The 284,956-nt window shown below is 53.3% G+C and overlaps 3 protein-coding genes, 1 pseudogene and 6 gene segments (V, D, J or C); 3 read left to right on the forward strand and 7 right to left on the reverse strand.

Moving 5' to 3' along the window:
- The window catches only part of TEDC1 (tubulin epsilon and delta complex 1), a 6,729-nt gene extending 6,334 nt beyond the window's left edge, over nucleotides 1-395 (forward strand). For both annotated transcript variants that reach the window (XM_019747277.3, XM_019747279.3), the window contains one exon: nucleotides 1-395. This exon is cut by the window's left edge and continues 212 nt beyond it. In XM_019747277.3, coding sequence (XP_019602836.2) covers nucleotides 1-112 — 112 coding nt within the window. In that variant the 3' untranslated portion in view covers nucleotides 113-395.
- TMEM121 (transmembrane protein 121) overlaps nucleotides 1-7,503 on the forward strand; it is a 7,715-nt gene extending 212 nt beyond the window's left edge. The window contains exons 1-2 of one of the 4 annotated variants that reach the window (XM_074326746.2): nucleotides 536-3,623; nucleotides 6,050-7,503. In XM_074326746.2, coding sequence (XP_074182847.2) covers nucleotides 6,205-7,164 — 960 coding nt within the window. In that variant the 5' untranslated portion in view covers nucleotides 536-3,623; nucleotides 6,050-6,204 and the 3' untranslated portion in view covers nucleotides 7,165-7,503. Of the gene's footprint in view, nucleotides 1-535; nucleotides 3,624-3,889; nucleotides 4,023-5,507; nucleotides 5,879-6,049 lie in introns of those variants that run through there. The other 3 variants (XM_074326745.2, XM_019747281.3, XM_074326744.2) reach the window with 3 other exon arrangements.
- A 40,910-nt stretch (nucleotides 7,504-48,413) lies between these two features.
- Nucleotides 48,414-53,664, reverse strand: LOC109455567 (immunoglobulin heavy constant alpha 2-like). The segment is given in 6 exon segments: nucleotides 48,414-48,532; nucleotides 48,809-49,044; nucleotides 51,547-51,879; nucleotides 52,066-52,398; nucleotides 52,598-52,903; nucleotides 53,547-53,664. Coding segments are annotated over 5 exon segments (1,290 nt in total).
- Nucleotides 53,665-61,405: 7,741 nt separating this feature from the next.
- On the reverse strand, nucleotides 61,406-66,520 carry LOC109455542 (immunoglobulin heavy constant epsilon-like). The segment is given in 5 exon segments: nucleotides 61,406-61,840; nucleotides 61,919-62,236; nucleotides 62,315-62,638; nucleotides 62,818-63,117; nucleotides 66,178-66,520. Coding segments are annotated over 3 exon segments (822 nt in total).
- Nucleotides 66,521-76,915: 10,395 nt separating this feature from the next.
- On the reverse strand, nucleotides 76,916-215,471 carry LOC109455540 (immunoglobulin heavy constant gamma 1-like). The segment is given in 7 exon segments: nucleotides 76,916-78,066; nucleotides 78,422-78,552; nucleotides 79,875-80,195; nucleotides 80,279-80,605; nucleotides 80,703-80,756; nucleotides 81,085-81,372; nucleotides 215,411-215,471. Coding segments are annotated over 7 exon segments (1,251 nt in total).
- LOC109455539 (immunoglobulin heavy constant mu-like) lies at nucleotides 135,361-145,142 on the reverse strand. The segment is given in 7 exon segments: nucleotides 135,361-135,616; nucleotides 135,729-135,844; nucleotides 137,565-137,897; nucleotides 138,021-138,338; nucleotides 138,569-138,907; nucleotides 138,983-139,300; nucleotides 144,754-145,142. Coding segments are annotated over 7 exon segments (1,476 nt in total).
- On the forward strand, nucleotides 157,531-176,524 carry LOC109455568 (uncharacterized). Of its 19 annotated transcripts, none has more exons than XR_012494462.2 (5): nucleotides 157,531-157,833; nucleotides 163,708-163,784; nucleotides 165,562-166,567; nucleotides 167,722-174,812; nucleotides 175,798-176,524. XR_012494462.2 is itself a non-coding variant. In XM_088797594.1 (2 exons), exons 1-2 carry the CDS (start codon nucleotides 166,523-166,525, stop codon nucleotides 174,707-174,709), a joined length of 537 nt encoding a protein of 178 aa, XP_088653720.1. In that variant the 5' UTR covers nucleotides 164,967-166,522; the 3' UTR covers nucleotides 174,710-176,524. The 19 variants fall into 19 exon arrangements, 1 of the variants encoding a protein (XP_088653720.1); XR_012494467.2 differs by lacking the exon at nucleotides 163,708-163,784 and having other exon boundaries at nucleotides 157,533-157,955; nucleotides 165,562-165,618; nucleotides 165,839-166,567; XR_016020962.1 differs by lacking the exon at nucleotides 157,531-157,833 and having other exon boundaries at nucleotides 159,645-163,784; nucleotides 165,562-165,618; nucleotides 165,839-166,567.
- Nucleotides 215,472-219,974: 4,503 nt separating the features above from the next.
- Nucleotides 219,975-220,423, reverse strand: LOC148758720 (immunoglobulin heavy variable 1-46 pseudogene; annotated as a pseudogene).
- Nucleotides 220,424-234,964: 14,541 nt separating this feature from the next.
- On the reverse strand, nucleotides 234,965-235,496 carry LOC141570800 (immunoglobulin heavy variable 1-3-like). The segment is given in 2 exon segments: nucleotides 234,965-235,368; nucleotides 235,451-235,496. Coding segments are annotated over 2 exon segments (366 nt in total).
- A 15,997-nt stretch (nucleotides 235,497-251,493) lies between these two features.
- LOC141570475 (immunoglobulin heavy variable 1-3-like) lies at nucleotides 251,494-256,758 on the reverse strand. The segment is given in 4 exon segments: nucleotides 251,494-251,618; nucleotides 251,702-251,772; nucleotides 256,273-256,588; nucleotides 256,672-256,758. Coding segments are annotated over 4 exon segments (558 nt in total).
- Nucleotides 256,759-284,956: the final 28,198 nt, after the last annotated feature.

Raw genomic sequence — 284,956 nt, forward strand, 5'->3', positions numbered from 1 at the left:
GGCCTGCTTGGAGGTGACACTGCACCGGCTCCAGGGACAGTGTCGGCAGGAGCTGGCCAGGCTGGCGGAAGCCCTGCCGAGTGTCATCTGGATCCTGCCGCCTGGACGCTGAGGGACGAGGACGTATCCTCCTGGAGTGGGGCACCTCGCTGGGCCTCAGGGGGGCTGATTCCAGGGCTGGGTGGCTGCAGGTCCATTCGAAGCAGCAGGCGTGGGGCTGTCCCTGCTTTGGACAGAGCTCAGCCCCTTTGCCAACAGTAGTGGGGACGGCATGGGCAGCCCCCTCTGAGGAGGTCATGACATGTCCAGTGGGGGGCTGTGGGCATTCAGGGTCTAGAGAGGTCTCAGAAATAAATTGTGCAGGCCTCCTTGCAGGGGCCAGGCTGCTGGCTGTCCCTCTGCCACCCTTTCACTTCTCTTTCAGGGGATGGGAGTGGGAAGGGGACCCTGGGCAGTGGGGGCCAACGCTGCGCTGGGCCAGGGGTGCCTGGGTGTTGGAGGAACCGACATGGCCTGTAGCACAGGGTGGGTGTAGGCCCTGGGGTGGGGGTGGGGAGACGCCACTGACGCACCCCATGCCCCTCACCCTGGTTCCCATCTTGCCACCTGGGCCTGGTGTGTGTGTGAGCGCTGGATGGGAACCTGGGGGGTAGGGGCTCTGGTCCTTTCCTGGGGGTGGTGCCCTGGGGGTGAGGGGGAGGCCACTGTGGACAGAAGGGACTTTGTCCCTGACGCTGCTCTGCTCATAGGGCTTGGCCCTGACAAAGAGCCATCTGTGTCCGGGAACATGCCCCCAGCTGCTGGGACAGCCCCACCCCCACCCCAGGAGGCACAGCCTCAGCCCTGCCTCTCTCACCAGGCTCCCCTCTTCCCAAGGCAGTGGAACCCCGACTCAGACTCCAGCCAGCTCAGGCCTGAGGCCACTCCCAGCCCCCCACCCCCACCTCCCGCCAATGTTCTTTTGGAGGCTTTTCCTCCTTGCCTGGGGTGTGCTGGATGGGCAGCTCTTGGCCAGTCCGTGGGCTGGGAAATGCCTGTGCCACCCTTGCAGCAGTAGTGGGAGCAGCGGCCAGACCAGGCAGTGGCCAGCAGGTCCTCCCTTTCAGAAGCATGTCCCTGACCCTGTCCTATGGGGCCAGCCCCCAGAGAGCCCCTGGGCCTGTGTCCATGCTTCCCGGCCTGGAGCCCCTCCCTCCAGTCCCCTCAGCACCACCTCCCTAGCTCTTCTGAAGGGCTTATCACTTCCTGCTGGCTTCAGCTGTGGCCCAGGGCACATAGGACCTGACCCTCTACCTGCAACCTGAATATGTGGTCATGCCTGGACTCCCTGCAGCCCAACCCCCACCCTTCCACCACTGTGCAACTGCCCAGTGGGGCCCTTTTCATTCTGGAAAACGCCCTGCCTTCTGTGGACTGCCATTGAGCCAGGGTGGCAGGTGGCCCTTGGGAATGTGACTTTAGAAATGCAAACTGTTACGGAGCTGTCACTTCATAAATTCACCTGCAGTCATTCCACTTCCTATCACCCCATGTGTCTGTGTGACCAGTTGCCGATTGTAAAGTTCATGAGGGAAAGCCTGTGGGAAGCCTGCAGTGACAGTGGGCTTGGCTCCCACTGTGCCTGTAACAAACTAGTGCATGTTGGGGCCGGAAGCAGCGGTCTGGTGGCCCTGAAGCCCAACCGGCTCCCCAGGCTGAAGTTAGGTGTCTGCAGGTCTTCAGTCCCCACACAAGCTGTCCTCTGACTCCCCTTTTCCCCCTCCACTTCCAGGGTCCCCTGTAGTCGCATTGCCCCCCAGTCCCAGGCAACCTCAGTGGCCTTCCGCATCTCTCCTGTGGTTTCCGTCTGTCTGTCTCTGCGTCAGTCTTGACAGTTCCCACTACCCTCTCCTCCAGTTCTCGGAGCTTCCTTTCAGCGGTGTCCATTCTGTTAACTTTTCTTTTGATCCTTAGTTCTGGTTATTGTTTTGAGGGCTTGAATTTCTGTTCTTTTTTTCCAGTCTGCTCTGTCACATTCATAGTTTCTAGTGGCCTGTCGTGGGCCACAGCAAACACTATTCAGGCTGCATCTGATGGTGTTTTTGCAGTCTGTCTGTTCCTGCTGGCTCATTCCTGGAGCCCAGTTCGAGGGGCACATTGTATTTGAAACATTATTCGGGGAATAAGTTGAGGTCTGCCAACAGAGACACTTTCCCTGGCACCTCCGAATGTGGCCTGAGTTGGAAACGTTTTCAAGTTAAAGTGAGGTCATTTGGGTGGGCCTTGCAGTATGACGTGTCATTAGGAGGGGAGTCACACAGGGAGGCCATGTGGTGTCAAAGTCAGGCAGGAGGGGTGCATCCACAGCCAAGCAAAAGTCAAGGCACACACACTCCTCTCTAGAGGTTCCGAGGGAGCACAAATGACCATACCACTCTGGGCCTGGCCACTGCCCTGAGGGTCAGGAGGGGTGGAGGGTGAGCTCTGCTGGCATCCGAGCAGAGAAGGCCCCAGGGTTTGCTGGACGGGAGGCCAGAACTGGGTGCTGGTGGGGTGTGTGGTGCTTAGAGCCCTGACACAAGCTCACAGGTTTTGACAAAGATTCCTTTTTTTGAGTTTGCTTTTGGGTGAGGGCAGAGGGACATGCTCCAGAAATGGTCCAGGTGGCCTGGGGGCAGCCCCTCCCAGAAAGTAGAGGGAGCAGGCTGCACAGGGCTGTGGTGTGAGCTCAGGGGACACTGCAGGTGTTCCTGGTCCCCTTCCAACCCAGCGTGCTCTCTGCCTCCTGGACCTGCCACGGTGGTCTGCCCAGGCAGGACCCGCATGCCCTGGCCTCCCCTCCTCCCTCCATGCTGCGGGAGGGACTTTTTGAGTAGGGCTTTTGTTCCCTGAGGCTTCCCCTGTGTGTGGGGAGGAGAGAACCACCCCTGTGGGATCTGGGGCCCCTCCCTGGGCACAGAGGCATCTTCTGGTTCTGGCTGCACTTCCTGGAGGGACAGCACGCCTGTGTGGGGGCTGGTATCCCCCAACCAGCTATCTTGAGGGTTCACTCCAATGAGCATCTGTGCCTCTCACGGATAGCTCCTATGGCCTGATGCACCGGCCCCCAGTACGAAGGGGAGTGGCAGATGGGTTACCTGTGTGGGCCCAGGCACCTGGTCAGGGCCTCTGTGTAAGGAGGCATGGATGCGTTAAGCTCCACCCCTTTGCATCAGTGGGCTCTGGGTGTCCCTTCACCTCTCTGACCCTCAGGCTCCTCCTCTGTCAGAGGGAGGTGGAAGCAACTCTAGAAAGCAGGGCAGAGAGGCAGTAGGTGCACTCCCCTCCTCCATCCTAGGGGTGGATGGGCTGGGATGTAGGTGGGGGGCTCTGTGAGGACAGGCTGGTGACTCTGGTCAGAGGAAAGAAACCTGACCCTCCAAACCCTAGTGTGCCCCCTGGATGGCTACCCACTGCCTGTGTCCTCCACACTCAGAAGACTCCTGGGAAGGCTGGAGAAATCCGGACCCAGGCCCCCACCACGCTTTTTGTTGGGTTCCCATCGAGGTCCGGGGTGCCACCTGCATCAGCTGGCATCAGCTCGGCCTCCACGTCCGGGTCAGCTCCGCCGGCAGGTTCAGGGTCCCGCAAGCCGCCTGTCGCGGGTGAGGGGGGTACTCTGGTGGGCGGGCTGGGTGGGGGCTGCAGCGGAATTTCAGGGCGCTAGCAGGACTGAAGCGCCCGCGGGGCGGTTCTCTGGCTGTGGGTGAGCAACGGTGACAGGAAGACTTCCTGGGCCTGCGCGTGGACCCTTGGGGTGTCCAGCTCCCCAGTGCCACCGGTGCCCGGCGACGCTGCTGCGCAGTGCTGTTGCCGTGGCAACACTCGTCGGACCCCCATCCCCGCGGGCGGTGGGGCGCGTGGGGCGCGGGGCGGGGCCTCGGGCAGGGGCGGGGCGGGGCGGGGGGCGCAGCGGAACTGACCGGCGGCAGAGCGGCGGAGGAGCGCGGCCTCGGCCCGGCGGAGGCTTGGCGGGCCCGCCGGGCGCAGCATCTGGCCGGCGGGTAGGCGCGGGCAGGGAGGGCGGCTGCCTCCGCGGAGCGGGGTGGGGGCCCGGTCTGGGCGATCCCACTGCCGGCCGAAGGGGCGGTGGGATGCGGGGTTGAGGCCTGGGCCGGGTGAGCCCGCGGTGGGGCTGAGGAGCGGAGACGCAGCCTGCTGGGAGCAGCCCAACCCATTCTCCGCCCTTGGTCCGGTGGGAGCTCACGGCCCTTCCCTCCTCTCTCGTGGGCTTCGTTGGGGGTGGTCTCGGGTGGGGGCTCGTGCGAGGGGTGGGCCGCGGGGCGCCCGAGGCTGCCAAGTCTGTGAGGTCCCGGCTGAGGGGCATGCAGGGGACAAGCGGCGGCACAGGACTACCAGGGCAGGAGGGCCTGGACCGGTCCCAGGGAGAAGCCGGGGCAGGGTGGGGGAGGGGTGATCAGGCCAGGCTCTGGCTTCGCGGGCAGGAGCCCGAGCTCCCTCAGTGCGTTCTGGTTGGGAGGGGGATCTGTCCCGACACTCTCAGCCCTCAGCCCGGGTTTGACGAGTGACTGAGGGACGACGTAGAGTGCATGCAGAGGAAGGGGGTGGCGGTGTGGCGGCTCTCTGGCTATTTGGTTTGACCAAGCTCGGGGAAGGAAATTCCCAGGCCGCCGCTGCTGCCATAGGAGGCCCAAGTGTGGGTGTGCGCGCGCGCGCGCGCACCCTTGATCAAGCATATCCACCCAGCGGGGCTGAGAACAGGGTGGGTGTGTGGGTGCGGAGCAGGAGCTTACGGAACTGTGGAGGGAGAGGCACAGGCCGATGACCCCAAGGCACCCTCTACTCAAGGTGTCTGCGCTCTCGAGTTATCCGGGGTCCTGTGTGTGGCTGCAGGGACCCCTGGGAGCAGGGTGCTGGGTCGGGGGCCCAGTTGGAAAAGGGCTTCCTTCCCTTGTCAGTGGAGACCGCGTTGTCATCAGGGGCAGGCCGAGCACTGGCTCCACAGTCACGGGTGACATTAAATTTTATGTCTTGGTCTAGACAGGGCAGTAAACAGAGCCGTGGGGACTGGGGTACTGTGGAGGGGAGAGGAGGGATGTAAGCCTGGCTGGAAGTGAGCCTGACTTCTGAGTGGGTGAGAGTGTGGGAGCCTCTAACGTCCCCAGGGTGTGAACTAGCCCAAGTGTGGGACCTGCGGCCTGGTGTGATTCCAACCAGCACAGCCACGACAACCGGTGCCAGGGGTGTGAGAGGTTCAGGGGTCTGCGGAGCCCAAAGGGGGTCCAGGTGTTCAAAGCGGAGGGCGAGCTTTGCTCGATTGCCATGAAGGTGTTGGGGAGGGAGCATAGGGGGCCCACTCCTTCAGTGAGCAGGGTAGCCGTGGGTGTGCTGACCAGGTGCAGGGAAGTGTACACTGCACACACAGCAGGCGATAAGGCAATGGGGATACATGGGGGGAGCAGGGTACAGTCCGCTTGCCGTTGGGGGTTGGACCCGAGGGGAGGCTGAGTCGGCTAAGGCGGGGGGTAGGGAGGCATGGAGAGGCTTATGGGATAGGATCCTCGGAACTTGGACGATTCTCAGTCCTGGATCAGAAAACCTGGGTCCCAGGATGGGGCCTGGGGCCTGCGCCCGCCTCCCGCACTCCCCAAGTGCGAGTGCGCAGAACTGGGGGCACAGGCCCGCCTCCCAGTCCAGCGCGGCGCTGGGGGAGAGAGGTCGCCCGAACCCCTACGGGAACGGCCTCGGACATGGGGCCCAGGCCACTAGCGCCGGAGACACGGCGGCGTGGGCCCAGCAAGGATGAACCACCGGTGTCTGGGGACGCGCGCGGCGGGGAGAAGCCACTTCCATTCCATTTCCTTCCGGACGGCGGCAGGAATGAGCATTCGGGTCTCAGGTGGGGCTGCAGCGCCCCCTGGAGGCCCTGCGGCCGGCTCCCGGTCCCCCCCCCCCCCCCCCCCGGCGCGCATAGGCGCGTGCGTGCCACACAGGTCTCGGGGGCATCGCGGGGGCCGGGTAGGAAGGCCATCCCTCAACCACAGCCTGACTCTGTCTCTAATCTCCCCAGGTTCCAAGCTCGCGGGCCAGGAGCGGTGGCGCCTTCGGGGCGGCTGAACAGGCCCTGCGGCGCCATGCCTGCGGGTTGAGCGCCGCGGCTGCCGGGCCTCGTCCCACCACGCGTGGGGGCCGCGCGCGCCCAAGCCGGGGTCCCGGCGGCCCACCATGGTGCTGCCGCCCCCGGACCGGCGCCACGTGTGCCTGACTACGCTGGTGATCATGGGCAGCATGGCGGTCATGGACGCATACCTGGTGGAGCAGAACCAGGGCCCGCGTAAGATCGGCGTGTGTATCATCGTGCTGGTGGGCGACGTGTGCTTCCTGCTGGTGCTGCGCTACGTGGCCGTGTGGGTGGGCGCCGAGGTGCGCACGGCCAAGCGCGGCTACGCCATGATCCTCTGGTTCCTTTACATCTTCGTGCTGGAGATCAAGCTCTACTTCATCTTCCAGAACTACAAGGCGGCGCGGAGGGGCGCGGCCGACCCGGTGGCTCGCAAGGCGCTGACGCTGCTGCTGTCCGTGTGTGTGCCCGGCCTCTTCCTGCTGCTCGTGGCGCTCGACCGCATGGAGTACGTGCGTACCTTCCGCAAGCGCGAGGACCTGCGCGGACGCCTCTTCTGGGTAGCGCTGGACCTGCTGGACCTGCTGGACATGCAGGCCAGCCTATGGGAGCCGCCGCGCACCGGGCTGCCGCTGTGGGCCGAGGGCCTCACCTTCTTCTACTGCTACATGCTGCTGTTGGTGCTGCCGTGCGTGGCGCTCAGCGAGGTCAGCATGCAGGGCGAGCACATCGCGCCGCAGAAGATGATGCTCTACCCAGTGCTCAGCCTCGCCACCGTCAACGTGGTGGCTGTGCTGGCGCGCGCCGCCAACATGGCGCTTTTCCGCGACAGCCGCGTCTCAGCCATCTTCGTTGGCAAGAACGTGGTGGCGCTCGCCACCAAGGCCTGCACCTTCCTGGAGTACCGCCGCCAGGTGCGCGACTTCCCACCGCCAGCGCTCGCGCTAGAGCTGCAGCCTCCGCCCCCGCAGCAGCGCAACTCTGTGCCGGCGTCCCAGCAGCTGCATGGCCCGCCCGGCCGCCCCCGCGGGCCCTCGCCCACGCGCGACGCCCTGGAAACATGACAGGGCCCTTGCGGCTCCAGGGACGCCCCTGGGGCGCAGACATTGGCCGGTGGGGCGCGCAGTTTGCATGGGATGGGGTGGGGGCGGCTCCTCACGGGCCAGGTGCAGCTTCTTCATCTCAGGGACCCCTCGGATCAGGCCGCCCCGCCTGTGGGTCGGTGTGTGCGCCTGGCCTGCAGTGCAAGGGCCCTCGGGGCCTGGGTGGGAAGGGAGGACGGTGGCGGAGTTCTGGTCTCTGGGGGCGGGGGGTGTCCCTTGGTGGTGGCCCCTGGCTCAGAGTTTGGGGTCAAGGAGGCCTCTGTCATTTTAAAGACTCGTGTTTACAGTTTCGTATCCAAAGGTTCACGTGCTACCTGTTTGCTGCGTCCTGGGGAGGGGCTGGGAGGAGAGGGTGTGAGTGAATAAAGTGCTGGGGCTGGGTCTCCTGGGAGGGACCATTGCATCTCTGTCCCAGAGACACCTTCCCTGCAATCTCATTGTCCCCACCTCCAGAGGTTCCATAACCCTGACTCCACCCTTCCTGTCCCTCACTGCAGGGTGTGCTGGCCCATGTCCCTCCACCACAGGCCCAGAAGTGTCCCCAAGCCCCTGGTTCTGCTCTGGTGCCCAAGGGCTCCCCTAGCTCATGACAGCCAGAAGCCCTCTGGGATCAGGTCCCAGCTTTGCTCTCAGGGGCCATTGCAGCCTTAGGCCAGGAGCATGGGAGCCTGGTTACACCTCACCTGGGCCTGGCTGTGGCCCAGACCCCATGGAACCCACAGCAACCCTGGCCCAGGCAGCGTGGCACCCTGGTGGGGCAGACAGGACACGACACTGAAGCGCATGTATAGGTCTCATGTGCACTTGTGATGTGACCTGGGGGTGGGTGTGGGAGGTGTCAATTGCATCTGGGGAGACCTTTGACATGGCTGGCTGAGGATGGTGGCTGGGTGATGTCTGCACGTCTGTCAGGTGGCACAGAGCATTGTGGAGCCCTGTGGCTCTAACACATGTTTACTGCATTCAGCTGCACTTCCTGATGTCAGGGCCTGGGTCCCTGACACCAGTGTCTAACCAACTGCTCCCAGAAGGGCGGGAGCTGGGGCGCAGTGGGGGATCCTTTGGGAGAGGGCTAACAGCAGTTCAGGGCTTGGCTGAAAGGTCACAGGGGCCTGTGGGCAGGTGGCAGCTCCACCCCCATGCAGCCCCCACCTCTCCTTTCAACCCCATCCCCCAGCTCGCTGCTTCCTGGGGTCTGCTTGCCTGCTTTCCAGCCAGCTGGCCTCCGGGACCACTCTTTTCAGATGCCCAGGGACTACACGGCTACAACCACTCATGTCACCCTCCCTCCCCTCCCCTGGCCCTGTCCCTCCAGCCCTGCCCTCCCAATCCCCCCGCACCTCTGTGGGCCCTGGGGGAGCCTGCATTGGGGAGCAGGTAGACCCCCAACTTGGAGTGCAGGGACCAGGAGTCAGCCGCGCTGGCAAGTGGACGAGGTGGGCAGGGGAGAGGGCATGGAGCAGCAGGAGGGGCAGTGGAAGCTACCCTGAAAAGGCCTCAGCCTGCCAGGTGAAGACAGTGTGAGGGGCTGCATGGGGCCCAGGCCCGTGGGGCAGGGAGTGTGTGGTTTCGGGAGGGCCCGAGGGCCAGTCCTGCAGGGCTAGCTCCCTCTCAGTGTCTGGGCCTGAGTGGGTCCCGTCCTACCCCTGAGCCAGAGCTGGCCTATCCAGTCCCCATTTGGTCTCTCTGGGCAGTCCCAGTTGTGGGCTCAGAGAGAGGGTCTGTCCTGCCATGCCCTCCTAACACCCTGTTTTGGGTTCTGCCTGTTCTGATGCTTTTCTCTCGGAGCCTCTTCCCAGAGGAAGTTGGGAGGCAGTGATGGGGAACACTGCTGTGGGGTCAGCTTTGCTATGAGGCCCCATGTCTTGGTGTCAGAGGTGGGAGCTGGTTTCCCGAGTGTGGCTTCCTCCCAGGGCAGAGAAGACTGCTGGGACTCACAGTCCCCCAGACACACCCCAGTTATGCTGGCTGGCCCTCCATGCTGCTCACTGCCTCCCTGGCCTCCCCAGCCTCCCAGGCCTCTCACACAAGGGACCCTGGCCCCACTGTCCTGACTTGATTTAACGGCCCACGGCTCCCCACCTGTGTCTTTGAGCGAGGTCCCCCACTGTCTCCATGAGCCTGGGGTCGTGCATGGCTGGGAGTCAGGGGCCTTTGTTGGTTGTGCCAGGAGGTGTCTGCCCTCTAGGTCTGCCTTGGGAACAGGGTGGGGCGTGGCCACGATCCAGCCTGCGCTCCCCTGGCTCCCCGAGGTGGGCTGTCATGGCCGGATTCCGGAGAAGCTGCAGCGGGTCCCCGTGTTCTCAGTATGTCAGTCATCAGCGCACAGGCCCTGATGGGTGTTGGCTCTGAGGCTGATGCTGAGCCCAGGCAGAGACTTGTCTCTGTGCACGTGGGAGGCGGCCTTAGATGGTCAGAGCCCACAGGGGAGCAGCCTGGGGACTGGAGGGGCATGTCGGGACGGCAGGCGTGGGCTCCAAGAGCAAGGGACCCCCACCCAAGCTGTTCTCAGTGGGAATGGTGTGATCGGATCCATGCCAGAGGAGGCCACCGTGTGAGGAAAGCAGGCGCCCCAGTGAGACTGCCCAAGGAAGTCAGCAGGGTGCGGAGCTATGGGATTAGGGACCACCTGGATGTGGGGGAAGGTCAGGGAGGACACGAGGAGGTACCCCAGGCCTGACCACCGGGGACGCTGACTGACACGCAGGACTGCACGCGGGGCGGGAGGTCACACTGGCATTTTGGAGGGATCGGAATTGCACGTCAGGACAACTGGGCATTTGGGTGTTGGTGCCCATTGTAGAAGAGGACCTGGGATAGGTCAGGTCCTCAGCCCACGACGGCTGAGGCCTCTCTCGACTCAGGGTCAGACGGAGAAAGAAACAGCAAGAGCCAGAGGGGCTGTGGGGGCCGGGGGAACGGCCAGGTGGACGGGGCAGGTGTCCAGTGCGGGGTGGACGGAGATGCCCGTCAGTCAAGCAGGAGGCCACTGGCGACTTGGCAGAGCAGTGCCCGTAGGTTGCGGGGTGGACATCCCACTGGAGCGAGTTCACAAGTGAGTGGGCAGGACAGTGGGGCTGGTGCGGCCAGTCCTCGGGGAGGTTTGGCCTGGAGGGGGGCAGTGGGTGCGGTGGGGGAGGAGCGGGGCAGAGGCAGAGTGGGTCAGGGTCCCCTTGGGGGCTGGCCCACCTCCATCCTTCTGCCCTTGCCATCCTCCTCCCAGACAAGGTCAGATGCCACCTCCTCACAGTCCTCCCCCGACCTCGGCACATAAGAGGGTTGGAGGACAAAACTGGGACACGGTGATCTAGGCCAGCACCTCAGATTGGGACCCGCCCTTCTCCACTTGACCATCCTGGCCGACAGCCCCATTTCCAGATGCCTGGGGTGCTGGCCCCGTCGGGACCTGAGGTGCCTAGACACCTGTGAGGTCCTGGAGCCAGCCTTGCTGCTCGCCGTTGGCTCCAGCTGGAGCCCCTCTGTCACCTGGGGAACCAGGCATCATTAACCCTGTTCTAAAAGTCCCAGCTTGACAGCCCCTCCAAAGAGCTTAGAGTCAGCTTGCTGTTAGGTGGGAGATCAGACTGTGGCCTTGAGGGCAGAGTTTGAGGCACACCTTCGCAGGGTGGCCCCGTCACACAGGACCCAGGCTCTGTCCACCTTTATGTCCCAGCTTGGAGGGTGAGTGATGTCCCCCTGGGTCGTGCCAAGGCTCACAGCAGCATGACACTCACGTCGTCTGGAGAACACACCCAAATGTAGGACGGGGAGGGCTGAGCTCCTCCTGCTCATCTCTTATTGGCAGGAAGACCTCACAGGTCCCAGTACAGTCCCCTCGGGCCCCCATCCGGATCTGGTCTCCACGGCAACCTCTGTGCAAATGGCTGGCCACAGGAAATGGGGTGCTGTGACTTGTCAGGTCTGGGGTTTGAGCCCTGGGTGCCAGTGGAGCCAAAGGCAGAGGACCATGTTCCTCGTGGCAGAGCACGGGCACCACACATGTGTGTTGGCTCTTCTGCCAAGTCCCAGGGGGATGGGCTGTGGGTAGGTGCACGGCACAGCTGACCAGCCCTCAGACCTAACCAGGAGACTCTACTGTGGCGAGCCAGGAGCTCGCACACTGCCTGTGACCATGTGGTCAGTCCCCTTGTTGGCATTCTCAATGATACCAGCGCACACTGACATCCCCAAGGAAATGTCCAGCTGCACCGACACTGAGGCAGCCCACTTGGTCTGAGTCACCAGGTTACTCAGTCCGCTCCCCAGTGACCCCGGCAGCAAGCCGCAAGCTGCTCTGTGTCCTTTGGAAGTTCTGGAAGCCACAGCCTAGGGCCAGACCTGGCCAACTCCCCCCACTAAAAAGTGGGGGTCCTGTGTCCCCCTCCTGGGGCCCACCTTCACCTGCTTGTAGGTCCCATCACACAGCAGATACCACTCGGTCACTCGAAAAGATAGCAAGCACCCCAACTTCCTCCACTTCGAGGCACATTTCCTGTAGCAAAACAGCTTCATAATAATAAAAGCCCAATATAACTTCTACACACAGAAAAGGATCTAGTACGAGGGGTTGGCTGTAGATGAACGAATGTCCAAATCTGTGGAAGAGTTTTATGAATTTATAGAGCCAAACTGATGATTTCTGGGAAGCAGGATCTCAACAGATTGACAAAATGCTCCAGAGAATGGCAGTTTTGCAGTTTATTTTTTACATTAGAGTCAAAGGAGGAGACATAAGGGGGGTTACATGGAATCCTTGGGTGGTAGGTTAAGGGGGTGGGAGGAAGCAAAGCGGGGAGATCTCTGCCCTTGCCATCCTTGTTTGGATAAAAACTAAAACAGAGACACACACTCCTTTACATGGGTGGGTACAGGACGGACAACAATGAACACTTAAGCACATGGAGATGGTATGGGAACAACAAAGTAACAGTGAGGGGGTCTGTGGTGTGGGCTCTGGGGGGAGGTTGTGCCCTGAGGGGTCTAGGGAAGGAGATTCCTCTGACATTTCAAAGGTATGTTATCTTAGATGCAAAAAGACAACAGACAGGCTCACTTCAGGTAAAGAGTGACCTTTGTCAAGGAAGCTACAGGTCTAGGACGTGACTACCTGCCACTACCCGCCTTTAGTTAGGAATTTTGATGTTCAGACCATCCTGTGTGGTCACTTCGGTCACTGAGCTTGTCAGGCCTGTCATGTGCCCCCCCCGAGCTTGTGGGGGTCTACTAAGTTGCTCCCTTTGTATCCACGTGTCTCACGTGATTATGGAGGCCGAGTGGTCCCATGAGCTGCCATCTGCAGCTGGAGGCCCCGGGGAGTCGGTGGTGCAAATCCCAGGCGGGTCTGAAGGCCCTGGAACCAGGAGCGCTGAGGGCAGGAGAAGACCCAGGTCCCAGCTCGGCAGTTAGGGGAGAGCGGACCCTCTGTCCTCTGCCTTTGGTTCCATCCTGCCTCCAGCAGGTTGGGTGAGGCCACCTGCACTGGGGAGGCACCTGCTTTACTCAGTCCATCCAGACAGATGGTAGTTCCTTCCCCCACACCCTCATAGACACCCCCAGAAATACTGTCTGATGTGCTATCGGGCGTCTGTGACCCAGTCCTGACACAGGTGGAGGTGTCAGGCAGGAGGCAGGAGGAAGTGGCCTGGCTGCCAGACAGAGGCCAAGACAGGTGAGGAGGATGCCCGCTGGGCATTGCCATGGCCACACAGTGGCCGCGCCTTCATGGTGACAAGGCCTGGATTTCCTTGGGACCATCCCCGTGCCTCCCCTCAACCCAGCGGCCCATGTGGAATCCACTCCATCCTCACCTGCTTCATGTGTCACCTACCGAGGGAGGTGAGTCACTGCTTCTGTTGTCTGAGTGAGCTCTTGGTTCTGGGCCAAGTTGTTTGCTTGGAACCCCACATGTGACTGTGTCTGTCCTTCACTTCTGTCACTTTTGCACTAAGTTTAGGTGGGGTCTCAGTGGTCACGGCACCTTTGTCACTCTGAGTGTCTCTCATCACTATATGTGCTTTCCTCCTGATAGAATTGTTCTGCGAGCTTCGCTTTGCTTTGTGTTTTCATGATATGTTCCCCACCTTTATTCTCAAAGTCTCTGCTCTGGACTGAATTGTGTGCCCCCAAACCCATATGTTGAAGGTGTGACCTCCAGTGAGATGCTATTAGGAAGGGGTGTTTGGGATGTCATGCAATTAGACAGTCGTGAATGTGGCCCAGTGCTGGGGTTGGTGCCCTTGTAAGAAGAGGAAGGGACCAGAGCTCACCTTCCCTGCTTAGGGACCTGGTGTGCTGACACCAGACCCCAGCCTCCAGCCTCCAGGACTGTAGAGGGCAGTGTCTGCTGTTCAAGCCACCTGTCTGTCATGTCTTATAACAGCAGCTGCTGGACAAGACACTCCGACTGGTTTGGGTTCAAGGGTGGACTTTATTATTTAAGTCCTATGTGGGAGTCTCTGAAAGGGCAAGCTCAAGGCACATTAACTGAATTCTGATGTATTCTTTCCACCACTCAGTGTGTGTGTGCATGTACGTGTGTGAATGTGTGAGCGTGTGTGTGTTCTTATTCCCCCCCCCCCCCCCAGTCCATTGGATTTGTCACGTTTTTCATACTTTTTATCCTCTGCTGGTTTGGAAAATAGAGTTAAAAATTCACCTCTGAATTTTTTTGAGGGCGGCATATATTCACTGATTTTTTTTTTTTTTTTTTTTTAAAGATTTTATTGGGGAAAAGGAACAGGACTTTATTGGGGAACAGTGTGTACTTCCAGGCTTTTTTCCAAGTCAGTTGTTGTCCTTTCAATCTTAGTTGTGGAGGGCACAGCCCAGCTCCAGGTCCAGTTGCCGTTGTTAGTTGCAGGGGGTGCAGCCCACCATCCCTTGTGGGAGTCGAACCGGCAACCTTGTGGTTGAGAGCCCATTGGCCCATGTTGGAATTGAACCGGCAGCCTTCGGAGTCAGGAGCACAGAGCTCTAACCACCTGAACCACCGGGCCGGCCCCACTGAATTTTTCATTGTGGTAAAATACACATAACACGAAAATTACCATTTTAACCGATTTTAAATGCACAGCTCAGTGGCATTAAGCACATTCACTGTTGTGTGACCATCCCCACCATCCGTCTCCAGAACTTTCTCATTGTCCCAATCTGAACCTCTGTCCCCATTAACACTGTGTCCCCATCCCGCCTCACCCAATCCCAGCACCACCATATACTTCCTGTCTCTGGACCTGACTCCTCCAGGGACCTCGTATGAGTGGATCACATGGGGTTTGTCCCTGTGTGTCTGCCTTATTTCACTTAATATAGTGTCCTCAGGTCCATGCATGTCTTAGCAGGTATCAGAGTGTCCATCCTCTTTAAGGCTGAGTGACGTCCCATTTGTGGGTGGACCATGCTCCATTGAGCTTACACTTGAACACATAACTACCAGTTTTCCTAAAAAGGTCACACTTGTCCTCCTTGCTGGTCATCAGGGGTTTTGGCCACTTTAATGCCAGTTGAACCCTATCCCACCTCAGCTAGCTATAGTTTAGGTTTTTGGTTTACTTTAAAAACGCAAAATTCAGTTGTTCTTTCACTGTGAATTGTCTGTGTCAATTTATTAGTGCACGTCACGTGTTTGCAATGTCACTGTGTCCCTAGCCCCTGAGCCCTCTCCAGGGTCCATGTGGCCTGCAGCGGAAGAACATTCTCAGAGCTTCTCTCCAGAGCCACCAGTGCCCCTCTCCTCCATTAGCTGGAGGCTCTGTTGCTGGATGAAGACCCCCGACCCCCTTCCTGCTGGGACGTTTGGCACGGGTTTGAGAGCCATCTGGGCCACACACGGAGGACGGCATACCCTTGAGCGGCCCACCGGCCCTGCACTGCTCCTCTTGGCTTCACTCTGGTCCCGCGTCACTGACGTGTCCAACCAGACCCGAAGGGGTTGTGGGCAGAAGCTCCCTCAGTCCCCATGTCACTCCACGCCTCTGTCTGCAGTGACGCTCTGTGGCAGTCACTGTGATTGGCCGTGTGCAGCTGCCTCGCTGCCTAGACTAAGCGGCCTGAAATGCAAGTGCTCGAGCCCAACTCTGCTGGGCAGGGTGACATTAGCAGAGTGACAATTCCGGCCAAAAGTATGGAAGGGTGACCTCCTTCCCCAAGTTCCAAAGCAGCTCCCAGAAGTTTCCGAGTTTCTGGTCAAGTTGAGCTTGTGCTTACCCTGGGACGTGCCATCCCTGCTGGGGGTCCAGTGCCTGCTCTGCCATCCCGGCCGGCCAGCCCTCTGCTCTCAGCCCACAGGACCCGCTGTCACCATGCTGCTGCCCGGGCGCTGTGGTGACAACGGGCTCGCTGTGTGTCCTCTGCTGCTGGCTTCGGTTTCAGCCTTTGACTCACTCCCCATGTCCCCGCAGGCAGACTCCACACTTCCCTGTACCACATCCTGCTTCCCACCGGCCCTTGTCAGTTTAGTGCGACCCGGGGGCATCTCCTCATCTCTGTGCCTCTGTGTCCCCATCCTTAAGCTGGGTGCTGTGGAGGTTAAATGGGGAGCCCTTTGTGACACTCAGGACAGGGCCCGCTGTGTGGAAGGACAGACAAGCGTTTACTCTTGTCAGAATTCTTATGTTCATGGGGTTTTGGAAGAGAACGTAGTTTATGTGACGTAGGCTGGAAGTGGAGAGCATTGGAAATGGTACTCACACGGTGGTGACAAGTCACGGACAATTTCGAGGCTGCGCGCAGGCTACCGCAGAAAGGCTGCCTCACCCAAGGGTCACGGACGTGGGAGGTGGGCTGTGCTGTGCAGGGACACACAACACTGTGGGGAGTGACAGATGACAGCAGAGGCTGCACAGGATCTGTGCTGGTAAGTTACTCACGGGCGTGTACGTGCCCAATCCTGTGTGGGACGCACCTAAGGGCCCCCACCCCAGCTGTCTCCGGGTGCTGACGCTGTGCTGGCTTGCATTTCCCAGGAGGAGACGCTCTGCCTGTGTGAATATAGGTGTCATACAGGTGCAGGGGACAGCAGGGTGGGTGGGGCTGTCAGGGTGGGCCTCCCCACCAAGTGACATGACACTGGGACTTGACCACGAGCAGGGTTGGGTGGAAGGAGAAGAGGGGACATTTATTCTGGCAGGTGGGCCTGCCCACAAAGCTCACCTCCCTGAGAGCCCCACCTGGCTAGGGCACCGCTGCCGGGACTTGCACTGGTGGAAGATGGCCACAAGGAGGCGCCCAAGCCTCAGCTCTGCCTTATGGATGGATACCGCCGGGCCCCACAGGTGCACCTGCCGGCAGAGCTGACAGGCCCCAAAGATGAAAGACTGCATAGAATTCCAAAGGATATACAGTGAGGAAAACCCATACCCTGTCACAATTATGCAACCTGTAAGAATATCAGAAAAAAAGAGCGACAGCTGGAAAAGTCTTAGCAGAAGAGCAGGTCGCCCAAAAAAGGAGTAAGAGTCATCTTGATACGAGACCGTCCCAATGACTGGACGCAGGGAGATGACAGACGAGGACTGTAAAGCATCACAGAAGAGCTTTGCACTTTTGACCTTACATCCGGGAAGCTGTCATTCAAATGTGAGTGTGTAATGAAAACATTTTTTAGGCAAAAGAGGCCTCAGAACCCTTGCTGGACAGAGACCCAGGCTGCCCGCCTGTCAGGAGAAGTCCTTGCCGCAGGAAGAATTCCAGAAGTAAGGAGAGTAAAGCTGTTGCTGAAAAAAACATAAGAACATCAAAATGCTGAAGGAAAATATGTGTGTAATTACCTGGCACTAAAATTCTCAAAAATAACAACACTCTCAGGGATAAGGGTGGAATTATCAAGGCACATCGATTGTGCTGCCCTACATGCCTTGCTGAGAGCCTGTGAGGGTTAGTAAATTCTATAAATGAAGAGAGGCGATTACAAGGAGCTTTAAAAACAATCACGTTAAGTATAACTTTTTAAACCAGCAAAAGATAATGAAATCTGCTCAATGGAAAGCAAGAAGCCAGGAAGAAATAAATAAAAAGAAATACCATAAATGGAAAAAATGAAACATGATGGTAGAAGTAAGACATAATACATTAGTAATTACAATAAGTATTAATGGCTTAAACTACTCAATTAAAAAGTGGACATTCTTATAATGAAATAAAAAATCAAGACTAACTTTATAGTTAACTCAAAACAAAACAAAAAACAGAGAAGTTGGAAAATACAAGGACAGGGAAATACACACCAAGAAAATGTGAACCAAGGGAAGGCCCCATGGCAGTCACAGTGGGCAACAGGGCTGGAGAGGAAAGCATGGTTTTATTATTTGTAGGTTATTAAAACTTTTGGTAAATGCCTTACGTAGAATAGCTTTATAGTCCCAGACAAATTGGGAAGACAGTACAGAGTTCCATGCCTAGTTCCCGTAGATTAACATCTTACCTCATGACATTTGTCCTGATACGTTATTAACTAAGATCTATACTTTATTCAGATTTCCTTACTTTGCAGCCAGTGTAATTATTTTCTTGTTCCAAGACCACTTCGAAGACCCCATGTGACATCTAGTTGTCATTTGGGCTCCTCTGGGTGTGCAGTTTCTGAGACTGTCCTTGTGTTTGGCGGCCTGGACAGTTTTGAGCACTGGGCAGGACGACCCCCCACCATGGGCCTTGTCTGATGTTTTCTCATGATGACGCTGGGGTTGCATGTGGATAGTGTGGACATGGTATCCACCTGGCGGGTCACTGTGATGTTGACCTTGATCACCTGGCTGAAGTCTGCTGTCAGGTTCTCCACTGGAAGCTGACTCTTTCCCCCTTTCCACAGTGACCTCTAGAAGTAGTGGGCGCCTAAGGGATGGGCTCCTCCCAGTGGGCGGAGCTCCTATATCAATTATGTGGCTTCTTCTGCAGGGAGACTGGGAGACTAGTCTTTTCTCCCCATTTGTATTTTTATTCAGTGATTTACTTAGATCAGCACGGACTCGTGGACCTTTGTTTTGTACTTGGGATTATTATTCAACTTGACTGTTTTCCACTCAGCTGTCCCACTTCTGGCCAAGGTAGCTCCTGAGTTGGGTCCCCATCACAAGGCAGACCTGTGACCATATAAGTGCGCAGGTGCTCTCTGCCCCCCGTCACGTGACTGCCCCACGCGTGTCCAGGGTCCGGTCTGTCTCTGAGAAGCCTCCGGAGACGGTGCTCCTGTTGTGGGCAGGCTCCACGCCATGACTGTCCAGGTCGCCTGCGTGTTTGGTCTTCTCTGTTTCCCTCTGGCTCCTCATTGTGTCCTGGTTCCTGTAGATGGCTTTATGGGGTGTGGGCGGTGGGTGGACAAGGTTGTCCGGGTGACTGGAGGCACTGTCCCTGTGACCTCTCTTCCACCCAGGGCTCAGAAACCCACCCGGTCTGGAGCATATGCGATGGCGCAGGACAGCCACCAGGGGGCGCCCGAGCTCCGCTCTTTGGTCACTGCCGAGCAGGGACTGTCTGTAGGGAGGTGGCAGCACAGGTTGACCTGCCATTGTGACCTGAGCCAACTGGGCCCTGACTGCACCGAGGCTAAGCCTGCCACCTGCCCTTCTGTCTGAATTTTCTAAATCCTCTGCCACAGGAGTTGGCAGGTTCATCTCAAAATGTCAGGACATGCATTTTATTTTTATTTAGTGTTATGAGTGGAATTGTGCTCCCAAATTCATGTTGAATTCCTAACCCCTGGGACCTCCGAACGTGACTGTATGTGGAGACAGGGCCTTAAAGAGGTGAGTAAGGTAAAATGAGGTCACTAGGGTGGGTCCTAATCCAGTCTGACTAGGGTCGGATAAGAAGAGAAGGTCAGGACACACACACAGAGGGACAAGCATGTCGGCACAGGGAGAAGGGGGCCGGCTGCACGCCCAGGAGCGAGGCCCCGCCCTCCTGAGACCTGACCTGAGCCCTCAGCGTCAGGACTGGAGACACTAGGCTGTATCGCAGCCCCTAGGCTGAGGCAGCCGCCCACTGGAGCTGACGGGTTCCTCCTCCTGCTTGGGGTTTGGTGGGGTTCAGAGTATGTGAGTCCGGCCTTCCATCACTGTTGCAAATGCCCAGTCACTGCCTCTTCCCCTCCCTGTATGTCGTCTTTGACTTTTCTTCCACCTCAGGGACTCTCCCTACAGCTGTGTCCCCTGTGCTGTCTGTCCCATGGGTCTCGATTCCAACGCCAGGCATCTCATTGTCCAGAAGTTCTTTCCAAATCTACTGGATCATTTAAAGTCATCTTCTTGTTTCCTAGTCCCACGCGAACACTTTAATTAAGAAGTTAACCACACACGGTGTACTCCGTATCTAGTGATTCTAATAACTGGCCCTTCCTGAGGTCCTGCTCCGTACAGCCTCCTGTCCTGGGGTCTTGCTCGCGGAGGCGTCCTGGTTTTGCTTCACTATGATTTTCTTTGTTCGTGTGCTCCGTTGCTCAGATCTCCACCTGTGCGTATTCTTTGAGGTTTGCCTCTGAGGTCTGAACACCCCGTGTAGGGCAGCCTCCAAGGCGACCGAGGCCTGCGTGTGCCAGGCCCCTGGAGGACCAGCCAGCAGGACCAGCCACAGCAGTGTGGCCGTGGGTGCTTAGGGGCCTGGGCATGGTGGGTCCTGCTTCCTACCTGCCTGGGGCTGTGGGGCACTAAGGGGACCTTTTCCTCACCAGAGCCAGGGCTGAGCTGGGACTGGCCTGGCTCTGGGCCATAGCACCTGGAGCAGTGCCTGATAGCTGTGCCCTGGGAGTGGGGGTGGGGCCTTTGCCCTTGTCCAGCGGGGGAGTTAGCCTGTCTCGGAGTGGCTGTGAGCTGGCCCCGAACTGAGTCCTGGCCAGGAGGAGTGCTGACCTCAGCCCCAACCTGAGCCCAAATGTGGTTGAAGCTCCTGGCAGACCCCCGAGCCTATGTCAGACTGCTCACCAGGTGTCCCCAGAGCCCACACTTGCAGCAGCTGTCGGGGCGGGGTCTGGTGACTGGGAAATGACAGAACTACCATGGCACAGGATGGCCACCAGGGGGCTCCTGAGCCTTGCTCTGTGGTCACTGCAGAAACACGACTGTGGGGGCCGTGGCCACACACCTGTGTTGCCAAATGTGCTCTGAGGGGACACCCGGGGATGACTGTCTGCTGGGACCTGCCGCAACTGAACCTGGGACAGGAATGCTGAGTGGAACCCGGGATGTCACCCTGTGGGGCAATATGGGGCATGGGCCTTGGGGAGCGTCCCCCCAAACTGCAATGATAAATACAACACACCACTGACCAGCTAGCAAAGCACCCAGGCCTCACCTCTCAGGCCGGGCTGGGCCTGGAGCCATCAGGACAGCAGACACACCTGCAATGTACACACCTGACAGCATAGGTACCCAGTGCCCCCGGGTGTGCCTGGTACCTGGTGTGACCCTCCCTGTAAGTTTGTTATAAGAACATCTGAGGCCACAGCCACTGAAAGGGCTTGGGGTGAGGAAGGAATCCAGAACTGCCCACTGTCCCAGGCAGACCCCAGACACCATGCCGCCTGCCCTCTTCCCTCTGCGCCCACATGCCCTCTCCCCATGGCCCTCTGCCCTCTGCCTCCGCCTGTCCTCCCTGCTAACCTCTGCCCCCTGCCCTCTGCCCTGGCGTGGCCCCTCCCCACCGCCCCTGCCCCCACCTGCCCTCCCTGCTAACCTCTGCCCCCTGCCCTCTGCCCTGGCGTGGCCCCTCCCCACCGCCCTCTGCCCCCACCTGCCCTCCCTACTGAATCTGCTCCCCTGCCCCCACCTGCCTCAGCCTCAGGTCTGGGAAGAGCCTCCTGTCGCTCAAGGGCGTGCCATGCTGCTGATGGCCACACGGGGGCAGCAGAGCGGTGCGCATGCAGGGCGCTGATGTCCAGTTGAGAGCTGCCGGCCTGGGCATGGTGGTCCTGAGAGGGCCAGAGGGGTCCCGTCTGCATGGAGGCCAGCCCCAGGCCACCTGACCCTGGCCTTAGGCCACCTGACTCTAGCCCCAGGCTCATCTTGATCCCGTCCCCGCCAGGCTGGACTCACCACAATAGGACAGCCATCGGGGGCTGAGTTGTCTGTGTCTGGTGAGCGTGCACCCTGAGGGCAGTGTTTGGGAGACAGGACCAGGGGACCACACTTCTGGTCACTGGTCCTGTCCTGGGCACCTCTGGAGTGTGTGTGGGGGGTCCCAGTGGGGCAGGAGCTCAGTGCCTGGTCCCTGCCAAGGGGGGAGGGGACAGAGTCTGGGCCCGTGGGCCACTTGGCCAGCAGGTGGAGGGTCTGATGGTGGCAGCCAGGAGGGGGCCAGGTCCTTTGGTGACAGGGACTCACATTCCAGATTGCAGGGGCTATAGGACCCCCCCACCAGAGGCTGCTTCTCAACTGTCAGATGTGCACACATGTGTGGAGCTGTGTCGTGGCACATGTGTGTTTGTGCCCGGGGCTAGGAGCATGTCCTGAAGCCCTGGGACTTCGGGGACCCCAGTCCCTGCACACCCGGAGGGCCCTCAGGTCTCCCTTTCCTTGTCCTGCCCCTTGACAGTGACAGAGCCCGTCAGCCCAGTGTTTGCTGGTTTGCTGGGTCACACCGCGTCAGCCACGTCCTGACCTGTAGGCCTCTTCGGTGGAAGGGGTCACAGTAACCTCAGGAAATGGCACACCAAGGACAAACAACCTGGGGCTTTGTTTCTACCAGCACAGCACAGCTGACACCCTGAACCACCGTCCTGGTGAAACTGCTCAAACTACTGGACTTAAAACAACTTAAAATTGTCCCCTTTTTTTTGGCAAAGTGACCTGGGAGAAAGAAAGGGTCAACCCCCCCCCCCCCAAAGGGCCCTGCAGACGGGCCCTGCAGTGCCCTGGTCATAGAGCCGCAGACCACGGGCTCGTCCTGGGCGTGGGGAGGCGATGACAGGGCAGAAGCACCCCAGGCTCAGGCTCCGTGTGTGGGGAAGTCTGCACTTCCTTCTGGGGAGAGCCACTCTAGGACGAGGGCTCCCCCTGCAAACCCTAAAAGCAATGACCATGCCTGCGGAGAGGCTGGGACAGAGGCCACGGGGGGGGGGGGGGGGGGGGGGGGGAGGCAGAGGCTCCGACGGGGGAGCCGCCCTGCTCCCTGCCCTCCTGCCCCCCAGTCTCCTCCCCTCCCCAGTCGCCCACACCTCCTCCCATCTGTCCCCTCTTCCCTCTGGGCCCCCGTTTCCCTGCCCCTCCATCTCCCTCTACCCTGTTTCCAGCCCCGCCCTGCTGCCCCTCTGTCCTCCTGGGGTCAGAGAGCCCTCAGCTCTCAGAGTGTCATGGTGTTGAGTGTGGGGTGGACTGGAGGACTGTTCCCAAAACCCTGCTTGACACACAGCGCCCTCCCCCATGTCTAATCATGTTTCCAAGGTAACGTGTGACACGTGCAGAAGGATAGAGATGAGCTCTCTGTGCCCAGCGTCCTCTCCCTAGTGAAGACCCGCCCAGGTCTGCCAGGTTCCTGGACCCCAGGGGGCACATCCCCCTTTCGCTTCAGTAAAACATCATCACCAAAGTGCGTGTGTTTGCAACATATGTGTGGTTTTGACACTTTATGACAGTAGTATTAGAAATCAGTGTTTTAACACAGAGAGAAAAACACAAAGCAAATAATTGTCCTAACCATGCGAGGAGAGCCTGGGGTGAGGCAGCTGAGGGACCCAGTTTAAGTGCAGGACCGTGAACCCTCCTCCAGCCAGTCCTCCCTGATCCCTCCTGACCAGACCCCAGACCCGACTCTTTGGTGGGCAGGGTCAGAAGACTCGGGTGGGGGGGGTCCCAGGAGGGGCGCTTCCCCCATGACAGAACCTCCTTCCCAGCCACGACCCTCCTCTGGGGGAGGGCAAGGAGGGGACAGGGAGCTGGAGGTGGGGCCTCCGCCAGGGGGAGACATTGCACTGGGCAGCCCCCAGCGTCCCCCGAGCCTTCAGAGGCCTGGGTCTGTGGCCTTGGGGCCAAGGCAGTGGAGGGGGCTCTGCCACCCCAGTCCCTCCTGCTCACGGGCCCCCGGAGCCTCTCACCCTCCGTCTTTGGACCAAAGTCCCTGCGGTGTGCATGGCTGGCCTGGATGCCCCTGCGCTGCCCAGGGTTTTCTCTTAAATAAAAACCTTTTTTATTGTGCTATCTCACATTCTGACAGAAAAGTGCCCCAAACCAAGATACACAACCCAAGAGCCACTGCAAACCCCGTGCACCCTCAGGCTGAGCTGCAGCAGCAGCCTGCTCGACCCCACAGCCTCCAAAGTGCAGCCTCTCAGGTGGGCACCCAGCCGCACCCCGGCCCCCAGGACCCTCTGGGCCTGCCCCAAATGGCGACCCTGGGGGCAGACCTGCCCTTGTCCCCAGTGGGCTGTGGAGGCCCCTGTGAGACCACACCCTGCACACAAGGGCTCCATCACCCACACACCAAGACACCGGAGGACCAGCAAGGGTGTGGTGGTCATGGTGAAGGGCACCCCTGGGGAGGCCCACGTCTGAGGACACAGTGCAGGGGGGTCCTGGCTAGGCAGGCAGTCCCCACCCCCAGCCTCCCAGAAGCAGGGGTCTGTGCCTGCGCCCACATCGCCAAGCAGACCCAAGCCCTCCAGGGAAGACCCTTAAATCTGAGGGAAGGGTCCTGGGAGGACCCCAGGGAGGACCCCTAGGGTATGGCCTGGGCGACAGGGGTCAGTGGGGTAGCCCCTCCTTACACACACAGTCTCCCACACAGGCTTGCACAGACAGAGAGACACAATCAAACAGAGATATACACAGACACAGACACACACAGACACAATCACACAGAGACACAATCACAGAGAGACACACAGAGAGACATAGAGACACAGAGAGACACAGACACAGAGAGACACAGACACACAGAAAGACACACAGAGATTCAGAGACACACAGAAACACAGACACAAAATCACACAGAGACACAGACACACAAAGATGCAGAGACACACAGAGAAAGAGAGACACACAGAGATGTACAGAGAGACACACACACAGAGACACAGAGAGACACACAGATACACAGAGATGCAGAGACACACACAGAGACAGAGATACAGAGAAACACAGAGACACAATAACACAGAGACACAACAACACAGAGACACAGAAGTGCACACACACAGAGACACATAGAGACACAGAAACACAGAGAGACACACAGAGATTCAGAGACACACAGACACACAGAGACACAGACACACACAGAGAGACAGAGAGACATACAGAGACACAAAAAAGACACAGAAATGTAAACACACTCAGGCATTCAGACACACTACTGGACACACACACTGACACACAGGTGTTGACACACAGATATACTCACAGACCCCACAGGCTCAAACACACATACAGGCACTTGTGGCCTGTCAGATAAACATGAAGTCACACTAGCAAACAGACAGATACACACGCAGGCACACTCCCAGACACTCACATGCTCTCAAAGGCTCAGTCACCACAACTATGTGGACACCATGCACACACACACACTCAGGCACACACTGCTTCCACAGACTCACATGGAGCTGGGAGCACGCACTCCATCATGCTCACCAGTCCCACAGGCTCACTCACATGGGCTCACACAGCTCACACAGCTCACACTGGCTCACACGGCTCAGACAGGCTCACACAGCTCACACAGCTCACACAGGCTCACATAGCTCACACAGCTCACACAGTTCACATGGGCTCACACAGGCTCACACAGCTCACACAGGCTCACACGGCTCAGACAGGCTCACACAGCTCACACAGCTCACACAGGCTCACACGGCTCAGACAGGCTCACACAGGCTCACACAGCTCACACAGGCTCACACGGCTCAGACAGGCTCACACAGCTCACACAGCTCACACAGGCTCACACAGGCTCACACAGGCTCACACGGCTCACACAGGTTCACACAGCTCAGACAGGCTCACACAGGCTCACACAGCTCACACAGCTCACACAGCTCACACAGGCTCACACAGCTCACACAGCTCACACAGGCTCACACAGCTCACACAGCTCACACAGCTCACACAGGCTCACATAGCTCACACAGCTCACACAGGCTCACACAGCTCACACAGCTCACACAGGCTCACATAGCTCACACAGGCTCACACAGCTCACACAGCTCACACAGCTCACACAGGCTCACACGGCTCAGACAGGCTCACACAGCTCACACAGGCTCACACAGCTCACACAGCTCACACAGCTCACACAGTTCACATGGGCTCACACAGGCTCACACAGGCTCACACAGGTTCACACAGCTCACAAAGGCTCACACATGCTCACACAGGCTCACACAGGCTCACACAGCTCACACAGCTCACACAGCTCAGACAGGCTCACACAGGCTCACACAGCTCACACAGCTCACACAGCTCACACAGGCTCACACGGCTCACACAGGCTCACACAGCTCACACAGCTCACACAGCTCACACAGCTCACATGGGCTCACACAGGCTCACACAGGTTCACACAGCTCACAAAGGCTCACACATGCTCACACAGGCTCACACAGGCTCACACAGCTCACACAGCTCACACAGCTCAGACAGGCTCACACAGGCTCACACAGCTCACACAGCTCACACAGCTCACACAGGCTCACACGGCTCACACAGGCTCACACAGCTCACACAGCTCACACAGCTCACACAGCTCACATGGGCTCACACAGGCTCACACAGGTTCACACAGCTCACACAGGCTCACACAGCTCACACAGCTCACACAGTTCACATGGGCTCACACAGGCTCACACAGCTCACACAGGCTCACACGGCTCACACAGGCTCACACAGCTCACACAGGCTCACACAGCTCACACAGCTCACACAGGCTCACACAGGCTCACACAGCTCACACAGCTCACACAGGCTCACACAGGCTCACACAGCTCACACAGGCTCACACAGCTCAGACAGGCTCACACAGCTCACACAGCTCACACAGGCTCACACAGGCTCACACAGGCTCACACAGCTCACACAGCTCACACAGGCTCACACAGGCTCACACAGCTCACACAGCTCACACAGGCTCACACAGTTCACACAGCTCACACAGGCTTACACAGCCCTGGGGAGGGGGGGTCAGGGCCCAGTGAGTGGGGCCAGCTCAGCCTCTGCTGTGCATGGCCTGCTGGGTCAGGACTGCCCTCGCTCTGGCAGAAAAACCAGGTGCTGGGGCCCGACCAAGGGTGTCAGCTGTGACTGGGACATTTCCTAGGCAAGTGTCCAGGCTGGCCCCAGGGCTCAGCAGGGGTGCCGTGAGGGCAGCAGTGACCATGTCTGTACCTGCTGCCCTTGGGCTGGGCGCTCAAGTTCCACATGGATCCTGCCTGGGGCACACGTCCACAGCCAGTGTGGGGAGCCAGGGGCTGAGGGGCTGAGCTGGCTGTGGAGGAGGCAGGGTCTGGCCAGGCATCACCCCCAGAGCACTGGAGGTTGTGGTCAGCCTGGGTTCTAGAACTATCCCCAGGGTGACAGATGGGAGCTGAGGGAGCTGCTGGCAGAGGAGACAGACCCAGGCAGCTGGACTGTAGCCCTGGGTGCCCGGCCTCATGGGTCACCCTGGGGCCTCAGAGGGCTGCCTGGGGTGTGTGAGTGCGTGTCAGCATGGCTGTGTGTCCATGCCTCATGTGTGCCCTGCATGTCTTCTGTGTTGGGAGGCGAGTGCCCAGGTATCTGGGGGTTTCTGGGTGTGGGGTTATGTGTCTGGGGCCCCGGCTGCAGGCTCAGCCCAACACAGATATGTTCCTTCCTGGATGTGCATCTCTGTGCCCAGCTGGGGTCCCCAAGTCCCCAGAATGAAGCCCTGCCCCCAAAGGGTTGCCTGAGGACCAGGCCTGGGGGTCTCTGGGCTGAGCAGTGTTCTCTCTTGTTCCTCAGAAGTCCCACTGGGCCCACCCAGCACCATACTATCCATGTGCCTCTGCGAGTGACAGTGTCTGTCTGAGCCTGTGTGAGCCTGTGTGAGCCTGTGTGAGCCTGGCTGAGCCGTGTGAGCCTGTGTGAGCTGTGTGAGCCTGTGTGAGCTGTGTGAGCCTGGCTGAGCCTGTGTGAGCTGTGTGAGCTGTGTGAGCCTGTGTGAGCCTGTGTGAGCCTGTGTGAGCCTGTGTGAGCCCATGTGAGCTGTGTGAGCCCATGTGAGCTGTGTGAGCTGTGTGAGCTGTGTGAGCCGTGTGAGCCTGTGTGAGCCTGTCTGAGCCGTGTGAGCTTGTGTGAGCTGTGTGAGCTGTGTGAGCTGTGTGAACTGTGTGAGCCTGTGTGAGCTGTGTGAGCTGTGTGAGCCTGTGTGAGCATCTGTGAGCTGTGTGAACTGTGTGAGCCTTTGTGAGCCTGTGTGAGCCTGTGTGAGCTGTGTGAGCCTGTGTGAGCCTGTGTGAGCTGTGTGAGCTGTGTGAGCCTGTGTGAGCCTGTCTGAGCTGTGTGAGCCTGTGTGAGCTGTGTGAGCCTGTGTGAGCCTGTGTGAGCTGTGTGAGCTGTGTGAGCTGTGTGAGCTGTGTGAGCCTGTGTGAGCCGTGTGAGCCTGTGTGAGCCGTGTGAGCCTGTGTGAGCTGTGTGAGCTGTGTGAGCTGTGTGAGCCTGTGTGAGCCTGTCTGAGCTGTGTGAGCTGTGTGAGCTGTGTGAGCCTGTGTGAGCCTGTGTGAGCATGTGTGAGCCTTTGTGAGCTGTGTGAGCCTGTGTGAGCCTGTGTGAGCATGTGTGAGCCTGTCTGAGCTGTGTGAGCCTGTGTGAGCTGTGTGAGCTGTGTGAGCTGTGTGAGCCTGTGTGAGCCTGTCTGAGCTGTGTGAACCTGTGTGAGCCTGTCTGAGCCGTGTGAGCCTGTGTGAGCTGTGTGAGCCTGTCTGAGCCGTGTGAGCCTGTGTGAGCTGTGTGAGCTGTGTGAGCTGTGTGAGCCTGTGTGAGCTATGTGAGCCTGTGTGAGCTGTGTGAGCTGTGTGAGCCTGTGTGAGCTGTGTGAGCTATGTGAGCCTGTGTGAGCTGTGTGAGCTGTGTGAGCTGTGTGAGCCTGTGTGAGCTGTGTGAGCTGTGTGAGCCTGTGTGAGCTGTGTGAGCTGTGTGAGCTGTGTGAGCCTGTGTGAGCCTGTCTGAGCTGTGTGAACCTGTGTGAGCCGTGTGAGCCTGTGTGAGCCTGTGTGAGCCTGTGTGAGCTGTGTGAGCTGTGTGAGCCTGTCTGAGCCGTGTGAGCCTGTGTGAGCTGTGTGAGCCTGTGTGAGCCTGTCTGAGCCGTGTGAGCCTGTGTGAGCTGTGTGAGCTGTGTGAGCCTGTCTGAGCCGTGTGAGCCTGTGTGAGCTGTGTGAGCCTGTGTGAGCCCATGTGAACTGTGTGAGCTGTGTGAGCTATGTGAGCCTGTGTGAGCTGTGTGAGCTGTGTGAGCCTGTCTGAGCCGTGTGAGCCAGTGTGAGCTGTGTGAGCTGTGTGAGCCCATGTGAGTGAGCCTGTGGGACTGGTGAGCATGATGGAGTGCGTGCTCCCAGCTCCATGTGAGTCTGTGGAAGCAGTGTGTGCCTGAGTGTGTGTGTGTGCATGGTGTCCACATAGTTGTGGTGACTGAGCCTTTGAGAGCATGTGAGTGTCTGGGAGTGTGCCTGCGTGTGTATCTGTCTGTTTGCTAGTGTGACTTCATGTTTATCTGACAGGCCACAAGTGCCTGTATGTGTGTTTGAGCCTGTGGGGTCTGTGAGTATATCTGTGTGTCAACACCTGTGTGTCAGTGTGTGTGTCCAGTAGTGTGTCTGAATGCCTGAGTGTGTTTACATTTCTGTGTCTTTTTTGTGTCTCTGTATGTCTCTCTGTCTCTCTGTGTGTGTCTGTGTCTCTGTGTGTCTGTGTGTCTCTGAATCTCTGTGTGTCTCTCTGTGTTTCTGTGTCTCTATGTGTCTCTGTGTGTGTGCACTTCTGTGTCTCTGTGTTGTTGTGTCTCTGTGTTATTGTGTCTCTGTGTTTCTCTGTATCTCTGTCTCTGTGTGTGTCTCTGCATCTCTGTGTATCTGTGTGTCTCTCTGTGTCTCTGTGTGTGTGTCTCTCTGTACATCTCTGTGTGTCTCTCTTTCTCTGTGTGTCTCTGCATCTTTGTGTGTCTGTGTCTCTGTGTGATTTTGTGTCTGTGTTTCTGTGTGTCTCTGAATCTCTGTGTGTCTTTCTGTGTGTCTGTGTCTCTCTGTGTCTGTGTCTCTCTGTGTCTCTATGTCTCTCTGTGTGTCTCTCTGTGATTGTGTCTCTGTGTGATTGTGTCTGTGTGTGTCTGTGTCTGTGTATATCTCTGTTTGATTGTGTCTCTCTGTCTGTGCAAGCCTGTGTGGGAGACTGTGTGTGTAAGGAGGGGCTACCCCACTGACCCCTGTCGCCCAGGCCATACCCTAGGGGTCCTCCCTGGGGTCCTCCCAGGACCCTTCCCTCAGATTTAAGGGTCTTCCCTGGAGGGCTTGGGTCTGCTTGGCGATGTGGGCGCAGGCACAGACCCCTGCTTCTGGGAGGCTGGGGGTGGGGACTGCCTGCCTAGCCAGGACCCCCCTGCACTGTGTCCTCAGACGTGGGCCTCCCCAGGGGTGCCCTTCACCATGACCACCACACCCTTGCTGGTCCTCCGGTGTCTTGGTGTGTGGGTGATGGAGCCCTTGTGTGCAGGGTGTGGTCTCACAGGGGCCTCCACAGCCCACTGGGGACAAGGGCAGGTCTGCCCCCAGGGTCGCCATTTGGGGCAGGCCCAGAGGGTCCTGGGGGCCGGGGTGCGGCTGGGTGCCCACCTGAGAGGCTGCAGCCTGAATCTTGGAGGTGGAGTGGCTAGCTCCTATTCTGGGCACAGCATGGACAGCTTTGGTGGCAGGATGGGCTGTGAGGGACAGTGGCAGTCAGAATGAGGGGGTTGGTGGGACCTGGCTGTGGGCCAGGAGTTTTGTCTCCAGATGGCCTGCAAAGTCCACTACCCAAGGTGCCAGGGACCTTGCTCCCTCCCCACCCAGGTGTCCCCCTCCACCAGGCATTCCTCTGGGAAGTACCCTGGGGGCCTGGTCACTGCGGGCCTGGCCACGGCACAGGCCTGGTCTCCTGGGGGTGGTGTCCAGGCCAGGGAGGAAAATGGTCAGGAGTTCTCCCAACCAGCTGGCCCCAACCCCCAACCTCAATGCAAATGTTCCCTGGGTTCTGGCTCAGCTGTTTCGGTCTCAGGGGCGTGTGGGACTTTCCATCCGAGTCGCCACCTGCCCTGCGGTTCCCATCCTCGGTGTTTTTAGACATATTTGCAAGTGTGTGTTTGTGCCTGTGTGTAGGGTGGGGGTGGGAGCCAAGGCAGCCCAAGGGCCTTGTTTTTCAGACTGGGCTTGGGGGAGGGGGCGAGCTGCATGTCAGCCTCCCCTGTGGGGGACCGTGAGGGTCCTGGGGGCCCCAGGGTGTGTGGCCCCTGCCCTGGGCAGTGTGTGGGGCCCAGGCCTGGGTCATGTCCTTGTGGGGAGGCCTGGAGGCTGGGATGCCTGTCCTAAGTGTGGTCCAGGACTCTGTCAGATGGAATCTTCCAGAACATCAGTCCTGTTGGCTGAGGGGACAGATGGAAAGTGGTGCTCAGTGATAGGCAGGGATCTGCTCCACACTCACACACCATGTGTGTGCACACACAACACACACAAACACATACGCGTGGATACACCATGGCTCCAGCACTGGCTGCCCTGGTGGCAAGAGCTGACCCTTGCCCGGCTCTGTGTCGCTGTGCAGTCCTGTCACTGTAGCCTCACAACTCTGCCCTTGGCTCTGGCTGTGGAGGCACCACTGGGCCCACCTTCTGCATGTGCCTGAGTGTGCACATGCACGTGAGCACATGAGTGTGCACAAGGCAAGTGGCGTGGACACCTCCCGTGGGTGTGTGTCGCTATCACCCCCAGCACAAGAGCTCCGTCCACCCTCCAGGCCTCCTGGTCCCTGCATGCATGACCCACGGTCCCCCAGGCAGTGACAGGGCAGGCAAGGGTGGCCTATGTCCCCAGCACAGCTGGCACGGATGTCCACTCATGATGTAGCCACAATAGTGGACGATGACTGGGATGGCATCCCGTGTGGGCCTGTGTGTACATGTGTGCCTGCATGTCACACACGTGTATGCACATATCTGAGTGTGAAGGCATGTGTGTCTGTATGTCACACGGGTGTATGCACATGTCTGAGTGTGAATGCATGAGTGTGTGAATATACACACATGTGCACACATATGCACAACATGTGCATGTGTCTTGGTGCATATGGGTGCACACACATGTGCATATGTGTGCCAGACAGTCAGGCCTGTGTGGGGTTCGTAGTGGGGGTGAGGTTGCCCAGCACCTCCTTGGTCTGGGCAGAGCCCCCAAGCTCTCAGCTCCTGATGGAGGCCCCTCCTCAGGAAGGAGGGGCAGCATGGGGGGGGCTGAGGAGCCCCTTGGGGTCAGGCGTGGGGTGTGGGAATGGCCTGGGCTAGGAGCCCCGGTGACACAGCACTGGGGGCAGCTTGGGCCTCAGGGTAGGTGTCTCAGACCTGGACAGAGAGAGACGGAGGCCCAGACAGACACATGGACTCAGTTCCCCTCACAGCACACCCAGGGGCTCCCACACAGCCATGTGAACACACTCACACCCACACTCACACACACACACAGGGAGACATACACACACTGAGCACCACAGCACCATACCCTGCCACACACTCACACAAACAAAAATACAGCCACATGAAACACCCAAACTCACACTCACTCCTCCACACAGACTCAGAACACACTGACACACTCAATACACATCCACAGAGGTGAACATAGACACTCACATAACCATGTTCACACCACACCACACCCTCACTCACACTCTCACTTATACACCGTGCACTCACACTCACTCATTCAAACACCCTCATACACTCTCACACCCCACACTCATTTAATACACACTCTCACACTAACACACACACCTTCACACCCTCACTCTCACACACTCACTTAAACTCTTTCACAATCCCTCAGTCATATAACTCTGCCACACTCTGTCACACTCACTCTCACAGTCACTCACACACTTACACTCACTCATACACTCACCCTCCCTGTCATGCACACTTACACTCACACACTCCCATTCCCACAGTCACTCACACGCACACACTCACATTCACACTCCCACAGTCACACTCACCCTACCACACTCACATTCACACTCCCACAGTCACACTCACCCTACCACACACATTCACACTCCCACAGTCACACTCACCCTACCACACACAATCACATTCACACTCCCACAGTCACACTCACCCTACCACACTCACATTCACACTCCCACAGTCACACTCACCCTACCACACACACTCACATTCACACTCCCACAGTCACACTCACCCTACCACACTCACATTCACACTCCCACAGTAACACTCACCCAACCACACTCACATTCACACTCCCACAGTCACACTCACCCTACCACACACATTCACACTCCCACAGTCACACTCACCCTACCACACACACTCACATTCACACTCCCACAGTCACACTCACCCTACCACACACACTCACATTCACACTCCCACAGTCACACTCACCCTACCACACACACTCACATTCACACTCCCACAGTCACACTCACCCTACCACACACACATTCACACTCCCACAGTCACACTCACCCTACCACACACACTCACATTCACACTCCCACAGTCACACTCACCCTACCACACACACTCACACTCCCACAGTCACACTCACCCTACCACACACACTCACACTCCCACAGTCACACTCACCCTACCACACACACTCACATTCACACTCCCACAGTCACACTCACCCTACCACACACTCACATTCACACTCCCACAGTCACACTCACCCTACCACACACACTCACACTCCCTCTCATGCACACTCCTCCCTCTACACCCTTTGGGCTCAGGGAGACACAGCGAGGCTCACTCTGGCCTGGCAGATTTCTATGGGGCGTCTGGGACCGCTGGCCCCACTCCTCGCTAACCGTGTCCTCCATCTTGTCTCGGGGGTCCCATCTGTGAGGTGGGCACATGCCCTCCGCTTGGGGAAGGCCTCAAGCACAAATGGTGCAGGAAGACATGGGCAGAGGTCAGCGGCAGCTGGGAGCGGCCGAGTGAACCCTGGGTCAGAGACCGGGGATGGTGTGCAGAGTTGGGGACAGCTCTGGGTTCTGACCCCTGAGGTTGCTGAGACATCTACTGGCCCTCTGCCCTTGCACTGTTACTGTGCTGGTGGGGACAGGCCTCCGGGCCTCAGGAGAAGCCCATCGACCTGCCAGGGCTGGAATGTGGGGCTGGGAGGCAGGAGGGTCTGAGGACAGTGAAGGACCCTGGGAATACCATAGGACAGAAGGCTGGTGGGTGGGCCCAGAAGGGGCTGTGTGAGGAGCCAAGGGTCAGTGGGAGCCTGGCTAAGGCTCATCCCGAGGGATTGGTGAGCAGCTGGAGTGGCCAGGCTGGGTGGGGGTGGAGGAGCCGTGGGGGTGACAGGGCCAGGTGGGCAACTTGGGGGGGGGGCGTTGGTTTTGCTCTGCCTGAGCCCAGATGCCTGGGGTTCACGTGGGGGCAGGGAGGGATGTTGGAGAGAGAGGCTGGGGTTCTAATTGGGAACATTGGGGCTTGGAGCTGGGGGTGCAGGTGGGAGCTTAGGGTTGACAGCCTAGGGTCCAGCTGGGGGGAGGGCATGGAGTGGGCCTTGGGGGCTGGACTGGGAAGGAGTGTGGGAGTTTTCACTCCACTGATAACAGATGCTCCAAACACTGCAAGACAGGAGACGTATCTTTGCTTGCTTCCCACCCTCATGTGTTAACGTCATATGTGAGCATGTCCTTTCAGCCCTCCCTCCTAGTTGGTCTGGAACATTCGAAGGTCCATCTGAAGATGCTTGCTGGGGAGAGCATGTGGGTGAAGGGCCTGAGTCAGGGTGTGCCGGCATGGCCCCCGGTCCTGGTGTCTCAGGCACCCCAGCCCTCAGCGTGCACCTCTCGGGGCCAGGAGGACTTGACGAGAGCCAAGCTGTCTTGTCACTGTCAGTGATGACTCACAATGTGTCACCCAGACCCACTAGAGTTCTCCCACCATCTCAGTGTCAGGACCTGGCCACCTGTGTTCCCCATACAGATCCTTTGCCCTTGGCGGTCCCATGGGACCCCTGCCCAGTCCTGTGGTCCTGGAGGTGGGTCCCCAGGTCCTCAGACCCTCTGTCCTATGAGCCCTGGCTCTCTCTAGCTCACACAGCTATGGGTGTGGCTGGCCACTGGCCATCACCGTGTAGTCGTGGCCCCTAGACTCACCAACATGGGGGATCTGAAAGGTGCTCAGATGCAGGGGGACCAGCTGGCCTGGGATACTCAAGAGTGTTGCAACATAAGGCCCACTGGCCTTGGCCATCATGTCGTGAAGGGTCACGACGGGTTAATTCCTTTCATTCCTTCCTCACATGTTAGCTGGGAACCTTCCAGAAGGAGAAGTCCCCTCATCTACAATATGGCGACCGTGGAGCACAGATCACTGTGGAACAGGCAGAGTTGCCTGGTCTTCCCTTGATTCATAAGTTTAAGACAATAAGAAACAGGTGGAACGAGACAGACAGAGGAGGGAGAGATAGAGACAGAGGGAGAGACAGATGACGGAGAGAGGGAGAGACAAAAAGAAACAGAGAAAGACAGAGAAGGAGAGACAGAGATAGATACAGATAAAGAGAGACAGATAGAGGGGAGGCTGCGAGACATACAGAGACACAGAGATAGAGAGAAAGAGACAGACAAAGAGACAGAGACAGATACAGAGACACAGAGAGAAGCAGAGAGAGACAGAAAGACAGGGACAGACGAGGGTGGCAAGAGGAGACAGGAGAATGTCAGAGGGAGGGAAGGAACCAGAGGCTCAGATGGAGTCAGAGTGTGGCCGGGCGGATGAGGGCAAGGGCAGGACAGGAAGGGGACAGGCTGAGGAGGGCTCAGGCACTGTGGTCACCGCATGCGCCACAGACCTCGGGACACAGTTCCTGTTCCCTGTGACCTCAGGCCAACTCTCTGGCCATGCTGAGCCTGGCTATCCACATCTGTCAAGTGGGGACCACCAGGGTCCCTAGGGTGATCCCCAGTGTACCTTCTCCTCTGCTCTGTCACTCTCTCTGGAACCCCACCAGTGACAGAGTGGGCAGCCCCCGGGTCTGGGTTACAGAGATGGAAACAAGCTGAGAGCCATTTCAATTCACTAAAGCCACCATTTGCAGCGTGGTCACTGTGTCTCTGACCTAAGTGGACTCTGCCCTAGGGGAGGGGGTGGAGGGTCCCCTGAATACTGAGGCCTGGGCCAGCCTGGCTGCATTGGGGGCCTGTGGCTGGGGCTGCAGGTGGGGAGTCAGTGCTATTTCTGGAAACAGATTCAGAGGGTGAGAAACATGTTTTTCGGTGTGGAACAAACAGCCATTTGCATGTGCCCTCCAGGGCCAAGTTCGTCCCAAATGAGTCACTTGGGCAGAAACTGAGACAGCCTCTCGCACCTGCCTGGGGGAGGGCAGGGTGTGGGGCAGGAATGGGCCTGCGAGCCCTGGCTAGGGGCCCAGAGACCACGACTAGGCAGCCCCCAGCCCACCCTGGCATTGGTTCCCCTTGGCCCTGCAGCTCAGTGCTGAGCAGCCCAGGCTGGACCCCTGTGGGAGGGACCCCCGCAATGAGAACGTGGACCCAGGGGGCACTGGGGCGGAGACCAGCGGCAAGGATGTGGCCTGCCTGGGGCCCAGCCGGGCAGTGGGGGCAGCTGCAGAGAAACTTCCAGTTGCCCCCGGGGCTCATGCATACTGTGAGGGGTGGACATAAGGGACCATGAGAGTGTAGAGAGGTGGGGGTGCCTGCCAGGTTGGGGCAGGCGTTTGTGGGACGCCGACCGGGGTCGGGGCCGTTGTTGGTGGCCATGGTGTCACCGTCCAAACGGAGGGAGATGTGCTGCAGGAGGCCTGGTGCTGCCGGCTCATGAGGGTGATGGATGGAGGTGTTGGAGGCCTTGCAGACCCGAGTGCTGAGGGAGCACTGTGGGGTGAGCAGGGTGGGTGCGTGCAGGGATCCCCACGATCCACAGAGGTCCCACCACCTTTGGAACTGACTCATTCGTTATTCTGAAAAGTGGTGAATCTAGGGAAGGCCGGCACCTCTGCTCTTTCCAGAATGATCTGTGCTGTACAATCACTACATGACAATAAGGGCACTTCTCCTTCCAGAAGATTCCCAGCTAACACGTGAGGCAGGGATGAAAGGACTGAACCCATCCTGACCCTTCATAACGTGATGTCTTTCACCCCCAAGCCCCCTGCCTCTGCCTGTCCCTTCTCCACACGGCAACCAGGGGATGCGGTCAGTACAGGTTACACCCTGGCTGGGCTCGGTCACTATCTGGTCCAGTCACTCTCCTCTCTTTGTCCGCTCTGCCCTCCACCCCCACCCAGCCTGGCCACTCCAGCTGCTCACCGATCCCTCGGGATGAGCCTTAGCCAGGCTCCCACTGACCCTTGGCTCCTCACACAGCCCCTTCTGGGCCCACCCACCAGCCTTCTGTCCTATGGTATTCCCAGGGTCCTTCACTGTCCTCAGACCCTCCTGCCTCCCAGCCCCACATTCCAGCCCTGGCAGGTCGATGGGCTTCTCCTGAGGCCCGGAGGCCTGTCCCCACCAGCACAGTAACAGTGCAAGGGCAGAGGGCCAGTGGATGTCCCAGCAACCTCAGGGGTCAGAACCCAGAGCTGTCCCCAACTCTGCACACCATCCCCGGTCTCTGACCCAGGGTTCACTCGGCCGCTCCCAGCTGCCGCTGACCTCTGCCCATGTCTTCCTGCACCATTTGTGCTTGAGGCCTTCCCCAAGCGGAGGGCATGTGCCCACCTCACAGATGGGACCCCCGAGACAAGATGGAGGACACGGTTAGCGAGGAGTGGGGCCAGCGGTCCCAGACGCCCCATAGAAATCTGCCAGGCCAGAGTGAGCCTCGCTGTGTCTCCCTGAGCCCAAAGGGTGTAGAGGGAGGAGTGTGCATGAGAGGGAGTGTGAGTGTGTGTGGTAGGGTGAGTGTGACTGTGGGAGTGTGAATGTGAGTGTGTGGTAGGGTGAGTGTGACTGTGGGAGTGTGAATGTGAGTGTGTGTGGTAGGGTGAGTGTGACTGTGGGAGTGTGAATGTGAGTGTGTGTGGTAGGGTGAGTGTGACTGTGGGAGTGTGAATGTGAGTGTGTGTGGTAGGGTGAGTGTGACTGTGGGAGTGTGAATGTGAGTGTGTGGTAGGGTGAGTGTGACTGTGGGAGTGTGAATGTGAGTGTGTGTGGTAGGGTGAGTGTGACTGTGGGAGTGTGAATGTGTGTGTGGTAGGGTGAGTGTGACTGTGGGAGTGTGAGTGTGTGGTAGGGTGAGTGTGACTGTGGGAGTGTGAATGTGAGTGTGTGGTAGGGTGAATGTGACTGTGGGAGTGTGAGTGTGTGTGGTAGGGTGAGTGTGACTGTGGGAGTGTGAATGTGAGTGTGTGTGGTAGGGTGAGTGTGACTGTGGGAGTGTGAATGTGAGTGTGGTAGGGTGAGTGTGACTGTGGGAGTGTGAGTGTGTGTGGTAGGGTGAGTGTGACTGTGGGAGTGTGAATGTGAGTGTGTGTGGTAGGGTGAGTGTGACTGTGGGAGTGTGAATGTGAGTGTGGTAGGGTGAGTGTGACTGGGAGTGTGAGTGTGTGTGGTAGGGTGAGTGTGACTGTGGGAGTGTGAATGTGAGTGTGTGTGGTAGGGTGAGTGTGACTGTGGGAGTGTGAATGTGTGTGTGGTAAGGTGAGTGTGACTGTGGGAGTGTGAATGTGAGTGTGTGTGGTAGGGTGAGTGTGACTGTGGGAGTGTGAATGTGAGTGTGGTAGGGTGAGTGTGACTGTGGGAGTGTGAGTGTGTGTGGTAGGGTGAGTGTGACTGTGGGAGTGTGAATGTGAGTGTGTGTGGTAGGGTGAGTGTGACTGTGGGAGTGTGAATGTGAGTGTGGTAGGGTGAGTGTGACTGTGGGAGTGTGAGTGTGTGTGGTAGGGTGAGTGTGACTGTGGGAGTGTGAACGTGAGTGTGTGTGGTAGGGTGAGTGTGACTGTGGGAGTGTGAATGTGTGTGTGGTAAGGTGAGTGTGACTGTGGGAGTGTGAATGTGAGTGTGTGTGGTAGGGTGAGTGTGACTGTGGGAGTGTGAATGTGAGTGTGTGTGGTAGGGTGAGTGTGACTGTGGGAGTGTGAATGTGAGTGTGGTAGGGTGAGTGTGACTGGGAGTGTGAGTGTGTGTGGTAGGGTGAGTGTGACTGTGGGAGTGTGAATGTGAGTGTGTGTGGTAGGGTGAGTGTGACTGTGGGAGTGTGAATGTGTGTGTGGTAAGGTGAGTGTGACTGTGGGAGTGTGAATGTGAGTGTGTGTGGTAGGGTGAGTGTGACTGTGGGAGTGTGAATGTGAGTGTGGTAGGGTGAGTGTGACTGTGGGAGTGTGAGTGTGTGTGGTAGGGTGAGTGTGACTGTGGGAGTGTGAGTGTGTGTGGTAGGGTGAGTGTGACTGTGGGAGTGTGAATGTGAGTGTGTGTGGTAGGGTGAGTGTGACTGTGGGAGTGTGAATGTGAGTGTGGTAGGGTGAGTGTGACTGTGGGAGTGTGAGTGTGTGTGGTAGGGTGAGTGTGACTGTGGGAGTGTGAATGTGAGTGTGTGTGGTAGGGTGAGTGTGACTGTGGGAGTGTGAATGTGAGTGTGGTAGGGTGAGTGTGACTGTGGGAGTGTGAGTGTGTGTGGTAGGGTGAGTGTGACTGTGGGAGTGTGAATGTGAGTGTGTGTGGTAGGGTGAGTGTGACTGTGGGAGTGTGAATGTGTGTGTGGTAAGGTGAGTGTGACTGTGGGAGTGTGAATGTGAGTGTGTGTGGTAGGGTGAGTGTGACTGTGGGAGTGTGAATGTGAGTGTGTGTGGTAGGGTGAGTGTGACTGTGGGAGTGTGAATGTGTGTGTGGTAAGGTGAGTGTGACTGTGGGAGTGTGAATGTGAGTGTGTGTGGTAGGGTGAGTGTGACTGTGGGAGTGTGAATGTGTGTGTGGTAAGGTGAGTGTGACTGTGGGAGTGTGAATGTGAGTGTGTGTGGTAGGGTGAGTGTGACTGTGGGAGTGTGAATGTGAGTGTGTGTGGTAGGGTGAGTGTGACTGTGGGAGTGTGAATGTGAGTGTGTGTGGTAGGGTGAGTGTGACTGTGGGAGTGTGAATGTGAGTGTGTGGTAGGGTGAGTGTGACTGTGGGAGTGTGAATGTGAGTGTGTGTGGTAGGGTGAGTGTGACTGTGGGAGTGTGAATGTGAGTGTGTGTGGTAGGGTGAGTGTGACTGTGGGAGTGTGAATGTGAGTGTGTGGTAGGGTGAGTGTGACTGTGGGAGTGTGAATGTGAGTGTGTGCGTGTGAGTGACTGTGGGAATGGGAGTGTGTGAGTGTAAGTGTGCGTGAGAGGGAGGGTGAGTGTGAGTGTGTGTGGTAGGGTGAGTGTGACTGTGGGAGTGTGAATGTGAGTGTGAGGGTGTGTGAGGATGAGCAAGAGAGTGTGAGAGGGAGCATGTGTGTAGTGTGTGTGACTGCAAGAGTGTGTGTGGGGTATGGGTGTGTGAGTTTGCATGTGCATGTGTGTCAGGGTGTGCTGACACTGGTCAGGGTGTGCTGATGTTTGTTTAATCCTGACTGATCTTGGCCTCTGTATGGCTGGATCATGGCTGATTCTGGCTGACCCTGGCAGACCCTAGTGGACCTAATTCTGACTGAACTTGTTTCAGTAAGGTCGGATCATGGCTGACCCTGGCTGACCATGGTTGACCCTGGCTGACCCTGGCTGATCCTGACTGAACTTGGTCTAATCTTGGCTGACCTTGGCCTCTGCAAGGCCTGATCATGGCTGACTGTAGTTGATTTTGAACCTGGCAGACCCTAACTCACCTGTCTAATCTTGACGGATTTGTTCTCCATAAAACCAGATCATGGTTGACCATGGCTGACTGTGGAAGACCTTGGCAGACCCTGGCTGAATTTGTCTAAACCTGACTGAAATTGTTCTGTGTAAGGCCAGATCCTGGCTGACTATGGCTGAACCTGGCTGAACTTGCTCTAACCTGACTAAACTTGGCCTCTGTAAACCTGACCATGGTTGATTGTGGTTGACTCTGGCTGACCTTTGTCTCATCATGACTGAATTTGTTCTCTCTAAGACCCTGGCTAAACTTGCTCTAATCCTAACTTATCTTGGGCTTTGTAAGGCCTGTCATGGTTGATGATGGTTGACTCTGATTGAACCTGGCAGATCGTAGCTGACATGTTCAAACCTGACTGAATTTGTTCTCTATAAGGCAAGATCATGGCTGACCATGGCTGACCGTGGCTGAATCTTTCAGATCCCGGCTGAATTTGTCTAATCCTGATTGAACTTGCCCTTTGTAAGGCCCGAACTTGGCCTCTGTAACATCTGATCATGGCGGGCTCTGGTTGACTCTGACTGAACCTGGCAGACTCTAGCTGGCCTCTCTAACCATGACTGAACTTGGCCTCTGTAAGACCTGATCATGGCTGACCTTGGTTGACCCTGGCTGAACCTGGAAGTCCCTGGCTGACCTTTGTTTAATCCGGACTGACCTTGGCCTCTGTAAGGTTTGAACCTGGCCTCTGTAAGGACTGATCATGGCTGACTTTGATTGATTTTGAACTGGCAGTCACCCCATAGAAAGCGACCAGGCCAGAGTGAGCCTCACTGTGTCTCCCTGAGCCCAAAGGGTCTAGAGGGAGGAGTGTGCATGAGAGGTAGTGTGAGTGTGAGTGTGTGTGTGAGTGTGAGTGTGGGAGTGTGAATGTGAGTGTGTGGGTGTGTGAGGATGAGTAAGAGAGTGTGAGAGGGACCATGTGTGGTTGTATGGCTGCGAGAGTGTGTGGGCTATGGGTGTGTGAGTTTGCATGTGCATGTGAGTGTGCAAATGTGAAGCTGTGTGACTGAGAATTTGTCAGAGTGAGAGTGAACGTGTGTGAATGCATGTGAGAGTGTGTGTACGTGAGTGAGTGTAGGAGCTTGAGTGTGAGAAGGTCAGGGTGTGCTGATGTTTGTTTAATCCTGACTGATCTTGGCCTCTGTATGGCTGGATCATGGCTGAACCTGGCTGACCCTGGCTGACCCTAGCTGACCCTGGCTGACCCTGGCTGACCCTAGCTGACCCTGGCTGACCCTGGCTGACTCTGGCTGACCCTTGCTGAACCTGGCTGACCCTGGCAGACCCTAGTGGACCTAATTCTGACTGAATTTGTTCTCAGTAAGGTCGGATCATGGCTGACCCTGGCTGACCCTGGCTGACCCTGGCTGACCCTGGCTGACCCTGGCTGACCCTTGCTGACCCTGGCAGACCCTAGTGGACCTGTCTAATTCTGACTGAACTTGTTCTCAGTAAGGTCGGATCATGGCTGACCTTGGCTGACCCTGGCTGACTCTGGCTGACCCTGGCTGAACCTGGCTGACTCTGGCTGACCCTGGCTGACTCTGGCTGACCCTGGCTGACCCTAGCTGACCCTGGCTGACCCTGGCTGACTCTGGCTGACCCTGGCTGAACCTGGCAGACCATAACAGACCCTAGTGGACCTGTATAATTCTGACTGAACTTGTTCTCAGTAAGGTTGGATCATGGCTGACCCTGGCTGATCCTGACTGAACTTGGTCTAATCTTGGCTGACCTTGGCCTCTGTAAGGCCTGATCATGGCTGACTGTGGTTGATTTTGAACGTGGCAGACCCTAGCTGGTCTGTCTAATCCTGACTGAACTTGTTCTCTGTAAGACCAGATCATGGTTGACCATGGCTGACCCTAGCTGAACTTGCTCTAATCCTGACTGATCTTGGCCTAAGACCTGATCGTGGCTGACTGTGGTTGTCCCTGGCTGAACCTTACAGACCCTGGCTGAACTTGGTCTAATCCTGACTGAACTTGGCCTCTGTAAGCTCTTAAATGGCTGCCCGTGGCTTACCGTGGCTGACCATGCTGACTCTGGAAGACCTTGGTTGACTCTGGCTGATCTTGCTTTGACCCTGGCTGACCCTTGTTGACCCTTGCCTGCTAAGGGTGGTGTGGGGTAGGTCTGAGGTATTCTGGGGGCCTGGGGGTCTCACTGGTGTAGAAGGCCTCTTCTTACCTCTGGCCCATTGCCTAGGCCCCAGGCCCATCTGGCCAGGTCTCGGTTTTGGGTATGATCTGCAAACAGTAGTCTTTGGCTGGGACACCTGGGCTAGGCTGAGCTCACAATGACTCACTGCCCCAAAGGCTATTTTGGGAGTTTCAGCAGGTGATGGGGGAACAGGAGCTTTGAGAAGAAAGAGAAAAACAACAGAACACAAACACCGTTGCCTCCCCCACCTGTCCCACTCCTGCACCCAACCCCTCTCCCATGGTGACCCCTGTGCCTGATGACCCTTCTGGGCAGGGATCTGACTCATGCTACCTGGGCCTGGAATGATTCTTTTTCTACTAAGTCAGCCAGGCACCTACAAACCTTTCTAAGTCCTGGAAAGGATGAAACTAGGTGGTGGGGTCATCTCTTCAAACTCCATCCAGCGTGAAGACCCAGAAGGTTAAAGGTTACCAGGAGGCTTCCTGTCCTCTATGTGGGTCACTTCCTCAGGATATGGGAGCAGGACTCAGGGTCTGAGATATAGTGATGGAGCCAGAGAACGGGCTTCAGAGGCAGAATAAATGGGCATAAGACCAGGACCTGGCAAGTGATAAGGATTCGGGCTGGCGATCAAAACAAGGCCCATTGACCAAGAACAGGACAGAGTGCTCAGAACAAGGGCTGAATGACCAGGAACAGAGGTCAGGGATCAGGATAAGGCCCAGTGATCAAGACAAGTGCAGAGTGATTATGATCAGGGCCCAATTATAAGAAATAGGTTTAGGGATCAGAATAGAGCTCAGTGATCAGGACCAGACCCTGGTGATAAAGATGGGGCTCTGTGATCAGGACCAGGAAACAGTGACAAGGACCAGGGCCCAGTGATCAAGACCAGGACCAGGAAACAGTGATCAGGACCAGGACTCAGTGATCAGGACCAGGGCTCAGTGATCAGGACCAGGACTCAGTGACCAGGACCAGGACTCAGTGATCAGGACCAGGACTCAGTGATCAGGACCAGGACCCAGTGATCAGGACCAGGACTCAGTGATCAGGACCAGGAAACAGTGATCAGGACCAGGAAACAGTGACAAGGACCAGAGCTCAGTGATCAGGATCAGGGCTCAGTGATCAGGACCAGGAAACAGTGACAAGGACCAGGAAACAGTGATCAGGACCAGGACACAGTGATCAGGACCAGGACTCAGTGATCAGGACCAGGACTCAGTGACCAGGACCAGGACTCAGTGATCAGGACCAGGACTCAGTGATCAGGACCAGGACCCAGTGATCAGGACCAGGACTCAGTGATCAGGACCAGGAAACAGTGATCAGGACCAGGAAACAGTGACAAGGACCAGAGCTCAGTGATCAGGACCAGGACTCAGTGATCAGGACCAGGGCTCAGTTATCAGGACCAGGGCCCAGTGACCAGGACCAGGACCCAGTGATCAGGACCAGGACTCAGTGATCAGGACCAGGGCTCAGTTATCAGGACCAGGGCCCAGTGACCAGGACCAGGAGTCAGTGATCAGGACCAGGACCCAGTGATCAGGACCAGGACTCAGTGATCAGGACCAGGACCCAGTTATCAGGACCAGGACTCAGTGATCAGGACCAGGACTCAGTGATCAGTAGCAGGACCCAGTTATCAGGACCAGGACCCAGTGATCAGGACCAGGACCCAGTGATCAGGACCAGGAGTCAGTGATCAGGACCAGGACTCAGTGATCAGGACCAGGACCCAGTTATCAGGACCAGGACCCAGTGATCAGGACCGGGACTCAGTGATCAGGACCAGGGCTCAGTTATCAGGACCAGGGCCCAGTGACCAGGACCAGGAGTCAGTGATCAGGACCAGGACCCAGTGATCAGGACCAGGACTCAGTGATCAGGACCAGGACTCAGTGATCAGGACCAGGACTCAGTGATCAGGACCAGGACTCAGTGATCAGGACCAGGACTCAGTGACCAGGACCAGGACTCAGTGATCAGGACCAGGACTCAGTGATCAGGACCAGGACCCAGTGATCAGGACCAGGACTCAGTGATCAGGACCAGGAAACAGTGATCAGGACCAGGAAACAGTGACAAGGACCAGAGCTCAGTGATCAGGACCAGGACCCAGTGATCAGGACCAGGAGTCAGTGATCAGTAGCAGGACCCAGTTATCAGGACCAGGACCCAGTGATCAGGACCAGGACCCAGTGATCAGGACCAGGACTCAGTGATCAGGACCAGGACTCAGTGATCAGTAGCAGGACCCAGTTATCAGGACCAGGACCCAGTGATCAGGACCAGGACCCAGTGATCAGGACCAGGAGTCAGTGATCAGGACCAGGAGTCAGTGATCAGGACCAGGACTCAGTGATCAGGACCAGGACCCAGTGATCAGGACCAGGACCCAGTGATCAGGACCAGGACTCAGTGATCAGGACCAGGACTCAGTGATCAGGACCAGGGCTCAGTGATCAGGAATAGGGCTCAGTGATCAGGACCAGGACTCAGTGATCAGGACCAGGGCTCAGTGATCAGGACCAGGACTCAGTGATCAGGACCAGGACTCAGTGACCAGGACCAGGACCCAGTGATCAGGACCAGGAGTCAGTGATCAGGACCAGGACTCAGTGATCAGGACCCAGGCTCAGTGATCAGGACCAGGACTCAGTGATCAGGACCAGGACTCAGTGATCAGGACCAGGACTCAGTGACCAGGACCAGGACCCAGTGATCAGGACCAGGACTCAGTGATCAGGACCAGGGCTCAGTTATCAGGACCAGGGCCCAGTGACCAGGACCAGGACCCAGTGATCAGGACCAGGACTCAGTGATCAGGACCAGGGCTCAGTTATCAGGACCAGGGCCCAGTGACCAGGACCAGGACCCAGTGATCAGGACCAGGGCTCAGTGATCAGGACCAGGAAACAGTGACAAGGACCAGGAAACAGTGATCAGGACCAGGACACAGTGATCAGGACCAGGACTCAGTGATCAGGACCAGGACTCAGTGACCAGGACCAGGACTCAGTGATCAGGACCAGGACTCAGTGATCAGGACCAGGACCCAGTGATCAGGACCAGGACTCAGTGATCAGGACCAGGAAACAGTGATCAGGACCAGGAAACAGTGACAAGGACCAGAGCTCAGTGATCAGGACCAGGACTCAGTGATCAGGACCAGGAAACAGTGATCAGGACCAGGGCTCAGTGATCAGGACCAGGGCTCAGTGATCAGGACCAGGGCTCAGTGATCAGCACCAGGGCTCAGTGATCAGCACCAGGACTCAGTGATCAGGACCAGGACTCAGTGACCAGGACCAGGACCCAGTGACCAGGACCAGGACCCAGTGACCAGGACCAGGAGTCAGTGATCAGGACCAGGGCTCAGTGATCAGGACCAGAACTCAGTGATCAGGACCAGGACTCAGTGATCAGGACCAGGACTCAGTGATCAGGACCAGGAAACAGTGACAAGGACCAGGGCCCAGTGATCAGGACCAGGACCCAGTGATCAGGACCAGGAGTCAGTGATCAGGACCAGGACCCAGTTATCAGGACCAGGACCCAGTGATCAGGACCAGGACCCAGTGATCAGGACCAGGACTCAGTGATCAGGACCAGGGCTCAGTGACCAGGACCAGGGCCCAGTGACCAGGACCAGGAGTCAGTGATCAGGACCAGGACCCAGTGATCAGGACCAGGACTCAGTGATCAGGACCAGGACTCAGTGATCAGGACCAGGACTCAGTGATCAGGACCAGGACTCAGTGATCAGTACCAGGACCCAGTTATCAGGACCAGGACCCAGTGATCAGGACCAGGACTCAGTGATCAGGACCAGGGCTCAGTGATCAGGACCAGGACTCAGTGATCAGGACCAGGACTCAGTGATCAGGACCAGGACTCAGTGATCAGGACCAGGACTCAGTGATCAGGACCAGGGCTCAGTGATCAGGAATAGGGCTCAGTGATCAGGACCAGGACTCAGTGATCAGGACCAGGGCTCAGTGATCAGGACCAGGACTCAGTGATCAGGACCAGGACTCAGTGACCAGGACCAGGACCCAGTGATCAGGACCAGGAGTCAGTGATCAGGACCAGGACTCAGTGATCAGGACCCAGGCTCAGTGATCAGGACCAGGGCTCAGTGACCAGGACCAGGACCCAGTGATCAGGACCAGGACTCAGTGATCAGGACCAGGGCTCAGTGATCAGGACCAGGAAACAGTGACAAGGACCAGAGCTCAGTGGTCAGGACAAGGACTCAGTGATCAGGACCAGGACTCAGTGATCAGGACCAGGGCTCAGTGATCAGGACCAGGGCTCAGTGATCAGGACCAGGACTCAGTGATCAGGACCAGGGCTCAGTGATCAGGACCAGGACTCAGTGATCAGGACCAGGACTCAGTGATCAGGACCAGGGCTCAGTGATCAGGAATAGGGCTCAGTGATCAGGACCAGGACTCAGTGATCAGGACCAGGGCTCAGTGATCAGGACCAGGACTCAGTGATCAGGACCAGGACTCAGTGACCAGGACCAGGACCCAGTGATCAGGACCAGGAGTCAGTGATCAGGACCAGGACTCAGTGATCAGGACCCAGGCTCAGTGATCAGGACCAGGGCTCAGTGACCAGGACCAGGACCCAGTGATCAGGACCAGGACTCAGTGATCAGGACCAGGGCTCAGTGATCAGGACCAGGAAACAGTGACAAGGACCAGAGCTCAGTGATCAGGACAAGGACTCAGTGATCAGGACCAGGACTCAGTGATCAGGACCAGGGCTCAGTGATCAGGACCAGGGCTCAGTGATCAGGACCAGGACTCAGTGATCAGGACCAGGGCTCAGTGATCAGGACCAGGACTCAGTGATCAGGACCAGGACTCAGTGATCAGGACCAGGACTCAGTGACCAGGACCAGGACCCAGTGATCAGGACCAGGACTCAGTGATCAGGACCAGGGCTCAGTTATCAGGACCAGGGCCCAGTGACCAGGACCAGGACCCAGTGATCAGGACCAGGACTCAGTGATCAGGACCAGGGCTCAGTTATCAGGACCAGGGCCCAGTGACCAGGACCAGGAGTCAGTGATCAGGACCAGGACCCAGTGATCAGGACCAGGACTCAGTGATCAGGACCAGGACCCAGTTATCAGGACCAGGACTCAGTGATCAGGACCAGGACTCAGTGATCAGTAGCAGGACCCAGTTATCAGGACCAGGACCCAGTGATCAGGACCAGGACCCAGTGATCAGGACCAGGAGTCAGTGATCAGGACCAGGACTCAGTGATCAGGACCAGGACCCAGTTATCAGGACCAGGACCCAGTGATCAGGACCGGGACTCAGTGATCAGGACCAGGGCTCAGTTATCAGGACCAGGGCCCAGTGACCAGGACCAGGAGTCAGTGATCAGGACCAGGACCCAGTGATCAGGACCAGGACTCAGTGATCAGGACCAGGACTCAGTGATCAGGACCAGGACCCAGTGATCAGGACCAGGACTCAGTGATCAGGACCAGGACTCAGTGATCAGGACCAGGACTCAGTGATCAGGACCAGGACTCAGTGATCAGTAGCAGGACCCAGTTATCAGGACCAGGACCCAGTGATCAGGACCAGGACCCAGTGATCAGGACCAGGAGTCAGTGATCAGGACCAGGAGTCAGTGATCAGGACCAGGACTCAGTGATCAGGACCAGGACCCAGTGATCAGGACCAGGACTCAGTGATCAGGACCAGGACTCAGTGATCAGGACCAGGACTCAGTGATCAGGACCAGGGCCCAGTGACCAGGTCCTGTAAGCAGGACTGGGGAGTGGGGTCCATTTTTTGCGAGGGGTCATGTTTATGCTCCCCTGTGAAGCTCTGCTCTTGCATGGACCTGTTCCTAGTATATAGCTTGGTCATTTTGCTTAGGCAAGAGAATCCCATCTGCATGTCCACTGTGTACCTGCCCAGGGTCACGAGGCAGGCCTCCTTCTCCAAAGCCTTCCCCGCCTCTGTGCCCATCCCACACACCACTCAGTCTGAGAACCTCTGCTTTTATGATGAGTTTATTGCACCAGCATGGCCTGTGTGGGGACGGGTGGGTGTCTTCTGAGCTGGGCTGAGCTCTGGTATCCAGCTGGGCTCCAGGGGACTCCTCCATGCTGCTCCCTGCAAACATGAGGTGGGTCAGGGGCTGGGGAGCTCCTGAGGAGGCAGGGCTGCCAGTGCCCCTTGCCCAGCCCTGGGCTGGCTCACAGGAGATCAGATTGAATCCTTCAGTGACTACGCCTGGTAGGGGGACATTTGTGCTCTTGACCTCATGCCTGGCCATGTCCACAGTATATATGAAGGATGACCTCCCTGAGAGACCAGACCCCAACTGGCACATGCTTTCCTGGGAGCCAAGCACCCATGTTAGCCCACTGCTCTGCCTGCTTGCCTCACCTGTGCCTGGCTGGCTCCTGCTCAGTACTGGGGGCCCTCTTTGCTGCCAGATGGGTCCCGGATGCTTGTCACGGTCAGCGCCGTGCTGTAGAAGAGGCTGAGCAGGAAAAGCGTGAGCAGGGTGACAGTGGTGGGCCACAGGCTGGCTCCCGGGGAGTCTTCCTCCAGTTCTTCTGCCTGCAGATCCAGCACCGCCCAGGGAAGTGTCTCTAGGCACTCTGCAAGACACCAAGACCCTGCCAGGAGGGCCCCTGCGTGGGTGGAGGCCAAGCCCTGCCCTTCCCGCCCAGCACCCTCGGGGTCGGGGTTGGGACAGCAGGTCTGAGGCTGTCTCAGGGAGGATAAAGTGGCAGGGTCCCAGGGTAAGGACCGCCACCCTTGCAGCTCTTGAGATTCCCATAGGACCTCTGTGTCTGAAGGTCTCAGAGTACCTCAGGTAGAGAGGCCTGGCAGGGCACTGTCTTTGCTGCTGCAAGGAGAGCCAAGCCTTAGGCCTCTTGGTTCCCAGCCCTAGCTGTGCCCTCAGCAAGGCCCTGCTCTGGGCTGGCCTTGGCCTGTACCCCGAGTGAGGCCAGAGAGGACCGCACAAGCCACCCTCAAGGGGCTCCAGGTCAAGACATAGATCTGGCCTGTGGTTCAGTGTTCCAGGGCCACATGGGCATGACCAGTGCCCTCTGTTGCCCTCCCGGGGAATGTAACTGATAAGCTACAAGGAACGTAGAGACCCAGGTGAAGGCCACCAGGTAGCCCTGTTGTCTTCAAGGCCCCAGGGCATGGACCTCCCCTGTTAAATGGGAATGGGACCTGCTTGTCATATGCTGACACATCCAATCATCCACCCATTTGCCCATCTATCCATCATTCATCCATCCATCCATCCATCCATCCATCCATCCATCCATCCATCATCCATCCATCCATCCATCCATCCATCCATCATCCATCCATCCATCCATCCATCCATCATCCATTCATCCATCCATCCATCCATCCATCCATCCATCATCCATCCATCCATCCATCCATCCATCCATCCATCCATCCACCCATCCATCCATCCATCCATCCATCCATCCATCCATCCATCCGTCATCCATCATCCATCCATCCATCCATCATCCATCCATCCATCCATCCATCCATCCATCCATCCATCCATCCATCCATCATCCATCATCCATCCATCCATCCATCATCCATCCATCCATCCATCCATCCATCCATCCATCCATCATTCATCCATCCATCCATCATCCATCCATCCATCCATCCATCCATCCATCCATCCATCCATCCACCCACCCACCCACCCACCTGTCTGTCTAGCCTGCCATCCACTGTAGATCTTATGGTCTATCTACCTACCTGCCTGCCGTCCATCTGTTGGTTCAGCCTTCCCTGATCTGTCCTCCCTTCCCTGTCTCCTGAGGAAGCTCCTCCTTGGGCAGGTCCAGGGTCCCTGGTGGCTGCAGCACCTTCTCCATGGCAGCACTTCTATAGTTCATACCTTGCTCTCCCTAGTGCCCTTTGGTGACTGGACCCTCCAGAAGGGAGGGGTGGCCAGGGTGGGTAGGGGTCCCCATCCCACCTTGGCCCTGGAAACAGAGGGAGGCAGGCAGAAAGCCAGGTCCCTTGGGGAGGCCCAGAAGGTGTCTGAGACAAGAGCAGGGGCCCCACTGCCCCCTTGTGGGGCCTTGGTGATGCCAGGTGTCCTCAGGTGGTCGTGGGACTGCCCTCTCCATGCTCTGTTTCCCCTGGCCTCCTCTTCTGCCAGGAACCCCACACAGGAGCTGCAGAGGTTCCTGGTGGAAGCTATTCTTCTGAATCCAGGCTCACCCCTTATCCTGTCTGTGGTTTGGCCATTCTTGGGCTCAGGAGGCAATGGGAGGCTTGAGTCTGGGGACTGGGCAGGGAGCAGGGGCTGCCTGGCAGGGGTCTGTGGAATTGATCCCTGAGCCATGCCCAGCTGGGCAACAGGGAGGCCTGAGGCCAGAAGGGGTCTGGGGCAATGGGCTGGGCCTGAGGAAAACCCACTGGGGGCTTGGGGGGAAACACACTTTGCCTTCCTGGAGCTGGGTCTGAGCTGTGATCTTCCTGCACCTGCAGGGCTCACACAGGTGTGTGTGCACATGTGAATGTGAGCATGTGGAGAACATGTGTGTGTGCACATGTGCACATAGAGCTGTATGATGCAGGGGGGGAAGGCTGTGCCCAGGTGGGTGGGCCCCTCTCATTGCGAGTCAGCGGGGCAGCCTGCACCTCTGAGTTAGGCCCACGGAGGGTGTGTGGGTGTGTGGGGCCCTGGCATCCAGCTGTCCTTCCTGCACCATCCCTCTCATGCCCTGTTCCCACACGATAGGTGCAGCCTCTTCCTTGGTCACCTGCTCCCCTCTTACCCTCCTGCTGCTTTTCTGAGACAAATGGACCACTGAGCTCAGGAGCTGCCCAGGTGGGGCCGGCCTCGCACGCCTCTGCCAGGCTCAGGTGTCCTTCCCCGCTCTACTCCAACCACCAGGCACGGCTCACTCACACTCATGCTCACACACACAAGCGCATGGGTGTGAAGGCACATCAAGGTGCCAGGCTGAGAGGGTCAACACAGGCATTGGAGGGAATCGTGGCTGCTTCGGGCAAGCACAGAGTTTATTCAAGGGCGGGGAGGGCAGGTGGGGGCGGTCAGTAGCAGGTGCCGTCCACCTCCGACAAGATCACGGACACGTTGACGTGGGTGGGTTTACCCGCCAGGCGGTCGATGGTCTTCTGGGTGAAGGCCAGGGGCAGGGTCTCGTGGCCCACCATGCAGGAGAAGTTGTCCCCATTCTTCCAGTTCTCAGCCTCCACACGCAGCACGCTGGTCACGGCAAACGTGGTGACACCTTGGCTGGCCTCAGGCAGGGGGCCCCAGGTCAGGTACTTGTCTCGGGGCAGCTCCTGGGTCCCGTGCAGCCATCGTACCAGCACGTCCTCGGGGCTGAAGCCCCGCACCAGGCACGTCAACGTCACCAGCTCGTTGAGGGCCACCTCCTCCGACGGCGGCGGCAGCAGGTGGACCTGGGGCCGGAAGGCGCTCCCTGGGGGCAGAGGGCCAGGTCAGGGATGTGGGGGGAAGAAACCTTTCATCCGCTGGGAGCTCTGTGCCTCAGTTTCCCTCTGTAAAGTGTTGGCGGGGCACCCAGGGGCTAGCGGGGAGGTCGGTTAGGAATGTACTTCCCACAGAGTGAGGGCAAGCGGTGCCTCACTGGAGGGGTCAAGCCCACCTGAAGCCTTGGTGATGGTGGCGGTTTTCGGGCCCTTAGACTCAGGGTGGGTGACAGTGCACGAGAAGGTCTCCCCGCGGTTCCACGGCTCGGCGCAGCCTGGCAGGATGCTGGACACGCTGTAGCAGCCACAGGAGTCACGCTGAGGGGTCCCCTGGATGGCGTCCTTCCCACCAGATGGCTTCCAGGTGAAGGTTGCGCCTTTGTGGTCTTTCAAGCCACTCAGTGTGCATGTGAGGTTGGCATTGGAGCCCAGCAGCAGGTCCTCGAGGGCAGGCCGGTGCAGTGACAGCTGGGGCTCGCAGTTCAGTGGCAGTGGGCACGACTTATTTTCTATGAGAGAGACCGCCACCAGTCAGCACCCTTGGCCAGCTCACCCTCCCCTCCCCTCCAGCTCCAGCCAGGGGGCTCCTCCAGGCCACATGCTGGCGGCTCGGCCAGGCAGTGCACTTGTGTCTGAGGGAAACCCCAGTGGGGCACATGGCTCTACCATGGGATGTGGCTGCCCACACCTGCCCGCCCGACCTCTGACCTTTGCAGGGCACTTCCACAGCCTTGTTGAAATTGGAGATGTGCTGCACGCGGCAGGTCTTGGTGGCACCGTCTGAGCACTGGGCAGCTGGCAGGGTCAGCTGGCTGGTCATGCTGTACAGGCCCCCATCAGCGGCCTGGACAGGGGGGAAGTTCCTGGTGGACACGGCCTCCCCGCTGTGGCTCCAGGTCACGTTCATGGGCTCCGACGGGAAGAAGCCCCGGATCAGGCATCCGATGACCACATTCCCAGCCTGGTCCGTGCTCCTGAGGCTCAGCGGGAAGAGGCTGGGGCTGGTCGGGTCGGCTGCAACACAAGGTGTGCTGTGAGACCCCCGAGACAGCCCCCTGCAGACAGGCCGAAGCCCACCTATGCTCCCTACTGGGTAAAGAGTTAGTGACTGCCCCAAGGCCACACAGCTTGTGTGCCACGGCCCCAGGGTTGGGACTGGCCGCCGAGTCCAGCGGCACTCTTAGGAACATGCTCCTTGGATGCAGGCCACTCCCAGATGGAGAGCTGTTAACATTGGTACCCCCACTGACCAGCTGAGTCTGTGGGCACAGCCATGCTCTCTCCCAGGGTTTGGGGGTCATGAGAGGTGGGCCCAGAGAGGGGGCATAGGTGAGGATAGGGACCTGGACTTGAAGCTGAGCCTGCACCGAGGGCTGGCTCGGCTGTGCTGGGGGGCACGTGGGGGAGGACGGGGGCCCGAGCCTCAGACTTCCCTGGTTAGGGTCCTCAACTAGCAGAGTTCTGTCCCCATGGCCTACGAGGGTCTCAAGATCAGAGGCCCAAGTCCAAATCAGCCCTCTGAGATGTCCTGCCTGGACTAGGTGAGGCATGTGAGGCACAGGACAGGTGAGGCACAGGATATGGTCTGCCCACTTGTGTATTCCCTTCAGTTCCCTTCAGGACCACTAGTGATGGAAGAAGCAAGTCACAGATGTACCTGAGACTGCAAGGCCTTCATGTGCCCCCAAGAAACACAGGGGGCAGTCTGGCTGGGGAACAAGGCTCTGGGGGAGATCCGTACTGAACCCACCTCCTCCCATCCACCAAAGCCACTAGCCAACTCAACTCAGCCCAGCTAAACTCAGCTAAACCCAGCTCAGCCCAGCTTGGCTCACCAAGCTCAGCCCAGGCAAGCTAAACACAGCTCAGTCAAGTTTAGTCCAGTTCAGCCCAACTCAGCCCTGTTCAGGCAAACTAAGCATAGCCTAGCCCAGCTCAGCCCAGTTCAACCCAACTCAGCCCAATTCAGCCTAGTTCAGCTCAGCTCAGCTCAGCCCAGCTCAGCTCAGCTCAGCTCAGCCCAGTTCAGCCCAGTTCAACCCAGCTTAGCTTCACTCAGCCTAGTTCAACCTAGTTCAGCCCCATTCAGCTCAGCTCAGCTCAGCCCAGCTCAGCTCAGCTCAGCCCAGCCCAGCTCAGCTCAGCTCAGCTCAGCCCAGTTCAGCCCAGCTCAGCTCAGCCTAGTTCAACCTAGTTCAGTTCCGTTCAGTCCAGCTCAGCTCAACCCAACCTAGCCCAGCTCAGCTTAGCCCAGTTCAGCCCAGCCCAGCCCAGCCCAGCTCAGCCCAGTTCAGCCCAGCTCAGCTCAGCCTAGTTCAACCTAGTTCAGCCCCATTCAGCCCAGCTCAGCTCAGCCCAGCTCAGCTCAGCTCAGCTCAGATCAGCTCAGCCCAGCTCAGCCCAGCTCAGCCCAGTTCAACCCCAGTTTAGCTCAGCCCAGCTTAGCTCAGCCCAGCTCAGCTCAGCTCAGCTCAGCTCAGCCCAGTTCAGCCCAGTTCAACCCAGCTCAGCTCAGCCTAGTTCAACCTAGTTCAGCCCAGCTCAGCTCAGCCCAGCTCAGCTCAGCTCAGCTCAGATCAGCTCAGCCCAGCTCAGCCCAGTTCAACCCCAGTTTAGCTCAGCCCAGCTTAGCTCAGCCCAGCTCAGCTCAGCTCAGCTCAGCCCAGTTCAGCCCAGTTCAACCCAGCTCAGCTCAGCTCAGCCTAGTTCAACCTAGTTCAGCCCAGCTCAGCTCAGCCCAGCTCAGCTCAGCTCAGTTCAACCCATCTCAGTAGAGCCCAGATCATCCCAGTTCAGGCAAGCCAAACACAGCTCAGCCCAGTTCAGCTAATTTCTGCTCAGTTCAGCTTAGCCCAGCCCACTTCAGCCCATTTCAATTCAGCTCACCCAGTTCAGCCCAGTTCAGCCCAGCTAAGCCTAGTTTAGCCCAGTTCAGCCCAGCTTAGCCCAGCTCAGCCCAGTCCAGCCCAGTTTAGCCCAGCTCTGCTCACCCAGCTCAGCTAAGCTCACCCAGCTCAGCCCAGCTCAGCTCAGTCCAGCTCAGCTCAGCCCACTTCAGCCCAGTTCAGCCCATCTCAGCCCAGCTCAACTTATCTCTGCCCAGATCAGCCCAGTTCAGCCCAGCTTAGCCCAGTTCAGTCCAGCCCAGCTCAGCTCAGCCCAGCTCAACTCTGCTTAGCCCAGCTTAGCCCAGTTCAGCCCCAGTTTAGCTCAGTTAAGCCCAGTTCAGCACAGCTTAGCCCAGCTTAGCCCAGTTCAGCCCAGTTTAGCCCAGCTTAGCCCAGTTCAGCCCAGCCCAGCTCAGCTCAGCCAGCTCAGCCCACTTCAGCCCAGTTCAGCCCATCTCAGCCCAGCTCAACTTATCTCTGCCCAGATCAGCCCAGTTCAGCCCAGCTTAGCCCAGTTCAGCCCAGCCCAGCTCAGCTCAGCCCAGCTCAACTCTGCTTAGCCCAGCTTAGCCCAGTTCAGCCCCAGTTTAGCTCAGTTAAGCCCAGTTCAGCACTGCTTAGCCCAGCTTAGCCCAGTTCAGCCCAGTTTAGCTCAGCCCAGCCCAGCTCAGCTCAGCTCAGCCCCGCTCAGCTCTGCTTAGCCCAGCTTAGCCCAGTTCAGCCCAGTTTAGCTCAGCCCAGCCCAGCTCAGCTCAGCTCAGCCCCGCTCAGCTCTGCTTAGCCCAGCTTAGCCCAGTTCAGCCCCAGTTTAGCTCAGTTAAGCCCAGTTCAGCACTGCTTAGCCCAGCTTAGCCCAGTTCAGCCCAGTTTAGCTCAGCCCAGCCCAGCTCAGCTCAGCTCAGCCCCGCTCAGCTCTGCTTAGCCCAGCTTAGCCCAGTTCAGCCCCAGTTTAGCTCAGTTAAGCCCAGTTCAGCACTGCTTAGCCCAGCTTAGCCCAGTTCAGCCCCAGTTTAGCTCAGCCCAGCTTAGCTCAGCCCAGCTCACATCAACCAGCGTAGTTCATCCCAGGAGCTCACGCCAGGCCACAGTAGCCCAGTTCACCCCTGACAAAGCAGAGTGTCCTGCCCTGTGGTTCTCTGGGATCTCTGTCTGCCTTTGTCCCTGTCCTCTCTGTCTTAGTGCCTCTTCTCCCTGACCCTTGTCCCAGGAGGGCTCAGAAGTGCCTGGCTGAGGAGAAGATGAACCTTGAACCGTATCTGGGACCCACCTGCTCAAGGCTGCTGGAAGGTCCACCATGGCTGAGAGGCCCAGGCCTCCCTTGGCCAGGTGGCCCGCACTGCAGGTCCATCCTCATGTCTGCCCCAAAGCACGTAGAGTGGGGAGCAGGCCAGACCTCGTCTAGGCCCTTCCTGATGGCTGTGGCTTCGGCAGACCCCCGCCCCATTTGGGGCCTTAGCCCACGCCGGGGCAAGGCTGATGCTGTAAGGGGCAGGCTGGGGAGGGGCTGCATGACTGTGTCATGATCCTAGATGGGGTCACTCGCCCACTTCCTGTCCCGCCAGTCGCGGCTGCTCATCTCCACGTCATGTCTAGTCTGTGGTCTGGCTGTGGCAAGGCCAGGTGTGTGTGGCCTGGGCTGTGACCCCCCTAGGAGCCTGGCCCTGGCTGTGGTGGGTCCTGGCTCCATGTGGCTGCCCACAGGGCTGGGCATGGGGCCGAGATGCAGCAAAGCAGAGGCCTAAGTAAATGCAGTGAGGGGCTCAGGTCACTGAAGTAGAGATGGTCCCAGAGGTGGACGTGGAGTGAGGGCCAGCAGGGAGGATGTGAGGGCTGGCAGGGCAGGGAGCCCGAGTCCAGGGCTTGCCTTGAGTCACATCCCGAGAGCAGGCCTTGGTAGACCTTCAGGACACAGGGTGGGGCAGGACAGCGGGAGCCACTCTGGCCTGGGCATGACCAGTGGCTGCCCTTCCCCAGCCAGCCCATGAGCAGTTGGGGCCCAGACTGAGGCTGGGGTGTGGGTGTGCGGCCACCCTGTCTGGGAGCCTGAAGCCCTGCAAGTTGGGTGGCCGAGGTGTTGCCTCCACCCACACTGCCCAGTTCCCTGCCCAGGGCTTTCCCATTTCACCAGCCCTGCCAGGCTTGCTGGCCACAGTGGCTCTCCGAGTCTCACCCACTTTGCCTGCTCCTGGGCACCCCACTTAGCCTTCCCTGGTGTCCCCTCAGGAAGTAGCCCCTGCCTGGGCACACAAGGGGCAGTTGGGCCTGGTTTGCATCTGTGTTCATTCATTCAGTCATTTCTTCATATGCAGAGGTTCTGAAGAGACATACAGGAACTGAGTCCCCTCCAGAAAGCACACCTTGGTGGGGAGAGCTGCAGATGTGATGGAGCCTTCCACCAATGACACAGGGCCCCTGGGGGAGGTCAGCCTTTCCTAGGGGGCCAGGGGGCCCAGGGTGCGTGGGGCAGGAGAGGAGGTGGACAGCGGGAGGGGAGCCCAGGGTGGCTCAGGAACCTCTGGGGTTGCTTTGTTTTTGTCTTTTAAGCACCTGAGAATCCCTGTGTGTGTCTGAGTGTGCGCGAGCTTGTGACAAAGTGTCTGTGTGTGTCTGAGTGTCCCTGAGTGTATGACAGTGTGCCTGTGTGTCTGAGTGTCCCCGAGTGTGTGACAGTGTGTCTGTGTGAGAGCAAAGCGGGCCAGGACTGCAGTGTGATAAGCCCCTGCTCCGCTGTGTTCTATTTGGACCCAGTCCTCAGTGTCCCTGGACAAGCCTCAGAGGGGCCCAGTCTTGGGTTTTCTGCCCCAATGGGGGGCCAGTGTCTGAGCACCCTGGCAGGCTGCATGCTTGGCTCACCGTCGGAGCGCAAGTCCATCCTCGTCCATGTTGGCCATGTGATGCCGTGCCTCCCAGAGTGAAGTCAGGCTCTCTGAAGGGCCATGGTGAGGGGTGGGATCTCCTGTCCACAGGGTCTGGGCATCTGGATGCCAGGGATGTGGCCAGTGGGCTGGAGAATGGTCTCAGCAATTCACACGCCTCCCAGGGCTGAGACCCCCAGAGCACGCTCAGACCCACCCTGGTTTCCTCCTACTGTAACTTCTCTAGTTATTGAAACATTTTCTTCCAATTCTTGGCCACTTGTTTTTTCCTTGCTGTGAAGGAACCTTTGCCCACTTTTCTTTCTCTTGGTTCCCAAGCGCTCTTTGTATGTAAGGGAACCCTGCCCTTCATCACATGTGTTCCTGTATTCTACCCCCTTGCCAGGGGGCTGCACAGAGACCCCCATGGGCAGGTCTCTCCCACCAAGGAAGCCACCTCTCTATCCTGAGGAGGGGCACAGCCTGTGCCTACCGCCGTCCGTGGCCATCTGGCCCTGTCACTGGGACCTGTAACCCCTGTCTTCCTGGCCCACCCAGTTTCTTCTTGAGGACAGTGGCCAGCCCCACACTGCTCTTGCCTGAGCATCTTGCTTAGCTCATCGGGATGTCCAGGCTGGCTGGGAGCAGGGGACGGGAGACAAGGATTGTGCTTCTCTCTTGACTGCTAGTCACCTGAACTCAGCCCTGTGGCTCCTCCCCTCACCCCAGGCTGCCTGTGTGCTCCATGGGTGGACAGGTTGGGGCAGGTGACCGGTGGTCCTGGGAGGCTGATGCTAGTCCGACCTGGTGACTGCAGCTGCGTTCCTTCAGCTGGCCACTTGGGTCCCAGAGCTGCCCCCTGACCCCTTCCCTCTGGCCCCTTGTCTGACCACCCCCATGGGACCATAGGACCCTCCCCAAAGTACACTCAAGTGGCACTGGATTTGTAAAAATAAACTATACTAAGAAACCCAAAGGGAAGGAAACAGAACTGCAAAGCCAGGAGTGAGAGTTCAGAGGAGGCCATGATGGGTGGCCTGGGGGCTGCAGGGCCACGCCGGCCGCTGTGTGCGCCCCAAGGAAGCTCCTGCTCCCACCCGTGGGGCCCTGCCTGCAGCCCCACCAGTCCTGGGGCCTCTCCTCGGAAGGGCTTCTCTGCCTGCACGTTCTGCTGGGCAGGGCCTGGCACAGGGGCCGCCTGCTCGGCCCTGGGCCCAGTGAGGGCTGCACTGAAGTCTGGGCAGTGAAGCCTCGGGCTGGGCTTGGACACTGAGCAGGGGGCTGGGCCCTGGGATCCAGGCCTCACTGTGTTTCAGGGGTTGTTCAGGCAGAAGAGCAAGGCCCCGACTCTAGGGGCCTGGGTGGACTCCAGAATGGTCAGCACCCTTGCCCGGCCCAGGTCACTCTGTCGAAGGGACAGATGCTATTCTGGGACTTGTTTGAAAGTGGGGTGGGGGTGGGACTGTGCTTGGCATGTCCCAGTGATGCCTGGACCTTCCTGACGCTCGCGAGCTGGTCGTTGGGTCCGTGGCCTTGGTCCCTTTGGGGTTTCTGTGGTCCTCTCCTCCCACCCAGCGCAGAGCGGGCAGCCTCAGCGACGCTTGGACGTGGGGAGGGAGGAAGTGAGACCCGCGCTGCCTGTGCTCCGGGCCCAGGCTGGCGGCTGCACGTTCGCGTAGTCGTGGGTGGGCTGGGGCTCCTGCAGGAGGGCGGCGAAGACCCACTTCACCTGTGAGGAGGGTGCGACGCGTGAAGGGCTCAGCCCTGTCCTGGGCTGTCCCTCTTGCTGGGCCACCCTGGCCCACCTGCGGCCCTGGAACAGGGGCTCTGTCCCACCTTGAAGAGGGTGACAGAGGCGCTGTAGGTCACGCTGAGCAGGAAGAGTGCGATGAAAACAAAGAGGCTGGTCCACATCCCGTCCAGCTCCTCGCTCTCGGCGGTCCCCACACACAGGTCCTGGAGGTCCAGCTCTGCGGGCACCGGCCAGTGAGCCCTCCCTGGCCTCAGGCACGACGGCGGGGAGGGCCGGCCTTGCCACCTTAGGGAGTGGAGAGCCTGGGGGCCCTACGCCTTGGTTCCCAGTGCCCCGGTCTCGGGCAGTCCCCGCCTTGGCCGGTGGCTGTGGGGGTGCAGCCCAGTCCTCTGCCTCTCCTGGCCCCCCAGGTGGCCGTGTTTCCTCCACCTCCACTTGTGCTTCTCTCTTGACTGCTGGTCAACAGAGCTCAGCCCTGCGGCTCCACCCCTCACCCTCCTGGGGATGCCCCCCGACTCCCTGCACCGAATCAAGCTGCCCAGCCTGACCCCCCAGCCTGATGCCTGCACAGCTTCACTCCTGCTGGCCTGGGGACCCCTCCAAACCATGATCGTGGCTGGCTGCCAGAGGCTGGGAGGGTCTGAGCTCTGCAGCCACTGAGTATAGCAGTAGGTGCTCTGAGGGGCTGGCCAGGGCCGTGCTCTGGCCCCACTGCTGTCCCCCAGACTCCTGCTCCGAGGAGTGAGGTGTGCCTGCGTGCCGGCGCCAGCTGGGCGTCTCTGGGCTGTGTCTTCAGAGTGTGGGCTGGAGCTTATGGCTTTTCATGGTGGGAGCTGGTGTGCTAGGGAGTGTGTGTGTGTGTGTGTGTGTGTGTGTGTGTGTGTGTGTGCAGGATGGCAGTGTGGGTCTGGGGGCTGTCACAGGTGCACACCAGCTTGGTATTTAAGGAGTGGGCTTGGCCCCTGGCTCTGATCCCCGCATTCTCCAGGCCCTGGGATGGGGTGTGGGACAGAGCTCACATCCTGGGTACGTGTGTATCCAAGTGTGTCAGTGAGTCTGTGTGCTGTGTCCTTGTGGGTCAGTGTGTATAATCTGTATGTATGCGTGTGTGTCCCTGAGTGTCTGTCCTCCTGTCCATCATGGGTGCAGCTGACAAGGAGGGTTGGAGAGGGGAGGCTGGGCTGCAGGAGGAGGCACTGGGGGGCCTGCTGCGGGGAGGCATTCCCAGCCCGTGTTGGATCCTGCGGCCCAGGTGTGACAGGCAGGAGGGCATGGGAGGCCACTCAGGAGTGTATGTGAGACGTGAGCACACGTGTGGGGCACCCACGGCTGACAGTGCATGCGATGTGGGAGTCACTGCGTGCCTGGCAGTGTGAGCATGTGAGGCTCGTGGGAGCACACAGGGGAGGGCAGGCTGGTGGAGTGGGGCGGGCAGCAAGATTGCAGAACTGGGTGCCCCTGGCCCAGCGAGACCACATGGGAAGGAGAGGCTCAGAGGGTGGACGGGGCGAGAGGGCTTGGCGCTGGCCCTGTGCGGGCTTGAGGGGCTGCTCTGGCCCACTTGTGCTCAGGTGGTGTTGGCAGTGGGGCTGGCAGGTGGGGCTGGCAGGTGGGGCTGGCAGGTGGGGCTGTCTGGGGCCCCTGCGTGTTGGCACCTGTGCGAGCTTCTCACTCTGCCCATTCCTCCCGCAGAAGGGCCTGTGTGTGCAGCTAGACCTGGGGATTTCGGACCTTGTCTGTGCAGCCGGCTGGCAGCAGCCTGGGGTGGAGGCCAAGGCTCCCGGGCCTCCTGGAGAGTGAGGGGCTGTGGGCTGGGGTCGCGTGGTCCCTCCCCTGGAACCACACTCGTTCTTAGGACTCCTCCGAGTGAGCAGGACCCCTGGCGCAGTGTTGAGGAGCGCCTCAATGTGGACGTGACGGTGGACAGAGGCACATGTCAGCCCTGCCCCCCCGCCCCTCTCCTGGAGGTGCGCCCCCCTGTGCCAAGCCCTGCCCACCCCAAGAACTCGGTGCCCAGGGCTCAGAGCAGGCACAGAGTGTTTATTGACAATATTGGACAGGAGGTCTGGTGGCCCCTCCCCCTTTCCCAGCAGGGTGGAGCCCTGGGAGGGGCGGGGGCGTCAATTACCCTGGACTTTGGACACTGATTTCTCGAGGGTCCTGGAGCCGGGCAGTGCCTCGTGGACCACTTGGCAGGTGAATTTGCTCCTCTTCTCCCAGTCCGCCCGGCTGACCACCAGGCGGCTGAAGACAAAGAAGGCAGGGCTGGAGCTGTTGGCCTTGAGTGGCCCCGTGGTGGCGTGCTGGCCGGTCTGAATCAGTGCATCGTCCTGCAGCCACCGCACAGAGACGTCCGCGGGGAAGAAGTTCTGGATCAGGCAGGTGAGGGTGACCGTCGTCCCGTGGTTCTCCTCAGGGGGCGGGAACAGGTAGACCTCGGGGGCAGCACGCTTGCCTGTGGACAGGCGTGGGGTCAGCTGCGGCTCCAGCCGGGGCCTGTGCCCACCCCGACCCGCCCCAGGCTGCGGCTCACCGGAGCCCTTGGAGATGGTGCGCACGATGTCCTTGGGCAGCTCTCGGTGGGCCACTCTGCACTGGTAGGTTACGCCCTCGATCCAGTCGTTGGCGTCCACTGGCAGGGTGGACGTGACGGTGAAAGTCATGTTGAAGTGCTGCTTGTGGTTCTCTGTGGCCTTGTTGAGGACGTCGCTCTCCCGGGACCACTTCACGCTCATGCCCTCCACGCTGGCCAGGTCCACCACCAGGCAGGTGATCTTTGGAGACTTGTGGACGTACAGGTCGAGGGGGCTGGGTGGGATCAGGTAGACACTCACGCCACGGGGCTCGGATTCTGTGGGGAGGGAGGGGCTGCATGAGGCTGAGGCCCTTCCCAGCCCTGAGTGTCTGGGGAAGCAGGTAGGGGCTGTACCTGGGCAGTTTCGGGCGTTGCCCTCATAGGTGTGGCCCAGGTAGCTGACCTGGCAGGTGAAGGTACCCTGGGATGTCCACTGGCCCTGGGTGATGTTGAGTTGGCTGTAGCAGGAGGCCAGCTTGCCCTCCTGCTTGGGGGGACTGGTGTACGGGAACACGTTCTCCATCTTCTGTCCATCTACCAGCCAGGTGACCTCAATGTCACCTGGGGTGTAATCGGAGATGAGGCACAGGAGCTGGATGATGGCGTGGGTGTTACCGAGGGGGTCACAGGAGGAGTGGAACAGCTTCACGGTGGGCTGGGTGACGTTTATGGCGCACGCTGGGGACAGAGGTGAGAGGCGTGATGTTGGCCTTTCAGCCTGTGAGCCCCACGTCCCAGCCCAGGACCCCAAGCACTCTGGGTGTGAGCAGCATGGCAGCATTTGAACCCCCGCCACCTAGCCTGCCCCTCCTCCGCTGACAGTGGCCCCCTGGCTGTAGTAGGGCCACCGGGCTCACCGAGTAAGGTCTTGTTGATGGGGGTGGACCCAGCGTGGGCCACGCTGCAGGTGAACTTCTCTTTGGCCCATGCACCTGCGACGGTCAACTGGCTGGAGGTGGTGTAGAGGCCGGAGGTTGAGTGGAGGGTGGCAGGGAAGGTTATGGTGCTTTTGTTCAGGACCCCTGCGTCCCAGGTCACGGTCACTGGCTCAGGGAAGTAGCCCTGGACCAGGCAGCCCAGCGTCACGGAGGTGGCAGCAGCACTGGTGTCACTGCAGCAGGAGGCCAACGGGAAGACGGAGGGGCCCTTCCTGGGAGCTGTGGGGTTGGGCTGGGTCAGTGCCGGCTGACTGCTGACCGGGGGCATCCATTCCTCGGGCCCCGGGAGTCTGGGAGGGGGGACTGTGGCCCTAGTGGAAGGAGCGTTGGGCCCCTGCTCCAGCTTCGGGGACAAAAAGGCCCAGGCTCATTTTGGGCTCTTTCCTCCCTCTCTAATTCCTCCCAGGACACCGCTTGATGAATCCTTGTGCCCTTGCCAGAAGCTGTCACTGTCACCACCCTCGGCCTTGAGTGGCCAGAACACAGGGTTCTCAGAAGGAGAGGCATCAGCCATTCCTTCAGGCTGAGGCTCAGAGCCCGTAGCCCCCCAAAGGGGAGCAGGGACACCGAGCTGCCAAGAATCACCAGGCCGCCCCTCACAGACTGAATACTCCCACTCACAGACCCACACGGGAAGTAGGGTCCCTGAGGCCCCCAGGAACTGACAAGATGTCCCCTCTGCTCCCACTGGTAGCCCCCCACTAAGGCCTGGGGATCCAGAGACACCCCCAACTCCCCAAGAATCACTAGTGTGTCCCTCCCACACCCCAAAGTCTTTGTGGGGCTTTCCATAAGCATGTCTACCTGCCACTCACCAGGTCCTGCTCCCTGCAGCTATGGCTGCCCCTTCACCCTGCCCCTCCCTGACCAGCCAGGCTTTCTGAGTGCTCAGCCCTCTCTGTGACCCTGAGGGAGCCCAATTGCAGCCTCCATGGATGGAGGATGAAGACCCCACACAGCCCACCTCAGTCCCTCCCTCAATAGGCGACTCTGCCTGCCCCTCTCCTGGCCGTAGGACCTCTACTCCACTCTGCCTGCTGGGCCCAGTCCACGTGGCCTGTGTCAGGACAGCTGGCACCAACCAAGGCCAACCGCTTTCACAGCCCAGCCAGCCCTGTTTCAGGCCTGCTCAGTTCTAGGCAGCCCGCCCTGGCCTATCCTGGCTCAGATCAGCCCAGGACAGAACATTCCAAGCTATGAAACTCATCTTAGCTCAGCTCATACAATTCAACCAAAGTCGTTCCAGGTCAGCCCATCTCAACCCGCCAACCAAGGGCACTCTTCCTTAGTAAATTGAGCTCAATATAGCACAACTGAGCTGAGTTAGGCAGGCCTTGGAGACTGGCACCAACCTGCTTCACCAGGTTGGGTCCGGGTCCGCTTAGCAAGCTCAGCCCAGTTCAGCCCAGCTAACTCAGTTCATCCCTGTTCATCTCAGTTCATCCTAGCTCAGCCCAGTTCACTTTAGCTGAGCCCTGTTCAGCTCAGCTAAGCCCAGCTCAGCCCAGCTATCCCAGTTTAGCCCAGTTCACCCCAGTTCAGCCCAGCTCTGCTCAGCCCAGCTCAGCCCAGTTCACTCCAGTTCAACCCAGCTCAGCTCGGCCCAGTTCACCCCAGTTCAGCCCAGCTCAACCCAGTTAGGCCCAGCTCAGCTCAGTTCACCCAGCTCAATCCAGCCCAGCTCAGCCCAGTTCAGCCCAGCTCAACCCAGGTCAGCTCACCCTGCCCAGTTCACCCCAGTTCAGCCCAGCTCAGCTCGGCCCAGTTCACCCCAGTTCACCCCAGTTCAGCCCAGTTCACCTCAGTTCAGCCCAGCTCAGCTCAGCCCAGCTCAGCCCAGTTCAGCCCAGCTAACTCAGTTCATCCCTGTTCATCTCAGTTCATCCTAGCTCAGCCCAGTTCACTTTAGCTTAGCCCTGTTCAGCTCAGTTAAGCCCAGCTCAGCCCAGCTATCCCAGTTTAGCCCAGTTCACCCCAGTTCAGCCCAGCTCTGCTCAGCCCAGCTCAGCCCAGTTCACCCCAGTTCAACCCAGCTCAGCTCGGCCCAGTTCACCCCAGTTCAGCCCAGCTCAGCCCAGTTAGGCCCAGCTCAGCCCAGTTCAGCCCAGCTCAACCCAGGTCAGCTCACCCTGCCCAGTTCACCCCAGTTCAGCCCAGCTCAGCTCGGCCCAGTTCACCCCAGTTCACCCCAGTTCAGCCCAGTTCACCTCAGTTCAGCCCAGCTCAGCTCAGCCCAGCTCAGCCCAGTTCACCCCAGTTCACCCCAGTTCAGCCCAGTTCACCCCAGTTAGGCCCAGCTCAGCCCAGTTCAGCCCAGCTCAACCCAGGTCAGCTCATCCTGCCCAGTTTACCCCAGTTCAGCCCAGCTCAGCCCCACTCAGCCCAGCTCAGCCCAGTTCACCCCAGTTCATCCCAGCTCAGCCCAGCTCAGCACAGTATACCCCAGTTCAGCCCAGTTCAGCCCAGTTCAGCCCAGCTCAGCCCAGCTCAGCACAGTATACCCCAGTTCAGCCCAGTTCAGCCCAGTTCAGCCCAGTTCAGCCCAGCTCAGTCCAGCCCAGCCCAGCCCAGCCCAGTCCTGCCCAGATCAGCCCAGCTCAGCCCAGCCCAGCTCAGCCCAGCCCAGCTCAGCCCAGCCCAGCTCAGCCCTGCCCAGCTCAGCCCAGCTTAGCCCAGCCCTGCCCAGCTCAGCCCAGCTCAGCCCAGCCCTGCCCAGCCCTGCCCAGCCCTGCCCAGCTCAGCTCAGCTCAGCCCAGCCCTGCCCAGCCCTGCCCAGCCCTGCCCAGCCCTGCCCAGCTCAGCCCAGCTCAGCCCAGCCCTGCCCAGCCCTGCCCAGCTGAGCCCAGCTCAGCCCAGCTCAACCCAGGTCAGCCCAGCCCTGCCCAGCCCTGCCCAGCCCTGCCCAGCCCTGCCCAGCTCAGCCCAGCTCAGCCCAGCCCTGCCCAGCCCTGCCCAGCTGAGCCCAGCTCAGCCCAGCTCAACCCAGCTCAGCTCAGCCCAGCCCTGCCCAGCCCTGCCCAGCCCTGCCCAGCTCAGCCCAGCTCAGCCCAGCCCTGCCCAGCCCTGCCCAGCTCAGCCCAGCTCAACCCAGGTCAGCCCAGCCCTGTCCAGCCCTGCCCAGCCCTGCCCAGCTCAGCCCAGCTCAGCCCAGCCCTGCCCAGCCCTGCCCAGCTCAGCCCAGCCCACCCCAGCCCTGCCCAGGTTTGCCAAGCTCAGCAGAGAACAGCCCAGACCAGCCCAGGTAGGCCAATATAGCCCATTCCATTCCACCTAGCTTACTCTAGCTTGGCTCTACTCTGCTGAGCTCAGCTTCTCCTGACAGCCCAGCTCAGTTCAGCAGAGTCCAGCCAAGTCCAGGACAGTATCACTCAGCTAAGGTCGGCCCAGCTGAGCCAATCCAGGACAGTCCAGTCCAGGCTGCCTCAGTTCTGCTCAGTTGGCCATCCAAATCTGTCTGGTCCAGGACAGCCCGGCTCAGCCCCACACTGCCCACCCCAGCTGAGTCAAAAAGGCCTTCAGATAGCTCAGCTCAGCACAGCCTGGCCTATCTCAGGCCTCCCAGCTCACTCAGGCCATCACAGTTCAGCATGGGTGAGGATAGCGCAGATGGACCAGCCTGGCCCAACTGAGCCAAGGATAGCTCATGTGCCTCCGATTAGCAATGTCCACACAAGCCACACCCAGCCTGGCCCAGCCCACCTTAGCCAGGTCAGCTCAGGCCAGAGGACATGGCCCCAGCCCAGCCCAGCCCAACTCAGGCCAGCTCAGGCCAGCTCAGGCCAGCTCAGGCCAGCTCAGCCCAGTTCAGTCCAGTTTATCCATCTCAGTCAGTTCATCCCCACTCAGCCCAGCTCATCTCAGCTCAGCTCAGCCCACCTTAGTCAGCCCAGGTCAGGCCAGAGGATGTGGCCCCAGGCCAGTCTGATATCTAGTCCAGTACAGGGACAGCTCAGTGCTATTTTCCCCTGACCCTGGGCTGGCGGCCACTCTGCTGGCAGGTCCACACCCAGCCCACTGTCCGCCCTGTGCGTGATCCCTGCCCTCAGCCTTAGGCCCTGCCCCAGCCCTGTCCCATCCGAGGTTCTGGGCTCCTTGTGGTCTCCAGCTTGGCTGTGGGCAATCTCTCATTTCCCTGGGTCCGCATTCAGGGAAGGGGCAGCTGAGAGACAAGCAGTGACCATTAGGCTCGGTCCATGCTGGGTGGATAATCCAGGTGTTCTCTTCCTGGCAGTGGCCCAGGCAACCTGACCCTCACTGCTGCTTGGACCAGCCCCAGAAAGTGGGGTACCTGGAGTGCCGGGATCCTCCGTCAGGTGCCGCGGCCGGTGTGGCCCGTACTGTCTGCAGCTCCCTGGATAGGCTCCCAGGCGCCGTCAATCATTAGAAACCATTGTTGTTATTTTTACGTCCAGACAATAGGGCCTGGGGGGAGGGGAGCTCTGCCTCAGTGCTCTCAGCTAAAAACGGGGTGGGAACCCCCAGAGACCTGGGCAGCACTGGGAGTTCCCTCCTCTTTCTCTGTTCTTGGGAAGTCGATCGAGTCATGGGGGGGGGGTTCTCGGGGAGGCATCTGTGCTGTGGCTGAAGTGCCCTCTTCTCTGGCCTCGTCCCCTGGCCTCCACTGCCCAGCTCGTGGTCCCTCTCCCTGCTGCCATGGCCTACTGGGCCAGCAGACACCTGTAGTCACCGCGCTGCCCTGAGGAGGGACTGGGCCCCAGGCACGCGACTGCCGCTCCCAGGGCTGTCCTGTGAGGGTGAGGCTGTGGCTGTTGGTGTCTGAGAATGGCCACTGTGTGGGCCACGTGCCTGAGACGTGAATGCAGGGCTCCCCTGTGGCTGCCCAGCGGGGGGAGCTGGGCTGGGCCCAGAGGGGGCAGCTTCGAGTGTGCGTGTACAGACAGGTCCACAGGTCCACAGGGGACAGGCAGGCCTGGGCACCTGCTGGTGGGTGACCTTGCCCATCACCCACATGCTCACTCCCCTGTCACTGTTCTGTGCCACAGGCACCCATGGGGGTGTGGGGCCAAGTGATGGGTGGGTCCAGGTCTTGCCTTCAAACTGTGGACATGTCCAGCAGGCCTGTGTGTCCCCAGAAACTCCCTAAGGCCCACGTGCACACACGGGGAGGCCATGGGAAACTGTCAGCCCAGCTCATCACTGTGGGCTGCTGGGAGGGGACGTGCAGAGCTTTGGAGAGGAAGATATCAGGACACTGTCCCCTGGGTCTGGGACACCCAGGGCCGGTGGTTACTGTGCAAGGAGGCTGTGTGGAGTTGGCTCTGTCAGGCGTGGCGCCGTCAGAAGACCCCGGAAGGGCTGCTGCATGGCCCGGCTGGGTGGGGTGGGCTGACCAAGTGCACTGGCCAGGGCCCCCCTGGGCTGACTCCTGGTCTGTCACACCCTGCCCTTGGCCCAGGGGAGACACTGCGTGGGAGGCAGAGTGAGCAGCACAGAGTTCCTTGGAAGCACCCATGACTGAGAAAAACCACTGGGCTGGGGGAGCAGAACCCCAGTGGGCGGGGGGGGGGCAGGCCCAGGCCAGGTGGTGCTTGCACATGTGGGAGTGAGCGGGGCTGGGGGCTCCACCTGGCCACGCTGCCCTTCTCCCTGGGCTGTGAGTATTTGGGGCCTGGGCCTCAGTGCCCAGCTAGCCTCCCGGCTCTACCCTGACGTCCCAGAACATGCTGGGTTGCTGGTGCCAGGGTAGGAACAGCTTGGGGGTGGACCCTTTCTCTAGCCTTGGCTGCCTTTGGGGTTCCTCGGTCTTGGAGGAGAAAGGCTCCCCAAGGTCATCCTAGCTCTGGGCACATAGGTCTGTGTGGCCCTGCCCCAGCCTCCAGGAATTGCCCTGGTCCCTCCCCCTTCTGTCCAGGTGTGGCCTGGATGCTCCCGTCCTGCCTGCGGGGTCCCCCCCACCCCCACAGCAGGCATGTGCCCCAGCCCCCCTGCCACAATGCTGTGGCCCCACACTGGTGCTCCTGTATGACTCACGACAGAGCCTGCATCTAAATGAGCTGCATCTTAGCTGTGCACGTGTGTGCGTGCGTCTGTGTGACATGCACAGTGCATGTGTCTGTGTGCACATGTATACACATGTGTGTGAGTACATGATGTGACATGCACAGTACATGTGTGCACACACGTGTGTGTCTGGGGGAGCAGGGGGAGGTGTGCTTTCCCTACCCCACCCTTGAAAGGCCCTGCCGACCGCGGAGGGCTGTGGGGCAGCAGATGCAAGGACACAGCTGCTGCTCATCTGTGTGTGACTGGCCTGGGCAGGGCCATGTTTCTTGGTGTCCACAGGACCCCTCAGGGCCAGCCCGACTGCGCTGGAGGACATGAAGCCTGGAGCTGGGACCTTCCCGCTCCTGAATGCCCCAGCTCAGGACCCCATCTGGTTAGGGAGTTCCCAAGGAGCTGGGCTGTGGGGACTGGCAGGAGGTTAGATGGGGCCTGGCCGACAGCACAGGATCGGGGGCTTTGAGCCTGGGAAATCTGACGCCCCTTTGGAGGCCTGTGGGCTGACCAGGGACCAATGCCTGCCCTGGCTGATGGGCCATTTGGAGGGAGCCAGGTTGCAGAGGTTTGTTGGGCCCTTTCACACTGGACTTAGCCGGGGGCTCAGTGTCCGATACTTGTGCTGGGGGCAAGCCCCAGAGTTCTCCTGGGCAATGAGTCCTGCCAACCTCCTTGTTGGCCTTGGTTGTGACCCCCAAATGCGGGCCCGCAGATGCTCCAGTCCAACAAAGCTTCCGTGCCCCAGGGCAGGCTGGCTCCATCTCTCACGGCTCCTTCCTGGGGCTGGCGGAACCACCACGGGCCTCCTGCCATCCGCTCCACCCAGGATGGCCCTGCCCACGGCCCCTGCCTCCAGCCATGTGCCCGCCTCCCCAGCAAAGCTGCCATTCAAGGTGGCAGTGTGGCATCTCCCGTTCTAACTTAAATGCTCCCATTGTCTGCGAGGTCGAGTGTCTCTTTAGACGCCAGGGAGCCGTCTGCACATCTCCACCTTCACTCTCACTATGTTTCTGAAGGTTTTCTCGGCCCTTCCTTGAGAGTCTTCAAGACAGTCAGCCTGGAGCCAGTCCTGGTTGGTTCTGAACGTGCGACGACCTTGTCCTGATTAGTCCGCTGTCTATCCATGTTGTTATCATGTCGTTTATTTAACAGAAACCCTGGATTTCCATGTGGTCAAACTTCAAGGCTTGTACTTTGGGGGTTGGAGAACTCTATTACCAGCTGTATGAGTGCCCTGCGGCTCTCCTAACAAAGCTCCACAAATGTGGTGGCTTCAAGCCACAGAAATTCATTCTCTCATATTCTGGAAGCCAGAAGTCCGAAATCAAGGTGAGGGCAGGGCCGCGCTTCCTGTGAAGGCTCCTGTGGAGGGTCTGGTGGCTCCTGACATCACTCCAACCTCTGCCTATGTCTTCACGTGGCCTCTGCCCTGTGTGTCATCTCTTCTTTTAAGACCACTGATCACTGGACTTGGGACCCCTCTGAAATCTAGTGTGATCTCATCTCAAGATCCTCTACCTAAATACATCGGCAAACATCCTTGAAAGCCCCTCCCACTCTAAAGATGCCATTCTATTAGTTCCATTGTTTTCTGGCTACCAGTTGTTCCAATGACAAGCCAGATATAATGTGTTCCCTGTACGTATGTGTCGTTTCTCTGGCTACTTTCAAGACAGCTCTGTATCTTTGTTTATGTCAGTTTGACATGACGTGCGTAGGCAAGGAACACCATCACCGCACTGGGAAACTTGCAGTCTTTATTTCTTCAAAGACTTTTTCTGCCCCATTCTCTTTCTTGTCTTCTTGTGGGACTCCAATTTCACACATTTTGGATGCTTCGTATTGTCCACTGAGTCTTTTTTCATTTTCCCCCCAGTATTTTTCTTGCTATTCTTTGGATTGGTTTCAAACAAATTTCTGTTGATATATATGTAAGTCTTCTGACCTTTCTTATGCCTTCTCCAATCATCTGCTGTTAACTCATAAAGCGGCCTTCTAAAAAAATTTCAAAACTGTACCTGGTAGTTCTAGAATTTTCCTTTGCTTCTTGTAAACAATTTAGATTTTTCTGTAGAGATTCTCTATCTATTCACTCATTATGAGCACACTTTCCTTTAAGTCTTTGAACATACATATAATGGCTGGTTTCATACGCTTATCTGATAATCAGGTCTGTGTCTACATCATCTGTGGGTTGATCACCATTGAGTACTTTATATTTTGACCAGGGGTCACATTTTCTTATTTCTTTGCATACTTAGTAAGTTTTGAACATACCCTGGATGTTGTGGATGAGACGTTGTACAGACTGTGGATTTTATCCTCTTCCTTGGAAACATATTCTCATTTGATGTCAGGAGACAGCTTGACGGGACTCTGACTCCAGAATCTGCCATCTGTGAGGGTGGCAGTAGCTTAAGTCTCCTCAGTTCTTTCAGTCTCCCAGCTGGTGTTTTCTGCCGAGCCCTTCGGCGTTTGCCCTACACATGCACAGTTGAGGGGTCATCCAAGGATTCGAGTAGTGTTTACATGCAGATTTGGGGGTTCCCCTTCTGTGGCTTCCAGCTGCTCTTGAAATGCAGCCCTGAACCCAGGGTCTGACCCCTCTAGCCAGGGTGGCTGCATTTTCTGCTTGCTTTTGGTCATTCCCCAGTGCCTTCAAAAAACAGGTTTTCCAGAGTTTACAACTGCTATTTGCAAAGGGTTAGTGTGGTACAAGCTGGCCCATGACTTCTGGGATGAGAACTGCTTTCCCTCATGTGGTTTTTCATGTTCAATTTCCTAATAACTAGTGTGGTTCAGCATCCTTTTCAAATGTTTAATGGCTACTGTGATATCTTTTTTGAAGCATCTGTTTAATTCTCTTGCCCATTTCTCTATTGAATTGCTTGGGTTTTCTTTCTTTTCTTTTCTTTGACTTGTGGGACCTGTTTCTCTCAGTTGTATATGTTTGCAGGAGAAATTATGGAAGACTTTGGCGTGGAGCAGAAGGTTTTCTTGTGTCTTCACGGACAGCAAGGTGTTGTCCTGCATGGACTTCCCAGTCTCCTGGCTCAATGGGGGCTCCGCACTTCTCATTGTTTCCGAGCTATTTTACAACTCTGTCCACTGCACGTGCCTGATGGCAATGCCAAGCGTTTTTGGGAAGACATGTGATTCTTTCCTGCCTCCCATTTATAAACTACTTATAAACTCATCTCTGCGTTCTTGATCCAACTATATAAATGTAGTACTTTGAATTCTACTTTGAACTGGTCGTAGCACCTCAATTAATGAGTCCAATAAAAATTCTGCGATGTGTTCATTTCATATCTATATGAGGGTCACCCTCATGCCACCTTTTGAAGACGAGTCTGTAGCACCTTGCTAATGCTTCTGCCCCGTGGCCCCACTACCTATGTCTAGGACGTTCATGGCCGGTGGGCAGGACACCACGTGGGGAGAAGCAGATCCACCGTGGACACCCCCTTCCTTCAGGGCACCCCGGGAAATCTGCCCCTTAGCCCATAGACTGGGCTCCGTTCCTTCTGCTCCGCGGCCTCATAGCCCCGATGCTTTCCATTCACAGCACTTGTCACAATGGGCCTCACTGGTCTGTGGAATGATCTGCTTCACGTCAGCCTGTGCTCTGGTCTCTAGCTTCCTCGCAGTCAGAGGCCACGTCTGTGTCGGTCAGTACAGTGAGCTCGATGTCTGACAATCGTGGCAGAGTCACCGTCTGGTTAATAGTGGTCAAGCAGATCAGTGGCCTGCATCTTCACAGACTTTCCATGGCTTCCATCTCTCCAAATATCTTCAGGCTGGAGGGACCTCCGCAGGGGGCCTGTCTCCAAGGGCAGGAATCGTCTGTCTGTCTGTCTGTCCGTCTGTCTGTCTGATCGATCGATCGTCTATCGTCTGTCTTCGCTTGGCTATTGCCTACCCATCATCTGTCTCCTGTCAGTCGTTACTCTTGAGAAACTTGACGGACAGTCTCTAAAAACTCTGTAAATGTTAGCACACCATGTGCTTGTCAATGTGGCTATTGCCACGTCTTGTGCTTGTCCTCGTGGTTACTCTGCGTTGTCACATTTTGATGACACTGCACTGGTCAGCTATGCCAGGATATACCTTGATAACAACCTTTCCCAATGAAAGGGCTACAGTAGCACACGCTTGTTTCTGTCTCTTGGTCGCCTTTACTGCAGCTTTTCCGGGACTTCTCTGGATCCAGCCAAAGGAGCAGGTGCTCACTGGAACCCACCGTTCCCAGGACAGAGGAGCAGAGCCCTGACGGACCCGTGCACATTCCTTTGGCTGAGGCAGGGGCCAAGGGGTGCTGGCATGGAGGGGTGGGGAGGGAGGGTGGGGACAGTCACTGACCTAACCCCAGGATGAAGATGTGCTCAGGAGCCCAGGGACCAGCTGCCGAGAGCCAGGGCTTCTACTGGGTCCCATGTTCTGTGCCCTCCTGGGTCTTTGTCACCCAATGCCATCGGTCCCTTGCTTGGTATGGGTCCTCCATGCTCTGCTGTGGGCAGCCCTGCTGCCCCCTCAGCCCCTTCCCTGGCCTGGCCCTTTGCAGCCTGTGTTTGAAAAGAGCCTGGGAATGGCAAGGTGGTGGTCATGCAGTTCCTAGTCGTGCCGATGTTGTGACAGACCTCACACCTGTGCCAGCCCCAGTCTGGGTCTGGGAAAGCCGTAGGTGCCTATGCCGTGGTGTCTGCCAGTCTGCAGAGCAGGAATCTAAGTCCACGTGGACGAAAAGGTAGGGACTGGCCCTGGTCTGAGGAACTACGGGCTCCTGGGGAGACAGATGCACGTGGGTACTGAGCAGGATGGCTGCACGGACACAGGATGGGGACAGCACAGTGCTTTCTGCTGGCGCTGAGGGGAGACACACAGAGGAGGCACAGAGCTCAGAGCTAAGAGGGGAGGGACTTGCTGCGTGTGTGGGGTGAAGGGACGCCAGTGAAAGGGCAGCGTGATGGGCCCAGTGGTCAGTACCTGAGTGTGCAGACAGCGTGCTGTGCGTGTGCACATGAAGATCTCGGTGTGAGGGCTGTGTGTGTGCACAGACCTGTGTGTGTGTGTACTTCTGTGTGTATGTGCATGTGTGTATGTGTGTGTATGTGCATGTGTGTATGTGTGTGTGTGTGAGAGGGCCTGTGTGCGTGCACAGACCTGTGTGTGTGTACTTCTGTGTGTATGTGCGTGTGTGTGTGAGGGCCTGTGTCGTGCACAGATCTGTGTGTGTGCACTTCTGTGTGTATGTGCGTGTGTGTAAGTGTGTGTGTGTGAGGGCCTGTGTGCGTGCACAGACCTGTGTGTGTGTGTACTTCTCTGTATATGCGTGTGTGTATATGTGTGTGTGCAAGGCCCTGTGTGTGTAAGACGCAGAGGGAGGTGTGTGTGGACCAGGTGAGTCACTGACAGGCGTGTGTCAGAGCTGGGGCTCAGGGTTGGAGGCTCCAGGTGGTCAGGAGGCAGCAGCAGGTGGGCTTCGGCGTCACACAGGTGCAGGTGCAGGGGCTCCGGGCTGGTGGGGGGGTTCCCTGGAGAGGTGGGGGTGCCACACGGTGCCGCATGTTGGAAGGTCACAGACTGGAGCCTTGGGCAGGTGGGCAGTTCTTGAGGGCATCCCTGTCCCAGGCCCGAGGGGATAGTCCAAGCCAAGGCCTCGTGCTCAGCATGGAGGCTGCAGAGCCAGCCATGGTAGGGACGGTCCTGGGCTTCCTGAGGGAGGGTGGGCTGGCTGCAGGGGTCAGCCTTGACCCAGCTGATGGCAGTGAGGGCCAAGGCCTTGGGCAGAGAGGGAGAGGGGCTGGGCAGGCTGTGTGGCCGTTGGCAAGTCCGGCTCGCTGGTGAGGTGTCAGGGTGCAGGAGACGGAGGGCGTGGGTGACCCTTAGGACGGTCACCTGGGGCCCTGAAGGCAGAGTGCAGCACGCTGCTCATGGAGCGTCTCAGCCCGGACGCGAGATACTCCCTGCTGCACGACCTCCCATCGGGCCTGGCCCCCACGGGAGCACTGCAGCCCCTTCCCTACACAAAACTCTCTCCCACCCAGGAAGCTGGAATGGCACTTCCTGACTAGCCACTGGCAACTCTGTGACCAAACTCCTGGCTCCTGGTGCCTCCCAGGCTGGCCCCTACGCAGCACAGCACCATCTCCTTTTGTGGAGCTTCTACTGAGAAGGGCTGACGACTGGGTCCTGCACCCGCCTCGGGGCTGCGTGTCTCCTACAACCCAGGAGCGTCTCTGGGGAGCTGAGGCCCATTCCTCTGACTTGGAATCGGCAGGATGGATGGGACCCCAGCCCCGTGTCTGTGCAGGACAAGCTCGGCTGCACCATTGCCGGCAGCAGTCCTGGGGCCACCCGTCCTGACCCTTCAGTACAGCCCACTTGCCCCTCCGTGCCATGGAAAATGCCCATGTCCCTTGGGCAAACCCAGGTCGAGTTCAGCCCATGTGGAAACTCTTCCCTGCTCAGTTCTTACTGACTGAGCCCTGACTAGTGTCGGGCTTTTTTTTGCCACCTCTGTGCCTTCTGACCTGGCCTTTGCTGGCACACACACTCACATACACACACACTCACACATCCTCACACACACACACCTACACACACATGCACATCCTCACACACACACATACATGTCCTCACACACATACATGTCCACACATACACACACACTCACACGTTCTCACACACACACACCTATACACACATGCACATCCTCACACACACACATACATGTCCTCACACACATACATGTCCACACACACATACATGTCCACACACACATACTCACACACTCACACGTTCTCACACACACACACCTACACACACATGCACATCCTCACACACACACATACACACACATACATGTCCTCACACACATACATGTCCACACACAAACACACACACTCACACATCCTTACACACAAACACCTACACACACATATATGCATGTCCTTACACACATACATGTCCACACACACACGTACTCACACACACACCCACAGCCACACACACATACACGTCCTCATGTCCTCACACACATGCATGCACATCCACATACATACACATACATGCCCTCACACACATGTACACACATACATGTCCACACACGTTCTCACACACATGCATGTCCACACACATACATACATGTCCTCACACACAAACGTTCTCACACACACACATACATACACGGACACACACATACATGGACACACACACATCCACATCCACACACACATGCATGTCCGACCACACACACGACCTCACACGCATGCACACACACAGATCCTCATACACACACGTACTCACAAACAGACACAGTTACACACACACACACACACACTCCTCATTCCTGGCACCCAGCTGGCCTGTTTTGGCTTGAATTGTGTCCCCCAAATTCAATTGAAGCCCTGGGCCCCAGCACCGCAGAATGTGCCTGTTTTTGGAGATGGGGTTTTTCGGGATGTAATAAATTAAAGTGAAGCCATTAGGGTGGGTTCTAGTCCAGTCTAACCAGTGTCCTTCTAAGAAGAGGAGAAAAGGACACAGACACAGAGGGACGGCCATGTGAGGACGCGGCCCAGGAGCGAGGCCTCAGGAGGAACCAGCCCTGCAGGCCCCTGACCTGGGACTTCCGGCCTCCAGGACTGGAGAGAATTCGTTTCTGCTGTTCCAGCCGCCCAGGTGTGGGGCCATGTCACAGCAGCACATGCCGACTGGTCCCCGTTATGCGTGTCTTGCTCCTGTCACGGTCAGAGCCAGGAGCAACTCCTGCATGCGACCCCCAGGCTGAAGCCTGCACCCACACGGCCCCCGCTGGCTCCTCACAGGCCACCTTCCTCACCCACTGGGAACAGGGACTGCTGGGAGCCTGGATCCCCTGCTGGACCCCCCGCTGGAGAGCAGGGGCGGGAGGGAGGGCGCTGGGAGGAGGCCGCTGCCTCAGCCAGGCTATGATGTCATCAGGCACGTCAGCAGAGCAAGACTCCCCAGTCAGAGATGGAATTTTTAAGGATGTTTTATTGTCATTTAAAAAAAGAGAAACAGGAAAGAAAATCAATGGGCTCCAGAAAATTAAAAAGAAAAAGCAACCCAGGCTACAAGGTGGTGTTTCCTTTGCATAATGTCGCACCGTGCAGCCCCTACAGCCTTGGGGGTCCGTTTCTCCTTCCTTCCCAGCTAGATGTGCTGACTGGCATTTGCTGAAGACATGAGGGGACATTGCGACCAGGGGCGTGAGGCCCTGCGACCCCGCTCCTTCCCGATGGCTCCCCGAGCAGAGGGCTCTCTTCAGTCCTCCCTCCTCTCAGCCCTGTCCCCCACGCCGGGGCTTAGGCCCCTATCCTCCTGGCACCCTGCACCCCAACACCCATGGAGGCTGCATCCCGCCCACCAGGGACCTGCTCACCAGGTGACCCTCTAGGACTCACGCTGGCCGATCGCCCTGCCTCCCTGGGCATGTACAACCCTGGCCCAGGCCTTTCTCCGAGGCTCTCCTCTGGGGGAGGCAACCTGAGTGACCATGAGGGAACTTCTGGAAGCTTCCGGTGGGGGACGATGGCCCTTCCTTGCCTTGAGGTGGATGTTTCCACTCAGGACCCTCTCAGGAACCCTGTGTCCTGGAGCCTGGCATGGACGGGCTTCTCACGGGAGCTGAGTCCTGCCCAATGGAACCGGGATGCAGGGCCTCCACCTCCTCCAGGATGAGCTTGCACATTGACCCCAGGCAGTGACGTCCGGGGCGAGGATGCACCACTCTGTGGCCCTTGGTGTCACACGGCCCTCGGGCGGTGTCTTGGGCTGCTGACGAGGGGACGGCAGGCGTCCTTCAGCTCAGGCTGGGGCGGAACCTGCTGTCCACTCGGGTCTCCAAAGGGGTGGCTCAGGGCTAGGACGCAGCCCGTAGTGGCCATGAGGCCAGAGCAGGGGAGGTGCAGGCCCAGGGTGGCCGTGGGGTCAGAGGACAGCGAGGTCAGAAGGCAGAGAACAGGTGTGGCCAGCAGGCTGGTGGCCCTGGGTCCCCGGCGGGGCCTCGGGCAGCCCTGGACATCCGCCTGGGGGGTGGCGCTAAGCCCCCTGCCCAATCATGTTCCTGTAGTCGGGCACGATGGTTCGCTTTAGTTCTACCACCGAGGAGAAGATCCATTTCACCTGCAGGCAGTGCGAGGACCCACGTCAGCCTCCCCAGCGCCAGTGAGGGAGGGCCAGGTGGGGACGGCGTGGGACAGTGTGGGACAGTGAGGGGACAGTGTGGGAGTGTGTGGGAGGGTCAGGTGGGGTTGATCTGGGAACAGTGTGGGGACAGTGAGAAATAGTGAGGGACAGTGAGGGCACAGTGAGGGACTGTGACGGACAGTGTGGGGACAGCAAGGGGACTGTTGGGATGGCATGGAGACAATGTAGGGACAGTGTGCGGACAGCATGGGGATGGCATGGGGATAGTGTGGGGACAGCAAGGGGACAGTGTGGGGATGGCATGGGGACAGTGTGGGGATGGTGGGCCCACCTTGAAGAGGGTGACAGTGGCACTGTAGCACACGCTGAGCAGGAAGAGGGTGATGAAGATGGAGATGGTGGTCCACAGCCCATCTAGCTCCCCGTCCTGGGCCTCCGCACAGCTGTCATCCAGGAGCACCTCTGGACAGGGAAGGGGTGGTCAGTGCTGGCCCGCCATGGCAGAGCCTTGTGGGGATCCCCTCTGTGACAGTGTGGGAGCCCCCGCCAGGCTGGGCCAGGGGCGCCCAGGTCCCACGTCCCTCCAACTTGGGCCCCAGATCTCCACCTGGCCTCTCTCCTCTCAGCCACCCTGCACTGGGCCCTGGGGAGAAGGCATCCTGACCGCAGGGCAGAGCCAGGCCTGTCTGCAGTCCATCCACCCAGTCCTCTGCCTCTCCCGGGGGTTGAGTCAGTGCCAGGACGTGCTGAGTGTGTGCCAAGTGCAGCAGCGGCTGGGGTGCTGGGACCAGTGGGCATGTCCAAGGGCTGGTCTGGGTGTGGGGGCGTTCTGCGTGTCAGGGAAGGTGTAGGTGCCCTGGGCAGGAGGAGGGCTGGTGTCTGAGCTGCTCAGTGTGTGGATAAGCCACTGAGTGGCCCCTGGGGCGTTGGAGGGCATGGGGCCAGGCTGGTCTCCATGTGGGGGTCCACGGGACCCGCCCCATGCTGTGGTCTGGGCCTGTGCAGGGTGTCCTGTGGGAGGCCCTAGAGTGTGTGTGCAGGAATGTGCACATATGTGCATGTGTGAAGAGGGCGCCATGAGCTGGCGTTGCTCAGCAGCAGGGGCTTGTTTCCAACGGGCATGGGCTCAGTGTCCATGGGGCATTGGGACAGTCTGTTCCATGGGCCCTGTGCCTGTCTCTGACCCTTTGGGGCAGGAGGATGACAGGAGTCGACAGGCCTGCCCCAGGCAGGACAAGGCCAGACAGAGCCAGTGCGTCTGAGGGCGGGTGGGGGCCGTGATCGTGAGGGCAAGGAGGGCCTGTGCCCTCACCGTGGGCCAGGCACGCCCCCCGTGTGGACACAGAGCCCCTGAGAGACCAGTGCACGGGGAACCCAGGAGACAAGGAAGCAGTCTCAGCGCGGGCTTGTACAGAGGTGGGGACTGAGCTCTCATGTCCTGTGGGGCTCCCCAAGGGCCCTGCCCCATCCACACCTCCAGCCTGGAGTGGCCATGGTGAGGGGCCTGAGGAGGGCCCTTAGCTGCCAAGCCCCTCCCCTGTCCTGGGCGGCCTGTGCAGACCCACAGGCTCGGCATCTCGCCCGCCCGCCCGCCCGCCCGGGTGGGACCGGCTCCCTCCCCTGGTGGTGCCAGCCAGCCTCAGAGGCCGGCCTGAGCTGTGTCTCAGAAAGAACCATAACAGCATCGCGGGGTCCCAGGGCGGAGCTGGGTGCTTTATTTCATGCTGGGGGCCCGGGGTGTGTACAAGGGTGGGCGCTGGGGCGCAGGACGCGTGCTCATTTACCGGGGCTTCGGGAGATGGATTTCTGGGTGTAGTGGTTGTGCAGGGCCTCGTGCATCACTGCACACGTGATGGTGTGTCCCTGCTGCCACCGGCCCTTGTCCAAGGTGAGCTTGCTGTACAGGAAGTAGGACCCGTCAGTGTCCAGCTGGGGCGGGGTCGTCTTGTACTTGTCCTCTGGCTCCGGCTGCCCGTTGCTCTGCCACTCCACGTTGATGTCCGACGGGTGGAAGTCTTTGACCAGGCAGGTCACGCTGACCGTGTCCTTGCTCAGCTCGTCCGTGTGCGGGGCCAGGACGTACAGCTGCGGCTCCTTGACCTGCCCTGTGGGACGGGGTCGGCACCGACGGTCACTCCCAGGCAGGGGCCAGCCCCCCGCGCCCCTGCCTCGCCTGTGTGTGCCCCACCTTTGGCCTTGGAGATGCTCCGCAGCACAGGGGACGGCATGTCCTTGTTCGACACCTTGCACTTGAACTCCTTGCCCTGCAGCCAGTCCTGGTGCAGGATGGGGAGGGAGCCCACCACACGCAAGGTGCTGTTGAACTGCTCCTCCTCAGACGTCATCTTGCCCGTGTTCACCTCCTTGCCGTCCACGTACCAGGTGAACGTGACGGGGGCCCCCTGAGCCACGTCCACCACCACACACGTGACCTCAGGCGTGCGGGAGATCATGAGGGTGTCCTTGGGTTTCGGGGGGAAGATGAAGACGGACGGCCCTCCCGGGATTTCAGGAGCTGGTGTGGGAGACACAGGGCTGGGGGTCAGCACCTCGGCGGGCCTCCCCGGGCACTTGTCCCCCCGTGGGCCCCCTCCTTGGGGCGGCTGACTTACCTGGGCATTTGGTTTTGGGACACTTGGAGCAGGGGTCTACGGGTTTTGTGGACACTGCAGAGAGAGCAGACGGGGGTTACTGGGAGCTGCCGGGACCTGGGGGGATGGCCCTGGGGGCTTGCTTAGGTCTGAGACCAGCGCCCACTTCTGCGGGGCCCAGAGGCCGGGGTTGGGGTGTCCAGGCTGGGCCCAGCTTGGGCCTGGTGGAAACTCCCAGAGAACCCCTCCCCAAGCTTGGGGGGTTCTTCAGGTTCAGGAGACCGACAGCGCCCTGCCTGCTGCCCCAGGCTGGGTCAGCCATCCCTGCCACGTGGTCCATCCAGTAATGAGGGCTGGCCCGGCCCGTGTCCTAGTGGCCGCCTTCCTGTGGCTGCGCTCTTACCTATCACGTCCACCCTGGTGCTGGTGGCCGGGTGGTTTACGTTGCAGGTGTAGGTCTGGCTGTCCGAGCTGCTGCTGGGCACTGTCACCATGCTGCTGAGAGAGTAGAGCCCGGACTGCAGGACGGATGGGAAGGTGTGCACGCCGCTGGTCAGGGCGCCCGAGTTCCAGGACACAGTCACCGGCTCGGGGAAGTAGCTGGACACCAGGCAGCCCAGGGCCGTCGTGGAGCCAGACGTGCCTCCACAGCGGGGGGACAGCGGGAACACCTTCGGGGCCGTGTTGGAGGCTGCAAGAGACGGGGCCATGTGACTGCCAGCGCCTCACAGCAGCGAAGGTCTGAGCAGGGTCAGCTGCCTGGGCCGGGGCAGCGCTGAGCCCAGTGCCCGTCGCCAGTGTGTTTCCAGGAACTCTGCAGCCCAGCTGCCCCACAGGGCCCTCTGTGGCCACGGGCGCTGGACTCGTCAGCCCCATCAGTGCTGGACGGCTGCCTGCATTGCAGCCCCCCAGGCCCCAGAGCCCTGACCCCACTGAGCCTCTGTCTGAGTCCTGACCGGTGGCCCCTGCGTCTGGCTGGCTTCCACTGGTCCCCTGAGCCCAGTGCCCTGTCTCCCCAGTCTGGCCCTGCCCCAGGCGAGCAGGCGCCCCCCAGGTGTGGTGGGCCTGTGCCCCCCACTGCCCCTGCTCTGCTCCGTGTTAGAACCTCCTTCTTGGAGCCCTCATCTCTGTGGCCCTGCCGCCCAGCCCAGGCTCCTAAATCTGTGACTCTGGGCCCGCCAGCCCCTGCTAGGGCCCGCCTGGCATGGCTTCCTGAGCTGTCACACACCCTCCCGCTCAGGGATCTCTGCGCTCCGCCGTCCCAACGCTTAGGCCTGCCCAGACCATCCTGTCCTCGCTGAGCGCAGGCGGGAGCCTGGCACTGTCCTCTCCTGCCTCCTACCAGCACCCCAGCCCGTGTGGGCCAGGCCTGTCCCCGGCCCTGGGCCCCTCTGCTCAGCCCCAGGGCCCTGCCCACCTCCCCCAGCCCTTCCCCCCACAGCCTCAGCCAGAGGCCCCATCAGGCCCCATCGGCCCTGTTGCTTCCCTCCGCCGGGTCCAGGGCCCTGTGCCACCCCCATGCTGTCGCGTGTCCACCCCGGCTGTCCCACGTCATCACAGGCCCCCAGAGCAGGACTGGTGCCCCTGGGGTCAAGAACTTTGGCCCTCTGGACCCCAACAGGGTGCCCCTCCCCTCCAGCCCCAGAGCTGGTCCTGCCAGGGTCCCCTGCACACTCCACACCAGCTTGCTGTCCACCTGGTCCCAGCCGGGCCCTCACCTGGCTCACACTCTCCTGCACAGGGAGGCTACCCAGGCCCCATCCCCATCGCTCAGCCCAGCCGTCTCTGCTGCTCCCACCTAGGCCAGGCCTCCTCAGGTCCGGCCCCTTGTCGCCTGAGCTCCGGGGCTGAGCCTGCCCTGCGGCCCTCCCAGCTCACGTGTGCAGGCCCAGCTGCGCTCCCTCTGTGCCTGGCTGGCTCACCTCGTCCCAGCTGCCTGCGTCCTGGTCCTTGCCCCTCACACTGGGCCCTGGTCTCCTGACCATCTGAGCTGGGTTCTGCCAGCTCAGGCCAAAGCCCTCCTTGCCCATGGGCTTCTTTTTCCCCTGCCTTGGGCCCTCAACTGACCAGCTGGACCCTGCCCTACCTCTGCCAGCTGCCCGGCTGAGTCCTTGCACAGACCTACACACCTGCACCTGCCGTGCCTCCTCCCTGCAGCTCCTGGCCAAACTGCCCCCTTCCCCGACGGCCCCAGGATAGCTCTCCCCTCATCTGCTCACCCCTGCCAGACAGTCTCGAGAGCCTGGGGCGGCCCCTGCCCTGCCTCCTGCCCAGTGCTCACCTGCACAGCTCTGCCAGCTCCCCCGACCTCCAGGGCAGCTCCCTGCCCTGCCTCCTGCCCCCTGCTCACCTGCACAGCTCTGCCAGCTCCCCCGACCTCCAGGGCAGCTCCCTGCCCTGCCACCTCTCCCCTGCTCACCTGCACAGCTCTGCCAGCTCCCCCGACCTCCAGGGCAGCTCCCTGCCCTGCCACCTCTCCCCTGCTCACCTGCACAGCTCTGCCAGCTCCCCCGACCTCCCGGGCAGCTCCCTGCCCTCCCACCTCTCCCCTGCTCACCTGCATAGCTCTGCCAGCTCCCCCGACCTCCAGGGCAGCTCCCTGCCCTCCCACCTCTTCCCTGCTCACCTGCATAGCTCTGCCAGCTCCCCCGACCTCCAGGGCAGCTCCCTGCCCTCCCACCTCTCCCTTGCTCACCTGCATAGCTCTGCCAGCTCCCCCGACCTCCAGGGCAGCTCCCTGCCCTCCCACCTCTCCCCTGCTCACCTGCACAGCTCTGCCAGCTCCCCCGACCTCCAGGGCAGCTCCCTGCCCTCCCACCTCTTCCCTGCTCACCTGCATAGCTCTGCCAGCTCCCCCAACCTCCAGGGCAGCTCCCTGCCCTCCCACCTCTCCCCTGCTCACCTGCATAGCTCTGCCAGCTCCCCCGACCTCCAGGGCAGCTCCCTGCCCTGCCACCTCTCCCCTGCTCACCTGCACAGCTCTGCCAGCTCCCCCGACCTCCCGGGCAGCTCCCTGCCCTCCCACCTCTCCCCTGCTCACCTGCATAGCTCTGCCAGCTCCCCCGACCTCCAGGGCAGCTCCCTGCCCTCCCACCTCTCCCCTGCTCACCTGCATAGCTCTGCCAGCTCCCCCGACCTCCAGGGCAGCTCCCTGACCTCCCTCCTCTTCCCTGCTCACCTGCATAGCTCTGCCAGCTCCCCCGACCTCCAGGGCAGCTCCCTGCCCTGCCACCTCTCCCCTGCTCACCTGCATAGCACTGCCAGCTCCCCCGACCTCCAGGGCAGCTCCCTGCCCTGCCACCTCTCCCCTGCTCACCTGCATAGCTCTGCCAGCTCCCCACGACCTCCTGGGGCAGCTCCCTGACCTCCCACCTCTCCCCTGCTCACCTGCACAGCTCTGCCAGCTCCCCCGACCTCCAGGGCAGCTCCCTGCCCTCCCACCTCTCCCCTGCTCACCTGCACAGCTCTGCCAGCTCCCCCGACCTCCAGGGCAGCTCCCTGCCCTGCCACCTCTCCCCTGCTCACCTGCACAGCTCTGCCAGCTCCCCCGACCTCCAGGGCAGCTCCCTGCACTGCCACCTCTCCCCTGCTCACCTGCACAGCTCTGCCAGCTCCCCCGACCTCCAGGGCAGCTCCCTGCCCTGCCACCTCTCCCCTGCTCACCTGCACAGCTCTGCCAGCTCCCCCGACCTCCAGGGCAGCTCCCTGCCCTCCCACCTCTCCCCTGCTCACCTGCATAGCTCTGCCAGCTCCCCCGACCTCCAGGGCAGCTCCCTGCCCTCCCACCTCTCCCCTGCTCACCTGCATAGCTCTGCCAGCTCCCCCGACCTCCAGGGCAGCTCCCTGCCCTCCCAACTGCCCCCTGCTCACCTGCATACCTCTGCCAGCTCCCCCGACCTCCAGGGCAGCTCCCTGCCCTCCCACCTCTTCCCTGCTCACCTGCATAGCTCTGCCAGCTCCCCCGACCTCCAGGGCAGCTCCCTGCCCTGCCACCTCTCCCCTGCTCACCTGCATAGCTCTGCCAGCTCCCCCGACCTCCAGGGCAGCTCCCTGCCCTGCCACCTCTCCCCTGCTCACCTGCATAGCTCTGCCAGCTCCCCCGGCCTCCAGGGCAGCTCCCTGCCCTCCCACCTCTCCCCTGCTCACCTGCATAGCTCTGCCAGCTCCCCCGACCTCCAGGGCAGCTCCCTGACCTCCCTCCTCTTCCCTGCTCACCTGCATAGCTCTGCCAGCTCCCCCGACCTCCAGGGCAGCTCCCTGACCTCCCACCTCTCCCCTGCTCACCTGCATAGCTCTGCCAGCTCCCCCGACCTCCAGGGCAGCTCCCTGCCCTCCCACCTCTCCCCTGCTCACCTGCATAGCTCTGCCAGCTCCCCCGACCCCCAGGGCAGCTCCCTGCCCTCCCACTTGCCCCCTGCTCACCTGCATAGCTCTGCCAGCTCCCCCGACCTCCAGGGCAGCTCCCTGCCCTGCCACCTCTCCCCTGCTCACCTGCATAGCTCTGCCAGCTCCCCCGACCTCCAGGGCAGCTCCCTGCCCTGCCACCTCTCCCCTGCTCACCTGCATAGCTCTGCCAGCTCCCCCGACCTCCAGGGCAGCTCCCTGCCCTCCCACCTCTCCCCTGCTCACCTGCATAGCTCTGCCAGCTCCCCCGACCTCCAGGGCAGCTCCCTGCCCTCCCACCTGCCCCCTGCTCACCTGCATACCTCTGCCAGCTCCCCCGACCTCCAGGGCAGCTCCCTGCCCTCCCACCTGCCCCCTGCTCACCTGCATACCTCTGCCAGCTCCTCCGACCTCCAGGGCAGCTCCCTGCCCTGCCACCTCTCCCCTGCTCACCTATATAGCTCTGCCAGCTCCCCCGACCCCCAGGGCAGCTCCCTGCCCTCCCACTTGACCCCTGCTCACCTGCATAGCTCTGCCAGCTCCCCCGACCTCCAGGGCAGCTCCCTGCCCTCCCACTTGCCCCCTGCTCACCTGCATAGCTCTGCCAGCTCCCCCGACCTCCAGGGCAGCTCCCTGCCTTCCCACCTGCCCCCTGCTCACCTGCATAGCTCTGTCAGCTCCCCGACCTCCAGGGCAGCTCCCTGCCCTCCCACCTGCCCCTGCTCACCTGCATAGCTCTGCCAGCTCCCCAACCTCCAGGGCAGCTCCCTGCCCTCCCACCTCTCCCCTGCTCACCTGCATAGCTCTGCCAGCTCCCCTGACCTCCTGGGGCAGGTCCCTGCTCTTCTGCTACCTGCCCCTGCTCACCTGCATGGCTCTGCCCTCGTCCCTAGAGCTTCTGGCCCGCAGTAGCCCGCTGCTCCTCCTTTCCTTGGGCCCCCGTGCCCACAGGTCTGTGAGACGCGCCCAGGCTGCGTGTCTCCCCAGGCCCAGCCCAGGGCCCTCAGCCTAGTGCAGCCCCATCCCTGGTCTCATCCGTCTCCTGACACTGGGCTTTGCTCCCTGGAGCGGCCAGCACCCACTCTCTCTGGCCAGCTCTGCCCTGAACACCTGCTTCACCCTAGTCTCCTCCCAGAGGAGCTCCTGGCCCTGCCTGGTCCCAGGCTCTGTTCTCTCCATCACCCCCGCAAGCCCCGTCTGGAACTTTGCTCCTTCCAGTTGCTGGTCAGCTGCCCTGTGCCCAGCAGCTGTTGCCTAGAGCCCCGACCCCGGCTCCGGCCCCGGCCCCTGCCACCACTGGCAGAGCTGCCCGCTGGACCTCACGCTGTCTGCGCTCTGAGCACGCTCCTGCCGCTGTGTGCTGCCCACCGGCTGCCCTCAGCCCAGGTTCCCACGGTCTCCTCCTCTGACACTACCCACTGGCCTGGACAGGACTCTTAGGCCACCTGGGGTCCTCTTCCTCCCCTGCATCCTCTCTCAGACCCATTGTCCATCCTAGCAGGGGTCCTGCTTAGCTCTGCTCCAGCCCAGAGCCCAGCCTGTGACCCCTGCACAGCTGGCCAAGCACAGCCCTCAGGCTTCTGCCCCCAGCTCACCGCATCCTTCCAAGGCCCTGGCCTGACCGACCGTTGCCGGCCTCCAGTGTGTTCAGGCCTGCTGCACAGACGTGCCCTGCCCATGGGTCCCTGGCTCCTGTGCCGAGTTGGGCCGTGGCCTGAGGCCACCTGCACTCTCCATGCTGGCTCAGCTGCTCCAGTCCCTCTGTGCGGTTCCCGAGGGCCTGGTCTCCCCTCAGCTCCTGTGGCAGGTCCCACTGTCCCCACCACCCTCCCTCTGAGCCCTGCTCTGTGTGGACCCCGCTCACCAGGGGTTGGGGCCATGCAGGCGCCCCACCCTGCTCGCTCTGGTCCCAGGTGCATGACGCTCTTTGTGGCTGGGCTCTGTGCCCCTGCTTCCTAGGAGCTGGTAGCCGGGCCCCACCCCCAGGGGTGAACCCCCCCTGCAGCCCCACGAAGACTAAGAACTAGATTGAAACTGGCGGCATGGCTTGCTTCCTGAAGTTCCCTTTTTTCTGGGTGGTTTCTGCGTCAAGGGTCCTGGGGGAGTCCAGACATGGCCGAGGTCACCTCACGTGGGTGTGTGGGGGTGATGTGATGCGGGCACCCGGGACCCAGGGGAGAGTGTGGGCACCTGGCCGTCACACACTGCTCTTGGCTCTCTGCCCCCATGGGACTGTGCCCACTCAGCCCCCACAGGCTGGGAGCTGGGCCTCTTGCCTGAGCCTCCCGATGTCCCTGGCTGTGGTGGGCTCCTCTCTTGACCCCGGCGAGTGTGCGGTGTGGGCGCAGGCCATCCAGCTCACAGCCTGCAACCGAGCCCTGGCCCCATCTGGTCCACCCAGCAGGGCAGCTCCCAAGGAGCCTGCTGTCTTGCTCCAGGTCCCCAGCTCTTCCTCCCCTGGCTGTGTCCGTGGCCTGATCCCTGACCAAAGGTGCAAAGACCACAGTCAGAGGAAAGATGTCCTCCAGAGGACAGACAGAAGTCTGATGTGCAAGGACAAAGTCCACAGTGGTCACCGGGGCCCAGACATGCCTCTGGCTGGACAGCATGCCGTCCCTGCACTTCCTGTGGCCAAGACCCCGCGGTCCTGTGTGAGGGACGCGAGCCTTCAGTGTCTGAAGTATCTCACAGCTCACCCCTGCCCTGTGTCTGCCCCTTGGCCATCTGACAACTTCAAGGTCCAGCCTGGATATGGGGGATGGCTGGGAGGCATGGAGCCTCCACCCCAGAAGGACCAGGGGCCAGGAAGGCTATGGGAGAGCGACGGGCAGGGCTCCTTCTAAGTGTCAGTGGGCAGGGCTTGTGTCCTCAGGCCTGCAGAGCAGAGTCCAGTGCGCAGGAAGAGATCATTTAACAGACGTAGGAGAGGAGTGGCCCCTCCCACCCATGGTTTTGCAGTGCCCAGCACTCCGGTGTCCTGGGGGCTGCCACATCCGGTGACAGCCTCCTGCAGGCCCTTTCTCGCACCGTGTCCCAAAGTCTGGGGTTTCCTGCAGCAGCACCCACATCCAAGCCCCAGGACATGATCTGGTGGGGCACAGGCAACCCAGTGAGGGGCTTGAAGGCTCTGCCTGGAGTCCAGCACCTGGGCTGGGTGGGCTCCCCGCGCCCCCCCCCCCCATGGTCTCCAAGAGCCTCTCTGTGGTGTGGGGACTCCCAGCATGGCGCCTTGGTGGCAGCTGCACATGCCCGGAGCCTGCCTCTCAGGAGCAGCCACACCTCCCTGGGTCCTGCTCTCAGAAGTCCAGCAGTGGCCCGTCTGCAGCCTCCCCCACAGAGGCGGTCACACAAGCCTGTGGGGTCTAGATCACGGGGCAGCCAGTGGCCCCACCTATGCGGGGGCTGGGCGAGGTGCTGGGAGCCCGTGGTCCTGGGACTATTGCTCTGGCCACAGCCCTGGTGAAGGGACTGTCCTCCAGTCCCGCCCTGGGACTAACTGGTGATAAACCTGCTTCCTCTCCACGGTGCCCAGGTCACCTTGAGTTCTCGGTCCAGTCACTCGGCGTCCAGCTCTGTGAGCTGGGAGCAGTGCTTCCGGCTTCTGGAGAAGCACACTGATCTACGGTATCTCTGGTCGGCTCCACGAATCGGTACGTTTGGCGAAACCCCGGAATGTGCAGGCTGGTGGGTGTTTGCCCATGGAGTCCACTCCCACCTATATGTCCAGGTTTCTGGCAAATCATGCACCCCACCTGTGGTCCCCATGCTGCCCACCCAGTGCTGGTGGGGGGGGGGTGTCAGGAGATCAGTCTCTTGGGGTCATTACAAGATATCAGGCACAGGTGGGGTGATTCTTTGGCTGACATGGGTGTGACAGTGTGATCTGGGCTTTCTCAGAACCCACACACACGACCCACCCCAGTTCTCAAGGCCCCGATCTTTCCAGATGAACCCTCTCACATAAGAACGTTTGTGAGGCAGTGTTCACCTAGTGTTGAAATTTTGCGAGCCCTCGTATTGAATTTGGGTTTGGCTTTCAAAAACAAGATGAAAGAGACGGTGTTCACAGAAGCCCCTTCCTATGGTTTGTCCCCAACTGGCCCAGTGCAGGGAAGACAGCAGCCCGGCCCAGACCCGATGATGCTCATCCTGCCCCCACCTAACCCATTGCAGCAGCGTCTGCCCCCCACACTCCAGGGCGGATACGCGGGGCCAGTGCCCACCTTCAAGGCTCTGTTCGCCAGAGCACTTCCTACCCGTTGCTCTGAAAGTCCAGCTTGAGTCCAGAAAACATAACCCTCCAGGCATTTCAGGAGGGAGCGGACACCACCCAGGGAGCAAACATGCACAAAATCGAAACAAGGGCTGATGGACCACAGTCAGGGCAACTGTGCTGCTTCCAGAGCCCGCCAGGCCTGTGGACCAGGGAAGCTCCTTACACTCGCGGCTGCAGGAGGCCACTCACTCAAAGTGTCAGAGAAATGCTCCATCTCTGTGGTGCGGTTTGTGTGGCCGTCGGGGTGGCCTGCAGGCCCCACTGCTCTCTCCTCTCCGTGTCATCTTCCTTACGTCCCCTCCTTAATTCCAAATGTAGAGAAAGAACTGCAAACTGTCCTTCCCCATAGGATTTGAAGTCTTGCTTTCCAGCAATCGTCAATTTCACTCAAATAAACTCATAAATTCTCTACAGGTGTGGACGTTCTTATGTCAACAGTTGGATCTTGTTTGTTTGTTTATTATTTTAATTTATCCATTCAGACACTCTATATCGTTCATTGGATAATTTAATCTATTTACATTTATTTTATTTTATTTTTTCATTTTTTATTCGTTTCAGGTGTACAAAACACTGTAATAGTTAGACATCTATCATTTATACCTCTCACAAAGTGATAACCCCCCAATCCACTCTCCCTCTGACATCGCACACAGCCGTTACATTTCCACTGACTCTATTCCTAATGCTGTACTCCGCTTCTTGTAAATCTACATCTATCTATCTATCTATCTATCTATCTATCTATCTATCTATCTATCTATCTATCCATCCTTATAGTTGACATTCATTATTGTTCAGCTTCAGCTTCAGGTGTACAGTGCAGTGATCAGGCATCTACATCATCCCTGAGGTGGTCTCCCTAACGAGACAAGAGTCCATCAGATACCCTACAAAATCTTTACAACGTTATTGATTATATTCCCCAAACTGACTTTCGTATCCCCATGGCCATCTTGTGGTTACTGACTGCTTTCTAATCCCCTCACCTTCCCCCTTATCCCCACCCCCTCCCATCTAGCAACCCTCAGTTTTTCCTCTGTGTCTCTGAAACTGTTTCTGATTAGTTCATTCATTTATTCTTTTCTTTAGATTCCACATATAAGCGAGATCATATGGTATTTGTCTTTCTCTGTCTGACTTATTTCACTTAACATAATGTTCTCTAGGTCCATCCATGTTGTTGCAAATGGTAAGATTTCATTCTTCTTTATGGCTGCGTAATACTCCATTGTATAAATGTACCACAGTTTCTTAGTCCAGTCGTCTACCAATGGGCATTTTGGTTGTTTCCATGTCTTGGCTATTGTGTATAGTGCTTCAATAAACATAGGCGTGCATAAAGATTTTTGAATTAGAGTTTTGGATTTCTCTGAATAGACACCCAAGAGTGGAATTGCTGGATCATAAGGTAGTTCCATTTTCAATCTTTTGAGATACCTCCATACTGTTTTCCACGGTGGCTGCACCAATTTGCAATCCCACCAACAGTGCACAAGGGTTCACTTTTCTCCACATCCTCACCAGCACTTGTTTGTTGATTTATTGATGACAGCCATTGTGACCGGAGTGAGGTGGTATTTCATTGTGATTTTTGTTTGCATTTCTCTAATGATTAGTGAGGTTGAGCATTTTTTCATATGTCTGTTTGCCATCTGTATGTCCTTTTTAGAAAAATGTCTCTTCATGTCCTCGGCCAATTTTTAAATTGGATTGTTTGTTTTTTTGGTATTGAGTTGAATGATTTTTTTAAATAAATTTGTGATATTAACCCCTTATCATTGACAAATATCTTCTTCCATTCAGTAGGCTCCTTTTTTGTTTTATTGATAGTTTCCTTTGCTGTGAAAAAACTTTTTAGTTTGATGTAATTCCACATGTTTATTTTTTCTCTTACTTCCCTTGACCAAGGGGATGTATCAGTAAAAATCTTACTCCCGGTAATGTCTGTAAAGTTTCTTCCTATATTTTCTTCTAAGAGTTTTATGGTTTTAGATCTTACATTTAAGTCTTTAATCCACTTTGAATTTATTCTTGTATATGGTGTAAGGAGGTCGTCCAGCTTCATTTTTTTTGCATGTGTCTGTCCAGGTTTCCCAGCACCATTTATTGAATAGACTGTCTTTACCCCAATATAAATTCTTGCTTTGACCATATAGGCATGGATTTATTTCTGGGCTCTCTATTCTGTTCCATTGATCTATGTGTCTGCTTTTATGCCAGTACCATGCTGTTCTGATTACTGTAGCCTTGTAGTATAATTTGATGTCAGTATCGTGATACGTGTCACTTTGTTCTTATTTCTCAAGATTGCTGGGGCTATCCGGGGTCATTTATGGTTCCACATAAAGTTTAGGATTATATGTTCTATTTCTGTGAAAAATGTCCTTGGTTGTTTGATAGGAATTGCATTGAATTTGTATATTGCCTTAGGCAGTAGGGACATTTTAATGATATTAATTCTTCCTATCCATGAGCATGGTATGTGTTTCCATCTATTTGTATCTTCTTTAATTTCTCTCTTCAGTGTCTTATAATTTTCTGAGTACAGGTCTTTTACCTTTTTGGTTAAATTTATTCCTAGGTATTTTATAGTCTTTGAAGCAATTGTAAATGGGACTGTTTTCTTAATTTCTCCTTCTGATATTTTATTATTGGTATATATAAATGCAACTGATTTCTGAATAATAATTTTGTATCCTGCTACTTTCCTAAATTCATTTATCAGCTCTAGTAGTTTTTTGGTGGAGTCTTTAGGGTTCTCTCTCTATAGTATCATATCATCTGCGTATAATGACAGTTTTACTTCCTCCTTACTGATTTGGATGCCTTTTATTTCTTTTTCTTGTCTGATTGTTGTGGCTAGAGCTTCCAGCACTATGTTGAATAGAAGTGGAGAAAGTGGGCAACCTTGCCTTGTTCCTGATCTTAAGGGGAATGGTTTTAGCTTTTCCCCATTGAGTATGATGTTAACTGTGGGTTTATCATATATGGCCTTTATTATGTTGAGGAATGATCCCTCTATTCCCACTTTCTTAAGAGTTTTTATCATAAATGGCTGCTGTATTTTGTCAAATGCTTTTTCTGCATCTATTGATATGATCACATGATTTTTATTTTTCAGTTTGTTGATGTGGTGTATCACATTAATTGATTTGCAGATGTTGAACCACCTTGCATACCAGGCATGAATCCCACTTGATCACGGTGTATGATCTTCTTAATGTATTGCTGAATTCTGTTCACTAATATTTTGTTGAGGATTTTTGCATCTATGTTCATTAGAGATATCGGCCTGTAGTTTTCTTTTTTTGTGGTGTCTTTGTCTGATTTTGGGATCAGGTGATAGTGGTCTCACAAAAAGTGTTTGGGAGCCTTCCCTCCTTCTGGATTTTTTGGAATAGCTTGAGGAAAATAGGTGATAATTCTTTTTTGAATATTTCATAAAATTCACCTGTAAAGCCATCTGGTCCGGGGCTTTTGTTTGTTGGGAGCTTGTTGATTACTTATTCAGTTTCCCTGGTGGTAATCAGTCTATTCAGGTTTTCTGTTTCTTCTTGAGTTAGCCTTGGAAGGTTGTGTGCTTCTAGAAAGTTGTCCATTTCTTTCAGATTGTCTAATTTGTTGGCATATAGTTGCTCATAGTAATTTCTTAAAATTTTTTTGTATTTCTGTGGTGTCTGTTGTCACTTCTCCTCTTTCATTTCTGATTTTATTAATTTGAGTCCTCTCTTTTTTTGATGAGTCTGGCTAAAAGATGTCGATTTTGTTTATCTTCTCGAAAAACCGGCTCTTGGATTCACTGATCTTTTGTATTGTTTTTTTGGTCTCTGTTTCATTTATTTCCACTCTGATCTTTATTATCTCCTTCCTTGTACTCCGTTTGGGCTTATTTTGCTGTTCTTTTTACAGATCCCTTAAGTGTAAGGATAACATGTTGATTTGTGATTTTTCTTGTTTCTTTAGGTAGGCCTGCATTGCTACGAATTTCCCTCTTAGGACTGCTTTTGCTGCATTCCATAGATTTTGGGTTGCTGTGTTTTCATTTTCATTTGTCTCGAGACATCTTTTGATTTCTTCCTAGATCTCATTGTTGATCCATTCATTATTTAGTAACATGCTATTCAGCCTCCATGTATTTGTGTGTCTTCCAATTGTTTACCTGTAGTTGATTTCTAATTTCATAGCACTGTGGTCAGAGAAGACACTTGGTCTGATTTCAATTTTCTTAAATTTATTGAGACCTATTTTGTGGCCTATCTTGGAAAATGTTCCATGTGTACTTGAGAGAAGTATGTGTATTCTGAAGGTTTGGGGTGAAATGCTCTGAAAATATTGATTACTTCCAACTGGTCCAATGTGTCATTTAAGGGCGCTGTTTCCATATTTATTCTCTGTCTGGAGGACCTGTCCCTTGTTGTCAGTGGTGTGTTGAAGGCCCTACTATGATAGTGTTACTGTTGATCTCTGTCTTTATGTCAGTCAATATCTGTTTATATATTTAAGTGCTCCTATGTTGGGTGCATAGATGTTTACTAGGATTATGTCTTCTTGTTGGATCGATGCCTTTATTATGATATAGTGCCCATCTTTGTCTTTTAATATGTTCTTCATTTAAAAGTCTATTTTGTCAGATATAAGTATTGCTACTCCAGATTTTTTTCTCATTTCCATTTTCATGAAATATCTTTCTCTAACCCTTCACTTTCAGCCTGTGTGTCTTTTGATCTGAGGTGAGTCTCTTGTGTACAGCATATGCAAGGGTCTTGTTTTCTTATCCACTCAGCCACCCTATGTCTTTTGATTGAAACATTTAATCCATTTACATTTAAAGTGATTATTCATAGGTACATAGTTATTGCCATTTTGTTATTTGTATTTCTGGTCTTCATTAGTTAGATTGTTTTCGTCTATCTTCTGTTTACAGAAGCCCTTTTAACATTTTCTGCATTGCTGATTTGGAGGTAATGAATCCCTTTGGCTTATTCTTTCCTGGGAAGCTCTTGATCGCTCCTTCAATTTTAAATGATAGCCTTGCTGGATGAAGCAGTCTAGGTTGTAGGCCTTTGTTTTTCATCACTTTGAGTACCTCCTGCCACTCCCTTCTGGCCTGCAAAGTTTCTGTAGAAAAGTTATTTGATAGTCTTATAGGAATTCCTTTGTATGTAACCCACTGTATTTCTCTTGCTGCTTTTAGGATTCTCTCTTTGTCTTTAACCTTTGCCATTTTAACTATGATGTGTCTTGGTGTGGGCCTGTTTGGGTTCATCTTGGTTGGAACTCTCTGCACTTCCTGGGCTTGTATGTTGGTTTCCTTCACCAGGTTAGGGAAGTTTTCAGACATTATTACTTCAAATATGTTCTCGATCCCTTGCTTCCTCTCTTCACCTGCTGGTATTCCTATGATGCGCATGTTGTTGCGTTTGATGTTATCCCAGAGGTCTCTTAAACCATCTTCATTGTTTTTTATTCTTTTTCCTTTTTGTTGTTCTGCTTGGGGGATCTCTGCTAACTTGTCTTCTAAATCGCTGATTTGATCCTCTGCCTCGTTTAACCTGCTGGTAATTCCTTCAAGTATCTTCTTTATTTCAGTTACTGTAGTCTTTAGTTCTAACTGGTTGTTCTTTATGGTTTCTCTATCCTTCTTATCACCAGTATTCTGAACTTTGTCTCTGAGAGGTTGCTTACCTCTATTTCATTTGGTTCCAATTCTGGAGGTTTCTTCTGTTCTTTTATTTGGGATATGTTTCTTTGTTTCCCCATTCTGGCTGACTCTGTTTGCTTTTATGTATTAGGTAGATCTCCGAGGGTTCTTAGTCTTTGCTGGATGAGCTTATGTAGTATGTGTCCTTTATATTTGACTTGCACGACTTCCCTGTTCTCCTATGCATGTGCTCCAAAGGTGACCCTTGTATTGTGTATATTGCCCTGTTAAAGTTGAGCTTTAATTGCTTTTGGCTCATCAGTAGGTGGGATTGACTCCTAGGCTGTCTAGTTGTGAGACTTGGCTCTGCCCACGGTGGATGAGCTGCTGCATGAGGGTTGACCACTCACATGAGACTTGGCCCCTATGGGCTCTTGTTTCTGTAGAGAAGTCCCTCTGGATGTGTCACTTGTAGGTCAAACCTGGTAGTACTCTGATTTGGTCTGGAGTTGGCCTCTGGGTGTGTTGTAGGGACCTGGTATAGGGCAATTTCATAGCAAAATAAATCAACAAGCACAAGAACAACAACAGAGAAAACAACCAAGTACACTCACATTGTAAAAACAACCAATAGCCCATATTCAACACAGGCAAACATATCAAAAATACACACACACACACACAAACACACACACTAAATCAATACAGAAAAGTGGAAAGAGGGAGGAAAAGTAGGGTATGGAAGAGAAAAAAAGAAAAGAAGAGAGGGCGTGACATCATAAAAATGGCAGCGTGAAGTGAGCCTCTTGAACTCTCCCCTGGAATTTATAATAAATTGAACAACTATAACTCCACAAAGGACTCCCTGTGCAGCAGACAGAAAAAACTAAGAGGAACACTACACAAATAACCTAAAGGTGGGCAACTTGTGCTAGTGGGGGAGGAGGGAAAGGAGAAGTGCGGAGATGGAGCCGTGCAGGCGCAGGACGCAGACCTAGCTCAGTGCTCCGAGCTCGCTGCATCCTGGAACTACCGCAGCTGCGGGAGAGGGAAGAACTCGGACTGCTAGGGCTCCGCTTATGGCCCACAGGGCTGACGGGACAGCATATAACACGGCTGAACCCAACACTCATGGCAGAGACCTCGGAGCAAAACTGAGGGAAGAAGGCTGAAAATGGTGGTTTAAGCCCTCACTGCTGAGCAAGAACAGAAGCCTTAGGCTCTGAGACTAGCCGTCCCCTCCCTACCCTCCCAGAGCTCACCCTGCCCCCACCTGCCCAGTGCTAGAAGCGGAACAGTAGCAGTGTCAGATCAAAGGAACAGAATATTTGCAGTTCTGAGGACTGTGGTCCACAGACACAGATTCGCAGCCCAACTAGTTCCAGCAAAGGGGAGGGAGCTGTGGAAGGAGGACTGGCTGTGGTGATGGTCACCGTTGTGGGGACAGAGTCCCAGAGAGCACTTTCCAGGCTCTTGGCCTCACGTGGGGAGGTGCTGGTTTGGGTAGTAAATGACCATCAGCTGTGATTGGTTGGCCATCAGCTGTAACCAGCTAGCCAGGATACGCTAGGCCAAAAAAGAACACCCACGGAGCCATAGATAGGGGAGTCATACCACTATATTCTCTCTGGCGGCCGGGCAAGACACACGCAGTAGTAGCCACATGATCCGCAGTCTGCCATTCATGTCTCTGCCTGCCAACCAACCAACCAATCAACGCAGCCCCGCAGTTATATCAGTAGTGGTTACTTCTGGGTAACCACAAAAAAAAAAATCCAGAACTTAAATATATACTGTAATAAAAGAAGAAACAGAGGGAAATATCATAGAATACCACCACACAGAAATAATAGACAACAACAAAAAGGCAATGGAGACACAGTCTTACCAGAAAACTAAAGATAGAATGACAGGAAATCCTCACATATCAACAATCACTCTAAACGTAAATGGATTGAACTCACCAATAAAAAGGCACAGAGTAGCAGATTGGATCAAAAAAACGAAACCCAACCATATGCAGTCTCTTAAGAGACACATCTCAGCTAAAAGGACAAACAGACTCAAAATGAAAGGGTGGAAATTGACACTCCAAGTGAATGGTATCCAGAGAAAATCAGGTGTAGAAAATCATCTGATATCAGATGAAAGAGACTTCAGGATACAAAAGGTAACAAGAGACAAAGATGGACATTTCATAATGATAAAGGGGACTCTACAATAAGAAGACATAACAGTCATCAATATTTATGCCCCCAATCAGGGAGCACCGAAATAAACCAAGCAACTACTAACAGAACTAAAGGGAGAAATTGACCAAGACACAATTATACTAGGGGACTTAAATACATCACTGACAGCTATGGGGAGATCATCCAAACAGAAAATAAATAACGAAATAGCAGCCCTAAATGACACATTAGATGAAATGGACATAATTTACATTTATAGAGCACTTCATCCTAAAACATCAGACTATACATTTTTTTTTCAGTGTACACAGAAAATTCTCTAGGATAGACCATATATTGGGACATAAGACTAGCCTCAGCAAATCTAAGAAGACTGAAATCATACCAAGCATATTCTCTGATCACAAGGCTTTGAAATTGGATATCAACTGCAAAAAGAAAGCAGGAAAACCCACAAATACATGGAGATTAAACAAGATACTTTTATTTTATTTTATTTTATTTTTTTATTTTTTAAATTTATTGGGGTGACAATTGTTAGTAAAATTACATAGATTTCAGGAGTACAATTCTGTATTACATCATCTATAAATCCCATTGTGTGTTCACCACCCAGAGTCAGTTCTCCTTCCATCACCATATATTCGATCCCCCTTACCCTCATCTCCCACCCCCCAACCCCCCTTACCCTCTGGTAACCACTAAACTATTGTCTGTGTCTATGAGTTTTTGTTTCTCATTTGTTTGTCTTGTTCTGTTGTTATTTTTTGTTTATATACCACATATCAGTGAAATAATATGGTTCTCTTTTTCTGTCTGACTTATTTCACTTAGCATTATACTCTAAGATCCATCCATGTTGTCACAAATGTTCCTATATCATCTTTTCTTACCGCCGAATAGTATTCCATTGTGTATATATACCACAACTTCTTTATCCATTCATCTATCGAAGGACATTTTGGTTGTTTCCATGTCTTGGCCACCGTAAACAAAGCTGCAATGAACATTGGAGCACACGTGTCTTTATGGATAAATGTTTTCAGAGTTTTGGGGTAGATACCCAGGACAGGGATTGCTGGGTCATATGGTAATTCTATTTGTAATTTTTTGAGGAACCTCCACACTCTCTTCCATGTGGGGAGCCATGGTTACAGGAAACTCTGAGCTTTGCAGAATGGCTCAGTTTATGCTACCTGTTTCCTCCCCCTGAGGCAATTGTCTCTGCCTGCACCTGAGGGGAGCTTGAGCTTGTAAGCTGCTAAGGAATTTGGTGGGAGCGGCCAGTTCCCAGACACAGAAGGCTGATGCCTATCAGGGCAATTGATAAGATAATTACTTGTGAGTTTCGGTGAATTTTGTATCCTCTATGTGAAACCTAAAGAATTTACATTTGTTATGTTAATACATACTTGCACGTGCTCAAACTGCTTATATGGGTGCAGTAAAATAAACTTAGTGTCTTCAGGATCACTGAAGTTCCGCGATCGCCATCATATGTGAGAGTGTCTTTTATTCATTCCCACTCCCCCATTCGGGAACCCACCGACTCGTGACGGCTGGCCCGCCACACTTGGCGCCCAACGTGGGGCTCGAATACGGGGGTAACAGTGAGGAACACCGCGTGGAAAGGGCCCCGGCTCATTAGAGCTGAATCAGTGGATGCACGGTGAGTGAGACACGATCCCCTCGGTTGAATGAATGTGTGAATGATTGATAGTTCCACGACTTTTTGTCACGGAGCTTGATTGGGCCCCAATCCAGAAGGGCACCTGATTGTTTCTTTGTTTGAAAGAAGGACCGAGTTAGGGAAAAGAATGGGTCACGCCAGCAGCAAGGACCTGTATGTTAGAGGACTTAAGAAATTGCTTGCCGCCCGTGGTAGTCGGGTGAGCAGAGAACAGTTAGATAAGTTTTTAGAATTTGTAAAAGAAGTTTGTCCGTGGTTTCCTGAAGAAGGAACGGTCAGTCTGGGAACCTGGCAGAAAGTGGGAAAACAGTTAAAGGATTTTTACACTGACCACGGGCCTCAGCAGGTTCCGATTGAAACATTTGGACTGTGGACTTTGATCCGAGACTGTTTGAACCTTAAACATGAGGAATGCAAATTAGAGAAAGTGAAACAAGCCGGTGATGAGGAGGGAGAGAGCGCAAAGTTGTTAGAGGGAGTTCTTAAGGTTAATAAAGAGCCTGTTTATCAGGAAACTCCGGTCGAGCACCGGGAAGATTTAAAACCTCAGGATCAGGAAAAATTAGAAGATGAGGGAGCCAAATATGATAGGGACAAAAACCCTCCTTTAGTGGCTGTGGCTCGGGAGGACAAGCAACTTGCAGATACTGCACTTTCTCTTGCAGATCAAATAAAAAAGATTCAGGGACAGTTGATAGAACTTAAAGTTGCTGTAGACGGAGGAAATTGTCCTTGGAATAAAGATCCCCCCATAGTTGATCCCTCTGCACCACCTCCTGAGGAGTCCTGTAGGTGGAGACCTCCGCCGCAGTCCCCGGTTTGGGACATGCCTGCAGAGCCTTCGCCAAGTTATGTTAAGCCAGGATCGGACTCTGTTGTACTATCCCCTCTTCAAATAGCTTGTGAAGAGGCTCACAAGCAAGGGGAATCTACAGAGCAGTTTGGCATATATCCTATTTTTGAAAGATATGATCAGGCAGGACGTAGGGTTAGGGATTGGAGGCCTTTCCAGTGGAAGCAGATAAAAGAATTGAAAGAGGCTTGTGTGCAGTATGGGCCTATTGCCCCTTTTACCATGGCAATTTTGGATGTTCTGTCTACTGAAGCCACCCCTCCAGAGGATTGGAAGCTTATTGCTCATGCTTGCCTTTCGGGAGGCGATCATCTCTTATGGAGATCTGAGTTTTATGAAAACTGCAAAAAGAAAGCTAATCAGAACAATTTGAGGCGAGTTCCCATTACTTTTGAGATGTTGGCCGGTGAAGGCATTTATGCTGAAATAAGAAACCAAATGGGCTTTGCGGCAGGAGCTTATGCTCAGACTTCTGCCGCTGCAAAGGAAGCCTGGCGTATGCTACCAGAAACTTCCCGCAAAGAGGAACATGTATCTCAGATAAGACAGGGAGCGGATGAGCCGTTCCAAGATTTTGTGTCCCGCCTTACCACTGCGGCTGGACGGATTTTTGGGGCGTCAATGGCTACCCAGTCCTTTATAACGCAGCTTGCCTATGAAAATGCCAATTCGGCATGTCAAGCCGTTATCAGGCCAATTAGGAAGAAAGGAGATTTATCTGAATACCTTCGCCTGTGTACTGATGTGGGCCCCTCTTTTACCCAGGGCATAGCCATAGCGGCAGCTATACAGGGAAAGCCTATGAGGGAAGTGCTCAATCAACAGGCAAGACTTCATACAGGGAATCGTACTGGAGCATGTTTTACTTGCGGGAAAAGGGGACATCGAGCAGCCCAATGCCCCGATAAGGGAAAAACAGGGACTGTAGCTGCTCCTGTTAAAAAACCTCCAGATATCTGTCCTAAATGTAGGAGAGGAAAGCATTGGGCTAATGAGTGTAAATCTAGGATAGATAAAGATGGAAAACCGATTCAGGGAAACTGGGTGAGGGGCCAGCCCCAGGCCCCGAATCAGCAATGTTATGGGGCTCTGCAGGTTCCCGAGCAGAAAGGGAACGAACCTCAGAAAAGAAATACATCACAGATTTATTCCGGGCCACCTCAGGCAGCGCAGGATTGGACTTGTGTTCCACCGCCGACATCGTATTAACTCCTGAAATGGGAATGCAAGCCCTACCCACAGGGGTTTTTGGGCCGCTGCCGCCAAAAACCGTTGGGCTTCTATTAGGGAGAAGTAGTACAACCATGAAGGGAATTCAAGTTTCCCCGGGAGTTATTGATGAGGATTTTACCGGAAAAATTAAGATTATGGTTCATTCACCACTGACTATTTCCAATATTCCCTCTGGAACTCGGATTGCTCAATTAATAATTTTGCCTAGGATGAAAATAGGGAAAAGTAGACAAGACCAAGAACGAGGAGATCGAGGCTTCGGTTCCTCGGATGTGTATTGGGTTCAAGAAATAAAGAAAGATCGACCTGTTTTACAGCTTAAGATTGCTGGGAAAGATTTTCAGGGGCTTTTAGATACTGGAGCCGATGTGTCTTGCATATCTGCGCAACATTGGCCATCTAATTGGCCGATGCAAAGTACGAGTACAAGCCTGCAAGGTATCGGTCAGTCTCACGCCCCACAGCAAAGTAGCAATTTGTTATCATGGCAGGATGATGATGGTCATCAAGGAACATTTCAGCCTTATATTATTCCCGGTTTGCCGGTGAATTTGTGGGGACGTGATATTATGAGCAATATGGGAGTTTATCTTTACAGCCCGAGTGTTCAAGTTACTCAGCAGATGTTTGATCAGGGGTTTCTTCCTGGGAAAGGCTTAGGGAGCGCAGGACAAGGACGTCAGGAACCTATATCGCCCAATCCCAATTTACAGAGGACAGGTTTGGGGTATTTTCCCCAGGGGTCATAGATTTACCTGTACTCCACCAAAAAACAGCAGAGGCTATTACTTGGAAATCTGATACGCCTGTGTGGATAGATCAATGGCCCCTTACTAAAGAAAAAATCTTGGCCGCTCAAGCGCTAGTACAGGAGCAGCTTGAACAAGGCAACATAACTGAATCAACCTCTCCTTGGAATTCACCCATTTTTGTAATTAAGAAAAAATCAGGGAAATGGAGATTGTTGCAGGATTTGAGAAAAGTGAATGAAACTATGGAAGTTATGGGGGCTTTGCAACCAGGATTACCTCATCCCTCTGCCATACCAAAAGACACTTATAAAATAGTCTTGGATTTGAAGGATTGTTTTTATACTATTCCCCTTCATCCGCAAGATTGTAAGAGATTTGCCTTTAGTATTCCTAGTCCAAATTTCCAGGAACCTATAAAAAGATATCAATGGCGAGTCCTCCCCCAAGGTATGGCAAACAGCCCCACTTTATGTCAAAAGTTTGTTAGTGAAGCAATTGATAACACCAGAAAACAGTTTCCTTCTGTGTATATCATTCATTATATGGATGACATCTTATTGGCTAGTAAGAAAGAAGGAATGTTGTTAGCTTGCTTTGCAGATATAAAAAAGAATCTTCTAGCCTCAGGTCTTATTATTGCACCTGAGAAAGTACAGAGAAGTGAGCCTTATTCTTACTTGGGATTTCAGTTGTTTGCTCAGTATTTCACTCCACAAAAAATAGAGCTTAGAAAAGATCATCTTAAATCTCTTAATGATTTTCAGAAACTGTTGGGAGATATTAATTGGCTGCGCCCTTCTTTAGGACTAACTACTGGAGATCTTAAACCACTGTTTGAAATTTTAAAAGGAGATTCTGATCCGACCTCGCCCAGGTCTCTTACTGAGCCTGCACGAAAGGCTCTTTCTAAGGTTGAGGAAGCCATTCAGCAACAGCATGTTTCTTTTTTAGATTATTCTAAACCTCTATATGTGTATGTTTTAGACACCAAGCATACACCCACAGCAGTGTTGTGGCAAGAAGGGCCACTTAGATGGATACACCTCCATGTGGCTGCACAAAAGAATCTTACACCTTATTATGAATTTGTGGCCAGTTTAATTCAGGAGAGCCGCTTAGAAGCTCGAAAATTTTATGGAAAGGAGCCAGATTCTATTGTTATTCCTTTTACAAAAGCACAGATTCAAGGCCTGATGCAGTTTACTAACAGTTTTCCTGTTGCATTGGCTCATTTTGTGGGAACTTTAGATAATCATTATCCTAAGCATAAACTGCTTCAATTTTTTCAGCATCATGCTCCTATTTTTCCTTCAGTTGTGTCACACGCTCCTCTTCCTGCTGTACTTAATATATTTACTGATGGATCTAGTAATGGTGCAGCTGTCTATGCACTCAATGATAAGGTCATTAAAAGAGTGCAGACACCTCCAGCCTCAGCTCAAATAGTTGAGCTTCGAGCAGTTCATATGGTTTTGCTTGATTTTGCTTCCCAGTCTTTTAATTTATTTTCTGATAGCCATTATGTAGTTCGTGCTATCCAAAGTTTAGAAACAGTACCTTTTATTAGTACCAGCAATCCTGTTATTCAGGATCTGTTTCTTCAGATACAGCGGGCCATTCAGCTGCGCTGTGAAAAATTTTATATTGGCCATATTAGAGCTCATTCTAATCTTCCAGGCCCTTTGGCCTCAGGAAATCAAATTGCAGACTCTGCCACTCAGCTCGTTGCCTTGACTCAAATAGAAAAGGCACAAAAGGCTCATAGCCTCCACCATCAAAATAGCCAGAGCTTGAGATTGCAGTATAATATAACCAGAGAAGCAGCACGTCAGATAGTAAAACAATGTCCGGACTGTTCACATCTTCTGCCTGTGCCTCATTATGGAGTCAACCCCCGAGGCTTAAGTCCTAATGACTTATGGCAAATGGATGTGACTCATATACCTGAATTTGGAAAATTAAAATATGTTCATGTCTCCATCGATACATTCTCCGGATTCGTTGTGGCTTCTGTTCAGACAGGAGAAGCAACGTCACACGTAATTAGACATTGTCTTGCTGCATTTGCCATGATTGGAACTCCTAAAAAACTTAAAACAGATAATGGCTCAGGTTATACCAGCAAAAAATTTGCTCTATTTTGCCAGCAATTTTCGATCAATCATGTTACTGGCATTCCTTACAATCCCCAAGGACAAGGGATTGTTGAACGTACTCATGGTACATTAAAAGTTAATTTGCAAAAAATAAAAAAGGGGGAGTTATATCCCCTGACACCTCATAATTATTTGTCTCATTCTCTCTTTATTCAAAATTTTTTGACCTTGGATGCCCATGGCAAGAGTGCTGCAGAGCGCTTTTGGCATCCTTCTACTGCCCCACAGGCTTTGGTCAAATGGAAAGACCCACTTACGGGCTCTTGGCAAGGCCCAGATCCAGTCCTCATATGGGGACGAGGACATGTATGTGTTTTTCCACAGGATGCAGAAGGCCCTCGGTGGCTGCCAGAAAGATTGGTGCGACATGTGGACCCTCAGCCCATTGATGATGCTACTGATGCTTTGCCAAGCGGAACCTGACCAGACGTATTGGGCCTATGTACCTGATCCACCAATCCTCCACCTCGCTGTGTGGGATGGTCCTGAGATTCCAGTCTATGTTAATGATACTCAGGCGTTTAGGATTGCCCTCTGATGGACACATAAAACAACAACTAGAGAAGAATTTCACTTATAATGGTATAGGAACAGGTTTGCCTATTTGTATTGCAAATAATAGGTCAACATCTTGGTGCTTGCGTAGTTCTCCTGTCACTATGCACATTAATGACTCTTTAGTTGGATGGACTGTTCGTCTTAATATGCTAGGTGATTGGTCAGGAGGACGCAGAATAAATCTGCCCGTCCCTTCATCACATCCATCTTACAATAAAAGATTGAAATTAAATATTGAGACTGTCCCATGGAGAGACTATCCTGGCAATGATCCTGTTCGTTATGACATCCCTGGAACAGGCAGATACATCATTAACTGGTCAAGAAGTAACCAGTCAGGATGGGCCCGAGAACTGATTTCTGGATTTTGGACTTCTGATACACAATATCAGCAAAATTCATTGTGGAGACTTATGGGAGTAATAGGTGAAGTTGTTCAAATAGTTGAGTTCTGTAAATCAGGCACTCCCTGCAGTCATGTGAGTGTCTTGAAAGATGGGACTAGAGATTGGACTACTGTTGCTAAGACTGTTAATATATCTGCTTGTGTTCCTTCTCCTTATGCACTGTTGATTGGAAATGTTAATGTACACTTTATAGGAAATCAATTTAGTGTATCCTGTAGCAATTGTTCTTTAGCAAATTGTATTTCTTGGGTACCATTAGGAACTCATGTTATGATACTTAAACAACCATCTTTTGTTATGCTTCCTGTTAATATTTCTAGACCTTGGTATGCTGAAAGAAGTTTGCAGGTTTTTAAAGAAATTGAGTATGCTTTGAGTAGGTTTATTGGGCTTCTGTGTCTGTTTGGTTCTGTGCCTACTCCCCATCCTCATTAGATGTTTCATCAGGAGGATGTTAGACTTACGAGCTGACATCCATCAGCTTGAGCTTAAGGCAAGTCTTAAGACTCTCACCCCTGTGCATTTATGAGGGACGGGTTAGTCAACGACGGGCAAATACTTGGGAGCCGCTTCAACACCTAAGACAGGGCTTGTATGATAAAATATGAGTACCAATGACGGGTAAGTTGAGGCAGGCGTCCTGGGATGCCTAAGACAGGCGCCGTCACCTCACCATCCTGACTGGATGGATTTTGTTCATATAAAATAAAAAAGGGGGAGATGTGGGGAGCCATGGTTACAGGAAACTCTGAGCTTTGCAGAATGGCTCGGTTTATGCTACCTGTTTCCTCCCCCTGAGGCAATTGTCTCTGCCTGCACCTGAGGGGAGCTTGAGCTTGTAAGCTGCTGAGGAATTTGGTGGGAGCGGCCAGTTCCCAGACACAGAAGGCTGATGCCTATCAGGGCAATTGATAAGATAATTACTTGTGAGTTTCGGTGAATTTTGTATCCTCTATGTGAAAGCTAAAAAATTTACATTTGTTATGTTAATACATACTTGCACGTGCTCAAACTGCTTATATGGGTGCAGTAAAATAAACTTAGTGTCTTCAGGATCACTGAAGTCCCGCGATCGCCATCATATGTGAGAGTGTCTTTTATTCATTCCCACTCCCCCATTCGGGAACCCACCGACTCGTGACGGCTGGCCCGCCACACTTCCATAGCAGCTGCACCAGTCTGCATTCCCACCAACAGTGTATGAGGGTTCCTTTTTTTCCACAGCCTCTCCAACACTTGTCACTATTTGTCTTGTTGATGATAGCCATCCTGACTGGGATGAGGTGATATCTCATTGTGGTTTTGATTTGCATTTCTCTGATGATTAGTGATGTTGAGCATTTTTTCATATGTCTATTTGCTATTTGTATGTCCTCTTTGGAGAAATGTCTCTTCAGGTCCTCTGCCCATTTTTCAATTGGGGTTTTTTTTTTTTTGTTGTTGTTGTTGAGTTGCATGGGTTCTTTATATATTTTGGATATTAGTTCCTTATCGGAGGCACTGTTTGCAAAAATCTTCTCCCATTCAGTTGGTTGCCTCTTTATTTTGTTGATGGTTTCTTTTACTGTGCAGAAGCTTGTAAGTTTGATATAGTCCCATTCAATTATTTTAGCTTTTACTTCCTCTGCCTTTGGAGTCAAATTCATAAAATGCTCTTTGAACCCAAGGTCCATAAGTTTAGTACCTATGTTTTCTTCTATGCAGTTTATTGTTTCAGGTCTTATGCTTAAGTCTTTGATCCATTTTGAATTAACTTTGGTACATGGTGACAGATAGCAGTCCAGTTTCATTCTTTTGCACGTGGCTATCCAATTCCCCAAGCACCATTTATTGAAGAGGCTGTCTTTCCTCCATTGTATGTTTTTAGCTTCTTTGTCAAAAATTATCTGTCCATATTTCTGTGGTTTTATTTCTGGGTTCTGAATTCTATTCCATTGGTCTGTGTGTCTGTTTTTCTGCCAATACCATGCTGTTTTGATTATTGTAGCCCTGTAGTACAAGCCAAAGTCAGGGAGTGTGACACCTCCAGTATTGTTCTTTTTTCTTAAGATTGCTTTGGCTATTCGGGGTCTTTTGTGGTTCCAAACAAATCTGATGATTTTTTGTTCTATTTCTTTAAAACATGCAATTGGGATTTTGATGGGGATTGCATTGAATCTGTATATTGCTTTGGGTAATGTGACCATTTTAACTATGTTGATTCTTCCAATCCATGAGCACGGAATGTCTTTCCATTTCTTTGTGTCTTCTTCAATTTCTTTCAAAAATGTCTTATAGTTTTCAGCATATAGGTCCTTCACATCCTTGGTTAAGTTTATTCGTAGGTATTTTATTCTTTTCGCTGCAATTGCAAAAGGAATTGTTTTTTGTATTTCTTTATCTGAGATTTCATTGTTAGTATATAGGAATGCAATCGACTTTTATATGTTGATTTTGTAGCTGGCAACTTTACTGTATTCGTTGATTGTTTCTAATAGCTTTTTGGTGGAGTCTTTAGGGATTTCTATATATAGCATCATGTCATCTGCAAAGAGTGAGAATTTAACTTCTTCATTCCCAATTTGTGTGCCTTTTATTTCTTTCTCTTGCCTGATTACTCTGGAGACGACTTCCAACACTATGTTGAAAAGCAGAGGTGATAGGGGGCAGCCCTGTCGTGTTCCTGAACGTAGAGCAAAGGGCTTCAGTTTTTCACCATTAAGTATGAGATTAGCAGAGGGCTTGTCATATATGGCCTTTATTATGTTAAGGTATTTTCTTTCTATACCTGTTTTATTAAGTGTTTTAATCATAAATGGATGCTGTATCTTGTCAAATGCTTTTTCTGCATCAATTGATATAATCATATGATTTTTGTCCTTTATTTTGTTTATGTGATGTATCACATTAATGGATTTGCGGATGTTGAACCATCCTTGTGCCCCGGGGATGAACCCCACTTGGTCGTGATGAATAATCTTTTTAATGCATTGTTGTATTCGATTTGCTAGAATTTTGTTTAGGATTTTTGCATCTGTATTCATCAGAGATATTGGTCTGCAGTTTTCTTTTTTTGTGTTGTCCTTACCAGGTTTTGGTATCAGGGTAATGTTGGCCTCATAAAATGAGTTACGGAGTACTGTCTCTTTTTCAATTTTTTGGAAGAGTTTTAGCAGGATTGGTATTAGATCCGTTTTGAAGGTTTGGTAGAATTCACTAGTGAAGCCATCTGGTCCCGGATGTTTGCTTTTGGGAAGGTTTTGGGTGACTGATTCAATTTCGTTACTGGTGAGCGGTCTGTTTAGATTTTCCAGTTCTTCATGGTTCAGCCTTGGAAGGCTATATGTTTCTAAGAACTTGTCCATTTCTTCTAGGTTATTGAATTTGGTGGCATATAGTCCATCATAGTATTCTTGGATGATCCTTTGTATTTCTGTGGTGTCCCTGATAACTTCCCCTTTTACATTTCTGATGTTGTTGATTAGTGTCTTCTCTCTTTTTATCTTAGTGAGTCTAGCCAAGGGTTTGTCAATTTTGTTAATCTTTTCAAAGAACCAGCTCTTTGTCACATTAATTTTTCTATTGTCTTTTTGTTCTCTATTTCATTTAGTTCTGCTCAGATTTTTGGATTTCATTTCTTCTGCTGACCTTGGGTTTCACTTGTTCTTCTTTTTCTAGTTCTTTAAGGTGTAGCATGAGGTTATTTATTTGGGATTTTTCTTGTTTCTTGAGATTGGTCTGTAATGAGATAAATTTCCCTCTTAAAACTGCTTTCACTGCATCCCAAACATTTTGGTAGGATGTATTTTCATTGTCATTTGTTTCTATGTATCTTTTGATCTCTCTGGTAATTTCTTCTTTGACCCAGTCATTCTTTAAAAGTAGATTGTTTACTCTCCATATATTTGTGTTTTTTCCTGCTTTCCTTTTGCAGAACAACATACTTTTAAAGAACGACCGGGTCAAAGAAGAAATTACCAGAGAGATCAAAAGATACATAGAAACAAATGAGAATGAAAGTACATCCTACCATAATTTTTTGCATGCAGCAAAAGCAGTTTTAAGAGTGAAATTTGTATCATTACAAGTCTATCTCAAGAAACAAGAAAAATCCCAAATAAATAGCCTCATGTTACACCTTAAAGAACTAGAAAAAGAAGAACAAGTGAAACTCAAGGTCAGCAGAAGAAAGGAAATAAAGAAAATCAGAGCAGAACTAAATGAAATAGAGAACAAAAACACAATAGAAAAAATTAATGTGACAAAGAGCTAGTTCTTGAAAAGATTAACAAAATTGACAAACGCTTGGCTAGACTCACTAAGACAAAAAGAGGAAAGACACTAACAAACAAAATCAGAAATGAAAGGGGGAAGTTATCACGGATACCACAGAAATACAAAGGATCATCCAAAAATACTATGAAGGACTATATGCCACCAAATTCAATAACCTAGAAGAAATGGACAAGTTCTTAGAAACACGTATCCTTCCTACGCTGAACTATGAAGAACTGGAAAAAATCTAAATAGACCGCTCACCAGTAACGAAATTGAATCAGTCATCCAAAACCTTCCCAAAAGCAAACATCCGGGACCAGATGGCTTCACTAGTGAATTCTACCAAACCTTCAAAGAGGATCTAATACCAATCCTGCTCACACTCTTCCACAAAATTGAAGAAGAGACAATACTCCCTAACTCATTTTATGAGGCCAACATTACCCTGATACCAAAACCTGGTAAGGACAACACAAAAAAAGAGAACTACATACCAATATCTCTGATAAATACAGATGCAAAAATCCTAAGCAAAATTCTAGCAAATCGAATGCAACGATGCATTGAAAAGATTATTCATCACGACCAAGTGGGGTTCATCCCCGGGGCACAAGGATGGTTCAACATACGCAAATCCACCAATGTGCTACATCACATAAACAAAATGAAGGACAAAAATCATGTGATTATATCAACTGATGCAGAAAAAGCATTTGACAAGATGCAACATGTATTTATTATTAAAATATTTAATGAAATGGTATAGAAGGAAAACACTTTAACATAATAAAGACCTTATATGACAAACCCTCAGCTAATCTCATAATTAACGGTGAAAAACTGAAGCCCTTTGCTTTACATTCAGGAACACGACAGGGATGTCCCCTATCACCTCTGCTTTTCAACATAGTGTTGGAAGTCCTTGCCAGAGCAATTAGGCAAGAGAAAGAAATAAAAGGCATACAAATTGGGAATGAAGAAGTTAAATTATCACTCTTTGCAGATGACGTGATGCTATATATAGAAAACCCTAAAGACTCCACCAAAAAGCTATTAGAAACAATCAATGAATACAGTAAAGTTGCTGGCTACAAAACCAACGTAGAAAAGTCCATTGCATTCCTATATACTAACAATGAAACCTCAGAAAAAGAAATTAAAAAAAAATTCATTTTGCAATTGCAACAAAAAGAATAAAATACCTAGGAATAAACTTAACCAAGGATGTGAAAGACCTATATGCTGAAAACTATGACATTTTTAAAGGAAATAGGAGAAGACACAAAAAAAGACATTCTGTGCTCATGGATTGGAAGAATCAACATAATTAAAATGGCCACATTACCCAAAGCAATATACAGATTTAATGCAATCCCCATCAAAGTCCCAATGGCATTTTTTAAAGAAATAGAATGAAAAATCTTCAGATTTGTTTGGAACCACAAAAGACCCCGAATAGCCAAAGCAATCTTAAGAAAAGAAAAACAATGCTGGAGGTATCACACTCCTTGACTTTAGCTTGTACTATAGGGCAATAATAATCAAAACAGCATGGTATTGGCAGAAAAACAGACACACAGCAATGGAATAAAACTGAGAACCCAGAAATAAAACCACAGAAATATGGACAGATAATTTTTGACAACGAAGCAAAAAATATGCAATGAAGAAAAGACAGACTCTTTAATAAATGGTGCTGGCAGAATTGGAAAGCCACGTGCAAAAGAATGAAACTGGACTGCTATCTGTCACCATGTACCAAAGTTAATTCAAAATGGATCAAAGACTTAAGCATAAGACCTGAAACAATAAACTGCATAGAAGAAAACATAGGTACTAAACTTATGGACCTTGGGTTCAAAGAGCATTTTATGAACTTGACTCCAAAGGCAAGGGAAGTGAAAGCTAAAATAATTGAATGGGACTATATGAAACTTACAAGCTTCTGCACAGCGAAAGAAACCATTGACAAAATAAAGAGGCCACCAACTGAATGGGAGAAGATTTTTGCAAACAGTGCCTCCGATAAGGGGCTAATATCCAAAATATACAAGGAACTCATGCAACTCAACAACAACAAAAACAAAAACAACCCAATTGGAAAATGGGCAGAGGATGTGAAGAGACATTTCTCCAAAGAGGACATACAAATGGCAAATAGACGTGTGAAAAAATGGTCATCACTAATCATCAGAGAAATGCAAATCAAAACCACAATGAGCTATCACCTCACCCCAGTCAGAATGGCTATCATCAACAAGACAAATAGTGACAAGTGTTGGAGAGGCTGTGGAGAAAAAGGAACCCTCATACACTGTTGGTGGGAATGCAGACTGGTGCAGCCGCTATGGAAGGCAGTGTGGAGGTTCCTCAAAAAATTAAGAATAGAATTACCGTATGGCCCAGCAATCCCTGTCCTGGGTATCTACCCCAAAATCTGAAAACATTTATACATAAAGACACGTGTGCTCCAATGTTCATTGCAGCTTTGTTTACAGTGGCCAAGACATGGAAACAACCAAAACGTCCTTAGATAGATGAATGGATAAAGAAGTTGTGGTATATATACACAATGGAATACTATTCGGCGGTAAGAAAAGATGATATAGGAACATTTGTGACAACATGGATGGATCTTGAGACTATAATGCTAAGTGAAATAAGTCAGACAGAAAAAGCAGAGAACCATGTGATTTCACTGGTATGTGGTATATGAACCAAAAACAACAAAAGAACAAGACAAACAAATGAGAAACAAAAACTCATAGACACAGACAATATTTTAGTGGTTTCCAGAGGGCAAAGGGGTGGGGGGTGGTAGATGAGGGTGAAGGGGATCAAATATATGGTGATGGAAGGAGAACTGACTCTGGGTGGTGAACACAGACTGTGATACATAGATGATGTATTACAGAATTGTACACCTGAAATTTATGTAACTTTACTAACAATTGTCAGCCCAATAAACTTTAATTGAAAAAAAAGGCCACTCCGTTGAAACTAAGCATGTCTGAGTAAATTATAGACTTTAGTCAATAGTGACTTATCAATATTGGTTCATTAGTTGTGACTAATGTACTATGCTAATGAAAGATGTTAGCAATAAGGGAAACTTGGTTTGGGGCATATGGGAACTCTACTATTTTCACCATTTTTCTGTAAATCCAAGACTAGTCTAAAATTAAAATTTCATTCTTTCCAAAAAGTAAGAAAAAAAGAAAAGAAGAGAGAAAGGGGAAAATGTGTGTGTGTATATATATATAAAATATATGGTAAAAATGATAGTAATAATTAAAAAAAAAAAAGCAGCACCAGTTTTGGCTTCAGCCCACCAAACAATGAGTCCTCTGTTGGAGGCAGAGCCAGCCATCTGGCGCCCAGAGTGACCCTGGCACTGCAGTTCTAGCTGAGTGGGGCTATGGGATGTGGTTGGTAGTTTCTACAAAGTCAGTGCAGTTTCTGCCCTCGCCTGCACATACGTGCACTGAGAGCCCCACAGCCAGCCGCTGGGAGGTGGGCTTATTCCCTATGCCCAGGTCTCCTGAGTCTTAGGCACTTCTTCTGTCAGGGGATGTGGAGGGCTGGAGATTTCTGAGCTGCTGAAAGCCCAGAGCTGCCTCTGCCACGTGCTGTTGATCTCTGCATGTGTCTCTGTAGCTGTAATTGTCCTGGGCTACAGCCCAGAAAAGGTGGGGGCTGGGAAGGGAGGTGTCTTCTGTGTCCCAGCCCAGCAGTGTCACATTCTTCCCAGCCTCTGCCCTAGGTCACAGCTGTAAAGCGGATTTTTCTGGGTCCTAAGCACTGCAGCTCCTCTGTAATCTGACACTACTCTTCAGTTCAGGGACCAGTTTGAGACTCTGGAAGGGCGGATGCAGGATTGCTGTGGGAGAGTGGGGGGAGGGGCCCAGGTGTGGAATTTGCCTTTTGTCTCTTTTGTCTGACCCAGGGCCCAGCTGGAGATCTCTGCTGAGGTTACTGCCTCAAAGGCTGAATATGCTGCTCTCTCAGCAGGAGAGATCAGCTGTGGAACACAGAGAAAGAGCCCACCTCCTGGCTCTTGTGGTCTCTGTTCTGTGACCTGAGGCCTCGTGTCCTGGCAGCCACAGATGTGGGCTGCATCTCTGCAGCTCTCCCTTCCCTTTTCCCCTGCTCGTCCGGCTTGCCCACCTTCAAGTAATCCTCGTACTGGTCTCTTAGCTGTTCTGTGTGATGAGCAGAGAGTCTTTTGATGGGTTATAGACATTCAATTTGTGGTAAGTTCCAGAAGAGAACTAAAAAAGACCACCTCACTGCCGCCAGTGTTATGATGTCACTCTGTATTTACATTTAAATTAATTATTTTTAGGGAAGAATCCACGATTGCCATTTTGTTGTTTTCTGTCTGTCTTGTAGCTGTTTCATTCTCATTCTTGCTGTTTCCTTTGTGTTTCATTGATTTTTTTTTTGTAGTGATATTCTTTGATTCCTTCGTTGTTCATGGGTTTAAAGTTTCAGTCATGTATAATAAATAAGTTTTAGGATTTGCTGTACAACACAGAGTCTGTAGCTAATGATACTGCATTGTGCACCTAAACATCTGTTAAGAAGATAGATCTTATGCTAAATGTTCTACACACACATACACACACACAAACCTCCCAAGCAAAAAAGCCCAAAGACACAAGGAATCTTTTCGAGGTAACGGATGTGTCTATTAGCTTAATTATAGTGATGGTTTCATAGGTGTATGCGTATGTCCAAATTCACTGTATATATTAAATATATGCAGTTTTTTGTATATCAATTACATCTCCACAAAGCTGTTAAGAAACAAATTTTTAAAAAAAGAAATGAGGGGCTGGCCCGGTGGCTCAGGCGCTTAGAGCTCCGTGCTCCTAACTCCGAAGGCTGCCGGTTCGATTCCCACATGGGCCAGTGGGCTCTCAACCACAAGGTTGCAGTTCAATTCCTCAAGTCCCACAAGGGATGGTGGGCAGCGCCCCCTGCAACTAAGATTGAACACGGCACCTTGTGCTGAGCTGCCGCTGAGCTCCCGGATGGCTCAGTTGGTTGGATGGCATCCTCTCAACCACAAGGTTGCCGGTTCGACTCCCACAAGGGATGGTTGGCTGTGCCCCCTGCAACTAGAAATGGCAACTGGACCTGGAGCTGAGCTGCGCCCTCCACAACTAAGACTGAAAGGACAACAACTTGAAGCTGAAAAGAACCCTCCACAACTAAGATTGAAAGGACAACCACTTGATTTGGAAAAAAAGTCCTGGAAGTGCACACTGTTCCCCAATAAAGTCCTGTTCCCCTTTCCCAATAAAATCTTAAAAAAAAAAAAAAGAGCTATCAAGCCACAAAAAGACATGGAAGAATCTTAAATGCTTATCGCTAAGTGAAAGAAACGAGCTGGAGAAGGCTACACACTGAGTGATTCCCACTCTGGGATGTTCAGACAGACACACCTACAGAGACAGGAGAAAGATGAGTGGAATCCAGGAGTTGGGGAGGGGGAGGGGTGAGACACAGGGGATTCTCAGGGCAGTGACATTATGCTGTGTGACACTGGAATGGTGGTACATGGTCAGCAGCCTAAACAGTGGAGCTGACCAAGGCAGCACTGTGGACAGCGGTCTCGAGGCCTCTGGGTGCCAGTCGCATTCCACATTTGTCAAAACTCAGAACTGCACATTGTAGGGAGTGAACCACAATCTAAATTTTGGGCTTTAGTTAATAATAATGTTTTAATATTGGTTCATTGTTTATAACAAATGCCGCCACACTGATGCAAGATATTAGTGAAAGAAGATGTGGGCCGGCCCGGTGGCTCAGGCGGTTAGAGCTCCGTGCTCCTAACTCCGAAGGCTGCTGGTTCGATTCCCACATGGGCCAGTGGGTTCTCAACCACAAGGTTACCAGTTCAACTCCTCGAGTCCCGCAAGGGATGGTGGGCTGTGCCCCCTGCAACGAGCAACGGCAACTGGACCTGGAGCTGAGCTGCGCCCTCCACAACTAAGATTGAAAGGACAACTTGACTTGGAAAAAAGTCCTGGAAGTCCACACTGTTCCCCAATAAAATCTTAAAAAATAAGTAAGTAAGTAAGTAAGTAAATAAGTAAATAAAAGAAGATGTGGGTGTATGAGGGGCACTGGAGTATGTGGAAATTCTCTGTACTTTCTGCTCAATTTATCTGTAAGCCTAAAACAAATTCTACTTATCCAAAAACAAAACCCCAAAACATTATGCCATGCAGAAAAACAAGAGCAGCACCACGGACAGCGGTTCAAGCAGGTCGTCGGGCCAGGGCAGCACCACGGACAGCGGTTTAAGCAGGTCGTCGGGCCAGGGCAGCACCACGGACAGCGGTTTAAGCAGGTCGTCGGGCCAGGGCAGCACCACGGACAGCGGTTTAAGCAGGTCGTCGGGCCAGGGCAGCACCACGGACAGCGGGCCCGAGGCCTCGTGCACACACAGGGCGCCGTCATTGTCTCAAGTGGAAAAGGCGGTCTCACTGGCAGCGCAATAGTCATGCATCAGGGAGTTTATGGATTCCAGACCATCGTCTCATGACCTCAGGTACCTGAAGGTCACGGGCTATGTCCGTTTTTGTAACCTTAGTGTCTGGCACAAGGTGTAGGTGTCATGCATGCACAGCCAGGAGCACCACACGGGAGACTGGCTGGATCCAGAGTGTGGCATGTTTTAAGTTGTGCGTAGGGTAATTTCACTATGTTAGGCGGAAGGTAATTTTGCTATTGTTTTTTATTTGGAAGTTAAAAGTGGTCCAAAAGGCATGTTTGGTTGACAAGGCATGGATTGTGCTGGTTTTGGTCTATGCCAGCTTAGCTAGGCTCTGACTAAACTTGTTAGAATTCTCTTTCCTGTGGTGAAGTCCCAGATGAGGGTTGGTCAGAGCATAAATTCACACACTTTTTGGAAAGCGGAAATAAAGCAGCAGTCCTTATGTTTGGAAGGCTGGTGCAGGTCCTGCTAAAGCTCATGCTATTGTCTCTGACCTGCAAACTCACTTTTTGCAGGAAGTAGCGGCTCTTCCAGCTGCTGCCAGATGTCCACCAGGCTGTCCAAGTCCTGGGCCAACCAGATGTGCAGCTCCACCCTGAAGAGCACCAGTTCCTTCTATAGGTGAGAGACACAGGTGAAGGGTTTCAGTTTTCTTATGGGTTACAGTTTTCTCTTGCTTACCCCTGCCTAATTTTTTGTTTTTGTGGTAAAAGACACATAAAAAAAAACTTACCATCTTAAACCTTTTTAAGAATACAGTTCAGTGGTATTAAGTACATTCATCAAGTTGTGTGACCATCACTGCCATCCATCTCCATAACCCTTTGGATCTTGTAAAACTGAAACTATGTCCCCATCAAACACCAATCTCCCATTCCTGCCCTTTCCTCAGGCCCTGGAAACCACCATTGTACTTTCTGTCTCTATAAATTAAACTATTCTAAGTTCTTCATACAAGTGGAATCACGCAATATTTGTCCTTCTGTGTTTGGCTTATTTCACTTAAAACCATGTCCTCAAGGTTCATCAATGTTGTAACATACGTCACAATTTCCTTCCTTTGTAAGGTGGTATAATATTCCATTGTATGGATGGACTACATTTCACTTATCCATTCATCCACTGATGGACACTTAGGCTGCTTTCATGTGTTAGCTGTTGTAGATAATGTTGCTATGAAAATGGGTGTATAAATATGTCTTCAAGACTGCTTTCCATTCTTTTGGGTACATACTCAAAGTGGAATTGCTGGATCATATAGTAATTCTATTTAAAATTATTTGAGGAGCCTTCACAGTATTTTCCACAGTGGCTGCACCATTTTACACTCCGACCAGCAGTGTGCGATGGTTCTGATTTCTCCACATGCTCGCCAACATTTGCTGTTTTGTATTTTAAAAAGACTTTTATTAAAAATATAGCTAACATACAATATTATATAGTTTCAGGTGTACACAATAGTTACTCAACATTTATACACCTAAAGAAGTGATCACCATGATAAGTCCAGCAACCATCTGACATGGTCCCAGATGTCACAACATTATTGACTATATTCCCTGTGCTGTACGTTACCTCCCCATGACTTATTTGTTTTATACCTGGAAATTTGGACCTCTTATTCCCCTTCACCTCCCCCCCTTTTTTAATTTTTCAATTACAGTTGACATATTTTTTCCATATTTTTAAATATTAATTCCAGGTGCACAGCATAGTGGTTAGACATTTATATAATTTAAGAAATGATCCTCCTGATTAGTCTAGTACCCACTTGGCACGATACATAGTTATCACCATATTATTGACTACATTCCCTGTGCTGTACTTTACATCCCCGTGACTGTTTTGTAACTACCAGCTTGATCTTCTTAATCCCTTCACCTTTTTCACCCTGTTCCCCAACCCCCCTCCCATCTATCATCCCCATAAATCTGGTTCCCATCTGACACCATATGTAGTTATGACAATATTATTGACTATAATCCGTATGCTGCACTCTACATCCCCATGACTACTTTGTAACAGCCAATTTCTACTTCTTAATCCCTTCCCACTTTTCATCCACAGCCCCAACGCCCCTTTCTTCTGGCAACTGTCAAAATGTTCTCTGTATCTATGAATCTGTTGGCTTTGTTTATTTTGTTCTTTAGATTCCACATATAAGGGAAATCACATTGCATCTGTCTTTCTGTCTGACATACTCCACTCAGCACAGTACCCTCTAGGTCCATCCATGCTACCACAGATGGCAAGAACCCATTCCCTTCTGGCCTGCAAAGTTTCTGTCGAGAAATCAGCTGACAGTCTTATGCGAGCTTCCTTGTAGGTAAGTCAGTGCTTTTCCGTTGTTGCTTTTAGGATTCTCTCTTTGTCTTTAACTTTTGCCATTTTAATTATAATGGTTCTTGGTGTGGGACTGTTGGGGTTCATCTTTTTTGGGACTCTTTATGTTTCCTGAGTTTTATATGTTTGTTCTCTTCACCAGGTTAGGAAAGTTTTCAGTTATTATTTCTTCAAATGCATTCTCAATCCCTTGCTTTCTCTCTTCTCCTTCTGGTACCCCTATGATACGAATGTCACACTTAATTTTGTCCCAGAGGCCCCTTAAACTATTCTCATTAACTTTTTTTCTTTTGCTTTTCCAGTTGGGTGTTTTCTGCTACTTTATCTTCCAAATCTCTGATTCGATCCTTTGCTTCATCTAGTCTGCTGATGTTTGCTTTTAGTGCATTCTTCATTTCAGTTATTGCATTCTTCACTTATGACTGGTTCCTTTTTATTTGTTTCTATGTCCTTTTTATACGTGCTATCTCTTTGTTGAAGTTCTCACTAAGTTCCTTGAGCATCCTTATAACCAGTGTCTTGATCTCTGTCTCTGGTAAGTTGCTTGCCTCCATTTCATTTAGTTCTTTTTCTGGAGTTTTCTCCTGTTTTTTAATTTGGACACATTTCTTTGTACCCTCGCTTTGGCTGCCTCTATGTGTCTGTTTCTATGTATTAGGTAGATCTGCTGTGTCTCCCAATCTTGGCTTAGGTGCCCTCTGGGGCCCTGGCACAGTCTCCCTGGTCACCTGCTCCATGTTCTCCAGGAGTGTCCCTTGTGTGGTTTGTGTGTGCCCTCCTGTTATAGTTGAGCCTTGATTGCTATTGGCACATTAATGGGTGGGAATGACCATCAGGCTGATTGGCTGTGGGGTTTGGCCATGTCCATAGCTTATGGGCTGCTGTGAGGGGGGCTTACCACATGGGGTATAATAAGCCCCAGTGGGCTCTGGTGCCTGTTGAGATTGCCCTTTGTGTGTGCTGCTTGTGGGGCTAATTGGGCCAGTGCTCTGCTGTGGTCTGAAGCCAGCCTCCAAGTATGTTGGTTCTGGGACCTCTTGAGAGGGGCTCCAGTGCAGGCCCAGGTCACCACTGCCTGTGACTAGCTGGGGGCTACCTAGTAGGAGCTACAAAGCAATTTACAGTTGGTCACTCCCTGTGTTGTACCTGGAAATGCATAGGAGAGGCCACACTGAGAACCCAGAACAGCTGCCACCAGTACTGGGTCTGGGGTAGCTCTGCAAAAAGCCAGGACACCCCAGGGCCTGCTGCCACCTGCCATCTTCTGCGAGGTTTTCTGCCCCTGATAAAGCCTCCAGCAGTATACAAGTTGGATGGGGTGGGGTGTCAGTGAGTCAGCAGGGTGAAGCAGCAGAATTCACCAAGCCAATCAGATTCAGATTTGGACGTAAGTGTAAGGGGCGGGCTCAACACAGAAAAGATGGCGCCCACTTGCCAGCTATACAGAAGGAGACTCCCTCACAGGAAAAATGCCGACTATCCTCCAGCCCTCATCCCAAAACAACACACCTCAGTCTGTGCCCTGTATGTCTCTGAGAACCCCTCAGTCACAGTCCTTTTGCTGGAGCTCAAGGTGAGTGCCTGTGAGTGAATCTGTGCTCGGCTGTTTAAGAGGACACCTGGGTTTCCAGGCACCTTCCATCCCACCTGGATTGTCAGAATCCCCACTGTTTTTCACAGCCAGATGCTGTGGGCATTCCTCTTCCTGGAACCAGTACTCTGGGCTGGGGAGGTCAGTGTGGGGCTGAGGTCCGTCGCTCCCCCACAGCTGAGGAGAACCTCCACAGATGAAATATTCCTCCTGGTTCCCAGCTGCCACACAGAAGTTTGGGGCCTGTTCTGTGTCTCCACCATCCTACCAGTCTCAACATGGCTTCTTCTTTATATCCTTAGTTATAAAATTTCTGTTCAGCTGGACTTCAGACGGTTCTCCAGGCTGATTGTGCTATAATTTAGTTGTAATTTTGATGTGTTCATGGGAGGTCGCAGGTGCAGTGTTTATCTGTTCCTCCATCTTGGATCCGTTTTCTATATTTTGCTAGTAGCAGTCCTAATGGGTGAGAGGTGGTATCTCATTGTTTTTTTGATTTGCATTTCCCTGATGATTAGTGACATTGAGCATCTTTCCATGTGCTTATTGGCCATTTATATATTTTCTTTAGAGAAATGTCTATTCAGGTCCTTTGCCCATTTTTGCATGAGGTTGTTTTTGTTGTTGGGTTTTCAGAGTTCTCTATGTATTCTGGATATTAATACCTTATCAGAACTTGCAAACATTTTCTCCTATCCTGTGGGTTGCCTTTTTACCCTGTTGTCAGCGTTTTCTGCTCTCCACCCTCAACTTTTGCAAGCTGTGTGCGACCTTGCCCAGGGATACATGCATAGCTGCCATGGGGCTGGGGCTTGGGGTAAGGGAGCTGCTACCATGCTAAGAGCTGAAACTGATCACAATGAGCCACAGTCTACTCTGCAAACTTCCCCTGGAAGTTGCAAGCTTTCTGTAACCTCCAGAATTCCTCAATGATTACACTAGACAAATTCTGCCAGTGCAACTGTTGTGTAGGTGGAAGACGGATTCTTGTTGCTGCCGACTCCACCATCTTTTTAGATTGCTCTTCTCTCCCCTGCTTTTCATCCATCTTTTCTTCCCAACTGCTTGCCCTGATGAACCTCAGCGCCTTTAGGCCCTCCACCAGATGTAGAGGCAAGAGCCTTCTTTATAGCCCTCCTCAGCAACTCCCATTCAGGGTTGCTGGTCAGTGACTTTTTTCTGATTGCATAGGAGACCCTTCAGATCTTTGTTCTACCAACTTCTCCCACAGTTGTGCAAAGTCTAATCCAGACCCCCTTTATTCTATATCACTCACAGGAGTGCTACATTCTTGATACAACCCTAACTGAATCAACTGACACGTTATATGTATTTTCAGGTTTGTACATACAGGGGATCCTCTCCAGCATATTCCTAGCAGTGAAATTGCTTCATGGAAGAGTGTGTAAATATGCAATATTTGAAGGCAATGATCAACTGTTTTCTAAAGTGACTTTTCCAATTTGACTTTCCAGGAGCAATGTGTGAAAGATCTGTAGATCCACTTCCTAACGCTTGGTATGGTCAGATGTCTTCCTTTTTGCCAGTATCATTTTGCTAAGGTGATATCTTATTCTGCTCTTGATTTGGACTTTTTCTGATTGTCAGTGAAGCTGACATCTATTGACCCCAAGAAGAATATACCTGTCCAAAAGGACTCCCTGTGGTTAACTGGGCTCAAATTCCATCGCCACAGTCTAGCGCTGTTGCTAAGGGAGGCTTTTCTTCAACACTGCACCTCAGGGAAGAGCTGCAGACTGAGCTGAAAAGCTCCAGCCCTGTGCTCCTGCCTGCTGAGCCCACCCTTATAAAGAACTTCCTGGAATCATATTTCAACCAGTGGGCTGAGACTTGTCCTGTTCAATTGGAGCTGCACAGCTAAATCCTCATAAGCATCTTTATCAACCAATCAAAGCAGCTCCGTAACAACCCATCAAGAAACACAGTTCCAACCAATCAGGACAATGCCATGTGGACCAATCAAACTGTGCATATTTGGATTCATTATTTGCATAAAAATGGACCAATCAGGGACCAGGTTGGGCACTTTCTCTGTATAAGCGGCCTCCCCTTTGTCTTGGTGGAGCACACTTTTAGATTCCTCTAGAGGCTGCATTTCCCCCGTTTGCGAACTGCTCACCTGAATCAAGTCTTTCCGCTGCACCCCAGATTGGGGACTCATGTTGGCATTAGATTGGTGGCAGCAAACTTTTGTTGACACATTGTTTAAAATGATCATTGGCTTTATGTGTTTCTCTTCTGTGGAATGTCTGTTTATGTCTTTTGGCCACTGCTTTCTGTTGGGCTGTTTGCCCTTTTCTTCTTGATTTGTAGCAGCAGTTTACAATTGTTGATACCTTTGTCAGCTACAGATACTGCAAATGTATTTTCCCAGGTTGCAACCTTTTTCTTTAAGGTATTTTTTGTTTTCTTTAAGGTATTTTGTTTGCTTTGAGGTATTTTTTGATGGACATAACTTCTTAACTATAATATAGTTACACTTATCAATAATTTATTTCCTACTTTGTGTCTTGTCTAAAATAGGTTGAGATTTGGGCTTGGGGGTAGAAACACTTCTACTATGACCTAACCTGGCTTACTGCACTTACATCCCACCGGCACTTTTGTAAATGGCATCTTTGTCAATAAATCCTTCTTGAGTGATCATACTGGGACATGGATAGAAAATGTTGCACCTTTTGCAATATCTCTAGCCTTTGGGAAACATGGGATCAGTGTTCATTATAAGAATAGTGGAATAGCTCCCTTGGTGTTAAATGAGATGGAAGCACCGAACACAGAAAATGACAGGCCTGGCTGGCACCCCCCTTTCCTGTCAACTCAGGGAGCAGCATGAAATCAGAAATCCTCTGTGCTAGCACTTAAAGAGGCCCAATCTCCTGCAGCCAGAGGGTCAACAGTACTGAAAGTTTGCCCAGGACCTGATTGTAAGAGTGCTAGGACTACAAAGAAGGTTGGGTTCCAAAGCCCAGAGGGAAGGAAGGGCCTAACAGTGAAGGAGTGGGGCCCCAAGACCTGGGACGAGGATGCTGGATTGGGGTCTGAGATGGTGCAGGACCTGGGGGCTTTGGCCGTCCCTCCAGGCACAGAGCGGCCAAGCTCAGGAGAGGCACAAAAAGGAGATGAGGAAAATCATTTCAGGCTCGCTCCCGCCATTGCACAATTAAGTGGCTTTAGTCTTGGAAACGTGTTAAGTCTTTCTTCATGTCCTTAACTTAGTGCGTGTGTCTGTCTCACGAGGCTCAAAACGACTGTGCCCCATGGCTGACTTTCCCCAGGTCTGCACATGCCCAGTAGGACTAACATCATTATAAGAGGAAGGAATTTGACACAGAGACACGAACACGAAGAAACAAGCCCAGGTGACGACACAGGCAGAGTCAGGAGCCATGCGTCTACAGGACAAGGGACACCAAGGATTGCTGCCACCACCAGGAGCTGGAGGAGGCAGGAAGGAGCCTCCCCTGGAGACTTGGGAGGGAGTGTGGCCCTGGGACACCTTGACCTCAGACTTGTAGCTTCCTGAAGTGTAGTGAATGGTTCTAAGCCACCAGTTTACAGCACTTTGTTACAGCACTCCTAGGAAACTACAGCAGAGGGAGGGAGAAGGGCCGTCTTTGTTTCCGGGGACGGCTCCTCTGGCACATCGGCTATTTCTCTCAGCATCTCATTCTCCTCCTGCTTCTGGTGTTTCTGTGGTGACAGCAGTTGTCCATCTCCTTGTGGCTCTTTCGAAGATAATGTAAGGCTCCCCTGTCCTTCAGCTGCGTTTAAGATAATCTCTTTCCCTTTAGTACTCAGCAGCTTTATGATGTATGGATAGACGTGATCCTCTGTGTATTTTATTCTGTTTGAATCATGGGGTGGTAGCTTTCCTTGATTTTGGAAAGATGTCTGCAAATCCTTCTTTAAAAATGTGTTTTCTCTCTCTCTTCCTCTTTGGGACACTACGTATTTCTGCATTAGCCTTTGTCAGTGCACCCCCTCTTCTTTTAACTCTCGTTTTCAGTCTCATGCTTTTGTTTTTTTATTCTTCGTTCTAAATATTTTCTTCTGATCAGCTTGTGGTTCCACTGAATCGTCGCCTGTGTTAACTCTGCTCCTAAACCTGTCTACTCAGCTCTTAATACATGTAATTGTAGGCTTCAGGTCCTAGGGCCCCAAATAAAAAGAAAAAACTGCTATGTTGTATTTTATAGTTTTGACTTTCTGAAGAAACTTTCAGACTGTCTTTTCCCTCTTAGAACACAGCAGCATAGTTATTTTCAAAGTGTATCTGGTAATTCCAGTGGCCGGAATCTGGGACCTCTGCTGGTCTTCTGTTTCTGTTAGTTCTTCCTCATGGGGTTTTGTCTCCTTGTACATCTGGTTCTGTGACTGTGTGCCGGATACTGTATTCAAGAGTAAGGGGTTGAGCATTTGAGCCTGAAGCGATGTCATAATTTTTGAGAGATGATGTTCTGATGCTTCTGGCAGGTTCTTGGTGGCTTTCAGAATGTGGGGTCACCTTCGTCTGGTGGCAGAGATCGAGCTCTCCTGGGGGCCCGGATGACTTGCTCCTGGGCTGCAGGCCATGTGAAGTCCATGTGAAGGATGGCTGACTCCCTCTCTCTTCCTGCAGTGAGCCATCGGTTCTGCTCCAAAGTTCAGGGACTTACCAGGGCCGTTCTCTTGGTGGACCCTGGTGCCCAAGTTTTTTCTCCCTAGTCCCATAAGATTGTCAGAATTGCTACTCAGCTTCTCAGCAGATCATTCCAGTCTAGGGAAGAAGTGGCTGCAGATGCCAGGTTTAAATCTCTGAACATCTGTCCCCTTTTGGCTCTTGGTAATTATTCACTGCTTCCTTATATCTCTGCTGCCTTCAAGATTTTTAGAATATTTCTTCCAGATTTTGTAGTATGCCTCAGCAGGAACAAATGTGATTCAGATTTAAATCAGTAGACAGTGTGTAAAGCACGTTGCCCTCCATGGTGTGGGTGGGCCTCGTCTGATCAGTTGAAGGCCTGAAGAGAACAAAGACTGAGGTTCCCGATGAAGAGGGAATTCTGCCTCCTAAGGCTTCATTGCAACAGCAACTCTTCCGTGGGTCTCTGGGCTGCTGGCCTGGCCTACAGATTCTGGATTCATCAAGTCTTCACAATCACCTGAGCCAATTCCTTAAAATCAATCAATCAATCAATCAATCAATCAATCAATCAATCAAACAACCTCTCTCTGTCTCGTTCTCTAATATACAAATATGCCCCTGTCTTTCTATTTACCTGTCTATCATCTATCATCAGTCTGTCTATCTTTGATGTCACATATCTTGTCGTTACTGAATAGCCCTGCCTGATCTGACCCCTTGGTATGTCAGACGCTGTGGCCAGTCAGTGTCCCCCAGCGGTTTACTTTGTTTATGGTAACTTCATCCTTACAGATAGTTACTGCTTCTGTAGGCCACGGTGTCATTCTGAGAGGCACTTACTCACCTCAAGAGAGCGTGGTGTTTCCCATAATTTCCTTGGTCTGGTGATTAGTTTGTGTCCATGTGGGCCTGGGCCTTGTCTTTGTTCTTTCAGTCTCCTGCCTCTCTTTTGAGATCCCGTCCCAGTCACATGTCTCCCAGAACAAACGCAGCAAACTTGGGTCAGGAGTGGGCCTTGGGGTCTTGGCCGGAGGACACAGCACGGTTCCCGCCCAGGTCCCTGGGGGCTTCCGTGCACAAGCCTTGGGGGCAGACCCCTCCCCCAATACACTGAGAGCGGGGCATCAGTTGGGCCCCACGCAGGTGCTGGATGGTGAATTCCACACTGTGGGACCAGGCTTGTCAAGTCTTGATTTAGACGTGGGAGGGTGTGTGTGTCCTGTTTATTATGACCACTGGAAACAGATGTTTCTGCCCTGAGAGGGTGGCATTCAGGCAGGGAGGCTGTGGTGACACAGGAGAGCTACAGAGCGTGCAGGAAAACAGCCCTCTCCCACATGTCACATTGCTGAGTTAAGGCCTGTGACTGTGGTGCAGAGGGAGGCCACAAACACAGTTTTGTGACGGAAATGGGGCGCCCAGGGGCCCAGTAAGGCCATCACATGCCTCTGGCAGATAGATTTCTGTAGTCTGGCCAGGTCAACTGACGTTTACGTAAGATAAAAAGGGGAAATCGGTGAGAAGGTAGCCACTGGCTTTTCCTGTTGGAGAAACGGGAGAAGGTGCATGAAACAACCCAGCAAGGCCACGAGGTGCTGGGTGCGTTGGTGCCCAGGTGGGTTAGTGCCTGGTGTGGTTGGTGGAGCCTCGGCACCACAGAGGCGTGTCGTCAGGGGTGTGTTGGTGATACTGTGCTTCATGCTATGTGTTTTAGCACATCTTATAAATAGGTTTCCTGGGCACAAAGAAGCTCGAATACAGACCCCTGGCCCAGTCAGGTACCCACCACGCTCAGGGGAAACCATGGGCCATGGGCTTTGGCACCCGACCTCCCTCCCAGCTCCCAGGGTCGGCGACTGGGCTCCGGGGCACACATGCAAGGGCAGAGGGAAAAACCAGGGGCCGCTCCTTTGGGAAGAACTGGGTGGCAGCTGTGAGCGCACGGGGGCTTCTCAGGGTGGAGTCATCTGGGAGCACGTGGCTTTGGTCAGGTGGCCCAAGCACATGTTGCCTTTGAGGCTCTGAGACCTGTCACTCCACTACCTAGACCCTCCTTCCCCTCCTCCTCCTGTTCTCCTCTCCCTCCCCCCCCCTTCCTTCCTTCCTTCCTTCCTTCCTTCCTTCCTTCCTTCCTTCCTTCCTTCCTTCCTTCCTTCCTTCCTTCCTGCTGTCTGCAGTGGCTGTGGTGCTGCTCTCACGGGGCTTCAAGTCCAGACAGGGAGGCAGGCGGGACCACGGGACACACAGATGGTGACGCACTGTGAAGAGAGAGCAGCAGCACAGAGGCCGTGAGGAGGCGTCGAGGCTGGGGCTTCAGTTTCATTTTTGGTGTGATGGGAACCTGTCGGTGGGTCTGAGGGTGGCAGCCAGGACAGTTAAGTTTTCAAAAGACCACACTGGCCGTGGGGCGGGGGGTCGACATGGAGACCGGCGGGGCTGCCGGGAGCACCTGGTGGGAGGTTACGTGGCCTGGACTGTGTGGTCGGCTGCAGGGAGGCAGGATTGAGATGGCTTTGAGGTGTCTCGTGGGGCCACATGGCGGGCAGTCATTTACTGAGATGGCAGAGTGGGCAAGGTGGGCTTCAGAGGGAAGTTGCTGTGGGAATCCTGCAGTTTGTGCACCTGTGGCATGGTGGCTCGGGTCCGCAGAGCGGTGCCACGGCTGCTTGCTCGCTCACGCTCGGTGTTTGCTGAGCGCTTTCCGTGTGTGACTCTTCCTACCTACCGGGGGCCATCAGGGAGCAACGGACAACCCTGTGCTCTTGGAGGCGACTTTCTAGGTGTGGAGAGAGCATAACTGACTGGTATAATACATGAACCATAGGAAGTGCCGAAAGGGTAGAAAAGGAAACTCGCGGGGGTGGGGGAAGGGGCGGAGGGCTGCCATTTATTCAGGGAGCTTGGGTGGGCTTCACACAGACTTGAAGGGGGCGAGGGAGTCTGGGAGAGTTCACTGCAAGGGGTCAGGGTTGGTGACACACGGATCTGATTGGGTGTAGATAGTAGGCACCGATTCCCAGGGTTTGGCTGGAGCCACAGGAAGGAAGAGGTACCCTCAGCTAGACGCCGGCTCCCTCGTGACCGAGCCCGGGGTCAGGGACATGTCTCAGACACTCGGAGCTTGTGGAGCCATGAGCATGAGCAGAGCCTGGCTGGCCGAGGACGTGGGGAAGCTGCCGAAAATGGCAGGTGACAGGCCACACCCCCTTCACCCATGAGGCTGGACAGGTCACAGGAAGTCCACCTCGCATGACCCAGGATACCCTGGGATGGGGCCCAGAGCTCTTCCCTGGGGCACAAGGAAACAGTGAACTGAGTCCCAGCAGGTGACATCTGGACCACCTGTGCGTAACTATACGCGCTGTTTCTATCTCGATCAGGGGCAAAGGCTTGCTGCCTCTTTGCATGTCTCCTGGCTTCCGATGCTTGCTGGACGCTGAGCCCCCCTGAAGCTCCACCTTCAGTCAGGAGCTCTGATGTTTGGGGGTTGGGTCCCTCCCCCAGTGGGACAGATGATGGTGATTGGTCAGGACGCATTTGGCTCACCCCCCTGCTAGCCCACGCAGACTGAAAATCTTGGCTAAGCCCCTCACGCCCCTCTCCTGGGTGCCATGCCTCTGTCCATGTGCCCAGGATGGGGACAAAGCAGTAGCTGGGGCTGGAGGTCAGCTGGGCTTCTCTGATCCTCAGTTCTTCAGCGGCTCCAAATGCACCGGATTTTTAAAGCTTTCTTGGCGTTGTCCTTTTGCTATGGCAAGAGACCGTGTTTCACTATCTTCCACGTTCTGAGTGGAAGCAGAGCCTAGATGGGCGTTCACAAGGTCACCTTGACCACTGAGGAAGGAGGGCTCCACACACTGACAATGAGAGACCAGCGGGAGGCCTGTGGTGGGGTCCCTGGCCACAGCCCCACCTGGCCCAGCCTGCGCCCCTGCTGACCCGGGTCCCCGCTGCACACACTCCCCTGCCAGCTCCTAGAGGGTAGCCTGGAGCCTGCCTGGCCAGTGTGTCCATCACTGTCCCACAGGGCCATGGAGGCTGATGGGGTGGCAAGGGGGGCCTGGCAGGAGGCCTCTTGGGGGGAGCCCTGCACCCACTGTGAGCCCCACCCTGGCAGGTCCCTGCGCCCTCTGCCCCTTGAGGCAGCGTGTAGTCAGGCCCTCACTTCCAGGTGCACCTGGCTCCAAGGTGCTGACTGCTCTGAGATGGGGCCTGGGGAGGCTAGGACGTCCCTGGGAGGGGAGCTGTCTGCGGTGACCACCCCCACGTCCACTCCAGGGGCGGCCCCTGCTCTGTGCCCAGTAACGGGGCGTATCTTGACGGGAAATGGCTGCTTCTCGGGGCCTGGCGCGGTGACACCCACCTCCCACCCGTGCTCAGCCAGCACGCACTATGTGGACACGAGGCTGGGCAGGAGAGGCAGGCGTCAGGACACCCAAAGGCCCGAGTGTGGGGAAAGCGTGTGCACTCCAGCCCCTCGGTCGCAGCCCAGCCCCCACCACCCAGCTCCTCCAGGGCTGCCCCGGGCCCCCAGCCCCGGGCCTGGGGACACACTGCTGAGATGCACAGGACACCCCCGGTGTGGAACGTGGTGTTCCCACTGGGCCGGGGGGTGCGGTGACCAACCAGGAAGGGTCCACGTGGCACTGGCCCTCCTGCCAGGTGAGGAGCAGGACCCAGGTGAGAAGCTAGGAGGCTGCCGGGCAGAGGCGCGTGCCAGGTGTTGTCGGGACTAGGGTGGTGGGGCTGCTGGGTGCCGGGCACCTGTGGGCAGAAGCCTGGTCAGGCTTGGGCCGCCGGAGACATCTGGACAATGCCTGTCCTTGTGGAAGGCGGTGGCCAGAGGGGCAGCTGGGCTGGGCTGGGGAGTGGGGTGTGCGAGACCCCTAACATGTTCTCCTTCTTCTCCCCCAACTCTGTGCTCCAAGGGACTGACCTCTGAGGACAGCGTCCACTGGGTGGAGCCAGGGAGGCCACTGTGGGGGCAGTGGGCAGGTGAGGTGGCTCTCCTTCTGGCTGCACAGGTGGGCGGGCTGTGGCCCTGGTGGCCCTCAGCGCGTCTTCCCAGCCTCATGTCGTCTCCGAATGTGCCCTCTCCTCCTGGCGGGGCCCTGTCTGCTGGGGGCCGTGACTATGTAAGTGCTCCAGGGCCGTCTGTACAGCCATCTCTGTACAGTTAGGGTGTGAACGGCCAGTAACTGACTGGCCCACAGATTTGCCACAGGCAAGGGGCAGCACGCTTCCTGTAAAGGGACACATAGCTACGTGGGGTTTCTGTCCTGTCCTCGTCCTCCATCCCCCTGGAGTTGGAGCCCTTTCCCAGGTCACAGCAAACAGGCTGGCGGATGTCGCAGTCAGGGACCTGCTCAGAGGTGGCTCGCGGGTCAGTACATGTCCGGCAAAGGCCCCCTGAGTGGGCGCCCTGGCTGCCGCCGGGTCTGACTGCAGGCATTGTGCTCAGGGCTGACCCCCAACACATGCAGGACGACAGTGAGCAGAGGCCATTGGCGATGGCCACCTTTCTCCTCTGGAGGACTCACCTGTCTGGCTTCACTGTCCTCGTGCCTCTGACCAGCCTGCATGGAGGCCGGGGTGGTGGGGCTGTGCTGGACGTGCACAGCAGGAGCAGACTGTGGCCTTGACCTGGCAGGCGCCACACCAGGTGTGGGAGCTGCTGTCCGTCTGCCCGGCGCACCGCCCAAGCCGCTGGCCGCCCTGCTCCGAGCAGTGAGGACCCTCCTCCCGATGTGGCAGATGGGGGCAGCTGGGGAGGGACCCCTGCCCCCATGAGCCCTGGGCCCACCCCCACAGCCCTCTGCGGTTCTGGAAGGGCCAGGCCGCTGAGTGCCACACTCCTGGCTGCTTTGGCAGCAAGTCCCCACGAGTGTCCACAACGAGCTCACATCTCAGCCAGGCCCACAAGGCAGTGAGTCCTGGTGCTGGGCTGCGGGCCTTCCTCGTCCACCGTGTGCCTTTTGGTGTGACCTGCAGGGGTCCCCAGCACATGGATGGATGGGGTGGTGCCCAGCACAGGGCCTGACACTCAGTACGAACTCGGTGCCGGTGGTTCAGGCCCCCCCCCAACTGGGGTTGCCCTGAAGACTCACAGGAGACATCATGGAGGGCTGCCTGAAGGAGGCAGCCTGAGGGCTGGGAGGCAGGTGGGGCTATGCTGAAATGGGTCTCCTCACCTGGGTCTGTGGCAGTGGAGGGGCTAGGATGGGGTCCTCTGATAGGGGCCCCAGGGATCACTGAGGTGGAGCTTCCTGAGATGCTGAGATCAGAGGGGCAGGGGGCAGCCGAGGTCAGAGAGTGTTGTGAACCCAGGAGGGAAGGGCTGCAAGGTGGCTGGGAAGAGGTGGGAGTGGCTGGAAGGGCAGCAGGAGGGGGGCCTTCCCCCTGCACCCTGAGACAGGGGCACTAAGGAACCGATCTGACCACGGGGAGCTCGTCCACTAGTGGAAGATGACAACATGGGGAATTCTCAGGCTGGAGGTGCCTGAGGACACAGGATGGTGGGGACAGGGGAAGGGACCCAGTCCTAGGGGCCGGGGGAGTGTGGCAGGACGGGGCTGCTCCCACCGCAGGGCCTGAGGCTGTCAGCACTGTGGCTGGTGCTGCCCAGACCCCTGGAGGGGAGCACGTCAGCCCTCCAGCAGCCTTGACAGCCCTCTGTCCAGTCCCTGGGACCCCAGTCCCCCTGCTCTATACATCTGTTCTCTCCCGTCCCGGGAGCCCCTGAGGCGAGGAGGGGACACCCCCGTTCAGGGCGTGTCCTGAGTGATGGGCGGGGCAGTGCCCTCAGCTGCCCTTCAGGGGAGTCACAGCGTGACTGGACTTTCGTGTGGTTCCCTGACAAGCAGGATGGGACCCTCTTCTCCCTGACTCCTGCTCCCAGAGGCTCTGTTGCTTGGGGACCAGCTCATGAGTGGCTTTGGCCTCACAGGAGGCACAGGAGGCATTCAGCACTGTCCTGGGTGGTGTGAGGTGGACGATTCCATCTGCCAACGTCCAGACAGGTGACACCTTGCAGTGCTCCGGGCCTGGCCCCTGTAGGGCTGTCACTCACAACGCTGGCCCTGGGGCTTCAGGTCCCAGCGCGGCACCTCCCTAACGGGTTGGCTCTCAGCTTCCTTGTCCTCTGTCTGGGGTCCTGGGAGGCCAAGGCAGCCCAGCCAGCACAGGGGCCATGCCTGGGTCCCTGAGGGCACTGCTCCATCTTAGTCACTGGGGCACCTTTTCTCCTGGCCCCTGCCTCTGTCCATGTCCCCCAGCCACCATACTGCCTGTCACTGCTCGGACAAGGCCACATGTCCCTGTGATTCAGCTGGCATGCAGGATGGCTGGCTGGGTGGTGGCGCTGTCCCCTCTCTGCTGGTCCCCTGGGGGCAGAGCCCACACCCTGCTCTCCGGAGCACCTGGCCAGCCTGTCCCCGTCTCTTCCTGGGCTTCCTCAGCAGGACAGTGTCCCTGCATGTCCTGGCCCAGCTTCAAAGCCCCCACTTGCACAGAGCTGCCCTACCCCCTCCCTGTCACCCCTGAACTCAGCCCTGCAGCCCTGCCCCCCGGCACTGTTGGAAAGATGCCAGGATGGGGTGTTATAGGTTGAGTTGTGTCCCCCAAAACCCATCTGCTGAGTCCGAACCCCCACGACCTCAGAACACGACCTCGTTTGGAGATGGGGTGACAGCAGATATAATTAGTAAGCGAACGAGGGCTTCCTGGAGGGAGGTACACTCCAGATCCCACAGGACTGTGTCCTCACAGAAGGGGCTTCGGACACAGACACACGCGGGGAGAGACACGTGAGGAGGAAGGTGTGGATGGCCATGATGGACCACAGCCACCAGGAGCGGGGGTGGGAGGCTCCGGCCGGTCCCTCACAGCCTCACGGCACTGACGCTGCGACCCCTTGACCTTGGGCTCCCAGCCTGCAGACTGAGGCCGTAGGTTTTTGCTGTTACAGCTGCCCATAGGGAATGAATGCAGGTTGGGGGACCAGAAGCGAGGTATGATGTGACAAGTACCCAGAAGTGTGGGCGTGGCTTTAGAACAGGGTGACCACAGAGGCTGGAAGAGTTTTGAGGTGCATGTTAGAAAAGGCAAGTTGTCTCGAAGTGTCAGTAGGAACGTGGACGTCAAAGGGAATCCCGGTGAGGGCTCAGGATGGAGAGGAGCCACTCACCTGAGAAAACATGGAGTGCGAGTGTCCAGGTGCCTGTGGTGGGGCCTCAGGCGGGGACGGCAGCTTGGCGCTGGGGTGGGAGGATGGGAGGCCCTGTTACAAAGTGCTGACCGTGGACGTGGCGGAACTTTGTCCTCCTGCTTTGTGCAGAGCAGCACTGGGGGCAAGGTGTGGAGGTGCGGCCTGGCCTCCCCTTGCTGCTGGTCGGCGAGGGTGGGAGGGCAGTGCTAAGTTGGAGGTGGAATTACGAGGCCAGCCAGGAGGGACGAGGACGTGAAGAGCCTGTCCGGATAGTGCATTCTGGAAACAGGGCCGAGGGTGTGGCTGCAGCTTCTTCTGCTGAGGGCTCGTGCCTGTGCCTGACGGATGCAATCAGCGGGCAGCCCGTGCTTCCCCAGGGAAGAGAGGAGGCTGACCCTGTCACCTGATGGCCTGGACCCCATGAACCGTGTGGGAGGCCAACAAGCTTCCTGAGGATCGCACACGAGCAGAAGCCTGCCTGCCTGGACTGAAGACAAACAGGATAAAGTGGACAGAGACTGACTTTAGGACAGGGCCCGGCATCTGCGGCCAGAGGGGCAGGCGGTGCCACCACGGCAGACTCCGGCCTTGGGCTCGGAAAACGGGGCTGTTCCTCCTGGCCTCAAGGACGAGCTGAAGGGGACTCTTCTGGAGCCTCAAAATCTAATGGGCTTTGAACTTGCTTGGGGCCCATGTGCTCCTCTACGTCGCCGCCCCCTGCCCCCCGCCCCGCCCGCCCCCCCGCCAGTCCCCTGCCCACCCCACCACCTTCCCACTGCCGCCCCACGGCCGTATTTTGGAGGCAGTCCCTGTGTCTGGTTTCACAGGACAGAGGATTCAGTCCTGGTATCGGTCACACCCATGTCTCACCTGTGCCTGATTTGGGTGCGCGTTAGATGCGCTTGTGGGTGTGCACTTGATGCTGGCATAGGTGAGCCCCTGTGGGGATGTGGGGATGGCGCATTTTACATGTGAGAAGGACATGAATTTGGGGGGGGCCAGAGGGTGGACTGTTATGGCTTGAGTTGTGTCCCCCCAATTTGCATATCGAAGGCCTATCCCCCTAGTAGCACAGGTGACCTTGCTTGCGTTAGGGTCACTGAGATGTGATTAGTAAGTTAAGGTGAGGTCACAGTGGGTCGGGCAGGGCTCCTAACCCAATATGACTGTGAACTTATGAAAAGGGGGATTTGGGGACAGACACACACACATGTAGGGTGAGGCCACGTGAAGATGGAGGCAGACAGCAACTAAGGAACTCCAGAGCCACCAGATAGATGCGGGGAGGGGAGCGTGAACACAGCCTCCCGCAGCCTCAGAGGAACCAGCCTGTCCACACCTTGGTGCGATCACATATTTCTGTTGTTTAAGTCACCCAGTCTGTGCTCCTAGGTTATGACAGCCCTCGCACTACCAGTTGTCACAAGCCGCCAGCCCCATGCCGGCATAAGAGTCCCCAGCCGTGCTGGATATGCCTTGCACTATGTGGGGCCCCTCACTGAGTACCCGTCGCCCTCCAGCCTGCAACATTGGGCCCAGGATGGGATCTGCTTCCCTGGAATGAAGTTGGTGCCTGGAAGCAGCCCACTCGGAGCCCATGGGGGGCACCTCCCCTTGGGACCCATGTCCTTTTCCATTCTGTCTTGGACAATTACCACTTCAAGGCCAGGCCAATGCTCAGGCCCGGACACCCCATGACAGCTGGCCCTGTGAGCTCTAGGCAGCTCCCCCTGGGAGCCTGCTCACAGGACCAGCCTTCAACAGGTTTCATGCCAGACACCTGCCCTCGGGCACGTCCTCAGGACACTGGGCTCTGCTGGGTGCTCTCTGCCTCTGCCCAGACCCTTGCTGGCACAGCTAGGCTGGACTTCTCTGTGGCACAAGGGCCAACCCCGTCTGTCTGCCCCTGGCTGAGTGAGTCCCTGACACACACCCCCAGGTCCCTTTTGCATGGCTCCCACCTGCTGGCACCGAGCTCCCCACCATTGTGCCTCGGCCCAGCCGCCTGCTCTTTTCGTGACACAAATGGATGTGGCCCCTGTGGTCCTGCCTCGCCATCTGTCAAGCACTCTTCTGAGTGGCTCCCACTTGCACATGCACGTGTAACTGTGCTGGGCGCCATCACAGCAGGCACACACCACGCAGCACTCTCCCTGGACCTCAGTGAGACACCACACACACGCTGCCACGGTTAGGACAAGAGTGCAAAGTGGCCACGCTTGTCAGGATGGCAATGGAGAGTGACAATGCATGTGACAGTGACCTGGGCACAGCGACAACACGTGTGACGGTGACCTGGGCACAGCGACAACACGTGTGATGGTGACCTGGGCACAGCGACAACACGTGTGACGGTGACCTGGGCACAGCGACAACCCATGTGATGGTGACCTGGGCACAGCGACAACCCGTGTGACGGTGACCTGGGCACAGCGACAACACATGTGACGGTGACCTGGGCACAGCAACAACCCGTGTGACGGTGACCTGGGCACAGCGACAACACGTGTGACGGTGACCTGGGCACAGCGACAACCCGTGTGACGGTGACCTGGGCACAGCGACAACACGTGTGATGGTGACCTGGGCACAGCGACAACACGTGTGATGGTGACCTGGGCACAGCGACAACACGTGTGATGGTGACCTGGGCACAGCGACAACACGTGTGATGGTGACCTGGGCACAGCGACAACCCGTGTGACGGTGACCTGGGCACAGGCCCTGCTGACAGCACGCAGGGGCCCAGCCTGGTTTCTGACTCAGGTCTTGTTGGGAGAGCAGACCTGGAAACCCTCCTGTTCAGCCGTCTTCCTTCATGAGGCTGGACCAGCCCAGACCTGGGCCCCTCCCGCACATCCCCAGGCCTGTGCAGACCGGACCTCCCTTTCCCATGTGCCCTTCTGAGTCAGGCTCACCTGTCAAGATGCCTGCACAACACATAAGGAAAGTGGTTTAGGGAAAAAAACCTTGAAGAAGCAGTTTCGCAAGATAAAATATACATGTTTATTTCAGGGTGACAAGCGCGGACGTTGCAAGGCGCTGTGGGGCAGAGTCCATGGCTGCAGGCCGTGTGCACAGAAGCCTGCTTCTTAGAGCGGAAGCTGCAGGGCAGCACGGGGAGGTTTGAGGACAGGTGGACCCGCCATGCATGCCGGGGCCCCGGGCTCAAGGCGGCAGGCGCCCCTCTTGGTTCCATCTCCTTGGTCTCCATGTTCGTCTCGGTGGGTCACTTCACCTGCAGGCAACAGAGAGAGCATGAGCCACTCTTCCTGGCTGGGAACGGAGGTGGGGGTGGAGGCACCAGGCCTGTGCCACGCGCTCTGCCCTCCCACCGCCCGCCAGTCTACCTTGAACAGGGTGACTGTCGTGCTGTAGAAGAGACTGAGGAGGAAGAGCACGATGAAGGTGGAGGCCATGGTATTCAGGTTTTCGAAGCCCTCCTCCTCGGCGCTCACCTCCCCCTCTGCAGAGGACACAGCACAGGGCTCAGTTCCCACACACCGCAGAGCCCCCAGGCCACCCATGTTCCTAGCCCACGGCCCTGGCTGTGCTGCCCACCAGGAGGGCTGGGCGGGGAGGGGCAGCAGAGTGCGGAGACTGTGATGTGGGGGTGGGAGTGCTTGGGCTCAGTCTGGGTCTCAGCCAGGCACCAGCTGTGCCCCCGACAGCCGGGCAGAGGCAAGCAGGGCCAAGGCTGAGCAGGCGGACCCTGTACCTGTCCTAGCAGCCCTGGGGTGCAGAGAGCATGACAGCAGCGCAGAGATAGGGGTGGTTGAGGCCTGGCCTGGGGCGGGAGGTGGAGACCCCAGAGGAGTGGTCCCAGAGTCCTGGACTCTTCTAGAGGACGTTCAGCCAGGGCCACTTGGGGCTCACAGGCTGGGATTGGGCCTCTTGTCACCTGTGGCTGGAGCTGGCAGATGTCTGGGGCCCCCACCTTGCTTCCTCAGTGGGACTCTCACTCTCTTTCTCCTTCTGGGAATGGTGGGAACGTGTGAGGGGCCGTGTGGGGCCCTAGCTGGCTCGTCTGCCCCACTGGGACTCATGGCTCAGGCACTGAGGGGTCAGACCCACACCTGAGGCCCCAGGGAGAGTGATGTGGGATGGACAGGCTGACCCATTCACTGGGGTCTGCAGCCCCTGCACAGAGGGGCCCTTGAGTGTGTCTGGAACTCAGGCCCCCCAAGGGCCAGGGGTGTGGGGTATCTAGGAAGAGCCAAGGAGCCCCCATTCGGACCCGGCCCTCGCTACTGCAGGCCGTCCCCTTTCCCGCCTTCTCCAGGGCTGGCTGTGTGCAGGGGCAACTCCCTGCCTCCAGGCTGGGCTCCAGCTCTTTCTGCTCACAGGTGGGTTCTGGGGCCTGCTGCTTCCATCAGGACCTGGACAAGGGCCGGGTTTGGCCCTCGGAGCCCTTTGCCCTGGGCTAGGCTGGTGGCCTGGTCAGAGTGCAGGCTGGGCCCATGGCTGCACCCCAAGCTGACAGAACAAGCAGTGCCTGGGCAATAAGCAGGTGCGAAGCCCCAAGATTTGCTGAGTGACAGGGTGTGCAAGGGCTGGCGTCCCAGTGCGTGTGTGTGCCCATGGGTGTGCCTGCATGTGTCCATGTCCATGCGTGTGCATGTGTCCGTGTGCATGTTTGTACATGTGCACATTTGTGAGCTTGCATCTGTGTTTCCATGTGCACGTGTTTGGGTGTGCACGTGTGTGCATGTGAACATGTGTCTGTGTGCCCATGTCCATCGCATGTGTGCCTGTGTCTGTGTCCACGTGTGTACATGTTTGTGCATGTGTGCAGCACACCCGTGTGCCTGTGTGGCCGTGGCAGCAGCTGGAGGAGCGGTGAGCATGGGTGCTGTGTGCCGTGAGGACTCTGCAAGGGCCAGGGGCTGCCCGCACTGGGGGAGGTGGGGGTGGTCTGCGGGGGGGCGGGCAGCACAGCCGTGGCCCCAGCAGGCAAGAGCATTGCTCAGTCAGGACCAGCATCTTTTGAATGGATCTTTTTATTTCTAATTTTTATAGAATGCAACATCTCACCCCATGGACACGGTCAGTTTGCACGTGAGCACGCACAGTGACAGGTCAGCCAGAGGCTCTGGGCAGCACCCTGGAGGGGTGGCCCGGCAGTCAGGGGCAGGTGCTGGCTGTGTCAGACAGGACCAGGGACACGTTGTACAGGGTGGGTTTACCGGTGGACTTGTCCACGGTCCTCTCGGTCACTGTGTGGGGCAGGGCCTCGTGGCCCACGACGCAGGTGTAGGGCTCCCCAGCGCTCCAGTTCTCCTCACTCACGGTCAGGATGCTGTGGACGAAGTAGGAGTCCGGGGTCTGGGGCTCGGGCATCGGGGCACTGGTCACGTACGTGTCAGAGGACAAAGGCTGCCCCCTCTGCATCCATTGCACAAACACATCAGGGGGTGAGAAGCCCTTCACCAGGCAGGTGATGGAGGCCGACTCCCGCAGGCTCAGCTGCTCCCGGGTTGGTGGCATCACGTACACGGAGGGCATGTGCTTGATGACATCTGTGGGAGGAGAGACAGCGGTGAGCTCGGGTCAGGGGCACAGGCCCTGCTGGGCCTGCCCTGGGCATCCCCAGACCCCAAGGCTGGGCAGGGCCCAGGCAGAGGGTGGCAGGGCAGGCCTACTTTTGGGCTTGGAGATGCTATCCTTCAGTGGTGAGGGCAGGTCCGTGTGGGTCACTGTGCATGTGAACTTGTCGCCCGAGTCCCAGTCCTCCACGCACACGGTGGCGTCTCCGGTGGCACTGAAGGTGGCGTTGGGGTGGCTCTCGGTAATGCTGACGTGGGTTTTCAGAACCTCACCATTCTGGCGGGTCCAGGAGATGGTCAGGCTGTCGTAGGTGGCCAGGTTTGTGACCAGGCAGGACAGCTTGGCCATCTTGGTCAGGAAGATGCCGGAGAAGGACGGGGGGATGGTGAAGACAGTGATGCCACTGGAGGTACCTGGAGGCAGCAGAGTGGGTTGAGTGACCCAGGGGACCTGAAACCAGGCGACACTGTCCACTTAGCTGAGCCCGGGGTCTTGCTGGAGGGGGTGCCAGGCCCGCTCCTGACAGGTGGCCCCCAGCTGCCCTCGGCCTCTCCGGGAAGCTAAGGCTTGGGGAGCAGCTGAGCCTGAGTAGACGCCTCTGTGCTGGGGGTCCCCGCCCGGGGCCTGGGGCAGGAGCACTCACTGGAGCTGCACGTGGAGGACACGTTCTTCTGGAAGCTCAGCCCGTTGTGCTCCACGAGGCACGTGAACATGTTCTGGTTGACCCAGTTGCTTTCGGTGATGGTCAGACTGCTGGTGACCTTGAACGTCAGGGGTCCGGGCCCTTTGGCCTCGGCCTCCACCTTGTCTGTGGTGACGCCGGAGTCCACCCGCTTTCCGTCCTGGAGCCAGGACACGGAGATCTGCCTGGGGCTGAAGCCGGTGGCCTGGCAGATGAGCTTGGACGTGCGCGGGCTGTTGCTGGAGAACGAGTCGCGGGACGGGATGAAGACGCTCACGGTGGGGGACACATCTTCTGTCACTGCAGTGAGAGGACACACGTCAGCCGGGCCTGTCCCGTCCCCCCCGCCGGGCCGAGGGCTGGGCCCCACCTCACCTGGGATGGGCACTTTCACGTTCCTGTTGCCATTCTCGTGCTTGACATTGCACATCACGTACTCATCTGTGCCCTCGAGGACCTCGGCGGACGGCAGGAACACCTGAGAGGTGGCCATGTACTTGCCCTCTCTCAGGACCGATGGGAAACTCTTGATGACCTGGGTGGAGATCTCGGTGCTGTTCTTGTAGCCCCAGGAGAATTTGACGTTGTCGGGCAGGAAATTGTGGGCCAGGCAGCCCATGGCCACGAAGCTCGCCTCGGACGGGGAGCTCTCACAGGACACGAGGGGGAAGAGGTCTGGGGCCGACGCGCTCGCTGAGGACCGAGAGGGGACAAAGAGAAGGGGTGAGGAGCTGTCTTCCCATGCTCTGTCCGCCAGGGGTGAGGCCAGCTCTGCGGGCTCTCTTGACCCTCCATCGGCCTGCGACTGCCCCTCCAGGTCCTGGCCAGATGGGTCAACAGCGTGGCAAGTTGCTGTGCTGAGGCCAGGGTCCTGGTAGAAGGCGGCAGGGGGTGTCGGGGGTGCTGCTGCAGGAGCCCCGCTCTCAACAGGGAGACAGGGGGTGCTTCCTGTTGGAGCTGGCAGGTCTGGCCCTCCCTCCCCAGCACGGCTATCTCTGCATCCAGGGGCACTGGTACCCAGCTCCCAGCTCAGGAGGGCCCAGGCCCAGGCCCGGGCCAGCTCTGCCTTCTCTGTAACGCTCAGCCCCACCACAGTGACAGCTCCAGGCAGCTAGCTGCCAGAGAGGACAGGAGCCCCTGCCAACCCAGCCCTCACTGCCCCTGGTTCAGCCACACTGGAGCCAGCACTGTGTTTCTGGGTCCGAGGGAGGGTGTGTGTGTGATGGGAGGGGTAGATACAGACTCAGCTCACTGAGCACAGCCAGGTCACTGAGGTCAGCTCTTTGTTGACCAGCACAGTCCTGCATGGCCAGCTTAGCTCAACGAGACCCACATGGCCCAGCCAGGTGAATCCAGCCGAAAGCGATCATCAGAGTCACCTGAGACAAGCAGCTCAGCCCCCTGTGGTTAACCCAGCTTAGACACCCAGCCCACCTCAGCCCATCTTAGCTCTTCCAGTTCAGACTAGTCCAGTTCAGCTGAGCTCAGCTCGGCCCGGCTCAGCTCAGCCAACCTGAGTTCAGCTCACCCAGCTCAGAACACCCATCTCAGCCCAGTTCAGCCCAACTCAGCTCACCCAGCCCAGCTCAGCTCAGCTCACCCAGCCCAGCCCAGTCCAGTCCAGCTCACCCAGCCCAGCTCAGCTCACCCAGCTCACCCAGCTCAGCTCACCCAGCTCAGCACAGCTCACCCAGCTCAGCTCAGCTCAGCTCAGCTCACCCAGCTCAGCTCAGCTCAGCTCAGCCCAGCCCAGCTCACCCAGCTCACCGAGCCCAGCTCAGCTCACCCAGCTCAGCTCAGCTCAGCTCACGGGCCCAGCTCAGCTCCGCTCCGCTCAGCTCACCCAGCTCAGCTCAGCTCACGGGCCCAGCTCCGCTCAGCCAGCCCAGCTCCGCTCAGCTCACCCAGCTCAGCTCAGCTCAGCCCAGCCCAGCTCACCCAGCTCAGCTCAGCTCACCCAGCCCAGCTCACCCAGCTCAGCTCAGCTCACCCAGCCCAGCTCAGCTCAGCTCAGCTCAGCTCAGCCCAGCCCAGCCCAGCTCAGCTCACCGAGCCCAGCTTAGCTCACCGAGCCCAGCCCAGCTCAGCCCAGCTCAGCTCAGCTCAGCTCAGCTCAGCTCAGCTCAGCTCAGCTCAGCTCACCCAGCTCAGCCCAGCCCAGCCCAGCCCAGCCCAGCTCAGCCCAGCCCAGCTCAGCTCAGCTCAGCTCAGCTCAGCTCAGCTCAGCTCAGCTCAGCTCAGCTCACCCAGCCCAGCTCAGCCCAGCCCAGCCCAGCCCAGCTCAGCTCAGCTCAGCTCAGCTCAGCTCAGCCCAGCCCAGCCCAGCCCAGCTCAGCTCAGCTCAGCCCAGCTCAGCTCAGCTCAGCTCAGCTCACCCAGCCCAGCTCAGCCCAGCCCAGCCCAGCCCAGCTCAGCTCAGCTCAGCTCAGCTCAGCTCAGCTCAGCTCAGCTCAGCTCAGCCCAGCCCAGCCCAGCCCAGCCCAGCTCAGCCCAGCTCAGCTCAGCTCAGCTCAGCTCAGCTCAGCTCACCGAGCCCAGCTCAGCTCAGCTCAGCTCAGCTCACCCAGCCCAGCTCAGCCCAGCCCAGCCCAGCCCAGCCCAGCTCAGCTCAGCTCAGCTCAGCTCAGCTCAGCTCACCGAGCCCAGCTCAGCTCAGCTCAGCTCAGCTCAGCTCAGCCCAGCTCAGCTCAGCTCAGCTCAGCTCAGCTCAGCTCAGCTCAGCTCACCGAGCCCAGCTCAGCTCAGCTCAGCTCAGCTCACCCAGCCCAGCTCAGCCCAGCCCAGCCCAGCCCAGCTCAGCTCAGCTCAGCTCAGCTCAGCTCACCGAGCCCAGCTCAGCTCAGCTCAGCTCACCCAGCTCAGCCCAGCTCAGCTCAGCTCAGCTCAGCTCACCGAGCCCAGCTCTGCTCAGCTCACCCAGCTCCGCTCAGCCAGCCCAGCTCCGCTCAGCTCACCCAGCTCAGCTCAGCTCACCGAGCCCAGCTCTGCTCAGCTCACCCAGCTCAGCTCAGCTCAGCCCAGCCCAGCTCACCCAGCTCACCGAGCCCAGCTCAGCTCAGTTCACCCAGCTCAGCTCCGCTCAGCTCACCCAGCTCAGCTCAGCTCACCCAGCCCAGCCCAGCCCAGCTCACCCAGCTCAGCTCAGCTCACCCAGCCCAGCCCAGCCCAGCTCACCCAGCTCAGCTCAGCCCAGCTCAGCCCAGCCCAGCCCAGCTCACCCAGCCCAGCCCAGCCCAGCCCAGCCCAGCTCAGCCCAGCTCAGCTCACCGAGCCCAGCCCAGCTCAGCTCAGCTCAGCTCAGCTCAGCTCAGCTCACCCAGCCCAGCTCAGCCCAGCCCAGCCCAGCCCAGCCCAGCCCAGCTCAGCTCACCCAGCTCAGCTCAGCTCTGCTCAGCTCAGCTCAGCTCACCCAGCTCAGCCAGCTCAGCTCACCCAGCTCAGCTCACCCAGCTCAGCTCCGCTCAGCTCAGCTCACCCAGCTCAGCTCACCCAGCTCAGCTCACCCAGCTCAGCTCACCCAGCTCAGCTCACCCAGCTCAGCTCAGCTCCTCTCAGCTCAGCTCACCCAGCTTAGCCAGCTCCGCTCAGCTCAGCTCACCCAGCTCAGCTCACCCAGCTCAGCTCACCCAGCTCAGCTCACCCAGCCCAGCTCACCCAGCCCAGCTCAGCTCACCCAGGTCAGCCCATTTCAAACTGGTTTCGTCTAGTTCAGTTTAGTCCTGCTTTGGGCAGCTCAGTACATCCCGGAAAACCCAGTAATTCTGGTCAAGAGGGGTCAGAGCAAGAGACCTGCTCAATTAAGCTGAAGCCATGTTACCCAGGAATGCCTCACAGCTGGGCTTGGCCCAGGCTCAGTCCGTTGCCGGGCCCTCTCCTGCCTTTCCCCCTGGCCACCCCCATCCCCGGCGCCAGCCCCAGCCCCAGCTGCTCTTGGCTCCCAGGCAGCATGAATCACTACCATCCTTCAGCTGGCTGGTCACAACACTTCTGGGCAACTTTAAAATCATTAAAACCTCTTGCAAGAATTGGGGCGTTTGCTTAAGGACAAATGCAAGCTGGCTCAGGAGAGGTCGGGGTCCTCCCGCGGTGCCTCCCTCCCCTTCCCGGGCACACGGCCTCACCCATGTTCCTCCCCAAGTCTACCGTCAGCCTCTGACTCTAACTGCATTCCCTCGAGAGAAAAGTCATCACTAGAAACGGCCAGAAAGTGTATGTGTCTGCAGTTGCCACTTAGAAGTCTGCTCTTTGGCACAAAGCTCTTTAGAAGGCGCGGGCTACGTCCAAAGCATGACAACCACCTGGCGCCAAAGCCACATTTACGAGTAAAACCAAGTGTGGCCGCCTGAGCCCAACGTCGTCGTGAGCTGTCTAACCAGGAGCTGGGCACCCCTGCTCCCAATGCTCCTTTAGAAAAGTGTCATGGGACTGACCCAGACAACAGCCACTCGAGGGACTCACATAAAGCAGCCCCTCTGCCTTCGCTGGGCAATCAGGCACCCGCGAGTCCCCTTCAAATGGAAGCAGAAACGTCCAAAAAGTGCCCGTGCAACGTCTTAGGCAGCAGGGGCCGTATCTCTCACCAGCTCAGCGCCTCACTCGCAAGTCCTGTGGGGTCTTCGTTGTGGAGCAAGTCCTCCAAATCCATTACGCCCAGGGCTAGAGGGCTGGCCCGGCGGCAGAGGCCATGGCTGCACGTCCCCAGCCAGGGGGGTGGCGGGGACCGGGTCCCCTCAGACCCTCAGCGGCCCTGCAGATCAGGTGTCCTCGCAGCCCTCTGAGCTGCGCCTTCCGACTCGAGACCTGGCTGGGTTCCCTCCTAATCCACTGACTAGCATGTTTCACTGAAATAATTTGGACAACAACACAGATTACACCCAAAATTGGTCCTTAAATGAATACTTGAAGGGTGGTCTTAAAAAATACTGAAACCACGGCAACTTTATCAGAACATCAAAGTGTTTCTTCATCAGAGGAAAAGAGAATCGGTGCCTTTAAAAACTGTGACCGTTATTGTCAGCACAGCGTGGGGCCCGGGACCACGTGGAGAAGAACGACCACTTCAAGGGTAACTAATTAAAGTTACATAAACACATTGGTAAATGGTCCCTATGACTTTAATTTCTTAAACACCTGACTTTGAAAATGACTATAAATGAGAGCTTGGTAAACTGAAACTGAAGAGTTAAACCCAAATAGTTAAAAAAGGAACCTTCTGGTTTCTGTGGGCACCTTGCCCAGGTGTTGTTTTGCTCAGTGGGACACTTTCAGATTAGTGAGCTGGGCAAAAGCCCCCGAAACCACCTCTTCATAACCGTAGACCATAAATTTGCTAATCGTGTTTTCTTGCTCCTAAAATAGACTCCCGCTTCCTGCCACCAGCTGCAGGTGTGCAGCCCCAGCGTCTCCTGTGGGTCCCGCAACTAATCTAAAAAATACGCTTAATTTATTTTTGTGAAAAGTCAGCCCTGACTTGGGGCCGACAGTCCCGAATCACCATTTCTTTGCCAAATTTGCCCCACTGTCAACTCAAGAAAGACACGATTTCTAATTAAATGATAAGATTAAAAAATTGAATATACTTGAAAATCTCTCACATTTTAAAGTCACAATTTCCTTCACTACTTTTCTCAAGAGCCACTTTCAAGATATGCTGTCCTTCCACATCCAGCAAGCCCGCCTCCTACGAGGGACGCACCATTTTCTCTTGGAAGGTGCCTCCGGGCACTGCACCCGCTGTCACCGACACCAGGGCCACACGTCCCTCCAAACCCAGCCAGGACAGAAGTCACTCACAGTGCTGTCCTCAGCTTCCACAAACAGTGCGAGGTGCCCTTCTCACCAACACTGGGGCCCCAACGGCCAACGTCCGCCACAGCCCCACCGGCCCCGGGTGTGGGGTCCTGGCCTCTCACCCCAACATGGCCCTCAAGCCGGCAGCCCCTCTCCCAGGGGCTCAGTGATTGTCTGGGACATGGGGAATTATTCCAATTTCCCAAAGGCGTCAATAAATCAAGAGGGTCTGAGTCCATGAGTCCCAGCCAGCCTGCCTGGGCCCCCCGGGGACACATCCCAAGGACCAGCCGCTGATGCCCAGAAAATCCCACAAAAGGAGCAGAAAATAAAAGCCCAGGAAGGGCCATTCTTACCTGAGGAGACGGTGACCAGGGTCCCCTGGCCCCAGTAGTCCATAGCATAGTAATCACAATGGTCCAACCTCCATCCTCACCCCACAAAAACCGGGGCGCGGCCCGGCATCACCCATCTCCAGGCGGCACATGAAAGCCGACCACCCAAGTCACTGGTGTCGGGGGGGTCCTGGAGCCCTTTGCTGGCCGTCCCCGACTGCCCAGAGACCCCACATGCGGCCTGGCCCCTCAGAAAGCAGACCCCTGGCTGCTTGGGCCCTCTGACCATCACCCCGGACTGGAACTCAGTCACCCCAGACGACTGAGTCCTGCTGCCCTGGGAATCCAGAGCCACCAAAAGAGCCACAGTCCCCACTCTGCGGCCATCTTTGGGGACGGAAGATCAGTCTCCAGCCCCACTCACGGGGCCCCTCTCCCCAGCTCTCTTTCCTGATCTCCAAAATGCCTCGCCGTCTCTGACACCTGAACCTCCCAAGTACAGTTAGAGTGGAGAGGGGTGAGACTCACCTGAGGAGACGGTGACCAGGGTCCCCTGACCCCAGTATTCAAACCGGTTGTCACATTGTGACAATTATGCTGGGACCCCAGGCAAGAACTGTGCCCGGCTAAGGCCTCAGTCCACCTCAGAACGCGCCCGGTGAGGGCAGAGGGGACCAGGGGATCCAGGGGGCCAAGGATGGCCGAGACCCCTGGCTGCAGAGCCCAGGAGGGGAGGGGGTCTGCATCTCCTGTCCTCATCCATGACAGCCACGGTCCCCTCCCGGTCCCTTTCCTGAGCCCCCCAGGCTGGCCCCAGTCCTTCTAGACCTGAGACCCAGACACCCTCATTTCCCACAAAATGCAGCAAAAACTCCCAGAGAAAGAGAGGAGAGAAGGGTTGTGACGACTCACCTGAGGAGACGGTGACCAGGGTCCCCTGGCCCCAGTAGTCGAAGTAGTCACATTGCCACGGGCCCCGCTAGGCAGTGTACAAAAACCCAGCCCCCCTGGCCACCGCTCGGCCACCACAGCAAACCCTGTCTCCTCAGGTGTCCATGACCCAGACGCGCAGTCCACCCCACCCGCACCGGCCAGAGCAAAGGCCCCGGTCCAGAAAGGCTGAGAAAGGCCGGCCACAGAGCAGAGAACCGACCACCTCAGCAGCGGCCCCTGGGGACGCCCAAGGGCCCACGTAGACCCGGGAACCGGGAAATTGCTGTCCCAGCCCCAGGACAGGGAGACAGAAAGGAAGCCGACTTACCTGGGGAGACGGTGACCAGGGTGCCCTGGCCCCAGGGATCAAAAGCATCACACAAGGACACAGTCCCTGGTCCCCCTCAGACATGAACCCGCCTCGTGGGCCCCAGCCCACGGCACACAGCTCGTGTCCCTGCCCATGGCCACAGATCTTGGGGGGGAAGCAGGGGACACTCACCTGGGGAGACGGTGACCAGGGTGCCCTGGCCCCAGTGCTCGAAGTACCAGTAGCACAGCACCCTTCTGGTTGCTTCTCCCTTACAAAAATGCACCCTGCTCCTGTCCCTCCCCTGAGACCAAACACAGCCCAGGGCTTGGCACACCTGTGTCCCGCTCTCCCCAGGTCAGACACCAGAGCAGAGGGCAGACTCACCTGAGGACACGGTGACCAGGCTGCCCTGGCCCCAGTGCTCCAAGTAGGCATAGGCACGGTGAGCAGACCGCGCTCAGGCCTCAGAACCCTGCAGCCAGGGTCCCCTGGGGCCCCGGAGCCGGAAAGTCTGCCGTCTGCCTGAACACAGCCCAGCCCCCGTCTCCCAGGTGCCTCCTGCCCTCAGTCCCCAGCCTGGCTTTGGACATCCTTCCTCACACCTGACTTGCTTTGGTCTCACAAGGTCATGTCTCCCTGCTCACCCCTCCCGACCCCTGACCAGGCTGCCACCCATGCCACTCCTCCCCCGTCCCTCAGCCTGAAACTGGTCCCCATCACAGGCTCCTATGGGACCCCCTTGTGGATCTGACTGTGAGCCCTGGAGGATGGTCCCCGGCTGCCCTGGGGTCGCTGGCCAGGTTTTTGTACAGTTGTCAATCACTGTGGTTCCAGTTAGCACTGTGGTTTCTAGCTCAGCCAAAACCCCGGGGGTTGGAGTGGGGCGAGGTGGGTAGGGCTGAGCGCCCTGCTGAGGGCAGGGGGCAGGTCAGCCGCAGAGCACAGGGGGACCCAAACACCCCGTGCCTTTTACTTGTCTTCAGAAATAAGTACATTCAAGGCCGGGCCTGCAGACCCTCTCACATCCCCTGCATTTGAATTGTGTTCTCAGCTGCAGAAAAGGCCTGCGGTGGGGTGGGGGCTGAGGGAGGGGGCTGCTGGGGCCCCATGTCACCGCTGACCTGCAGGGTGGACAACTCCCACTGCTGCGGCCTCGTGGGGGTCCTCAGGGCCTCAGCCCCAGAGAGTGCTAAGCCCACAGGGCAGGCTCCCTCCCGGTCACCCCGGGCTGCTGGTCCTCAGGGAGGGGTCTCAGGAGGGCAGTGGGGAGGGGATCCTCCCCCACATCTGCACAGGCTGCTCTCCCCCCACCCTGAGGGGCCCCAGGAGAGGGGGGGAGGTCTGCTGGCCCCTTGTCAGACCTGGGGGTGGGTGCTGGGACTCACAGGGCCAGCAGGTGTGGGCCCCTGGGGAGGAAGAGCTGCACGGCTCCCAGGGACCAGTTGTCAGCTGGCCGGTGTGCTCACCACAGGCCACTGCTGGGGACACAGGGTGATGGCGCCCTGAAGGCTTCTGGGGGGCGGGGGTGAGTGAACACAACTGAGCAGTCTGTGCGTGCTCACACGTGTGTGACTCCAGGCAGAGGAAAGGCCCAGGTCAGACCCTGAGGCTGGGCCGGGTGCTTGGACAGCACAGGTGGCTTGAGGTGGCTGGGTCTGAAGGTGGCCTGAGGGCCCAGCAAAGAGGCCAAAAGCCCAGAGGGCTTGCTGAAAGCCTCGCTCTAGAAGGTTCCGTCTGGTGCGGTGTGCAGGATGGCCTTGCCCTGGGCAGCAGGCTTGTGTGCTGAGAGAGGGTTGGCCAGCCCAGGGGGCTGGTGAGCAGCATCACAGGGCGGAGGGCAGCTCTCCCAGGGCTGGGGACAGAGCGGGGGTCCCAGGGTCCTGGCCCTGGGTCTTGGAGAGATGGGGCCGCAGGTGCAGCCAGAGTTGGGGGGAGAGCAGGTGGCCTCTGCTCTCCTGAGCCCCAGATAGGTGACAGGGGAGGGTCTGGCCTGCCCTCTCCTTGTGAGCTGGGGTTCTGTTCTCTGGGCAAGTGTTGGTGTCCAAGCCTGCCCTCCAGGGCTCACGGCGGGCGGTTCACAGCTTATGGTGGGGCTTCCTCAAGCCCCCAGCTCCTCTCTGGAGGCTCTTCCTGCTGTGGACTCTGCTCTGGGGCTTCCTGTCTCCCTTTCTGGGGACAAGGGGTACGGGCTGCCCCAGGCCCTCTAGGAAGCACCTGCTCTGGTGTCCAGTGTCTCCTGTTCCTGACTGGGGGTGGAAGGAAGTGTCCACATGCCCTGCCAGCCCTGTCCTCCCCTGGGCGCCCCACCCCCAGCGCCTACCCCCAGCCCCCACCCCCAGCCCCAGCCCCAGCCCTGCATCTTCATTCAGGGCAGAGCACCATCCAGGGCTTGTCCGGCCTGGGAGGACGCAGTTCAGTCTTGCAGACCCGTGTGTCCTACTGGCCCCCACATGTGACAGGAGCTGGCCTTGGCCGAGCTCCTAGGGCCTTTCAAGGGAGGTCCCTGCCTCTTCCTGGCAAAACTGTGCTAGCTTGGGTTGGAGCTGCTGTGGTAGGTCCAGAGCCCGCTGACCATGTGACTGGCTCCTGTGCAGCTGCCCCGTTCTTTCCGGGAGTCGACCAACTTCAGCTGCAGTGACCAAAGGCCTGGTCAACAGTGGGGTGACCAAGGCGATGTGTGTCTTTTCAGGAACTGGGAGGTGGCATGGGAACCTGCTCAGCCATGCGGGTGGCGGGCTGGTGCCTCTGTGACTGTCTCAGCCGTTCTCGTTCCCTCAGGACTGGGGAGTGGCTGCTGTAGTGGCAGCAGGACAGAGGTCAGGGGCACGTGCCCTCTCACTGCCCATCTGCTGGGCCATCCCCTGGACGCGGGAACACCCTCCTTTCTCAGAGACCTAGGCAGGATGTGTCACCAGGCACCTCACTTTCACCTTCTCCCTGCCTGGCACAGACCTGAGAGCTGCTGGTGGGTGAGGAGTATGGACGGAAAAGGGGCCACATGTTAAACCTGACAAGCTCAGGAGACTGGAAATAACCACATAGGATGGTGTGAACATAGAGATTCCTAACTAAGGTGGGCCATGGTGGGAAGTCACATCCTTGGCCTGTAGCTTCCTTGACAAAGGTCACTCTACCTTAAGTGAGCCTGTCTGTCATCTTTTTGCATCTAAGATGACAGACCCTTGGAATGTCAGTCATCCCCTTTCCGGATCCCCCGGGGCACAGCCCACCACACCACAGCAGGAAACAACAGAATCCCTCATGTTGTTCTAGTCCCGATCACCATCTCTGTGTGCTGTAAAATGCTGTTAACCACCCTGTACCCCCCAGTGTAAAGAAGGGTGAGTCTCCATCTTACTTTTTATCCAACCCCAGGGATCTCCCCGCTTTGCTTTCTCCCGCCCCCCTTGATCTGTAACCAATGGGTTACATGTAACCTTCCTCCGTTGATTCTAATGTATAAAATAAGTTGCAAACGGCCATTTTTCAGAGCAATTTCTCAACCCGTTGAGACTTTGCTTCCCGGCAATTGTCTTCAGTTTGGCTCAAATAGACCCTTACAAGTTTTCTCTTAGGCTGGATGTTATTTTGTCAACGGGCCATGGCGGGTTTCATTGATGGGAACAGTGGGACTCGCCCGTCCCTCCAGTGCAATGACCTGGACATTCAGTCTCAAAGGTCATGACACCCCCTTCACGTCCATCTTTGCTGTAAGATCGATACTCACCAACGGCACCCAGAGTGGGGGCACAGGCCTAGGTGGGGTCCGGGGTCGGAGCTCCCCCTCTGCAGGACAGACACCTGTCACTGTCACTGTGAGGGCACACTTGGCCGCATGCCTTTCTGAGGCAGTTTTCCAGGTTTTGCCTGAGGGTTGTGTTGACTAAAGAATCTGAGGGTCTTTCCTCATTGGCCACACAGGTCCTACCACCGGGAATTTCCAGCTGGGGAGCAGGGAAGGGGGAGCAAAGTGCTCTGGGATTCCTGGGGCTCCAGAAACCCACACTGTTAGAGAAAGTGGATGTTCTGGGGACGAAGTCTGGGGGTAGACAGGACGGCGGTGGGGGTCGGGGTGACAGGCCCCCTCAGCTGATGCAACGCGCACGGAATTCCACTCTGAGCCTGCCCCCAGGGTCTCCTGCTGCTGAGTGGCTCTGACCCCTGTCCCACCCCCCAACCCTGAGTGGTGTGTACGGGTGGGGGAGGGCTTCAGGGTCTTCAGAGAGCAGCTAAGTCCCACCCTCCTACTGCGGTTCCTGGAAAAAGTCAATTAAAAGCTCTGTGCTTCCAGTCCCCTGTCTGTAAAAACAGATCACAGCATCTTTCTAGGTAGAATTAAAGGACACAGTGATGAGAGGGGCAGGTGCAAAAAGCACCTGGTCATTGCCAACAGCTCCCCTCCCGTTCCCTCCCCTTCCTCCCCTCCCCCGCCTTCGTCTCCTGCTCCACCCTCCTCCTCCCCTCCCCCACTTCCTTCCCCAGGGTGACGCAGAGCCTGACATTCTGTCACGGAGAAAACAGCTGAATTCACCTGGCATAAATTTATCAGGTTTTTCAACTTTTCTTGTTTCGTGTGTAATACACATGTGCTGTGGAACTGGGTTTTGTTTAGGATTTGAAAGCCTCTCCTTTAATAGGTGTGTTCAGACCACTCATGTTTACTGACAGGACAAATAGGTTTGGTCTCAATATTGTTTTACTATTTTATACTATAGCTCCGATTTTTAAGCTCCCCAAACAAGTTTCCATCTCAAGTTGTCTTTCTCGAAGTCTGCCAGTCTGGTAACTTTCTCATTGTAACTGTCCAAACGCCCTCGGTGCCATTCAAACACCATCAGTTCCCCGCTCTGCACGGCTCTCTCTCCCTTGGTGTAGACGATCCTGGATCTGCGGGCAGTTTCTGGGTGTGGGCCGGGATCGTGTCTCACGAAGCCGAAGAATGGACACACGGACCAAGGGGAGGCAAAGAGTTTTAAAAACAGGATAGTTTATTAGAGGCAGAAGAGGTTGCAGCTCCCGAGCGGGAGGGGGTCCCGAATGGGGGTGCCCCGTGACTGAGGCAAAAGCTCTTACTTTTATACCTTCCCTGCCTGCTTGGGGAAGGGGAGCTGTTTGAAGAAGGGAGCTGGCGCCTTCTAATGAAATTCGTCTACCAGGTTGGTTCTGCTTGCCCATCCTGAAGGAATTAGCAGAGTAACCCATTCTTATCTATCAGATCAGCTCCGTTTGTCAGGCCAAAAGGAATTTTATGATTAACCCCAAGGCTTTGTTATATTGTATCCTGGAGCAAAGGAGTGATTTCAAAACCTGAAGTTTTAGGATATGGCTGTGTTTTCTTTATTTTACCAGGGACCTCCCTGTCTACCTAACAATCACACTCACTAACCTGCCTCTTTCCTGGTGATACAGGAGAGCTAGCATGTCCCTAGGTAGACAGGGAGGTCCCTGGTAAAATAAAGAAACCACAGCCATATCCTAAAACTTCAGGTTTTGAAATCACTCCTTTGCTCCAGGACATAATGTAACAAGGCCTTGGGGTTAATCATAAAATTCCTTTTGGCCTGACAAACTGAGCAGATCTGATGGACAAGAGCGGGTTACTTTGCTGATTCCTTCAGGATGGGCAAGCAGAACAAACCTGGGAGACAGATTTCATTATAAGGTGCCAGTTCCCTTCTTCAAACAGCTCCCCTTCCCCAAGCAGGCAGGGAAGGTATAAAAGTAAGAGCTTTTGCCTCCGTCACAGGCACTCCCATTCGGGACCCCCTCCCGTTTGGGAGCTGCAACCTCTCCTCCTGCCTCTAATAAACTATCCTCTTTTTAAAACTCTTTGCCTCTCCTGGGTCCATGTTTCCATTCATCAGTCTCATGAGATAGGATCCCAGCCCACACCCAGAAACTGCTGGCGGATCCAACATCACCTACATCATTTGGGGAGTCACAGGAAAATATTCCTCCATCACTGTCATCCTCTGTCACAGGGTTCAGCCAGTACCACTGTGGTCCTAGGGTTTGTTTGTACTGTGACGTCCTCTGCCGCCCACTGTTAGGAGTGAGGCCACCACGCACAGGTGGTCTGTCTCCCGTGTTGGTTTCTTCCCACCTTTGTCAGGGCCAATGTCACCATCTCGTCCTGCACTGAGCCACACTGAGGAGTCACTGTCCCTTCTCTGGCTCCAGCTTCTTGAAGTGTCTGTGGGTGGCCTGCATTTTCCACTAGTAGATTCATCACGTGTGGGTTATGCAAACCTGTCTCCTAGATTCTGGGATGCTCAAGACTGTTTTCAGGAGCCTTTGTTACGTTAAGCACTTACTTATTTTCCTGAGATGTGATTGACAGGTAACACTAGGTGAGTGTGAGGAGCACAGCCTGTGCTCGCACAGCAGCACGACGGCCCCCTAGCCTTGGCTCAACCTCTGTCACGTCACATAACTACCGTTTCTTCTCTGCGGTGAGAACAATTAAGATATTGCCCATTACCACCTCGGGCTTACAATACGGTGTCGTCGGCTACAGTGCCAAGCTGGGTATTAGACCGTCTCATGTAGTGGTCTCAAGTCTGTCCCTTACACAGCATGCCCCACCCCCAGCCCTGCAGCCACCGCGCCCCTCTCCGTTTCTGTCTCAGCCTTTTCCACATGCACATGTGAGGGAGCTCACGCAGTGCTTGTCTCCCTCTGTCTGACGGAGCTCACTCAGCATAATGTCCTCCAGGTTCATCCCATTGTTGCAAGTGGCAGGACTTCCTTCTTTTCCGTGGCTGAGTAGTATTCCATTGCGTGCGTACCACGCCTTCTTTACCCGTCATCCACTGACAAACACTTAGTGTATCCACGTCTTCAGCAGCCTTGATCTCGGAGGACAGACAGGCTGCATATAAACCCCTAGATTTGCCGTGTTTTGTCCCGAGAACCTCTGGGCGCTGTCCCATCACTCGTGGTGCTGAATGTGGCTGGTAAGAAATCTGAGGCCAGCGCTTTCCCCTTATTGATGATTTGGCATTTTCGAATGCTACCCACTTCAATTCTTTCCATAATTAACTACTCAAAATTATAGATTAGAAAAAAATATTTAACAATGGAACTCAAACGCTCTCTTTGAAACAGGGTAACGCTGTACACACACTGGCTAGGGACACCGTGACCAGAGAAGACCCTCCCAGCACGGCTGGGCTCCGCCCTCCTCCAGATGCCCCACTCGCACGCCTGCGGTCCTGCCTCGGCCATCTCCTCCAATTCCCCAGTCTCTGGCCCACATGTCCTGTCACGCACTGTGTCCCCATGCTCCTGTCTGTGCTCCCGGGTGTCTGCGTTTCACTGCGCTGTCTTTGCGTTGACACGTCCTTTGGCCAGAGCACACTTCACCCCCGGTAACTTCAGCCTCCTCTCTAAGCACTTGCTTCTGGGCGTCGTGCTTTCCCTTCAAAGTCCAATTGCTTTCTTACCTGTGTTCGTGCATGAAGCACTTCTTGGCCGAACTTTTCATCTTACCCTGTGGCAATATTTTTCTGGTGAGTATTCATTTGTCAGTACATTTTGCTGGTTTTTAACAAATTAATACCGTTCCAGCTCAGGTATGTTACTCATTGCTTCTTGAATTGAGCTGCTCTGGACCTGCTATCTACAGGTGTTTCCTCAGGCCAGAAGGAGGGGCGGCCTTGGAGGCCTCGTACCCACAGGCTTTCGGGTCCTGCTGCCAGGAAGACGAGTGCTTCCAGCGGCCGAGGCCTTTTCAGTCCTTTCCCTGGCCCAGCGCTGTCGGCTTTTCTGCAGCACACATCGCGAACAGGGGTGGAACCCTGGAGCTCTCATCTCCTGGAAGCATATTTTTGCTGCCACCAGGCTTCTCGCCACTGTTTCTGTGTAATCTGTCACTCCCCCCCATGTGGCCTCTGCCCACTGTCAGCTGCTTTTTGCGCCTTGACTTAGATTTTGGATTCTGTGGTTTGTATCAATTTCCCCAGTTTCACTGAAAATGAAAGTTTCCATTAAAAAAATTCCACATGTTGTCTTTGCACAAATTCTGGGATGATGAGGGAAAATTGCTATGTGGGGAGATGTGCCTGCAGGAGGAGGAATTAGATACAGGCGAACACTAGAAGTTTCTACCACACGGAGGTGTTTCTGTGACTCAACTCACCTTCTCACCTTCGCCATCCTGCTCTGCCTCTGGAGGTGACCTGTACGGGCTGCTCACCCCAGGGGTGATGGCTGGGTGTGGGAGACCCCAAGGCCAGGGCAGCTCTGTGGGGTCCTTCCAGCTCCAGCACTCCTGGTGCCCCTGGCTCTCGGCTCCATCCTTCCAGGTGTAGCCCAGGGGAGCCCGGTGCCAGGCGTGGAGCATTTGCAGCAGTCTTCGTGTTGTTTCCGGGGAACCCAGCCCGGGACACCCTGCTGCTCCCTTGGGCTCAGGTGGAATGGCCCTGGGGATGCCTCGTGGGTCCCCTGAGCTTGGTCCATCCCATTATCGGTAGTCTGTTATAAAACTCTCCCCAACACGTGCTCTGCATTCATCCTTTCCCGCCAGACTTGGGGTTAATTAAATTGCTTTGTTTCAGCATTTCACTTGTGCTCCCCTGTTGTCATTTCAGCTGTGCTCCAAGGGCTTATAATGTGACTCCAACCCAGTGGTCGCCTGCTGTGCTGGCCACCGGCTTTCATTCCCCCTGTACACATGTGCCCACGGGCGGCTCGAGGCTTCACTCTCAGTGGTCGGAGTCTTTCCATTTTTGTCTGGGTTGGATAAAGTTTATCTTTGTTCAAATGAATCATTTTACTCTCAATAGTCTATGCATACTGAATGTGTGTATGAGGCCTGACAATTAAGTTCGTGAACTTGTTGCAACAATGTTGCTAACCTTGTTTGATATCAGAGGGATTGTTTGTTATTAATTTGTACCAATTGGACAAACAGTTAACCAAGTTTACTATTTGGAAGTACTGGAAAGGCTGCGTGAAAAAGTGAGACGAACTGAACTTTTCGCCAACAATTCTTGGCTCTTGCATCACGACAATGCACCAGCTCACACGGCACTGTCTGTGAGGGAGTTTTTAGCCAGTAAACAAATAACTGTATTGGAACACCCTCCCTGCTCACCTGATCTGACCCCCAATGACTTCTTTCTTTACCCGAAGATAAAGGAAATATTGAAAGGAAGACATTTTGATGACATTCTGGACATCAAGTGTAATATGACGACAGCTCTGATGGCCATTCCAGAAAAAGAGTCCCAAAATTTCTTTGAAGGGTGGGCTAGGCACTTCGAAGGTGACCGTAGTGATATTCAGCAATGAGGTATGTAGCACTTTTTCTAGGATGAGTTCGCGAACTTAATTGTCCGACCTCATATATATAAATACACATACATGTATAATACACACAACTGAAAATAGTTATATTTATCATAATTAATATTAATATGTGTGTATGTGTGTAAGTTCACTTAACAAGGAAGGATGCAGGGCCCGACCGCCAGGTTTGTGCGTGTGACAGTATATTTGAACGCCAGTCATGCTGGGCATAAAGTTCTTGGATTGTATTTTCTCTCTAACAGTGTTTTGTAGGCATTGGTAAACCTTTTTTTTTGTTTTTGTTTTACATTTTGAGAAATCAGACTAGATTGGTTCCCATCATATTAATGAGCTGACCTCACAGCTTGCGTTGAAGTCCAGTGACTAATAAAATGTATCTGCTATCGACTGCTCTGGGTAATTTTTCTTCTGGGAGTTTAAAGAATCTTCTGGAATGTTGTCTTGAGTCACGTCTCAGAACGTTGGTTCTGGCTTCCTGGCTTCCTGTCCCTGCGACTGGCCAGTGGTGTGAAGTGAAGGTTCTGTCTGTGTTTTGGCAGTGCTGTCCTTTGGAGGTGGCCAGGGGGCTTGTCACCTCTGGACATCGCATGTGCATCTCAGTGTGGGCAGAAGGCAGAGGGCAAACCACATGCTGGACGCCTCACCTGCTGACCCCATTTACATCTCAATGGCCAGACACAGCTCATGTGGCCACCCTTAGCTAGGTGGGAAGGATGAGGGGACAGTGGGTACTGGTGGCACTAGATGGTCTGCTCCAGAAACGGATGGAGTAGGAGCTTTAAGAAGAGTCGTGGCCACCAGCTCAACATGGTGCCAGGCCTGAGTGACAGAGTTGGGTTGAGATCAGGGTCCAGGAGAGGGACGGGTGAGGGGAGGGGAGGGGAGAGGGAGTGGAGAGGAGGCAGGGAGAGAAGGGAGGGCCTGTGGGCGGAGGGGGAGAGAGGTGCAGGGCCCAGGGTCCTGGGTGTGTAGGGAGTGAGCTGGAAAGACAGGAGGGGGGCAGAGGTTGGATGCTGCAGACCTCATTCTGGAGGTGGGGGAGGTGGCTGAGGGACAGAAAGACGGTCTTGTGAGAAGGCAAGGACCCGACAGTGTGTACGCAGGTGGCAGGTGGCAGGTGGCAGGGAGAGGGTCAACCCTCCACAGACAGTGGTGGGAACAGGAGGAGGGTGGGGGGTTGCCGTGTGGTGTGAGAGTGTGTGTCACTCTGAGGCCGTGGCTTCCAGGACAGGCTGGGCTCTTATACAGGAAGGAAGAGGAAACAGAATGTCTGCCCAGGCTCCTCGGGGTGGATATGGGGGTCACAGCAAGGGACATGAGGGCCAGATGGTGGTGTGGCCGGGGAGGGGGCTGGTGGGCCTATGCGGTGCTGCCTGAGGTCTGAGTGACAGCCTGGCCTTCTGTGGGGTTTCAGCTCCCGCTGCTGGGGGTGGGGGTGTGAGGGTGTCGGGTGGGGGTTAGGAGGTGGGGGACTGGGGGTGAAGGTCCTGCTGACCCAGCCTCCTGCCTGCCATGCTGCCCGAGCAGTGTGTCCTTGCCCAGGCACATCCAGGGCAGGGCTGGGCTGTGTGAGGGGCTCTCTGGGGTCCCCTCCACTCGCCCCAACCCCAGGGGTCAGCAGCACCAGCATGTTGAGCCGCCCCAGGAATCGCTGCGTCTGAGTGTCCATGAGGTTCCCGGGGTGGCCTGGGAGCTTGCCGATGCTGGTCTTAGGGATCCCGAGGAGGGGGCTTATCTCACTGCTGTGTGAGTCTGCAGAGCCCTGGTGAGGACGGGGCCTGGCCCAGCAGCGACCCTGTCACGCCGCCCATCACCCCTCCACCGTCATCTGGCACCATGGCTCCGGCTCCTGCTGGTTCCTGCGTCCCAGTGCAGGTCTCCAGGGCCCTCAGACCTGCGGTTTCTCTCCTGCGTTTCCCCGTCCCCACCAAGTCAGGGTGTCGCCAAGTCTACCTGCTCCTTCTCTTTAACTGCAGCTAAAAGTGCCGCCTCCTCCAGGAAGTTGCCCTGACACCCTGACTGACCCCAGACTGGGCCAGGCGTCCCACCCTCCATGCCTGCCCTGCGCCTCCCCTCAGGGCCTCGTGCCACCACTGCAGTGTCCCCTGTGTCTGTGGTCACACTCCAGGGCCCGGCTCAGGCCCCCTGGGCTGGAGTATGAGTGTGTGAAGTGTTGTGGCTTTGGGAGTTAATGAAGACACATACTGTAGGCTGGAAAAAACACACTGCAGAGAAATCCATGCAGGGCGCCTGGGCTTCCTGTTGACACGATTTGCAAACCTCCCAGGCGGGGTGGAGGAGTGGGGGGCAGGAAGGGGCTCCGTGCGTTAGTGGTTTGGACACCAGAGCTGGCCTGGAGCTTATCTGCTTCCTGTGAGCCGGCACCCAGGCGGGGCAGCGTTGCCCTCTCAGTGCCCTGCACGCTGCAGAAGAGCAGGTGGCCTGGGGCCTCGGCTGGACTTCAGGCCTCCTGCCCCATGAGTGAGCAGCACTGGCCCATTGGGACCCCGGCACGAGGCACATTTGCCCAGGAAGGGAGCACGGTGAGTGCGTCCCAGAGCTCCCGCCCTCCGAGACAGGCACCTGTGAAGGGCTGGGTGGCGCTTCCAGGGCTCCAGGTGTGGCCACGTCCCCACAGCGGGGACAGAGGCCCTGTGAGGACCAGGTAGGGGCTGCTGGTTGGCTGTCCCACAAAGGGAGGGTGGTGGGCTCCGTGTAGATGGGTGGGCGGGGGCTGGTGTCGGGTCTCTTTCCCAGTGGTCTCCTGGGTGTTACTGCATTGGGCTCTGTGACTGGTGGCCTGTCCACTGGCCATCACCTTATGTGCTGGTTGCCCGGACATGCTTCCTGAAAGAGCCTGCGGCCTGGTGTCCTCCCAGCCTGTTGCCGTGAGCTCCCGCCCCAGACAGCCCCGCCAAAGGACAGAGGTCGGGAGTTCTATGGTCTTGCTGGACACTTGGGGCCAGCCAGGCTCTGGGCCTCCTGGTGTGGCTCTGGATGACATATGTGAGGGGTCATGCCTGCAGGACCCTGGCCCTGGGGCAGTGGTGGCAGGAGTGGATGCTCACCACAGGGCCAGCTCTGGCCAGGGGCCCCGGAGCTCTGGCCGGAGGGCAAGGACAGGCCCCATCCTCGTCACGGAGTGGGGACACCAAGGGGCGTCTGGGGTGGCCTGTGGAGCCTGTGACATCCCCTGGATGGGAGCTGGGCTCCACTCTCTGACCTCTGACCCTGGCTGGGTCCCTGAAGGTGGTGGGGACAGTTTTAGCTACAAACTGTCACCGTGGCTGGTCCCACTATACTCACGGTGACCAAGGCTGCTCAGAATCTGCCTTGGGGTTGTGAGGGGTGGGATTCTGGGTGGGGTTCTCCTGTGGGGCAGGGCTGGGAAAGCAGGTGTGGGCTCTGGGTGGCCATGGGCAGGTTTTACGAGTGGCCTGTGACACTGTGAGCCCCAGTTGTAGTTATACACACACTGTCTCAGACCTGCACAAAATCCGTCAGGGACCCCACGTGGTATGTGGGGTCCTACCTCCTGGCCCAGGACCCTTCCTCAGGCTGTGGCTGTGCCTCACAAATGCAGGGTGAGGGCGTGGGGGCATCTTCTGGCCGGGAAGGCGGGTGTCGCACCTCAGATCTTGAGTGCAGGCTCAGCTGCTGGCCAGCTTCTGGGCGAGGGTTTCTGGCCTGGCGAGTGTCACTGTGGTACCAGCCACTAGTATACCACGGTGACACAGGCAGGACCAGAAACCTTCTAGCCTGCTGGGGGCTCGGTGTCACTGTGGTCTTGGGTGAGGCCCTCCCTCTCTGGATGAGCTCCCCCAGCCCCTCCCCTGCACCCAGCAACACGTCCTCACTGGCCCTGCCATGCTGCCTGGGCACTGGACCAGGGGAGCTGTGACTTGGGAGATGGGTCAGCAGGCAGGCGGATGGGTCATGGAGCTCCTGGGGGGTCAGCTCAGCTCCAGACCAGGTGTGGGCACAGCCAGCCCTGCCTGTCTCTGTGGCCAGCACAGTGGTTGCCAGCAGGGCCTCCTACCAAACCCTCTGCACACTGACCACCTCGGAGCGTCCTGGTGCGTCCGTCCCTGTAGCTTAAGAGCAGCCAGTAGGTGGGGGCGCAGAAGATGAGGCCGTGACCCTGGGAGGACCACTCAGTGGGCCGTCGTCCCTGTCTGTGGGCCTGTCCTGTTCTCTGGCCTCTGGACAGAGGGGCTGTAAGGAAGGGCCTCCCTGGGCAGGGCAGCGGCTGGGCAGGTGGGCGGAGGAGGGGGACAGCTCTGGGCAGGAGGGCTGGACTCCGTGGTGCCCGGTGGGCGCCGTCCACATCCTCCCCTGCCCAGGGCGCTCGCACTAGGCACAGCAAGGAGGTGGGCAGCCTCTCAGCCTGCAGCGTCCCTGTGTCTGCTCAGGAGCTGACTGTGAGTTCACCAGCTCCCTGTGACGAGGGGACCGGCTGCAGCTCCTAGCAGGGGTAACAGAGCCAGTGGGGACAGCTGGTTTTGAGCACAGGCCGAGTCACTGTGGGTGCTATACCCGTACCCACAGTGACAGAGGCCCGGACAATATGCTTGTCCCCGGGCCTGGGCGGGGGCACACAGTTCACAGCTGCCCACTCTGGCTGGGGTCATGGACCCTCCAGCTGTCCTCAGAGGGACAAGCCAAGGTAAGTGTCACCTCGGGGGCTAGTGCAGACAGGGCTGGGGGATGGGGCTCCACTGAGGGTTCCCTGGGTCCCCTCATGTCCAGGAGAGGTCCCTGCACCTGGTGCAGGCGAGGGGCTGGCCAGGCACAGGGCCTGGGCTGCCCGCTGGGGCTCCCAGCCCCCCTCGCTGCTGGGTGGGCCTGCTCCGTGCCTCAGTGTCTCCAGTGTGGAGGGCTGCTGATGGACGCCCTGTGGGGGTAGGGCGGCCGTGACGATGAGGGGTGATTTGCCGGAGGCCCACAGCTCCATGCTCCCCGGCCCCCACCTGGCGTATGTGCCAGGCCCGTGCCTCCTGGTTCTTTCTGCCCCTCCGTCATGCTGGATGCTGTCTGTCCCCAACAGCTTCTGATTTCTGTGGCACCATTTAGACCCAGTCAGCCCTGGGTCCCCCTCTGGAGCAAGACGTCTGGCTTGGGGGTACCCATCCCTCCAGGGCCAGAGGCCAGGGGCCAATGGCCTCAAGGGCCCCAGACTCAAAGGGGTGAGCTGCCAGGCTTGGGGTCAGGGGCCTGAGTGTGTAGGTGGTACTGGTGGCGGTGGTGACGTGACCGGGTTGCTGCTATGGGTGGGATCACTGTGGTTACCGTAGTCATCTAGACCACTGTCTGACACCCTGTGACAATAACTGAGGCCTGGGGCCTGGAGGCGGGGCCCACGCACCAGGGGCCATCAGGGGCCACCTGGGCTGCCCAGGAGACCCATGCCCAGCGACCAGATCTGCAGCCCCTGGGGCGGGCTGGGCGGGGGGACAGGAGGTGCTCAGGATGCCTGGGTCCACTCAGGTTGTTGGTCGTCCACGGACACTGGGGGAGCTGGGGCCGGGAGGCACTGGGCAGACTAGACATGAGGTGTGGCATTTGCTGTGCTGGTGGAGCTCAGGCCGCTGCCCCAGGGTGGGGACAGCACATCAGGGGCCAGGCCTGGTGTGAGAACTGCCTGCCAGGGCCTGGGGTGGGCTTGGGGTGCAGGTGGGCATCTAGTCTGCTCTCTGATGCCCTTGGTCCAGGGTGAGAGGGCACTGGATGGGGCGGGAAGCCTCTGAGGGACCCTCTGCTGGTCACACAAGGGGCTGGGTGGCCCCGAGGGCTCACCTGGGAGCACGCCGACCTGGGAGCTTGCAGCCTGGATCAGAGGAGCAGGGCTGGGGCAGCGGGAGGAAGGTCGCAGCTCCCAGACAGGCACTGGGGGAAAGGACAGTCCCCAAAGCCACTGCCCTTAGCTGCTGCGACCCGAGGGCTGCTGAGTGTGGCTTTTGAGGCGGGGGCTATAGCCTGACCCAGGCCGCCCTTCTGGAAGGTGTGGGCTCCAGCTTTGCCACTGCGTCTGTATGTCATGTCGTGGACATGGTGACAAACCCTAGGTCCCAGCTCCTGCCGTCTGCAGCCGGCCTCTGCCTGGTTGCTCAGCTTGGGACAGAAGCTTGGACGTAGATAAGGCAGAGCGTGCGAAGGGTGGGTGGGACCCCAACATGTGCAGGCAGAGCAGGGGGGTGGCCCTGTGGCTGAGTGCAGGGGTCAGGCCCTAGACAGCGCCTTCAGCCTGGAGCCTGGCAGGCACGGATGCCAGCCCAGCTCAGAGTGCCCTGCCACAGCCTGACGGACGGCGTGGGCCAGCTCCTCCCAGGGGCTTTCCCTGGAGGACACTCACTGTGGGTGGATTTCTACACGGTGCATGAGACACACCACGGCCAAACACCTGCACAGCCCTGCTCCTGGGGGCAGGCCCCTGGAGCTCCTCTGGCCACATGGGAACTGGACCCACCTGCTTCAGGGCTGGCAGCTGGCAGGTGACCCCGCACATCAGGTCAGCACCTATGAGGTGGGGTCAGGCCCAGCTCCGTCTCCCGCGCCTGCCAGCCTCCAAGGGTCTCTGGGGAAAGGACTGTTGGGAGCTTGGCCTCTGATGGTTGGCCCAGTGCAGGCCCCGTCCCTCCCAATTCCTGCAGTGGTGAGTGCCAGGGCTGTTTGTGCCAGCTTGCCAGGCTGGGGTACGTGTCTGTGGGGTCAGTGAGGTCATCTCAGAGCACTTTGAAGCCCCCGGCTGCAGGTGGATGCTGTGCCCATGGGCCGAGCTGGCCAGGAGTGGCCCTGGAGGCCGAGGGTCCTGGCTACAACACCCAGGAGTGGCCCCTCATGGCCCTGAGGGCCAGGTGGTTACAGCCAGGGTTTTGGTGCCGGGTCTGTCCCTGTGGGAGGTATAACCATAGTATCCCAGTGGGAGGGTCCGTGACAAAAAGCCCCTGCATGTGGTATGTGGGCCCTGTCCCTGCCTGAGGCCCCTGGCCCAGGCGTCCAGCGCGTCCTGTCCTCACAGGGCCATCTGTTCCAAGTCCCCATGGAGTTGGCAGGACAGGTCCGTGTGGGGGGAGCTGGGGGGTGCTGCACCTTCTGCTGTGCCTGCCTTACCCCCTGGTTTGTGTTACTGGCTGCACACTGTGGTACCACCGTACCCAGGGTGATGTGGTCCCCTACCAAATCCTGTGACGCGTCACTGCCTCACCGAGGACAGACCAGGGTTGGGCTTGGGCTCCGGGCCAGGCTTTTTCATGGGTGTTGTGACGCTGTGGTTCCATAAACTGTTTGCATAATCTCTTTTTCATAGTCATCTACTCCCACAGTCTCCTCATAGTAACACAGTGACAAGACCCGCCCCCAATCCCCCACCCTGGGGGCTGGGCCGGGGTGGGGAGCCTGGACTCAGGGCTGACCTGTGGACAGAGGCAGAGCCCCAGGGAGGCTGCGGGCAGGTGCAGGGCTGCAGGTGTCCTACTGGGAGCACCTGGAAAGCCTGGCCTGGCAGGTGGATGTGACTGCTCCTGGTTCTGGGCTGAGGCCCTATGATTATGGGAGACTGGCTATCGTCAGGCCTCCAAGCTCCGGCCTGGCCAGTGGGGTTTCCTGCTGCAGCCTGACCCCCGTCCGGGTCTAGTCACACTGACAACAGCGCCAGCCTGTGTGGGGGCCGCCTGGGCCGGGCCTTGGCGTTGGTTGTCCTCCAGTGTCCCATGAGATTCTGGAGCTGAGGGCAGCCCTTTGCTGGGACCCCACCCTGCCGGTCCCTGTGCCCGAGGAGCCTCAGCTCCACATGGCTGCCCCCTCAGGGCAGGACCTCTGTTCCTCGAAGGTGGCCCTGCCCAAGGGGCCGTGTTGGTGCCTTCTCTCTTTCGTCGCGGGGTGGGGACTGCCCTGGGACCCTGGCCCCTGTCCCTGGGCAGGCAGGAGCCACAAGCCCCTGACACGGTGTGGTTTCCAACAGTATCAGGCGGTTACATTTTAAAAATACATTTACATCAGATTTGAAAATCTCACTACAGATGTAGCGTCTGCACGTGGTAAAGTCTCAGTGAGAAGGTGGCATCCCCTTCCCCGCGTCCTCACGCCCAGCTTCCTGGGCTCCCCCAGTGATGGCAGTACTGGGTTATGGTCCTCGTCCCTCCCGGGGTGTCCTGCCTCCTGCCCCAGTTGGTGGTGGGGCCTGCAGGGCCCGGCTTGCCCCATCCTTCCTGTTACAGTCTGGGTGCGGCCCTCAGCCCCGGGCCAGCTGTCCCAGTCAGGAGCCACCAGGCCTCACTTCCCAGACGCTGGAGGCAGCATGTCCGCGCACGAGCCTGTCGGGTGGGGATTTTGGACGGCGCTGTGTCACTGTGGTAGTAACCACTACTATAATAGTATCACAGTGACGCGTGCCCCCACAAAATCCCCTGTCCCTGCAGGGCTGTGTCCTCCCGTGCTGGCCCGGGCTCCGCAGCCGACAGCCTCTTTCCACTGGGATTCTGCTCTGAAACTCGGGGTGAGTGGGGCGTGATCTGACGCAAACCCCCGCTGGTCAGCAGAACGCACAGGCTGCCAGGTGCGGAGGTGGGATGAGCCTGGCCTCCCTGTAGGTGGCTTGCGCTGAATAGGACGGCCGCCCTCCAGGCAGGTGGCCCTGGTGATCTGTCTGTTTCCAGTCTGTGCTCTGGGCCCCGCGGTGCTTCCCGTCCCCAGCATGGCCAGCGGGGGCCCGGCATCCCACCTGCTGCCCTGTGTAGTAGCTGCTGGGGTTGTGATGGTGGCTCGTGTTCTCAGTGGACTGGGGCTGGGGGACCACTGAGGAATCCCACCCGTGGGCCCTGCCGAGCTCCCCACCTCTGCCTCGCCTGCTCTCCAGCCGCACCTGGCACTGCGCAGTGGTTCGTGGTCTGGCTGTCTCTGGAGGCCAAGCTTCCTGGCACTTTCATTCCCAGCTGGGTTGAGGGTGGGCTTCCTCCCCAGAGACTCTCAAGAACCCTCTACTCCCCTGAGGGCATCTCGTGTGTTCAGACTGCCTCAGCCTTCATCCTGGGAGCTGGAGCCCAGGCCACTGGCTGCCCCGGGGCCAGGGTTCCAGAGCTCCAGACGTGCCCAGTGCTTTCGGTGAGCATGCAGCTGGGTCCCGGGAGGCTGGGGGCCCAGATAGGTCCAGGCCAGCTGTGGCCTGAGCGAGGACAGCCGTGAAGGGTTTGGGGAAGGCCCGCTGCCCACTTGTGATCCTAACAGCCTGAGCTCCGTGTTCGCTGGGTTGTACCGTCCAGGTCAGCTGTCCGCTCAGTGACTGTCCAGGTCAGGGGCCTCTAAAGAGTGCGAGTTGCAGACTCTTTAGTGGGTGGCTTCAGGTCTTTTATGACATGAGCCCACACCAACGCTTTGGACGTCCTGTGCGTAAGGCTCTGTCTTCTCCCTCGATGGTGACTTCAGCGTCCATGGTGTTGAGCTCGTCCCCAACCCTGGGCAGGGGTGGTCAAGGTCAGCACAGCCTCCGTCAGTTAGTGGTGGAAACAGACTTTATTCAGCCGCTTCGACAGCCAGGGAGAGAGTGAGCTCCATTCAGAGGAGACCGGTGGGAGTGTGGTGGGGCGAGTGGGCTGGGGAAGAGAGGGGCGCAGTGTGCACTGGGGTGAAAGGTCAGGACGGTGGCCCCAGGAGGTGCCATCAGGCCGCTGCAGCCGGGCTTGTCCTGCACAGACATGGGGCCGGGGTCCCATCTGTCCTGGTGATTCCAAGTCAACTCAGCTCCCCAAAGACGCTCCCCAGAGAAGGTGCTGTGCGGGGTGTGGGCCAGCAGCGCTGGGCTTTCCCAGGCTGGCATTTCAGGAGCACTGGGGGTGTCACGGGGACGTGGCTGCCAGAAGCCATGTTAGGGTGTGGCCGTGTCTCAGTGCAGGGCTTTGGGTGGAGTCACTCAGGATGTCAGTAGGACAGCATGCTATCCCAGAGGCCTCGGGTCCAGCCTGCAAGGGTCCTTCTCTGGAGGACGGCAGCCATAGGTAGGGCGTTGGAGGGGTCTGTTCATGGGCCCCCTTCAGCCTCCTGGGGGAACGTTGTCACCAGGACGGACGACAACTCCTGTACAGAGTAGTTGAAGCTTGACAGATCCGTCCCAGCACGGTGGGGTCGCGGTGCCACCCTGCATTCTCCGGGGGTGGGTACCTGATTTAGGAGCCCAGCGTCTGTGCTGCCTGGGATCTGGGGGAGCTGGATACAAACGCTTCGAGCTGCAAGCATTCCGGATTCTTCTTCCAGAAGTTTCTGCCTCTGCCTTTCTGCAGGAGCAGCTGGGGATTTTCCAGGCTGGAAAGCAGTTTGTTGTCGGCGGTGTTGGGCTGGTGAGTCAAAGTCTCAGTGAGGACAAAGCTCAGGGGTGCACCCCACGTGGGCCACATGCGGTCCCTGGGGAATAACCCCAGCCGCCCTGTGGGGATAAGCCTTGGGTTCTCTGTGGGTTCTGTTAAAACTGGGAGGGCGGAGCTTTGCCAACGTATGAGAGGCCGGAGGGATCCTCAGGTCTGAGGCTGACAGCCCGACTTTCAACTGCTCTGTCCACAGGGGTGAGGAGGTGCTGTTCCTGCTGCAGGCATGTGGGCACCGTCCATCTTGGGGGCTGCAGGACGGAGAGCTGAGCCAGCCCAGCAGGCTGACCCTTCGGAAAGGACCTCCTTTTGGGTGCCTGTTGCCAGCTCCGAGGGCTGTGACGTCATACAGGGACATTGAAGACTTAGTACCTCCCTCGCCACCACTGCTGGGAGCTCTCTGAGGGGACGTCTGTGCCGGCTGCCCTGCAGACTTGGACTCAGGGACTTGGACACGGGGGCAGGTCCTGCCCATTGTCTCTCGAGTCTAAGACAATGACGTCTCTGCACAGACCAGGGAGGGTCCGTGGGAGCCCAGCACAGACGTCTCCAGCGTGGGGGCCATCGGGTAGGGAGCTGGGGGCCTTCAGAGTTGTTCTCTGGGCTTTGCAGGTCCCCTCAGGTAAGGAGAGGAGAGGAGGCCGCCCCATGGCCTCCACGTTGGTGCCTCCATAGAGGTTCCGGTCGGACTGTGAGTCTTTTCCTTTCTGTCGGGATAAACTCAGGCTGTCAGTGGCCTGAGTGCTGGGCTGAGCTGGAAACATTCCTGATTCCCAGTGTGAGTCTGTTCAAGGAGCTGCACGGAGTCCGGCTTCCTGGGTTTCGCTGACTGGCTCTTTGATGCTGTTTCTTTTAGGGGCTTTGGTTTAATGAACTGTCCATGTACCCCGGGTCCTGGAGCAGCTCACAAGGCGAGTTTGAGAAAGTACGAATCTCACCCAGAAGCCCTCTGGGCTGAGCCGTGTGCACAGGGTGTGCGGGGGTGGGGGTGGGGGTGGGGGCACGTCTGCGCCCTGTGCGGGGCGGGGGCGCAGCCTGCAGGTGGACCCCTAGACTCAAGGCTTCCTTGAGGACGCTGGCTCCTGTTAGGATTTCTGCACCTCTGAGTCAGTCTGGCTGTTTTGTTGCGAGGGAAGGAGACTGAAAGGGGACAGCGTGGGCACTGACACATACAGCCCCTTGGGAATAACTAATGGCAGCTTTGTGGTGACAACTGCTTCTGTACCTGTTCTGTGCCCTGAGCCTGAGCTGCGCTTGGGCGACACGAGTCAGTGTGTCCTCAGCGCTCCGATGCCCGGACTTGGCCTGGGGCGGGAGGTGGAGTGTGGGGGGACAAAGGGCGGGCTCGCTGGCCCACGGAGCCCTTGCCTGGAAGCGGTGCCTCATGGGCCGGCCGAATAGGGACCCGAGGGGTCATTGTGCAGGTGTCTCAGGGACAGCAGATGAAGGGATCGGAGCAGGGGAACGTGGTGGCAGAAAGTTAACAGGAACGGCTTGCGTGCACTGAGCGCCCGGTGTGGGCTGGACACCACCCCTGACGTCCACCTTTCACTTGGTCCTCACCACTGATGAGCGGGGGAGCCATTATTATCGTCACCGTCCCACGGTGCGGGGTGGGGGAGGCGGGCACAGGCAGTGAAGGGGGGGTCTGCACAGCCCCCGCCAGCTGCCGGCAGAGCCAGGTTCTCATGGAAGGAAGATGACCAAGGAGGCGGGTGGTTCCAGCTCTTTGTGGGAGGGGAAAGGGTGCCGGCTTCTGGATGCTGGGCTTGCTTCCGTCTCCCTGTGTACGGACAGTGGCAGAGGCTCATGGAGTCCAGGGCAGGGGCTCATGGTGCAGGCTCAGCGTGAATGATGGGCTTTGGCCTGCCCTGGCCCATGAGTCCTGGGTGTACATGCCCTGTGCTGGATGGAGGACACTGTGTCCTGTGGCCTGTGACCAGTGGTGTGACTGCGGGAATGGCCGGCATGCCTGTCAGCCCCACCCCCAGCCACTGGTGGCCAGTTGCCCATCAGGCTCCCTGTTGGGGCCGTCATGGGGGTTTGGGGGGAGCTGACTTCTCCCCTCATCTCCTCCAGGTCACCTCAGGGCCACAGGGGGACTGGCGAGTTCGCCCCAGCTGAGAACTGCTCACATCCGGCCTCATGGGGCTGCAGCTCTCCTGGGAAATTTTGGCTGTTTGCCGCAGTTCTGCCCAGTGCCCATGACCATCCCCTGTCTTATGCTGAGTGGTGTGGCCTGTCCTGGCAGCCTTTCCTTCTGGGGCTATGATCCGATGAGGTCATGTCACACCCCCCAGGTGCCCCTGGCAGCCCCCAGCCATGCCCAGCCCCCAGCAACCACAGAGCTGGGCCGCCAGGACAGCGTGGGTCTGTGGTGGTGATGGGTTGGTGTCCATGATGGTGAGGACAGTCCAGTCCAGGAGGTGCTGAGGCTGTGGTGGGGCCAGCAGAACCCTCCTGATCTTGTGTGCCTTGGGGTAATGACAGGAGGACACAGCTGGGGAGACCCTTCTGGAACACTCCCCTTTCACACTCTCGTGTGGACCCCACCTCCCCACCCTCAGCCGTCTCCCCCCCAGGTCCTCCCACTCACCCTGCGGGTCCTCGCCTCCTGGAACCCTGCTGGAGTTGGGTAAGTGTTTCCACAACCTTCCATCTCTGAACTTTAAAAGCCGTTTGAGGATTATAAGGGTGCCACCCCCAGGAACGGTGGAGAAATGGAAGAGCGAGCCCAGCCCCACAGTGAGTGAGGAGCCTGCAGAGCGCAGAGCCCACCGACGTGCAGGTCGTGGGCAGCCCTCTCCTGCCGGCCTCCTGGTTTGAGAAACAAGAAGCCACATATTCCGAACTTGGAAAGCACTCGAGCTCCGGGCCAGCAGTGGACAGCATGTGGCCAGGCCTGTGTGACGTGCAGAGTGCGTCTCTCTGGTGGCTGTTGGCATGGGCACTCCTGCGGCCTTGCCCTTCCAGTGTGTCTGCTGCCACGTTCAGGCGCCTGGCTGGGCTTTCAGGACACCCTGGAGCGGGGGTCTCCCAAAGAGCCAGTAGTGCTCATGGATCAGCCTGGGGCTGATGAGGGGGCCAAGCTTTGGTACAAGCCACCCCCACCCATAGGAGTCCATCAGCAGACACCCAGGCAAGTCAGACCCTTTCCCAGGGGGCCACCTGATCACCAAGAAACAGCTCATCCTGAGTGGGGTCTGCCACCCAGCCCCCTTCTCAGTGGACACAACACCTACCCCACTGGGGTCCCCAGGAGGGTGGGAGGATCATTTGGGTCAAATAGCCCCGTCTTCTCTCTGCTCTCCTGGCCTCTTGGTTTCTGGTGGGTGTGGGGTGACATGAGGGCAGCCTGCAGGGCACCGGCCCTCATCTGGGTGACCACTCAGGCCAGGGCCTCCCCACCACCAGCTCCTCCCCACCAGGATGGACAAAATACTTTCCCTCCAAGTCTCGGGTCTGCACGTCCCTGCACCCTCCGTCTGTACCAGCTGTGGGCCCTGTGCGTGCTGACCGCTCAGGCCCCAGCTCCTGCACTGCCCAGCAGGCACCACATCCCAGGGGAGTTCAGCTGCGGATGCGACTTCCCAGAGCACGTCTAACATTCCAGTTTCCTCCAGAGTTGGGGAGGTGTGGCTCCCTCCCTGTCCTCTTCCTCTGGCTCTTCCTCTGCAGCTGGCTCCTGACTCCAGAGTCCAGCACTGAGAACTTGCTGTCTCCTGGAGCCCAGCTCTGACCCTGGCCCCAGTGTGGGCACAGTGCCACAGGCCATGCTGCCAGGATACAGGGAGGGTACACTACGACAGGACAAGTGGGTACAGGACCCCAGGGAGGGAGGAGAGGTCTGCAGGGATTCTGGCAGCACCTTGGGGGGATCAGAGCCAACTTCAGGGGTTTTTCACAGGCTTCGTCAGCCCCAGGGACGTTGGCTCTGCTTAGAACCAGACCCCCACTCAGCTTCTGGGGGCTCTCATGCCCAAGGGTACAGGGGACATGTCTAAGCCTGAGAGTGGGTGTCTGACCCTCAGAGGAGGGTCTGAAGATCTCCCAGAGCTGAGCAGGCAGGGCCACCTCTCAGAGGCTCCAGGGGGACCCGTTCCTGTCCTTTTCCAGCTCCCAGAGTGGCACCCACGCCCCTCGGCTCAGGCGCCTTCCTCGTCTTCAGAGCAGTGGCAGCACCTGTCTGACTGCTTCCCTCTGCTCCCGCCTCACCTGGCCTCGCTGTGTCACATCTGCTTGTCCCTTCTATAGGGACAGTTGTGACCACATTTAGAGCTCACCTGGATAACCCAGGATATCCTCCCATCTCATGACCCTTAACTAAATCGCACCTGCAAAGACCCTTTTCCATACGAGGCCACAGTGACAGGGTCCAGGGAAAGGACCTGGATGTCTCCTGGGAGCCACCACTCAGCCCCCCACGCAACAAGCAATTAAGAAAGATCGACTGGGAGAGGGACCCTCCTTCTGAGACACACTGATGATCACCGGATTCTGGAAGCTTCTGCTGCTTCAATTTTAGAGCCCGAGCCCCAGGACCTACCGGTGTGGCCTGGTGGAGGATAGAGAGGTGACAGAGCCCAGCTCACCCACAGGGCCATCCTGCTCCCCGTGGCCTCAGCCACCACGTCTGTCCCCCGTGGGTTTGCGTGCTCCCCGTTCCTCTGCTCGCCTTGGGTTTCTCCACCACGCGTCCTGACAGCTGACCCTGCTCCTTCCAGACCCTCGTTCTTGGCCAGCGGTGACCTGGACACACAGGTGGCCTGTGGGCTTTGTGCAGCACTGGGCAGTCCTGGCCTGCCCATCCTGTTCCCGGGGTGAGGACGCAGGAAGGACTTGGGGAAACAAGAGGGACACATGCGCCATGTGGCATGCATGTGGGAGACTTGGGGGCCTACTGTGGCCACCTGGGGTCATATGGGGACCACACAGGGTCGCATGAAAGGGGTGTGAGAGAAGTTGGGTGAAGTAGGGCCACATGGGGCTCATGCTGGGGGTCAGGTGGGGTCAGGTGGGGGTGGGGTCAAGGGGTCACGTGGGTGTTCCATGGTAGTCACGTGGTGGTCACATGGGTGTCACGTGGGGTCACATGGGAGCACTTAGGAGGCCACCCTGCTGTCACACATGCCAGTGCGCTGGGTGGACAGGGAGGGGCCCAGCCTGAACTGGGGAAACTGGTCCACTTGGTTGTCACTTGGCCCCTCCACCTGGGACGCCGGTCCTCAGCCCCGTTCTCTGAGTGGTCACCCCAAGTCCTTGCCTGGTCCGTGACACAGAGACCCCAGGCTCAGGCCTGCAGGAGAGCTCCGCTGTTAATGGGTCCTGGGGACCCTTGGTTGGGTCCCAGTTGCGGCACCTGCCCTGCTTTCTTACTGGACAGTGGTCTCTGGCAGGGGCCTGTCTCGGCCTTCCTTAAAGCCCAGGGGTTAAAGTCTGCTTCCCGAGCACCTTTCGCTGATGGCGCACAGACCGGCAGCACGGTCTGTGGCAGATGTAAGAGGTCGAGGCCGCCGTCTCACTCCGCACGCTCTATCCTGGTGTTTGGGCCCCAGCACGTGGGCTGCCCAGGGCGTGGACACAGCCTCCCTACTGCACAGAGGCCACCTGCCTTCTGGCTTCCCCGTGGTGGGCGGGTCCAGCTGCACGCCAGTCTCCACTTAATGGTCACGCCCACATCACTTGTGCGGTAGCAGATGTGGCAATCTGGATAAAACGTCTGCCTGACGTCACATCCCCCCAAGTGAGGTGTTCACTAACCCTCCACGGGGCCGGGGTCCTAGGTTGGTTCTGGTCACTGGCTGAGTCCTTTGGTTTCTCAGGATTTCCCTGGGAGGCACAGATGTGCTCAGGAGATGGCTGGCTCTGGGTCCAGTCCCAGCCACAGAGTGGGGGGTCCTGCAGAGGGTCTGGGCAGCCTGACCTCAGAGGACCCTGCATGGAGCCCTGGGGTGTGCCATGCTCTGTGGGTGCATCTGGCACATCTCAGAGGAGGGGCTCCTTCAGGGCCCCTCTCAGTTTGCACACAAGCCCCTTCACGGTGAGGAACACAGGTAGGTCCTCAGGAAGCGCATCTCCGCCGACCCCACACATCCTGACTGGCCCTTCTCCAGCCTCTGGGCCCCACAATCTGTTAGGGATACCCCAGCTTGGCAGGCGTGGAGGAGAACTCAGCTGAGGCTGGTGGCTTCGTCCCTCTAATGTGTCGCCATCGTCCATGGCCCGGGGAGCAGCTTGCTCCCATTTTACTTGTTGAGAAGAAATGCAGCAGGACTTTCACATGCAGAAAACTGGAGTGAAGCTCATGTGGGGGCTGGGGAGGCACAGAGGTTATTTTGTGTGTAGAAAATGATCATCTAAACTCAGCACCTCACAGACAGGGAAACCGAGGCTCGCATGCTACTGAAGTGGCTGGAGCAGAGGTGGCCTGGGTGGCACGCCCCACCTGACCGGTAACCCAGAGCCTAGCACTAAAATTCGCCCTCTTCCAGGGCCTGTGGGGAATTCTTGCCCAGGCCTGTCTTGGAGGGGGTGGGTGGCACTGGAGACTCCTGAAGTGGGTGGACAAAGCTCCAAGTGGGGGCCCCAGGGTGAGTGCTGGCCTGAGCCAGGGCACCCCTGAGGAGGCTGAGGGTTTGTCATGTGGGGTGTCATCTGGGGTCTCTGCTCCCGCTCCCCACACAAGAACGCAGGATATGGTGAGGCCAAAAGGAACACCCACGGAGCCATAGGTAGGGGAGTCATACCACTATAGTCTCGCTGGAGGCTGGGTTGGAGACACAGGAGGCAGGAGCCACATGATCCGCAACCTGCCGTCCACTTCTTTCTGCCAACCAACCCCACTTGCTAACTGCAATCCGCGCTTGCCAGCCACCATCTTCTTGCTAGCTCAGACCCCATTTACTGTTAGTGTAGCCACGGCAGTTACATTAGTGGCCAATGGCTCACTGGTTGCAGCTGATGGCCCACTAGCCACAGCTGATGGCCATCCAATCACAGTTGATGGCCATTTACTACACGCGCCAGCACCTTTCCACGTGAGGCCGAGAGCCTGGAAACTGCACTCCTGGCTCTGTCCCCACGGACTCCACATGCCCCGAGCATATTTGTCAGGAAGTCTAACTGGGGGACATGACACATTGCTGGCCAGATTCAGGCTCCTCCACATATGGGCCACGCTGTGGCTCAAGGCAGCCTGTGACAGCGTGTCACCCTGTCTTGGTGTGTCATGAGTCTGGTCCTCTCCTTAATGAAGTTGTCCCTGGAGTGCTCGCTTCGGCAGCACATATACTGAAGTTGTCCCTGGGGAGGGGACACATGGCAAAAACCAGGAATTCAGAGCCAGATCAACTTGGTCTCAAATTCTGTTCCTGCTGAGTGCAGGTCCCTTGGGTTCTCCCTCCGTCTTGCGAGAGAGTCTACTCGGACCCATTTTCCTAAGGCTCCGCCAGGGCTGGGCAGGTCGAGGGTCCACACAGGTCAGCGCCCTCCCTTCTCCCTCCAGCAGGGGGCCACGGCCTGCACCCAGGAGCCGCAGCGTCCAGTGACGGCCAGTCACCCAGAACACCTCGTGGAGCATGAGTGTGTGTGTGTGTGTGTGTAAAGTGTGCGTGAGCAAAAGCCTGCAACTGAGTGAGTGTGTGTGCTTGAGTGTGAGCACGGGCGTGTTCTAGTTCACACGTGAGGTGTGGGCTCCCCAGGGCTCCGCAGCATTGCAGGCCCAGGGGGCTCCCTGAACCCTGTGTAGGTCGGCTCCATGGCCACCTGCTGTCCGTACCCCTGCTGCTGGGAGGTCAGGACCCAGAGGGCATCCCTACTCCTCTGTGCCCACATGGGTCACTCACCGCCATCCCCTGTCACTTCCCTGAGCCCACCAGGCAGGGCGCAAACACCCAACACTTCAATTATAGCTACTAAAAATGGGAGAAATCCCGTCCTTGTGGATGCGCAGAGAGGACGGTGCCCCCACACCGAGATGAAGGCCTTCGAGGCCCAGCGTGTGCGGGCCTCAGGGATGTGACCCTCTGAGCAGTGGCTCCTGGTGGCCTCTCTCTCACCAGCTTGGGGACCCAGCAACACGCGGGTGGTCTCAGTGAGTGGTCCCATCGCGATGCTGTTGGGGGACCTCAGACCTGCCATTAAGGCCCACACTTGCCAGGTGCCCTTGCATGCCCTCCTGTCCAGCTGGCTAAACTAGACGTGACATTTATTTTATTTGCTTTTCTCTTGAGGCGTCAGGTGAGAGTGAGAGACCGGCTCACAGGTCCTCAGGCTTCTGACCGGGTGGGGCTGGCGGGCTGGGGGGGAGGGAAGAAATCCACACGAGGGTGAGGAGGAAGTGTGAGCCCCTTCCGCGTCCTCGTGCACAGGCATTCCAGATGGTTTGCTTTTAGGGATCTGTGTAACGTTCACGCGGCCGGCGCACCAAGGAGAAAATGCGGTGGCACGTTCATGCCTCCAGAGAGGCAGCCAGGGGCTTTGAAAACCAAGCAGACATAGTTGCAACACAAAATACGGTCAGCCTTTTAAAAACGTGATATAGAGAACTGAGAAGAAAACATCTTCTCTTTTCCAGGTAAAAATTTGGAACCCTCTACTTAGTTGGCCCCGCGTGCGGTTCAGATCGAGCACCATTCTTCCTGCAGAGCAGAGCCCGCGCAGGCGCAGACGCAGACGCAGGAGTAGGCACTGGCAGCTGCGGGGTCGCCTGAGTTTCCGAGGCACTGCTGCTTTTATGGCGCAGGCGCAGGCGCAGGCGCAGGCGCAGGCGCAGGCGCAGGCGCAGGCGCAGGCGCAGGCGCAGGCGCAGGCGCAGGCGCAGGCGCAGGCGCAGGCGCAGGCGCAGGCGCAGGCGCAGGCGCAGGCGCAGGCGCAGGCGCAGGCGCAGGCGCAGGCGCAGGCGCAGGCGCAGGCGCAGGCGCAGGCGCAGCTGCGGGGTTCGCCTGAGTTGCCAAGGCGCCGCTGCCTTTATTGCGCAGGCGCAGGTGTGCACAGTTGCTGGGTTTGCAGGAGTTCGCGAGGCGTTGCCTCTGCAGTTGTTTCCAGCCTTCCGTGGCTCCGAACGTAGCTCCTGAGGGCCGTTGTGAGCTTTGGGAAGGACTGTGCGTTTTCGACACACATCGTGGAGGTGTTTGGCTCAATGCCCCTTCCCACACACGCTGACTTCTCAGGTATGTGTTAAATACTCCAATAAAGCCGAAAACAAGTCATGATGTGAAAAACGTGAGGTTCAGAAGGGAAAGGCGGAAGCCCGCTCACCTGTCCTCCGCTCACACCCTTCTGGGGGTAACCGGCTCACGGTTCAGGTTGCGTCTGTACAACATACTTTGTGCATTGTAAAGATGGGGGGGGGGGAGAAAGACGAGGGACACGTGCTAGAATGGGGCTAATTTATTTATTTAGCAATATCTAATCAATTTATTTAGCAATATGCAATAGCAAAAGACAAAGGCAATTAATAGAATGTGCTAATGACAGAAAGTAAAGGTGGTTAAGACTAAACTATATACATTGATAACAACGTCATGTCAAAGGAGTGCACATACATATACGTTTAAGAGACCTCAACACATGTTTACTATTGATCAAAAATCACTTGGCTACGTACATAACATCAGTAAGGAGTATCCAAAAGCAGTAATAAGCTCTATAGGATAGCAACTATTACAGTAGATGCCAAAAGCTCGCCAAACTGGGGGAGAACAGCACTGGAAAAGTCATAAATCAAAACCTTGCCAAGTCTGTAGCTGAGAGACACTCAGGCGTCTCCCACAGCGCTGCTTGTTAGTTCCCAAGATGCTGCTGCTGCTGCTGCTGCTGCTGCTGCTGCTGCTGCTGCTGTTGTTAGAAGTTAGGACGTCTTCTGATGTTGTAAGCTGCAAGCTGCATATAAGTTTTCCAGGTGCTAACAAGTTCTCAAGAAGGCTAACCATGGGGAACAACACTGGAGACGTGGGGAACCAGCCAGCCCTCCCCAGGTTCGCGGCTGGAAGTCAGGACGTCCCCGGGTGTTGAGGGTTGCGTGTTGCTGGACGTCTTCAAAATGTTGGAATGAGGAGAAAGCACCAATGACAAATGACCAAAAGATGAAACAATAATTATTTTAATAACACTGCCAACTGAGGTCTGTCTTATGTATATTTTTTCATTTTTTAGAGCCAAGTTTCTTGCTCCTGCCTCCCCCTCCAGGAACGGCCAGTTTGGGGAGGGTCCGGCAGTTACTGATATGCATGCTGCCCGTCCGGGCAAAGGGCCAATTCATCCAGACAAGCAATATCTACTGTTCTTGCTTGGGACCATCAGCCCAAGGTCTTCCAAAGCCTGGCAACGCGCCTGTCACGTCGTCCTGATGTAACTTAGCTACTTCTTCACTTCATTTGCTGATGTGGACGAAACAGAACAAAGAGGGACTTCTCTCAATGCTGATCAAGAATTTCTTTAACTCTAAGCTAAGCATCACCTCACAGCACAGACAGAACAGCAAACCTAATTTCATGTCTCCCCTGCTCAGGAGAATGAGACCAAAGGGGGAATTTACTCAACCCCTGATCACAGCACAGACATCACCTCACATACAGGAACAGATAAAAGCTAATAAACAAAAGCTCACATCAGCCAATAAAGGCAAATTTTCCTTAACATCTACCCTACACCCTTCATACATTTTTTGCCAACTTTCCTTTTTCACAAATTTATTAAGAAATAGCTTATTACAGTAAAATAACAGAGTAGTCACATGACATGATAAGTAGAATCCCTTTTTTAACATTTTCTGTAAACATTCTGTTCCCTCATTTGCCAGAGAAGAAAACCATTCCAAACTTTGTTTTTATTTCTCCTTTGTCTTGCTTTGCAGTTTTAATAAATACATATGTAATACCTATTTTAAAATACGTGTATGAAATAAATGTTAAATAGTAATGCAGTAAATATCTATACAGTTTTCCCTCGAACAGTGTGGGGATTAGGGACACTGACCTCCCGCAGAGTCAAAAATCCAGATGTAACTACTGTCGGCACCCCACACACGCCCACGGATTCCCAACCATGGGGTTGACTCTTGAACAACATGGGTTTGAACTGAATGGGTCAACTGAAAAAAATCCATATATAAGTGGACCTGTGCGGTTCCAAATCATATTACTCTAGGTCAACTGTATATACATATTATTTTAACTTGATAAAAATTATATATATAAATATGTAAAATAAATATGTTTAAGGTATTAAATGATATGCACACACGCACATAGAACAAGATGTTTGCAAGTTTATTCTCCTTCACAGGGCATTTGCCCTTATTTCCTACCTGATTTGATCTTAGGAGAATCTCTGTGTCTTCTTCGACATCTCTCTGGAGATAATGAACAAAAGTTTATGTTTAGTAGAGAAAAAAATGACATTGATAGAAAGTCAGACAAAAGACTACAAGATAATAAAATTATACACCAATATTCATTAAGAACACACAGGCACGATGTCACCAACCTTTAGGGAATGTAAATCATGACCATGGCAAGCTGTCAGTACACACTTGTTAGAAGAGCTAACATAAAAAATTGTGATGGTACCAAATGCTGGCCAGGATTTGGAGAAACTGGGTCTTGCATGCACTTCGGAAAACAGTTTCTTATAAAACTAAACAGGCCATTATTATATGACCCAGCAACCATACTCCTGTGCATTAATTCCAGAGAAATGAAAACTTATGTCCACAGAAAACTCTGTACACTAATGTCCACAGCAGCTTTATTTATGACAGCCTCAAACTGTAAACAATCAGGATATTCTTCAATGGGTGAATGATGAAATACGCTGGTACCGTGTTTCCCTGAAAATAAGACCAAACCAGAGGGTCAGGTCTAATGCATCTTTTGGAGAAAAAATTAATATAAGACCCAGTATTATATTATATTATATTATATTATATTATATTATATTATATTATATTAATTATATTATATTATATTAATTATATTATATTATACACGGTCTTATAGTAAGATAAGACTGGGTCTTTTCTTTTATTAAGTTTTGCTCCAAAAGACGCATTAGAGCTGATGGTCCAGCTAGGTCTTATTTTTGGGGAAACAAGGTATATCCATGCAGTGAAATGCTACTCAGAAATAAAAAATAATTAACTATTGGAGCATGCAACAGCTTGGATGGATTTTGAGTCCATCTGAGTGATGCTGAGTGAAGAAAGACAATCCCCAAAGGTTGCATACTGTATGAATCCAGTTGTATGACGTTCCTGAAGTGATAAAATTATATATATGGACAGGTTACCAGGGGTTAGGAATGGTGGTGGAGAGGACAGTGGTAGATGTGACTATGTAGGGATTACACGAGGGAGATCTTCCTGGTGAGAGAACATTTCTGTATCTTGATTGAGGTGGTTACGGAAATCTACACATGTGAAAAAATGTCATAAACACACACACACACACACACACGAATGAATCACAGCGTTATGCAGATTTTCAGTCATGAGATTCCTCAGAGACTTAGCAGTTCTCAATCAATTCCTCACTTCAGGAGGCCCTGGAGCCCACTTAAGTGTCTTAAAATTTGGTAAAAACTTAAAGTGAATGTGAAATATAAATAAATACAATACAAAATATTTCCAGAAGAAACAAATTGCTATACCTTGCCTTCTACCAGAGGGTGTTGCGGAAGAATGACGAGGACCGAGAGACTCAAGCGGCACGCAGAGATCAGGGAGAACACAGCTTTATTACGCCAGCGGGCTCAGTGGGATTGTTCCCAAAGAACTGAGCACTTCCCGGGGTCAGGCGCTTTGTTTTATAGGGTTGGGCCTCCGGGTTTTGGGGAGATATGCGCTATTGTTATTGCAACACTAGGGATTGGTTACGTCTGGCCTGGGTGCTGGGAAGTCCTTCCCTAGCAGCTGTGATTATTCAACATTGTTTTGACAGGGAGGGCTCTAACCATAGTGCTCGCGGGAGACATCTCCCGTAAGGGGATGGAGGGAGGCAGCTCCGATAAGGGGGGATGGAGCTCCGAGCCAGGGGCCTGCAGAAAAAAAACCGTCCCAACAAGGGAATTAATGAATTATAATAAGTAGTCCTTAAAATGGAATGGAAATCATTTTGGATTGGTTATTAGAAAATAATATGAGCCTATATAAATTTAAAATAAAAAAATCTCGAATTTTGAGAACAAAAAGAAATGTGCTGCTTATTTAAGGAAAAAGTACTGATTCTTTAAGAAAAATTGTATGTGCTTGAAACTTAACTTAGTGTGGCCACACAGCAGCCTATCTGTCTGTCTCCTTGTACCTGCCCCGAAAGAAAGGAGAGTCTGTGAGACAGATCCTTTCAGAGACATTGCTTCACCTTTGTGTTTGCACCTTATATCTCCCTGTTTGTCCCCAGAAAGATGGCTGGTCAGCCAATGACGAGTAAGATTCCCCACGGGGGTGGGGGAACAACTCAAGCCAGACGCAGTCGCGTGGGGACCAACAGGAGAACCCACAGGGTTCTTAGAGGTGGGCACATCCCCCCACCTTCCCCAGGCTAAGGAGAGCCTCTGCCTCTGTGGCTGCATTCCTTCCCACAACCTGCAAGGGAAGTGATTCAGTGATGTGCTCTCCATCTATTCATATGCATATAGGTTTTGTCCCTTGGGGAAGTACATATGTCCTGAGACTTATGGTTCAGCTGCCGCAGGCAAGGGTGGTTGGCTTGAATTGGTTTCCTATTATGATGTATAGGATTCACAGACCTTGAGATTGACAAGCTTCATCTCTTTTACTTCCCCACCGAACTAGTAAAAGCTAATGCGCAGGCCCAATTCGGGGCCCAGTCCTTGAGGCTGCGTGACCCTTGGCTCCACTTGCATTCTATTCATGGCTACTGTCTTTTCTTAACCCTGAGCCGCCCTCCTCACTCCCCACAACCCTGTTGCACAGGATGCGACAGCTTAGAAGGAAAAGAAAATATTTAATTATGATTTAAATTAATCACTTAGTTACCAGGTACAAGATAAGAAGAAAGAGAGTAGAAACAGAACTTCTGTATTTTAACAACTTGAATTAGTTATAAATTTGTTATATAATTTTCAGAAGAACATAAACATAATAATCACACTCAGGATGAACTTTTATTTTGAAAATTGTGCTGGTTAAATAGTGTTGGTTTAAGAAAAGACTTCTGCCTTCTCAATTTTAATATATCATAAAAGTAATATTAAAACTATTTGGAGTTCATTGACCTTGGATTTACAGACTTATGTCTTTTATCAGTTTTTGGAAATTTTTGCTCATTTCTTCAAATATTCTTTCTGCCCCTTTCTTTCTCTTCTGCAATTTCCATAAAGTATATGTTGGTCCTCTTGAAGGTATCCACAGGTTGCTTAGGCTCTGTTCACTTTTCTTTATTCTTTTTCCTTTCTGATCCGTGGACTTGATAATGTCAATTGTCCTATCTTCAAGTTTATTTTCTTCTTCCTGCTCAAATTCAATGCTGAACACCTCTAGGGAAAATGTCCTTTCAGATATTGTGCTTTTCAGCTCCAGAATTTGTTTTGTTCCTTTTATAATATCTTTCTATTGATATTCAAATTTTTTTCATACATTGTTCTCCTGATTTCTTTTAGCTCTTTGAGAATATTTTTTTTTAAATTTAATTTTATTAAATTTATTGGGGTGACAATTGTTAGTAAAATTACATAGATTTCAGGTGTACAATTCTGTATTACATCATCTATAAATCCCATTGTGTGTTCATCACCCAGAGTCAGTTCTCCTTCCATCACCATATATTCGATCCCCCTTTCCCTCATCTCCCACCCCCCACCTCCCTTACCCTCTGGTAACCACTCAACTATTGTCTGTGTCTATGAGTTTCTGTTTCTCATTTGTTTGTCTTGTTCTTTTGTTGCTTTTGGTTTATATACCACATATCAGTGAAATCACATGGTTCTCTGCTTTTTCTGTCTGACTTATTTCGCTCAGCATTACACTCTCAAGATCCATCCATGTTGTCACAAATGTTCCTATATCATCTTTTCTTACCGCCGAATAGTATTCCATTGTGTATATATACCACAACTTCTTCAGAGAAAAAGTTCTTTGAGAATATTTAAGACAAACAGTTGTTTTAAGGCCTACCTAGTAAATCCAATATCTAGACTTCCTTAAGGACTGTTTCTGTTCATTTTTCCCTCTGAATGGGCCATAATCTCTGTTCCTTTGTATACCGTATGGTTTTTTTGGTTGTTGTTGAGAATCAAGACATTTGAATATTGTAATGTAGTAACTCTAGAAATCAGATTATCCACCTTCCCCATGGTTTTCTGGTTTTTTTGATTGTTGAAGGCTGCAGCAGTCCATTTGTTTGGTGAGATTTCCAATCTATTTTTGCAAAGACTGAATTCCTTGTGTGTGATAGCTGAAGTTTCACTTTCTTTAAATAAAGTTCAGCTCATGTTTTCACGGAGATTTCCTTGAATGCCAAGAGCTAAACAAACAAAGCAAAAATAAACAAACAAAATAATAAAACAAGCAAATAAAACCCCCAAACATCTCTCAGTCTTTGCAGATTGACTATGCCTTCAGGCACTTCCACACTTAGCTAGGCTGGCACTGACTCTAGAAGTCAGCCCAAGGTCCACACTGAGGATTGTCTCAGGACTTTTCTGAGCATGCATTTTGCTTTGGTCATGCATGTGGCTTTCTATGCACCCCCCCCCCTCCATACATATGGGTGCTTTTTAATGGGTGCTTTGAATCTCTTTATTTCCCAAAGACTTTCCCCAGATTTTCCTTCTAGATTTCAGGCAGCTTGTATGTCGGGACCATATCTGCCCCAGACATCTACAGGTCATTAGTTGTCTTGCAGTGTTTTCAAGTAACACCTGCTCCTTTTAGGACCTGCATTTGAGTTAGGTGAAACAGATATGAACTCTCTGTGTCAATCCTTCCAGTAGCCCCAGACAGGTTAGAACATACAGATAAAATAATCTTTGAATGTGGTCTGCTCTGTTCCTTCTGGAACCAGGACCAGGGTCCTGCACTGGGAACATGGCCCACTCCCACTTCAAAACAGCCATAATGCTGGGAAGGTGGTGGGGTGCGGGCAAGTGAAAATACCACAAAGCTTTGCTTCAGTTTTCAAGTAGCATTTACTTGATTCAGTGTTCACTTAGTTCCTGCAAACCTTTGACTGTTTTCCAGAGCCTGACAATGTCGTTTCTGATATTTTCTGTTTGTTTCTTGATGTTTTTGTGGGGAAACAAGAGCTTGGTGCTGTCTACTCCACAATTTTGCTTCTGTTACTTTTCAGTGACTCACTTCGAACAAATAGAGAATGAAAAAGAAAAATAGTAACAGCACTAGAAGTCTACCAACTACAGAGAAAACAGAAGGTGGGTGGCAGTTTATACCTTAGGCCAGCAGAGATGAAAATAAGGGCCCAGATTGAATCAGTTACTTTGGTATACGGTAAAATGAGCTTGTGTTTTAGGAAACACAAGATTTTTGTTATCTGGAAGATCACAGGACACACACATCAAGAAGAGATGACTTATCTATAGGGTTAATTGACGTGTTACAGGAGTCTTTGCTCAGCATCGACTCCAGATACCCACCTCCCCAGGTTGCTGTATCAGTGACTGGGGATTCTAGTTTAAGAGAAGCACACAGATTAGTGGTTTTTGGGGACTGAGAGATGGAAATGTGGAGCTAGTGTTTAATGGGTTTCTTTATAATATAATCAAAATGCTTTGGAACGAGATAGAAGTGATGGTTGCACAACATAATGGCTACACTAAATGCCACCAAATTGTATACTCTGTGGACGAAAAAGGGGTATGTACAAGGTCAGTGACCAAAAATACCCTCACAGAGTGATCTGATTATAAATTCCTAACTGGGCAGGTCGTGGTAGGTAGTCACACCCAGACCTGTAGCTTTTTTACTAAAAGGTTTGTCTTTGCCTTAAGCAGCCCTGTCACTGGTTCTGTGCATTTGGGTTCACACACTTTTGAAGAGCCTCTTTTCCAGATCACCTTGGAAGTGTCAGCACCTTCAAGAGGGCACTTAATCTTGTGAACTGTCCTGTAATCTAATCCCAGCTTGCTTTCTCCCACCTTCATGTAATCTTACTTATGCTCTCTCAATTCCAAGTGCATAAAAGAGACTGCAAATTGTTATTCTCCAGAGCATTTGAAATCTTACTCCCCAACATATGAATATGTCATCAGTTTGGCTCAAATAAATTCTTATAAAAAGTCTTCATAAGTTTGGATGTTCTTACGTTGACAACTTCAAAGTGGTTAATTTTATGTTGTGAATTTTTCATCAATTAAAATCAAAGAACGTGCAAAAACCTCACAGGTGGAAGGAGGCATAGATGGAAAAGCCTCCTTTTTAAAAAAACACTCAGTGACAATGCTAAAGCAAACTTAGTTTTTCTCCAACACATGGAAACTCTTTAAAAGTTATCCTTGTGGCAAATTTCTAGTAATCTCTACACATGGCAGAGAAACATGTAGTAACTTATGTTCTAAATGAAGAAAAGCAATATGTTGGTGTAAGGAATGAGCAAACCTGCCGATAATATTTTATGAGTTTATTTGAACCAAACTGATGACAGTTGCTAGGAAGCAAAATCTCAAACGCTCTGGAGAATGACAGTTTACAGTTTCTTTTTATACATTTGTAATTAAGGAGGGTAGGTAAGGAAGATGCCATGAAGGTGGGGGAGAGGAAGGCAGGGATTGGATTGCAAGAAAGTTAACAAGACTATGTGCTGTCTTACAGATGGTCACGCCTTTGATGGGTGTGACTTCTGGCATTTCAAAGGTGTGTGAACCTGAATGCACAAGAACAGTGGACAGGGCTGCTCATGGCAAAGGTAAACCTCCTACTAAAGAAGTTACAGGTCTGCTGTGACGACCCACCATGACCTGCCCAGTTATGAATTTATGATCAGATCACCCTGTGAGGTTACCTTCAGTCACTGAATTTTGTCAGATTTATTACGGAGACCCTTTTTCATTTACAAACACAATCCCTAAAATTAGGTATTAAAAAGGGGCATTCTGTCAGCTCTGTTGCTAACTAATTTAAAACTAATTTAAGACTGAGCAGGAAACTGCATCTTTGCTTAACTCTGCACCTGCTCCTGGTCTAGGCCCTGTGCTAGAGGTCCTGAGCGCCCCCTGGTGTCCCGAGTGCCCCCTGGTGTCCCGAGCGCCTCCTGGAGTCCCGAACGCCCCCTGGTGTCCCGAGCGCCTCCTGGTGTCCTGAACGCCCCCTGGAGTCCCGAGCGCCCCCTGGTGTCCCGAGCGCCTCCTGGAGTCCCGAGCGCCCCCTGGTGTCCCGAGCGCCCCCTGGTGTCCCGAGGGCCCCCTGATGTCCCGAGCGCCTCCTGGAGTCCCGAGCGCCCCCTGGTGTCCTGAGCGCCCCCTGGAGTCCCGAGCGCCCCCTGGTGTCCCGAGCGCCTCCTGGAGTCCCGAGCGCCTCCTGGAGTCCCGAGCGCTCCCTGGTGTCCCGAGCGCCTCCTGGAGTCCCGAACGCCCCCTGGTGTCCCGAGCGCCGTCTGGAGTCCTGAGTGCCCCCTGATGTCCCGAGTGCCCCCTGGTGTCCTGAGCGCCCCCTGCAGCCCAACCCCCCTGTCCCCTGCAGGGAGGTTTGTGTCTGGGCTCACACTGACTTCCCCTCACTGTGTCCCTTGCACAGTAATACACGGCCGTGTCCTCGGTGGTCACAGATTTCAGCTGCAGGGAGAATTGGTTCTTGGACATGTCTCTGGAGATGGAGGTGTGGCTCTTGAGGGACGGGCTGTAGTATGTGCTCCCATCATAGCTAATGCACCCGATCCACTCCAGTCCCTTCCCCGGGGGCTGCAGAAATCACTGGTGATGGAATAACCAGAGACAGCGCAGGTGAAGGACAGGGTCTGCGAGGGCTTCACCAGTCCTGGGCCCGACTCCTGTAGCTACACCTGGGACAGGACACCTGGGACAGAGAACCACAGTGGGTCACGTGTTCAGGTGCAGAATCCCCATACCTTCATGTGTGAATCCTTGAGTCACTCACATTTGGGAGTTGAGAGCAGAAAGAGGAAGAACCACAACTGAGTCATGCTCTTGCAGATGAGGTCCTTGACTTCCAGAAGATATTTTCAAGGGTGAGGAGAGACCTGACTTTAAGTAAATGCTAAATAATGAATTTACCTGCCTGAATATAGATAATAAGAGTCAACAAAAGTAGGCTGAGCTACAATAACAGGACACATATCAATCCTCCAGTTAGGGCCTGGAAAAGTGAGACATGTGGTATGGAACGGTGAATGGGAGACATGGCCTATGGCGCCCAGAACCAGGTGAGCTCCTGCCTCAGCAGCTGGGTTCTGGGCCTGAGATTTGACAGTGCAGAAGGCTCTGTCCTGGCCTCGATGGGCCGCTGGTCCTGAATTCATATCCATTAGAAGTAACATAATAGGTGTCTGTGTTTCATTGGGTGGGAAAGAATTTTGAAAGTAATAGGTCATGAGCACTAAGAATGTATTTTGGGAGAAAATTAAAGACAATTATGTCTGGAGACTAGGTTGTGTTACAATTATGGAGGGAATAGCCATTCGATATGACCAATGTGTGATGGTAAAAAAAAATGGTGAGGTTTAGGAGATGCTTTGGAAGGTTACCAGTGACAATTACACCGAGAGGGCCCAGTCAGTGTGGACATGGGGAAAGGAAAGGTGGTGGTGGGCGTCATGTCGTGGAGATCGCCAAGGTCCCTCTGAGAGCTTCTGTGTTTGTCCTTGTAAAGGCTTGAGAGTATCAACTGAGAATGGAGTGTGAACCTAAGGAAAGTCGGGACAGTGATGTGTGAGGACAATTCAGGGTCTTTGTTGGAAACAGTGAGAAGAGAAAAAGAAGTACGAACTTCATAGGGGAGAACAGCAGTGTGCCTGGGTTTTATGCAGGTTGGCTGAGTGTGGTGTTACTGGCACTGCAGAGGTTCACTGCTCTCACCTTTCATTCTGCACCTGCACCTCCAGCTTCCACATCAGGGATGGAGATGAATCTCATTCATTATGTAATGATGTGGTGCATAAAATTTAGGAGGCATAAGCTGAGGTTATACAATTGTTACTGAAAATGTAATCATCAATCTGTACTGTGGAATAACAGAAATACCAAAAAATAATGATAGGAAAACATTGCATGTGTTTTCAGCCATTTCCTAGATCCACAGAATAATTCAAGTAACTGTCATTCGCAGACTCAGATCCATCTCAGGTAAAAGTTAGGGCTAGAAAATTGTCAGTCTCAGTGATGAAATCTCACCGTTCCCATCAGGGATCTACATGTTTCTGGACACGCAACACAGTTCTAGTCAGCGAGGCAGGAGAACACGTCTGCTGGGGCATTCCTGGTTCTTCACAAGAGCATTTCAGAAGAAATGTCCCCCCATCACTCATCCCATCATCATACATGGAAGAGGCCTCCGAGTCTGCAGTCATCGGCCCATCCATACATCAAGTTCATCATTGCTTAGGCAGTGAAAGTTGCTTTTACTTCCCTTTTCACTGAAATGGACACACCTAATAATGGAAAAGCGTGAAATTTCCCCTCCTCCCCCAAACAAGCAACAATCTGGAATAAAATATTTGCAAAAAACATGTCTGATAAAGAAAATTATACACAATTTACAAAGAAGTCTTAAATTTAACAAGAACAAAAAAGAAGAAGCCAACTAAAAAATGAGCCAAAGACCTTAACAGACACCTCACTAAAGAAGATATACAGGTGGCAAATAAGGATATGAAAGATCATATGTCATGGGGAGATGCAAATCAGAGCAATAGTGACACACCACTGGCACCTATTAGCACAGCTAAAGTCCAGAACCCTGAGGACAGCATGCTGGCGGGGATGTGGGGCCCCAGCAGCTCCATGGCTGCTAGGAATGCAGAGGGGGACAGCCACGTGGAATGACTTAATATACTCTTTCCACATCACAGGATCACACTCCTTGGTATTTATCCAAAGGAGAAAAACTCTTGTGTCCCCACAAACACTTGCACACAATATTTACAGCAGATTTATTCATCTTTTCAAAAACCTGGAAGCAACCAAGATGTCCTTCCGGAGGTGAATGGAAAATAAACCGTGGTCCATCCTGACAATGGACATTTGAGTGCCACATAGATTTGGAAGAAACATTAAAGGATGTGATGGAAATGAGAAGTAGAGGTGCTGGAAGAGCCAAACTGAACAAATTATTTCAAAAATGTGCAGGTGGCCAGTGAAGACTAAGGCCACGGAGACGTGTAGAAGGAGAGAGAATGTGGATGAATCGACACCCAGCATGTTATACACAGTGGGGTGCATGTTAGAATTGATCGTGTAGACCAGAAATTAGAATTAATATATTTGGTTGATTTGATACGTGCAGCTTTGGGGGTTAACTCGGTACAATACATTTCATTGGCACTTGTAGAGAGCGTGAGTATACAGAAGAGGCATAACATCATTTAAAATGTGCGTAGTAAGATTTAGACTCATTTAACAGATTCTTTGTCTTTTGTCCAACTTCTTAGGTAGAACACTTAGCTCATTTCTTTTTGCCATTTATTAAATTTTTAGGCTGTGGATGCCTCTCTCAGTTGTGCTTCAAGTCTGTTCCTTAACTTTTAGGATTAACATGTATTTCCCTGTTATTTGGTCAATGGTCACTGGGGACATCAGGGGTGTGGGGGTGACCAGGCCACACAGCCCATTCTCTGTTGTCTGACCCCAGCGGCCCGTGGGTTTGGCCATGTAATGCACTGCAGCTCCTGAGGCGCCTGGTCTTTCTCTGAGCGTGTATGTGTCTGTCTGGTGGAGGTGCTCTGATTGCAGTAGTCAGCTGGGGCTCCACCGGTCCTGCAGTAGCGGCTGCAGGACCTGGGATCACGTGTGTGCATGACACATGGACCCAGCAGGACTGCTGATGCCAGCCTCTGTCCACTGAGTGTAACTGTCCCTGGGTTCTCATGGAAGGACTGACACATGAGATGGACACGAGGAGCTGAGCGGGGAGGCATTTAAGGCAACATGTGCCCTGGCTGGGAAGAAGAGAGCAGACATCCAGCCACATGGGGCTTAATGTCTAGGATAGATTTAGTGAGAGTCTGGACAGGAGAAGACACAGGGTGATGATGCAGTGGCTTCCAGTGGGATCCTCAGGGGACGGCAGAGGGGCAGAGGGCGGGCAGCAGTCAGGTGTCTGTCCAGCTGGTTCTCATTAGCCACGTGGATTCTCCATGTGCAGCTGACACACGTCTTAGGGCTCAACCCCCAGGACTGCTGTCAGAGACCCCCCCAGAACACAGCCTAGGGGAGTCTGACAGGTTTTCATCTTAGCGCTTGCCTTCCTACCTCCGTAATGGGAACATCCGAGAGCTGGTTTGGGTTCTTGGGCTCAGTGTGTCTCCATCCAGGAGACTGGTGGACAGTTACAGAAAGGGCCAAACCCTGGATATCAAAGTCCAGCCGTGTGGGTGAGAAGCAAGACACTAACCTCCCCCAAAGAGGATACTCCTGGGGTGGAACGTATGGGGCTGTTCACCCTATGTGGGGACAGCCTGTGTCTGTGTAAAGGAAGCGAGTGTGGGCTTAGCACCAGTCTGTGGGGGAAATCTCTCAATGAACGCATAATGAGAACCCCTAAAATGTTTTGTTTGTCAACCAGGAAAAGCAGATCATATAGGGACATGGTGACATTAAGGACCAAGGGTGAGAAGTCAAGCACATCTGCAAGCAGTTACTTCCCACTATTTTTTTTTTTTTGCCTGCAGTGAGAATGGGAGAAATTAGAGACACACACACAAAAGGAACAGGAAACGTCGCAGGGGAATGTAGGAGGGGAGGAAATGACTGATCCCAGTAGGAAGCCCCTCCACACCCCTCTAGACACCAGCTTCTGAGCTGGGCCCCTCAGTTTGGTGGTTCTGAGCGCCCCCAGGTGTCCTGAGCGCCCCCAGGTGTCCTGAGCGCCCCCTCGTGTCCTGAGCGCCCCCAGGTGTCCTGAGCAACCCCTGGTGTCCTGAGCGCCCCCTCGTGTCCTGAGCGCCCCCTGGTGTCCTGAGCAACCCCTGGTGTCCTGAGCACCCCCTGGTGTCCTGAGCATCCCCTGCATCCCAGCCCTCCTGACCCTGCAGGGAGGTTTGTGTCTGGACTCACACTGACTTCCCCTCACTGTGTCCCTCGCACAGTAATACATGGCCGTGTCCTCGGTGGTCACAGATTTCAGCTGCAGGGAGAACTGGTTCTTGGACGTGTCTCTGGAGATGGAGGTGCGGCTCTTGAGGGACGGGCTGTAGTATGTGCTTCCATCATAGTTAATGCGCCCGATCCACTCCAGTCCCTTCCCCGGGGGCTGTCGGATCCAGTCCCAGCAATAACCACTGGTTGTGATGGAGAATCCAGAGACAGCAGAGGTGAGGGACAGGGTCTGTGAGGGCTTCACCAGTCCTGGGCCCGACTCCTGCAGCTGCACCTGGGACAGGACACCTGGGGACAAGAGAAAACTGGTGTGTTACAACCAGACACCACAGGCCCATACTGAAATTTTTGCAAGACTCACAAGGAGGTCCAGCCACCAGGCAGAGGACAAACACACTAATGTCATGTTGTTTTTCAGGATAGGCATGACATTCTTACAGGCCTGCCCAGGCCCAGGAGAGAAAAACCACTGACTTACTCCATGCTGGTGGTGTCACTGGAAGGGATGTTTGCATTTGGTTCACACTGTGTCTTTAAGAGTGGGCTGGGCAGCCACTGCTGTGACTCAGGTAGAAGCTTCTCTCCCCCATGTCCTGGGCTCCTGTTGGCTTTTCCGCATGGAAACGGATTGGGCAGCATTTGGGGAAGCAAATGATGACGGGGTGGGAGGATGGAGAAGCAGAAACAGTGAACGCAGTTAGAACTCTCCAGGGGAGGAGTGGCTTCAGGAAACCCTTGGTATGGTTTGCTTCACTTTGTGAGGAGCTGATTAAGGAATGGGGAGTTGAGTCAAAGCCACAGACATCCAACCCCAATTCAACACACAGAGAAATAATCTCTGGCCCAATTGCTAATATGCTGGGCCTAAAAATTTAGCATGTAATTTTTTTCACATGTTAATCAGGGATGCTGTTGCTACTGTCCCGCCCCCCGCCCCCCTGCTTTAGCAAAATGGCAGACCCATGAGCTATAAAAGTATTCCATATGCCACCTTTTTGCTAGTTTTTGGTTTATGTTTGGCTTTTCAACCTGTCTGTCTGTTTGTGATTTACCTATTTACCTTTTGACCCCTTCACCCATTTCTGCCACCCCCACCTCTGGCAATCATCAATCTGATCTCTGTATCTACGATCTTTTTCTTGTACATTTAATTTTTAGATTCCACATATAAGTGAAACCATATGGTATTTGTCTTCTGTCTGACTTACTTCACTGCACACGATGGCCACGGGGTCCATCCATGTGTCACAAATGGCAGGATTTACTATTTTATGGCTGAGTGATATTCCATGGCACATCTGCACCACCTGTTATTTATCCATCACCCATTGATGGGCACCCAGGTGGCTTCCATGTCATGGCTATTGTCAACAGGGCTGCAGTGAACCTGGGCGTGCAGGGATCTTTTAGGTTAGTGCGTTCATTTTCTTTCAAAACTTGGACTTCCAAAGGCTTTCTCATTCCCGGTGATTGACTGAGACCATGTTGTCCAGGAGCCAGGCGCACAGCCCAGAGCGGCGGAAGCAGGACCCTGGGTCACTGCAGGGTCCACAGCTGGGACTGCGGTCTGTGCACCTGCACACCAGGTGGGGGGGCGAGACTTCTCCTGGGTCCCTTGGCGAAGGCTGCTGGATCTCACAGCTCTGAAAAGGGCACATTTGTCTGTGGATGGGTGCCAGGTTTTTTGTTGGGGTGGGGCCATCTTATATTGCTGATGTCACCCCTCTACCACACTTTTAATTCTTTTGTATGGTTTGAAAGATAAAAACATGAAATGTGATTGTAAGTCAGTGTTAATGGGTACACAATAAATATATAAAGATGTGATTTGTGAGTGTGTGGAGCTTTTAAGGAGTAGAGTTTTTATGGAATTGAATTTAAGTAGTGATCAGTTGATAAAAAATATTATGACTTGAGCATTTTACATAATCCCCATAGTAACCACAAAGAAAATATCTAAGGAATCAACGCAAAGAGAATTGAGAAAGGAATAAAAATGTGTCACTACAAAATTTCAACTAATCACAAAGGAAGACATTAGGTAGGGAGTGAGGTACAAAAACTAGCAGACACACAGAAAACAACAAACAGGTCTTATTTTAGGTGTTCTTGTCAAAATAAAATAGGCCACTGCTCGTTTCCATCCAAAATTATGTTGCAGTCTCTAAGGTTTTCTATGTACAAGTTCATGCCATCAGTTAACTAGGAGAGTTTCACTTTTTCCTTTCCAATTTGAATGCCTTTTATTTCTTTTTCTTGCCTGATTATTGGGTGTGGAACTCCAGAGCTATGTTGGACAGCAGTGGGGAGAGTGGACAGCTTGTTTTGCTCCTGATCTCAGAAGAAAAGCTTTCAACCTTTCAGCTTTGAGTTTGCTGTCAGCTGTGTACTTGTCTTATCTCGCCTTTGCTATGTTGAGGTGTGTCCCCTCTAGGTCCCGTTTGTCAAGAGGTCTTGTCATGAAAGAATGTTGAACTTTGTCAAATGCTACTTCTGCATCTGTTGAGATGGTCATGTGATTTTTGTGTTTCATTTTATTAAAGTGGTGTTTTACACTTACTGATCGGCAAATGTTGAGCCCTCTCTTTATCCCAGGGATGAATGAATCCCACTTGGTCATGGTGTATGATCCTTTTTCTATGTTGTTAAATTCAGTTTGCTGGTGCTTTGTTGAAGATTTCTGCATCTTCATTTTTTTTTAAATTAAAGTTCACTGGGGTGACAATTGTTAGTAAAATTACATAGGTTTCAGGTGTACAATTCTGTATTACATCCTCTATAAATCCCCTGTGTGTTCACCACCTAGAGTCAGGTCTCCTTCCATCACCATATATTTGATCCCCTTACCCTCATCTCCCACCTCCCTCCCCCCTTACCCTCTGGTAACCACTAAACTATTGTCTGTGTCTGTGAGTTTTTGTTTCTCATTTGCTTCTCTTGTTCTTTTTGGTTTATATCCCACACATTAGTGAAATCATGCGGTTCTCTGCTTTTTCTGTCTGACTTATTTCGCTCAGCATGCATCTTCATTTTTGCATTAGGGATATTGGTCTGTAGTTCTATTTTCTTGGAGTATCCTTACCTGGTTTTGGTATCAGGGTAATGCTGCCTCGTAAAATAAGTATGGGAATATTCTTTCTCACTGACCACTTGAGCGACCCTGCTTTTCCCTCCCCCACCATAATTCCCACTCTTTGCTTCAAATTTGCCAATAAAGAGTGAACCCTTGAAACCCTAGTTACCCCACCCTGGGACTCTAATGAAGTCAGAGCCCCAGGTTCACCCTCCTCCCACCCCCTATGTGCCATGTACCTTCATTTGCACTGTGAGTTAAACCTTGGTTTTCAAAGTCCCTGAAGGTTGTTGCTGAGGTGTGTTCTGCAGTCATAGCAAAAGCCACAAAGGCTGGTGCAGCCTCAACACTGGCCCCTGGTGGGAGATGATGGGAATGTCCTTGGGGCTCACTAACTGGAATGAGAGAATTGGTGGGTGACTGACTCAGGCATTCCTAGCCAAGAACACCCCAGCGCTGGGCTGGGACCAATACAACACCCTCTGTATCGCCTGTAGTTTTACAGGGGCTGGAAGGCTGACATTACTGATCTAGTCTCAAAACACGTCACTTCCTTCACTTTGGTGGTCTTGATGGATGTTTCTTATGCTCGCGGCCACTCTTAAGGAGTGCACCACTGTCAGGCATGAAAGTGACAGAAGACCAAGCTCAAATACAACAGTGACTGTTGGGTTTGTGTTAGTGGCCACATGCTCCTTGGAGGGGCCCACTGCTGACATTCCCACTGGCCCTGGGTGGCAGCGCCGGGGAGGGTCCCGGCCCAGTGGCAATGGCAGTTCCTTTGGTTGTTGAGAATTCCTTTGGAACTGCATTTCTCAGGGACACAGATACTTCTCAGTGCAGACAAAGTTCTGTTCCAGAAGCTGTTACTTCTGGAATTTCCAGGAACATGGGGGGTACTAGATCTCACAGGACCAGCACCGTGCGTTCCGTGGACCGTGTTTATTCAGCCCAAATGGCCAGACCCCAGAGGTCAGAGACTGGTGGGACGCCCGGGTGGACGAGTGTGCTGGCACCCCACAGCCTCCATGCTGCACGTCTCCTGCTCCACGGGCATGAAGTGGGGCAGTTCTTATCTCTTCTACAGTGTCCAAGAGGAAACAGCACATCTATTTAGATGTTTATAGTTGAACCCAAAAGTTATACAATAGGGAAGGAACGTGGACCAGCCAGTCATTAGGAGACAAAGAGAAACGGCACAACCATTGAAATATATCAGTGATCACATTATGTTTAAATTGAGTGCTATACATTATTTTAAAAATCGGAAATAAAATTGTTGCTTCTTATCACGACTTGTTAATGACTTTCCCGGCCTCTCACTGAGCAACTACAGAATTGGATGAAAATCTGTGAGATATTTGTTCTCTCACAGTGGGCACCAGCTGAGAGCTGACTGACACACGCCAACGAGGAAATTACCGAATGCCAGGAAAGAGCCACACAGAAGGAGCAACCTTTGGGGTTCACATTGATCAGGAAAGGATTTATGTTGTCACCACCTGGGGTAAGAAAAAATAAAACCTCGTAGTTCAGGAAGTATCTTAGTACTGGGAAACGTTTTACTCACTAAACCCAAGTAAAGCTTCAAAGCAAAACCCAGAAGAATTACATGGTTTGCAAAGTCCTCGGCTGCAAACCAGAATAAGACATGTATAGTTTAGAATTAAAAAGAATTCAACACATGTGAAGGTGAAAATAACAAAGCTTAACTTCATCTGCCAAACAAGTCTACGCAACAAGGGAAGCAGAGTTTCGGGGGTAGGAAGGTGACGGAATTGGTGGAGAAGTCAATTGTGTGGTGATCGTGTACCATATATTGAAATACGGAGCTAGAGGAAAGATTGACTGTGTTGAATGGAGACACGTGTCTGCTTCCTTCTCTTTTTTTATTTCCAAGTTAGCCTTTGTAGACATGGCCCTCCGACCTCTCCTACCTCAACCCCAGCTGAATTAATGGCCAGGCCCACCCACTGCCACGCCCTGTAACTGTTACCTAATTCCCTCAGGTGACCCACTCAGAGTAGGGTCCAGGATGCCTGTTTTCTGCCAGTGTCTCATTGGTAGGAAGATGGTTCAGACCTGGCTTTGCTGAGGACGCTCCCTTTCATTCTCGCGGACAGATGCCCCTGAGCAGGGACATGCAGCTGGCAGAAGGCCAGGCCGCCCTGAGGACGCCCGTCTTGCTACTTGGGCTCTGCGTGGCGCTGTCTCCAGCCCGGTGTTCTCCAGGTCGTCCCTCGTGGCGTTACATCTCCTCCGAGGTGGTGATTCCCAGGAAGGAGACGCCCCGCGGCAGAGGCGTCCCCACGCCGGGCTGGCTCTCCTACAGCCTGCGCTTCGGGGGCCAGAGACACGTCATCCACATGCGGCGTAAGGGACTGTTTTGGCCCAGACATCTGCTGCTGATGACTCAGGATGACCAAGGAGCCTTGCAGATCGATGACCCCTTTGTCCCTCTGGACTGTTACTACCTTGGTTACCTGGAGAAGGTTCCTCTTTCCATGGTCACCATGGACACATGCTATGGGGGCCTGGAAGGCATTATGAAGTTGGATGATCTCGCCTATGAAATCAAGCCCCTCAAGGATTCCCAAAGGTTTGAACATGTTGTTTCTCAGATAGTGGCAGACACCAACGCAACAGGACCCACAGACAGATTGGGATACAAGGACCCCTTGTTCTCTCAAGCAAACGCTAGTGCAGCCTCCAGGATCAGCAGTAAACTCTACGCATCCCACAGGGCAAATATGAAAGGCTGTCTCATAGCCTCAAATTCAATTTACACTCTGTTCTACAACGTGTCGCAGTGTGCCCATTACCTGAGGAGTATGGGCAGTTTGTTTAACTCCATGTACAAAAGTCTTGACATAAGTTACTACATCGGCATCATGGTCATTTATCATGACAGAGATCCAACCGGCATGGGTGACTACAGAGTGCCAGGGAGCCCGTTTTTTACGTATTATGAACGCGTCATTTACCGACCTCTTCTTCCACACTCAGCCTTAGTTATGATTAGATCTGGGCCGCGTGACCATGAGTTTTTTCCAGTGGTGTATAATATATGTGGCAGTCAAAGTCTTGTCATGCTGGGTCATCTGGGCAGACACTATTTGCTGCTAGCTGTTATGGGAGCGCAGCAGATCGGGAGGACGATCGGCCTGCCTTACGACACAGACACGTGTGTTTGCCAGAGAAGAACCACCTGCGTCATGAACAGGTACCCTGTGCTGACAGATGTCTTCAGCAACTGCTCCTTCTTAGACCTGCAAAACATCCTGGGGGGCTCCGTATCGTGCATGTACATGACTGACATCGTGTATACAAACAAGACCTTGGCAGTCGCACACTGTGGAGACGACGACGTGGACGAGAACGAGCAGTGTGACTGCGGCTCCTTCAAGCACTGTTACAGCAACGCGTGCTGTAACAGCGACTGCACTCTGACGGCCGAGAGCGCCTGTGATGAAGGCAGATGCTGCACAAACTGCACCTACTCCCCTGCGGGGACGCTGTGCAGACCCATCCAGAATGTCTGTGATCTGCCCGAGTACTGCCTGGGGAGCACCTCCACGTGCCCGGAAAATGTCTATCTGCAAGATGGGACCCCGTGCACGGAAGAGGGCTACTGCTATCATGGCAACTGCACTGACCGCACCATGCATTGCCGAGAGATCTTTGGTGAAGGGGCACTGCAGGGTCCACACGTCTGCTATAATATAAACACAAAAGGCCACCGATTCGGACACTGTAGGAAAAAACCTGAGGCTTTCCACCCTGAGCCTTGCAAGGAACAAGATGTTACGTGTGGACGATTGCAGTGTACCAATGTCACGCATCTGCCCCGGTTGCAGGAGCACGTTGGATTCCATCAGTCTCTGATATCAGGGGTCTTGTGTTTTGGGGTGGACTTGCACCGTGGGACAGAGACAACTGACATCGGGCTTGTGAGAACTGGTACCCCCTGTGGCGTTGGAAAATTCTGTCTGAATACGTACTGCAATGGTACTATGGCTGCAATAATATATGACTGTGAGCCTTCAAAATGCAATCGCAGAGGAGTTTGCAACAATCGAAACAACTGCCATTGCCATGTAGGCTGGGAACCTCCAGAATGCATACAAAAAGGTGCCGGGGGGAGTGTCGACAGTGGACCCCCTCCAAGAAGAATGCGGTCGGTGTCACAAAATATTGAATTAGTGGTGTATTTCAGAGTGGTCGTTGGTCGTCTGTACGCCTTCGTGGCTGCAATCCTCTTTGGAGTGGCCACAAATGTGAGAACTATCAAGATCACTGTAGTCACAGCAGAGACGGCGGGAACGAAATGACAGACGCGCTTCCCGAGCCCTGTACAGCTATGGGCAACACAGGCGAAACATCTGTGAAGACTCAGAAGCGACGTAGCAGGGCTCACATCCACACGTCTAGGACTCTGCGTCAGACACGGTCTGGCCACACCGTGAGCCAAAGGTGTCGGTGGTCTCGCACCAGCTGTTCCTGAGTTGCTGACTGGCTCTCTGAAATAAAGCTTGAAAACCACATGTTGGTGTCCTCTACATTCTTTGTAAGCCTTTGAGAGCCTCACTGAGCCTGAGACTGGCCTGGAGAGGACACCTGCGTCAGCAGCTGGGTCTTGACCTGTGTGGTTTCTTGTCCCAGACAGAATTCATGAAAGTTGACTCAGGTTCCTTTAGGGACCAATTCATGACATTTCTCTGCAGCAGTGCTCTCGAGCACTGAGGTTTTCCTCATTCTCTAGGCCATCTACCTCTACACCCAGACTGGCTTCAGGGCAATGGCAGTGCTGGGGCTGTCCCCGGGGGGGCTGTGGGCTGTGGGCTGTGGACCCTGACAGATGAGTGTCTATCTTTTGCCAAGTGCAACCTGTGTCACCGTGGAGAGCAAACGTCCCTGTGTGGAAGGCTGAACACTGAGTTCAGTGACATCGAATCAGAAAATCAGGTAGACGTGGCTATCTGTGACGCTGCCTCCAAAGGGAGCTCTACAGATGTTAATTCCCGCCTTCCTGTTGCCTCTACATTTCAAAGGACTGAAGAGTGAATGGAAGCTGAATGATGGCGAATGACAGACACAGTCTTCACATCAGGTGGGTGGGGCTGGAAAACCAGTCTATTCTGTATCTAAATCGTTTCCAATGAACTATTATTTTATAATGTAAGGTAACATTACTAAAAATAAAATGTGTAAGTAAAAATACATTTTTAATTTATAAATTGACTTTTAAAGTTGTCCATGCCTTCATGCAATACAGGTACATCACATGGAATTTAAAAGCCGAAGCTCCAGCAGACCCAAGGAGTTCCACTTCCCATGTCTCCCACAGAAAACCACTTTTAGTAGAGGTCTCTCTTTTGTTTTCCAGTAGGTGGTGCTGAAGCGCAAGTTTTTAATTTTCCCTTACCTGCACTGCTGGGGCTTCTGGGTTCTCCGCATTCCCCAGGAAGTGGGCCTCCCCTCTACAGCCCAGCCCCCTGTGTCCCAGGGCACCACCCCCGTGGTTGGAAAGGGAGGGCTGTGGGTGTCCTATGTGTCCCTGGCACCACCATCCTGCAGCCAGAAGCTGCCAAAGGGCTGCCCTTAGTTGGCTCAGCTGCTACTATTGGGCTGCATTTCCCTGGGTGGGGGTGGAGAGTTCACACCTCTCTGGTTTGACCTTCCTCGTGGGTTTAGCCACAGTGAGGCTGGAAAGTTTTCTCCCTGCCCCCTACTCCATTTCAAGTCATTTTTCAGTCTAGTTGTGTAGGACACAGTTCCCTGGCCCATGCTGGTGTTATGAGCCTGTGCTCCCCCCGGCTCAGGCAGTCGGTCGCCGGTCGTGGGTCGGCTGCTCACAGCAGCTCACGGCAGCTCTCGGCAGCTGCCAGCCACTCACGCTGGCCACCAGCCACTCATAGCAGCACACGGTAGCCCACAGCAGCCCACAGCAGCTCACGCCAAACTCCAGCTGCTCACGGCAGCCCAGCTCCAGGGAGAACTGTTATTCACAATCTTAGCTGTAGAGGGCGCAGCTCACTGGCCCATGTGGGAATCGAATCGGTGACCTAGGAGCACAGCGCTCCAACCACCTGAACCACCAGGCCGGCCCCAGTTTTTTTTTTACCCCCAGCCCTTTTGCTATCTGCTGAGGATTTTACTTCCTTCTTGGCCACATGGGGGATAAAGTGGGTGGATTCCCTGTTGGCAGAATCCTGCGTTCGATTCTGGCAGTCTTTAGAGCACTCTGAATCTTTTGCACCTGACTCTGTGCCCAGCCTCAGTGTGTGCTGGCCACCCAGACCTGACTCTTGTTTCTGCTCCTGCAGTCCGGTTCTCCCAGTGGGAGCTGCACCCTGGGAGTTGTCACATCCTCTGGGGCCACAGCAATCGCCCAGCTGCACATGGTGTCTGTCTCTGTCCTCTCCCTCCCTGTCCAGTCTCACTTGTTTGTTTAAATTTGCCTGCCTTCAGATGTCTGTACAGGATCTCTCAGATATATCTGTGCGTTGAGCAGGGAATCCTTTGTTGAATTATAGCTGTCTAACCTGTTGTAACTTCAAGGGGAAAGACGGAGGTATTATCATGCTGCCATGCTGCTGACGTCATCAGAGGATGTACTTTTTAAAGATGCTCCAAGTAGTCTCTGGGCCTCACATGCAAATGAGGTTGTTTTGCTACCCAGTGCAGAGCCTGTGCACAAGCTGCTGGGACAAGGAGCATCCCTCCCCCATCAGAGCCCCTTCACCTTCAATTTCAGCCAAATTACATTTTTGGGCTTCTTCCTTCATAAGGTAGTGGCACATAATTTCCAGATGAGACAACTCAGTAGAAAACCAGCTTGTATATCTGCTCCAAGTTCTTTTTTTTTTTTTTTTTTTTTTTAAGTTTATTGGGGTGACAATTGTTAGTAAAGTTACATAGATTTCAGGTGTACAATTCTGTATTACATCATCTATAAATCCCATCGTGTGTTCACCACCCAGAGTCAGTTCTCCTTCCATCACCATATATTTAATCCCCTTTACCCTCATCTCCCACCCCCCAACCCCCACCCCCCTTACCCTCTGGTAACCACCAAACCACTGTCTGTGTCTATGAGTTTTTGTTTCTCATTTGTTTGTCTTGTTCTTTTGTTGTTTTTGGTTTATATACCACATATCAGTGAAATCACATGGTTCTTGGCTTTTTCTGTCTGACTTATTTCGCTTAGCATTATAATCTCAAGATCCATCCGTGTTGTCACAAATGTTCCTATATCATCTTTTCTTACCGCCGAATAGTATTCCATTGTGTATATATAGCACAACTTCTTTATCCATTCATCTATCGAAGGACATTTTGGTTGTTTCCATGTCTTGGCCACCGTAAACAAAGCTGCAATGAACATTGGAGCACACGTGTCTTTATGGATAAATGTTTTCAGATTTTTTGGGTAGATACCGAGGACAGGGATTGCTGGGTCATATGGCAATTCTATTCGTAATTTTTTGAGGAACCTCCACACTGCCTTCCATAGCGGCTGCACCAGTCTGCATTCCCACCAACAGTGTATGAGGGTTCCTTTTTCTCCACAGCCTCTCCAACATTTGTTACTATTTGTCTTGTTGATGATAGCCATTCTGACTGGGGTGAGGTGATATCTCATTGTGGTTTTGATTTGCATTTCTCTGATGATTAGTGATGTTGAGCATTTTTTCATATGTCTATTTGTCTGCCCATTTTTCAATTGGGTTGTTTATTTTTTGTTGTTGTTGTTGTTGAGTTGCATGGGTTCCTTATATATTTTTGATATTAGCCCCTTATCAGAGGCACTGTTTGCAAAAATCTTCTCCCATTCAGTTGGTTGCCTCTTTATTTTGTTGATGGTTTCTTTCGCTGTGCAGAAGCTTGTAAGTTTGATATAGTCCCATTCAATTATTTTAGCTTTCACTTCCCTTGCCTTTGGAGTCAAATTCATAAAATGCTCTTTGAACCCAAGGTCCATAAGTTTAGTACCTATGTTTTCTTCTATGTAGCTTATTGAGTCAAATTCATAAAATGCTCTTTGAACCCAAGGTCCATAAGTTTAGTACCTATGTTTTCTTCTATGTAGCTTATTGTTTCAGGTCTTATGTTTACGTCTTTGGTCCATTTTGAATTAATTTTGGTACATGGTGACAGATAGCAGTCCAGTTTCATTCTTTTGCACGTGGCTATCCAATTCTGCCAGCACCATTTATTGAAGAGGCTGTCTTTTCTCCATTGTATGTATGTGTTTTGATTCTTTGTCAAAAATTATCTGTCCATATTTATGTGGTTTTATTTCTGGGTTCTCAATTCCATTGGTCTGTGTGTCTGTTTTTCTGCCAATACCATGCTGTTTTGATTATTGTAGCCCTGTAGTACAAGCTAAAGTCAGGGAGTGTGACACATCCAGTATTGTTCTTTTTTCTTAAGATTGCTTTGGCTATTCGGGGTCTTTTGTGGTTCCAAACAAATCTGATGATTTTTTGTTCTATTTATTTAAAAAATGCCATTGGGATTTTGATGGGGATTGCATTAAATCTGTATATTGCTTTGGGTAATATGGCCATTTTAACTATGTTGATTCTTCCAATCCATGAGCACAGATGTCTTTCCATTTCTTTGTGTCTTCTTCAATTTCTTTTAAAAATGTCTTATAGTTTTCAGCTACAGGTCCTTCACATCCTTGGTTAAGTTTACTCCTTGGTATTTTATTCTTTTTGCTGCAATTGCAAAAGGAATTGTTTTTTGTATTTCTTTTTCTGAGATTTCATTGTTAGTGTATAGGAATGCAATGGACTTTTTTTTGGGTTTTTTTTGGGGGGAAGGGGAACAGGACTTTTATTGGGGAACAGTATGTACCTCCAGGCCTTTTTTTTTTTTCCAAGTCAAGTTGTTGTCCTTTCAATCTTAGTTGTGGAGGGTGCTGTTCAGCTTCAAGTTGTTGTCCTTTCAGTCTTAGTTGTGGAGGGTGTAGCTCAGCTCCAGGTCCAGTTGCCGGTTTCTAGTTGCAGGGGGCACAGCCCACCATCCCTTATGGGAGTCGAACCAGCAACCTTGTGGTTGAGAGCCCACTGATCCATGTGGGAATAGAACCGGCAGCCTTTAGAGTTAGGAGCATGGAGCTCCAACCGCCTGAGCCACAGGGCTGGCCCTGCAATGGACTTTTGTATGTTGATTTTGTAGCCAGCAACTTTACTGTATTCGTTGATTTTTTCTAATAGCTTTTTGGTGGAGTCTTTAGGGTTTTCTATATATAGCATCATGTCATCTGCAAAGAGTGACAATTTAACTTCTTCATTCCCAATTTGGATGCCTTTTATTTCTTTCTCTTGCCTGATTGCTCTGGTGAGGACTTCCAACACTATATTGAAAAGCAGAGGTGATAGGGGAGAGTCCTGTCGTGTTCCTGAACGTAGAGCAATGGGCTTCAGTTTTTCACCATTAATTATGAGATTAGCAGAGGGCTTGTCATATATGGCCTTTATTACGTTAAGGTATTTTCCTTCTATACCTATTTTATTAAGTGTTTTAATCATAAATGGATGTTGTATCTTGTCAAATGCTTTTTCTGCATCAATTGATATAATCATATGATTTTTGTCCTTTATTTTGTTTATATGATGTATCACATTGATGGATTTGTGGATGTTGAACCATCCTTGTGCCCCGGGGATGAACCCCACTTGGTCGTGATAAATAATCTTTTTAATGCATTGTTGTATTCGATTTGCTAGAATTTTATTTAGGAGTTTTGCATCTGTATTCATCAGAGATATTGGTCTGCAGTTTTCTTTTTTTGTGCTGTCCTTACCAGGTTTGGTATCAGGGTAATTTTGGCTTCATAAAATGATTTAGGGAGTACTGTCTCTTCTTCAATTTTTTGGAAGAGTTTGAGCAGGATTGGTATTAGATCCGTTTTGAAGGTTTGGTAGAATTCACTAGTGAAGCCATCTGGTCCCGGACTTTCGCTTTTGGGAAGGTTTTGGATGACTGATTCAATTTCCTTACTGGTGATCGGTCTGTTTAGATTTTCCAGTTCTTCATGGTTCAGCCTTGGAAGGCTATATGTTTCTTAGAACTTGTCCATTTCTTCTAGGTTATTGAATTTGGTGGCATATAGTCCTTCATAGTATTCTTGGATGATCCTTTGTATTTCTGTGGTGTCCGTGATAACTTCCCCGTTTTCATTTCTGATTTTGTTAATTAGTGTCTTCTTTCTTTTTATCTTAGTGAGTCTAGCCAACGGTTTGTCAATTTTGTTAATCTTTTCAAAGAATCAGCTCTTTGTCACATTAATTTTTCTATTGTCTTTTTGTTCTCTATTTCATTTAGTTCTGCTCTGATTTTTGTTATTTCCTTTCTTCTGCTGACCTTGGGTTTATTTGTTCTTCTTTTTTTAGTTCTTTAAAGTGTAACATGAGGTTATTTATTTGGGATTTTTCTTGTTTCTGGAGATAGGCCTGTAATGATATAAATTTCCCTCTTAAAACTGCTTTCGCTGCATCCCAAAAATTTTGGTAGGATGTATTTTCATTGTCATTTGCTTCTATGTATCTTTTGATCTCTCTTCTAATTTCTTCTTTGACCAAGTCGTTCTTTAAAACTATGTTGTTTAATTTGCATGTATTTGTGTTTTTTCCTGCTTTCTTTCTGCAGTTGATATCCAATTTCAAAGCCTTGTGATCAGAGAATATACTTGGTATGATTTCAATCTTCTTAAATTTGCTGAGGCTGATTTTATGTCCCAATATATGGTCTATCCTTGAGAACATTCCACATACAGTAGAAAAAAATGTATAATCTGATGTTTTAGGGTGATGTGCTCTATAAATGTCAATTATGTCCATTTCATCTAATGTGTCACTTAGGGCTGATTTTCGTTATTTATTTTCTGTTTGGATGATCTATCCATAGCTGTCAATGATGTATTTAAGTCCCCCAGTATAATTGTGTTTCGGTCAATTTCTCCCTTTAGTTCTGTTAGTAGTTGCTTGGTGTATTTCGGTGCTCCCTGATTGGGGGCATAAATGTTGATGACTGTTATGTCTTCTTGTTGTATAGTCCTCTTTACCATTATGAAATGTCCATCTTTGTCTCATGTTTTCTTTTTCACCCTGAGGGGTTTCATCTGATATCATTATGGCTACACCTGATTTTCTCTGGATACCATTTGCTTGGAGTGTCAATTTCCACCGTTTCACTTTGAGTCTATGCTTGTCCTTGTAGCTGAGATGTGTCTCTTGGAGACAGCGTATGGTTGGGTTTAATTTTTTGATCCAATCTGCTACTCTGTGCCTTTTTATTGGTGAGTTCAGTCCATTTACATTTAGGGTGATTATTGATATGTGAGGATTTCCTGTCATTCTATCTTTAGTTTTCTGGTAAGGCTGTCTCCATTGTTTCTTTGCCTTTTTGTTGTTGTCTATTATTTCTGTGTGGTGGTATTCTATGATGTTTCCCTCTGTTTCTTCTTTTATTACAGTATACATTTCAGTTCTGGATTTTTTTTGAGTGGTTACCCTTAAGTTTATGTAAAAGATAGTTTGATATTTAGAGTATTCCATTTTCTTCAGCACGCTTACTTTCTCCATTCCCATAATCCGGTTCAGGCCTTTACTCTCCCCCTTTTTATGTTTTGGTTGCCACAAATTGTCCCTGTTGATGGTGGTCGAATAGCCTCCTTTAGTATTGAAATACAATTCTAACTATCGAACTTTTTTATTTGGATAGAAATCAGCATATTGCTTTTCTAAGGTCCATGATTTGTGTGTCATATTAGGAAACCCTTGGCTTATCCAAGGTCCCACGTATTCTGCTCCATTGATGTGTGTCTCTCCCTCCACCGATGCCACACAGTCTTGATTATTGTAGCCACATCACAAGTCTCTTCCCACTTTCAGAAACTCTTCAGTAGTAACTAAAATAACAGGACACTTGGCAGGGTTGGATTCTGGAGCATCCTGGGAAGGGCTGCAGACAGATCTTTGTCTCCATGTCAATCATCTGTAGGTCCCAGGAAGCCCACATCCTGGTCTGAGGACTGGGGACCCCCCATCCCTTTCTGATGGACGTCAGGGGGGACAGGTGGTGTCGGCTGTGGGGTCACTGATGACTCAAGGACATGTGCTCATGACCTGCAGCTCCCTCGTTCCCCACTGTGTATTCTGATGCCCAGGGCTGGGGTGTGCTGACCGCTGGCCGTTTGTGACATAGGTTAAAGGTCAATGAAGCCCGTCCCAGGACAGGGCTGAGCCTGTTCTCTCTCTTTTATGCTCAGGGAGGTTCCCAGAGTCTGAGCTAAGCTCTAGAGGCTGCAGGGCAGGTGCTCAGACCCCACGACACCCTGACCTCAAACAGACTCCTACCTTTGCCCACAGTTTAGGACAGGAGGTGTTGACTCTTTCCAAATGAGGCCACAGAGAGCAGTACAGAGACACACATAGGAAACTCATGTGACACTGAGGTTTCCAACCGATTGCTGTGCCCAACCAAGATACGCAATCGTAAAGACAGGCAGTTACCGGACATCTCTAAGACCCCCTCTCAATACTAGACCTTCCTGCTTTAGTACCAATTGGCTGCATTCTTTCATGAGATGTCAGTCAGGCACGGACACTAGAGGACACACAGGAGGGGACCAGGGGAAAACAGAGTTTATCACACTCACAGGTCCTACAAACAGGAAGCTCGGGGCCATGTGAGACCACATGGAAGGACCAGGGTGGTCAGCAGGCAGGAGACGGAACCAGGGGCAGCTGAGGACCTGGTCTCACTGGCCTTTCCCTGGGAAAGGAGGGGCAGGCAGGTGACCAGCTTTGGATGGACCAGGTGAGTAATGTCAGTAGCTCAGACATGAGGGGCGTCTCCCTGTGCCGGGCACCTGGGCCTGGGATGATGAAGGCAGAGAAGTGTGTCCTGGTGTGCGGGCCAGAGCGAGGCGGTGCTCTGGGTGGGTTAGTGTGTGTGTGAAAGGCCTGCTCCAGCCTGGGCTGTGCTGCCCTGAGGACTGGGGACCCACGAGGGGCTGTCCCTCCCCAGCAGGAAGGTCTGTAAAGATGTGGAAACATGATAAGTAGATAAGGTGATGAAATGCATGAACACACACGATGCAGGAGGTGCCTGTCTGCATTCCCAGCAGCTGCTCCTTGCCCTGTTCTGTCCCCATTTTATGTGGGAAAACCATGTGTCCTCCATCCTCTACTGTGAACCACGGAGATAGGCCTGGGAAACAGAGTCGTACCCCCAGGAATCTCCTTTTCACACTCCTGACCATCCCAGGTTCCAGCACCCAAATTCCTCTCCAGACTCGGGGTTCAGCTCCCCTCTGCTTGTCAGCTTGGGCTCAGGCTTCATGTGGGCATGTGGGTGGGGGCTGTAGGCTGGACACTGTGTGCTGGGCGGGGGCTCCTATAAACGCGTGGGTCTAGTGTGTGAGTTCTCTTCCCTCCCCCATGATTCATTTCTATTTGATAAAGTAGATGAACCATATTTATCCAGGACACGATGGGGTGGACGAGAGAAAGCTAGCTTCTATAAAAACAAATCTAACATGTGGAACAGTCTACACCACACAGTGAATTAATCCTGTTCACCTTGGATTAGGGATGCTGGGCCGTCCCCATAAGGAGTGGACACAGAAATGTCCCTCATAGCGATGAGGGGCCACTTCTGTAGGAAGCTCAAATGCTCCTTAGTTTCTCCGACTAGAAAACCCAGAGAGAAATCCAAACACACAAGGTTTCTTAAACGGAAAATCTCAACACTTCTGATTACACCCACCTGCATCGACCCCTCTGAATGGACGTCTTCCTGAGTATGGTGAGGCCTTACAGCAAAGACCTTAAGTGTGTCTAAAGCTAAAGTCACCAGCAGACCACCTGTGCCATGTCAGGGCCCCGTGCAAATCAGTGTGAGGGGCCCTTGTTAAAGTTTAAGAATTTAGTGACACTGAGAGCACAGCAGACACTCTCAGTAATGCACAAATCCTGTTTTTCAGTTCTCTTCAGTTAAATGGCTTCAAAATGACTCCCACATATTTAGCCTCGTTCTGCAAGAATAAATTGTCTCTTCCTCTTGTGATACCAAGTTGGGCTCATCCCACCAGGTGTCCTGGTGCAAGATTGTGGAAGTGACCTGTCCCCTGGTGGTCACGCTGAGCCACACAGGCTGCATGAGGCAGGCACGCTGTCATGATTCCTTTCCTTCCATCAAGGACTTTGCGATGAAAGGCTGACATCTAAGCTCAGTGTTTCGCTCAAAGAACAGAATTGGATATGGAGACAGATGATGAGAACACCTTTAGCACTTACAATTCTTTTTAATTGCAAAAATTTGACGATAGCTGTTTCATTTGATACGTCAGGGGTACCAAAAAATGTACACACATGGCTTGTATTTATCTGTTATTATTGGTATATGTTGAGTATTACAATTTTAACACACTTATTTCCTGTCTTAAAATGTGTATATGTTTTTTGTCACTCTCTGTATGTTCATTTTTTTGTAGCTATTTCTTTAATTCTACAATCAAATTGATTGAAACTTTTAAGAATGTGAGTGAATATAAAGTGAGAAAACAATATTTTAAAAGTATGTACTGAGAGTAATACTCAATTCCTCGCTATTGTTTGTACAACTCCTTAAGTACACTCAGTTCATATGCCTTTGCTATATTTTTAATTCAATGTCCTAAACAATCTTTCAGTTGTGAGTTCCCTGTCAGTCCTACTTCACGTCTTTCCCATATGTTATCTCACGAATATCTGACTCTGCACATGGACTGGTCACTGTGACATGAGAAGTGACCAACACACCCACTGTGCTCCCTGACCAGTGTCTCGACAGAGCCACCCATGAGGTATCCACCGTGATTCTCTCTAAATGTGGTCCATTGAGGTGTCCTGTGTCATAAAGCTTCTGACTTGTTAGTGGTGCCTGGTGGTCAGCAGCCAGCTGTGTCCCCACCTGACACAGACCTGTCCTGCAATAGTGCCTGGGTCACCATGAGTCATGTGTTCCCAAGACATGTGGGCTCAGCAGGGCCCCCTTCAGACACAGTGAGTGTATCCTGCCCTGGGGTGTCCACAAATGCACACACATGTTAGATGGACATTACAAGATGACATAAAGGCACCTGAATGCCCATGTGTTTGCTAGATCTCCCTTCTGTGACGGGTACTGTGGGCAGAGCTGGGAGTGTGAGCAGAGCTCCAGCCCCATGGAGCTCAGGGTCAAGGGCTGAGTGAGTGAGAATTAGGACAGCAGGTGACAGAAGGTGATGTTGGGTGGGTTTCAACTTCCATCTGAAATATGAAGACAGTAGGTTAATGTTGAAATGTAGGGAGGACAGAGGATCCTGGGTAAACAGCCCTGGAGGCTGATCCCCTGTGGGACCAGGTGTGCCTGTGGGAAGGACGTGCCATGTGGGGACCGTGGGCATGTGGGAGGCAGAGAGCCTGAGCTCAGCACACAGGGGTCTGGAATGTTCTGTGGTCTCTCTTTGTGGGAAATGTTTCCTAACCACAGAGGACATGAGAACACTCAGGGTGGTCTTCACCGAGAACTAAAACCAGGACACAGAGAAACTTGATGGAGGAAAGGTCCCCAGTCACTGGTGATGGTCATTGTAAACAATGTTACCTCCTTGTTGCTGCTGAGAATAGGAGACGTTAGAGTATTAAAGGTGATTCACGACTTGTCCCTGGGGCAGCTGAGGAATTTCAGAGGAAATCTCTGTTCTCAACAGGACGCCCCTTCCCCACCCAGGTCCCCACCTGCTCCTGGGGCTGGTCCCTGTGCTGGGTGTGTCCTGAGTGCCCCCTGGTGTCCTGAGCGCCCCTGGTGTCCTGAGCGTCCCCTGCGGCCCTGCCCCCCTGTCCCCTGCAGGGAGGTTTGTGTCTGGGCTCACACTGACTTCCCCTCACTGTGTCCCTCGCACAGTAATACACGGCCGTGTCCTCAGCTCTCAGGCTGGTCATTTGCAGATACAGCGTGTTCTTGGCGTTGTCTCTGGAGATGGTGAATCGGCCCTTCACGGAGTTGGTGTAGTATGTGCTACTTCCATCACCACTAATGTATGAGACCCACTCAAGCCCCTTCCCTGGAGCCTGGCGGACCCAGCTCATCCAGTAGCTACTGAAGGTGAATCCAGAGGCTGCACAGGAGAGGCGCAGAGACCCCCCAGGCTGCACCAAGCCTCCCCCAGACTCCACCAGCTGCACCTCACACTGGATACCTGCAAACACAGAGACATCCTGGTCAGGAAACTGTCACACATCCACTGTTTTTCTCACTCATATTCTCTCACATACTCAGAGTCTCCTGTTCTCCATAAATTACCTCTTAAAACAGCGACAAGGAAAACCCAGCTGAGCCCAAACTCCATGGTGTGTCGTCTGTGCTCAGTCCTGATCACGGAATGGGGACACCTGGGGATCCCGGGGCTGGGGCTCCTGTCCCACAGCTGCAGGGTCAGGGCTGGGCTGATTTTCATCAGCAGAGGGGCCCCTATTTGCATGCCCTCCTTCCATATAGGGAGCTTGGGGTTGGACACCTACACAAGGCAGGGCCTCATGCAGGCATGAGAGTCCTGGTTAGTTGGTGGCCACGTGAGAGTTCAGGAAAACATGATTTATTACACGTGACGGTGCTGGAGTGAGTGCTCAGCACCCATTACCTCATTCATTTGTATGTGAGCACCCAGAACAAGTGACCGAGGTATCAATCCACCTTCATGTTGCAGAGGTGAAGCTACACACGGCAGCCCAGAGGAGCCGAGTGATGTGTCCAAGAGCACATATCAGCTGAGAGGGAGCCCCAGTACCCTCCCCATGGACCACACTGCTCCCTCATCCCACTCCGGGGCAGGGATGGACATGCCAGGTGAGGTCACAGAACCTCTTTCCTGTAATGGGAACATGTGCGATTTTCTGCATGGTAGTATTTACCTAAGAATGTGGAGAATCTGGGTTCATGCAGCTGTATTTTCATAAGTGTGACATTTTGCATGTTACTGTCTGTCTGTCTGTCTGATTTTTCCTCACCAATTGTCCATTTATTTTCTTGTAGTAGCTTCAATGATGCATATTTGACCATAGTAAATGGCCCAGATCAGGAGGATGCAGGTCTTACCTGAATCTACAGGCATTTTATTGGACCTGGAAGCAGGAGCATGAGTAGGAACAGCCCCACCCATTGTCCTCTCACTGGGTCATTCCCAGTGTCCCACCTGAGGGACTTGTGGTGATGCCCAGCTTAGGGGGCTTCTCGTGCAGCAGACTAGCAGGCAGAGAAAGAGCCACCATGGCAGGGACAAGGGACCCTGTCAGTAGTGTGGGGCTGTGACTTCACAGTGGGGAACGAACATGTTTAACTCTTAGTGAACAAAGAAGGGTATATTTGGAACTGCTCACTTTTGATGACATATGGACAAGTGCCATCTCAATATACAATTGAGTGAACGATACTAAATCCACTGGTGAGTGAACATAGCAGTGGGAAGATGTAAATGTGTATTGTCAGCCACATTGTATCTAGTGAAATGTCCACATGCATATTCCTCGAAGCAGAAAAGTAAAATAACCCCTAAATTATCCTTGCTGAAACATACGGACTCACAATCCACCAGGATCCCCAATCTGTCTATATTATAAATTAGATCCCTAACTGTATTTCAAAGTCATGTCAATTCTGTAGAAATGCATGGAATCTCCTCACCAGCCTGCAGCATCCCCACACCATGTCACTGCCCTGTGGAAACAGCCCCCTGGGTCTCCACCAGGACACTGAGGAGGAGGACACCTGCCCTCACCTCCCATCACCGTCAGGCCCAGACCTCAGTGTTTGCCTCCTGAGCTGCACATGCTGAGCTATACGGGCAGCTGGACAGCAGTGAGGGGTGGATGTGCTCTTCTTCCTGGGAGATGACCATGGGGTCTGGGGACACATGTGCCCCTGGGAAAGGGGCCCCGGGCTGCACATCCTGTGAGAGTGCACTCGGTGTACACGTGGTGGTGGTGCCCTCGCCCCTGGGTACCTCTGGCTTCCTGACCTTCAAGGAGACCAAGGAGACGGACGTGTTGACAAGATGCTTTTCTATCCCTGGGACTTGGAGATCCTGAGAAGTTAGAGAGAGTCATGGAGCTGAAGGAGAGGCTGTGGGTTTTCAGTAACCACAAGGGCCATTTACACACAGTCTCTCTGCCTAGACTGTCATGAAAGAGCTTCAGCAATTAATATAATAGAATAATTGGTGAAGTCAATTAGGAACACCCAACATCAGGAGGAATGCTGTTATTTAAGGTTGATTATTCATCTATGACATAGAAGTCCCTGCTGTCCCTCACTCATGGCTGTTACATGATTATAGGAGAGGAAGTCATCGCAGTGCCTGGCCCTTGGGAACTGTGCACATCACCATGACGACAGCGTATTCTAAATAGGAAAGTACAGTACGGGGGATACAGTCAGCAGGATTGTGACGACTGTGTAGTGTCAGACGGGTAGTCGCTTATTGGGGGTTCCCTCCATAAATTATATAATGTGTAACCACTACGTTGCTCACCTGATACTAATATAATATTGAATGTCAGCCATAATTTGAAAAATATTCACACCAGATGTGTAGAGCAGCATGGGGAATATAGCAATAATGTTCTAATACATAAAAAATGGAGGACACTTCTGTGTTTCCAGATCATTTTGAAAACAGTTTCTGCTGCGCGAATGTCAGTAGGAGGTTTAAGGAGCACGGAGACCAAACCCTGACAGGACAGCAGCCCTCAGCCAACTCCTCCCGGACGTGAATTGAGCGCGTCCCGAGCGCCCCCTGGTGGTGCACGTGCGCCTTTGTCCCAAAGCCCCTGCAGACAGACTGTGTCCCCTCCCCTTTATCCAGCATCAGTGTGGGACGCTTGGAGCACTAGTGCTGTGTACCCTCCTGTGCACAGAATTTTTCATTACCTGACCCCTCCATTCCATCTCTTTGGAATGCAAGCGTCCGTAACTCTTACCCTTTGCCTGCCCTGCTGTTGTGTTTTAAGAGACAACTTGTCTTTTAGTGTCACAGACAGAGAGGCTTTTACCCCAGGATAGATCCACCCAAACTATGACCCATAACTGATTCAGAGATTGTATTTGGGACTTTTGAGATGATGGTGCTCATACATTTCAGACTGGATTTCATGTTTTCATGAATGAGCTTTTGAGGGGCTGTTGGCATGTTGTAGCTGTAATTGGCCTGGGTCCTGGAGGTGACTGTTAGGAAGCTGAGGGAGCACTGAGAAGGTCTGAGTCACGCTTGGACTTTGTGAACGTAACATGGGAAAAGGCCTTTGTCATACTTGGTTTATTTAGGCACCAGGGGAAGCAAAGGTTTTCCTGTGTTTTCTGAGTGACTCCTAATTCAACCACCGTGTTCATAGCAGAGGGAGGCAGAGGGAGATTAGATCCAGGAGAAGAAAGCAATGTGACCTCTGATGGAAGGTGACCTCCTCCTGGTGCGACGTTGGAGGAACAGGACATGGGATCAAGGAAAGCACCTCTAGCAGCTGGAAAATAAAAATAAACAGTCTTTACCATTGTGGGGGCGGAGCCCCAGAGAGTAGTTTCCAGGCTCTCGGCCTCACATACACAGGTGCCTGGCTCAGGTAGTAAATGGCCAACTGTGATTGCATGGCCATCAGCTGTGGCTGGTTGGCCGTCAGCTGTAGCCAGTGAGCCATTGGCCACAATATAACTGCTGTGGCTACGGAGAGGAGGAAGGAAGAGAAAGAGAAGAATGGGGCTAGCAAGAAGATGGCGGCTGGGCTGGCAAGCGTGGATGGCGGTTTGCGGACAGTGTGGATCCAGCCCCCAGTGAGAGTATAGTGCCGCCAGAGAGAATATAGTGGTAAGACTCCCCTACCTATGGCTCCGTGGGTGTTCCTTTTTGGCCTCACCATGTCCTGTGTTCTTGTGTGGGGAGTGGGAGCAGAGACCCCGCAGGTCGCCCGGCACGACACATGGCGCAGCGAGCAGGGTCTCCTGCACGACAAATGGCGTAGTCGGCAGGATATGGTGCCGGCCAAAGCTCTCCAAAGGACGGTGGAGCAGTTTGTGCGTGTGAACACCCAGTCTGAGGAAGACCAGGAGGAGCAGCTGCCGGAGAGCTGGACCCCCGTGGAGGGGTGGGAGGACGTGGACGGCTCTCCCACTAGCACAGGAAAAGCCATGCAGCTGCTGGAGAGATGGAGCCCCGTGGAGAGGTGGAAAGATGTGGACGGTTCCCCAACCAGCACAGGCCGGAGAAAGCAAAGGTCGTTGCGGCCCTGTGGGCCGGGGAAGTTCCTGCTCAGGCAGCCCGGATGCAGGACTTATAGTCCCAGGAGGTAACGATTGCTGAGTCCTCCATGGGAGATGAGGGTGAGGTCAAGGTCATCCCTCACCCCCAGGACAGCCCTGGTGAATGACTATGGACTATGGGGAATTGCCTTCCATCCCTAATTTAATGGACCGCTTGACTGTTTGTTTGGGAACTGTTGTTAGTGGAACTGGGGGATATTTGCTTTTGTCTCTTGACTGGCCGCCATTGAGAATATGTAAGCACCTTGATTGTGAGTCGCTGTTGTTCCAGCAGGGTACCCTGAGAGGCACAGAGAGAGTGGCAGTGCGCTGAGAGCCCTGGCTGAGTCCAGGAAGTCTGGCTGAGCCCTGAAGTTACCCTGGCTGTGCCCAGGAGTACTGGTGGTGCCCTGAGAAACCCTGGCTGTGTCCGGGAAGACAGGTGGTACCCTAAGAAGTCCAGGAAGTCTGGCTGTGCCCAGGAGTACTGGTGGTGCCCTGAGAAACCCTGGCTGTGTCCGGGAAGACAGGTGGTACCCTAAGAAGTCCAGGAAGTCTGGCAGTGCCCAGGAGTACTGGTGGTGCCCTGAGAAACCCTGGCTGTGTCCGGGAAGACAGGTGATACCCTAAGAAGTCCAGGAAGTCTGGCAGTGCCCAGGAGTACTGGTGGTGCCCTGAGAAACCCTGGCTGTGTCCGGGAAGACAGGTGGTACCCTAAGAAGTCCAGGAAGTCTGGCAGTGCCCAGGAGTACTGGTGGTGCCCTGAGAAACCCTGGCTGTGTCCGGGAAGACAGGTGGTACCCTAAGAAGTCCAGGAAGTCTGGCTGTGCCCAGAAGGACTGGTGGTGCCCTGAGAAACCCTGGCTGTGTCCGGGAAGACAGGTGGTACCCTAAGAAGTCCAGGAAGTCTGGCCGTGCCCAGAAGCACTGGTGGTGCCCTGAGAAACCCTGGCTGTGCCCAGAGAGCCTGGCTGTGTCCAGGATATTGCATTCACCCCCAGGCTCCTCGCACAGGTCCCCTCGCGGAAGACGCTTGTCGCGTAGATTGTGAGGCGAGAGCCTGTAGGGGTGGAGTGTGGGGGCGGAGCCCCAGAGAGTAGTTTCCAGGCTCTCGGCCTCACATACACAGGTGCCTGGCTCAGGTAGTAAATGGCCAACTGTGATTGCATGGCCATCAGCTGTGGCTGGTTGGCCGTCAGCTGTAGCCAGTGAGCCATTGGCCACAATATAACTGCTGTGGCTACGGAGAGGAGGAAGGAAGAGAAAGAGAAGAATGGGGCTAGCAAGGAGATGGCGGCTGGGCTGGCAAGCGTGGATGGCGGTTTGCGGACAGTGTGGATCCAGCCCCCAGTGAGAGTATAGTGCCGCCAGAGAGAATATAGTGGTATGACTCCCCTACCTATGGCTCCGTGGGTGTTCCTTTTTGGCCTCACCATGTCCTGTGTTCTTGTGTGGGGAGCGGGAGCAGAGACCCCGCAGGTCGCCCGGCACGACACATGGCGCAGCGAGCAGGGTCTCCTGCATGACAACCATTCTATTCCATCTGGGCTGCTATAAAAAGTTCCATATCCTGTTTACATTATAAACAACATTCCCCACAGTTCTGCAGGTGACAATCCGACACCGAGACCCCACATGGTCACCACTGGTGAGGGCCCTCTGCCTGGTTCACTTCCTGTGGTTTCCTGCTGCGTCCTCACAGGTTGGGAGGGACAAGTAAACTCTCTGGGTCTCATTAGAGAGGCTCTGCTCCCCATCCTGAGGGCTGCGCTCTGATCACCTAGACCCCCAAGTCCCCACCCGCTAACACAACCTCTCTGGGGTTTAGGATTTCAACACATTCGTTGTGAGACCACAGCGCTTCCCCAGACCCTCCAGGGCATGTGTGGTCCTGCCAACACCTTGGTATCTTCCAGTGAAACTGCCTACATGCTCTGAGCCCCAGAGTGTGAAGGAATAAATGTGACTAGAGTTGAGCCCCGAGTGTGAGGTAATTAGATTCAGTTGTCCTGGGAAAGTAACAGGCTGGACTGAGTCTCACATCATCCAGCGTCTCCCCCTGCTGCTCCCTGTTGTGTGAGGACCCCCAGGACTCCCCAGGGCAGGGACACCCGCAGGTTAGGGTCTGAGGGGAGAAGCCTCTCAGGAACTCACCCCTGCAGGAGAGGCTGAGGGGACGGGGAGCTGACGTAGACTGTGCTTGACCTGACACACCTGTCACCTATGATGTCACCACGTGCCATGATGGTGCATCACATGTCATGTGTGTGGTGCTTGATCACAGGTGGGGAACAGAAATTCACCCTTGAATTCTATATGTACACTTTCTCCCTAACTCATTTCCATTTTTCACAAATAGGGGAAAGTGAGAGAAAGTTATAGGGAGACACTACAGGCCAATCCCAGATCGTCCCACCAAGTGATCCCAGGTGATGCCTGAAATAACCTCCCTCACTCAGAGAACACGGAGGCTCCAGACATGCCCACTGCAAGGACAGTGACACATGACAGGACCTTTCAGGAAAGGCTTTCTCTAGTTCTTACTTGAGGACGTTTGGACACTGGAGACCTTCCCCTGAATGACTGAGGTGCCCCTGAGAGCCTCACTCCTCGTCTCAGGTTCCTGACTCTGTGTGAGGAAGTCAGGAGTCTCACTGTCCCTGTCGTCTCCTCAGCCCCGCACAGCTGCCCTCTCCCTCAGGGTTTCTGACACTCTCAGGATGTGGGTCATTCACTGTGTCCCTCACACAGTAATACACGGCCGTGTCCTCAGGTCTCAGACTGCTCAGCTCCATGTAGGCTGTGCTGGTGGACGTGTCCCTGGTCGTAGTGACTCTGCCCTGGAACTTCTGTGCATACCTTATGCCACCATTGCCTGCATAGATCCGTTCCATCCACTCAAGCCCTTGTCCCGGGGCCTGTCGCACCCACTGCATCCAGTAGCTGGTGAAGGTGTATCCGGAAGCCTTGCAGGACACCTTCACTGAGGCCCCAGGCTTCCTCACCTCAGCCCCAGGCTGCACCAGCTGGACCTCGGAGTGGACACCTGTGGGGAGGAGACAGGAGTGGGTGGATCCACTGTGACTGGCCCAGGTCCCCTCATCAGCAAGGGACTGGGGAGCCCCTTACCTGTAGCCACTGCCACCAGGAAGAGGACTGTCCATCTCCAGTCCATGGTGAGGGCTGTGCTGTCAGGACGTCTGTAGGGGAGCGTGTGGCTGTGGGGCGATGCTCTCAGGGCACAGACATGTCCACATTTAACCCCGCCCACCTGGGCTCATTTGCATATTCATGAGCAGAGGGTTTCATAGCTGAAGACGTGACCCACGTGAGAGAAGCTCCGTGACACAGGACCATGTTCAGTGGGCGTCTGAGGGTCCAAGTCCTAATCCTTCTTGGAGGATATGTGTCCCCTGCCAGGTCCCTGAATCTGTGCTGACAGAGCTCCTCACACTGAGGAACAAACGCCCAGGATGCGATCGTCACTGAGAACCCCCTTTGAATGACACGGAGACCACCTGAGCCTGTTCTGGGCTTTAACCTAAGTGTCTCAAATCGGGGGTCAGGGTGTGTCCCCAAATTTTGAAAATTTCAAATTGGTAAAACCATCCTTGTCATTCAGATTGTTGCTCTAAAGACATCTTGAAGTCATGGAAACCCCATTTTAAACTTGATTTTATTGCTCATTGTGTTCGGTAAATTCTCCCAATAGGATATTTACAGACACTTCAGCGGTCCTTGCACAAACCTTGTTTTAGATGTTTTTATAAAGAGGAAGGAAGCCCTGGGCCCTCAGAGGAAACCCCTTCCCCTCTCCCTCCCCACCTGCTCCTGGGGCTGCAGCCCCTGCTGGTGGGACCTGAGCGCCCCCTGCAGCCCAGCCTGTGCCCTGCAGGGGAGGCTCCTGTCAGAGCTCACAGGGCATGACCTCTAGCGTCTCTAGTCCAGTGTTAAATGTCTGTGCCCTGACCTCACAATACTCCCTCAGGGACACCACGAGCTTTGACCTCATCTCCGGAAACAGTGAATTGTCCTCCCTAAACCCCAATGACTCTGAAGGTTGTTTCCATGCAAGGGCTTTATGAAACACCCAGGGAGCCCTTTCCCAGGGGCTGCCAGATGCACTGACACAGTCCTGAGTTCCGAAGCTCAGGGGCCTTGGGGGCCTTTTATCTCCCTTGGGTTCCATTGGATGAAGGTCACGTCTGACTATATCTGCAGGTGCAGACTCACGGAGCTGATAGCCCATCCACATCTGGTCGTCAGTGGGATACACTCACACACACACCCTCACAGAATCACACACACACACTCACACTCACATATAGAGGCTGGATTTTGTGTTAAGGGACTCCAAATTTCCCTTTCCTCTTTGTAGCTAGCACATGTGCTGTGTTCCCACACTGACACTAGGCCTGGGTGTGTGACCTGCCTTGACAAACAGAACAAAAGCAAACATGGCTGATACTGAGGGGACATGGATTGATTCCATTGAAATAGTGTTCAGGGAACCAGGGTCTGCTGGCTCCTGTCACCCTTCCATTCCTGGATTAAGTGAACCTGATAGGAGCTTAATGAACGATCGGATGCAGTGAAGGGCTAAGTGCACAGGCACCTACTGTGCGTGAGGCGTGTCGCCAGCAGGTAAGAGGTGTGACCTCCCCTGACTGACAGGCATTGCTGTTCCCTTTGGAACCGGGACCAGGTGTCCCTCAAGACTATAGAAGAAAACACACGATCAGCTCCCTGGGAAGGACCTACGAGGGGCTGCTGACCACCTGCACTGCCGTCAAGGAACAGGGAAGGCGTCCTGCATCCATGCCGCCCACTCTAAATAGACCCAGGTGATCACCCCAAGACCACTGGAGCCTGTCCCTGCAGGTGACCTGAAACCTGGAACTGTCAGGGCCACTGGCCAGGCCCCAGAGCAGATGGCACCACGATGTGACAGCTTTCCCAAGGTCATAGGTCGAGAGACTTGCCTTTCACATCTTCCTTAAAATAATTTTCAAGTACACACTGTGAAAATGTAGGAAGCAGTTCTCTTATGAATTAACATTCCCACACTTACTAGTCATTGGCTGTAAGGCTGCCTGAGGAGTGCTTGTCTCTTTCTATCCACCTTCATCTCTGCGTTTCCACTATGACTCCTTTTCAACCTGTGTCCTGCTCTTATTAACTGTCTCTTTTCCAATAGGTTCTCCAGACACCAAACGCCCTCTTATGCCAGTTTACCAAACCCTGGTGACATTAACTAACCAATGTGATTGCTAGTTATGTCGGCACATCAATAGTGCAAAAGCACCAGGCTTTGTTCCTGCCGATGTGAATACCTGGTGGACTGGGGACACGTGGTGACAGACAGGGTGTGGTGTCCATGACAACACAGACATCACTGGGCCTCTTCTGCTGCTGTATCACTCAGGCCCAGGAAATTCTACACAAGCTCAGGGACTGTACTTACCGAGAGGGGGACACAGGAGAAAACCATTCCCTGAGCACTGGAAGCAGATATGACACTGGATGTTCCTGGTGACAGATCAGGATAACATTGCAATCAAACTCTGTGGTCTGAGACCCCAGGTGGGACGTTCAATCCTCCCAAGGAGACTAAGTGACTGTAGCACTACCTTCTGGTTCCAGGTGCCTGCAAGGTCACCAGGTGTTTGGTGGCTCACCCCGTCCCCCATGTGACTCGGTTATGGCAGCTGTTCCCAATCAGGTAGTTGCCCGATACCATGTACTGAGTGTGTGTGTGTGTGTGTGTGTGTGTGCACCAAACCTGTGCACCTGCTCGACCAGGTGGCAGGACCCAGCCTTACAGCTGCCACAGGCCGACGACAGGCCATTTCACACCCGTTCTGCTCTCACACACTGACACAGCACGTGGAGGCTGGAGACACTGACATGACTCATGAAATACTTCAGATCCTGACAACTACAGATTCCGCTGTGACCCTGTCTGTGAGCCAAGGTCATTTATTTTGTGTGTATGATTAAAGTATTAAAGGGATCCCACCAAAACACTCAGGACGACGTGGACTCGGGTATCTGGCTCCTTCTGTCCCTCCACACGCCACCCTGAAAGCAGCCACATTACACATTTAGGCCCCTGTGTTCATATGTTGTGCCCCACACACCTGCCAGGTGACAATGGTAGGATGTCCACCTGTGTATCCCAAGTCCAGGTTCTTTTCAGCGCTGAGGGTCTGATTCCCACAGTTTGGAGACTATGAATTGGAAGAAATGACCTTAATTCTCTCCAAGGCAATGAAACAAGAGCTCCCCACCACTGTGCAAACTGCAGGACGTGAACCCTGAGTCTCTGTGGTGCCTCAGGTACACTGACCACCCAGGAGGAGGAGCCTGTGTTGTCACTGATGAAATTGCTGCTTTTCTGTGCAGTGAATGGGACACACGGAATCTCACTCAATCTGTTAAAAGGACCGTTCACACTTTCCATCAGATCAATGATGCAGAGGTGTCATTGGACTGGACTGTCCCCAGGGACGGGGACTGGTCTGATGGGTTTGTGGAAAGAGCTGCAAAGTGTCCTTTCCTGTTTGTCCATCCTGTTCTGTCTCCTTCTCTCCTTTGCAGATGTCTTAGCACTCAGCTTCCCTCCCGTTCTCTCTCTCCACAGCCAGCAGTGCAGCTCTCACTACACGAGACTTCCTGGGACGTTCAGAGGATAAAACTGTTGGGGCCCAGGGCAGGCTCCCCAGGACATCCCACAATGGGGTATTACTATTTAGAATGAGTTACTGAAAAGCAGGCAGAGTAAGAAGAACAAGGAGACCGTCAAAGTGTCCTCAAGTGAAGGAAATTAATCTCCCCTGTGTAAGGGGCTGTCCCTGCTCCAAGGTGGGCTGCTAAGGTATCAAGATCTTTATCCTAAGAAATAGAAGAAATTCTGAAAATGTGATACATTAAAATCTTCAGATGCAGAGACTGTCGGGACCTCTTGTATGGACACTGATGCCCACACACTGTCCTGGGGACAACAAGGTTGGGGGAGATTCTGCTCCAGGGACAAAAACCACACAGGGATGGATGGGACGTGTGGGGACCTGCCATGAGCCCCAAATACAAGGGATGCAGCTCTGATGGTGGAACGAGCCCTGCAGCCTCTGGGAGACACATGGCCCTGGGGACACTGTGATTTAGACCCAGTTTAGCTCTTTTCCTGAACAGTAAGAGGGTAAGTCTGCCTTTCACCCGTGTTGTCATGTTTTGGGACAGTTTCCAGAGACACCAACGAGCAGGTCGTACACGTCCACACACGACTGTGGATGCCTGTGTTCTCATGACTATTAGGGGCGGGGACATATGTCAGGGCTTCTGTGTTCTCTGTCCTCCATTCTGCTTCCTGCTGTGACCCTTAGACTGTAATGCAGTTTATCTTCTCTGACCACAGAGAGGGACGTCATGTTCCAATCCACCATCAGGGTCATATTTACACAATGAAAATAAGAAAACACTACAGAAAGTTTAGTTATTTTTTATCCTCCTGGGAGTTGGTTTGCTAGCATAGAACTTAAAATCTTTCATAGATAATTAACGAAAGCAGTTCCTTCATCTCTATATCCATAACCCTAAGTCAAAGAAAGGCTGTGCCCAGCTGCCTCTGTCGTCTCCTCAGCCCCGCACAGCTGCCCTCTCCCTCAGGGTTTCTGACACTCTCAGGATGAGGTCATCTCACTGTGTCCCTTGCACAGTAATACACGGCCGTGTCCTCAGGTCTCAGACTGCTCAGCTCCATGTAGGCTGTGCTGGTGGACGTGTCTGCGGTGATGGTGACTCTGCCCTGGAACTTCTGTGCGTACCTTGTTTCACTATCTGAAGGGTCTATTTGTCCCATCCACTCAAGCCCTTGTCCTGGGGCCTGTCGCACCCAGCTCATCCAGTAGCTGGTGAAGGTGTATCCGGAAGCCTTGCAAGACACCTTCACGGAGGCCCAAGGCTTCCTTACCTCAGCCCCAGGCTGCACCAGCTGGACCTCGGAGTGGACACCTGTGCAGAGGAGACAGGAGTGGGTGGATCCCCTGTGATTGGCCCAGGTCCCCTCATCAGCCAGGGACTGGGGAGCCCCTTACCTGTCGTCACTGCCACCAGGAAGAGGACTGTCCATCTCCAGTCCATGGTGAGGGCTGTGCTGTCAGGACGTCTGTAGGGGAGCGTGTGGTTGTGGGGCGATGCTCTCAGGGCACAGCCATGTCCGTACTTAGCCCCGCCCACCGCATCTCATTTGCATATTCATGAGCAGAGGGTTTCATACCTGAAGACTTGGCCCACGTGAGAGAAGCTCAATGACACAGGACCATGTTCAGTGGGTGACTGAGGGTCCAAGTCCTAATCCCTGATAGAGGATATGTGTCCCCTGCCAGATCCATGAATCTGTGCAGACAGAGCTCCTCCCACTGAGGAACAAGCCCCCCCATGACGTGGTCCTCACTGAGACTCCACCTTTGAATGACACAGAGACAACCTGAGCCTGTTCTGGGCTTTGATCTGAATGTCTCATCCTGTGGTCATGTCTGTCTTCAAATTTTGAAAATTTCAAACTGGCAAATTCATCCTTTTCATCCAGGTTGTTTTTTTTGTTTTTTTTTTCTAATTCTCATTGGGGTGACAACTATTAGGTTTTATTAAGACATACTGTATTCTTAGAAACTTCAATTTCAGTTAGATTTTACTGCTCATTGTCTTTGGTACATTCTCCTGATAGAATAGGATATTTACAGACACTTCAGCAGTCTTTGCCCAAATCTCGCTTTAGAGGTTTCTAGAAAGAGGAAGGAAGCCCCAGGCCCTCAGAGGAAGCCCCTTCCTTTCCCTTCAACACCTGCTCCTGGGTTCCAGCCCCTGCTGGGCGGGTCCTGAGCGCCTCCTGCAGGACAATCTGTGTCCTGCAGGGGAGGGTCCCATCTGGCCTCAAAGGGCATGACCTCTAGCGTCTCTAGTTCCGTGTTACATGTCTGTGACCTGACCTCACAATGCTCCCTCAGGGACACTTAAGGTTTTAACATCATGGATGAAATAATGAATGGATATAACTAAACCCCAACGACTCTGCAGGGAGACGTTAAGCCAGTGTTTTATAAAAGACCCAGGGAGCCCCTTCCCTGTGGCCGCCAGATGCACTGACACTGTCCAGAGTCCAGAAGGTCTTGGGAACTTTGAGGGGGGAGGGAGGCTCTTATCTCCTTAACATTCCTCTTCTTGAAGGTGACATCTGGAAATTCCTGGATTGTCATACAGCCCACTCACCTCTGCTGGTCAATAAAATAGACACACACAGAGGGAATGATTTCAGGAGGAATGGACCACAAAGTGTCCTCGTCCCCTGTACTTAATACATGGGTGTGGGGGCAGAGCCCAGAGAGCAGTTTCCAGGCTCTCGGCCTCACATGGAAAGGTGCTGGCTCGGGTAGTAGATGCCTGTCAGCTGTGGCTAGATGGCCGTCAGCTGTGGCCCTTGAGCCATTGGCCACTAATATAACTGCCACGGCTGCATTAGGGAGGGAAGTCAAGGAGAGAGTCGGTCGGTTGGCAGAAAGCGGACAGCAGGTCACACATCGTGTGAACCCAGCCTCCAGTGAGACTATGGCAGTATGATGCCCCTACCTGAGGCTCCGTTCGTGTTCCTTTTTGGCCTAACCGTTATCCTCCGGTCTTATATCAGGAGGGGGAGCAGAGACCCCGCAGGCCTCCCCGCATGACAAAGGAGCGGAGACCCCACAGGACACCCCGCATGACAATGGACCGTCCCCCACTCTGATCCTAGGCCTCGGGTGTGACTTCTCTTGTAAATAAAACCCCAAGAAATGTGACACACGCACAGACTTGGGGAGAACCTACACCATGGCTCTGCTTTTCCTCATAGCCCATGGGCCCTGTGCAGAGGACCCATGAGATGGGCCAATCTTGTCCCACAGACTGTTAGAATCAAGGCCCAATCACACTATTGCCCACTCCCGGCACCTGCAGTGGGCGTCCCTTGGAGAACCCACATCTGCGGGAGGGGAGGCACCTGAGAATTTGGAGGAGGAGGAGGCAGCACTGTTGTCAGCTGACTCAGGTGAGGCTGCTTGCGTGTGTGTGATGTTATGTATCCTTAGGATTAAACACCTGTGAGGTGGTCCCCTGGGTCTGCCTGTGACCTCCTCAAGGGCTCTCCCGTGGTCACCTCACTTCCCTGTGACCTCTCCCTTCCCGCCTACAGCACCCACAGTCTCTTCCTGACTCTGTTACCCTGGTAACTGTACCCCCTCCCTAGGTCTGTCACAGGTAAGAATTCCCACCCACCACTCAGAATACGGTTCTGTAAAACTCCTCCCCCTGGAGGGTCTGCCTGAGGGAAGTTCTGGGTGGATTTCTTAGCTTAGTCCTCCCGTCCCCCTGTCAGCGTCATGAGGGACACACATGCATCCTCCCTGGAGAACCTGGATGTGTCTGGAGGGAAAGCCCCCAGAAGGGTGGGGTGTGGCCCCGGGACCCCTCCCCCACAGGAGCCCACCCGTGTGCTCCATCCACTCAGAATACTCCCCTGGAAGTGCTCCTACCAGCTTGAGCCTCTAGCAGCTTCTGCTCCAGGTGAGCAGAGTCACCTGGACTCTGGATGTGTGTGTTTCCAGTGATCACAGTGGAGGCTGTTCTTGCAATTTTAGTTCTGTGATGGGTTCAGGAGACATAACTGATCTTCATTGTTTCTAGAATCTCTTCTAAGAATGGGAGTGTTTATTTCCAAGATCTTTAATGTTAGTGCAGAAAGCAGATGGACTTCACAGGTCATCTCTGACCTGTTACTAGAGGTGGGAGTCCCACCTCACTAAGTGTAAGAGGTACCTGGACAGATATAAGTGAACATGGCGTCACCGAAAGTCTTAGCAATTTCAAGTCCCTCTCCAGAAGCTGGAACACGAAAGGTACAACAGGCCAGGAACCTGTTAAGCCTCAGGTGATGTCACACTTGGAAGGGCATCCGTGCCCCTGGCTGGACCCAGGAGGTGCCCCTGCAGCCTCACACTAGGGACTTGAGCTCCCACTCCTTAAACACAAGCCAAGCAGTGAGAACAGTTTCCCAGGTGGGTGCAGAGCAGGTGGGGACATGGAGGTGCCCTTGGCTTCCAGGATGCACAGGACACAGGGCCCCAAATCCCATCTGAGAGGCTCTGATCCAAGTGTGAGGACGTCTCATTAGCTCTGCCTTTGAAACCTGTGGTCGTGTAGGGTGATCAGGAATGTGACGTATTTCCCTCTGGTCATGAAACCTGCTGCACAGATATGCTAACCCATATGTGACAACCTTTTGTGTGTATGTGTGTGTATGACAGTAATAAACTTCTATAAACAGAGTCATTATTAAGTGTCTCTTAGGGGTCCATGGACCTGGTCCTCGATGGCCACATAACATGGAGAAAATCAAGTGAGGCACCAGCTGCTTCACCCATGGACATGCCAGGCTCTCCTCTCCTCACTGTCTTTCCACCTGAGGACACCAGGCTCTGCGTCAGGTTGGGGACTTGGCCTGGGAACCAGCATTCCTGAAAACTGCTGCGTGAGGAGGAATGTGTATGTTTTCAGGTTTTGTCAGAAAACAATGTAGGCGTCCTAAATTCCAATTCAGACTAATTTTTTTTGGCATTTGTTAACCCTTCTTAATGTAAACGATTAAACACTTAGAATTTATACTTCTTACTACTATTATTACTGTTATTTTGCCTTGGGATTTAGAAGACAACCAAGAGAGGGCGCTACATACTGAGAGTCTCCTGCACAGTGTCAGTTGTGTGCGATTCCTGTTCACACTACAGACCCAATTTCAGAGATGAAGCAAACAACACATAGACGTACATATTTGTGTGTGAAATATGTAAATGTCTACTGTGTTCAAAGTATTAACACACCTGCCATTGTTTAGAATAGATGCAGGGCAGGGACTCCAGGGGCTAGATGTTGTTATTTAAAGTAAGGAGACTCCACGTGGTGACAGGACTACCTCCCCCTGTCCCCTACCTGCCTGTTTCACCCGCCCACAGGCTCCTTCCTGAACTCAAATGTCACAAGTGTCCCCGTGTTCTGAGCAGAGCCTCGTGCATCCTGAGCGCCCCTTGGTGTCCTGAGCGCCCCCTGGTGTCCTCACCGCCCCTTGCAGACCAGCCCTTCTGTCCCCTGCAGGGAGGTTTGTGTCTGGGCTCACACTGACTTCCCCTCACTGTGTCCCTCGCACAGTAATACACGGCCGTGTCATCAGCTCTCAGGCTGGTCATTTGCAGATACAGCGTGTTCTTGGCGTTGTCTCTGGAGATGGTGAATCGGCCCTTTACGGAGGCGGCGTAGTATTTATTACTTCCATCAACAATAATAGCTGAGACCTACTCCAGCCCCTTCCCTGGAGCCTGGCGGACCCAGTTCATGCCATAGTTACTGAAGGTGAATCCAGAGGCCGCACAGGAGAGGCGCAGAGACCCCCCAGGCTGCACCAAGCCTCCCCCAGACTCCACCAGCTGCACCTCACACTGGACACCTGCAAACACAGAGACGTCCTGGTCAGAAACTGTCACACATCCACTGTTTCTCTCACTCACATTCTCTCACATACTCAGACTCTCCTGTTCTCCACAAATTACCTCTTAAAACAGCAACAAGGAAAACCCAGCTGAGCCCAAACTCCATGGTGTGTCGTCTGTGCTCAGTCCTGATCACGGAATGGGGACACCTGGGGATGCCGGGGCTGGGGCTCCTGTCCCACAGCTGCAGGGTCAGGGCTGGGCTGGTTTTCATCAGCAGAGGGGCCCCTATTTGCATGTCCTCCTTCCATGTAGGGAGCTCCGGGGTTGGACACCTACACAAGGCAGGGCCTCATGCAGGCGTGAGAGTCCTGGGGCACTTTCTGGCAATTAGAACATTTGGGAAAATATGATTTATTATTTTAGAGGCTGATGTAAACACTGAGGACCCCTCATCTTATTCCATTTTTACTTGTGCACACAAGTCATGTGATGCAGGTATCAGTTTTATGTCTATTTCACAGGTGACCAAGTTCAAACAGACCCACAGAGTTGTAACCTCTCTGCTCAGAGTGATCGCCTTTGTCTGTCCTTGTGCGCCTCCCCTTTGGACCACACAGCTCCCCAGATCCACCTCCAGGACTGAAGGAGGTCTGCAGACCCCCTTCCTATAACGAGAACATGTGGCATTTGCTGCCCTGCAGTGTTTACTGAGAACATGTAGAGAGATCCAGGGTCACACATGTTTATGTCCAGGAGTCTGTACCTTGTGTGGTGTCATATCCGTGTTTCTGGCTTTGTCTCTCTTTTGAAATAAGCATTTGAATGTAACCAACATGATATGGTATAGCTGTCAGTTACAGTCCATGTTGGTGTAATAAACCACACACACTGAACAGTTACCCTGGATAAATCCTGGTGTGTGTTCACCTGCCCAACATCACCACCATCACCACCATCACCACCATCACCAGCATCACCACCATCACCACCTTCAACAACATCACCACTATCACCACCATCACCACCATCACCAGCATCACCACCATCAACACCATCACCAGCAGCACCACCATCACCACCTTCAACAACATCACCACTATCACCACCATCACCACCATCACCAGCATCACCACCATCAACACCATCACCACCATCACCAGCATCACCACCATCAACACCATCACCATCATCAACACCATCAACACCATCACCACCATCACCACCATGACCACCAGCATCACCACCATCACCACCATCACCACCATCACCACCATGACCACCAGCATCACCACCATCACCAGCAGCACCACCATCACCACCTTCAACAACATCACCACTATCACCACCATCACCACCATCAAATGGTGACCAGTCCTCACCGTGGTGCTTTTCTGTGTTCCTGCCATTCATCTCCCACTCTTGCCAGCCTCGCACCCTGCCCCCAGGGGCTCCTGTCATCTTCGTGTTTCCTCACAGTAGGTCTCATCTTTCATGTTCATACAAATGGAATCACACAGCGTGTACTTATAACTTTTATCTTCTCAGTGTCACAATTGGAAATGCAATGTGTGGTGTGAATGAGGCTCATAGGGGTTTAGTGCTGACTCTTCTTCCAAGAAGTGGATACACTCACTGTGTTTCTGTTCTTCTGGTGACAGGTGTTTGGAGTGGCCCCATTCCTGCCTATGACACAGAAAGCCACTACTCGTCTTTGACATGCAGAGAGCTGAGGACATGTGCTTCTCATTCTTAGAACATACACAGTGACAATAAGAAGACAGGTGGACTATGTGCAAATCAATAATTTCCTTCAACATATCTGATACGTGATGTCACAGAAAGCTACATTCTGAGGTCCTGATGTCAGGAGCCTGCAGTAAGAAAACGACCAAGAATCATCCTGGCAGTGTGAGCAGTTTCCAGGTGGCACAGACCTGCAGAGAACAAGGGATTGATGACAAATACATAAACATTTCAAAATGCCACTGTGCTAAGATCAGAGTGTGAATCTGTCAGGCTGCACAGACTGAGGGGACCTGACCCGCCTGCTGGCCTGTCTAGGACTGGGGAGGATCCACACCAGCTCCCACCCCCAGACTCTGATTGTGGAGACCATCCCTTCACAGCAGCCTGGCTGTTTTGCCCCGGTCTGGGAGTGACCCACACCTCAGGGCTTGTGGAAAATGAGAGAGTCTCCAGCCTGCACGGACTGGAGCTCTCACCTGGAAAGAGCAAGAATGAGAAAGAATGTCCAGCCAGATGGTGACAGAATTTCTCTTCCCTCAGAGACTCTGTGACAAGGGCACCGTGTTCTCACCGTGGTCTTGATCTGAATGTCCCCAGTGACCACTGATGCTGAGTGCCTTCTCCTAGCCCCTTTCCCACCTCTGTGTCCTCTGAGCTGAAAGGTCTGTACAAACCTACGCCTGCTATATAAACAGTTGTTTCTTTTTGTTCTGTTGAGTTTTGAGGGTTCTTATTATATTCTGGACACAGCCACTGGGTGGGTACATGATGTGCTATTATTTTATCCTTGTCTGTGGCGTGTCTTTCATTCTCTGGATAGTCATGTAGGCACAAAAAAGTTTTTAAATGTGATGTAGTCTAACATATTTTTTTTCTTGATAGCATCATGCTCTTTCAAACACAATATAATTTCATAATTATTAGTTGCCTGTAAATAATTTCATGATTTGAAATTTATCTAAAAATTTTTTTCTGATGTCTTAAAGTGTTGACATAGTCACTCTTTCATATATGTTACCACTATTTCTTTAGTGATTTATAGACTCTGGTGATTCTTTTTCATGGTATGCTCTTGATAAAATGCTGACAATTCAGATTACATGCTGAAACTTGAACTTGAGATGTCATGAGAGATGCATTGCTGTATCTTTGCTGCCAGATTGCTCGTCAGATGTAATACATGTGCTTCTGGAGTCAAACTTAGGCAGTTTCGTTTCCAGGTTTAACGTATCATTATCGTTGCCTGTCATGGCTCCCTGGGCACAAAATCACATCCTGGAGCAAGGTTTATGCATCACACCTCCCATGTGAAACCGCTGACCATCATCTGTGCACGGCCACTGTCAGACACCCCATGAAGAGAGCACATCTGTGTTGTCATTTCATACAGTATTTATTCGTGCAGTTTGGACCACTTTTTCTTCTTCATGGCAAGGAAGCTGGGATATGGAACTCTGGAATTTGTCCGGCTTTCTTATCAGCTAATGCTACTTCAACGTGAAATCCAGCATTTTAATCAAAGTTGACTTGGGTTTGTTTGTATTCTGTCACTTACAGGGACAGCAGCCCATGAAACAGCCGCATCCTGTGGGTGATCTTGTGTCCACGTACCTGACCTTGTCAGGTTGCTGACGAAACAGAATTCAGCCTCTCACCTGCATGCAGCACTCACAGGGCCATCGGTCTTCTAAGGAGAGAAGAGATGGGAAGACGGGGCTCTGAGGCTGTGGGTGGGGAGGAACCCCAGAGCCTGGCAGGAAATGCCATGTGCCCACACGTTCCTGTGCTGCAGACATGAGGGCCCAGCTGAGGCCCAGCCTGGGTTCTTGTACAGGAGCGCCCTGGGCTGTGTCTCTGTGCCTCCGTGCACAGAAATACGTGGCTGTGTCTGCAGGGTCCATGCTGGTCATTGTTAGGACCACCTGGTTTCTGGAAGTGTCCTTCGAGATCGAGAGCCGGCTTTTCAGAGATGGGCTGTAATACTTACCATCATTCCACCAAATGTTTGCAAGCCACTCCAGGGCCTTCCCGGGGGGCTGACGGACCCAGCTGACACCCATATTAGTAGTGCTCAGTGAGAACCCCGAGAAGGAGCAGGTCAGCGTAAGGGTCTGGGAGGGTCTCACCAGCCCAGGACCCGACTCCTGCAGGGTGACCTGGGACAGAACCCCTGTGGAGAAAGCATGAGAAAGGTGAAGCTACTTCTGGACGACAACTGGAGTCCCTCCATCCCTGAGGCCCTGACCAGAGCACTCACAGGAAGGGACGGTCAGCAGCAGGAGAGTGGAGCAGAGCGTGTCCATGGTGGGGCACAGTCACTGCCCCAGGCCAGGGCTTGGCTTTTCAATCCACGGAGGGGGATGGGGAGATTTGCATGCTGTCACATGGTGCTGACCCCTATGGGGGATGCAGGTCTGTGCAGTAGGGGAGCGAGTCTGTGCTGCAGGAGAAGCGAGCCCTGGGGGTGTTCTCCACGTCTGCTCTCCATGGGGACCCAACTCAGGACTGGGTGTCAGGAGACAAGCCCTCAGAAGTGCCCAGTGTGGGGATGGAGTCTGGGCTGTGACACCCCTCTTCCCACAGACAGTGTCCTCTGTGTGGATGCCCCTCCAGGGACCCTCGCCCTGGGGGTCCTGTCCTAGAGCAGGGGGAGTGGAGAACTGGCCGGACGGTGCTCCTCCTGCCTCCAGGGCTGAGGTGTGAGCCTGGGCAGAGCAGGAGGCTGAGCCCGCTGTCGTGTCTGAGTGTCCCTGTGGTTAGGAGACGGAGGGTCAGTGGACACATCACTCACACTTACTGTGTGAACAAGTGCAGCTCATGGGCGTATTCCCACTGCGTGTGCATCCCCACAGGGTGGTCCCTACATGGACGTCGTCAGGGGGCACAGTCACCTCTTTGGGCTCAGTGTCCTCACGTCGGCCTCCCCTCTTCTCACCCGTGACCCAGGACATTCTAGGGCATCCAGTGCTCTGTGTGCCCCTCCACGCTGGCCGTTCTGAGCTCCATGATTTTCCATAACTGTGGTCACTTCCTGTCCTGTAGTGTTGCTGTGAACCCACAGTTCCATTGTGATTAAACACATGTGGTTTGTGTGGGGTCTATTGCTTCAGGTTTCGGGGCCAAGAGCATGAAACATGGCTGAGTGACAAGCTGTTAGAACACTGCACAGGCACAGTGCCCTCAGCGTCAGGAAGAGCCTGGAGGAAGCCTGCAAAGGGCTGAAAGTGTCAGTCAAGGTCACACCTGGTAAGCCCTGGACTTACATCACTGCCTCTCACAGAATGACCCGGCGACAACTAAGCCCCATATATACTCGGGTCAATCCATGTTTCAGAATCCTGGAAAGAGTATTTGGGCCTACATTTGGTTACACACTCAATTTATGATGAAGAAGGAATTGCTTTGAATAAATTGCTTTCTTTGAAGTGAGGTAAGTGCATGTAACAAGGAGAGTTTCTCAAATAAAACTGTTTGTTATCAAAAGATGGACTGGTGACAGATACAAACGAAATAGTATTACCCTGCAATTTGGCCCCTCCCACACATGAATGGACTCACACACATAGGGACAGACACATGTACAAACTGTTCTCTCAGATCTGCATTAAATTACTGCAGTGTCCAGTGAATGCAGCAAACTCATATAAAATGTGAAGCAAATCCACACACACATTAAACTCTCTGCTAAGGGAAACTCCATTTAATTAATGGGGTAAAATGTATTCCACGTATCAGACCATGTCCTGTGTCACAATGCTAGTTGTACGTCTTCCTTTCCAATTTGGAGCCTTCACTTAATTTTTTGGTGAAATTTCCTTGGGTCTGAACTTCACCCCTGTGATGGATGGGGGTGGTGAGTGTGGGCATGTTTGTCTTCCTCCTCGTCTTCTAGGGAAACCTTTTGTTCTTTCCCTGTGGAGAATGAAGTTGTGTATACACTTCATATAGGGCCTTTATTATATGTAACACTTTCCTTCTATTCACAGTGTGTTGCCTGATTTTTACAAATCAGAAACCATGTTGAATTTTGTCGTATTATTTTCCTGCATTGACTGATCACCTGATGAAAAAAGAGCAGTGTCAGCAAGAAATGGTGCTGGGTCAGTGGAAATCCTCCTGCAAAGCAATATAACTGAACCCTGTCATGTACAATATACAAAAATCAACTGAAAATGGTTTAAACATCCAAATATAAGATGTAAAAGTATAAAACCCCTAGAGAAAACATAAAGGAAAGCTTCATGACAATGGATTTGGTAATAGTTTATTCAATATGATAGCAAAATACAATCTCTAAGCACAAAAGTAGACAAATCAAGATAGATGAAACTCAAAATCGTATGTGCATTAGAAACACACAATGGACGTCATGAAAAGGAACTTACTGAATGGTAGAAAACAATTACAAATTATGTATCTGACAGTGTGATAATGTCTAGATTGTAAAAGAACCTCTGAAACTGTACCCCAGAGAACAAAACAGCACAATCAGAAAAAGTAAAAACTCTGTATTAACAACAACAAAAAGGACTCCTTGCACAAACCTCGTTTTAGATTTTTTTATAAAAAGGAAGGAAGCCCTGGGCCCTCACAGGAAACCCCTTCCTCTCTCCCTCCCCACCTGCTCCTCAGGCTGCAGCCCCTGCTGGTGGGTCCTGAGCGCCCCCTGCAGCCCAGGCCATGCCCTGCAGGGGAGGGTCCTGTCAGGGCTCACAGGGCATGACCTCTAGCGTCTCCAGTCCAGTGGTAAATGTCTGTGCCTGACTTCACAATGCTGCCTCAGGGACACCATAAACCACACTGACTACAGGTGGTCCCCTTGCAAGGGCTTTATGAAACCACCAGGGAGCCCCTTCCCTGGGGCTGCCAGATGCACTGACACAGTCGTGAGTCCACAAGCTCAGGGGGCTTTAGGGGCCTCTAATCTCTCATAGGTTCCTCTGTTTGAAGGACACATCTGATTATATCTGCGATGCAGACTCATGGTGCTGAAAGCCCACTCCACATCTGGGCTTCAGAAGGATACACACACACACACACACACACACACGCGGAATTTCGTGCTAAATTAATCCAAGTTTCCCTTTCATCTCTGTACCTACCACAAGGGCTGTCTCCCCACACTAACACTCGGCCTGGGTGTGTGACCTGCCTTGACAAACAGAACAAAAGCAAACATGGCTGATACTGAGGGAACATGGATTGATCCCATTGAAATAGTGTTCAGGGAACCAGGGTCTGCTGGCTCCTGTCACCCTTCCATTCCTGGATCAAGTGAACCTGATAGGAGCTTAATGAACAATTGGATGCAGTGAAGGGCTAAGTGCACAGCTACCTACTGTGTGTGAGGTGTGTCGCCAGCAGGTAAGAGGTGTGACCTTCCCTGACTGACATGCCTTGCTGTCCCTTTGTACCAGGGGACCAGGTGTCCATCAGGTCTTTAGAAGAAAACACACGATCACCTTCCTGGGGAGGACCTTCGAGGGGCTGCTGACCACCTGCACTGCCGTCAAGGAACAGGGAAGGCCTCCTGCATCCATGCAGCCCACTCTAAATAGACCCAGGTCTTCACCCCCAGACCACTGGAGCCTGTCCCTGCAGATGACCTGAAACCTGGCACTGCCAGGGCCACTGGCCAGGCCCCAGAGCAGATGACACCACGATGTGACAGCTTTCCCAAGGTCACAGGTCAGGAGACTTGGCTTTCACTTCTTCCTTAAAATAACTTTCAAGTACACACTGTGAAAATGTAGGAAACTGTTCCCTTATGAGTTAACATTCCTGCCCTTATTAGTCATTGGCTGTAAGGCTGCCTGGGGAGTGCGTGTCTCTTTCTATACACCTTCATCTCTGTGTGTTTCCACTATGACTCCTTTTCAACCTGTGTCCTGCTCTTATTCACTGTCTTTTTCAACAGGTTGTGCAGACACCAAATGCCCTCTTATGCCAGTTTTCCAAACCCTGGTGACATTAACTAACCAATGTGATTGCTGGTTATGTCGGCACATCAATAGTGCAAAAGCACCAGGTTTGCTCCTGCCGATGTGAACACCTGGTGGACCGGGGACATGCTGGTGACAGACAGGGTGTGGTGTCCATGACAACACAGACATCACTTGGCCTCTTCTGCTGTGAGTCACTCAGGCCCAGGGAATTCTACACAAGCTCAGGGACTGTACTTACCCAGAGGGGGACACAGGAGAAAAACGTTCCCTGAGCATTGGAAGCAGATATGACACTGGACGTTCCTGGTGACATATCAGGACAACATTACAATCAAACTCTGTGGTCTGAGTCCACAGGTGGGACGTTCAAACCTCCCAAGGATACTAAGTGACTGTAGCACAACCTCTGGGCACAGGTACCTGCCAGGTCACCAGGTGTTTGGTGGCTCACCCCGACCCCCATGTGACTCGGTTATTGCAGCTGCTCCCACTTAGGTAGCTGCCCGATACCATAGACTGAGTGTGTGTCTGTGTGTGTGTGTGTGTGTGTGTGTGTGTGTGTGTGCACCAAACCTGTGCACTGGCTCGGCCAGGTGGCAGGACCCTGCCTTATAGCTGCCACAGGCCGACGACAGGCCGTCTACAGCAGCCGTTTCACACCCGTTCTGCTCTCACACACTGACACAGCACGTGGAGGCTGGAGACACTGACATGACTCATGAAATACTTCAGATCCTGAGAAATACAGATTCTACCGCGACCCTGCCTATGAGTCAAGGTCCTTTATTTTGTGTGTATGATTAAAGTATTAAAGGGACCCCACCGAAACTGTCAGGACAACGTGGACTCGGGTATCTGGCTCCTTCTGTCCCTCCACATGCCACCCTGAAAGCAGCCACATTACACATTTAGGCCCCTGTGTTCATATGTTGTGCCCCACACACCTGCCAGGTGAGAATGGTAAGATGTCCACCTGCATATCCCAAGTCCAAATTCTTTTCGGCGCTGAGGGTCTGATTCCCACTCTTTGAAGACTATGAATTGGAAGAAGTGACCTTAAGTCTCTCCAGGGCAATGGGACGAGAGCGCCCCACTGCTGTGCAAACTGCAGGACGTGAACCCCTGAGTCTCTGTGGTGCCTCAGGTACACTGACCACCCAGGAGGAGGAGCCTGTATGGTCACTGATGAAAATGCTGCTTTTATGTAAAGTGAATGGGACACATGGAATCTCACTCAATCTGTTAAAAGGACCGTTCACACTTTCCATCAGATCAATGACGCAGAGGTGTCACTGGACTGGCCTGTCCCCAGGGACGGGGACTGGTCTGATGGGTTTGTGGAAAGAGCTGCAAAGTGTCCTTTCCTGTTTGTCCATCCTGTTCTGTCTCCTTCTCTCCTTTGCAGATGTCTTAGCACTCAGCTTCCCACCCGTTCTCTCTCTCCACAGGCAGGAGTCCAGCTCTCACTACACGAGACTTCCTGGGACGTTCAGAGGATAAAACTGTTGGGGTCCAGAGCAGGCTCCCCAGGACATCCCACAATGGGGTATAACTATTTAGAATGAGTTACTGAAAAGCAGGCAGAGTAAGAAGAACAAGGAGACCGTCGAAGTGTCCTCAAGTGAAGGAAATTAATCTCCCCTGTGTAAGGGGCTGTCCCTGCTCCAAGGTGGGCTGCTAAGGTATCAAGATCTTTATCCCAAGAAATAGAAGAAATTTTGAAAATGTGATACATTAAAAATCTTCAGATGGAGAGACCGACTGGACCTCTTGTATGGACACTGATGCCCACACACCATCCTTGGAACAGCAACGTGGGGGGAGATTCTGCTCCAGGGATAAAAGCCACACAGGGATGGATGGGACGTGTAGGGACCTGCCATGAGCCCCAAATGCAAGGGATGCAGCTCTGATGGTGGAAGGAGCCCCTGCAGCCTCTTGGAGATGCACGGCCCTGGGGACCCTGTGATTTAGACCCAGTTCAGCTCTTTTCCTGAACAGTAAGAGGGTAAGTCTGCCTTTCACCCGTGTTGTCATGTTTTGGGACAGTTTCCAGAGACACCAACATGCAGGTCCTACACATCCACACATGACTGTGGATGCCTGTGTTCTCATGACTATTAGGGGTGGGGACATACGTCAGGGCTTCTGTGTTCTCTGTGCTCCATTCTGCTTCCAGCTGTGACCCTTAGACTGTAATGCAGTTTATCTTCTCTGACCACAGAGAGGGAGCCGCCTGTAACAGCCCAAAGGAGAAGATTCTGGCTTCTTTTGAGGACCCAGTTCAGGGACATCGTGTTTCAAGCCACAATGATGGTCACACTTACACAGTGAAAATTAGAAAACACTACAGAAAGTTTAATTATTTTTTCTCTTCCTGGGAGTTGGATTGCCAACACAGAACTGAAAATATTCCAAAAATAATTAACGAAAGCAGTTCCTTCATCTCTATGTCCATAACCCCAAGTCAAAAAGAGGCTGTACCCAGCTGCCTCTGTCGTCTCCTCAGCCCCGCACAGCTGCCCTCTCCCTCAGGGTTTCTGACACTCTCAGGATGTGGGTCATCTCACTGTGTCCCTCGCACAGTAATACACGGCCGTGTCCTCAGGTCTCAGACTGCTCAGCTCCATGTAGGCTGTGCTGGTGGATGTGTCCCTGGTCACAGTAACTCTGCCCTGGAACTTCTGTGCGTAGCTTGTGCCACCACTGTTAGTGTTGATCACTCCCATCCACTCAAGCCCTTGTCCCGGGGCCTGTCGCACCCAGTGCATAGCATAGCTGGTGAAGGTGTATCCGGAAGCCTTGCAGGACACCTTCACTGAGGCCCCAGGCTTCCTCACCTCAGCCCCAGGCTGCACCAGCTGGACCTCGGAGTGGACACCTGTGCAGAGGAGACAGGAGTGGGTGGATCCCCTGTGACTGGCCCAGGTCCCTCATCAGCCAGAGACTGGGGAGCCCCTTACCTGTAGCCACTGCCACCATGAAGAGGACTGTCCATCTCCAGTCCATGGTGAGCGCTGTGCTGTCAGGACGTCTGTAGGGGAGCGTGTGGCTGTGGGGCGATGCTCTCAGGGCACAGACATGTCCATATTTAACCCCGCCCACCTGGGCTCATTTGCATATTCATGAGCAGAGGGTTTCATAGCTGAAGACTTGGCCCACGTGAGAGAAGCTCAATGACACAGGACCATGTTCAGCGGGCGTCTGAGGGTCCAAGTCCTAATCCCTGATGGAGGATATGTGTCCCCTGCGAGGTCCCTGAAATGTGCAGACAGAGCTCCTCCCACTGAGGAACAAGCCCCCCAGGACATGGTCCTCACTGAGAATCCCCCTTTGAATGACACGGAGACCACCTGAGCCTGTTCTGGGCTTTCATCTGAATGTCTCAATCTGGAATTTAGTGTGTGTCTCCAATTTTTAAAATTTCAAGTTAGTGAAGCCAACTTTGTCATTCATGTTGTTGGTGTAAGATGTCTTGAAGTCATGGAAACCTCATTTTAAGTTTGATTTTATTGCCCATTGTGTTCGGTAAATTCTCCTAGTAGAATAGGATTTTTAGACACTTCAGCGGTCCTTGCCGAAATGTTGTTTTACATGTTTTTATAAAGAGGAAGGAAGCCCCAGGCCCTCACAGGAAGCCCCTCTCTCGCTCCCTCCCCACCTGCTCCTGGGGCTGCAGCCCCTGTTGATGGGTCCTGAGCGCCCCCTGCAGCCCAGCCTGTGCCCTGCAGGGGAGGGTCCTGTCAGAGCTCACAGGGCATGACCTCTAGCGTCTCTGGTCCAGTGTTAAATGTCTGTGCCCTGACCTCACAATGCTGCCTCAGGGACACCATAAGCTTTGACCTCAGCTCCAGAATAGTGAATTGTCCTCACTAAACCCCAATGACACTGCAGGGAGACCTTGAACAAAGATTTCATAAAACCACCAGAGAGACCGTTTCCCTGGGGCTGCCAGATGCACTGACACAGTCCTGAGTCCAGAAGCTCAGGGGGCTGTGGGGGCCTCTTACTTCCTTTGAATTCCTCTGGCTGAAGGTGACATCTGAGATTCCCCACGTTGTCTCACAGACCAAATTACCTCTGCTCGTGAATAAATTAGACACACACAGAGTGGATGATTTTAGCAGTAATGAACCCCAAATTGTCCTTGTCCCCTGTACCTAGTACATGGGCCATCCCCCACTCTGACCCTAGGCATCGTGTGTGACTTCTCTTGTCAATAGAACCCCAGGAAATGTGTCAAACCCACAGACTTGGGAAGAACCTACACCCTGGCTCTGCTATTCCTCAGACAATAGAATACGTGCAGAGGACCCATGAGATGGGCCAATCTTGTCCCTCAGATCGTCAGAAATGAGGGCCAGTCACACTATTGTCCATTCACGGCACCTGCAGTGGGCGTCCCTTGGAGAACCCACATCTGCGGGAGGGGAGGCACCAGAGAATTTGGAGGAGGAGGAGGCAGCACCGTTGTCAGCTGACTCAGGTGAGGCTACTCGTGTGTGTGTGACGTTATGTGTCCTTATGATTAAACACCTGTGAGGTGCTCCCCTGGGTCTGCCTGTGACCTCCTCAAGGGCTCTCCCGTGGTCAGCTCACTTCCCTGTGACCCCTCCCTTCCCGCCTGCAGCACCCACAGTCTCTTCCTGACTCTGTTACCCTGGTAGCCCTGCTCCCTCCCTAGGTCTGTCATAGGTAAGAATTCCCACCCACCACTCAGAATAGGGTTCTGGAAAAGTCCTTCCTCTGGAGGGTCTGCCTGAGGTAAGTTCTGGGTGGATTTCTCAGTGCTTAGTCCTCCCCTCCCCCTGTCAGTGACATGAGGGACCCACATGCATCCTCCCTGGAGAACCTGGATGTGTCTGTAGGGAAAGCCCCCGAAGTGTGGGGTGTGGCCCCAGGACCCCTCCCCCACAGGAGCCCACCCGTGTGCTCCATCCACTCAGAATACTCCCCTGGAAGTGCTCCTACCAGCTGGAGCCTCCAGCAGCTTCTGCTCCAGGTGAGCAGAGTCACCTGGACTCTGGATGTGCCTGTGTTTCCAGTTATCACAGTGGAGGCTGTTCTTGCAATTTTAGTTCTGTGATGGGTTCAGGAGACATAACTGATCTTCATTTCTCCAGGTTCTCTTCTAAGCATGGCAGTGATGATTTCCAAGGTCTTTAATGTTGGTGCAGAAAGCAGATGGACCTTCACAGGTCATCTCTGACCTTTTGCTAGAGGTGGGAACCTCACCTCACTAAGTGTAACAGGCACCAGGACAGAGAGAACTGAACATGGTGTCACCGAAAGTCTTAGCAATTCAGGTCCCTCCCCGGAAGCTGGAACATGGAAAGTACAACAGGCCAGGAACCTGTTAAGCCTCAGGTGATGTCACACTTGGAAGGGCATCCGGGCCCCTGGCTGGACCCAGGAGGTGCCCCTGCAGCCTCACACTAGGGACAGGAGCTCCCACTCCTTAATCACAAGTCAAGCAGTGAGAACGCTGTTTCCCAGGTGGGTGCAGAGCAGGTGGGGACATGGAGGTGCCCTTGGCATCTAATAATTTCTGGAGACGAGGCCCTAAATCCCGCCTGAGAGGCTCCGATCTAAGTGTGAGGACGTCTTGTTAGCTCTGCCTTCTGAAACCTGTGGGTGTGTCAGGATGATCAGGAATGTGATGTATTTCCCTCTGGTCCTAAAACCTGCTTCACTGATATTTACAACTGGGCACTTCCTATGCAGTGAATTCTCTCCCCCCACCAGTCACATGTTGAAGCCCTGAGACCCAGTGGCCTGTACTGGGAGAAGGGCTTGTAGGAAGTCCTTATGGTTAAGTGAGATCATAAGGTTGGGGTCCTCATCCAGTAGAATTGGTGGCCTTATATGAGGGAGAGACACAGGGATGTCACTCTCTCTCCACCACATGAGATTACAGTGAGAAGTCAGCTGTCTGCCCATCAGGACGAGTTCCCACTGGTAATCGATTCATCTGGCAACTTGACCTTGGTCTTCCAGGCCCTCAGAATGTGAGAAAGCAGATTTCTGTTGTTTAAGCCACGTGGTCATTGGTTTACTTACATAGACCATCATGAACACAGTGGTGGTTGAAATGTGGTCCTGAGAAGCCATCCTGCTGAGGCTCAGAGGGAAATGAGGAGCAGGTCATGGGTCCCTGAGGAATGTGATCCTTGTTATAAGGTGTCGAAGAGCTTGGCTGAGCTGGTTTCCTGTGTTATGTGGAAGGTAGACCTTGTGAGCAATGGGACTGGGTGTTCAGCTGAGGAGATTTCTAAGCAAGTGTAGGAGGGGCTTGGCTCCTCTTACTGCTTCTACTAAAAGGTGAGGGGAGACAGACGGATTGAAGATGGCAATGTTAAGCAAATGCTAATAAGAACGGGAGGTTTGAAAAAGTGTCAGCCTCTCCATATTGCCAACATTGAGAAAGCTTGCTGTGAAGAGACCACAGAAGGTTTGGCTGAAAAACCCTTTGATAAATAAAATGATAGGCATGCTTCACTGATTTAATCAGGCATCTCAGTGTAAGCCAGGAGTAGAGATGGGGTTATACCAGCAGATACACTGTCATTTAATAACACACAGGGAGAGAGGTGTGGATTCTGCAGAACAGGAGCGTAAGTCAAATTGGCAGTGAAGATGCAATATGATTTAGGTAAAGGAAGAATGACCTTGAATGAAATTTAGAGGTCACCAGGGCTGACTCCTTAGTTTCAAAGACTTAAACGATCCCCTCGATTTCAAAAGGTGACACAACCTGGAACCACATCCTTTGGGTTGGACCCCTCCTGGCAGAGTCTGGTACTTGTGACCCCTGCGATAACAGCCATGATGAGACCTCCTTAGTGGGTCCAGAAAGTGAGACACCACGTGAGTGGGGTCGGGACTTGGGACTGCCACCCCGTTGGGTACAGAATGAGGGACATCAGCCAAAGAGGACTGTTTTCCAACCTTAATATCACATGGGATTTGCCCGGCAGGTTGTGGACCAGGTTGGGGCCATCACTCCTTCCTTCTCTCCTGTTCATCACTTTCAGAACGGGAACGTCTCCCCTATGCCTGACCCACCATCACATTTTGGAATCATGTCACTTGTCTGGATTCATAGGTTCACAGCTGGAGAGGAATTTTGCCTCAGGATGAATCACAGGTCACGTCACCAGGATCTGATGACACTATACTTAGGTGAGACTTTGGACCTTAGCCTTAGAGCTGGTGCTGAAATGAGTAAGAGTGTTTGGATTGTTGGGGCAGTTAATGTCTTTTTCATGTGGGGAAGGCATATATTTTGGCGATCATACATTCTGGTATATAATTTGTAGGATATTATGGGTTGAATTGGCTCCTGATAAATTTATATGTTGGAGTCTTAATGCTCAATGGTGGGGTGTAAAATAGGGCTTTGAGTCGGCAAATAAGGTTACACGATGTCAGAATGTGGTGGTAGAACTCCAATAGGATTGGAGCATTTTACAAAGAGGAAGAGAGAGATCTCCCTCCATCATTTAAGGCATGTAAGGACTCAGTGAGAACATGGTCAGGTGCGAGCCAGGTCAGACCTTTCACCAGGATCTAAATCAGCTGGGACCTTGATTTTGAACTTTCCAGCCTCCACAGCTGTCATAATCAATTACTGTTGTTTAAGCCACGTGGCCTCTGGTATCTTTTGTTTTAATTTTTTAAGTCACAGCTTTAATTGTTTACCTACATGTACTTGATTTTGTATTATAGAGGAATGTCAGCAGTTTTTAAACATATTGTACAAGAAATTTTACATAACAAATAATTGCAAAACACAGAACAGATACAAGGTACAAGAAATTTTATGTACTGGCAACAAATTTACGATATTTATGCATCACAGAAGGCCAAGATCTCTTCATCGTTGCAAGTTCGTTGTAAGTTCAGCAACATTGACTATCCTATTCCAGAGTGTTATTTTCCATAAGAATAGCTTTATGGATTTCTAGTGTTACACCATTAATTCACAAGCATAAACAAAAGAATCAAAGACATTCATACAGATACGGAGTTAGTCCTTCCCGTGTATAATGCTCATCCTTGTTTTTCCCTCACACATTTGGGCAAAAAGGTGCACATTGTACATGGCAAACTGTGGTTTATGTTCTCAGGGTCTGTGGGAAAACAACATTGGAGATTTACATTCCAATTCAGATTAATTTTATATGCCAAAAGTTAACTCTTCCTAATATTATACAAATAAACATGTGGTATTTATTATTATGCTACATTATTATTATTATTATTATTATTATTATTATTATTTCAGCTGAAGATTCCTATGGCTGCCAAGACAGGGACCTGCATTCTGAGAATTTACTTCACTGTCAGCTGTGACTCCTACTCGCAATACTGACGCAATTTAAGAGATGAAGCAAAATATATATATATGTGTGTGCCACGTGTAAATATCTATTGTTTTGAATAGTTAATACACTTTCGAATAGATGCAGTGGTGAGGTCTCTAGTGGTACATATTTTTAATTAAATTAAGGTGGCTACATGGTGACAGGACACTCTCTCCCTTTGTCCCTCCTACCCTGTGACACCTGCCCTCAGGCTCCTTCCTGATCTCAAATGTCACAAGTGCCCCAGGTGGTCTGAGCACAGCCTCATGGACCCTGAGCGCCCCCTGGTGTCCTGAGCCTCCCCTGCAGCCCAGCCCCCTGTCCCCTGCGGGGACGTTTGTGTCTGGGCTCACACTGACTTCCCCTCACTGTGTTCCTCGCACAGTAATACACGGCCGTGTCCTCGGAAGTCACAGAGCTCAGCTGCAGGGAGAACTGGTTCCTTGATGTGTCAGCAGTGATGGAGATTCGGCCCTGGAATGCTGGGTTGTAGCTTGTGCTCCCTGTCCAGAGCCCCATCCACTCCAACCCTTTACCAGGGCGCTGGCGGATCCAACTCCAATAGTAACTGCTGGTGACAGAGCCCCCCGAAACAGTGCAAGTGAGGGACAGGGTCTGCGAGGGCTTCACCAGTCCTGGGCCCGACTCCTGCAGCTGCAGCTGGGACAGGACACCTGGGGACAAGGAGAATCAGTCTGTCACTCACGTGCAGTCACATCCATCCCACAGACCCGTGTCTGACACCTGAGACCCTCACCTTGGGGGGCTGTCACCAGGCACAGGAGAAGACCCAGCAGTGTCATCTTCTTCTAGACCACAGCTCTGCCTTCCCCAGAGACCTCAGCCTGTGTGAGGAGAGAGCTGGGAGCTCACAGCCCAAGGGGGGTTTTACCCTGGAGCCTGAGGAGAAATTTGCATGTGGGGCAGCCTGTTCCTATAAGTGGGGAGGGACTGAGTCAGGCTCCCCTGGTCCTTATGGGGCCCAGTAGGGTCTCTCTCTTGAATTCCTACAGCCTCTGAGTCTGGGATGAAAGAGCACTTGGTCTGTAAGATACACAGCAAAAGGTCAAGACATACTGTACTTTTGTGAGTGGATCACCAGTTTTGAAAACTTATGGGTATTTGTAATGCCTATTAAAGTTATCAGCATTCTGTGCAGACACATTATTACAACCAACACATTAAATATATTCACAGTTTCCAAACGTTTCTAGATAAAAATTCAACTACAATAAAATTTCGTGTCAGCTTTATTGTAAATATATCAGAAACACAAACAGTCCTTCCCACGCCTACTTCTTTTGAGCTCATATGACTTCATTTTTCTCTGAGTAACTGATTCCCTGCACAGTCAGGGTTGAAGACTAATCATTAAAGAAGTTGGACATTTATATGTGGTTTGTCTCACTTCTTGATAAGCCGTAAATAATCTTTCCATATTATATACATTGTTTTATAAGATACCTATCTTAGTATATTTTGTAATGTGGATTTTTATATTAATTTTCTTGAAATAAAATTTTAAGTATGAAAAATTACATTTACAAAAATTGGCACATGCTTTTCGAAGGTCCGTGCTTTGCGTGTCCTATCTATGAAACCCTTGGCTTATCCAAGGTCCCACGTATTCTGCTCCATTGATGTGTGTCTCTCCCTCCACCAAGCCACACAGTCTTGATTATTGTAGCCGCATCACAAGTCTCTTCCCACTTTCAGAAACTCTTCAGTAGTAACTAAAATAACAGGACACTTGGCAGGGTTGGATTCTGGAGCATCCTGAGAAGGGCTGCAGACAGATCTTTGTCTCCATGTCAATCATCTGTAGGTCCCAGGAAGCCCACATCCTGGTCTGAGGACTGGGGACCCCCCATCCCTTTCTGATGGACGTCAGGGGGGACAGGTGGTGTCGGCTGTGGGGTCACTGATGACTCAGGGACATGTGCTCATGACCTGCAGCTTCCTCGTTCCCCACTGTCTATTCTGATGCCCAGGGCTGGAGTGTGCTGACCACTGGCCCTTTGTGACATAGGTTAAAGGTCAATGAAGCCCGTCCCAGGACAGGGCTGAGCCTGTTCTCTCTCTTCTCTGCTCAGGGAGGTTCCCAGAGTCTGGGCTCAGCTCCGAGGCCTCTAGGCAGGTGCTCTGACCCCACAACACCCCAACCTGTGACAGACACCTACCTTTGCCCACAGTTTAGGACAAGAGGTGTTGACTGTTTCCAAATGAGGCCACAGAGAGCAGAACAGAGACACACACAGGAAACCCCACATGACACTGAGGTTTCCCAGATGGCAGAGCCCAAGCGAGACAGCCAGTCGTGACGACAGGCAGTTACAGGACGTCTCTAAGACCCCCTCTCAATACTAGACCTTCCTGCTTTCATACCAATTGGCTGCATTCTTCATGAGATGTCAGTCAGGCATGGCCACCAGAGGACACACAGGAGGGGACCAGGGGAAAACAGAGTTTATCACACTCACAGGTCCTACAAACAGGACAGGGCCACGTGAGACCACATGGAAGGACCAGAGGGTCAGCAGGCAGGAGACAGGGAGCGAGGGGCAGCTGAGGACCTGGTCTCACTGGCCTTTCCCTGGGAAAGGAGGGGCAGGCAGGTGACCAGCTTTGGATGGACCAGGTGAGTGATGTCAGTAGCTCAGAGATGAGGGGCGTCTCCCTGTGCCGGGCACCTGGGCCTGGGATGATGAAGGCAGAGGAAGTGTGTCCTGGTGTGCGGGCCAGAGCGAGGCGGTGCTCTGGGTGGGTTAGTGTGTGTGTGAAAGGCCTGCTCCAGCCTGGGCTGTGCTGCCCTGAGGACTGGGGACCCACGAGGGGCTGTCTCTCCCCAGCAGGAAGGTCTGTAAAGATGTGGAAACATGATAAGTAGATAAGGTGATAAAATGCATGAACACACACGATGCAGGAGGTGCCTGTCTGCTTTCCCAGCAGCTGCTCCTTGCCTTGTTCTGTCCACATTTTATGCGGAAAAACCATCGTCCTCTATCCTCTACCATGAACCATGGAGACAGGCCTGGGAAACAGAGTCGTACCCCCAGGAATCTCCTAATCAGACCCCTGACCATCCCAGGTACCAGCACCCAAATTCTCTTCCAGACTCGGGGTTCAGCTCGCCTCTGCTTGTCAGCTCGGGCTCAGGCATCATTGTGGGCGTGTGGGTGGGGCTGTAGGCTGGACACTGTGTGCTGGGCGGGGGCTCCTATAAACTCATGGGTCGACAGTGTGAGTTCTCTTCCCCTCCCCCATGATTCATTTCTATTTGATAAAGAAGATGAATCATATTTATCCAGGACACAATGGGGTGGACGAGAGAAGGCTAGCTTCTATAAAAACAGATCTAACAGGTGGAACGGCCTACACGACACAGTGAATTAATCCTGTTCACCTTGGGTTAGGGATGCTGGGCCGTCCCCATGAGGAGTGGACACAGAAAAGTTCTTCAGAGTAATGAGGGACCACTTCTGTGAGAAGCTCAAATGCTCCTTAGTCTCTTAGTTTCCATTTCAGACAGAAATGGAAACATATGGGGTTCCCTAAATGGGAAATCTCAACACTTCTGATTACACCGACCTGCATCGACCCCTCTGAATGGATGTCTTCCTGAGTATGGCGAGGCCTTACAGCAAAGACCTTAAGTGGGTCTAAAGCCGAAGTCACCAGCAGACAGACTGTGCCATGTCAGGGCCCGGTGCAAATCAGTGTGAGGGGCCCTTGTTAAAGTTTAGGAATGTAGTGACCATGAGAGCACAGCAGACACTCTCAGTAATGCACAAATCCTGTTTTTCAGTCTCTTCAGTTTAATGGTTTAAAACGACCCCCACATCTTTAGCCTCGTTCTGCAACAAGAAAGCGTCTCTTCTTCTTGTGATACCAACTTGGGCTCATCCCACCAGGTGTCCTGGTGCAGGACTGTGGAAGTGACCTGTCCCCTGGTGGTCACGCTGAGCCACACAAGCTGCATGAGGCACGTTGTCAGGATTCCTTTCTTTCTATCAAGGACTTTGGGATGAAAGACTGACATTTAAGGTCAGTGTTTTCCCTGGAAAGAGAATAGGATGTGAAGACCTGTGGTGAGAACACCTTTCATCAGTTCCAATCCTTTTAACTGCAGAAATGTGTAATATCTGCTTGGCTCCAAAGTGTCATTGTTTGGTGATTAGTCCTAGATGGGCACAACCAAATTGATACTTTTAGAAAAAGTGAGTAAATCTTCAGACAAGTCAGGAAACAATATTTTATGTATTTTCACTGAGAGTAACACTCCATGGTTCTCTATTCTCTATCCAGCTTCCCAAGTGCACTCAGCTCATCTGCCTTTGCTGTGTTTTAAAGTTTCTCCTAAACATACTTCCAGTTGTGGGTTCTGTCCTACTTCATGTGTTTCCCATAATTTAGCTCACAAATATCTGACTATACATATGGGCTGGTCACTGAGACGTGACAAGAGACCAGCACACGCACTACACGTATGTTCCCTGACCTGTCTCAACATTGTGACTCATGAGGTGTCCACCACCATGCTCTGTACAGGGGGCTCTATAAGAATGTCCTGTGTCATAAGGGTTCTGAATTGTTAGTGGTGCCTCGTGGTCAGCAGCCAGCTGTGCCCCCACCTGACACAGGCCTGTCCTGCAATAGTGCCTGTGTCACCATGAGTCGTGTTTCCATCACATGTGAGCTCAGCAGGGCCACCTGGAAACCCTAGTGAGTGTAACCTGCCCTGTGGTGCCCACAAATGGACACACATGGTAGATGAATTAGGAGATGACGTGGGGGCACGTGAATGCCGACGTAGTTACTGGACCTCCTTCTGTGACGGGTACTGTGGGCAGAGCTGGGAGTGTGAGCAGAGCTCCAGCCCCATGGAGCTCAGGGTCTAGGACAGATTGAGGGAGAATTAGGACAGCAGGTGACAGAAGGTGATGTTGGGGTGAGTTTCAACATCGATTTGACTAAATGAGGAACAAGACGTTAAAGGTAAAGTGTTGTAGGGAAGACAGAGACCGTTGATGGTGGAGGTCCTAGGGGACTGAACCCCCATGGTGCCTTGTGTGCCTGTGGGAAGAAGGGTCCCTGTGGGGACACAGTGGGCATGTGGGGGACACAGAGCCTGAGCTCAGCACACAGGGGCCAGGACTGTGCTGGGTCTCTCTGGGTGGGAAACGTTTCCCAACCACAAGGGAGACGACAGCCCTCGCGATGGTCTCTCTGAGACAACCAGGACACACAGGAATTTGGTGAAGGAAAGGCCCCAGTGACTGGTCATATGTTATTGCAAACAGTTTCCACTTTGTTGGCTGCTGAGAATAGGAGACATTAGAGTCACAAAGATGGTTCAGATTTGTCCCTGAGGGCAGCTGAGAAATTTCAGAGGAAATCTGTCCCCACACCTGCTCCTGGGCTGCTCCTGTGCTCGGTGTGTCCTGAGCGCCCCCTGGTGTCCTGAGCGCCCCCTGGTGTCCTGAGCGCCCCCTGTTGTCACGAGCGCCCCCTGGTGTCCTGAGCGCCCCCTGCAGCCCAGTCCCCCTGTCCCCTGCAGGGAGGTTTGTGTCTGGGCTCACACTGACTTCCCCTCACTGTGTCCGTCGCACAGTAATACACGGCCGTGTCCTCAGCTCTCAGGCTGGTCATTTGCAGATACAGCGTGTTCTTGGCGTTGTCTCTGGAGATGGTGAATCGGCCCTTCACGGAGTTGGCGTAGTATGTGCTACTTCCATCAGGTTTAATAGCTGAGACCCACTCCAGCCCCTTCCCTGGAGCCTGGCGGACCCAGTGCATCCAGTAGCTACTGAAGGTGAATCCAGAGGCCGCACAGGAGAGTCGCAGAGACCCCCCAGGCTGCACCAAGCCTCCCCCAGACTCCACCAGCTGCACCTCACACTGGATACCTGCAAACACAGAGACATCCTGGTCAGAAACTGTAACACACACACTGTTTCTCTCACTCATATTCTCTCACATACTCAGAGTCTCCTGTTCTCCATAAATTACCTCCTAAAACAGCAACAAGGAAAACCCAGCTGAGCCCAAACTCCATGGTGTGTCGTCTGTGCTCTGTCCTGACCACGGAATGGGGACACCTGGGGATCCCGGGGCTGGGGCTCCTGTCCCACAGCTGCAGGGTCAGGGCTGGGCTGGTTTTCATCAGCAGAGGGGCCCCTATTTGCATGTCCTCCATCCATATAGGGAGCTCCGGGGTTGGACGCCTATACAAGGGCAGGGCCTCATGCAGGCGTGAGTGTCCTGGTTAGTTGGTGGTCACGTGAGAGGTCATGAAAACATGATTTCTATACATGACGGTGCTGGAGTGAGTGCTCAGCACCCATTACCTCATTTCATTTGTATGTTTGCACCCAGAACAAGTGACCGAGGTATCAATCCACCTTCATGTTGCACAGATAAAGCTACACACGGCAGCCCAGAGGAGCCGTGTGACGTGTCCAAGGGCACATATCAGCTGAGAGGGAGCCCTGTACCCTCCCCATGGACCCCACTGCTCCCCTATTCCACTCCGGGGCAGGGATGGACATGCCAGGTGAGGTTCCAGAACCTCTTCCTGTAATGAGAACATGTGTGATTTTCTGCACGGTAGTATTTACCTAAGAATGTGGAGAATCTGGGTTCATGCAGATGCAATTGTTCATAAGTGCGACCTTTTGTACATTGTTGTCTGTCTGTGAGTCTTTCCTCACTAATTTTCTATTTTTTTCCTTGTAGTGGCTTTAATGATGCATATTTGACCACAGTAAATGTCACAGAGCAGGAGGATGCAGGTATTACCTGAATCTATAGGCGTTTTATTGGACCTGGAAGCAGGAGCACGAGTAGGAACAGCCCCACCCATTGTCCTCTAAGGGCATCATTCCCAGTGTCCCACCTGAGGGACTTGTGGTGATGCCCAGCTCAGGGGGCTTCTTGTGCAGGAGACTAGCAGGCAGAGAAAGAGCCACCACGGCAGGGAGAAGGGACCCTGTCAGTAGTGTGGGGCTGTGACTTCACAGTGGGGAACGAACATGTTTAACTCTTAGTGCAGTCATGTGGGTTTATTTGGAAATGTTCTATTTTGATGCATATGGACAAGTGTCATCTCAATATAAAATTGAGTGAATGATACTAAATCTACTGGTAAGTGAACATAGCAGTGGGAAGATGAAAATGTATATTGTCAGTCACATTGTATCTAGTGAATTGTACACATACATGTTCCTCGAAGTAGAAAACTAAAATAACACCTAAATTATCCTTGCTGAAACATACAGACTGACAATCCACCAGAATCCCCAATCTGTCTATATTATAAATTAGATTCCTAACTGTATTTCAAAGTCATGTCAGTTCTGACAACGTCATGGTGTGTCCTCACCAGCCTGCAGCATCCCCACACCACGTCACTGCCCTGTGGAAACAGCCCCCTGGGTCTCCACCAGGACACTGAGGAGGAGGACACCTGCCCTCACCTCCCATCACCGTCAGTCCCAGACCTCAGTGTTTGCCTCCTGAGCTGCACATGCTGAGCTATACGGGCAGCTGGACAGCAGTGAGGGGTGGATGTGCTCTTCTTCCTGGGAGATGATCATGGGGTCTGGGGACACATGTGCCCCTGGGAAAGGGGCCCCGGGCTGCACATCCTGTGAGAGTGCACTCGGTGTACACGTGGTGGTGGTGCCCTCGGCCCTGGGTACCTCTGGCTTCCTGACCTTCAAGGAGACCAAGAAGACGGACGTGTTGACAGGATGATTTTCTATCCCTGGGACTTGGAGACCCTGAGAAGTTAGAGAGAGAGTCATGGAGCTGATGGAGAGGCTGTGGGGTTTCAGTAACCACAAGGGCCATTTCCACAGAGTCTCTCTGCCTAGACTGTCATGAAAGAGCTTCAGCTATTAATATAATAGAATAATTGGTGAAGTAAATTAAATTCGGGAACACCCAACATCAGGAGGAATGCTGTTATTGAAGTTTGATTATTTATCTATGACATAGAAGTCCCTGCTGTCCCTCACTCATGGCTGTTACATGATTATAGGAGAGGAAGTCATCGCAGTGCCTGGCCCTTGGGAACTGTGCACATCACCATGGTGACAGCGTATTTATTCTAAATAGGAAAGTACAGTACGGGGGATACAGTCAGCAGGATTGTGACGACTGTGTAGTGTCAGATGGGCAGTCGCTTATTGGAGGTTCCTTCATAAAGTATATAATGTGTAACCACTACGCTGCACACCTGATACTAATATAATATTGAATGTCAGCTATAATTTGAAAAATAGTCACACAGATATGTAGAGAAGCATGGGGAATATAGTCAATAATGTCCTAATACATAAAAAATGGAGGACACTTCTGCGTTTCCAGAACGTTTAGAAAACAGTTTCTGCTGCGTGAATGTCAGGAGGAGGTTTAAGGAGCACGGAGACCAAACCCTGACAGGACAGCCCTCAGCCAACTCCTCCCGGGACGTGAATTGAGAGAGTACTGAGCGCCCCCTGGTGGTGCGCGTGCGCCTTTGTCCCAAAGCCCCTGCAGACAGACTGTGTCCCCTCCCCTTTATCCAGCATCAGTGTGGGACGCTTGGAGCCCTAGTGCTGTGTACCCTCCTGTGCACAGAATTCATCATTACCTGACCCCTCCATTTCATCTCTTTGGAATGCAAAAGTCCGTAACTCTTATCCTATGACTGCTCAAAACGTATTTTAAGAGACAACTTGTCTTCTAGTGTCACAGACAGAGAGGATTTTACCCCAGGATAGATCCACCCAAACTATGACCCATAACTGATTCCGAGGTGATATTTGGGACTTTTGAGATTATGGCACTCAGATACATTTCAGGCTGGATTTCATGTTTTCATGAATGAGCTTTTGAGGGGGTGTTGGCATGTTGTAGCTGTAATTGGCCTGGGTCCTGGAGGTGACTGTTAGGAAGCTGAGGGAGCACTGAGAAGGTCTGAGTCACGCTTGGACTTTGTGAACGTAACATGGGAAAAGGCCTTTGTCATACTTGGTTCATTTAGGCACCAGGGGAAGCAAAGGTTTTCCTGTGTTTTCTGAGTGACTCCTAATTCAACCACCGTGTTCATAGCAGAGGGAGGCAGAGGGAGATTAGATCCAGGAGAAGAAAGCAATGTGACCTCTGATGGAAGGTGACCTCCTCCTGGTGCGACGTTGGAGGAACAGGACATGGGATCAAGGAAAGCACCTCTAGCAGCTGGAAAATAAAAATAAACAGTCTTTACCATTCTATTCCATCTGGGCTGCTATAAAAAGTTCCATATCATGTTTACATTATAAACAACATTCCCCACAGTTCTGCAGGTGACAATCCGACACCGAGACCCCACATGGTCACCACTGGTGAGGGCCCTCTGCCTGGTTCACTTCCTGTGGTTTCCTGCTGTGTCCTCACAGGGTGGGAGGGACAAGTAAACTGTCTGGGGCTCATTAGAGAGGCTCTTCCTGAGGGCTGCGCTCTGATGACCTAGCCCCCCCCACCCAAGTCCCCACCCGCTAACACAACCTCTCTGGTGTTTAGGATTTCAACACACTCATTGTCAGACCACAGCGCTTCCCCAGACCCTCCGGGGCATGTGTGGTCCTGCCAACACCTTGGTATCTTCCAGTGAAACTGCCTACATGCTCTGAGCCCCAGAGTGTGAAGGAATAAATGTGACTAGAGTTGAGCCCCGAGTGTGAGGTAATTAGATTCACTTGTCCTTGGAAGTAACAGGCTGGACTGAGTCTCACATCATCAAGGGTCTCCCCCTGCTGCTCCCTGTTGTGTGAGGACCCCCAGAACCCCCAGGGACAGGGACACCCGCAGGCTGGGGTCTGAGGGGAGAAGCCTCTCAGGAACTCACCCCTGCAGGAGAGGCTGAGGGGACTGTGAGCTGACGTAGACTGTGCTTGACCTGACACACCTGTCACCTATGATGTCACCATGTGTCATGATGGTCCATCACGTGTCATGTGTGTGGTGCTTGATCACAGGTGAGGAGCAGAAATTCACCCTTGAATTCTATATGTACACTTTCTCCCAAACTCATTTCCATTTTTCACAAATAGGGGAAAGTGAGAGAAAGTTATAGGGAGACACTGCAGGCCAATCCCAGAATCTTCCCACCAAGTGATCCCACGTGATACCTGAAATAACCTCCCTCACTCAGAGAACACGGAGGCTCCAGATGTGCCCACTGCAAGGACAGTGACACATGACAGGACCTTTCAGGAAAGGCTTTCTCTAGTTCTTTCTTGAGGACGTTTGGACACTGGAAACCTTTCCTTGAATGACTGAGGTGCCCGTGAGAGTCTCAGTCCTCGTCTCAGGTTCCTGACTCTGTGTGAGGAAGTCAAGAGACTCACCGTCCCTGTCGTATCTTCAGCTCCGCACAGCTGCCCTCTCCCTCAGTGTTCCTGACACTCTCAGGATGTGGGTCATCTCACTGTGTCCCCTGCACAGTAATACAAGGCTGTGTCCTCAGGTCTCAGACTGCTCAGCTCCATGTAGGCTGTGCTGGTGGACGTGTCCCTGGTCATAGTGACTCTGCCCTGGAACTTCTGTGCATACCTTATGCCACCATTGCATGCATAGATCCGTTCCATCCACTCAAGCCCTTGTCCCAGGGCCTGTTACACCCATTGCATCCAGTAGCTGGTGAAGGTGTATCCGGAAGCCTTGCAGGACACCTTCACTGAGGCCCCAGGCTTCCTCACCTCAGCCCCAGGCTGCACCAGCTGGACCTCGGAGTGGACACCTGTGCAGAGGAGACAGGAGTGGGTGGATCCCCCAAGACTTGCCCAGGTCCCCTCATCAGCCAGGGACTGGGGAGCCCCTTACCTGTAGCCACTGCCACCAGGAAGAGGACTGTCCATCTCCCGCCCATGGTGAGGGCTGTGCTGTCAGGACGTCTGTAGGGGAGCATGTGGCTGTGGGGCGATGCTCTCAGGGCACAGACATGTCCACATTTAACCCCGCCCACCTCAGCTCATTTGCATATTCATGAGCAGAGGGTTTCATAGCTGAAGACTTGGCCCAACTGAGAAAAGCTTGATGACACAGGACCATGATCAGTGGGCGTCTGAGGGTCCAAGTCCTAATACTTGTTATAGGATATGTGTCCCCTGCCAGGTCCCTGAATCTGTGCTGACAGAGCTCCTCCCACTGAGGAACAAACGCCCAGGATGCGATCGTCACCTAGAACCCCCTTTGAATGACACGGAGACCACCTGAGCCTGTTCTGGGCTTTAACCTAAGTGTCTCAAATCGGGGGTCAGGGTGTGTCCCCAAATTTTGAAAATTTCAAATTGGTAAAACCATCCTTGTCATTCTGATTGTTGCTCTAAAGACATCTTGAAGTCATGGAAACCCCATTTTAAACTTGATTTTATTGCCCATTGTGTTCGGTAAATTCTCCCAATAGGATATTTACAGACACTTCAGCGGTCCTTGCACAAACCTTGTTTTAGATGTTTTTATAAAGAGGAAGGAAGCCCTGGGCCCTCAGAGGAAACCCCTTCCCCTCTCCCTCCCCACCTGCTCCTGGGGCTGCAGCCCCTGCTGGTGGGACCTGAGCGCCCCCTGCAGCCCAGCCTGTGCCCTGCAGGGGAGGGTCCTGTCAGAGCTCACAGGGCATGACCTCTAGAGTCTCTAGTCCAGTGTTAAATGTCTGTGCCCTGACCTCACAATGCTCCCTCAGGGCACCACAAGCTTTGACCTCATCTCCGGAAACAGTGAATTGTCCTCCCTAAACCCCAATGACTCTGAAGGTTGTGTCCATGCAAGGGCTTTATGAAACACCCAGGGAGCCCTTTCCCAGGGGCTGCCAGATGCACTGACATAGTCTTGAGTTCCGAAGCTCAGGGGCCTTGGGGGCCTTTTATCGCCCTTGGGTTCCATTGGTTGAAGGTCACGTCTGACTATATCTGCGGGTGCAGACTCATGGAGCTGATAGCCCATCCACATCTGGTCGTCAGTGGGATACACTCACACACACCCTCACAGAATCACACACACACACTCACACTCACACACAGAGGCTGAATTTTGTGTTAAGGAACTCCAAATTTCCCTTACCTCTTTGTAGCTAGCACATGTGCTGTGTTCCCACACTGACACTCGGCCTGGGTGTGTGACCTGCTTTGACAAACAGAACAAAAGCAAACATGACTGATACTGAGGGGACATGGATTGATCCCATTGAAATATGTTCAGGGAACCAGGGTCTGCTGGCTCCTGTCACCCTTTCATTCCTGGATTAAGTGAACCTGATAGGAGCTTAATGAACGATCGGATGCAGTGAAGGGCTAAGTGCACAGGCACCTACTGTGCGTGAGGCGTGTCGCCAGCAGGTAAGAGGCGTAACCTCCCCCGACCTACAGGGCTTGCTGTCCATTTGAACTCAGGACCAGGTGTCCATCAAGACTTTAGAAGAAAACACACGGTCAGCTTCCTGGGAAAGACCTTCGAGGGGCTGCTGACCACCTGCACTGCCGTCCAAGGAACAGAGAAGGCCTCCTGCATCCATGCCGCCCACTCTAAATAGACCCAGGTCTTCACACCAAGACCACTGGAGCCTGTCCCTGCAGGTGACCTGGAACCGGGCACTGCCAGGGCCATTGGCCAGGCCCCAGAGCAGATGGCACCACGATGAGACAGCGTTTCCAAAGTCATAGGTTGGGACACTTGGTTTTCACTTCTTCTTTAAAATAACCTTCATGGACACTCTGTGAAAATGTAGGAAACCATTCTCTTACGAGTTAACACCTCTCACACTTATTATTTACTCTAAAGCTGCCTGGGGAGTGCATGTCTCTTTCTGTCCACCTTCCCTCTTTGCGTTTCCACTATGACTCCTTTTCAACCGGTGTCCTGCTCTTATTAACCGTCTCTTTTTCAACAGGTTGTGCAGACACCAAACGCCCTCTTATGCCAGTTTACCAAACCCTGGTGACATTAACTAACCAATGTGATTGCTGGTTATGTCGACACCTCAATAGTGCAAAAGCACCAGGCTTTGTTCCTGCCGATGTGAACACCTGGTGGACAGGGGACATGCTGGTGACAGACAGGGTGTGGTGTCCATGACAACACAGACATCACTCGGCCTCTTCTGCTGCTGAGTCACTCTGGCCCAGGGAATTCTACACAAGCTCAGGGACTGTACTTACCCACAGAGGGACACAGGAGAAAAATGTCCCCTGAGCACTGGAGCAGATATGACACTGGACGTCCTTGGTGACATATCTGAACAGCATTGCAATGAAACTGTGGTCTGAGTCCACAGGTGGAACATTCAAACTTCCGAAGCAGACTAAGTGACTATATCATGACCTTCTGTGCTCAGGTGACTGCTGGCTCACCAGGTGTTTTGTGGGTCACCCCCATCTCATGAGACTCAGTTGTTGCAGCTGCATCTGACTCAGGTGCCCCATGACACAGACTCTGTGTGTGTGTGTGTGTGTGTGTGTATGTGTGCACCAAACCTGTGCACCGGCTCAGCTGGGCAGCAGGACCCAGCTTACAGCTGCCGCAGGCTGACGACAGGCCCTCTATAGCAGCTATTTCACATGCGTTCTACTCTCACACACTGACACAGCACGTAGAGGCTGGAGACACTGACATGACTCATGAAATAGTTCATATCTTGAGAACTACAGATTCTACTGTGACCCTGTCTGTGAGCCAAGGTCCTTTATTTCATGTGTATCATTAAAGTATTAAAGGGATCCCACCCAAACCATCAGGATGACGTGTACTCGGGTATCTGGCTCCTTCTGTCCCTCCACACGCCACCCTGAAAGCAGCCACATTGCACATTTAGGCCCTGTGTTCACAAGTTGTGCCCCACACACCTGCCAGGTGAGAATGGCCGGAAGGCCACCTGCGTATCACAAGTCCAAGTTCTTTTCAGCGCTGAGGGTTTGATTCCCAGGCTTTGGAGACTATGAATTGGAAGAAGTGACCTTAATTCTCTCCAGGGCAATGAAACAAGAGCTCCCCACCACTGTGCAAACTGCAGGACGTGAACTCCTGAGTCTCTGTGGTGCCTCAGGTACACTGACCACCCAGGAGGAGGAGCCTGTGTGGTCACTGATGAAAATGCTGCTTTTATGTAAGGTGAACGGGACACAGGGAAACTCACTCAATCTGTTAAAATGAAGCATTCATACTTTCCATCAGATCAATGACGCAGAGGTGTCATAGGACTGGCCTGTCCCCAGGGACGGGGACTGGTCTGATGGGTTTGCGGAAAGAGCTGCAAAGTGTCCTTTCCTGTTTGTCCATCCTGTTCTGTCTCCTTCTCGCCTTTGCAGATGTCTTAGCACTCAGCTTCCCTCCCGTTGTCTCTCTCCACAGCCAGGAGTCCAGCTCTCACTACACGAGACTTCCTGGGACGTTCAGAGGATAAAACTGTTAGGGCCCAGGGCAGGCTCCCCAGGATATCCCACAATGGGGTATAACTATCTAAAGTGAGTGACTTGAAAAGCAGCCAGAGCAAGAAGGGCATGTGGAGCTTCCATTTTGTCCTCAAATGCAGGAAAAAAATCTCCCCTGTGTAAGAAGTTGTCCTTGCTCCAAGATGGGTACCTATGATAACAAGGTCTTGAACCCAAAAACAGAAGAAATTCTGAAAATGTGATACATTAAAAATCTTCGGATGGAGAGACTGTCGGGACCCCTTGCATGGACACTGATGCCCACACACCGTCCTTGGGACAACAAGGTGGGGGGAGATTCTGCTCCAGGGGCAAAAGCCACACAGGGATGGATGGGACGTGTGGGGACCTGCCATGAGCCCCAAATGCAAGGGATGCAGCTCTGATGATGGAACGAGCCCTGCAGCCTCTGGGAGACACACAGCCCTGGGGACACTGTGATTTAGACCTAGTTCAGCTCTTTTCTTGAACAGTAAGAGGGTAAGTCTGCCTTTCAAACCCGTGTGTGGTGTTTTGGGACAGTTTCCAGAGACACCAACGAGCAGGTCGTACACGTCCACACACGACTGTGGATGCCTGTGTTCTCATGACTATTAGGGGCGGGGACATATGTCAGGGCTTCTGTGTTCTCTGTCCTCCATTCTGCTTCCTGCTGCGACCCTTAGACTGTAATGCAGTTAATCTCTCTGACCACAGAGAGGGACGTCATGTTCCAATCCACCATCCGGGTCATATTTACACAATGAAAATAAGAAAACACTACAGAAAGTTTATTTTTTATCCTCCTGGGAGTTGGTTTGCTAGCACAGAACTGAAAACCTTTCATAGATAATTAACGGAAGCACTTCCTTCATCTCTATATCCATAACCCTAAGTCAAAGAAAGGCTGTGCCCAGCTGCCTCTGTCGTCTCCTCAGCCCCGCACAGCTGCCCTCTCCCTCAGGGTTTCTGACACTCTCAGGATGAGGTTACCTCACTGTGTCCCTTGCACAGTAATACACGGCCGTGTCCTCAGGTCTCAGACTGCTCAGCTCCATGTAGGCTGTGCTGGTGGATGTGTCCCTGGTCATGGTGACTCTGCCCTGGAACTTCTGTGCGTAGTCTGTGCCACCACTGCCTCCATAGATCCTTCCTATCCACTCAAGCCCTTGTCCCGGGGCCTGTCGCACCCAGTGCATATTGTAGCTGGTGAAGGTGTATCCGGAAGCCTTGCAGGACACCTTCACTGAGGCCCCAGGCTTCCTCACCTCAGCCCCAGGCTGCACCAGCTGGACCTCGGAGTGGACACCTGTGGGGAGGAGACAGGAGTGGGTGGATCCACTGTGACTGGCCCAGGTCCCCTCATTAGCCAGGGACTGGGGAGCCCCTTACCTGTAGCCACTGCCACCAGAAAGAGGACTGTCCATCTCCAGTCCATGGTGAGGGCTGTGCTGTCAGGACGTCTGTCGGGGAGCGTGTGGCTGTGGGGCGATGCTCTCAGGGCACAGACATGTCCGTACTTAGCCCCGCCCACCGCATCTCATTTGCATATTCATGAGCAGAGGGTTTCATACCTGAAGACTTGGCCCACGTGAGAGAAGCTCAATGACACAGGACCATGTTCAGTGGGCGTCTGAGGGGCCAAGTCCTAATCCCTGATGGAGGATATGTGTCCTCTGCTATGTCCCTGAATCTGTGCAGACAGAGCCCCTCCCACTGAGGAACAAGCCCCGCCAGGACGTGGTCCTCACTGAGACTCCACCTTTGAATGACACGGAGACCACCTGAGCCTGTTCTGGGCTTTGATCTGAATGTCTCATCCTATGGTCCAGTGTCTGTCTTCAAATTTTGAAAATATCAAACTGGCAAATTCATCCTTTTCATCCAGTGTTTTTTTCCTTTTTGTTTTTTTTTTTTAACTAAAGCTCATTGGGGTGACAACTGTTAGGTTTTATTAAGACATGCTGTATTCTTAGAAACTTCAATTTCAATTAGATTTTACTGCTCATTGTCTTTGGCACATTCTCCTGATAGAATAGGCTGTTTACAGACACTTCAGCAGTCTTTGCCCAAATCTTGCTTCAGAGGTTTCTAGAAAGAGGAAGGAAGCCCCAGGCCCTCAGAGGAAGCCCCTGCCTTTCCCCTCAACACCTGCTCCTGGGGCTGCAGCCCCTGCTGGGTGGGTGCTGAGCGCCCCCTGCAGGACAATCTGTGCCCTGCACGGGAGGGGCCTGTCAGGGCTCACAGGGCATGACCTCTAGCGTCTCTAGTCCTGTGTTAAATGTCTGTGACCTGAACTCACAATGCTCCCTCAGGGACACTCTAAGGTTTTAACATAATGGATGAAATAATGAATTGATATAACTAAACCCCAACAACTCTGCAGGGAGACGTTAAGCAAGTGTTTTATAAAAGACCCAGGGAGCCCCTTCCCTGTGGCTGCCAGATGCACTGACGCAGTCCAGAGTCCAGAAGGTCTTGGGAACTTTGGGGGGGGGGGGGTCGGAGGCTCTTATCTCCTTAACATTCCTCTTCTTGAATGTGACATCTGGAAATTCCTGGATTGTCATACAGCCCACTCACCTCTGCTCGTCAATAAAATAGACGCACACAGAGGGAATGATTTCAGGAGGAATGGACCACAAAGTGTCCTAGTCCCCTGTACTTAATACATGGGTGTGGGGGCAGAGCCCCAGAGAGCAGTTTCCAGGTTCTCAGCCTTACATGGAAAGGTGCTGGCTCGGGTAGTAGATGCCCGGCAGCTGTGGCTAGATGGCCGTCAGCTGTGGCCCTTGAGCCATTGGCCACTAATATAACTGCCGCGGCTGCATTAGGGAGGGAAGTCGAGGAGAGAGTCGGTTGGTTGGCAGAAAGTGGACAGCAGGTTGCACATCGTGTGAATGCAGCCTCCAGTGAGACTATAGTGGTGTGACTCCCCTACCTGAGGCTCCGTGGGTGTTCCTTTTTGGCCTCACCATGTTCTGTGTTCTTATGTGGGGAGTGGGAGCAGAGGCCCCGCAGGCCTCCCCTCATGACAAAGGAGCGGGAGACCCTGCAGGACACCCTGCATGACAATGGGCCGTCCCCCACTCTGATCCTAGGCCTGGGGTGTGACTCTTTTGTAAATAAAACCCCAGGAAATGTGACACACGCACAGACTTGGGAAGAACCTACACCGTGGCTCTGCTTTTTCTCACAGCCAATGGGCCCTGTGCAGAGGACCCATGAGATGGACCAATCTTGTCCCACAGATTGTTAGAATCAAGGCCCAATCACACTGTTGCCCACTCACAGCACCTGCAGTGGGCGTCCCTTGGAGAACCCATGTCTGCGGGAGGGGAGGCACCTGAGAAGTTGGAGGAGGAGGAGGCAGCACCGTTGTCAGCTGACTCAGGTGAGGCTGCTCGTGTGTGTGTGTGTGTGTGTGTGTGTGTGTGTATGTGTTTGTGTGTGTGTGTGTGTGTGTGTGTGACGTTATGTGTCCTTATGATTAATCACCTCTGAGGCGGTCCCCTGGGTCTTCTTGTGACCTCCTCAAGGGCTCTCCCGTGGTCAGCTCACTTCCCTGTGACCCTTCCCTTCCCCTCTGCAGCACCCACAGTCTCTTCCTGACTCTGTTACCCTGGTAACTGTACCCCCTCCCTAGGTCTGTCATAGGTAAGAATCCCACCCACCTCTCAGAATAGGGTTCTGGAAAAGCCCTTCCCCTGGAGGGTCTGCCTGAGGTAAGTTCTGGGTGGATTTCTCAGTGCTTAGTCCTCCCCTCCCCCTGTCAGCGACATGAGGGACACACATGCATCCTCCCTGGAGAACCTGGATGTGTCTGGAGGGAAAGCCCCCAGAAGTGTGGGGTGTGGCCCCAGGACCCCTCCCTCACAGGAGCCCACCCGTGTGCTCCATCCACTCAGAATACTCCCCTGGAAGTGCTCCTACCAGCTTGAGTCTCCAGCAGCTTCTGCTCCAGGTGAGCAGAGTCACCTGGACTCTGGATGTGCCTGTGTTTCCAGTTATCACAGTGGAGGCTGTTCTTGCAATTTTAGTTCTGTGATGGGTTCAGGAGCCATAACTGATCTTCATTTTTCCAGTTTCTCTTCTAAGAATGGGAGTGAACATTTCCAAGATCTTTAATGTTGGTGCAGAAAGCAGATGGACTTCACAGGTCATCTCTGACCTGTTTCTAGAGGTGGGAATCTCACCTCACTAAGAGTAAGAGGCACCTGGGCAGACATACTGAACATGGTGTCACTGAATGTCTTAGCAATTTCAAGTCCCTCCCAGGAAGCTGGAGCACGAAAAATACAACAGGCCAGGAACCTGTTAAGCCTCAGGTGATGTCACACTTGGAAGGGCATCCGTGCCCCTGGCTGGATCCAGGAGGTGCCCCTGCATCCTCACACCAGGGACAGGAGCTCTCACTCCTTAAACACAACTGAACAGTGAGAACGCTGTTTCCCAGGTGCGTGCAGAGCAGGTTGGGGAGATGGAGGTGCCCTTGGCTTCCAGGATGCACTGGACACAGGGCCCTAAATCCCACCTTTAGAGGCTCTGATCTAAGTGTGAGGACGTCACATTAGCTCTGCCTTCTGAAACCTGTGGCTGAGTCAGGATGATCAGGAATGTGACGTATTTCCCTCTGGTCATGAAACCTGCTTCACAGGTATTTATAACTGGTGTCTTGTTATGGAGTGAATTCTATCCCCCCACCATTCACATATTGAAGCCCTGAGACCCAGTGGCCTGTTCTTGGAGAAGGGCTTGTAGGAAGTCCTTATGGTTAAATGAGGTCATAAGGTTGGGGTCCTCATCCAGTAGTTGGTGGCCTTATATGAGGGAGAGGAAGAGAGATGTCTGTCTCTCTCTCCACCACATAGATTACAGTGAGCAGTCAGCTCTCTGGCCATTAGGATGAGTTCCCACCAGTAACTGATTCATCTGGCAACTTGACCTTGGGCTTCACAGCCCCCAGTATGTGATGAAATAAATTTCTGTAGTTTAAGCCACCCAGTCATTGGTTCTGTGACGGCAGCTCGAGCAGATGAGATGCAGTTTTGGTACTGAGGGTGGGGAGTTGCTGTAACAAATACCTAAGAAGGTGTTGGTGACTTTGGAAGTAGGTGATCGGTAGAAGGTAGTAGATTTTTCAAGTGCTCACGTGAAAATTCCAAGATTTCTGTGACGGGACGTTAAAGGTGACTGTGCTGAGAGCTCAGAAAGAAGACCGGAGAGCTGTCGAGAAGGCTGCATATTCTAAGAGAATACATAGGTCGTCATGAACACAGTGGGGGTTGAAATGTGGTCCTGAGAAGCCACCCTGCTGAGGCTCAGAGGGAAATGAGGAGCAGGTTATGGGTCCCTGAGGAATGTGATCCTTGTTGTAAAGTGTCGAACAGCTTGGCTGAGCTGGTTTCCTGTGTTATGTGGAAGGTAGACCTTGTGAGCAATGGGACTGGGTGTTCAGCTGAGGGGATTTCTAAGCCAAGAGTAGGAGGGGCTTGGTTCCTCTTGGCTGCTTCTCCTAAACTGTGAGGGGAGACAGATGGGTAAATGGTGACAGTATTAATCAAATGCTAATCTGAATTTGGAGATTTAAAAAACTGTCACCCTACCCGTATTGCCAAAAGCTAGAAAGCTTGTTGTGAAGAGGGCATGAAAGTTGTTGCTGAAAAACCCTTTGACAAATAAAATCATGGGCACGCCTCATGGTTTAGTCAGCTGTCTCAGCATAAGCCAGGAGTAGAAACAGGGTTATACCAGCACATACACTGTCACTTAAAAATAAATGGGGAAGAGAAGGTGGGGCAGAAGGAAGGAATGCTGTCAGACTTCTTGGAATCTAAAGAACAGGATCATAATTCAAATTGGCCGTGGATATGCATTATTGGATACAAAGAAGGAACGATGACCTTAAAGAGGATTTAGAAGTCATCAGGGCTGACTGCTTGGTTTCAAAGACTTTAACCATCTCCTCGGTTTGAACAGGTGACACGACCAGCAGCGAAAGGCTTTGGGTGGGACCCCCCCTGGCAGAGCCTGGGACGTGTGACCCCTGCCAGCACAGCCGTGGTGAGACTGCCCTAGTGGCTCCAGAAAGTGAGAGATCGCCTGAGTGGGGTTGGGAAGTGGGACCATCACCCTGTTCGGTACAGAATGGGGGTCATCCAGCCAAAGAGGACTGTTCTCCTAACTTCACGTCCCATGGAATTTTCCTGGGAGGTTACAGAGCAGCTTGGGTTCCTTCACTCCTTCCTTCTTTCCTGTTCATCACTTTCAGAATGGGAATGTCTCCCCTATGCCTGACCCACCTTCACATTTTGGAAGCAAATAACTTGTCTGGTTTCTTAGGTTCACAGCTGGAGAGGAATTTTGCCTCAGGATGAATCACAGCTCATGGTCACCAGTATCTGGTGAGACTATATTTAGATGAGACTTTGGACCTTAGCCTTTAGAGCTGATGCTGAAATGATTCAGGCTTTAGGCCTGTTGGGGTAAAGTTAGTCTTTTATATGTGAGGAAGGCATGCATTTTGGGGGGACCATAAGTGAGATTTTATGGATTGAACTGGGTGCCTCCCAAATCATGTGTTGGTGTCCTAATACTCAATGACGGTGTGTAAAATAAGGCTTTGAGTCGGCAAATAAGGTTACACGAGGTCAGAATGTGGTGGTAGAACTCCAATAGGTTTGGAGCATTGTACAAAGAGGAAGAGAGATCTCCCTCCATCATTGAAGGCGTGTAAGGACTCAGTGAGAACATGGTCAGCTGCGAGCCAGGTCAGACCTTTCACCAGGACCTAAATCAGGCGGGACCTTGATTTTGAACTTTCCAGCCTCCACAGCAGTGGAGATCAGTAACTTGTTTAAGCCACATGGCCTATGGTGTCTTTTGTTTTAATTTTTTAATTCACAGTTTTATTTGTTTACCTACAGGTACTTGAGTTTGTATTATAGAGGAATTTCAGCATTTTAAAAACATATTATACAAGAAATTTTACATAACAAATAATTGCAAAACACAGAACAGATACAAGGTACAAGAAATTTTATGTACCGGCAACAAATTTACGATATTTATGCATCACAGAAGGCCAGGATCTCTTCATCGTTGCAAGTTAGTCATAAGTTCAACAACATTGACTGTCCTATTCCAGAGTGTTATTTTCCATAAGGATAGCTTTATGGATTTGTAGTGTTACACCATTAATTCACCAGCATAAACAAAAGAATCAAAGACATTCATACAGATACGGAGTTAGTCCTTCCCGTGTATAATGCTCATCCTTATTTTTCCCTCACACATTTGGGCAAAAAGGTGCACATTGTACATGGCAAACTGTGGTTTATGTTCTCAGGGTCTGTGGGAAAACAACATTGGAGATTTACATTCCAATTCAGATTAATTCTATATTTCAAAAGTTAACTCTTCCTAATATACAAATAAACGTGTAATTTATTATTATTCTATATTACTATTATTATTATTATTTTAGCAGAAGATTCCTAAAACTACCAATACAGGGACCTACGTTCCGAGAATTTACTGCAGTGTCAGCTGTAGGTGACTCCTGTCCTCAATACTGACCCAATTTAAGAGACGAAGCAAAAAATATATAGAACGTGTATGTTGCCATGTGTAAATATCTATTGTGTTTGAATAGTTAACACACCATGTCATTGTTTAGAATAGATGCGGTGGGTGGAGTCTCTATTGGTATATATTTTTAATTAAATTAAGGTGGTTCTACCTGGTGACAGGACATTCCTCCCTTTGTCCCTCCTACCCTGTGACTCCTGCCCTCAGGCTCCTTCCTGATCTCAAATGTCGCAAGTGCCCCAGGTGGTCTGAGCAGAGCCTCGTGGACCCTGAGCGCCCCCTGGTGTTTCGAGCGCCCCCTGCAGCCCTCCCCTCTGTCCCCTGCAGGGAGGTTTGTGTCTGGGCTCACACTGACTTCCCCTCACTGTGTCCCTCGCACAGTAATACACGGCCGTGTCCTCAGCTGTCAGGCTCTTCAGTGTTAAATAAACTTGGTTCTTGGAGGTGTCCCTGGTGATGCTGAGCCGGGACTTAAGCGTTGGGTTATAGTTTGTGCTTCCACCACCCCACATAACACCAACCCACTCCAGCCCCTTTCCTGGAGCCTGGCGTGTCCAGTGCACACCATAGCTGGTTAAAGAGAATCCAGAGACAGTGCAGGTGAGGGACAGGGTCTGCGAGGGCTTCACCAGTCCTGGGCCCGACTCCTGCAGCTGCACCTGCGACAGGACACCTGGGGACAAGGAGAATCAGTCTGTCACTCACGTGCAGTCACATCCATCCCACAGACCCATGTCTGACACCTGAGACCCTCACCTTGGGGGGCTGTCACCAGGCACAGGAGAAGACCCAGCAGTGTCATCTTCTTCTAGACCACAGCTCTGCCTTCCCCAGAGACCTCAGCCTGTGTGAGGAGAGAGCTGGGAGCTCACAGCCCCAGGAGGGTTTTACCCTGGAGCCTGAGGAGAAATTTGCATGTGGGGCAGCCTGTTCCTATAAGTGGGGGGGACTGAGTCAGGCTCCCCTGGTCCTTATGGGGCCCAGTAGGGTCTCTCGTTTGAATTCATATAGCCTCTGAGTCTGGGATGAAAGAGCATATGATCTATAAGATGCATTGAAAAATGTCAAAGACAAGCCCTACTTCTCTGAGTATAAAGTAAATGCTGGACTAGTTGAGTAAATCACCAGGTTTTAAAACTTATGGAGATTTGTAATAATCATTAAAGTGATTAGCATTATGTGCAGACACATCCTGACAGTGAACAGACTAAATATACGCAGTTAGCAAGTATTTATAAACATGACTGAAATACAATATTTTAGTCACTTTTGTTGTAAATATAATCATAAAAGCCAGTCCTTCCCAATGTCCTATTTCTTGTTGCTTTTCTAAGGGCTGTACTGTCTGTGTCACATCAGGAAACCCTTGGCTTATCCAAGGTCACACGTATTCTGGTCCATTGATGTGAGTCTCTCCCTCCACCAATGCCACACAGTCTTGATTATTGTAGCCACATCACAAGTCTCTTCCCACTTTCAGAAACTCTTCAGTAGTAACTAAAATAACAGAACACTTGAAAGGGTTGGATTTCTGGAGCATCCTGAGAAGGGCTGCAGACAGACCTTTGTCTCCATGTCAATCATCTGTAGGTCCCAGGAAGCCCACATCCTGGTCTGAGGACTGGGGACCCCCCATCCCTTTCTGGTGGACGTCAGGGACATGTGGGTGTCAGCTCTGGGGTCACTGATGACTCAGGGACATGTGCTCATGACCTGCAGCTTCCTCGTTCCCCACTGTCTATTCTGATGCCCAGGGCTGGGGTGTGCTGACTGCTGGCCCTTTGCAACATAGGTTTGTCGCGTCCAGCGCAACATGGGCAGTGAGGGTGCGAGAAGGGGCGGTTTGTGTTAAGTTTTTAAGAAAGAAACAAACAGAGACTTAATGCAGTTAAATCTCTCCGAAGGCCAGGGGTCTCTCAGTCACAGAGGACTGGAGCCCAGAATAAGGCCGACTGGGGGTTTTTATTGATAGGTATACAAAAGCAAGAAAGTAACATTGTTTCTTACATGGTCTGTGAGACTCATACATCATAGCAGAAAATTGTTTATTCCAATCACGCTTTATCTATAAACAGCCGAAGCACAAGGTCCCGTGATGTCTTAATTAAGGTATGTACCTTTTCAGGGTCAAGTCTCTTATTTTGTAACAGTTCCGTTGAGCTAAGTGGAGAGAACTGATCTTTATTGTTTTTGTAACTTCTCTCACAAACAGGTGCCAGGGAAAAGCCAGAGCCGGCAACAGCTTTTCCCAGGCAGAGGGAAGGGGAGGCAAGGCCCCTTCCCATGTTCTTCTAAGGCAGCTCATTGGGGGTCCCCACTCGGTTCCGCCTGGCTTAGGTTGTATCTCCCAGGAGATATCTTACCCGTCTTTGGCTGCAAAACATCTTTTGGGGACCAGACAGAGAGACATAAGGTGTAAACACAAGGATGGAACAGAGTCCCAGAAAGGCAGAATCTTCTTTACTTAAGGAAAGACACGGGGGGGGGGGGGGGGGGGGAGGACAGTTGGCGAGGCTGTTGTGTGAATACATAGGTTAAAGGTCAATGAAGCCCGTCCCAGGACAGGGCTGAGCCTGTTCTCTCTCTTCTCAGCTCAGGGAGGTTCCCAGAGTCTAGGCTCAGCTCCAGAGGCCTCTGGGCAGGTGCTCTGACCCCACAACACCCCAAACCTGACAGAGACACCTACCTTTGCCCACAGTTTAGGACAGAAGGTGTTTACTCTTTCCATGAGGCCACAGAGAGCAGCACAGACACACACAGGAAACCCCACGTGACACAGGTTTCCCAGATGGCAGAGCCCAAGTGAGACAGCCAATCATGAAGACAGGCAGTTACAGGACGTCTCTAAGACCCCCTCTCAATACCAGACCTTCCTGCTTTAGTACCAATTGGCTGCATTCTTTCATGGGCTGTCAGTCAGGCACGGCCACCAGAGGACACACAGGAGGGGACCAGGGGCAAACAGAGTTTATCACACTCACAGGTCCTACAAACAGGAAGCTCAGGGCCGTGTGAAGCCACATGGAAGGACCAGGGTGGTCAGCAGGCAGGAGACAGGGAGCGAGGGGCAGCTGAGGACCTGGTCTCATTGGCCTTTCCCTGGGAAAGGAGGGGCAGGCAGGTGACCAGCTTTGGATGGACCAGGTGAGTAATGACACTAGCTCAGAGATGAGGGGCGTCTCCCTGTGCCGGGCACCTGGGCCTGGGATGATGAAGGCAGAGGGAGTGTGTCCTGGTGTGCGGGCCAGAGCGAGGCGGTGCTCTGGGTGGGTTAGTGTGTGTGTGAAAGGCCTGCTCCAGCCTGGGCTGTGCTGCCCTGAGGACTGGGGACCCACGAGGGGCTGTCTCTCCCCAGCAGGAAGGTCTGTAAAGATGTGGAAACATGATAAGTAGATAAGGTGATAAAATGCATGAACACACACGATGCAGGAGGTGCCTGTCTGCTTTCCCAGCAGCTGCTCCTTGCCTTGTTCTGTCCCCATTTTATGTGGGAAAACCATGTGTCCTGTATCCTCTACCATGAACCATGGAGATGGGCCTGGGAAACAGAGTCGTACCCCCAGGAATCTCCTATTCAGACCCCTGAGCATCCCAGGTACCAGCACCCAAATTCCTCTCCAGACTAGGGGTTCAGCTCCCCTCTGCTTGTCAGTTCGGGCTCAGGGTTTATTGTGGGCGTGTGTGTGGGGGCTGCAGGCTGGACACTGTGTGCTGGGCTGGGGCTCCTATAAACTCGTGGGTCTAGTGTGTGAGTTCTCTTCCCCTCCCCCATGATTCATTTCTATTTGATAAAGTAGATGAACCCATATTTATCCAGGACACAATGTGGTGGACTAGAGAAGGCTAGCTTCTATAAAACCAGATCTAACAGGTGGAATGGTCTACACCACACAGTGAATTAATCCTGTTCACCTTGGATTAGGGATGCTGGGCCGTCCCCATGAGGAGTGGACACAAAAATGTCCTTCAGAGTAACGAGGGGGCCACTTATGTGGGAAGCTCAAAGGCTCGTTAGTCTCTCCAACCAGGAAACCCAGAGAGAAATCCAAACACACAGGTTCCCTAAATGGAAAATCTCAACACTTCTCATCACACCCACCTGCATTGACCCCTCTGAATGGATGTCTTCCTGAGTATGGTGAGGCCTTACAGCGTAGACTCTTTTTTTTCTTTTTTTTTCTTTTCTTTTATTAAATTTATTGGGGTGACAATTGTTAGTAAAATTACATAGCTTTCAGGTGTACAATTTTGTATTACATCATCTATAAATCCCATTGTGTGTTCATCACCCAGAGTCAGTTCTCCTTCCATCACCATATATTTGATCCCCCTTAGCTGAAGTCACCAGCAGACCAACTGTGCCATGTCAGGGCCCTGTGCAAATCAGTGTGAGGGACCCCTGTTAAAGATTAAGAATTTAGTGACCATGAGAGCACAGCAGACACTCTCAGTAATGCACAAATCCTGTTTTTCAGTTCTCTTCAGTTGAATGGCTTTAAAATGACTCCCACATTTTTAGCCTCTTTCTGCAACAAGAAAGTGTCTCTTCTTCTTGTGATTCCAAGTTGGGCTCATCCCACCAGGTGTCCTGGTGCAGGACTGTGGATGTGACCTGTCCCCTGGTGGTCACGCTGAGCCACACAGGCTGCATGAGGCAGACATATTATCAGGATTCCCTTCCTTCCATCAAGGACTTTGGGATGAATGACTGACATCTGAGGTCAGCATTTTGATCAAAGAAGAGAATACGTTTTGAAGAAAGATGATGGGAACATCTTTTCACATTTACAATTCTTTTTAATCCAAAAAATACAGGATAGCTGCTTGGTTTAATATACCAGGTGGCACCAAAAAAGCATACACATGACTTGTATTCATTTCTTGTTATCGGTATACATTGAAAATTACAATTTTAATAGTTTTTTTTTTCCTTTCTTGATATGTGTATACATTTTTGGCACCCTCTGTATTTTCATTTTTTGTAGCTAGTTCTTTATTCTACAATCAAATTGATTGAAACTTTTAGAGAAAGTGAGTGAATATGAAGTGAGAAAACAGTATTTTAAAAGTAAGTACTGAGAGTAATACTCAATTCCTCGCTATTGTGTACAACTCCTTAAGTACACTCAGCTCATATGCCTTTGCTATACTTTTAATTCAATGTCCTAAACAATCTTTCAGTTGTGGGTTCCCTGTCAGTCCTACTTCGTGTTTTTCCCATAACTTTAGCTCACAAATATCTGACTCTGCACATGGACTGGTCACTGTGACATGAGAAGTGACCGGCACACCCATGGTGCTCCCTGACCGGTGTCTCGACAGAGCCACCCATGAGGTGTCCACCATGATTCTCACTAAATGTGGTCCACTGGGGTGTCCTGTGTCATAAAGCTTCTGACTTGTTAGTGGTGCCTAGTGGTCAGCAGCCAGCTGTGTCCCCACCTGACACAGGCCTGTCCTGCATTCGTGTCTGTGTCACCATGAGTCATATGTTTCCATGACATGTGAGCTCAGCAGGGCCACCTTCAAACCACTTGAGTGTAACCTCCCTGTGGTGTCCACAAATGGACACACATGTTAGATGGATTAGATGACGTGGGGACACGTGAATGCCCATGTAGTTACTGCACCTCCTTCTGTGACGGGTACTGTGGGCAGAGCTGGGAGTGTGAACAGAGCTCCAGCCCCATGGAACTCAGGGTCTGGGACAGACTGAGTGAGAAATGGGACAGCAGGTGACAGAAGGTGATGTTGGGGTGGCTTTCAACTTCCACCTGAAATATGAAGAGCAACAGGTTAATGCTGAAATGTAGGGAGAACAGAGGATCCTGGGTAAACAGTCCTGGAGGCTGATCCCCTGTGGGGCCAGGTGAGCCTGTGGGAAGGACGTGCCATGTGGGGCCAGGTGCACCCGTGGGAAGGACGTGCCATGTGGGAACATTGTGGGCATGTGGGGGGCAGAGAGCCTGAGCTCAGCACACAGGGTCCAGGACTGTGCTGGGGTCACTTTGTGTGAAATGTTTCCAAACCACAGGGGAGACGAGAGCCCTCAGGGTGGTTTTTCTGTTGAGAAATGAAACCAGGACACACAGGAATTCAGTGAAGGAAAGGTCCCTATCGCTGGTGACATGTCATTGTAAACAGTGCTTCCTCTTAGTTTCTTGGCTGCTGAGAACAGGAGAAATTAGAGTCAGAAAGATGATTCAAGACTTGTCCCTGGGGCAGCCGAGAAATTTCAGAGGCAATCTCTGTTCCCAAAGGAAGTTTCTTACCCACCCAGCTCCACATCTGCTCCTGGGGCTGGTCCCTGTGCTCGGTGTGTCGTGAGCGCCCCCTGGTGTCCTGAGCGCCCCCTGGTGTCCTGAGCGCCCCCTGCAGCCCAGCCCCCCTGTCCCCTGCAGGGAGGTTTGTGTCTGGGCTCACACTGACTTCCCCTCACTGTGTCCCTCGCACAGTAATACACGGCCGTGTCCTCGGTCGTCACAGATTTCAGCTGCAGGGAGAACTGGTTCTTGGACGTGTCTCTGGAGATGGAGGTGCGGCTCTTGAGGGACGGGCTGTAGTATGTGCTCCCACTAGCACATATGCGCCCGATCCACTCCAGTCCCTTCCCCTGGGGCTGCCGGCTCCAGTGCCAGCAGTAACCGCTGGTGATGGAGTAACCAGACACAGCGCAGGTGAGGGACAGGGTCTGCGAGGGCTTCACCAGCCCTGGGCCCGACTCCTGCAGCTGCACCTGGGACAGGACACCTGGGGACAAGGAGAATCAGTCTGTCACTCACGTGCAGTCACCTCCATCCCACAGACCCGCGTCTGACACCTGAGACCCTCACCTTGGGGGGCTGTCACCAGGCACAGGAGAAGACCCAGCAGTGCCATCTTCTTCTAGACCACAGCTCTGCCTTCCCCAGAGACCTCAGCCTGTGTGAGGAGAGAGCTGGGAGCTCACAGCCCCAGGAGGGTTTTACCCTGGAGCCTGAGGATAAATTTGCATGTGGGGTAGCCTGTTCCTATAAGTGGGGATTAAGTGGGGCCAGTCCCATCATGTCTTCCTGGGTCCTGAGCACATGGATTCCCTCTGAGACTGACATGGCCTTGGTCCGGGATGGGAGAGCACCTGATTTATGAGCACCTTGGAATCAGGTCACAGGACGGTCCCATCATTATGAGCTAAGGATGCTTGCTGGATAGACGAGGGGATCACACTGTTTTAATCTCACAGACTATTTAAATCAATGTGAAAGGGCATTAATATATGACACAACGTCTTCCCAAACCCAAAGGAGCACATTGAATAGACTCAGCATTTCCCAGTTGTGTAATCATAGTTTTGTATAAAATCAAAGTTTGATGTCAACTTTAATACAAAGAATGATTCCAAAGTGGAGACCAGCCCTTCTCATGACCTGGCTGAGACCCTGGGCCCTGCAGGTGACTGTGCAGGTGTAGCCTTTACTCAGAGTCCAGCTCCAGGGAACAGGCCAAGCTGGGTGAGGACCTGCCTCCCAAGAGGCCACAGCTGCCAGGCAGCAGTCACGAGGTTTTAGACCCTCTGTGTCCCTCCTGTCTTCTCATGTCTCCCAGGCAGGGCAGCCCCTCCCCAGGTGAGCCACTCAGGAAGGTCTTCCATGTTTCTTCACCAGAAAAATGCTCTGACCACCTGGAAACCTTTTCTCCCACTGACTCACAGGTTCTTCTGGACCAGCAAGTGTTCTGAGGTGGGTGTGCACAGTGTGAGCTGCGTCCTGGTCACAGGGGGTCAGTTTGTCCCCTGCCTCCCGTGATCACCTAAGTTTATGGGAGGAAGGAAATATGGAGGCTGATTTCCTGGGAAGTGGCCAAGAGCTCATGGTGGGATAAGACTACAATGAAGGGAAAACCAAAGTGCAAAACAGTTGTATCTTTCATGAAATCACTAAACTGAGGTGAAACACGTCATGGGATTTACCAGCCTGGTAAATGCTTAAACCCAGGTTTGCTTCTCTGAGTCTCGCACACACCCCAGTGTCCTAGAAACCCCTAAATGTGATCACAAATATTTTACTCTGCATGACGTGAACTGGGGCGTCTCTTACAGACTTAGGAAATTATGGAGAAGATGTGAGATTTCCTCAGGATGATAAATGTCTCAGGAGATCCCGCAATTGACACAAGTGCTGGGAGTGAGGGGTTGCTGCAGCCACGTGGGATTGGGGTGGAGTCTCTGACAAGGGGTGACATCACTGTCCTGCAGGCCCTGGGGGACACATCTTTAGGGGCCTGGGCTCCAGTTAGCTGTGACCAGCATGATGGAAAAGGCAGGAGGCCGCCTGGAGAAAGAAGCTGAGAGAACGTCTCCTCCAGCTGCTCACACCAGTGCCCAGTGCTCACCCACGTGCTCTCCACTCCCACTCCCGTTCCCCTTCCCAAGTGGAGGAGAGGACTGAGCCCCGTCCACGGCCCCGGCCAGCCCCAGTGTGCGGTGTGTCCTCACCTCCCTGAGGTGCGCTCAGACTGGACATGCCCTCCCCCTCCCTCACCTGTACCTGTGACGATACCCAGAGAAGCATTTCAGGTGAGCGCCCGGAGTGTCTCTGTGTCCCAGATTTCCGAGAGCTGTAGAAACCACGGGACCTGGACAAATGGGTCCTGCTGAACCTCCCGCATTCCTCTCATTCACACGCCAGGTGTGATCAGAGGGACAGTTGGTTACCTGCTTGGGGGACACGTTCAGGTAAAAGGTCAGGGTGACAAAGGGCCTCCCGAGAAGGGCGGGTCCAATCGTGTGCAGCACAGTCCTGTTTGTGTTGGGTGCCATGGAATGTCCTGCGTCCCCGACTGTCCTCCTTGCACCACTGTCAGTCACAGAGGGCCTGGCGCTGATAACATGTGCACAGACCTGGCATCTCCCTTGAGGACACACCGAGGTCCTTGTCATGCCGACCCTCTCGTGACCTGACCTCACCCTGTGTCCTCCACCCACACAGACCCACCTCTCACACTGCTCTCCGGCCTCAGGGCCCCACCCCCCAGGACCACTGATCGTGCTCCCACTCAGGGACCTGCCACAGGCTCCTCCCTCTCCCCACGTCCTGGAAACACCCCTTCGTTAGGTTCTCATACAGGTGAGCTCCTCAGGACGACCTGCATCATCCATCTTCCTGCAGTGCTTCTCCCACCTCACATGTCATGGTTAGATGCTAACCTGTAATAGAAAATGGATGCACACCTTTCATTATTACCAGGGTCATATTTTGTGGCAGAACGTACATCATCTAAAATGGGAGGAGGTGTGGATGTGGGAGAAGGTAAAGGGATTGGAAAGTAAAAATTCATAGTCACAATATAGCCACGGGGCAGGACACACAGTCTGGGGAATATAATCAATAATGCTGTAAAGATATTGTAGGGGGTCAGATGGGCACTTGGACATTAGGGAGACCACTTCATGGACTGTGTAGATGCCTGACCACTGCGCTGTAACCTGAAGCTGAATCACATTGAATGTCAACTATAAAGTGTTGGAGACGGATCAGCTCACACAGCGAGACTGGGAGAACATGAATCCTCCAGGTCCAAACCCACTCTTAACGTGCCTCTCTCAAGTAATAATGTTTTCTACCATTTAAAAGCATTAATTTATTTTACTTCAGTTAGAGTGTCCAGTGACTTGCAATCAAAAAAGTCCTGGCTGACACGTGCGAATCAAGAGACTCCCGGGTGGGGGAGATGAGGACGCTGGGTGGGGGCAGATCTTCGGGGAGCTGCCCGACACCTCTGTCCCTGTCCCTTCCCTGTCCCAGGAGAGGGGACCCCAGAACAGTGAGAGGAGAACAGGCAGGACGAAGAGGTCCTGGAAGGCTAATGGTGTTTTCCTTATTTTAGCATTCATTTTGTTAAGGTGTATTTTTCCTAGGAAATTACTCATTTTGGTGCAATAGGTTTATCTTATTTTACTTTTAATTTATCCTGTTTCCAGAATTGTGACAATTAATGAATAAAGGTTGATATATTATTATTTACTAAAGTCTGTGTTTTATTCAGGTTCCCACATTCAGGCTCAGTCTCAGGGTTCATCTGTCTGTTAAAGCACATACCTGTCATCCAACCAGACAGGTGAATGCTGACAGCTGGGGTACCTGTGACCATACTGGGCTGTTATGATAGGAAATTACACCAGGAGAAGAAACAGGCTGATAAAGATAATGGACACTGTGCCGAAGATAGAGATTTTATTCTGTAGTTTGGGGTGAAGCTGTTGGTTGTTCCACACACAGGAAGTGACAGGATTAGATCCCTAACTTAGAAACATCAAGCTGGTCACAGTGTGGAGGTTGCACTGGACGAGAGAGGGGCAGGAAGCAGGGAGAACAGTGAGAAGAGATGTGAGAGGCGCTCTGGCCGGAGCTGAGGTGGGGACCATGCGTTTGGAGAGGAGACGGGGTGAGAAGACCAGGGAGGGGCTGTGGTGAGCACTGCCCTGAGGGTGAAGCTGGCACAGATGCCAGAGTCAGCACTCGGGACTGTGGCTGTGTGGACACCAACAGGAGGGCTCATTTGCCACCAGGAGACTCTTTGCTAGATGCTTGATCCTTCCAGCCCATAGAGGTAGAGAAAGGACTGGGAAGGGAAGACGGAGGGGGAGTGAGGGCCCATCACGTGTGGGGCAGGAGCCGACCTGCCTCACCTCACTGATCTCACAGCCACCTGAGAGGGAGCGGTTACCCCACCTGACAGGTGAGGAGACGGACTTTCCATGTCTTTGTCTGAAGTCACACAGCTAGTACTTGGAGGGGACAGAAGCCAGCTGTGCACCTGTCTGAAGCTCAGGCACTTCCTCCATAAGGAAAGTGTCACCCCAGACTCCATTGTGAGCAGTCAGGAAGCTCTTATCAGTTGTGACCTCAGAGGAAGGGCACATGGGGAGAAGCAGAGATGTGCTCTGGGCTGAGGAGGAAGAGATTTAAAAGGCCCGAGCACAGGCATCGCATGGCTGTAGGGGAGTCGTTGTCACAGGGATCTGTTGCTGCTCGTCCCCCTGTGAAGGGCCAGGCCACCACCTCCCTCCCCACCTGTCCCCGTCCCCAGCTGCCTGCCCTGGTCCCACCCCAAACCATCTTGGGTGAGTGCACAGCAAGCTGGACCATGAGGTCATGTGCAGATTTTCCTCTAGTGAAATGACCAAGGTTCCACCCAACGCTGCAAGGACTATGTGGGTCACTCTGTTTGTCCAGGACCCCGGGTGTGCAAGCTCTGCTGGCCCATGTGGGCCCATTTGGGCCTCGGTTCTGGACTCAGAACTGTGTTAGAATCAGTCTTCATTTTAAATACCTGTGACATGGGGAAATACTTGCCGCTGCCCTATCTGGAAAATGGGAGCAGTGGGTGAGACGAGGCGTGTGAAGGGCCTGAAACAGGATTTATCTCACGGTGAGACTCCTTCCAGGGGCCTGGATTCCCATTTCGGTGCAGAGCAAGGAAACACTCTTCTCTGCTGCCTTCTAGTGTTCGAGGTGGGAATTACACCAGACTGTATGTCATCAGGAAAATTATTCTCTGCTGCCATCTCGTGTGCATCTTGGGAATGACACTCGTTTGCGTGTCACCTGTAAACGCTACCGTTCTCTGCTCCGTTTGCCGGCAGCTTTACAACAGTTACGCTCCAGCTTCTTTCTTTAGACACTTGAAGTGTCCATATCATCACCAATATCAACTTCAATTAAAAAGGGAAAAACTTCGTAAAAAATACATAAACATTTTATACTCATGGTTCATTCTTCTTAAGAAAGAAAGAAATAATAATAATAAAAGACATGGATACCTTCTGAAAATTTGATGTTTCACCATTTAAAGAATTTTCTAAGATCCTTGGCCAGAGTTTGGGATGTCAGTAGATGGTAAGATCAGATACAAAGTGATTTCGCCTTTGGGTTTGTTGTAAAAACTTGTGAGGTTTCAATAGTTGGATTTTAATTAAGTCTTGAGGATTTATTTTTTTGTGCTTGATTCACTTAATCACTACATTTAGAAAACAACCCGATTCACTCTTATGCTGCAAAATGTACTTTGATTTTAATGTACTTAAGTGTGTTTATCTAGAGTATTATTGGGTATTTCTCATCTTAAAGGGAACTCAGTATCTTTTTGTCTCTTTTTAAGTTCCCTACCTTGAATTTATTGCTATGGAGTCTGTTCACTGTACCCCTATAGGAAGGACTGCATGTCCTGGGGAGAGGGTTGTTTCATGGTTTGTTTTCTTCTGTTAGAAGTTAAACTGAGCTCATACTTTATTACACTATTTTCTCTTTGGAATGAATAGTCTGGTTTCAGGTTTGCTCTTCTTGCCTTTCTCTGCACAAGTACTTCAGCCATCACACATCTTCTCTTCGCCTGTATATTCATTACTGGTTCTTTCCATTGTGTTTACAGTATGTTCACCACTCACTAACCAAAGAAGCATCTTGTTTGGGCCATATTTTCAGCTATTGTCCTGCTATTTTTTCCCACCATCAGGTTTCCCTCCTTGGAAATGACCCTCTTACATCTTTCACTTGTTCACCACGTATTCTCTTATTCAGAGTGAGCCATCGTCCACGCCTGTCACTCAACTGAAACCCCACTGAGGCAGAATCTCCAGCAGCTACTTGTCCTCATCTCTGCACTGGTCGTCATGGTTGGTTCCTGCTTCTCCCTGAAATTCTCTCCTTCCCGGATGCCGCACCAGCTGAACTCTCCTGATCTGTCCCCTTCCCTAGGCCGCTCTTCTGGTTCCAGGCACCCCCTGCCCAACACGAACAGGCACAGTAAGGCCATACTGATCTCTCTCTCTCTCTCTCCATTTTTTAAAACTATTTTTTGGCTGCTAGCCGTGGTTTCAGATGTTACTTCCACTCAAGTCGCTTCTGTACTGTATCACCTTCTCAGACATAGTTCATTAAACTTCATCTCCATGTTGCGAGCGCCTAGCAGGGCAGTCACCACACTTCAGTCTCTTTCTGAAAGCCAAGGGGACATTAACCCCTCGGCAGGGCCCCACGTCCCTGTGTGGTACTCGTGACGTGAGTGGGGAACAAAGTCCCGGCACACAGGTTCACATAGCGTGAGTAACACAGCTTCATTTGGGAGCCGATGTCCCTCCAGAGGCCAATGCTCTGCTAAGCACAGAAGGTTATACAGATAGAATCGAATTTAATAACTAAGGAACCCAGTCCCAGAGTCAATTGAGGTGAAAAAGGCCCCTGGTTCGGGGGAGACATCTGAGCCCACGACGGTCTGAGGGGAGCTGGTCTTGCAGGGAAGAGCTTTGGAGAGGCCCGGCGTATCCCAGCTTGTACCTCGCAGAGGACTCTGTCGGATAGTGTCTTGCTCAGAGCCTCACGGAGGGTCCTAGCCGAGCGCCCAGTCAGACCACTCACAGCATTGCTCTGCAGTTCTGCTTTCATCCTCTTTTCCTTGGACTTGTTTACTTCTTAGGTGGTAACCAGAGCTTGTTTCCAGGAGTTTTTTATCTCTTAGGTGATAACCAGAACTTGTTTCCAGGAGTTTTTACCTCTTAGGCGACAACCAGAAGTTGCTTGGCTAATGTGTTTATCACCCAATTTTGCTCTGCTCAGTTTCACACAAAAACATGTTTTTCACTTCACTCTTATCCATCTCAAACATGTGTGGCCATAGTCCTGTCCCTACTAGGAAACAACTGGTTTTGCAAACCTCAATCCAACATAAGCCTTTGCTGTATTTTAAATCTTCCTCCTGAACGTACTTCCACTTGGGGGCCTGTCTCAGTCCTACTTCCTGTCTTTCCCATAATTTTAGCTCACGAATCTCTGATCTACGTATGGGCTGCTCACTGAGACATGAGGAGGGACCAGCGCATCCACTCTGTTCTCTGTCCTTGTGTCCTTTGTGTCACCAGAGCCACCCATGGGGTGTCCTCCACGGTGCTCTGTACAGGAGGTTCCATAATATCCTGTGTCATGAGGCTTCTGCATTGTTAGAGAATCACACGGGTCAGCAGCCAGCTGTGCCCCCACCTGACACAGGCCTGTCTTGCAATAGTGACTGTGTCACCATGAATCATATGTTTCCATGACATGTGGCCTCAGCAGGGCCACCCTCAGACCCAGTGAGTGTAACCTGCCCTGGGGTGTCCACAAATGGACAGACACGTTAGATGAATTAGGAGATGACATGGGGACACGTGAATGCCATGTATTTACTGGACCTCCTTCTGTGACGGGTACTGTGGGCAGAGCTGGGAGTGTGAGCAGAGCTCCAGCCCCATGGAGCTCAGGGTCTGGGACAGAGTGAGTGAGAGTTAGGACAGCAGGTGACAGAAGGTGATGTTGGGGTGGGTTTCAACTTCCATCTGAAACATGAAGACAGTAGGTTATTGTTGAAATGCTGTAGGGAGGACAGAGGATCCTGGGTAAACAGCCCTGGAGGCTGATCCGCTGTGGGGCCAGGTGTGCCTGTGGGAAGGACGTGCCATGTGGGGACATTGTGGGCGTGTGGAGGCAGAGAGCCTGAGCTCAGCACACAAGGGTCTGGAAATGTTCTGGGGTCTCTCTTTGTGGGAAATATTTCCCTACCACAGGGGAGATGATTGTGTTCAGGATGGGCTCTCTGTGACAAAACTAGGATGCTCGGGAATTTGGTGAAGTAAAGGTCCCCAGGGACTGGTGACATGTCATTGTAAACACTGTTTCTACTGTGTTGGCTGCTAGAATAGAAGACATTAGAGTCAGAAAGGTGATTCAAGACTTGTCCCTGGGGCAGCTGAGAAATTTCAGAGGAAATACATGTTTGTAAAGGGAGTCCCATCCCCACCCAGGTCCCCACCTGCTCCTGGGGCTGGTCCCTGTGCTGGGTGAGTTCCGAGCGCCCCCTGGTGTCCCGAGCTCCCCCTGCAGCCCAGACCCCTGTTCCCTGCAGGGAGGTTTGTGTCTGGGCTCACACTGACTTCCCCTCACTGTGTCCCTCGCACAGTAATACACGGCCGTGTCCTCGGCTCTCAGGCTGGTCATTTGCACATACAGCGTGTTCTTGGCGTTGTCTCTGGAGATGGTGAATCGGCCCTTCACGGAAGCGGCGTAGTATTTGTTACTTCCATCACCATTTATGTATGAGACTCACTCCAGCCCCTTCCCTGGAGACTGGCGGACCCAGTGCATCCAGTAGCTACTGAAGGTGAATCCAGAGGCTGCACAGGAGAGGCGCAGAGACCCCCCAGGCGGCACCAAGCCTCCCCCAGACTCCACCAGCTGCACCTCACACTGGACACCTGCAAACACAGAGACGTCCTGGTCAGGAAACTGTCACACATCCACTGTTTCTCTCACTCATATTCTCTCACATACTCAGAGTCTCCTGTTCTCCATAAATTACCTCTTAAAACAGCAACAAGGAAAACCCAGCTGAGCCCAAACTCCATGGTGTATCGTCTGTGCTCAGTCCTGATCACGGAATGGGGACACCTGGGGATCCCGGGGCTGGGGCTCCTGTCCCACAGCTGCAGGGTCAGGGCTGGGCTGGTTTTCATCAGCAGAGGGGCCCCTATTTGCATGTCCTCCTTCCATATAGGGAGCTCCGGGGTTGGACACCTACACACGGGCAGGGCCTCAGTGCAGGCGTGAGTGTCCTGGTTAGTTGGTGGCCATGTGAGAGTTCAGGAAAACATGATTTATTACACGTGACGGTGCTGGAGTGAGTGCTCAGCACCCATTACCTCATTTCATTTGTATGTGAGCACCCAGAACAAGTGACCGAGGTATCAATCCACCTTCATGTTGCAGAGGTGAAGCTACACACGGCAGCCCAGAGGAGCTGTGTGACGTGTCCAAGGGCACATATCAGCTGAGAGGGAGCCCTGTACCCTCCCCATGGACCCCACTGCTCCCCCATCCCACTCCAGGGCAGGGACGGACATGCCAGGTGAGGTTCCAGAACCTCTTTCCTGTAATGGGAACATGTGTGATTTTCTGCATTGTAGTATTTACCTAAGAATGTGGAGAATCTGGGTTCATGGAGATGTAATTTCACAAGTGTGACGTTTTACATGTTACTGTCTGTAAGTCTTTCCTCACCAATTGTCCATTTGTTTCCTTGTAGGAGCTTCAATGATGCATATTTGTCCACAGTAAATGGCACAGATCAGGAGGATGCAGGTCTTACCTGAATCTCTAGGCATTTTATTGGACCTGGAAGCAGGAGCACGAGTAGGAACAGCCCCACCCATTGTCCTCTAACTGGGTCATTCCCAGTGTCCCACCTGAGGGACTTGTGGTGATGCCCAGCTCAGGGGACTTCTCGTGCAGGAGACTAGCAGGCACGGAAAGAGCCACCACGGCAGGGACAAGGGACCCTGTCAGTAGTGTGGGGCTGTGACTTCACAGTGTGGGAACGAACATGTTTAACTCTTAGTGAACAAAGGAGGGTATATGTGGAGCTGCTCTGTTTTGATGACATACGGACAAGTGCCAATATCAATATATAATTGAGTGACTGATAACTAAATCTACTGGTGTGTGGACATAGCAGTGGGAAGATGTAAATGTATATTGTCAGCCACATTGTATCTAGTGAAATGTCCACATGCATGTTCCTCAAAGCAGAAAAATAAAATAACCTCTTAATTCTCCTCTGACACCTACTGGCTGACAATCCACCAGGATCCCCAATCTGTCTATATTATAAATTAGATTCCTAACTGTATTCTAAGTCGATGTCAATTCTGACAACGTCATGGTGTGTCCTCACCAGCCTGCAGCATCCCCACACCACGTCACTGCCCTGTGGAAACAGCCCCCTGGGTCTCCACCAGGACACTGAGGAGGAGGACACCTGCCCTCACCTCCCATCACCGTCAGTCCCAGACCTCAGTGTTTGCCTCCTGAGCTGCACATGCTGAGCTATACGGGCAGCTGGACAGCAGTGAGGGGTGGATGTGCTCCTCTTCCTGGGAGATGACCATGGGGTCTGGGGACACATGTGCCCCTGGGAAAGGGCCCCGGGCTGCACAACCTGTGAGAGTGCACTCGGTGTACACGTGGTGGTGGTGTCCTCGCCCCTGGGTACCTCTGGCTTCCTGACCTTCAGGGAGACCAAGGAGACGGAAATGTTGACAGGATGCTTTTCTATCCCTGGGACTTGGAGATGCTGAGAAGTTAGAGAGAGTCATGGAGCTGATGGAGAGGCTGTGGGTTTTCAGTGACCACAAGGGCCATTTACACAGAGTCTCTCTGCCTAGAAGGTCAGGAAAAATCTTCAACAAATTAATATAATAGAATAATTGGTGAAGTCAATTAGGAACACCCAACATCAGGAGGAATGCTGTTATTTAAGGTTGATTATTCATCTATGACATAGAAGTCACTGCTGTCCCACACTCATGGCTGTTACATGATTATAGGAGAGGAAGTCATCGCAGTGCCTGGTCCTTGGGAACTGTGCACGTCACCATGGTGACAGCGTATTCTTAATAGGAAAGTACAGTACGGGGGATACAGTCAGCAGGATTGTGACGACTGTGTAGTGTCAGATGGGCAGTCGCTTATTGGGGGTTCCCTCCATAATTTATATAATGTGTAACCACTGTGCTATACCCATGACACTAATATAAAACAGTATGACGTCAACTGTAATTTGATATTTAGTCACGTAGATGTGTAGTGCAGCTTGTGGAATGTAGTCAATAAAGTTCTAATAAGACAAAGAAAGGGAGGACACTTCTGTGTTTCCAGAACGTTTAGAAAACACTTTCTGCTGCGTGAATGTCAGGAGGAGGTTTAAGGAGCACGGAGACCAAACCCTGACAGGACAGCAGCCCTCAGCCAACTCCTCCCGGGACGTGAATTGAGCGCGTCCCGAGCGCCCCCTGGTGGTGCGCGTGCGCCTTTGTCCCAAAGCCCCTGCAGACAGACTGTGTCCCCTCCCCTTTATCCAGCATCAGTGTGGGACGCTTGGAGCACTAGTGCTCTGTACCCTCCTGTGCACAGACCTTTTCATTACCTGACCCCTCCATTTCATCTCTTTGGAATGCAGGCGTCCGTAACTCTTACCCTTTGCCTGCCCTGCTGTTGTGTTTTAAGAGACAACTTGTCTTCTAGTGTCACAGACAGAGAGGCTTTTACCCCAGGATAGAGCCACCAAATTATGACCCATAACTGATTCAGAGATTGTATTTGGGACTTTTGAGATGATGGTGCTCATACATTTCAGACTGGATTTCATGTTTTCATGAATGAGCATTTGAGGGGATGTTGGCATGTTGTAGCTGTAATTGGCCTGGGTCCTGGAGGTGACTGTTAGGAAGCTGAGGGAGCACTGAGAAGGTCTGAGTCACGCTTGGACTTTGTGAACGTAACATGGGAAAAGGCCTTTGTCATACTTGGTTTATTTAGGCACCAGGGGAGGAAAAGGTTTTCCTGTGTTTTCTGAGTGACTCCTGATGCATCCACAGTGTTCATAGCAGAGGGAGGCAGAGGGAGATTAGATCCAGGAGAAGAAAGTAGTGTGACCTCTGATGGAAGGTGACCTCCTCCTGGTGTGACATTGGAGGAAGAGGACATGAGAGGCAAGGAAAGCACCTCTAGAAGCTGGAAAATAAACATAAACGGTCTTTACCATTCTATTCCATCTGGGCTGCTATAAAAAGTTCCATATCCTGTTTACATTATAAACAACATTCCCCACAGTTCTGCAGGTGACAATCCAACACCAAGACCCCACATGAGCACCACTGGTGAGGGCCCTGTGCCTGGTTCACTTCCTGTGGTTTCCTGCTGTGTCCTCACAGGGTGGGAGGGACAAGTAAACTCTCTGGGTCTCATTAGAGAGGCTCTTCCTGAGGGCTGCGCTCTGATCACCTAGACCCCCAAGTCTCCACCCACTAACACAACCTCTCTGAGGTTTAGGATTTCAACACACACATTGTCAGACCACAGCGCTTCCCCAGACCCTCCAGGGCATGTGTGGTCCTGCCAACACCTTGATATCTTACAGTGAAACTGCCTACATGCTCTGAGCCCCAGAGTGTGAAGGAATAAATGTGACTAGAGTTGAGCCCCGAGTGTGAGGTAATTAGATTCAGTTGTCCTTGGAAGTAACAGGCTGGACTGAGTCTCACATCATCAAGGGTCTCCCCCTGCTGCTCCCTGTTGTGTGAGGACCCCCAGGACTCCCCAAGGCAGGGACACCCGCAGGCTGGGGTCTGAGGAGAGAAGCCTCTCAGGAACTCACCCCTGCAGGAGAGGCTGAGGGGACGGGGAGCTGACGTAGACTGTGCTTGACCTGACACACCTGTCACCTATGATGTCACCACGTGCCATGATGTTCCATCACGTGTCATGTGTGTGGTGCATGATCACAGGTGTGGAGCAGAAATTCACCCTTGAATTCTATATGTACACTTTCTCCCAAACTCATTTCCATTTTTCACAAATAGGGGAAAGTGAGAGAAAGTTATAGGGAGACACTACAGGCCAATCCCAGATCGTCCCACCAAGTGATCCCAGGTGATGCCTGAAATAACCTCCCTCACTCAGAGAACACGGAGGCTCCAGACATGCCCACTGCAAGGACAGTGACACATGACAGTCCTTTCAGGAAAGGCTTTCTCTAGTTCTTACTTGAGGACGTTTGGACACTGGAAACCTTTCCCTGAATGACTGAGGTGCCCCTGAGAGCCTCACTCCTCGTCTCAGGTTCCTGACTCTGCGTGAGGAAGTCAGGAGACTCACCGTCCCTGTCGTATCTTCAGCCCCGCACAGCTGCCCTCTCCCTCAGGGTTCCTGACACTCTCAGGATGACGTCATCTCACTGTGTCCCCTGCACAGTAATACACGGCTGTGTCATCAGATCTCAGACTGCTCAGCTCCATGTAGGCTGTGCTGGTGGACGTGTCCCTGGTCATGGTGACTCTGCCCTGGAACTTCTGTGCAGAGCTTGTGCCACCATTGCCTGCATAGATCCGTTCCATCCACTCAAGCCCTTGTCCCAGGGCCTGTTACACCCACTGCATCCAGTAGCTGGTGAAGGTGTATCCAGAAGCCTTGCAGGACACCTTCACTGAGGCCCCAGGCTTCCTCACCTCAGCCCCAGGCTGCACCAGTTGGACCTCGGAGTGGACACCTGTGCAGAGAAGACAGGAGGGGGTGGAACCCCAGTGACTGGCCCAGGTGCCCTCATCAGCAAGGGACTGGGGAGCCCCTTACCTGTAGCCACTGCCACCAGGAAGAGGACTATGAATCTCCAGTCCATGGTGAGGGCTGTGCTGTCAGGACGTCTGTAGGGGAGCGTGTGGCTGTGGGGCGATGCTCTCAGGGCACAGACATGTCCACACTTAACCCCGCCCACCTCATCTCATTTGCATATTCATGAGCAGCGTGATTCATAGCTGAAGACTTGGCCCAACTGAGAAAAGCTTGATGACACAGGACTATGATCAGTGGGCGTCTGAGGGTCCAAGTCCTAATACTTGTTATAGGATATGTGTCCCCTGCCAGGTCCCTGAATCTGTGCTGACAGAGCTCCTCACACTGAGGAACAAACGCCCAGGATGCGATCGTCACTGAGAACCCCCTTTGAATGACACGGAGACCACCTGAGCCTGTTCTGGGCTTTAACCTAAGTGTCTCAAATCGGGGGTCAGGGTGTGTCCCCAAATTTTGAAAATTTCAAATTGGTAAAACCATCCTTGTCATTCTGATTGTTGCTCTAAAGACATCTTGAAGTCATGGAAACCCCATTTTAAACTTGATTTTATTGCCCATTGTGTTCGGTAAATTCTCCCAGTAGGATATTTACAGACACTTCAGCGGTCCTTGCACAAACCTTGTTTTAGATGTTTTTATAAAGAGGAAGGAAGCCCTGGGCCCTCAGAGGAAACCCCTTCCCCTCTCCCTCCCCACCTGCTCCTGGGGCTGCAGCCCCTGCTGGTGGGACCTGAGCGCCCCCTGCAGCCCAGCCTGTGCCCTGCAGGGGAGGGTCCTGTCAGAGCTCACAGGGCATGACCTCTAGAGTCTCTAGTCCAGTGTTAAATGTTTGTGCCCTGACCTCACAATGCTCCCTCAGGGACACCACAAGCTTTGACCTCATCTCCAGAAACAGTGAATTGTCCTCCCTAAACCCCAATGACTCTGAATGTTGTGTCCATGCAAGGGCTTTATGAAACACCCAGGGAGCCCTTTCCCAGGGGCTGCCAGATGCACTAACACAGTCTTGAGTTCCGAAGCTCAGGGGCCTTGGGGGCCTTTTATCTCCCTTGGGTTCCATTGGATGAAGGTCACGTCTGACTATATCTGCAGGTGCAGACTCATGGAGCTGATAGCCCATCCACATCTGGTCGTCAGTGGGATACACTCACACACACACCCTCACAGAATCACACACACACACTCACACTCACATATAGAGGCTGGATTTTGTGTTAAGGGACTCCAAATTTCCCTTTCCTCTTTGTAGCTAGCACATGTGCTGTGTTCCCACACTGACACTCGGCCTGGGTGTGTGACCTGCTTTGACAAACAGAACAAAAGCAAACATGACTGATACTGAGGGGACATGGATTGATCCCATTGAAATAGTGTTCAGGGAACCAGGGTCTGCTGGCTCCTGTCACCCTTCCATTCCTGGATCAAGTGAACCTGATAGGAGCTTAATGAACAATTGGATGCAGTGAAGGGCTAAGTGCACAGGCACCTACTGTGTGTGAGGCGTGTCGCCAGCAGGTAAGAGGTGTGACCTCCCCTGACTGACAGGCATTGCTGTTCCCTTTGGACCCGGGACCAGATGTCCCTCAGGTCTTTAGAAGAAAACACACGGTCAGCTCCCGGGGAAGGACCTACGAGGGGTTGCTGACCACCTGCACTGCCGTCAAGGAACAGGGAAGACCTCCTGCATCCATGCCGCCCACTCTAAATAGACCCAGGTCATCACCCCAAGACCACTGGAGCCTGTCCCGGCAGGTGACCTGAAACCTGGAACTGTCAGGGCCACTGGCCAGGCCCCAGAGCAGATGGCACCACGATGTGACAGCTTTCCCAAGGTCATAGGTCGAGAGACTTGCCTTTCACTTCTTCCTTAAAATAATTTTCAAGTACACACTGTG

Source organism: Rhinolophus sinicus, chromosome 3 (assembly GCF_057876585.1).
Source record: "Rhinolophus sinicus isolate RSI-liver-muscle chromosome 3, RSI-T2T, whole genome shotgun sequence".
NCBI lineage: Eukaryota > Metazoa > Chordata > Mammalia > Chiroptera > Rhinolophidae > Rhinolophus > Rhinolophus sinicus.

Coding starts and splice junctions, on each gene's coding strand:
- LOC109455568 (XM_088797594.1), top strand. CDS start 166,523: ATGTACCCCGGGTCCTGGAGCAGCTCACAAGGCGAGTTTGAGAAA. Junction 166,568..174,217: donor CACAAGGCGAGTTTGAGAAA/GTACGAATCTCA, acceptor TCTCTTTTCCAG/GTAAAAATTTGGAACCCTCT.